Source organism: Erythrolamprus reginae, chromosome 10 (genome assembly GCF_031021105.1).
Source record: "Erythrolamprus reginae isolate rEryReg1 chromosome 10, rEryReg1.hap1, whole genome shotgun sequence".
Taxonomy (NCBI): Eukaryota; Metazoa; Chordata; class Lepidosauria; order Squamata; family Dipsadidae; genus Erythrolamprus; species Erythrolamprus reginae.
Window position 1 is genome coordinate 37,954,019 of NC_091959.1, and position 288,358 is coordinate 38,242,376.

Here is a 288,358-nt window from a genome sequence, read left to right on the forward strand (position 1 = left end):
GCAGAGAATTATCCTCTAGGCTATAGTATCCAATCCCTTCAGCTCTGCACCAGGGAAGGGTTACATATTTTTGTGTCGAATCACCCTGGTGTATTGAAGGAACATCACAGCTCCTTATTTGCCTCTCGGCCCATATATATACCCACTAAAACTCTCATTGTGTATTGGACAAAATAAATAAATAAATAAATAAAATTAGAATTAGAATAGAATAGAATAGAAAATAGAGTAGAGTAGAATAGAATAGAACAAGGCAGAATCAGAGTTGGAAGGGACCTTGGAGGTCTTCTAGTCCAACCCTCTGATTAGGCAGGAAACCCTGCACCACTTCAGACAAATGGTTGTCCAATATCTTCCTAAAAACTTCCAGTGTAGCAGCATTTACGTCAGCCTTTCAATTGTTCTAATTGTCAAGAAATTTCTCCTTATTTCCAGGTTGAATCACCCCTTGATCAGTTTCCATCCTTTATTCCTTGTCTGACCTTCAGGTGCTTTGGAAGATAGCTTGACCCCCCCTCTCTTTGTGGCAGCCCCCCAAATATTGGAAGACTCCCCGGGTCCTTCTTTCCATTAAACTAGCCACATCCAGTTCCTGCAACCGTCCATCGTATATTTTAGCCTCCAGTCCCCTCGTCATCCTGGTTGCTCTTCTCTGCCCTCTGACTAGAGTCTCAACATCCTTTTTTACATTGTGGTGACCAGCGTTGGGTTGCTTCCGGTCTGTTGTGGTTGGCTCTGGCCCAGCTCCTGCCCCAGGAAATGGGGAGGTGGATGCAGGGGAAAATTCAACATGTCACAGGGCTGTGTTATTGCTGACAGAATCAGATCAGAGTTTAGTTTCCTTGGACAAAGAAGAAGGTGGGAGTGACTCGGCAGAGGAAGGTTTGGCACTCATCCAAGGCAGTCAATCTTCCTTATCTTCTATAGCTTCAGATGATGACATTTTGGACCCACGCAAGCACAGAATTATGCGTAGAAGAGACCAAGTAAGAACATATTACAGGAAATAAGGGAGTCCATCTGTGTTTGGGTGGGACTCCAGTAATTAGGGCTGCTCCTATAAATAGCAGCATGTGGGTTTGGCGGTTGTGGAAGAATATCTGATCGGAGTTCGTCAGGAATCTTGTGTGTGCTGGACTTTGTTGCTTTTTCACATCTTTGAAACCAAAGCAGAGCAACGTGTGTGTGTGTGTGTGTGTCTCCCTTCGTTGGAAGAAGAAGGGATGTGAAGTTTCTCCACAGCTGCTTGCTAAGTACTTAATGACTGCTTAAAGGAAATTGTACAGACTACCCAGTTGTTTTTGGAAGAGTGCTCTTTGCAATACAAAAAGAGTGCTTAGTTTATTTTGACTTTTGTGATAAAGAACATTGTTTTGAATTTTCAAACGTGTGTGTGTGTCTGAAATTTGTACCCTTGAATTTTCGGGAGGCTCCTATCAGAGAGCCTGACAGAACACGGTCCATCCTGGTTCTGCAAACTGCTAGCGACTCCTCCCACCCACCATGCAAACCAAGTAGCTCACTAATGTAGAACCCATTACCAGTGATAACTATCATGGTGTTTGCTAGATGCTAAGTGACCACTGTCGTTCTGGCATCCAGGAAAAAGCCAGCTTTGTAGCCAACGGATGCGTCCAAGCTGCATCCGTCTCGACCCAGGGGCTAATTCCACTTTTTTTATGTTTTTCTGTTATCCTTGGCAAATCACTGCTGCTATTGCCAAATGCTTTCCGACACCCATTTAACCCGCGGTGCTGGCGACAACGGCAGGAAAACCAGCTAATTAGATAGGATTGGTTTCATTGTCTGGAGGCAGCTTAGCCTACATTTCCAACTTCTGACGTCTACCAATCTACCCCGTCTGCGTGTGTGTTCCACATCTCGTCTCCGTTTTTATTTTAATTTTAACTTATTTTTTTCAAAGCCGTCAAGCTGCTAACTCTTTTGAGAAAGGGACGGTGGGATCTCCTGCTAGGAATTGGGTTCCGATGACCCCACTGACTGTGGATTCTTGGGGGTCAGGGGTAGGTTTTTTATTTTTATTTATTTATTTATTTTGTCCAATACACAATACACATTGAAGAGAAGAGACATGTAGTAATATATACCGTGTTCCCTCGATTTCCGCGGGGGATGCGTTCCAAGACCGCCCGCGAAAGTCGAATTTCCGCGAAGTAGAGATGCGGAAGTAAATATACCATTTTTGGCTATGGACAGTATCACAAACCATCCCTTAACACTTTAAACCCCTAAATTACCATTTCCCATTCCCTTAACAACCATTTACTCATCATTATTACTGGTACTAACCATTGAATAAGACACTTAGTGAGCCTGATATTTATAAACATAATTATTTATTAACAATAATTATTTTTTTTGTTATTTATTTCCAAAAATTATTAGTTTAGCGATGACATATGACATCATTGGGTGGGAAAAACTGTGGTATAGGGAAAAAACCGCGAAGTATTTTTTAATTAATATTTTTGAAAAACCGTGGTATAGGCTATTCGCGAAGTTCGAACCCGCGAAAATCGAGGGAACACTGTATAAAGAAAAGGATAGAAGAAAAGATATAAAAATAGAGGAGAAGATATATGAAAGGAAGAAAAGATAAAGGAGATAAAGGAGAGACAATTGGACAGGGGACGGAAGGCACACTGGTGCACTTATGCACGCCCCTTACTAGAAACATAGAAGACTGATGGCAGAAAAGGACCTCATGATCTATCTAGTCTGCGCTTATACTATTTTCTGTATTTTATTTTACAATGGATACATATGTTTATCCCAGGCATGTTTAAATTCAGCGACTGTGGATTTATCAACCCCGTCTGCTGGAAGTTTGTTCCAAGGATCTACTACTCTTTCAGTAAAATAATATTTTCTCATGTTGCTTTTGATCTTTCCCCCAACTAACTTCAGATTGTGCCCCCTTGTTCTTGTGTTCACTTTCCTATTAAAAACACTTCCCTCCTGGACCTTAATTAACCCTTTAACATATTTAAATGTTTCGATCATGTCCCCCCTTTTCCTTCTGTCCTCCAGACTATACAGATTGAGTTCATGAAGTCTTTCCTGATACGTTTTATGTTTAAGACCTTCCACCATTCTTGTAGCCCGTCTTTGGACCCGTTCAATTTTGTCAATATCTTTTTGTAGGTGAGGTCTCCAGAACTGAACACAGTATTCCAAATGTGGTCTCACCAGCACTCTGTATAGCGGGATCATAATCTCCCTCTTCCTGCTTGTTATACCTCTAGCTATGCAGCCAAGCATCCTACTTGCTTTCCCTACCGCCTGACTGCACTGTTCACCCATTTTGAGACTGTCAGAAATCACTACCCCTAAATCCTTCTCTTCTGAAGTTTTTGCTAACACAGAACTGCCAATACAATGCTCAGATTGAGGATTCCTTTTCCCCAAGTGCATTATTTTACATTTGGAAACATTAAACTGCAGTTTCCATTGCTTTGACCATTTATCTAGTAAAGCTAAATCATTTACCATATTACAGATGCCTCCAGGAATATCAACCCTATTACTGACCTCTTAGGAACCTGGAGAGATCAATCGTGGCTAGTCTAAGGGGCAAATGTTGGGGGGTTAGGGGTTGTTACTACTGAGTCAGTTAATGAGTTCCACGCTTCGACAACTCGATTGCTGAAGTCATATTTTTTACAGTCAAGTTTGGAGCGGTTAATATTAAGCTTGAATCTGTTGCGTGCTCTTGTGTTGTTGTGGTTGAAGCTGAAGTAGTCATTGACAGGTAGAACGTTGCAGCATATGATCTTGTGGGCAATACTTAGATCATGTTTTAGGCGTTGTAGTTCTAAGCTTTCTAGACCCAGGATTGTAAGCCTGGTCTCATAGGGTATTCTAACCAGTGAAGGGCTACCAAAATAGATTTTCACCATTTTATGATGGAAACATTGGTTAAATGAGTTTGTCCTCATTGTATGACCGAGACATTTGTTAAGTGAGTTTGTCACCCCATTTTATGACTGAGACAATTGTTAAGTAAGTTTGTCCTCATTGTACAACCGAGACATTTCTTAAGTGGGTTTGTCACCCCATTTTATGACTGAGACAACGATGATGATTGTTCAAGCCACTCCCCCCTGGTCACATGCCCATCAGGCCACACCCACAAAATAAGCCACACCCACAGTGTGGCAGTAAAAATTTGGGCTGCCTAAATACTGGGTATAGGTTCCCCTGCTTGAGCCACGGGCTGGACTAACAGACCTCCCAGGTCCCTTTTGGTTCTATTCTATTCAAATTCAGAAATCCCATTGAGCAGGGCCTGATTTCTGTTTTGAAATGTAGATATTTTATTTTTTTTTGCAAGAAGGGAATGCGAGCGGAGAGAAAATTACACGAATAAAGCAGTCAGGTTCTAAAAAGACACATATCTTTAGGATCTGGCTTTACATTAATGGGCACTGATAGCCTTTGGACCACCTGAGGTTTTTTTTGTAGAACTGCCAAGTGCTTGTCACGTCCAGAGTAGATTTGAACTTCTTCCACAAAGGCATCAAAAGAGAAATGCCTGAAAATAACTCCTCTAAAATGCCTTTAGTCCTGTCTTCAATTTCCCATGTCCTACGTTGACCCACTCAGCGTCCATTTCAACTCCATTCAAGCTGTCAGCCCTTTGGTACTTTTGTCACCATTTAAATCGCGGGCCCTCAGTTTTTTTACTACGCTGCCAGGGCGGAAAGGGTTAAAGGCAGAACAATACATTCCTCTCCCCTACCTCTTTTTATTTCTCTTATAAGGGGGCTTTTGAAGCTGGGATTAAAAAAAGAAAGAAAGGAAAAGAGACAGGGGGGGGTGTTTGCCAAAGGACACACTAATTTTCCTCTCCGCGGGGTGGATCGAATTGTTCACCTTGCTCCATTGAAATTTCGGTGTGTGTTTTTTTAAAGTCAAATTTGAAAGGGAGCTTTTCATGCCCACATTTCCATAAATTCCCAGTCTTGCACAGAGCTGGGCTGAACACCAAAAAGGACCCCGGTAGGTGAGCTTTGTGGCTGCAAACTTTTGATTTAGCCAGACGCGCAGTTTTTTTTCTGTTTGGGGGGTTTTTTTCCCCAAGAAAACCTTACGTGCTTCTCAGCCGTGGTAGGTTTGGTTGTCAGCACAAGCCGTCCACTCAACTGTCACCTTCCATCAGATTCGCTCCGTCGGGCGAAGGCATGCTGGCAGTGGATTTATTTTCTGCAGGGAAGGAAGTTTTAGGAAGTTACATTTCTCTGGGAAATGCTGGTTTGCAGCGAGAGGGAAGGCCTGCCCTGACATTGTCTAACACAGTGCTTCTCAAATAATAATAATACGTAATGAGGAGAAGGAGGAGGAGGAGGAGGAGGAGGAGGAGGAGGAGGAGGAGGAGAGGAGAGGAGAGGAGAGGAGAGGATTTTTATTGGCCAAGTGTGATTGGACACACAAGGAATTTGTCTTTGGTGCATATGCTCTCAGCGTACATAAAAGAAAAAGATACATTTGTCAAGAATCATGTGATATAACACTTAATGATTGTCATAGGAGTCAAATAAGCAATGAAGAAACAATCAATATTAATAAAAATCTTAGGATACAATAATAATAATAATAATAATAATAATAAAAATAAATAATAATAATAACTGACCGAATTTTGAAGCATAACACACCAGACATCCTGATTGTGGAGAAAAAGAAAGTATGGATCATCGACATCGCAATCCCAGGAGACAGCAGAATTGAAGAGAAGCAGCTAGAGAAATTAGTGATACGAAGATCTAAAAATCGAGCTGCAACGACTCTGGCATAAGCCAGTGAAAGTGGTCCCAGTGGTACTTGGCACGCTGGGCGCAGTACCAAAGGATCTCAGCGGACATTTGAAAACCATCGGAATTGACAAAATCTCCATCTATCAATTGCAAAAGGCCGCTTTACTGGGATCGGCAAACATAATTCGCCGCTACATCACACAGTCCTAGGTGCTTGGGAAGCGCCCGACTGGTGATGAAATACGAAATCCAGCATAGTGATCTCGTTTGCTGTGTTGTATTGACATAATAATAATAATAATAATAATAATAATAATAATAATAATAATAATAACAACAACAACAACAATAACAATAATAATAATAAATAACATACCCCTGGCATCACTTTTGACTAGAAGGAGCAGCAAGCAAGAGATTTCAAGCTATGGGGAATTCCTTCCACATCTAGACCAATAAGAACTTCTGATTTGTTTTTCCAAACCCAGAATCACTTTAGCTGTAATACAAATTGGGTTGTCTTGAGCACACGTTAGTGTCACATTTCCAGGCTTATGAAGATGGTGATTAGATCTGTGCCACGATTCAGTTGAGGGATTTGACTGTAAGGCAACCTGTTTGAGTCACCTAATCATGTTAGGTGTCCAAATGCCGGATGAAATTGGATATATCCAAACCGATTTTATTCAGATTGATTGGAACTCCTTCTACGACTATCCATGTGCCTCTGTGCTGTTCGGGTTTCAATTCAATTGCTATTTTTAAAAAGAGTTAGGGATGTGTAGGTACGTGCATGGATACAGAATAGAATAAAATACAGAATAACAGAGTTGGAAGGGACCTTAGAGGTCTTCTAATCCAACCCACTAGCTAAGCAAAAGACCTTCTGCAGAAAACACAATACAGGGTTCCCTCGATTTTTGCAGGGGATGCGTTCTGAGACCGCTCGCGAAAGTCGAATTTCCGCGAAGTAGAGATGCGGAAGTAAATACACCATTTTTGGCTATGGACAGTATCACAAGCCATCCCTTAACACTTTAAACCCCTAAATTACCATTTCCCATTCCCTTAACAACCATTTACTCACCATTATTACTGGTACTCAGCATTGAACAAGACACTTAGTGATCTTGATATTTATAAACATAATTATTTATTAACAATAATTATTTTTTTGTTATTTATTTGCAAAAAATATTAGTTTGGTGATGATGTATGACATCATCGGGCGGGAAAAACCGTGGTATAGAAAAAAAACCCCGTGAAGTATTTTTTAATTAATATTTTTTGAAAAACCGTGGTATAGGCTATTTGCGAAGTTCGAACCCGCGAAAATCGAGGGAACACTGTACAGTATTGCCAACCTGCCTTCCATTGAGGACCTGTATACTGCATGAGTCAAAAAGAGGGCAGGGAAAATATTTATTGACCCCTCGCATCCTGGACACAAACTGTTTCAACTCCTACCCTCAAAACGTCGCTACAGAGCACTGCACACCAAGACAACTAGACACAAGAACAGTTTTTTCCCCAAAACGCCATCACTCTGCTAAACAAATAATTCCCTCAACACTGTCAGACTTTTTACTAAATCTGCACTTCTATTCTACTAGTTTTTCTCATCATTCCTATCATCCTATCATCCCACTTAGGACTGTATGACTGTCACTTGTTGCTTGTATCCTAAGATTATTAATATTGATTGTTTCTTCATTGCTTATTTGACCCCTATGACAATCATTAAGTGTTGTGCCACATGATTCTTGACAAATGCATATTTTTCTTTTATGTACGTTGAGAGCATCTGCACCAAGACAAATTCCTTGTGTGTCCAATCACACTTGGCCAATAAAAATTCTATTCTATTCTATTCTATTCCATTCCATTCCATTCCATTCCATTCCATTCTTGCAAACCCCACAATTTCTGGAGCCAAGCCAATTCCACTGATTATTTCTTTTTACTCCAAGATATTTCTCCTTAATTCTATATTGGATCTCTCTTTGATAAGCTTCAATCCATTGCTTTTGGTCTAGTGCTCAAGCACTTTGCAGAACAGAGTAGCAGAATAACCTTGGAGGTCTTCTAGTCCAAGGTCCCGAATTTTTCCAGCTTGGCCTAGCATGGTGGGTGGGTGGGGTACATGTGATCAGAAGGCGTACATGTGTATGCACAGCTCCATTTTGCACCAGTAGTGATTACTGTGCTGCACATGTGTTATGCCGGGCTATTGGCAATTAGTCCCCATTGAGTTCAGAAAAAGTTTCAAACACACAGCCAGGGACCGCCTTCTACTGCACGAATCCCAGCGACCAGTTAGGTCCCACAGAGTGGGCCTTCTCCGGGTCCCGTCAACTAAACAATGCCGCTTGGCGGGGACCCAGGGGAAGAGCCTTCTCTGTGGCAGCCCTGACCCTCTGGAACCAACTCCCCCCAGAGATTAGAATTGCTCCCATCCTCCTTGCCTTTCATAAGCTTCTTAAAACTCACCTCTGCTGCCAGGCATGGGGGAATTGAGATATTCTTTCCCCCTAGGCCTTTACAATTTTATGCATGGCATGTCTGTCTGTATGTTTGGTTTTTTATATTAATGGGTTTTTAATTGTTTTTAGTATTGGATTATTATTATATGCTGTTTTATTATTGCTGTTAGATGCCCCGAGTCTCCGGAGAAGGGCGGCATACAAATCCAATAGATAGATAGATAGATAGATAGATAGATAGATAGATAGATAGATAGATAGATAGATAGATAGATAGATAGATAGATGATAGCACACGCCCACGGTTTATCGGCACCCGAGGGGAAAAAGGTTCGCCATCACTGACCTACAAGATCCCCTCCAACTCAGTTAATCTGTTAAATCTGTTAAATTCCAAAATGACTGCTCATGCTGCATGGGACCGATTCAAGATTTCTACAAGGGCTGAGTTCCAAGCAGAGACATTCGACTCCCCAAAAAGCTAGATTTTCTGGCTATTTGCATTTTAATCAGAAAGAAAAAAAACACCCCAGCCAGTCCATTAATGGAATGAGTTGCTGTAATTAAGTCACTAGAAGCTGGGGTAGCAGGCCGCGACTCCAGCCCAAAATACACAACCCGTGTAAGTTGCAAAGTGGTGACATGTTTGCACTTGTGCTGGGTGTGGGATAAACTGTGAACTGTGGCTGTTCAAGAGATTTCTTTTCTTTTTTCCACCCCTACCCATCTGTGTCAATCGCTGGTGTTTATTTTCTCCCATCTGGTAACGCTTGGAGTGGAAAGAGGGTTGGAGAATTAGAACTGGGAACAGATTCTCTGTGTGATTTGGATGACATGATCTTTTCCTGGTCTGTAGACTCGTTGGGCAAAACCGACAGTCCATCGGCGGCTCTTCTGATGTTGACTCCACAAAGCCAGATGGATTAAGGGCACCCTGGAGAAAACCTTTTTGGGTTTCCAAGTGACCTAGTGAATGAATGCTAGAGCCTGGGGTTCTTCCGAAAGCAACCCCAGATTCTTGACACACACACACACCCTGGTGCAGATGTTCGTTCCTCTAGCAAGTTCGAATCCCATCTGTGCTGGAAGTAAATTCAGCCAGCCTCATCCCAAAGGAGAGATTGTCCCAGTATAAGAACAGATTGCTTCATTTCTCCCTCCAGCTGCAATTTTTGAAAAAAGAGAAGGCTATCCAATACAACTGGGGTTGGAAGAAGAGAAGAAGCTTAGGAACATAGAAACATAGTAACATAGAAGACTGACGGCAGAAAAAGACCTCATGGTCCATCTTGTCTGCCCTTATACTATTTCCTGTATTTTATCTTAGGGTGGATCTGTGTTTATCCCAGGCATGTTTAAATTCAGTTACTGTGGATTTACCAACCACGTCTGCTGGAAGTTTGTTCCAAGGATCTACTACTCTTTCAGTGAAATAATATTTTCTCACGTTGCTTTTGATCTTTCCCCCAACTAACTTCAGATTGTGTCCCCTTGTTCTTGTGTTCACTTTCCTATTAAAAACACTTCCCTCCTGAAACTTATTTAACCCTTTAACATATTTAAATGTTTCGATCATGTCCCCCCTTTTCCTTCTGTCCTCCAGACTAGACAGATTGAGTTCATTAAGTCTTTCCTGATACATTTTATGCTTAAGACCTTCCACCATTCTTGTAGCCCGTCTTTGGACCTGTTCAATTTTGTCAATATCTTTTTGTAGGTGAGGTCTCCAGAACTGAACACAGTATTCCAAATGTGGTCTCACCAGCGCTCTATATAAGGGGATCACAATCTCCCTCTCCGGAGACCTCTTGGCTTCCAAAACTGCCACTTTTAACTGATTTAACAGGTTAACAGAGTTGGAAGGGACTTTATAGGTCATCTAGTCCACTCCCCACCACCCATTTCTGACAGATGGCAGTCCAGTCTGTACTTTCAGACTTGCAAGATTCAGTCTGTCAATAAAGCTTTACAATAAAATTGAAATAGCTCGTCTGATTATAATTCCTATCAGGTTTACCCAGGAGGCTGACAATTCTGCAGTGAGATGCCTTGGGTTGAATATATCCATCTAATATCTGTCTCTCTCATACAGTAACTCAGTATGTTAGCATTTCAGTATTACACACAGAAAGTAGTTTTATAATTCAGAGAATTGCTTTTAAGTATTTTGATTTTTTTTTTTTTTAGCATTAGATTCGTTGTGTTTAGAAGTCTGAACCATTTTATTAACTTCTACCGGTATTAAGCTTCCGGGAATGAGTTTATGCATTTTAATTTGAATCTTGTAACCTCCTACAGTAATGGTGCAAAAATGTAAGTTAGTGACTGCAATAAACTATAACTAATCCAGTTTCTTGCTCCAAGGAAGAAGTCGTAGCTCAGTAGATCAACGCTTCCTTGTTTGAAAAGTTCACAAATTTGATCTTCAGGTATCTCCAGGTAGACTTGGGAAAACAATTCATTCTAAAATTCTGGAGTATTGTTGACCTCAGAAGAAAGGAGTGTGGTCTAAATGGGTTTGTGGGTCCAATTATGACGCAGGGTCCCGTCAACTAAACAATGTTGGAACCAACTCCCCCCAGAGATTAGAACTGCCCCTACTCTCCCTGCCTTCTGTAAACTCCTTAAAACCCACCTTTGCCGTCAGGCACGGGGGAACTGAAACACCTCCCATGTACAATTTATGCATGATATGTTTGTGTGTGTGCTTGTTAGTAAATGGGGTTCTTTTTAAACTTTTTAAAATATTTTAAATTTAATTTATTTATTTATTATTTATTTATTATTTGGATTTGTTACGATTTGTTATATTTTGCTGTGAGCTGCCCCGAGTCCGCGGAGAGGGGCGGCATACAAATCTAAATAATAAATAAATAAATAAATAAACAAACAAACAAACAAATAAATAAATAAATAAATAAATTTAGTTTTCTTAATTTCATCCTGAAAACATAGCAGACCCGAGTAGGTTTGGTGACTGTGGATCCTTCTCAAGGGATCTTTTCTTGTGCCATATTCGTCATTGGACATTAGTGATCATGTTAGCCATCACATTGGCAATCATATTGGTGATCATGTTGGCAATCACGTTGATGATCACATTGGCGATCTGAAGGGGTAGGCACCCCAAACTGGTTGTCATTTTCCAACAAAATTCCAAATTCACTGTTGTTTCCTTATGTTCTGCTGGGCTTTCTGATAGGAGCCTCCTGAAAATTCAAGGCTACAAATTTCAGACACACACAAGTTTGAAAATTCAAAACAATGTTCTTTATCACAAAATTCAAAAGAAACAAAGCACTCTTTTTGTATTGCAAAGAGCACTCGTCCCAAAACAACTGGGTAGTCTGTACAATTTCCCTTAAGCAGTCATTATGTACTTAGCTAGCAGCTGTGAAGAAACTTCACACCCCTTCTTCTTCCAACAGAAGTGAGACACACACACACACACACGTTGCTCTGCTTTGGTTTCAAAGGCATGAAAAAGCAACAAAGTCCAGCAACACAAGATTCCTGACCAACTTCGATCAGATATTCTTCCACAACGGCCAAACCCACATGCTGCTATTTATAGCAGCAGCCCTAATTACTGGAGCCCCACCCAAACACAGGTGGCCTCCCTTATTTCCTGTAATATGTTCTTACTTGGTCTCTTCTACGCATAATTCTGCGCTTGCGTGGGTCCAAAATGTCATCATCTGAATCAACGGAAGATAAGGAAGATTGACTGCCTGGGCTGTGTGCCAAGCCCTCCTCTGCCGAGTCACTCCCACCTTCTTCTTCGTCCGAGGAAACTAAACTCTGAACTGATTCTGTCGACAATAACACAGGCCTGTGACATGTTGAATTTTCCCCTGCATCCACCTCCCCATTCCCTGGGGCAGGAGCTGGGCCAGAGCCAACCACAACACCTTATATCTAGAATTAGAACTTGGGATACAAGGATGTCTCCAAAGGCTGTTGGTCAACTGATTCCAAGTTTCTTATCATCGTTCTTGGGAGTCTGGGGAGAAACCAATTTTGCATTTGTCTTTTTTCCGCATAAAGGAGGGAAGGCTATCCACAAATGTTTTCATCCAGATGAATTGCTGCTGGAACCTGCCAGAATTACTTAATGTTGACAATGGTGGCGGTTTGCAAGGAAGAATTGCTAGAGGGAAAATGTAGCAGAACAAGCACTGGTTCTCTCGGCCGAAGAAAGCAATTAATCTATGTGACTGGGAAATTGCCGTGTTTCTAAGGACATAGCTAATTAAGTAACTGGGGTGGGGTGAGGATAAGCATCCAGATTTAAAAGCAGTTCTTGAACCTATCAAAAATGTCCGGAGAAGGTCTACTGATAAAGATCTGAAAATGTAGCGTGGTGGAATCTCCAGTTAGACAGAAGGAAGGTCTTAAGAGAAGGTTTTAAGAAAAGTCCTGCTTTTGTGGCATGAGGCTAGAGCTCATTTTCCAATAATTGGAAAATGATAGAAAGAATAATAAGAGAAATAGTAACACAGAAGATAGAAAAAAACCCGGAATTTTATCTACTGGGTATAACTAATCAGAAATATATGAAATAAATTTTACATTTAGTTATTCATATTTTGACAGCGGCCAGGATAGTATATGCCCAAAATTGGAAAGGGGAAAATATCCCTAAAGAAGAGGAGGTTATTAAGAAAATATTAGACTGCGCTGAAATGGATATGATGACAAGACGGTTAAAAGACTAAGAAGAAACAGAATTTTATGAGATTTGGAATAAAGTGCATATATGGATAAATAATAAGAAGTAAAGGTAAAAAGAATAGGAGAATTGTAGAAGTATGGATATGATTTAAACTTTGTGTTGGACATAGTTTATATATGAAGATTCATTATATAAGGTTAAACAAGTTTCTTCTTTTCATTTAAAGTAATAAGTAGAGTTATAGTATTAACAATGTATTCTTTTTTCTGTATCGAAATTTAACTTCTAGAATAAGCGGGGAAGTTGCAACCCCATTTTTATGTTAAATGTATGTTTGTCAGTTTTGTCTATTTTACGAAAATTAATAAAATTTATAAAAAAAAAAGAAAAGAAAGCAGCAGCTGACAACTCCCCCCAAATTGGTGCAATTTCAATTAAATAAGAGACCGCCAGCTTACAAGCCAGGCCAGACCAGGAAACCCAAGTTATAAAGACTAATGCTGCTGTCATTATAGGATTACAGTAATCGAATCTTGCAAGTATGAATCTGTTCCTACCTCTCCCACTTTCATCATCAAGAGAATAAAGGAAGGTCAAGCCTGAGACACTTTTTGAAATTACATTTTTTTTGCCGCGGACTCCAATTTCATTGATCTGGCCGTTGCCTTGATGGCTTCTCTTCCTTTCCCCCAATCCCCCAATCCGTGCACAATGCAGCTGCGAGAGCAATCATGGGCTTCCCCAAATATGCCCATGTTACACCAACACTCCGCAGTCTGCATTGGTTGCTGATCAGTTTCCGGTCACAATTCAAAGTGTTGGTTATGACCTATAAAGCCCTTCATGGCACCGGACAGAATACCTTCAGAACCGCCTTCTGCTGCACGAATCCCAGCGACCGGTTAGGTCCCACAGAGTGGGTCTTCTCTGAGTCCCGTCAACTAAACAATGCCACTTGGCGGGACCGAGGGGAAGAGCCTTCTCTGTGGCGGCCCCGGCCCTCTGGAACCAACTCCCCCCAGAGATTAGAATTGCCCCCATCCTCCTTGCCTTTCGTAAGCTCCTTAAAACCCACCTCTGCCGCCAGGCATGGGGGAATCGAGATGCTCTTTCCCCCTGGGCCTTTACAATTTCATGTGTGGTATGTCTGTATGTATGTTTGGTTTTTTATATTAATGGGTTTTTTAATCATTTTTAGTATTTATTGGATTATTATTGTACATTGTTTTATTACTGTTGTTAGCCGCCCCGAGTCTCCGGAGAGGGGCGGCATACAAATCAAATCAAATCAAATCAATAAATAAAAAATTCTCACAGCCCGCTGCAGAACCTGGTCTTTCGACTTGACCATCTCCAACTTTGAGAAAAAGACCGTAGATTGCTTCTAGTTTGAATGAAATCTCTTGGGTTCCATTGAACACACGCAACGGAATCCAAACTCCAAGGCCGGAGGCTTCCTTAAAAGAGTGGTGGGTTGCTGCGGGTCCAAGCTGGGTCTTTTTAGAATCAGTAGTGGAAATTTAGCATCGCTTGCTGAATCGGTGGCGATGAGGGGCAGTCCACGCTCTCAAAACCGGTCCTCCAGTCACTGCACAGAAGGCTTCTGTGGTAATGGTAGGAGGCTCTGCATGATCTTAAGTTTCCGAACACTCTTCAAAGATAGCCCCATGTAGAGAGCGTTGCAGTAGTCGAACCTCGAGGTGAGGAGGGCAGGAGTGACTGTGAGCAATGACTCCCGGTCCAAATAGGGCCACAACTGGTGCACCAGGCGAACCTGGGCAAATGCCCCCCTCGCCACAGCCGAAAGATGGTTCTCTAATGTCAGCTGTGGATCGAGGAGGACGCCCAAGTTGTGGACCCTCTCTGAGTAGTCAGTAATTCCCCCCCTCCCCAGAGTAATGGACAGACAGATGGGGTTGTCCTTGGGAGGCAGAACCCACAGTCACTCCGTCTTGTCAGGGTTGAGTTTGAGCCTGTTGACACCCATCCAGACCCCAACAGCCTCCAGGCACCGGCCCATCACTTCCACTGCTTCACTGACTGGACATGGGGTGGAGATGTACAGCTGGGTATCATCAGCATACTGATGATACCTCACCCCATGCCCTTGGATGATCTCATCCAAAACTCCCAAAAAACCCAAGTAACCCCCCAACCATCCATCCAATCCTGATGTCCGCAGATGTCAGGTGGGTGTGTCGGCCCTTTGGTCTTCCACATCTGGGCTGCCAAAGCCATTGACCTTGAGCAAGCTGTAAACAAGTCCATGATGGCTAGCTGTACCAGGCAGATAATGATGGGAAAATTCCTCCCTAGCAATATTTGCAACTTCAAACACGGCACTAACCAGTACACTTCCCCCCTCCTAATAAACTGACCTCCCACTCCCTCTGTTACTATGACAGTGGAGGCAAGGAGTTGATGATGAAAAGTGGAGGCTGAAAACTGCTGTCATGTCACCTCCTGATCCTTTTTTTTCCATCCAACTAGACCTACCCAATTCCTTCTGCATTGTGAGGGGTCATTAATGCTCTCTGAGCTTGGTGGTCTCCATGGTGATTTCAGGGGTGGAACTGCTGGGGGTTCGCAGGGGTTCAGGAAAACCTCTAGCTAAGATCCTGTGCAGGTTGGAGAACCCACAAATCCTGCCTGGTTATGGCCAGCTCATCCCACCCCTTGCAGGAATTTCCACATGGCCTGTTTTCGATGCAGGTAAATGCAAGATATAGGCGAAGGCTCAGGGAGGGCAAAAACCAGGTCGAGAAGGCCAGGAACGGGCCTGTTTCCAGCCTCAAGAAGGCCTCTGAAGCCTGTGGAGGGTGAAAAATGGGCCTACAAGAGGTTTGGGACGGCCAAAAATGGGCACATTTGCAGCCTCCAGAGGGCCTCTGGAGCCTGGAGAAGCCATTTTTACTCTCCTGGAGGCTCAAGGAAAGATTCTGGAACCCGAGGAGGGCAAAATGCCCCCTCTATGGTGCAGGAGGCTAACTAGGCCTTGCCCAATCTAGCCACATCCACCCTGCACCTGAGCAGAGAACCCCTTGCTAAAATTTTTGGAGTCCACCTAGGGGTGGGCTGCAGGCAAGATGGGGTGGAACACAGTTCCACCGACAGAAATGAAGATGTGTGTGCAGCTCCAGCTGATCGGCGGCTGTCACTTCCTGGATTACTGGTCTCGGCTAAGCTCTCCTTTTCCCCCCTGCTGCTGCTCCTGCTGCATCTGTGCTCCTTGCTTTTTCCCTCTTTCCTGGCCTCGGACGAGCTTTCCTCTCTCCTGCCCGGCTCCCCTTCAGCCTCACGTGGCTACCTCCCACCTGAGGTGCAAGCAGAAGGGGTGGGTGGAAGCGGCGCTGGCAGCATTTATGCTTTTGGCAGCACCCGTTCGCCTAGCTACCCAGCCTGAGGTGGGGGGGTGACCCAGGAAGGAGAGCACAGGAAACACGAAGCAAATTGTCACTCTAGCGGGCGACACTGGAAAGGTTGTAAGTCGAGGACTTAACAGTTCACTTGATTGCCCAAGCCACTCCCACCGGTTCACATGGCCAGCTAGCTACTCCACCCCAGTCACATGACCATTAGGCCACACCCACAAATAAGCCACGCCCACAGTGTGGCAGTAAAATTTTTGGCTGCCCATTACTGAGTCCATCCCTGGGAAGATCATCCCTAACAGTGATGATGTTACCTAGTTTAATTAATTAATTAATTAATTAAATAATAATAATAATAATAATAATAATAATAATAATTTATTAGATTTGTATGCCGCCCTTCTCCATGGACTTGGAGCAGGACATCAGAAAAAGCCTGGTTTCAAGGTTCCAAGTAGCATCCAAGGTACATCAGAATCCAAGTCAAAGTACTTCTCTAAAGTTCCAATTTATTTCCAGAGCCATCCTGGCACCTACACTGGGGAACCTGAATCAGATTGTGCCAGCATGACCAGTCCTCCTTCTGCTTCCACCCAGGTGGTTGGGCATAGGATGTCCTTGAACCCCTCAAAAGAATGCTTTGTGGCTGCATTACCCCTCCCAAATTTCCATCAACATCAGGCCTTTTGTAGATAGTGTGTCTGTTGTGGTTAGCTCTGGCCCAGCTCCTGCCCCAAGCAATGTGGAGGTGGATGTGGGGGAGACATCCATATGCCGCAGGCCTGTTTTGCTCCCAGTAGAATCTGTCTCCTCTGACCAAGGAAGCGTGAGTGACAGGGAAAAGGGGAGTTTGGCAGACAGCCCGGGAGGAGATCAATCATCTGTATCATCCCTGGATTCTGAACAAGAATTAATGACACATCCACGCATGCGTAGAGTGATGCATAGGAGACAACAACTGAAGGATTATTACAAGAGAAAATGAGGCCACCTGTGATTGGGTGGGGCTGCTGTAATTTGTGCTACAGATAAAAGTGCAGCCTGGTGTTTTAGCCTCATGGCAGTTTATCTGATTCATTGTTTTGTCAAGATGGTGGTTTTTGTGCTGTTCAAGATTGTGTGGGGACTCTCTGGACTTTAGAATTGGACTCAATTTCCCAGTTATTGGGTGAGCAATTGGATTGCATTTCACCTGTGCCTTGTGTGTACCAGAAAATCCCTTTGACATTTAAAAAGGGAGCTGTTTCTGTTTTTCTGTTTATAAAGACTTTGGGGTTTTCCTTTTACCGTGTGGTGTGTGTCTTCCTGGACTAATTACCCTGTAAATTACGGGCGGTTGAAACACGCCGGCAGAACAGTGTCAAGCCATTAATAAGAGCCGGGGTGGCGCAGCAGGTAGAGTGCTGTACTGCAGGCCACTGAAGCTGACTGTAGATCTGCAGGTCAGCGGTTCAAATCTCATCACCGTCTCAAGGTTGACTCAGCCTTCCATCCTTCCACGGTGGGTCAAATGAGGACCCGGATTGTTGAGGGCAATAGGCTGACTCTGTTCAAAAGGGCTTTTGCTAACACGTTGTAAGCCGCCCTGAGTCTAAGGAGAAGGGAGGCATTTAAAAAAATGAAATAAATAAATAAATTCACTACCAACTTCTGCACTGGCAGGCAACCACCAAAGCTCCAAGATCACCAAGGACCCCTCACATCTGACTCCTGAGCTGCAAGCATCCTCCTTTATGGAGAGAGAGAGTTGTTTGTGCCAATGATGGAACTTCAAATTAATTGAGATAAAACGACTGTCTCGGAGGCCTTGCGAACGAAGTTCCAAGGCTTCAGTTTCTTTTCAGAATTTCTACTTTTCCCTTCTTGAGAATTCTTGAGGCATCCGGAGGGGAAACCATTGGCCTGTGAATAGACAGAAGAAGAAAAAAAAATCAAAGGATTCACACATTGTCAGCAGGGGGTGCAAAGCGAGAGTCCCTTCCATATGCATCTCTCTAATTAACGGGCACGGTTCCCAGCTCCGTGGGGAAATCCTTGCCACAACGCATCCCAAGATTGGAAACCTTGCCAAAGTCACAAAAATGAACGTGGAGGAGGGGGGGGGGAGGCATCTTTGCGTCGATCAAACTAGAGGGTGGGAACGGAGCCAGCATCCTCCACAGGAAATTTGGACCGGAAAATAAAATTGATGGAGAAATCATCTGTTGGGGAGCATCTCCTCCTGCTCACTGCTTTGAAGGAAATAAATATTGGGGTGATGTTCTTGCCGGTAGGAAGTGGGGTTTTTTTTCCTGCATAAAAATCCAAAGAGGAGTCTCAGCTTTGACTAAATTTTCATTGCACCTAGCATGCCAGTTACAGCCCTATTTGGATAGGGATTCTCTTCTTACAGTCTTATTTATTTGTTTGTTTGTTTGTTTGTTTTTTTATTTTATTTTAGATTTTATTTATTTTATTTTATTTATTTTATTTTATTTTATTTATTTTATATTTTATTTTATTTTATTTTATTTATTTTATTTTATTAGTTTATTTTATTTTATTTTATTATTTTATTTTATTTTATTTTATTATTTTATTTTATTTTATTTTATTTTATTAGTTTATTTTATTTTATTTTATTTTATTATTTTATTTTATTTTGTTTTATTTTATTATTTTATTTTATCTTATCTTATCTTATCTTATCTTATTTTATTTTATTTTATTTTATTTATTTTATTTTATTTTATTTGCATGCCGCCCCCTCTCCGTAGACTCGGGGCGGCCAACAGCAATAATGAAACAACATATAACAAATCTAATAATTAACAAAATTAAAAGACCCTTATTTAAAAACCAAACATACACACAAACATACCATGCATAAATTGTATAGGCCTAGGGGAAAGGGAATATCTCAATTCAAGGTCTTAAGCATAAAACGTATCAGGAAAGACTTAATGAACTCAATCTGTATAGTCTGGAGGACAGAAGGGAAAGGGGGGACATGATCGAAACATTTAAATATGTTAAAGTGTTAAATAATGTCCAGGAGGGAAGTGTTTTTAATAGGAAAGTGAACATAAGAACAAGGGGACACAATCTGAAGTTAGTTGGGGGAAAGATCAAAAGCAACATGAGAAAATATTATTTTACTGAAAGAGTAGTAGATCCTTGGAACAAACTTCCAGCAGACGTGGTAGATAAATCCACAGTAACTGAATTTAAACATGCCTGGGATAAACATAGATCCATCCTAAGATAAAATACAGAAAATAGTATAAGGGCAGACTAGATGGACCAGGAGGTCTTTTTCTGCCGTCAGTCTTCTATGTTTCTTTTCTTTTCTTTTTTTAATTATTTTTTTATTATTAAAATAGAAACATGTACATCGTATAATACAACATATGGTACATTACAAAACATAAAACACACAATACGGAAAAAAAGAAAAACAAAGCAAACAAACAAAAACCAAACAGGTAAAAGTATCGGCGAATAAACAGGGGAGTTGTATTGAAAACGAAAATTAGATCCAATTATATTTGCTTAATACCATGTTTCGAATAGTTTATCAAAAATGTTAAATGCCAGAATTGAAATAAACATATTGCAGAGAAGTTAACAAATAATAATAAAATTTCATATTTAAATATATATAAAGTCTCATTATATTCTATAAGATAAAATACAGAAAATAGTATAAGGGCAGACTAGATGGACCATGAAGTCTTTTTCTGCCGTCAGTCTTCTATGTTTCTATGTTTCTATGTTTCTAATTCCCCCATGCCAGACGACAGAGGTGGGTTTTAAGGAGCTTACGAAAGGCGAGGAGGGTGGGGGCAATTCTGATCTCTGGGGGGAGTTGGTTCCAGAGGGTCGGGGCCACCACAGAGAAGGCTCTTCCCCTGGGTCACGCCAAGCAACATTGTTTAGTCGACAGGACCCGGAGAAGGCCCACTCTGTGGGACCTAACTGGTCGCTGGGATTTGTGCGGCAGAAGGCAGTCCCGGAGAGGCGGTCTTATAGTGCAACCCCCAGACCTGATTTTATTCTGGACAATTTCTTCTTTAAAATCCTCCAGGGATCCACAAGTTCTGGATTCCATTGGTTGATTGTTCTACCTGTCAGGAGATTCCTCCTTTAGCTCTAGGTTGGGTCTCTCTTCGTATTCCACCTTGAAAACCGTATTGCTGTAAGTCTAGATGGAGGCAAGTTGTTCCATTTTGTTGTCACCATCAGGAGGTCTCTACTTAGTTCTAAATTGCTTCTCTCTTTGATTAGTTTCCATATGTTGCTTCTTGTCCTGCCTTCTGTTGTGGTGCTTTGGAGAATCGCTTGACCAACTCTTCTGTGTAGCAGCCCCTCCTATATTGGAAGAAGGCTACAATAAATACATACATGAAAAATGCTCCGTTAGACACAAAAGCCATACATGGCATCGGACCGGAATACCTACGGGACCGCCTTCTGCCGCACGAATCCCAATGGCCGATTAGGTCCCACAGAGTTGGCCTTCTCCAGGTCCCATCAATGTCATCTAGCGGGACCCAGGGGAAGAGCCTTCTCTGTGGCGGCCCTGGCCCTCTGGAATCAACTTCACCCCCCCAGAGATTCGAACTGGCCCCACCCTCCTTGCCTTCCATAAGACTCTGAAGACTTACCTATGTCACCAGGCATTGGGTAATGGATGCATTCCCTGTTGACTAATAAGATTTATGTGTGGCATGATTGAGTAGTATTGACAGTTTTTAAATCATAGTGGGTTTTACCTTTAGTTTTTAATGATTGGATTTGTACTAAATTGTTTATTTCTGTTGTGAGCCACCCCTAGTCTTTGGAGAGGGGTGTCATACAAATCTAATAAATTATTATTATTATTATTATTATTATTATTATTATTAATAATAATTATTATTATTATTATTATTAATGGGGCTTGTTGACCTGAAAAGCGGATCGTGCACCTGTGAGAAAAATATGACGACGATGATGATTATGATATGTTGTGGTTAGCTCTGGCCCAGCTCCTGCCCCAAGGAATGTGGAGGTGGATGTGGGGAAAACATCCACATGCCACAGGCCTGTTTTGCTCCCAATAGCATCTCCCGAGGAAGGCTCCTCTGATGAAGGAAGCGTGAGTGGCAGGGAAGAGGGGAGTTTGGCAGACAGCCCAGGAGGAGATCAATCATCCTTATCATCCCTGGATTCTGAACAAGAACATATGACGGACCCACACATGGGTAAAGTGATGCATAGGAGAGAGCAACTGAAGGATTATTACAGGAGATAAGTGAGGCCACCTGTGGTTGGGTGGGGCTGCTGTAATTAGTGCTACAGATAAAAAGAGCAGCGTGCTGGTTTAGCCTCATGGAAGTTTATCTGATTCATAGTTTTGTCAAGATCGTGGTTTGCTTTTTCCCTGTTCAAGACTGTGTGTGGAATTTCTGGACTTTGGAATTAGACTCAATTTCCCAGTTACTGGGTGCGAAATTGGATTGCATTTAACCTGTGCCTTGTGTGTACCAGAAAATCCCTTTGACATTTAAAAAGGGAGTTGTTTCTGTTTTTCTGTTGATAAAGATCTTTTGTTTTCCTTCTATCGTGTGGTGTGTGTCTATTTGGACTAATTACCCTGTAAATACGGGTGGTTGGGACACGCTGGCAGAACAGTGATGATAATGGCAGTGGTTAAATGGATGATCTTAACTTGAGGACTATCTGTAGCCTCCTCCCAGACACTCTTCATAGGGAAGGAAAATGCATTGATGCAGCAACATCACAAAGGTTCTGCAATGATTAGCAACACCAGCATATTGTAGTTGAGAAAAAGCCAATTATTCTCTGCCAGGCTTCGGCCACTGAGAGGGCAACATCGCTTGGCCTGCCAGAGGCGATTTGTCAGGCGACATCAGGACTGAATTAGGCACCTCATTTCTGTCACCAACGCATTCGCGGAGCAGGGTGGGGGGAATTGCTGCAGTCAGGAAACCTCCGGCTTGGCTTTCAGGAGATTCTTCTAGCACGGCGAAGGATGAGATGCGTCCTGGAGGAAAGGAGCGGTGAAAATTGGCTGAGAAGAGCAGTCGGGGATGGGGTTGTTAGGTTGGGTAAGTGGGTGGATGGATGGATGGATGGATGGACGGAAGGAAGGAAGGATGGACGGATGGGTAGGTGTGTGGATGGATGGATGGATGGACGGAAGGAAGGAAGGATGGACAGACGGATGGATGGACAGACGGACGGACGGATGGACAGATGGACGGATGGACGGATGGAAGGAAGGATGGACAGATGGATGGACAGACGGACGGATGGATGGACGGACAGACGGATGGACGGACAGACGGATGGATGGGTGTGTGGATTGATGGATGGAAGGAAGGATGGATGGATGGATGGATGGACGGATGGACGGACAGATGGAAAGATGGGTGTGTGGATGGATGGATGGAAGGACAGACAGACGGACAGACAGATGGATGGATGGACGGACGGACGGATGGATGGGTGTGTGGATGGATGGATAGAAGGATGGATGGATGGTTGGATGGATGGATGGTTGGGATGGGTGGGATGGTCTAGGAAGGAAGGGTGGACAGTTTCTATAAGTTAAATGGGGGATTGGTGGAAAGACTAAACACACAGCAAGGAGAGAGAACCCTATCATAGGGTAATGTCAACTCTCCCCTTTGAGTGATAGTTGCTAATGTAATGTAATGTGCCAAATGGTCTGCTTTCTTTAGGGGGGGCTCATAAATCCTTCTTTCCTCCCTCCATCCTTCTCTTCCATGAGAGAGAAGAAGGGAGGGAGGAAGCAAACAAGGAAGGAAGAGATAGACAGACAAGGAAAGGAGGGAGGGAACCTGTGTGTCTCAGAGAGAGAGAGGAAGAGGAAGGAAAGGGAGAGAGGAAGGGATAAAGAGGAAACACTGTCTATCCCTTTCCTTGCTTGCTTCCTTGCTTGCTTCCTCCATCCTCTCACATCCTCTCTTTTTCCATCACACATACACACAGTTTCACTCTCTGCCTCTTTCTTTTTTCTTTCTTTCTTTCTTTCTTTCTTTTCTTTCTTTTCTTTCTTTCTTTCTATCTTTCTATCTTTCTTTATCTCTCTCTCTCCTTCTTTCTTTCTTTCTACACTGTCCTTTCTTTCTTTCCTCTTTCTTTCTTTTTCCTCCCCTCCTCTCCTTCCTTTCTCCCAGCCTCCCTCTCACATTCTTCGTTCCTCCCTCCCTCCTCTCTCTCTCCTCCTCCTTCCCTCCCTCTCTCACAGCTTCCCTCCCTTCCTCTCCTTCCTTTCTCCCTCCCTCGCTCTGACATTCTTCCTTCCCCCGCTCCTCCCTCCTCCCCCCCTCCCTTCCTAACGGCAAACCACATAGTTCAACGTCAGCCTACAAGAACATTTGTGGGAACTGGCATTTGCACGAATCCCATCTGTTTCCAGGCGGAGCTGATGAATGGTTTTAACTTTTCCTTGGAAGCTTCCCATGCTTGTTACGGAGGTGGGAATCCTACCATTTTTCTAAACTCACTAAATAAATAAGATGTTTCTGCTTTTAGAAGGAAAACACCACCTCACCATGTTTCTCCCTTGCCTCGTCAGCAGCGGGATGATTGAATCAGTGGTACACATCTGAATGCCAAAGACATGGGTGGGAAGGAGGGAAGGAAGGAGGGAGGGAAGGAGGGAAGGAAGGAGGGAGGGAAGGAAGGAAGGAAAGGATGAAAAGGAGGGAAGGAAGGGAGGATGAAGGAGGGAAGGAGGGAGGAAAAGTAGAAGGGAGAAGGAAGGAAGGAAGGGAGAAAGAAGGAAGGAAAGAAGGAAGGGAAGGAAGGATGAAAAGGAGGGAAGGAAGGAAGGTTACGAGCCAGAGAATGATCTGGTATCGTACCCCAGTTTCCCTCCTGAGAACAGCTAAGATATGAAGCGACCAGACAGTCATGTTTTAACCTGACATTGCTGCCTGACATCAATCATCGCAGAGAGAGAAGTTAATGGGGGTATTGAACAAATAGACAGCTTAGATCGATTATAGCCCTACCAGTTCAATAACTACATCCTGGCCATTGGTGGAGAAAACTCCTGTTGTCACAGCAATTACCATCTTCTTTAGAGACAAGGAGGATAAGCAGAAGATTAAAATACAGTGCCAGTCAAGATTAAAGTGATATTTAGATTGATGGATGGATGGGAGGGAGGGGGAGAGAGAGAAAGAGAGAAAGAGAGAGGGAGGGAGAAAGAGAGAAAGAAAGAAAGATGGTAGGGAGGGAGGGGAGAGGAAGGAAGATGGGAGGGAGGGAGGAGGGAAGATGGGAGGGAGGGAGGGGGAAGGAAGGAATGAAAGCAGATGGGAGGGAGGAGAAGAAAGATGGGAGAGGGGAAGGGAGGGAGGAAGATTAAAATGCTCTAATTGTCAGGACGTTTCTCCTTACTGTAGTTCTGAGTTGGTTCTTTCCTTGATTAATTTTCATTATTGCTTCTTTCCTTACTTTCTGTGACAACCCCTCAAGGACCAGAAGATACAGTATCTATCGTATCATCCCTATTCTGTTCTGTTCCATTCAGTTTCCTTCCATTCCTCTGTTCTGTTCTGTTCTGTTCTACTCCACTCCACTCCACTCTATCTCTATTCCATTCCACTATTCTGTTCTGTTCCATTATTCCATTCCAATCCATTCCTTCTCTTTCTGATACTAGACATACCCAGTTCCCCGGGTCATTTGGCCTCTAGACTCCTTCAGAAAGCCAGCCTTTGCTGGATAGAAACCATGTGCGTTCTCTAAAGCAGGGGTGTCAAACTCGATTTCATTGACAGCCGTATCAGAGTTGTGGTTTGATCTTAAGAGGCCAGGGTGTGTGTCGCCCCCCCTGTCGAGGGCAGCTGTATCATTCATATCAGGGGCATTTGCCACCTTTGTCGCCAGGCATGGGGGAGTTAGGATATTCCTTCCCCAAGGCCATTACAAGTTATGCATGGTATGTTTGTGTGTATGTTTGGTTTTTATAATAAGGGTTTTTAGTTGTTTTATTAAATTGGATTGTTACATGTTGTTTTTTATCATTGTTGTTAGCTGCCCCGAGTCTGCGGAGAGGGGCGGCATACAAATCCAATAAATAATAATTTGAGATGGGCTGCCAGAGAAGGCTCCCAAGCTCTGTTTTCGGCTGCCACGGCCTCCTGCAACACTCTGCCAGCGAAAACGAAACTCCAGAGGGTTGCCCACAGACTCCAGAGTTCCATTTTTGCTGGAAGAGGCACCATGTGGGCCAGTCCTTCACTGTTTCTAGGGCAGTGATGGCGAACCTATGGCACGGGTGCCATAGGTGGCACGTGGAGCCATATCTGCTGGCACACAAGCCATTGCCATAGCACAACTCCAAGGTGCATGTGTGTGCCGGCCAGCTGATTTTTGGCTCACACAGAGGCTCTGGGAGGGCGTTTTTGGCTTCCAGGGAGCCTCTGAGGTATGGGGAGGGCATTTTTACCCTCTCTCGGCTCCAGGGAGGCCTTTGGAACTTGGGGTGGGTGAAACACGAGCCTACAGGGCCCAACAGAAGTTGGGAAACAGGCTATTTCCAGATTCTAGAGGGCCTCCTGGAGGGCAGGGGAAGTTGATTTTGCCCTCCGCAGGCATTGAATTATGGGTGCGGGCACTCGTATGCTCTTTCGGCACCCAAGGTAAGAACATAAGAAGAGCCCTGCTGAATCAGGCCAAAGCCCATCGAGTCCAGCATTCTATGTCACACAGTGGCCCACCAATTGTCCATGGGATCTTGAGCAGAAAGAGAAGGCAAGACCCTCCCTTTCCCTTGACCCCCAGCAAATGGTACTCAAGGGAATCCTGCCTTCCTCAACCAACATAGAGGTGGCACTTGGACAGCCTTATTCTTATTTATTCTTATTTATTAGATTTGTATGCCACCCCTCTCCGAAGACTCGGAGCGGCTCACAACAACAAAACAGTACAAATCCAAAGATTAAAAACAATTTAAAACCCTTAATATATTAAACAGTCATACATCTCAAACAAACCATACATAAAATGGAAATGGCTCAGGGGGATCAATTCCCCTATGCCTGATGGCAGAGGTGGGTTTTAAGGAGTTTGCGAAAGGCAAGGAGGGTGGGGGCAGTCCTGATCTCTGGGGGGAGTTGATTCCAGAGTCGGTCGGGGGGTAGAATCTAATGACACCAAGCTTGGCGGCATAAATAGGTCTTTAAGCTTTTATGTAAGACGAGGAGGGTGGGGACAATGCAAATCTCCGGGGGGAGTTGATTCCAGAGGGTCGGGGCTGCCACAGATAAGGCTCTTCCCCTGGGTCCTGCCAGATGACATTGAAAGGACCCGGAGAAGGCCAACTCTGTGGGACCTAACCGGTCGCTGGGATTCGTGCGGCAGAAGGCGGTCTCTCAGATATTCTGGTCCGATGCCATGAAGGGTATAGCCTGTTCTAAGCCCCCCACAGACTGGATCCACACCCCCCCCCCTTGGGCCTTGAATTTGACACCCCTGCTCCAAAGGGAACATAGATGCTACCTTTAGGATGAGAAAGCAAGGCATGCTTGTTTTAGAAGCAGCTGTCTTTACCTCCTAAGGAAAGAGTCAATCCCATAGTAATCGACCGTCCGCTGTTTATGGAGCTGAAAATAGCTGCACTGCAGGCCCTTCTGCAAGCTGGAATATCTCTCAGACAGATGTTTTGAAGGGCAGCACATTTGCATGATGTGAACGCTGAGGCAAGCAAATGGCCCCATCTCCCCTTCGGTGGATGCTTGTAGCTCACATGGGCAGCCGGCAGCCTCTGAAGCAGCCCAGTCGAAGATCTGTTAGTTAGAGAGAGACGGAGGTTTCCAGCTGAATAAACTGGAGTGTGAGAGAAGCTTTTTCTACCTGGGGCAGAGGAGCATCGTACCTTGGACAGTTCCAGAGAAGCCCTGCTAGCTGGAATTCTTGGCTCCGTGTAGGGAGAGGTCTCCGGGAGCTAATAAAAGCAACCGGTGGCTTATTAAAGCTTACATTGTAATTAGTTCTCTGCCGTGGATGGTCGGATACAATTGTTCTAAGGGTTCCTCACTTGGTTTTGAAATAGCTGATTTTTTGGGGGGAACAGATGCTCTTCCAAGGAAGGGAAAGAAGGAAGGAAGGAAAAGGAAGGAGGGAGGGAAGGAAGATCAGGGAAGGAAGGAAGGACAGACAGAGATGGAAAGAAGGAAGGAAGAAAAGAAAAAGAAAGAAAGGAAAGAAGGAAGGAAGGAAGGAAAGAAAAGGAAGGAAGGAGGGAAGGAAAGAAGTCAGGGAAGGAAAAACAGAGAGGGAAGGAAAGAAGGAAAAGGAGGGAAGGAAGGAAGGATAAGGATGGAAGAAAGGACAGGGAAGGAAGGAAGGGCAGGGAAAAAAGAAGGAAGTACAGGATAGGGGGTGAAGGAAGGAAGGAAGGAAGGAAGGAAGGAAGAAAATGGGAGGGAAGAGAAGTTAGAAAAGAAGATGGAAGGGAAGGAAGAAGAGACAGTGAAGTTTGGATGGGAGAGAGTTAAGAAGGCTCCTGTCTAAAGGTTCTCAGAATACATCTTTAATGATGCGTATACTCTAGTTGCTTTAGTTTGGCAAGATTCTGTCTGTAGGTGAAAAGCAATAAAGGAAACTGCTTAGACCTAACTCTGCACGTGTGCTTGCTTTTTCGAGTCTGACCATCAGGCTCAACGAATCAGGCCCATTCATAGAGATTGCAACATAAATAGGGCTGGGCAGTATAAATAAACAAATGAAATGATTTATTGAACCCTATGCACAAGACCCTAGTCACCTGATGGTCAGCACTATACTGATGAGTCAATGAATTCAAGGAAGGAGAATTTGGATAGGACGGTAGGAAAAGCAAGTAGAATGCTTGGCTGCATAGCTAGAAGTATAACAAGCAGGAAGAGGGAGATTGTGATCCCGCTGTATAGAGCGCTGGTGAGACCACATTTGGAATATTGTGTTTAGTTCTGGAGACCTCACCTACAAACAGAAATTGGCTTCTCTTCAGATCGTATAAATCTTTCGCCTTTTAAAAGGGGGGACAGGATCAAAACATTTAAATATGTTAAAGGGTTAAATAAGGTTCAGGAGGGAAGCGTTTTTAATAGGAAAATGAACACAAGAACAAGGGGACACAATCTGAAGTTAGGTGGTGGAAAGATCAAAAGCAACATGAGAAAATATTATTTGACTGAAAGAGTAGTAGATGCTTGGAACAAACTTCCAGCCGACGTGGTTGGTAAATCCATAGTAACTGAATTTAAACCTGCTTGGGATAAACATCTATCCATCCTAAGATAAAATACAGGAAATAATATAAGGGCAGACTAGATGGACCATGAGGTCTTTTTCTGCCGTCAATCTTCTATATTTCTATGTTTCTATGTTTCTATGTTTCTATGTTTCTATGTTTGGAACTCTTGTGGGAACGCAAGGACTCTAAACTGAATGACATTCTGCTCCACCCACTCCATTCCACTCTACAGTGACGTCAATCTTGCCAAACTCTAGCAACTATTGGCATCGTTAAATATATATTCTGAGTTCACATCCCTTGTCCCCTGCCCACAAACTTGTCATGTTGCCCACTCAGATTGTGCCAGCGTGGCAAGCCCTTCCTCCGCTTCCGCCCAGGTGGGTGGGCATGGGATGGCCTTGAACCCCTCGAAAGAAGGCTTTGTGGCTACATCTGCTCCCTCCTGAAAATCACCCGTCCCAAGTTCCCATAAACATCATGTCTTCTAGAGATTGGGTGACAAGCTGTTGATTTATCCCCAACTTCTGCACCAGCTTGACAATCAAATTCTTCCATTCCATGCCATGAGATTCCCTAACCAGGGAAGATATCTCAAATTTATTTATTTATTTATTTATTTATTTATTTATTTATTTATTTATTTATTTATTTATTTATTTAGTTAGTTAGTTAGTTAGTTAGTTAGTTAGTTAGTTAGTTAGTTAGTTAGTTAGTCCAATACACAATAATACACAATGAAGGCTATAGAGGATATAGTAGAGAAGAAATACGAGATATAGGAGAGACTATAGGACAGGGGATGGAAGGCACTCTAGTGCGCTTATACATGCCCCTTACTGACCTCTTAGGAATCTGGAGAGGTCAACCGTGGATAGTCAAAGGGTAAAATGTTGGGGGTTAGGGGATGATACTACAGAGTCCGGTAATGAGTTCCATGTTTCGACAACCTGATGACTAAAGTCATATTTTTTACAGTCAAGTTTGGAGCAGTTAATATTAAGCTTGAATCTGTTGTGTGCTCTTGTGTTGTTGTGGTTGAAGCTGAAGTAGTTGTTGACAGGCAGGATGTTGCAGCATATGATCTTGTGGGCAATACCTAGATCATGTTTAAGGCGTCGTAGTTCTAACTTTTCAAGACCCAGGATTGTAAGTCTAGTTTCGTAGGGTATTCTGTTTCGAGTGGAGGAATGAAGGGCTCTTCTGGTGAAGTGTCTTTGAACATTTTCAAGGGTGTTAATGTCTGAGATGCGATATTCGAGGATGGGTCTGGTGAAAGTTTTGTAAGCTCTGGTAAGTAGTGTGAGATTTCCAGAGCAGAAGCTACATAGGATTAGATTAACCACTCTTGAGGCCTTCTTAGTGATGTTGTGGCAGTGGACTTTGGCACTTAGATCTTTAGTTATTAGTATCCCAGGCATAGTTCCCTCTAAGCTGAGCAGTGAGCAATCGCTCACTTTAAAATCATCATCAACTCAAAGTTTTCCAAACCTGCCCAGAAGCCGAGAGGGAAAGAGTGAGAGGGAAGGAGAGAGAGAGGAAGAGAGGAAGAGAGAGAAACAGATAGAAAAAAGAGAGGAAGGAAAAGAGAAAGAAAAAGAATGGGAGTAAGGAAGAGAGAAAGAAAATCAAAATCTAGTTTGAAACTAGCTCAACTATTTAAGTGGCATTTTGATATTGATAGAGTTGCCCTATTATGAGCTCACTGTTATAGACATACAGTACAGTATCTTATTTTGAAATTCTCTGAGGCAAAACAGGGTGGGTTTTTTGTTTGTTTGTTTGTTTGTTTGTTTGTTTGTTTGTTTTTTTGTTTATTATTTCTGTGCCGCCCAGTCCCAAAGGGACTGCCGCTCAGACACTATACTTTTCCACCACCCCCCAAAAAAAATTAGAGGCAACACTGATCCTGAGGTCCTTGACCGAGTGGGGGATTATGTGTAATAATTTGTATTTGAAGTTCTGATTCTTTTTGCCGATGTGTAGGCCAGAGCATTTGCTGGTTGAGATTTGGAGTTAGGGTTGAGTGGGGATGGCAGCCTGACTCCAGTTCTAGTCCAACGTTCTGCCTGTCACCTGTCACTCTCATCACTTTTCTCCCATCTAGAAGCTGAATAGGTAGCCATGGCGATGACCGAAATGCTTCCCTGCAAAACTTCCATTTGATGTGCAAATGTTGCTTCTGCATTCTAGTCATTAGTTAAACCTATTATGGATGATTAGCAACTACTGTGCAACCGTAAATAGCCTGAAAGAGGATCTTAAGACAATTTAAGCCTGGTGTGAAGAGGCCCTTTTGATTCTTGGGGTCTGCAACTCGATCCACTTTGATCCACTTTTCTGTCGTCTCAATTTTCCCTCCTTTCTAAGTGCAACGTTTTCTCATCTGCTTAAAAGAAGCCCCTTTTGTCCGCTCGGTGTGGAGGAGCCATGGTTAATATTAAGATCTTTCCTTACCCTCCATTGAATCCCCAAATTGATGAGCTGCCAGGTCCGACAAAGGGGGAAATCAAAGATGGAGGCGTGCGGCTGTGCCGTAATCTGAGATGTTTTCTTAGTTGGTTGAGAAAATTAAATGTCAGCTCTGGAATGCATGAAGGTCATTGGCTTTTATTACCTAAAGTAATGTACACAGATCTGTCTTGACACATCCATTTGTCAGGCAGGAACAGGCCATTTAGTGGCAGCTGGGTGCGAATATGTAAATGAATGAGACCAGAGGATAGGGTAGGGCAGGGCAGAGTAGGCTAGGCTAGGCTAGGCTAGGGTAAGGTAGGGTAGAGTAGTTTAGGGTAGGGTAGGCTAAGGTAAGGTAGGGTAGAGTAGTTTGGGGTAGGGCAGGGTAGGCTAGGATAGGATAGGGTAAGGTAGGGTAGAGTAGTTTAGGGTAGGGTAGGCTAAGGTAAGGTAGGGTAGAGTAGTTTAGGGTAGGGCAGGGTAGGATAGGCTAGGGTAAAGTAGGGTAGAGTAGTTTAGGGTAGGGTAGGATAGGGTAGGGTAAGGTAGGGTAGAGTAGTTTAGGGTAGGGTAGGATAGGGTAGGGTAAGGTAGGGTAGGATAGGGTAGGGCAGGGTAGGATAGGATAGGGTAAGGTAGGGTAGGGTAGAGTAGTTTAGGGTAGGGTAGGCTAAGGTAAGGTAGGGTAGAGTAGTTTAGGGTAGGGCAGAGTAGGCTAGGCTAGGCTAGGTTAAGGTAGGGTAGAGTAGTTTAGGATAGGGTAGGATAGGATAGGGTAAGATAGGGTAGGGTACAGTAGTTTAAGGTAGGGTAGGGCAGGGCAGGGTAGGCTAGGATAGGCTAGGGTAAGATATGGTAGGGTAGAGTAATTTAGGGTAGGGTAGGCTAAGGTAAGGTACGGTAGAGTAGTTTAGGGTAGGGTAGGCTAAGGTAAGGTAGGGTACAGTAGTTTAGGGTAGGGCAGGGTAGGGTAGGGTAGGGTAAGGTAGGGTAGAGTAGTTTAGCGTAGGGTTGGGTAATGTAGGGTAGAGTAGTTTAGGGTAGGGCAGGGTGGGGTAGAATAAGTCAAGTCAGGATAGGATAAGATAGGATAGGATGGGATCGGATAGGATAGAATAAATCAGAATAGGATAGGATGAGATGAGAAGAAGAGAGAAGAAAAGAAAACAGAGTTGGAAGTGATTGAAGATCATCTAGTCCAATCCCCCGCCCAAGCAGGAGACCCTACATCTGACTCTACCTAGGATCAAACTTACAACCTCCTAATTGTGAGGCAAGAGGTCCACCTCTAGGCCACAGGACAGGACAGACAGAACAGAATATTAAGTTTGAATCTGTTGTGTGCTCTTGTGCTGTTGTGGGTGAAGCTGAAGTAGTCATTGACAGGCAGGACGTTGCAGCATATGATCTTGTGGGCAATACCTAGATCATGTTTAAGGCATCGTAGTTCTAAGCTTTCTAGATCCAGGATTGTAATTCTAGTAGGTTATTCTGTTTCGAGTTGGAGTGTTGGAGTAGAAGAGCTCCAAAGTCCCTTCTGTTGTTCTGTTCTGTTTTGTTCTGCTTGAGCTGGAGGTTGGACTGGAAAACCATCAAGATCCCTTCCAGCCCTATTGTTCTGTGTTCTAGATGAAGCCAAAAACAGAACAACTTTGGGCTTTTCTGAATCCTCTCCTTTCTCTCTCCCTCTTTTTGTTTCCAATAGGATTGGCTGACCAAGTTTGGCTATCTGCCCCCACCGGATCCCATCACCGGACAGCTGCAAACCCAAGAAGAGCTCACCAAGGCCATCATGGTGATGCAACAGTTTGGGGGACTGGAAGCCACCGGTATTCTAGGTCAGTGAAGAACTAGGAATTGGGTTTGAAGATTGACGGCAGAAAAAGACCTCACGGTCCATCTAGTCTGCCCGTATACCATTTCCTGTATTTTATCTTAGGATGGATATTTGTTTATCCCAGGCAGGTTTCAATTAAGTGACTGTGGATTTGCCAACCACGTCTGCTGCAAGTTTGTTCCAAGCATCTACTACTCTTTCCGTCAAATAATATTTTCTCACGTGGCTTCTGATCTTTCTCCCAAATAACCTCAGATTGTGCCCTCTTGTTCTAGTGTTTACTTTCCTATTAAAAACACTTCCCTCCTGAATCTTATTTGTTGTGGTTAGCTCTGGCCAACTCCTGCCCCAAGGACTGTGGATGTGGGGGAGACATCGACATGCTGGAGGCCTGTTTTGCCCCCGGTGGAATCTGCTGATGAAGGCTCCTCTGACCAAGAAGACATGAGTGACAGGGAGGAGGAGAGTGTGGCAGACAGCTCAGAAGGAGATCAATTATCTAGCTCCTCCTTGGATTCAGAACAAGAGTTAATGATACAGCCACGCATGCGGAGAGCAATGCATAGGCAACAACAACTGAGAGATTATTATCAAAGAAAATGAGGCCACCTCTGGTTGGGTGGGGCTGTGGTAATTAGTGAGGCTGCTATAAATAGTAGCCTGTGGGTTTGGCCATTGTGAAGGCTTATCTAATTGTTGTGTTTCGTGACTGCTTTACTGACTTTGACTTTTTGTGTGCTGATTTTTCCCTCCTTTGAAACTAAACCAGAGCAAAGTGTGTTTCACTTTGTGAAAGAAGAAGGACTGTGAATTGCCTCACAGCTGCAAGCTAAGTATCACAGAACTGATAAGGGACTTGTACAAATTACCAGTTTGTTTGGAGACGAGGGCTTAGTTTAAGTGAATTTTCATTATAAAGAACATGGTTTTGAATTTTCAAACGTGTGTGTGTCTGAAATTTGTACCTGTGAATTTTTGGGAGGAGTCTACCAAAGAGCCCGACAGAACACTTATTTAACCCTTTAACATATTTAAATGTTTCGGTCATGTTCCCCTTTTCCCTTCTGTCCTCCAGGCTATACAGATTGAGTTCATGAAGTCTTTCCTGATATGTTTAATGCTTAAGACCTTCCACCATTCTTGTAGTCCGTCTTTGGACCCGTTCAATTTGATCCATCTCTTTTTGTAGGTGAGGTCTCCAGAGCTGAACACAGTATTCCAAACGTGGTCTCACCAGCGCTCTATATAGCGGGATCACAATCTCCCTCTTCCCGCTTGTTGGGAGACGTAGTTCCATTTCTATTCCAGGTGAAGGTAAAGGTGACCGCTTTGAGGCAGACATCACCAATAACTTCAGGGAAGAACATTCTGTGCTGGAGAATTGAAGGATGGGCCATAATTCATGGATGCCTTTTGGGCTTTCCCAGACCAATCTCGGAAATTGAAGGCTCAAAGCCAGAGATTCAAGGGCACTGTTCTGATAAAGATATATGGATGGCAGAAACGCCCTTTTGTCATGAAGGAAGCCAGTAGCTGCCAACTCTAGGATCGAAGTCTTAAATCCTGTACTCTCTAGATTCAAACCCTCTGGAAATTTTGTTAAGGAGTGTGCAGAGTTACAGTATCTCTGGGCAGTCAAAGATACATGTCCACAAAGATACCTACTTCTCATTGTTCTGCCGGGCTCTCTGGTAGGAGCCTACCGAAAATTCAAGGGTACAAATTTCAGACAGACACACACACGTTTGAAAATTCAAAACCATGTTCTTTATAATGAAAATTCAAAATAAACGAAGCACTCTTTTTGTATTGCAAAGAGCACTTGTCCCAAAACAACCGGGTAGCCTGTACAATTTTCCTTAAGCAGTCATTAAGTACTTAGCTAGCAGCTATGGAGAAACTTCACACACCTTCTTCTTCCAACGAAGTGAGACACACACACACACACACACACACACGTTGCTCTGCTTTGGTTTCAAAGGCGTGAAAAATCAACAAAGTCCAGAAAACAGCAACACACGATTCCTGAAGAACTGTGATCAGATACTCTTCCACAACGGCCAAACCCACACGCTGCTATTTATAGCAGCAGCCCTAATTACTGGAGCCCCACCCAAACACAGGTGGCCTCTCTTATCTCCTGTAATATGTCCTTGCTTGGTCTCTTCCACACATAATTCTGTGCTTGCGTGGGTCCAAGATGTCTTCATTTGAATCAATGGAAGATCCCGTCAACTAAACAATGCCATCTGGCGGGACCCAGAGGAAGAGCCTTCTCTGCGGCGGCCCCGGCCCTCTGGAATCAACCCCCCCCCCGGAGATTTGAATTGCCCCTACTCTTCCCGCCTTCCGCAAGATGTTGAAGACCTATCTATGTCACCAGGCATGGGGGGAATAACTATCTCTTCCCACCACCACCACTTTTTTTCCCCCTGACTGTAATACATGAGAATGGTGTGATTGTGAAGTAATGATTGTTTTGAATATCTATGGCTTTTAAATTTCGTTTTTAACTTATATTGGATTTGTATTCTGTGCATTGTATTGTTGTTGTTTTGAGCTGCCCCGAGTCTTCGGACAGGGGCGGCATACAAATCTAATTAATAATAATAATAATAATAATAATAATAATAATAATAATAATAATAATAATAATAATAATTTTTTTTTTAAAGAATGGGGTTTTTTACATTACTTTTAATATTAGATTTGTTCATATTTTTACTGTTGTTAGCTGCCCCGAGTCTGTGGAGAGGGGCGGCATACAAATCTAATAAATAAATAAATAAATAATAAATAAATAATAATAATAATAATTTATTAGATTTGTATGCCGCCCCTCTCCGAAGATATAATATAAATATAATATAATATAAATATATAGCCGGCAAGTCACTCCTTCCCAGTCACATGACCATTAAGCCACACCCACAAAATAAGCCACACCCACAGTGTGGCAGTAAAATTTTTGGCTGCCCATTACTGGGGGGGGAGGGAAGTGATGTGGGCACAGACACGCATGCTAGCACATCCACGTTTCGGCATCACCCTTATATGAGATCGCCTCCCCCCACTTGCCACAGCATGAATGTCAAGAATCCGTGTTGCCTGTGAAACTGCCCCGTTTTCCCATCACTCGCGTCACCTCTTGCCCTCAGATGCCCTCCTGCTCATTAGAGAGCCCCATCCTCTTGCGAGCAAGGAAGATGGGACCTCTGGTTGTCTTCTCGGGGCCTCCAACAGCCTCTTTTCTGGCTCTTTGCCCCGGCCTCCAGCAGCCCTTTGCCAGAGCTCTTTTCGCCTCACTTCTTAATTAAGGAGATGTCATTAATATTTCTTTTTTCTCCTTTCCTTTCCCATCTTATTAGATGCTCCAAAGTTGCCTGGGAGCCAAATGAAGAATGGTTGATGAGCTTTTATTCTGATCCTTCTGGTTTTTTTTTTTTTTGCCTCTTCTCCAATGTGTCCACTCCAAGGGTTGAGATAGAAAAGGCACGCCGCTTAACATTCAAAACCAAGCATGCGATTTCTGCCTTTGGAAAGGCTAAACGTTTGCCCAGGTTCGCCTAGTGCACCAGTTGTGGCCCTATTTGGACAGGACATCATTGCTCACAGTCGCTCATGCCCTCATCACCTCGAGGTTCGATTACTGCAACGCTCTCTACATGGGGCTACCTCTGAAAAGTGTTCGGAAACTTCAGATCGTGCAGAACGCAGCCGTGAGAGCCATCGTGGGGCTTCCAAGATTCGCCCACATTTCTTCAACACTCCGCAGCTTGCATTGGTTGCCGATCAGTTTCCGGTCACAATTCAAAGTGTTGGTCATGACCTTTAAAGCCCTACATGGCAATGGACCAGAGTACCTCTGGAACCGCCTGCTACTGCACGAATCCCAGCGGCCGATAAGGTCCCACAGAGTTGGCCTTCTCTGAGTCCCGTCGACTAAACAATGTCGTCTGGCGGGCCCCAGGGGAAGAGCCTTCTCTGTGGCGGCCCCGGCCCTCTGGAACCAACTCCCCCCGGTGATTAGAACTGCTCCCACCCTCCTTGTCTTCCGTAAACTACTTAAGACCCACCTATACCGCCAGGCATGGGGGATTTGAGGCATCTTTCCCCCAGGCTTATTATAATTTATGTTTGGTATGTATGTGCTGTTTGGTTTTAATTATGATAGGGTTTTTAGTTTTTTAATATTAGATTTGTGCCATTATAATATTGTTTTTATTGTTGTTGTGAGCCGCCCCGAGTCTCCGGAGAGGGGCGGCATACAAATCTAATATATTATTATTATTATTATTATTATTATTATTATTATTATTATTAATTATTATTATTATTATTATTATTATTATTATTATTATTATTATTATTATTATTATTCTGTAGATGAAGCCACCTTCAAACTGATGAAGACACCCCGTTGCTCTTTGCCGGATCTCGCAGAATCAAAGGCGAGGAAGAAGCGGTATACCCAAGGAGCTACCAAGTGGAACAAAAGGAATTTATCCTGGAGGTAGGAAATTAAAACATTCATGCTGTCACCGCCCTTTTGGTGAGGGACGAAGGAGCCACTTCTCGCCAAGGATAGTATAATTACCCGACTGGTGCCATTTAATGTGTATGTTTGCTTGTTTGTTTGTTTGTTTGTTTATTTTATCTATCTATCTATCTATCTATCTATCTATCTATCTATCTATCTATCTATCTATCTATCTATTTATTAAATTTGTATGCCGCCCCTCTCCGTAGACTCGGGGCGGCTCACAGCAGTGATAGAAACAATGTACAATACAAATCTAATAATACAAAGTTAAAAACCCATAATTTAAAAAACATGCACACAACATACCATACATAAATTATATAGGCCTGGGGAAGATATTTCAATTCCCACATGCCTGACGGAGAAGTTCACGAAAGGCAAGAAGGTTGGGGGCAATTCTGATCTCTGGGGGGAGTTTGTTCCAGAGGGCCGGGGCCGCCACAAAGAAGGCTTTTCCCCTGGGTCCCGCCAAATGACATGTTGGATTCAAACACTCTCAGATTTGGTCTCCGTTACAATTTAAAGTGGTGAGGGCTCTTGGTTCCTTCAAACCTCCAGTAAGCTTTGGTTGACTTGTGGTCCAAATTGAAGAGTTCTAGCTTGTTGGGTGGTTTGGTGAGTTCTGTTTGTGGGGTTACAAAGCATCATTTGGAGAGGATTGGTCAGCATTATGGTTTCTGGGGATGTGCCAGACAAATGTTGGGTATGTCTAGTTTAATGAAAAGAAGGACTAGGAGTGACATGGTAGAGTAGAGTAGAGTGGAGTGGAGTGGAGTGGAGTCGAGTCGAGTCGAGTGGAACGGAACGGAACAGAATAGAATATAATTTTTATTGGCCAAGTGTGATTGGAGACCCAAGGAATTTGTCTTTGGAACATATGTTCAAGGGACCACTGTATAATAATAATGATAACCGTGTTCTAATATTTGAGGGGTTGCCCCAAAGAAGATGGAGTCAAGCTATTCTCCAAAGCAATGGGTGGAAACTAAATAAGGAGAGAAGCCACTTAGAGCTAAGGAGAAATGTCCTGACAGTTAGAACAATGGATCCGTGGAACAGCTTGCCTTCAGAAGTTGTGGGTGCTTCAACACTGGAAGGATTTCAAGAAGATATTGGACAACCATCTGTCTGAAATGGTATAGCAGGGGTCTGCAACCCCCAATCTGTGGACCAGCAATGGGGCACAGCAAGAAACCAGTCCATGCAAACAAGTGAAGCCCCAATGGTGGGATGCAGGTAGGAGACCAAAACTACGTCTCCTTCAGTCTCCAGAAAATGTTCTCTCCACAGATCCAGTCCCCAGGTACCCAAAAAGTTGGGGGCCAATGTGATATAGGGTTTCTTGCTTGAATAAGAGTTTGGACTAGAAGATCTTCAACACGTCTTCCTATTAGTCCTCTGTTATTCTTCTGTTATACTGTTCATGCAGCTTCGTGATTTGGATCTAGGAGACGGAGAGGCAGGATCTGGGGTGGAATCAAGAGAGCTATTCAGCCTGGAATCCTTACATTCCCACAAGCGGTCTAAGTCCAACCCTTCCTGAATCCCATTCAGTGTCAATATAATAATTTATTATTTATTTATTTATTTATTGGATTTGTATGCTGCCCCTCTCCACAGACTTAGTAGTAGTAGTAGTAGTAGTAGTAGTAATAATAATAATAATAATAATAATAATAATAATAATAATAATAATAAGAATAATAATAATAAGAATAAGAAGAAGAAGAAGAAGAAGAAGAAGAAGAAGAAGAAGAAGAAGAAGAAGAAGAAGAAGAAGAAGAAGAATTGGACAGCTGGCGGAACAAAGCATTGCATGGCCAGTTCTTGGAGAAGATTGAAGGCAAAGTGGATAAAGAAAAGACCTGGTCATGGCTTACAAGTGGAACACTCAAAAAGGAGACAGAAGGACTAATACTGGCGGCACAAGAACAGGCCATTAGAACAAATGGTGTCAAAGCCAGAATTGAAAAATCAACAGATAATCCAAAGTGCAGACTCTGTAAAGAAACAGACGAAACAATCGATCACATACTCAGCTGCTGCAAAAAGATCGCACAGACTGATTACAAGCATAGACATGATCCTGTGGCACAGATGATCCACTGGAACTTGTGCTGGAACTACCATTTACCAGTGACGAAGAACTGGTGGGATCATAAGCCCGAAAAAGTGGTCAAAAATGAGCAAGCAAAACTACTGTGGGACTTCTGACTTCAGACTGACCGAATTCTGAAGCATAACACACCAGACATCCTGATTGTGGAGAAAAAGAAAGTATGAATCATCGACATCGCAATCCCAGGAGACAGCAGAATTGAGGAGAAGCAGCTAGAGAAATTAGATCTAAAAATCGAGCTGTAACGACTCTGGCATAAGCCAGTGAAAGTGGTCCCAGTGGTACTTGGCACGCTGGGCGCAGTGCCAAAGGATCTCGGCGGACACTTGAAAACCATCGGAATTGACAAAATCTCCATCTGTCAATTGCAAAAAGCCGCTTTACTGGGATCGGCACACATAATTTGCCGCTACATCACGCAGTCTTAGGTGCTTGGGAAGCGCCCGACTGGTGATGAAATACGAAATCCAGCATAGTGATCTTGTTTGCTGTGTTGTGTTGACATAATCATTAATAATAATAATAATAATAATAATAATAATAACAACAACAACAACAACAATAATAATAATAATAATAATAATAATAATAATAATAATGACAATAATAGGAGGAGGAGGAGGAGGAGAACTTTGCAAGAAGAACAAGTTTTTCAGTTGGCTTCTCTTGACCTTAGCAGCTCATCCAAATTCAGCGATGTGGGCAGAGCTCCCTCTACTGCCGCATTCAAGAGTTGGTGGAGAGTTTGTGATGCTATGTCAGGGTTGCATTCAGAGGTTTACTGGTCAGAAGCAGCCAAGATATCAGGAACTGAACATGTTGAAAAAAGAAGACAATACAGAAGGAACTTTTGAGAAGAATTGTACTTCTTCTTTGTAGCAAAACTATATTCTCTATATTCTTTTTACAGAACGCCAATACTACCTTACTATACAGCACACCACCACTAGCTACAGACTGCAAACCAACAATCACAACGAATCACCCAGAACTAACTACTACGAACCACACCTTTGCAAAGGGTGCATTGCAGTTTATACAATTCTTAACCAATCAGATTGTAGCCCATTCAGCGTAACTCAGCAGTTTTTCCACTTTACAATAATTACAGCCTTTCTACTGTAGTTGGAATATTACCACAGGACAATACTAATCCTGACATGATAATGACCCAGATGGTGCAGGAAAAGGAAACCATGGAGGAAGCCCTCTTGGGAAGGTCCTCAGGCTGCAGCTCCATCATTGGATGTCTTAGAGAAACAAGACAGCCGTTCATCCAAGATGCAAGATGGTCTCCTGCCTTAGGCAAAGAGTTGGACTAGAAGGTTGGACTAAAAGGTCTCTATTCTATGCCGCTGTGTTCCTGAGCAACATCCTAGCTTCCAAAAGATCTTGCAGAAGGTCTTCTCCAACCAACTGCTCCCCACTAAGACAGTAGCTATAGCCACCCATCGATATCTGGACCAGAACAAAGCACTGAAGGCTTCTTGGTCCATAGCAGAAAGGATATCAACAAGACCCCAGGAGCCAAAGTGAAGATCTCACAGCTATTAGAGGAGAATTGAGAAGCTCTGAATTCCAGAGTCTTTGATTCTGGAGTTCTTCTCAAGAGTCTACAGTGAAGCTCAACAAGATTGTTGTGATCCCGTTGTGTTGATCCCTTTAAATTTCAGCAGCTAAGCCACTAGGCACTGTAGGAGTTGCTGTTGTGGTTGGTTAAGCGAACATGGAGTAAGAAGAAAGTGGGAGGTGTGAAGGAGGGCCTTGTTTCTTCCTCATTCCCCCCTCCCCTGCCTCTTCCTCCTCCTCTTCCTCCCCTTTGTCTTCCTTGAGTCCTCCTCCTCCTAAGAACATGAAAAGAGCCATGCTGAATCGGGCCAAAGCCCATCGAGTCCAGCATTCTGTGTCACACAGTGGCCCACCAATTGTCCATGGGGATCATGGGCAGAAAGAGAAGGCAAGACCCTCCCTTTCTCTTGACCCCCAACAAATGGGACCCAAGGGAACCTCAACCAACATAGAGGTGGCACTTGGACATCTGTTTCCTCCTCCTTCTCCCTCCTCCTGCACACCTTCTTTCTCCTCCTTCTCCCCTTCCCTTCCATTCTCTTCTTCTTCCTCTTGATCTTCCTCTTCCTCCTCCTCCTCTTCCCCCTCCTCTTCCTTGTCCTCCTGGTCCTCCTTGTCCTCCTTGTCCCTCTTACTCCTTCTCCCTCCTCCTTCCCATCCTCCTCTTTCCTTCCTCCCCTTTTCTCCTCCTTCTCCTCCTCCCTTTCTCTTCTTTTCTTATTCCTCCTCCTCCTCCTCTTCTTCTTTTACAATTTCAGGTGTCAGGAGAGCTACAGAGTCCTGGCTCTTGCTGCTCTTGAGGCTTCAACCCTCTTTATTTGATGGCATCATCTTCTGAGTCTTCCTCACGTACTTTAACCTAACATTCTTTGTTTCCTGACTTGCCATTTTCCCCCAGAGTGATGGATGGAAAGAAAGAAGAAACTCCTTGTCTACCTCCTGTTCTGTCGAGCTCTCTGGCAGAATCCTCCCGAAAAGGCACAGATACAATTTCAGACACACACACGTTTGAAAATTCAAAACAATGTTCTTTATACCGAAAATTCAAGTAAACGAAGCACTCTTTTTGTATAGCAAAGAGCACTCGTCTCCAAACAAACTGGTAATTTGTACAAGTCCCTGATCAGTTCTGTGATACTTAGCTTGCAGCTGTGCAGCAATTCACAGTCCTGATTCTTTCACAAAGTGAAACACACTTTGCTCTGGTTTAGTTTCAAAGCAGGGAAAAATCAGCACACAAAGGTCAAAGTCAGCAAAGCAGGCATGAAACACAAGGATCAGATAATCCTCCACAATGGCCAAACCCACAGGCTGCTATTTATAGCAGCCTCACTAATTACCCCAGCCCCACCCAACCACAGGTAGCCTCATTTTCTTTTATAATAACCTCTCAGTTGTTGCTGCCTATGAATCGCTCTCCGCATGCGTGGCTGTATCATTAACTCTTGTTCTGAATCCAAGGAGGAGCTAGAGAATTGATCTCCTTCTGAGCTGTCTGCCACACTCTCCTCCTCTCTGTCACTCATGTCTTCTTGGTCAGAGGAGCCTTCATCAGCAGATTGCACTGGGAGCAAAACAGGCCTGCAGCATGTGGATGTCTCCCCCACATCCACAGTCCTTGGGGCAGGAGCTTGGCCAGAGCTAACCACAACACCTCCCGTGAATCTTTTTTGGGTCCCCAAGCAGCAATGGTGGAACTGCGAACCGGTACCAGCAAATCGTTGCTCCACCAGCTGGACAGGTGTAAATCCGTTGAGACCTGGTCGGGAGATGAAGGAAAGAAACTTTACCCTCCTTTGCCTTCAATTCAAAGTGTTGGTTATGACCTATAAAGCCCTTCATGGCACCGGACCAGATTATCTCAGGGACCGCCTTCTGCCGCACGAATCCCAGCAACCAGTTAGGTCCCACAGAGTGAGTCTTCTCCGGGTCCCATCAACTAAACAATGTCGCTTGGCGGGACCCAGGGGAAGAGCCTTCTCTGTGGTGGCCCCGGCCCTCTGGAACCAACTCCCCCCAGAGATCAGAATTGCCCCCACCCTCCTCACCTTTCGTAAGCTCCTTAAAACCCACCTCTGCCGTCAGGCATGGGGGAATTGAGATCCTCTTTCCCCCTAGGCCTTTACAATTCTATGCATGGTATGTACCGTATGTATGGTTTTTATATTAATGCGTTTTTAATCGTTTTTAGTATTAGATTACTATTGTACACTGTTTTATTATTGCTGTTAGCCGCTCCGAGTCTCCAGAGAGGGGCGGCATACAAATCCAATAAATAAATAAATTCCTTCTGAGTTATTTCCTCTCCTGCTTTTGATACCCATCTGAACGCCACCCAGACATAAAAGAGGTTAAAAATGCAATCCATTAATAGAGCAGCGCCTGGAGCTAGGGCTTACTTTATGGCTGTGGATGTCTGGCCGTGTTCAGTGGAGGACAAAGAGACCTTTGCAGGTGCCAAAACCAGAAGGAAAAATGCTTTACCTGTATGGAGAGATAATGAGCCGTTTATGGCCTTCTGGGCGTGCAGCGAGGGTTCATTCATTGACACTTTGAACTAACGAATTTCTCCACTTGGCTCTCTGCAAATAAAGGCCTTGCCAGCTCGGAAATGAGTTTCTAGTCCCTTGTGATGGGCAGATTAAAAGCCACAGGCTTCCAAAAAAATTGGTTGCTTTCCACCCCGGTTTTATCAGGAAGCTACACCGGCAACGCTGGGCAGCGGCACGCAAGGCAGATGATCCACCTTTTGAGAGATTTGACCACTGCAATGCTCTCTACATGGGGCTACCTTTGAAGAGTGTTTGTGAACTTCAAATCGTGCAAAATGCAGCCGCGCGAGCTGTCGTGGGCCTTCCCAGACATGCTCATATTTCTCCAACATTCCGCGTACTGCATTGGTTGCCGATTGGTTTCCGGACGTAATGACCTATAAAGCCCTACATGGCATTGGGCCAGATTACTTGTGGGACCGCCTTCTACCATATGAATCTCAGGTCCCACAGAGTTGGCCTTCTCTAGGTCCTGTCAACCAGACAATGTTGCTTGGCGGGGCCTAGGGGAAGAGCCTTCACTGTGGGGGGCCCCGCCCTCTGGAATCAGCTCCCCACCCTCCTCACCTCCTCACCTTCCGCAAGAGTCCTAAAACTCATTTATACCGCCAGATTTGGGGAGATTAGATCTTAGGGCCCCCTGGCCATTGAATATTATGTATGGCTGAAGTCCAAATGTGTACGATTGATTTTTAAAATATTAGGGATTTTAGATCAGTTATTGAGTTAATTAATTGGATTTGCCATTGTAATTTATTGTTTTTATTATATGTTCTAAACCACCTTGAGTCTTTGTAGAGGGGCAGCATAGAAATGCAATCAATCAATCAATCAATCAATCAATAAATAAATAAGTGTCTCGAAGTCCTAGTGGGCTCTGTCTTTATTGCAGTCCTATAGCATGCTGCCTTTTAGCCTGCATCCTTGAAGGAGAAAGAAAAAGGAAGGAAGGGAGGAAGGAAGGAAGGAAGGAAGGAAGGAAGGAAGGAGAAGGGGAGGGAAAGAGGGAGGGAGGGAGGAAGGAAGGAAACATAGAAACACAGAAGATTGACGGCAGAAAAAGACCTCATGGTCCATCTAGCCCGCCCTTATACTATTTCCTGTATTTTATCTTAGGATGAATATATGTTTATCCCAGGCATGTTTCAATTCAGTTACTGTGGATTGACCAACCACGTCTGCTGGAAGTTTGTTCCAAGCATCTACTACTCTTTCAGTCAAATAATACTTTCTCATGTTACTTCTAATCTTTCCCCCAACTAACCGAAGAAATGAAGGATGAAGAGAGGGAAGGAGAGGACAAGAAAAGAAGAGAGGAGGAGGAGGAGGAGGAGGAGGGGAAGGGAAGGAAGGAGATGAAAAGAGGGAGGGAGGGAGGAAAGAAGGACAGGAGAGGGAGGAGGGAGGAAGGGAGGGAGGGAGGATGAAGGAGTGAAGGAAGAGAGGACGAAGGAGGGGAGGGTGGGAAGGAAAAATGGAGGGAAGGGAGGGAAGGAGGGAAGAAAAGTAGGAGGAAGAAGGGAAGAAGGAAGGAAGGAAGGATGAAGGAGGGAAGGAAGAGAGGACGAAGGAGGGGAGGGTGGGAAGGAAGAATGGAGGGAAGAATGGAGGGAAGGGAGGGAGGAAAAGTAGGAGGAAGAAGGGAGGAAGGAAGGTTCATTTACAGGATTTTTTTAAAAAAAAAGCATACTCCATGAAGCTAAGCTCATAATGCTGTATTATCTGCGAAGAGAGGGTGATTGGTTTTTCTAGTGGTTTATGGCAACTGTTGAGAGTCGAGCTTTGCTCACAAAAACAAATCACTTTTTCATTAAATCATTTTGCAAGTGTGCTCTTGGAGGCAGGGAATAAAACACCCGCTCTGGACAGATTGTTTAAAAAAAACAACGACAAAGCTCTCTGCTTCTATGGACTGTTCTTGAGTCCGTCCAGCAGATCTGGGTTTTATTTTGTCTTGTTTTGTTTGCTGTAGGAGATGCTCTCTGCAAAAATGCGGCACATGATGCATAGGCTGCTTTATCAAGGGCGACAGATGCCTCGCTTTAAACAAACAACTTAAAATTTGCTTTATTGATCAGCTCAGCTTTCTTTAACTAGGCATTGTGCTTCATTTTTAAATAATTGTCTGGTTTTATAGCCCTTTTTTTCCCTGCAAGTCATAAAGAATTTAATAGAGCTGATGGGAGTAATGGACATGTTGGCAAAAGACGACTGGTCAACATGATGAACTTGTGGGTGTGGGAGCAAGGGAATGAACTTTAAACTGGGTGGAGAAACCTTTGTGGTTTTACATTTGGGTCTCTCACAGATGTGCTAACATCTGTGAGATGTTGTTAATAAACTGGAACTTTGAGGAAATCTGTGCCTTGGACTCTGATTTAATTTCAGATGCTATTTATTGATCAAAATTTTGGGGGGCGTTTGCCCAGGTTCGCCTGGTGCACCAGTTGCGGCCCTATTTGGACCGGGGGTCACTGCTCACAGTCACTCATGCCCTCATCACCTCGAGGCTCGACTACTGTAACACTCTCTACATGGGGCTACCTTTGAAAAGTGTTCGGAAACTTCAGATCGTGCAGAATGCAGCTGCGAGAGCAATCATGGGCTTCCCTAAATATGCCCATGTCACACCAACACTGCGCAGTCTGCATTGGTTGCCGATCAGTTTCCGGTCACAATTCAAAGTATTGGTTATGACCTATAAAGCCCTTCATGGCACTGGACCAGATTATCTCCGGGACCGCCTTCTGCCACACAAATCCCAGCGACCAGTTAGGTCCCACAGAATGGGCCTTCTCCGGGTCCCATCAACTAAACAATGTCGTTTGGCGGGGCCCAGGGGAAGAGCCTTCTCTGTGGCGGCCCTGGCCCTTTGGAACCAACTCCCCCTAGAGATTAGAATTGCCCCCACCCTCCTCGCCTTTCATAAACTTCTTAAAACCCACCTCTGCCGTCAGGCATGGGGGAACTGAGATATTCTTTCCCCCTAGGCCTTTACAATTTATGCATGGTATGTCTGTATGTATGTTTGGTTTTTATAATAAGGTTTTTTTTAGTTATTTTAGTATTGGATTGGATTGTTACATGCTGTTTTTATCATTGTTGTTAGCCGCCCCAAGTCCACGGAGAGGGGCGGCATACAAATCCAATCAATCAATCAATCAATCAATCAATCAATAAGTTGCCAAGGTTGGGAAACACTGCCATAGACCTTCGAAAAAAAGGATGCATTGTTGACCCTAGTTCTCTTCTTTCAGGGTTCGAAACTTCCCCAAAGAATCCCAGCTGGGCCATGACACAGTTCGGGCCCTCATGTACTATGCCTTGAAGGTGTGGAGTGACATCACGCCCCTCAATTTCCACGAAGTGGCGGGCAACAACGCGGACATCCAGATTGACTTCTCCAAAACCGAACACAATGATGACTACCCCTTTGACGGCCCCGGGGGCACGGTAGCCCATGCTTTCTTCCCAGGAGAACATCACACTGCTGGAGACACTCACTTTGATGATGATGAATATTGGACCTTCCGGTCATCAGGTATGTATGGGGGCAAGAGATAAATCTTTGGTCTAAGATAGAAACATAGAAACATAGAAGATTGACGGCAGAGAAAGACATCTTGGTCCATCTAGTCTGCCCTTATACTATTTCCTGTATTTTATCTTAGGCTGGATCTATATTTATCCCAGGCATGTTTAAATTCAGTTACTGTGGATTTACCAACCACGTCTGCTGGAAGTTTGTTCCAAGCATCTATTACTCTTTCAGTCAAATAATATTTTCTCACATTGCTTCTGATCGTTCCCCCAACTAACTTCAGATTGTGCCCCCTTGTGTTCACTTTCCTATTAAAAACACTTCCCTCCTGAACCTTATCGAACCTTTTAACATATTTAAATGTTTCGATCATGTCCCCCCTTTCCCTTCTGTCCTCCAGACTATACAGATTGAGTTCATGAAGTCTTTCCTGATACGTTTTATGCTTAAGACCTTCCACCATTCTTGTAGCCCGTCTTTGGACCCGTTCAATTTTATCAATATCTTTTTGTAGGTGAGGTCTCCAGAACTGAACACAGTATTCCAAATGTGGTAGTACACAGCACTCCAAATTGGGAACCATGTGTTGCATGATTAAGGGAACTTAGGCATGTTTGGTGTGATGAAGTCTACAGTTGACATGATAACAGCCTTGCAGTACTTGAGGGGCTGTCACAGAGAAGAAGGGGTTGACTTGTTCTCCAAAGTCATCTGAAGGCAGGACAGGGAGTAATGGATGGAAAGTTAGGAGTTATCCAAACCAAAAGTAAGAAGAAATTTCTTGACAGTGAGAACAATTAATCAGTGTGTTCTGTCGAGCTCTATAACAGAATCCTCCCGAAAATTCAGATGCAAATTTCAGGCACACACACGTTTGAAAATTCAAAACAATGTTCTTTATACCGAAAATGCAAATAAACTAAGCCCTCTTTTTGTATAGCAAAGAGCACTCATCTCCAAACAAACTGGTAATTTGTACAAGTCCCTTATCAGTTCTGTGTTACTTAGCTTGCAGCTGCGACACAATTCACAGTCCTTCTTTTACAAAGTGAAACACACTTTGCTCTGGTTTAGTTTCAAAGCGGGGGGAAATCAGCACATAAAAAGTCAAAGTCAGTAAAGCAGTCACGAAACACAAGGATCAGATAATCCTCCACAATGGCCAAACCCACAGGCTGCTCTTTATAGCAGCCTCACTAATTACCACAGCCCCACCCAACCACAGGTGGCCTCATTTTCTTTGATAATAATCTCTCAGTGGTTGTTGCCTATGCATCGCTCTCCGCATGCGTGGCTGTATCATTAACTCTTGTTCTGAATCCAAGGAGGAGCTACATAATTGATCTCCTTCTGAACTGTCTGCCACACTCTCCTCCTCCCTGTCACTCATGTCTTCTTGGTCAGAGGAGCCTTCATCATCAGATTCCACCGGGAGCAAAACAGGCCTGCGGCATGTGGATGTCTCCCCCACATCCACAGTCCTTGGGGCAGGAGCAGGGCCAGAGCTAAACACAACACAGTGGAATGGCTTTGTCTTCAGAAATTGTGGAGGCTTTCTCACTGGAGGCTTTTAAGAAAAGATTATTATTTGTCATTTGTCAAGAATAGTTTAGCATCTTCTACTTGGGCAGGGTGATTGGACTAGAAGGCCTTAAAGGTCCCTTTTAACCCTGCCATTCTATGTTCTTCTATGGTCTAATTTGTAAAGGATAGTTTCGCATGCCTTCACTATCACCAGTGTGGAAATTAAACAGTAAGGACTTATGGACTCATCCAAAGCAAGAGGGGCTTAAAGTATCCAACCATGGAGACACAACAGCATAGAAAAAGGTGTTTATGCATTGGTCTACATAGCTCTTTCCTCTTAATTTCAGATACCGACGGGATGGATCTGTTCGCTGTGGCAGTTCACGAATTTGGCCACGCCATCGGCTTAACCCACATCTCTGCCACGGAATCAATCATGAGGCCGTACTACCAAGGACCAGTTGGAGACCCCTTGAAATATGATTTGCCGTATGAAGACAAAGTCCGGATTTGGCAGTTGTACGGTGAATGTCAGAAACCTCCCAGCTAATAGCAATAGCATGCTTCATAGTGATTTTACAGCCCTCTCTAAGCGGTTTACAGAGTCAGCCTTTTGCCCCCAACAATCTGAGTTCTCATTTTACCCACCTTGGAAGGATGGAAGGCTGAGTCAACCTTGAGCCGGTGAGGTTTGAACTGCTGAACTGCAGCTAACAGTCAGTTGAAGTAGCCTGCAAAACTGTATTCTAACCACCATGCAGGCAGGCAGGCAGGCAGGCAGGCAGGCAGGCAGGCAGGCAGGCAGGAAGGAGCAACAGTAATAGCACTTAAGACTTATATACCACTTTACAGCTCTCTCTAAGTGGTTTACAGAGAGTAAGCATATTGCCCCCAACAATACTAACCAGGCATACAAAACATTTGTCAGACCAATTCTTGAATACAGCTCACCTGTATGGAATCCACACTGCATAACAGACATTAATGCAATTGAAGGAGTCCAGAAATACTTCACAAGAAGAGTCCTCTATTCCTCCTCACACAACAAATTACCTTACTCCTCCAGACTTCAATTACTATATTTAGAAAATTTACAGCTACGCCTCATAAAATCATACATCACAATGTACTCCCTGTTAGCAACTACTTCACCTTTAACAACAACAACACAAGAGCACGCAATAGATTCAAACTAAATGTAAATTGCTACAAACTAGACTGCAGAAAATACAATTTCAGCACTAGAGTGGTCAATGCCTAGAATTCACTACCGGACTCTGTTGTTTCTTCCCCCAACCCCAAAATCTTCAACCTTACGTTATCTACAATAGACCTCTCCCCTTTTCTAAGAGGTCACTAAGGGGTGTGCATAAGGGCACCTTTGTGCTTACCGTTCCTGTCCTAATGTCTTTATCTTTTCTATCTCTACTTTATACTTACATTATGTTAAACATACCGCAATACAATACTATATTTATTTATTTTATTTATTAATCAGATTTGTATGCCGCCCCTCTCCGCAGACTCGGGGTGGCTAACAACAATAAAAAGACAATGTAAACAAATCTAATATTAAAAATAATCTAAAAAAACCCAATTTAAAGAACCAATCATACATACAAACATACCATGTATAAATTCTATAAGCCTAGGGGGAAGGGAAAATTTCAATTCCCCCATGCCTGACGACAGAGGTGGGTTTTGAGGAGCTTACGAAAGGCAAGGAGGGTGGGGGCAACTCTGATATCCGGGGGGAGTTGGTTCCAGAGGGTCGGGGCTGCCACAGAGAAGGCTCTTCCCCTGGGTCCTACCAGACAACATTGTTTAGTCAACGGGACCTGGAGAAGGCCAACCTAGGTAGGTAGGTAGGTAGATAGATAGATAGATAGATAGATAGATAGATAGATAGATAGATAGATAGATAGATAGATAGATAGATAGAAAAATAAATAAATAAATTTGGGTCATTTTACCGACCTCAGATGGATGGAAGGCTGAGTCAACCTTGAGCCTGGTGAGATTCGATCTGCCAAACTGCTGGCAACCAGTGACCAGCAGAAGTAGCCTGCAGTATTGCACTCTAACCTTTGTGCCACCACGGCTCATCAATATAGCTCTGCACTGGCGACAGGAAGCCAATAAATACCCAGCTCCATTCAAGTTACGGAGACTCCATTATGGGGATGTTAAATGATGATCTTAGAAGATGCTATCTCTGGAAATGTTGGCTTGGGTGATCTGTTTGATGTAGACTTTGCTTTAATCCATCCTTGTTTGTCCTCTGCAGGAGTCAGAGAGTCTGTGTCTCCCACGGCTAAGCCTGAAATATCGAACACCGATGACCATCCCATCCTGCCAGATTTCCCTGAGAATCGCTCCACTATCCCGTAAGCGGAATTGTACATTCCCATTTCTTTGGGAAGGAATAATAGAATGGAATAGAATATAATTTTATTGGCCAAGTGTGATTGGATACACAAGGAATTTGTCTTTGGTGCAGATGCTCTCAGCGTACATAAAAGAAAAAGATTCATTTTTCAAGAATCACGTGGTGCAACACTTAATGATTGTCATAGGGGTCAAAGAAGCAATGAAGAAACAATCAATATTAATAAAAAATAATCTTAGGATACAAGCAACAAGTGACAGTCGTACAGTCCTAAGTGGGAGGAAAAGGATGATAGGAATGATGAGAAAAACTAGTAGAAATAGAAGTGCAGATTTAATAAAAAGTCTGACAGTGTTGAAGGAATTATTTGTTTAGTAGAGTGATGGCGTTTGGGGAAAAACTGCTCTTGTGTCTAGTTGTCTTGGTGTGCAGGGCTCTGTAGTGACGTTTTTCTCCCAGGCTTTTTTATATTTATGTTTGGATATGTATGTCTTGTTTGCTTTTTAAATATGATAGGGGTTTTAATGTGCTTTTTAATATTAGATTTGTTTTCGCTAGAATATTGTTTTTATTGTTGTTGTGAGCCGCCCGAGTCTTCGGAGAGGGACAGCATACAAATCTAATAAAAAAAAATTAAAAATTAAAATTAATTAATTAAGCTGAAAGGTCCGGAAGCTGAAAGGACCATCGGGTGAAATTTGGGTTGCCCATTGTTTAAGCAGGGACGTGTCTCTCACCCTCAGTGGTAAGAAAGACTATGTACCTGGTAATATTTGGATTGCGATTCTGACTTATTATGTGTAAGACTTTAGATTGTTTATCTGAATATAATAACATGTCAGAATAACAATCTAAATATTATCAAAGTAAACTTTGATGTAAAGTTAGGGTATCTGTGTGTAGCTGAGTAGTTATTCACAACTAATCTCAATCTAAACATTACTGTGTGTGCACAACCTTGGTAAACAAGGATTACTTTGCTCATATATTAACAAACATGATAAAAGATAATAGCTTTTACAGCTATTTCCTTTCCAAATATATTTACAATTCATGATATTACTATTTTAATTTAAACAAGCGCTATTATTTATCCAGTTCTGTATTCGATGGATTGAGTCTCCTACTATATACTCAACATGGTACTTCCATTTTAATTATATGTATACATATTATATGTATACAGTGATCCCTCAAGTATCGCGAGGGTTCCGTTCCAAGACCCCTCGCGATACTCGATTTTTCGCAATATAGTGGTGCGGAAGTAAAAACACCATCTGCGCATGCGCGCCCTTTTTTCCATGGCCGTGCATGCGCAGATGGTGTTTTTACTTCCGCACCTGGCCCAGGGAAGGTTCCTTCCGCCGCCCAGCAGCTGATCTGCTCGGCAGCGCCGCAGCAGCGAGGAGCCAAAGATCCGGGTTTCCCTGCCGCCCACGCAAAGGGGAAACCCCGATCTTCGGCTCCTCGCTGCTGCCGCGCCCGCCGCTTGTCCGCCCGCCGCTTGTCTGCCGCTTGTCCGCCGCTTGTCCGTCCGCCGCTTGTCCGCCCGCCACTTGTCCGCCGCTTGTCCGTCCGCCGCTTGTCCGTCCGCCGCTTGTCCGTCCGCCGCTTGTCCGTCCGCCGCTTGTCCGTCCGCCGCTTGTCCGTCCGCCGCTTGTCCGTCCGCCGCTTGTCTGTCCGCCGCTTGTCCGTCCGCCGCTTGTCCGTCCGCCGCTTGTCCGTCCGCCGCTTGTCCGTCCGCCGCTTGTCCGCCGCCTGCCTGCCCGCCTGCCCGCCGCTCAGTGCACGAGAGAGGGAAAGTGAGAAAAAGAGGGAGAGCAAGAGGGGGAGAGATAGAGAAAGAGAGAGAAGGAAAGAAAGAAAGAGATGAGAAAGGAAGGAAGAGAGTGAGAGAGAGGAAGAAAGAGAGAGAGAGAAGAGTGGAGTATTTTTTAATTAATATTTTCTGAAAAATCGCGATATAGCGTTTCGCGAAGATCGAGATGGTATTATTTGTTGAAAAATCGCGATATAGCATTTCGCGAAGATCGAGATCGCGAAAATCGAGGGATCACTGTATATCTAATTGTTTACATAGGACGTGAGAGTAAGAACATTTATAGTTTCTTTATAATTTACCTTTTATAACGAAATTTGAAGTTTTTGTTGTGATTTAATCACTTATACCATTTATTCCAAGCATCATAGAATTCTGTCTCTTCCTTTGCGTGTATCTCCATTGTTAATTTACACATCTTGAAGCATTCCAAGATTTTTTTAATGACCATTGAGGATGTGGGGGGAGTATACTTTTTCCAGTTCTGGGTGTAAACAATCCTAGCAACGGTGGTTATATGAAGTATTAAGTAATGGTCCTTTTTTTTTTTTTTTTTTAAAGCGCTTTTATGTAAAGATTCCCGACAAAAACACTTCCAGCTTCAAACCAATCGCCTGTTGTCTAATTTCTTCCAACCAATTTCTTATTTTATTCCCAAATATTTGATTTTAGGGCACGTCCACCAAAGGTGGTGCTAGGTCCCTTGTTCTTTCTTGCACTTCTACTTTATTTTCCTTATTTTTAAATCTCACCTTTTGTCGTCAGGTTTAGAAGAGATGTCCCCAATAGATGCAGCACGCACTTTGACGCTGTGGCTCAAATCCGTGGAGAAGTTTTCTTTTTCAGAGGTGAGCTGTTGTCAGAAATACAGGTAATGTGCTCGACTTTACAAACGTTCGAAGTTACAGTGGCAATGACCAAAGTGACTCATGACCATTTTTAAAAAAAATATATACTTTATTAGTTTATACAAAAAGAAAGAAAACAGGGGAAAAGGGGGGTGGGAATACAAAAAAGAGAAGTGGGAGGGGGAGGGGGTAAACAGTATTATTATACAACAGCCTATATATATTATTGTATACACATTCCAAGTATTTGTCCATATGTAAATATTTTGTATTCAATATTCTTATTTGGATAATCTTATAGCTGTAATATTTAATAGTTCAAAAATAACGTGGAAAGAAAAGGTGTAGAAAAGGAAAGAGGGAAGAAAGAAAAGAAGAAGGAAGAGAGAAGAGAGAGAGAAAGAGAGGAGGAGGAGTACCTGCAAGCTAGCAGGCATTTGGATTGTGATGACTTAGTTTGATTATGTTTGTTGTTTTTGTTAGTGAGACGTAATTGTAGGTTGTAATATTAGTAAGTTTCTAGTAATTATCAAGTGGATTGAACTCAGACAAAGGTTGTATTGATTTTGGTCCGAATTTCTATTATGGATATCTTTATTTTGATTCACGTGATCAAAATTCATATGATAGACAACTGATATGTGCTGTATTGATGATGGTTGCAGTGTCCGGAGTCTTCTGAGAATAATAATTAATAATAATAATTTATTAGATTTGTTTGCTGCCCCTCTCTGAAGATTCGGGGCGGCTCACAACATAACAGCAATACAATATAAATACAAATCTAATGTTACAATTTTTTTTAAACTAATTTAAAAATACATTAAAAACATATCTGCTACACAATCATACACACTCAGAAGCATAGTGGGTTGTTATTATTATTATTATTATTATTATTATTATTTATTGGATTTGTATGCCGCCCCTCTCCGCAGACTCGGGGTGGCTAACAACAGCAGTAAAACAGTACAACAAAATCCAATACTAAAAAAACAGTTAAAAACCCATGATATAAAAACCAATCATACATACAAACATACCATACATAAAATTGTGAAGGCCTAGGGGGAAAGTGTATCTTAGTTCCCCCATACCTGGCGGCAGAGGTGGGTTTTAAGCAGCTTACGAAAGGCAAGGAGGGTGGGGGCAATTCTAATCTCTGGGGGGAGTTGGTTCCAGAAGGTCGGGGCCGCCACAGAGAAGGCTCTTCCTCTGGGTCCCGCCAAGCATTTAAGGTGCTTGGAGGTTGCCTTGCAGACATTTCATTACCAAACTAGGTTGCATTATCAGTGCTATAAGGGAATGGTGTTTATGGAATGGAGAGGAGGAGGAGGAGGACTGTAGAAACAACAACAACAACAATAATAATAATAATAATAATAATAATAATAATAATAATTTATTAGACTTGTATGCCGCCCCTCTCCGAAGACTCGGGGCAGCTCACAACAGCAATAAAACAGTACAATACAAATCCAATAGTTAAAACTATGACTAAAACCCCGCTATCTTAAAAAACAATCAACACTATACAATCACAACCACACATAACTCTTAATGGTCAGAGAAGGGGATACATTAATTGTCCCATGCCTGGTGACATAGATAGGTCTTCAGAGGAGGAAAAAGAGTTTTGCCTTTTTAAGGCCATCAAGTGTTGTGGTTGGCTCTGGCCCAGCTCCTGCCCCGGGGAATGGGGAGGTGGATGCAGGGGAAACTTCAACATGTCACAGGCCTGTGTTATTGCCGACAGAGTCAGTTCAGAGTTTAGTTTCCTCGGACGAAGAAGAAGGTGGGAGTGACTCGGCAGAGGAGGGCTTGGCACACAGCCCAGGCAGTCAATCTCCCTTATCTTGTATTGATTCAGATGGTGACGTTTTGGACTCAGGCAAGTGCAGAATTATGCGTAGAAGAGACCAAATAAGAACATATTACAGGAAATAAGGGAGGCCACCTGTGTTTGGGTGGGGCTCCAGTAATTAGGGCTGCTGCCGTTGTGGAAGAATATCTGATTGGAGTTCGTCAGGAATCTTGTGTTGCTGGACTTTGTTGCTTTTTCACGCCTTTGAAACCAAAGCAGAGCAATGTGTATGTGTGTGTGCGTGTGTCTCACTTCCTTGGAAGAAGGGGTGTGAAGTTTCTTCACAGCTGCTAGCTAAGTACTTAATAACTGCTTAAGGTTAATTGTACAGACTACCCAGTTGTTTTGGGAAGAGTGCTCTTTGCAATACAAAAAGAGTGCTTTGTTTCTTTTGAATTTTGTGATAAAGAACATTGTTTTGAATTTTCAAACGTGTGTGTGTGTCTGAAATTTGTACCCTTGAATTTTCGGGAGGCTCCTACCAGAGAGCCCGGCAGAACATCAAGTAGGAATTTTTCACCCCATTTAAAGCTGCCACGAAACCTCTAAGTGTTGGTATGCGAAGCCCGTGCCGTCTCTCATCCCTCCATCACTCATCCTACCGTTCTCCTCCCGGCAAATTAGCTTCTGGAGCGCTTTGAACTTTGCGCTTCTAAAATACCGTTTAAGAGAAGAAGCCACTTCAATCAATGGCATCCCCCCCCAAAGATAATGGAAACAAAATGGTGGGCCTTGCCCCCCACAGCGTAGTCAAAAGCCTCATTTCCAATGCAAACAAGGTGGTGATTTAATCGCATAAATTCCTCATAAAGAGGCGAAGGGACCGCCTTGGATCGCTGGTTTCCTTCCGTCTTCCCATCTTCCTCTGATTCCCCTCTTAGCCGTTTACAAAAGGATTTATTAAATCACACTTCCTCAGGATGGAGCGTTATTCCTGCATCAATCAATGTCCAATGAAGGAAAGAAGGAACAAAGTGATATGAGTTTTTAAAATGGTTCTTTTTTAAAAAACAACAACACTGAGCTATTCTGAAGATGTTTCATGGGTTAGAAGTTCTCCACTGTTCTCCTCTGTTTTTTAAGCCCTGGGCTTAATGTCCTTCAAGAGTGTAAATACAACATCACCAGCTGCTAAAGCTGTAAAAGGCCAATTATCTCCTGAATATGTATTTATAGGGGGCAGCTACCTTTACTTCTGTTCTGTCGAGCTCTCTGGTAGAATCCTCCCAAAAATGCAAAGATACAATTTCAGACACACACACGTTTGAAAATTCAAAACAATGTTCTTTATACCGAAAATGCAAATAAACAGAGCACTCTTTTTGTATAGCAAAGAGCACTTGTCTCCAAACAAACTGGTAATTTGTACAAGTCCCTTATCAGTTCTGTGATACTTAGCTTGCAGCTGTGAGGCAATTCACAGTCCTTCTTCTTTCACAAAGTGAAACACACTTTGCTCTGGTTTAGTTTCAAAGCGGGGAAAAATCAGCACACAAAGATCAAAGTCAGCAAAGCAGTCATGAAACACAACATTCAGATAATCCTCCACAATGGTCAAACCCACAGGCTGCTCTTTATAGCAGCCTCACTAATTACCCCAGCCCCACCCAACCACAGTGGCCTCATTTTCTGTGATAATAATCTCTCAGTTGTTGCTGCCTATGCATCGCTCTCCGCATGCGTGGCTGTATCATTAACTCTTGTTCTGAATCCAAGGAGGAGCTAGATAATTGATCTCCTTCTGAGCTGTCTGCCACACTCTCCTCCTCCCTGTCACTCATGTCTTCTTGGTCAGAGGAGCCCTCATCAGCATATTCCACTGGGGGCAAAACAGGCCTGCAGCATGTGGATGTCTCCCCCACATCCACAGTCCTTGGGGCAGGAGCTGGGCCAGAGCTAACCACAACAACTTCCAAAATGTATTTTTTTGTGATGGGGAGATTTGAATTTGCAGGCTCTGCATTTGAGAGAACCATAAATCCTTTAAAGAACCATACATATGTCCTCCAACTGAGCTACACAAATCTCTACAGCACAGGGAACAGATTTAAAACCTTCCTTCAGGGGTGAAACACTCCCGGTTCTCTCATGCCTGTTAGTCATCTCAACTTTGGCAACTTTAAGATAGGTGGACTTCAACTCCCAGAATTCCCCAGGATCTGGCTTATCTAGGTTAAGACTCTATGGTTGCTAGAGCTCCGTAGGTTACTTTAGCCAAAGCCTTAATGTTTCTCAACTTTGGAAACTTTAAGATACCTTTCTTAAAGTTTTCTTAAAGTTAAAGTTAAGAAAGAAAAGTTGCTTTTCTTTCTTAAAGTTACCTTTCTTCTATTCCTTTATCTCTTCTTCTATTCTTTCATTGATATGTTCTATTACTATATCTTCTTTTCTATTATTTCTTTGATATATTTTACTATGAGTGTCTCCTCTATAACCTTCATCATGTATTTTACTATGTGTATATAGATATATACTCACTAAAACCCTCATTGTGTATTGGACAAAATAAATAATAAATAAATAAAAAAAAAAGGTGGACTTCAATTCCCAGAATTCCCCAACCTTCTACAGCCATTGTAATTGGTTGGTGAATTCTGGGGAGTTGAAGTCCAATTTGATAATAGAAGAAATTGTATTTTCCCTCCTAATATGAGGATATAAATGATATTTCTTCTTGTTGTTGTTATTTGTTTTTGTTCGGTATTTTTGTTATTGTTGTTGTTTTTTGTGTGTTTTGTTTCTTTTTGGTTATTGTTTGTATTTTTGTATTTTACAAATGTATGCATGTTTATTTTCAGTTATTATGTTGTTTTTTAAGGAATTCAAATAAAAACTATTTTTTTAAAAAAAAAATGTAATTGGTTGGGCAATTCTGGGGAGTTGAAGTCCAATCCATCTTAAAAGTTTCCCAGCTTGGACAAGTCTGGTGTAATCACTTTTGGAGAGGAGAGAAAGTCTAATGGTGTGCTAATCCTCACCTTTGGTTGCCTTGTGAGTAAGTTGTTGTTACTAACTGGACTTTCTCCATCCAGGCAAGTATTTTTGGAGACTGACTCGCAACAAGCATCTGGTGTCCCTTCAGCCAGCTCAGATCCATCGTTTCTGGAAGGGATTGCCTCTCAACCTGGACAGTGTGGATGCGGTCTACGAGAGGACCCATGACCATAAGATAGTCTTCTTCAAAGGTAGAAGGAAACATCTCCCATGCTTTTCATCCGTGACTCTCCTTTCCCCAAAGGTTTGGTTTCCCCACTGTGATGAAAAGTGTCTTTCATTCCTTACTGGTAGTGTTGAAGGTTGTTTTCACTTTCTTAATGCCACGTGAACTGATGCCACCCTTATGATTGATTTATGGCCATTCTGGTCTAGGATGGCCCTGTGGGAAGCTACCTGAGATAGTGCAGTGGTTAGAGTACACTACTGCAGGATTCTTCAGCTGACTGCTAGCTGCAGTTCGGCAGTTCAAATCTCACCGGCTAAGGGTTGACTTAGCCTTTCATCCATCCTTCCTTCCTTCCTTCCTCCCTCCGTCCCGTCCCTTTCCTTTTATAACTCTGCTCGCTGCAAGCTGTTCGATCCTGGCACGCTCAAGATTGACTCAGCCTTCCATTCATTCATTCATTCATTCAGATTTGTATGCCGCCCCTCTCCGTAGACTCAGGGCAGCTAACAACAATAATGAAACAACATGTAACAAATCTAATATTTAAAATAATTTTGAAAACCCTTTTTTTTTAAAAAAAACCCAAACATACACACAAGCATACCATGCATAAATTGTATAGGCCTAGGGGGAAGGGAATATCTCAGTTCACCCATGCCTGACGACAAAGGTGGGTTTTAAGGAGCTTATGAAAGGCAAGGAGGGTGGGGGCATCTCTGATATCTGGGGGGAGTTGGTTTCAGAGGGTCGGGGCCGCCACAGAGAAGGCTCTTCCCCTGGGTCCCGCCAAACGACATTGTTTAGTCGACGGGTCCCGGAGAAGGCCAACTCTGTGGGACCTAACCGGTCGCTGGGATTCGTGCGAGGTGGGTAAAATGAGGACCCAGATTGTTGGGGGCAAGAGGTTGACTCTGTAAACAGCTTAGACAGGGCTGTAAAAGCACCGCGAAGCAGAATAGAAGTCTAAGTGCTATTGCTATTGCTACCATACCCCCTAGAAAAATGAAATGTTTTGAGAAATATATTTAAAAGACAGGATAAAATATTTCCCCTAAAAGAAAAAGAAAAATCTTAAAGGAGACAGAAACTCAGAGCCTCAGCTCCCTGCCCCCCACATTTTTTTCTGGAGTTCTGATTACTCTCTGAAGTCTTTATCAGTTTGTTGGGGTGCAGAACCAAACCAGACACTAATAATAATAATAATAATAATAATAATAATAATAATAATAATAACAACAACAACAACAACAACAACTATTATTATTATTATTATTATTATTATTATTATTATTATTATTATTCAGCGTTGATGGAGGTCAACAATAGGAAGCTTCTCAAGGTGAAGCAAACTAAGGACCAGTACAGAAAAACTGTAACTCAATGTCGTATGGACAGTTGGCGGAACAAAGCATTGCATGGCCAGTTCTTGGAGAAGATTGAAGGCAAAGTGGATAAAGAAAAGACCTGGTCATGGCTTACAAGTGGAACACTCAAAAAGGAGACAGAAGGACTAATACTGGCGGCACAAGAACAGGCCATTAGAACAAATGCTGTCAAAGCCAGAATTGAAAAATGAACAGACGATCCAAAGTGCAGACTCTGTAAAGAAACAGATGAAACAATCGATCACATACTCAGCTGCTGCAAAAAGATTGCACAGACTGACTACAAGCATAGACATGATGCTGTGGCACAGATGATCCACTGGAACTTGTGCCGGAACTACCATTTACCAGTGGCAAAGAACTGGTGGGATCATAAGCCCGAAAAAGTGGTCGAAAATGAGCAAGCAAAACTACTGTGGGACTTCCGACTTCAGACTGACCAAATTCTGAAGCATAACACACCAGACATCCTGATTGTGGAGAAAAAGAAAGTATGGATCATCGACATCGCAATCCCAGGAGACAGCAGAATTGAGGAGAACCAGCTAGAGAAATTAGTGAAATACAAAGATCTAAAAATCGAGCTGCAACGACTCTGGCATAAGCCGGTGAAAGTGGTCCCAGTGGTACTTGGCACGCTGGGCGCAGTGACAAAGGATCTCGGCGGACATTTGAAAACCATCGGAATTGACAAAATCTCCATCTGTCAATTGCAAAAGGCCACTTTACTGGGATCGGCAAACATAATTTGCCGCTACATCACGCAGTCCTAGGTGCTTGGGAAGCGCCCGACTGGTGATGAAATACGAAATCCAGCATAGTGATCTTGCTTGCTGTGTTGTTTTGACGTAATAATAATAGTAATAATAGTAATAGTAATAATAAGAATAAGAATAAGAATAAGAATAAGAATAATAATTTATTAGATTTGTATGCCGCCCCTCTCTGCAGACTCGGGGCGGCTCACAACAGTAATAAAACAATGTACAATGTGACAAATCTACTGTTTAAAAGAGGTGCAAATGACAGACTCAATGATTCCTTTGATTCCTGAGTTGGCACATTGAGGAACATTCATTGTTGTGCTTACTTAATTTCCTCTTTCTGTTTCCCAGGGGACCGATATTGGGTGTTCAAAGACAATAATGTTGAAGAAGGCTACCCTCGGCCCATCTCGGACTTTGGGTTGCCCCTAGGAGGCATCGATGCAGCCTTCTCCTGGGCTCAGAACGACAGGACCTATTTCTTCAAAGACCATCTCTACTGGTGCTACGATGACCGCCAGCAGAGAATGGATGCAGGTTATCCTTTAGAAAGCAAGCTGTGGAAAGGCATCCCCAGCCAGCTGGACGATGCCACGCACTGGTCAGATGGTAAGTTTGGACGTTCAGAGAGCTTCTTTTGAGATAAAGTTTGCTGGAAGGTGTTCTTCCGGACTCTCTGGTAGGAGCCTCCCAAAAATTCAAAGGTACAAATTTCAGACACACACACACGTTTGAAAATTCAAAACAATGTTCTTTATCCCAAAATTCGAAATAAACTAAGCACTCATTTTGTATTGCAAAGAGCACTCGTCCCAAAACAACCTGGTAGTTTGTACAAGTCCCTTATCAGTTCGTAAGTACTTAGCTTGCAGCTGTGAAGAAAGTCACAGCCCTTCTTCTTCCACGAAGTGAAACACACTTTGCTCTGCTTTGGTTTCAAAGTGGTGAAAAGTCAATAAAGGCTGGAGTCAGCAAGACATTCATGAAACACAATGATCAGAAAATTCTCCACAACGGCCAAACCCACACGCTGTTATTTATAGCAGCAGCACTAATTACAGCAGCCCCACCCAACCACAGGTGGCCTCATTTTCTCTTGTAATAATCCTTTAGTTGTTGCTTCCTATGCATCACTCTATGCATGCGTGGATGTGTCATTAATTCTTGTTCAGAATCCAGAGATGATACAGATGATTGATCTCCTCCTGGGCTGTCTGCCAAACTCTCCTCCTCCCTGTCACTCAGGCCTCCTTGGTCAGAGGAGACTTCATCGGCAGATTCCACTGGGAGCAAAACAGGCCTGCAGCATGTGGATGTCTCCCCCACCTCTACCTCCACATTCCTTGGGGCAGGAGCTGGGCCAGAGCTAACCACAACAGTTAGGACAGAACACCAATATACATACAGATTTGGACAAGAGTTGTAAGGGACTTTGGAGGTCATCTAGTCCAACCCCCACCACCACCCAAGCAGGAGACCCTGCACCATTTCTGACAAATGACAGTTCATTCTCTTCTTGAAAGCCTTCAACGGATGGAGCTCCCACAACTTCCGAAGGCATCTGGTTGATTGTTTGTGGATGCTGTCAAAGTCCCTGATGAAGACGATGTCTTCAATGGGGCTAAGAGCAACCCAGCCGTGTGGGGTCACTCATGAACGCGAATCCTAGAAAGGAGACGTTCTCTCTCTGGGTGAAGTGACACGGTATAGAGCCATGTACCTCTTTTTATTTGGGAACATAAGGAAATGGGGATAATTACACGTACATGTCAAGTGATACATCCAATAACATAACTTCAAACATATCTTTGAGTTCTTCCTATTCCCACAAATATCACAAAACAATTTCCTAGAAACTCTTCCTCAAAGCAGATGTTTCTCACACCTAATTTCTTTGAAGCCTTCTGCCTTATCTCAACTAATCTTCCTTAATCACCCCCTCGTCCTGTGTATGCTTCAGGCAATGTAAATCTCCCCCTTTGACCCTATAACGTCCTGTCCGGAGTGATGTAAACTTTGTTTATTAGTGAGATGTTTATTGAGCCCTTTTGTTTCCCTGTTGTAATTGCCAGGAATGCAGACTAGGCAAGTTTAGTGCCCTCCTGTCCTGGATTATAATAAGCAGAGCATTTTTATGCTAGAGGTCCAGATATATATAATTATAATACAATCCTAACATATTTATGCTATACAGTGATCCCTCGATTAGCACGGTCTCGATTAGTGCGAAACGCTACAACACGGTTTTTCAAAAAATATTAATTAAAAAATAAGTCCGCGGGTTTTTTTCTACACCACGGTTTTTCCCGCCCGATGACGTCATACGTCATCACCAAACTGACTGGCCATTGCTGATTGGCCAAAATCTCGACCAATCGTTGCAAACACAAAAAAAAGCTTTGCAACTGTTGGAACTTGTTCAGACTTGTTGGAAGATGGCTCCTAAACGTTGCACACGGAGTGGAGGCGGCGACGCTAAAAAGAGCAGGAGGATACTCACAATTAAGGAGAAAATTGACATTTTGGACATGCTGAAAGAGGGACGCTCTTATGCAGATGTTGGTCGGCAGTATGGGATCAACGAATCGAGTGTGCGAACCATTCGGAAAGACGAGAAAAAGATAAGGCAAAGTTCTCTGATGGCGGCGAGGAGCCCGGAAAAATCACCATTGCCAGCCTCCGAACTTGCGTCGCTCCACCATCTGCGCATGTGCGGCCATGGAAAACAGGGCGCGCATGCGCAGATGGTGTTTTTACTTCCGCACCACTATAATGCGGAAAATCGATTAGCGCGGGAGGTCTTGGAACGTAACCCCCGCGCTAATCGAGGGATCACTGTACTGCAACAATTGTTCTCACTGTTTGTTGTGATTCAGTCTGAGGCTCCTCAGGGAACGGCTGGAACTCTGCCGGCTCCATGCTCAGAGGGGGAGGACGAGGAACAGGAGGAGGAGGAGGACCAGGCAGATGGGGAAGAGGAATGTCAGGACAAGGAGGAGGGGGAACAGCCTGAGATCCCCGGGGGGGAGCTCTTCCCAGCGAGTAGCCTGGAGTCATTAGATGAGAACGCACAAGCCATCATAGATATGAGGCAGAGAAGGGCAGCACAAAGAAGGGGACAATTAGCCAGGTATTTCCATCCCTAATAGGCAACAGCTGGGTTTGGGTGTGGTTCTCCTCAGAAAGGTTGAAAAGGCAGGCCCGCCCTTCCTGTATTGTGGAGAGTTATCTTTTGGGAGTCCTGTGACCTTGCTTCGATCCTTGGCGTCTCTGATTCTGGCTTGTGGCCTCGAAGGCTGAAAACTTGGGGGAGGCACGGGTTTTATTATCTACAGTGGTGTGTGTGCCAGCAAGAAGCTTGTTGTATTGTCTGGCCGTCGTGACTCTTCTGTGAAGCTTCACAGCATTCCAGTTTGTAAGAACAGTTTTTGTTATCTGTGTTTGTTTTCAAAGATATAAAATGACTTTGCTTTTTACCAGCGTGTCTGGCTACTCTTTTTAGTTGGTGTTGGCGTCTGGGGGAACCCAGACAGAACACTGTTGGAAAATTCAGTTTCATCAGAACAGAAACATAAACTTTTCTTTCTGTCTCTCTCTCTTCTTCCAGGGGCTACCTACTTTTTCAAAGACAAGGAGTATTGGAAAGTAACGGATAGCAACCTGGAGGCCGAATCAGGTTATCCCCGCTCGATTGCAAAAGACTGGCTGGTGTGCAGCGACATGCAAGCCGATGCACCAGAACCAGCCGAGCGCTCCAGGACCGGGGGCCGCTCCAAGCAGGGATACCATGATGAAAGCCGGTCGGAAAGCGAGGTGTGTTCCTGTACCTCGTCTTCCTCCGACCTGCCACCCTGCACCTCCGTCAGACTCTGCTGCGGCCTGGTCTGGGTCACTCTTTGGACAGCGGTGTTGGTGCATGGGCCTCTATGACCGACGGGGGTCTTCACTGGACTGCAGCAATTCAGGGGTGCTATCGGATGCCGGGATCTCTGCGACGCAGCGGTGTTCGGGAAGCAACATCTAACATTCCTAGCAATGTGATGTGGAATTAGTTTCAAATTCTCCATGAGAAGCAAAAGAGCATTTTTAATTATCATGATTATTATTATCGTTGTTGTTCTTCCGATTTCCTTCGGTTGGGTTGACGGCTCCCTTTTTAATTTAATTTCGTTTTTTGTTTTTAAGTTAACTTGCTTTTCACGCCAGACTTTGTGGGTTTCTCACATCCTCACATTCCCACCCACCCTCTCCCCCAGCATACAAACCTATGAATAAAGTTTTTGACCTGCCACATAGTCATCATATTCCCATGGGGTGATTTATTTTCTCTTGATCGGGGTATTTAAAATGCAACCTCCTCCCCCACTGCCCATGTCCTTGGAAAAACAAAGGAGGGGGGAAATCAGCCTTTAATTTCAGTATTATTATTATTATTATTATTATTATTATTATTATTATTATTTAGATTTGTATGCCGCCCCTCTCCGAAGACTCAGGGCGGCTCACAACAGTAATAAGAAACAGTGTAACAATGGGACAAATCTAATAATAAAAAATATATAAAACCTCCAACAATTAAAAACCATACAACACATACATACCAAACATGAAATATAAAAAGCCTGGGGGAGATGTCTTAATTCCCCCATGCCTGGCGATACAGGTGGGTCTTGAGTAACTTGCGAAAGACAAGGAGGGTGGGGGCCGTTCTAATCTCCGGGGGGGAATTGGTTCCAGAGGGCCGGGGCCGCCACAGAGAAGGCTCTTCCCCTGGGGCCTACCAAATGACATTGTTTGGTCGACGGGACCCGGAGAAGGCCAACTCTGTGGGACCTTATCGATCGCTGGGATTCGTGCGGTAGAAGGTGGTTCTGGAGGTATTCTGGTCCAATGCCATGTAGGGCTTTAAAGGTCATTACCAACACTTTGAATTGTGACCGGAAACTGATCGGCAGCCAGTTCTGTTTATTTATTTATTATTAATACGATTTGTAGGCAGCTCAACTCCTTACGGACTCTGGGAAGCTAACGGCAATGTAAAAAACAATAAAACAATTTTAAGAACTCTTAATTAAAACATTCATCCATTCAGCCGGGACAAGATGAAACTCTTCCCTGGCTCCAGGCTTGCCGGAAAAGCCATGTTTTTACGGCCTTTCGGAAGGCCAGGAGAGTGAACATTGTGTGGATCTCAAGGGAGAGTTGGTGCCATAAAGCTGGGCCCGCCACAGAGAAGGCCCTGGCCGAAGGAACTGTGAGAAGACCGACTCTGTGGGCCCTAACCAGCCACTTGGAGATGTGTTATAGTTGGTCTTCAAAAGGTCCGTTGTTAAGCAAGGCCCTTGCTAAATGAGTTTTGACCCGTTTTACAATATGTTTCTGCCATCCTTGTTAAGTCGACCGTGCAATCACTAGGGGAATCTGCAAAGGTGGCTTGACTTGTTGGAAGCCAGTTGCAAAGGTCACAAAAGAGAATCACGTGAGCCTAGGACACTGCAACTGTCATAAGTACATGCCAGTTGCCCAGCACCTGAATGTTGATCCAGAGAAGAAAAGAGAAGAGAAGAGAAATTCATTAGAATGGAAGAGAGAATAGAGGAGAGGAAGAGGAGAGGAAAGAAGGAAAGAATAGGAAAAAGGAAAAGAAAAGAAAAGAAAAGAGAAAAGACGAGGGAGGGAGGAGAATAGAGGAGAGGAAGAGGAGAGGAAAGAAGGAAAGAATAGGAAAAAGGAAAAGAAAAGAAAAGAGAAAAGACGGGAGAAGAGAGGAGAGGAGAGGAGGGAAAGAAGAGAAGAGAATAACAGTTCATTAGAATAGAAGAGAGAAGAGAGGAGAGGAAAGAAGGAAAGGAAAGGAAAAAAGAGAAAAGACAGGGAGGAGAAGAAAGAAGAGAAGAGAAGAACAGTTCATTAGAATAGAAAAGAGAATAGAGGAGAGGAAGAGGAGATTAAAGAAGGAAAGGAAAAAGGAAAGGAAAAGAAAAGAAAAGAGAAAAGATGGGAGGAGAAGAGAGGAGGGAAGGAAGAGAAGAGAAGAACAGTTCATTAGAATAGAAGAAAGAACAGAGGAGAGGAAAGAAGGAAAGAATAGGAAAAAGGAAAAGAAAAGAAAAGAGAAAAGACGGGAGAAGAGAGGAGAGGAGAGGAGGGAAAGAAGAGAAGAGAATAACAGTTCATTAGAATAGAAGAGAGAAGAGAGGAGAGGAAAGAAGGAAAGGAAAGGAAAAAAGAGAAAAGACAGGGAGGAGAAGAAAGAAGAGAAGAGAAGAACAGTTCATTAGAATAGAAAAGAGAATAGAGGAGAGGAAGAGGAGATTAAAGAAGGAAAGGAAAAAGGAAAGGAAAAGAAAAGAAAAGAGAAAAGACGGGAGGAGAAGAGAGGAGGGAAGGAAGAGAAGAGAAGAACAGTTCATTAGAATAGAAGAAAGAACAGAGGAGAGGAAAGAAGGAAAGGAAAGGAAAAAGTAAAGGAAAAGAAAAGAGAAAAGACGGGAGGAGAAAAGAGGAGAGGAGAGGAGGAAGAGAAGAGAAGAAAAGAGAAAAGGAAAGAGAAGAAAAGAGAAGAGAAGAACAGTTCATTAGAATAGAAAAGAGAATAGAGGAGAGGAAGAGGAGATTAAAGAAGGAAAGGAAAAAGGAAAGGAAAAGAAAAGAGAAAAGACGGGAGGAGAAGAGAGGAGGGAAGGAAGAGAAGAGAAGAACAGTTCATTAGAATAGAAGAAAGAACAGAGGAGAGGAAAGAAGGAAAGGAAAGGAAAAAGTAAAGGAAAAGAAAAGAGAAAAGACGGGAGGAGAAGAGAGGAGAGGAGAGGAGGAAGAGAAGAGAAGAAAAGAGAAGAGAAGGAAAGAGAAGAAAAGAGAAGAGAAGAGAATAACAGTTCATTAGAATAGAAAAGAGAATAGAGGAGAGGAAGAGGAGATTAAAGAAGGAAAAAGTAAAGGAAGAGAAAAGAGAAAAGACGGGAGCAGAAGAGAGGAGAGGAGGAAGAGAAGAGAAGAAAAAAGAAGAGAAGAGAAGAAAAGAGAAGAAAAGAGAAGAGAAGAACAGTTCATTAGAATAGAAAAGAGAATAGAGAGGAAGAGGAGATTAAAGAAGGAAAGGAAAAAGGAAAGGAAAAGAAAAGAGAAAAGACAGGAGGAGAAGAGAGGAGGGAAGGAAGAGAAGAACAGTTCATTAGAATAGAAGAGAGAATAGGGGAGAGGAAAGAAGGAAAGGAAAGGAAAAAGGAAAGGAAAAAAGAGACAGGGGAGAAGAGAGAAGAGAAGAACAGTTCATTAGAATAGAAGAGAGGAGAGAGGAGAGGAAGAGGAGATTAAAGAAGGAAAGGAAAGAGGAAAGGAAAGGAAAAGAGAAAAGACGGGAGGAGAAGAGAGGAGAGGAGGGAAGGAAGGAAGAAAAAAGAAGAGAATAACAGTTCTTTAGAATAGAAGAGAGAATAGAAGAGAGAAGAGAGGAGAGGAAAGAAGGAAAGGAAAGGAAAAAGGAAAGGAAAAAAGAGAAAAGACAGGGGAGAAGAGAGAAGAGAAAGAATGTAGTAGAGTTGAATAGAGTAGAATACAACAGAACGGAACAGAATAATAACTTTATTGTCACTTTGAATGCACACTAATTGATATACATTAAAGTGAAATTTCGTTGCCTATAGCTCTCCAAGTGTCTCCACCTCCAACATACACTAGATCAGTGTTTCCCAACCTTGGCAACTTGAAGATATTTGGACTTCAACTCCCAGAATTCCCCAGCCAGCAAATGCTGGCTGGGGAATTCTGGGAGTTGAAGTCCAGATATCTCCAAGTTGCTAAGGTTGGGAAACACTGGCCTAGATAATATAACAGAATAAATAATAAATAAATACAGAATCAAGCGTATAGCCACATATCATGTAATCATGGGGATATGCTGCAACAGTTGTGTGAAAAACAATCCTAAGTCACTTTTTTTCAGCACCGTTGTAACTTCGACCACTAAATAAATGGTTGTAAGTTGAGGACTACATATACAGGAAGTCCTCAGCTTACAACAGTTGGCTTAGTGACCATTGAAAGTTACAACGGCACTGAACAAAGCGACTTAGGACTGTTTTTCACACTTAACGACTGCTGTCACATTCCCAGGAGCATGTGATCAAAATTTAGATGCTTGACAGCTGATGAGCAACTATGACAGTAATGCCCTTTTGTGAACTTCTGACAAGCAAAGTCGTGTTTAGTTGGGGGAAAGATTAGAAGTAACGTGAGAAACCATTATTTGACGGAAAGAGTAGTAGATGCTTGGAACAAACTTCCAGCAGACGTGGTCGGTAAATCCACAGTTACTGAATTTAAACATGCCTGGGATAAACATATATCCATCCTAAGATAAAATACAGGAAATAGTAGAAGGGCAGACGAGATGGACCAGGAGGTCTTTTTCTGCCGTCAATCTTCTACGTTTCTATGTTTCTATATTTTGGGGGAAGCCAGATTCACTTAACAACCGGGTTCCTAATTGAAAAACTGCATGGATTCCCTTAACAACTGCAGCAAGAAATGTGGTGAAATGGGGCAAATCCCACTTAACAAGCGTCTTGCTTAGCGAAATCATAAATGTTGGGCTGCATAGCCGAAATTATGATTTTAAAAGAGAAAAAATATCACGTATGGCCAGATGAGGGCAGCAGAGATTATGAAATTTGGCAGAAGTTTAGAAACCAAAGTGATTTTGCAACAAGGACTCACTCCAGCATATTTACTGCAATGTTGGAGTTGCATCAATAGTGGGTTCCTACTCGAATGGATGAGGATGCTGCACCGGGAGTAAAAGTTGAGCAGCTTTGCGTCTTCGGCTTTTGTGGGGGGGGGACTTTGCATCAAAAGTCTTAAAACGCCCTTTAAGAACATCTTCTGTCATCGGAAAATTAAATTCCCAACTTAAACCAGCTCCAGCAGTGGATAAAAACCTGAACTGCCTGAACAGGATTGTACAAAAAGTCGCTTTTCATGTTATTGAATCCAGGGATGTCATAGCAATAGCACTTAGACTTATATACCGCTTCATAGTGCTTTTACAGCCCTCTCTAAGCGGTTTACAGAGTCAGCCTTTTGCCCCTGTTCTGCCGGTGTGTACCAACCGCCCGTAATTACATGTTAATTAGTCCAAGCAGACACACACACACGATTGAATGCAAAAGAAATGTTCTTTATCAACAGAAGAGAAGAAAAAACTCCCTTTTAAATTTCAAAGGGATTTCTTGTACAAACAATGCACAGTTTAAATGCAAACCAGTTTCTAACGCCAGAAACTGGGAAATTGAGTCCACTAATGTTCTCCAAACAGTGATAAACACTCACAATGAAGTATAATCCAGAGTCCAGGAATTCCACACGCAGTCTTGAAACAACAATCCACGGTCTTGACAAAACTACGATCAGAGAATCCTCCACAGTGGCCAAACTAGCACGTTGCTCTTTTATCAGCAGCTCAAATTGCTGGAGCCCCACCCAAACACTGTCCTATTGTCTCTCCTATACCTCATATATCGTATCTACTCTTCTTCTGTTCTATTCTTCTTATACTACTCTCATAATATCCTTCTATTCTCTAATTGATATATTCCATTCCTAAATTTTCACTTCTATTCTTTCTCTAATATATTTTACTCGAGTATAACCTCTATAACCTTCATTATGTATTATTGTGCATTGGACTAACCCAGCGTTTCCCAACCGGTGTGCCGCGGCACACTGGTGTGCCGCGAGACACCGTCAGCTGTGCCGCGGCGAGAGGCGGCGGAGGAGAGTGGGCGGATCGGGTGGGCAATGGGGCAGGGCGGAGAAGCCAGGGGCGCGTTTGGCCGGAGGCACCTACTGCCGCACCTCCCTGCCCCTGCCTCCCCACGGTGCCTCCGGCCAAACGCGCCCCTGGCTTCTCCGCCCTGCCCCATTGCCCGCCCGATCCGCCCACTCTCCTCCGCCGCCGCCTCCTGCCTTGGGGCGAGCAATCCGGGAGTCCGGGACTGTGTGGCTTTGCGCCATGAAGAGAAAACGGCCGACTTTTCCCTGCTGCCATTTTCTCTTCATGGCTCAAAGCCACACAGTCCCGGACTCCCGGATCGCTCGCTTCTCTGGTCAGCAAAGCCATCTGCCCAGGAAAGCGCCGCGCTGGCCGGAGAAGCGAGCGATCCGGGAGTCCGGGACTGTGTGGCTTTCGGCCGGGCTAACGGGAGGCGGCGCGAGGCCGGGCGCTGGGGACGTCTGGGAGGGCGAGGAGGCTGATGGCTGCTGCACACTCCACTCTCTCTCCGGCTCTCTCTCGCTCTTTCTTTTTCTCTCTGTTGCTGGCGTGGTGAACGAGAGAGAAAGAGGGAGAGAGAAAAAGGAGGGGAGAGAGAATGGGAGAAAGAAAGCAAGAGAAAGAGAGGGAAAGAATGCAAGAGAGAGAGAGAAAGAAAGGGGGGAAGGAGGGAGAGGGAAAGACATAGAGGGAGGGAAGGAGGGAGAGAGAAAGAGAGCAAAAAAGAGAGGAAGAAAGAAAGAAAGAGGGGTGGAGAGAAAGAAAGGAAGGAAGAGAGAGAAAGAGGGAGGGAGAAATAGAGTGAAATGGAGGAAGAGATATTTTTTTTGTCCAAACTTTTCTTTAGCCCCCCCGCCCCCCCTTCAGTGTTCCCCAGAATTTTGAAAACATGAATAATGTGCCGCGGCTCAAAAAAGGTTGGGAAACACTGGACTAACCAACTAACTAAGTAACTAAGTAACTAAGTAACTAAATAAATAAATAAATAGACAAATAAACAAATAAATATAAATTAACAAATAAATAAATATAAATAAATAAACAAATAAACAAACAAACAAATAAATAAATAAATAAATGTTGGATGATCTGAAGTTTCCGAACATTCTTCAAAGGTAGCCCCATGTAGAGAGCATTGCAGTAGTCGAACCTCTAGTAGTGTTGGCACCTTGCTTTGGATTCTTGACTGCAGATAGTTAGATTCTCCCTAATTTGACCCTTCCTTAGCTTGGATTTCTAGCGAGGTAGAATCTTTCCCCTTCCTACAGTACTTCCTTTCTTTTACCTGCGTCTTTGATACATGATTTATTCCGCCTGCTGATAAAGATCTTGGCAGTCAACCATAGGACAATAAAAAAAGAAACAAACTGGAAATTAATGGCTGGCACGGAGACCATTCAAACACCTAGTTTGTTGATATGGACCATTGCCAGCTCAACAGCTTCGCTGATAGCCAACCGAGTCTGTTTGGGCAATAAAATGAGCAGTAAAATGTGTTACAATGGCATTTCTCAGGAAATCCAGGGCAGGAAATGCAAATAATAATAATAATTAATAATAATTTATTAGATTTGTATGCCGCCCCTCTCCAAGCACTCGGAGTGGCTCACAACAAGCAAAACATCATATACAAATCCAATATTAAAAGAGTTTTAAAAACCCTTATTAAAATACAACCCAAGCAAACCATACATAAACGGAAACAGCTAAGGGTATATTAATTTCCCCATGCCTGGCGACATAGGTGGGTTTTCAAGAGTTTACATGGCATCGGACCAGAATACCTTCGGAACCACCTTCTGCCGCACGAATCCCAGCGACCGATTAGGTCCCACAGGGTTGGCCTTCTCCAGGTCCCGTCGACTAAACAATGTCGTCTGGCGGGCCCCAGCGGAAGAGCCTTCTCTGTGGCGGCCCCAGCCCTCTGGAATCAACTCCCCCCCGGAGATCAGAACTGCCCCCACCCTCCTTGCCTTTCATAAGTTACTGAAGACCCACCTATGTCGTCAGGCATGGGGAAATTGAGCCCATGGGATTATATTATTTATGTACGGTATGTGTTGTATGGTTTTTTTAAATGTATTAGATTTGTTTACATTGTTGTTATTGTTGTGAGTCGCTCCGAGTCTCCGGAAAGGGGCGGCATACAAATCTAATAAATTAAATTAAATTAAAATTTGTAACTCAAGTGTGGAATCCTTGGTGCTCTTTAAACTGGGTGGATTTTCTACCAGCTCTGATGTTGTTACCTGGTGGGGTAATGAAATGTCTGGAAGAAAACAACCCAGAGCACCAAGAACCCCCCAGCAATTCAATTCAATTCAATTTATTAGATTTGTATGCCGCCCCTCTCCGAAGACTCGGGGCGGCTCACAACAATGATAAAAACAATATTATAATGGCACAAATCTAATATTAAAAATAACTAAAAACCCTATCATAATTAAAAAACCAAACAACACATACATACCAAACATAAATAATAATGAGCCTGGGTGAAGATGTCTCAAATCCCCCATGCCTGGAGGTATAGGTGGGTCTTAAGTACTTTATGAAAGGAAAGGAGGGTGGGGGCAATTCTAATCTCCGGGGGGGGGGAGTTGATTCCAGAGGGCCGGGGCCGCCACAGAGAAGGCTCTTCCCCTGGGGCCCGCCATACGACATTGTTTAGTCGACGGGACCCGGAGAAGGCCAGCAGTGAAGTGAGTCCTCCCTAAGAATATGATCTCATCCTGACTCTATGAAAAAAATGCTCCCTTCCCTGTGTGACGCCGCTTCTACTTCACACGGATGCCCTCTCTGCTCACGCTGCAGTAACGTGATCTTACCAAGACACTTTTACTAATCAAGTTGTGCGGCTTTTGCACATCCCAAGACAGGGCAAGGAAAAGGGGATTGACGTCACACCCCTCGGATGGGGAAGAGATCTCGGGTTGCCACCGACGTCATTGGGAGTGACCGAGGAGAATTGGCATCTGCCTGGGATCTCCTCACACACCTCTGGACCCCTCCAGATGACAGAGAGAGAGAGAGAGAGAGAGAGAGAAAGAAAGAACAGACAAAGTTTGAAATACAAATCCTTTAAATTGTCCGCTGCTGGCGGGGCAGCTCCCACGGCTCTGTTGACACGACCTTGTTTCAAAGGATACGAAACAGGTTGAGCGACTATGGAATAATTGCAAGACGGGCGCAAAATGGGGAGATAATTCTAAGAGATATTTGAAGTGGAGGAGCCTATCTCTCTTCATTGTTTAGGATGGGCAGTTTTCAGCTTTAGAGCTCATTTATTTATTTTATTTATTTGTCAAGTACATATTTATTTATTTATTTATTTGTTGGACTCATATGCCACCCCTCTCCGTGGACTCGGGGCGGCTTACAACATAGAAACATAGAAGATTGACGGCAGAAAAAGACCTCATGGTCCATCTAGAATAGAATAGAATAGAACAGAATAGAATTTTTATTGGCCAAGTGTGATTGGACACACAAGGAATTTGTCTTGGTGCATATGCTCTCAGCGTACATAAAATAAAATATACATTTGTCAAGAATCATGTGGTACAACACTTAATGACTGTCATAGGGGTCAAATAAGCAATGAAGAAACAATATTAATAAAAATCTTAGGATATAAGCAACAAGTTACAGTCTGCCCTTATACTATTTCCTGTATTTTATTTTAGGATGGATATATGTTTATCCCGGGCATGTTTAAATTCAGTTACTGTGGATTTACCAACCACGTCTGCTGGACGTTTCTTCCAAGCATCTACTACTCTTTCAGTAAAATAATATTTTCTCATGTTGCTTTTGATCTTTCCCCCAACTAACCTCAGATTGTGCCCCCTTGTACTTGTGTTCACTTTCCTATTAAAATCACTTCCCACCTGAACCTTATTTAACCCTTTGACATATTTAAATGTTTCTATCATGTCCCCCCTTTCCCTTCTGTCGTCCAGATTGAGTTCATGGAGTCTTTCCTGATAAGTGTTATGCTTAAGACCTTCCATCATTTTTGTAGCTCGTCTTTGGACCTGTTCAATTTTGTCAATATCTTTTTGTAGGTGAGGTCTCCAGAACTGAACACAGTATTCCAAATGGGGTCTCACCAGCGCTCTATATAAGGGGATCACAATCTCCCTCTTCCTGCTTGTTATACCTCTAGCTATGCAGCCAAGCATTCTACTTGCCTGAGCGCACTGTTCACCCATTTTGCGACTGTCAGAAATCACTACCCCTAAATCTTTCTCTTCTGAAGTTTTTGCTAACACAGAACTGCCAATGCAATACTCAGATTGAGGATTCCTTTTCCCCAAGTGCATTAATTTACATTTGGAAACATTAAACTGCAGTTTCCATTGCTTTGACCATTTATCTAGTAAAGCTAAATCATTTGCCATATTACAGACGCCTCCAGGAATATCAACCCTATTGCACACTTTAGAGTCAATTAGCAAATAGGCAAACTTTCCCTACCAAACCTTCCCCTATGTCACTCACAGTGACAACATTTTGATAAAAAGATACAATAAGTACAATGATCCCTGACCAGGATTAGAAATTGGAACCATGGGGAGGAGTAGCATCCTGGGTATGGATGAGAGGCGGCCTGCTATTGGTTCACCGCTAGTGGTCGGGATGAATCCTAGAAGGTGATTGGTCAGTGAGCGTTCCCTGTGCCTTCACTCTTCCTGTCACTGATAGCTGGAGGGATTCTGAGGGGAATGTTTATGTTTGGATGGAGGCAGCTGGCGGCGGGCTGGATAAATGGCTTCCGCGGGCTGTATCCGGCACGTAGTTTAGGACCCATGTTTAATTTCCCCACAGCACGTCTGCAACTGCATGTAAGTCCCGTGGCCCATCAGCAGCTCATGAAGTTCCATTCCGCTTGGTGATGCGCAAATGACTTGGTGATGTGTGAGTAGCCTGTGTAGTTAGCACCCGAGTCGGACAGTGGCGAGGATAGTGAGGACTCGGTGTCGGAGGTCAGAGGTTCAGCCAGGGCCTTCGGAACCTCCAGCACCTCATAGCAGTGATTTATTGATTTAATTGGATTTGTATGCCGTCCCTCTCCGAGGACTCGGGGAGACAATAATAAAATCAATCCAATTAGTACATAAAAACAATCCTTAAAAAATCTACTTTAAAAACTTCATTCAACAATTGTACTGAAAACATGCGTTGGTCAGAGGGAAGATCTAAAAACCCCAGGCCTGGTGACAAAAATGGGTTTTTAGGCTCTTTCGGAAGGCAAGGAGAGTAGGGGCAGTGCGAATCTCCAGGGGGAGCTGATTCCAGAGGGCCGGGGCCCCCATAGAGAAGGCTCTTCCCCTAGGTCCCGCCAGCTGATATTGTTTGGTCAAAGGGACCCTAAGGAGACCCACTCTGTGGGATCTCACCGGTCGCTGGGATTTGTGCGGCAGAAGCCAGTCTCGGAGGAAGAATAGGCTTCTCCTCTTGATGCAAGAGCCCACAGAGCTTCCAAGAACTAGGAATGGTTACTCCAGAGGAGATCTTCTTGGGAGTCATAATAATAATTTATTAGATTTGTATGCCGCCCCTCTCCGAAGACTCAGGGCGGCTCACAACATAACAGTGATACAATGCATTACAAATCCAATAGTAGAAAAATTAAATCAATTTAAAAAACATTAATGACATAGTAAAATCTCTAACTATACAATCATACACATCCAATCTAATCCATCATACATTAAGGCCGAAAAGGGGCAGGGGGTGGTAATTAACCCCATGCCTGGCAACAAAGGTGGGTCTTTTTACGGAAGACGAGGAGGGTGGGGGCTGTTCAAATCTCTGGAGGGAGTTGATTCCAGAGGGCCGGGGCCACCACAGAGAAGGCTCTTTCCCTGGGTCCCGCCAGCTGACATTGTTTAGTTGACGGGACCCGGAGAAGGCCAACTCTGTGGGACCTAATTGGCCGCCTGGGATTCGTCCAGCAGAAGGCGGTCCCAGAGATATTCCAGAGGGCCGGGGCCCCCACAGAGAAGGCTCTTCCCCAAGGTCCCGCCAGCTGACATTGTTTGGTTGACAGGACCCTGAGGAGACCCACTCTGTAAGCCTTGGGGCTAATTGGCTACTCCCTTAGTCTACTTAAAAACAGTAGAGGCAGTTGAAAGGCTGCAGGAAACAACAATTTTGATTTGTGTGTCTGTGGTGAATTGTCTTGTGAATTCCCTGTTTTGGGTTTCTTATCTTGGAAGACTCCTGGGCATTTTGCCAAGCCTTTGGAAACTATATCAGATAGCAAGAACTAATTGCACTGCTTTGAGTTAAGACTATTTGAACTTATACCAGCTGCTAATGAAGACTAATTAGCAGCTGACTTTTTGCAAGAAAGAAGAATTGCTTTTGGATTTTTGTGTGTGTGTCTCCACTGCTAAGCCAGTTATTAGCAACGGTGCATTGATTAAATTAAGGTAGTTCAACTGGTGTGTTTGTTATGTTCGTAACTGGGGGGCAGAATGGTAGGTCCAACTAGGCCTACCATAGTTGTGGTGCAGAATTTTGGAACGACCATTAGGTGGCAGCCATAAACACGCCTTTTCTGCCTCTCTACTGCCCTCTAGATGTCACCTGAGTTTTATTTTACTTACGTACGTATGTATGTATGTATGTATGTATGTATGCATTTATTTATTTATTTATTTATTTATTTATTTATTTATTTATTTATTTATTTTGTCCAATACACAATGAGGGTTTTAGTGGGTATATATCTATATACACATCGTAAAATACATGATGAAGGTTATAGAGGAGATACTCATAGTAAAATATATCTAAGAAAGAATAGAAAAGAAGATATAGTAATAGAACATATCAATGAAAGAATAGAAGAAGAGATATAGGAATAGAAGAAAGGTATAAGAGATATAGGAGAGCAATAGGACAGGGGACGGAAGGCACTCTGCACTTGTACACGCCCCTTACTGACCTCTTAGGAATCTGGATAGGTCAACCGTAGATAATCTAAGGGTAAAGTGTTGGGGGTTTGGGGATGACACTACTGAGTCAGGTAATAAGTTCCACGCTTCGACAACTCGGTTACTGAAGTCATATTTTTTACAGTCAAGTTTGGAGCGGTTAATATTAAGTTTAAATCTGTTGTGTGCTCTTGTGTTGTTGTGGTTGAAGCTGAAGTAGTCGCCGACAGGCAGGACATTGCAGCATATGATCTTGTGGGCAATACTTGGATCTTGTTTAAGGCATCTTAGTTCTAAACTTTCTAGGCCCAGGATTGAAAGTCTAGTCTCGTAGGGTATTCTATTTCGAGTGGAGGAGTGAAGGGCTCTTCTGGTGTAGTATCTTGGGACATTTTCAAGGGTGTTAATGTCTGAGATGCGATATGGGTTCCAAACAGATGAGCTGTATTCGAGGATGGGTCTGGCAAAAGTTTTGTAAGCTCTGGTAAGTAGTGTGAGATTGCCAGAGCAGAAGCAGAAGTTCTTGCAACCCAGATTTGGTTCTCCTACCTATGACCATGCCTCATCTCATCCAGGAGGCCACACAAATTTCTGAGCCTCTGAGCCTAGATGTCATCCCATCAATCAGCAACAATCTCTTGCTAGTGATGTAACAGAGAACTCAACACAACCAGGCAAGACTCCACATCTTAGTTTTGCCTATGAGCAACCGAAGTATGAATGCCCAAACACGCCGATGGACTCCCAGTAATACTTGTGGTCACCAGATAGGGGAAGGCCCATTTCCCAGGCTGGAGCCAATTCATTAATTTAATGACATAATTAATTCCCAGGATTCTTTATGAATCAGTTGAGGACTTTTTCCTACCTCATCGCTGGAGATGAAGATCTAAATGTTCTGACTTGCTTTTTGAAGCTCAGCAGCTCTTGTGACTGATCAGCAGGCTTCACACTAGCAGCAGCATCCTTATTATTAATAATAATAATATTTTTTTTTTTGGCCCTTGTTTACTTTTGTTGAAAGATCAAACTGGTAGATGACTCACTCCGGTGCTGGAATCAAACTGGCTCACTAGAGAAAGACAAGGAAGTCAAGATCTAGAAACCCGGCTACTTTACCAACTATTTCCAGAAATGCAACTTGTAAAGGTGGGCTATGGAGTGCAAATTAAAAACACCCAGCTAGCTGGGAGTGCAATAGTCAAAGAGCGAATAGGGAATGCTTGAAAAATCAAGGGTTTTTCCCCACCAACTGTGACAACTTAGAAGTTGTTTGGACTTCAACTCCCAGAATTCATGTTGGCTGAGGAATTCTGGGAGTTGAAGTCCAGACATCTTCAAGCTGGGAAGGTTGACAAACACTTTGATTTAAATGTCTTCTGCCAAAGAACCAGGATGGGTTTTTCAATAAAGCTGGAAGAAATCTGTCCCTTTGCTGGTTTTCTTTTTTCTTCGGTGTATTTTCTCTTCTCTCCTCTTTCTTCCCTTCCCTTCCCTCTCTCCTCTCTTTACACCTCCTCTCTTCCCTACTATTTACTCTTATCTCCCCTTTTCTTCTCCTCCCTTCTATTTCCTCTTCTCTTTCCTTCTCCTTTCCCCTCCTCCTTTCTATTTCCTCTTCCCTTCCCTACTCTCTTCCCTTCTATTTTCTCTTCTCTCCTCCTCCTCTCCTCCCTTCTATTTTTCTCCTCCTCATCACCTCTCTTCTATCTTCCCTTCCCTCCCATGTCCATCTCCATTTCCATGCGTTGCTATGTGGTTGATGCTCATAATCACACATAGAGCACCAGGCTTGCAGCTCTAAGCACTTCCTGTTTATCTCCTGTTCAACCACTAACTCTGCATCCCAACTGAGACAAGGTCACCCTTAGAAGATAAGAAGCTGCCACTTCAATATGCCAATCTAGGTTATTATTATTATTTGGGGAGTGGGTGCTGCCCCCTAGCAAGGAAAAGAGCTTGGAATGTCAAAACAACCAAGGAAGGGCACCAGATAGGGAAGCCGGGCACAGAAGATAGGGCTTCTACCTTTAATTCACCTCCATGTGTTCTATGTAGAGCATCAGAAGAGAAGGATTTAAGGGTAGTGATTTCTGACAGTCCCAAAATGGGTGGGCAGTGTGGTCGGGCGGTAGGAAAAGCAAGTAGGATACTTGGCTGCATAGCTAGAGGTATAACAAGCAGGAAGAGGGAGATTGTGATCCCGCTATATAGAGCGCTGGTGAGACCACATTTGGAATACTGTGTTCAGTTCTGGAGACCTCACCTACAAAAAGATATTGACAAAATTGAACGGGTCCAAAGACGGGCTACAAGAATGGTGGACGATCTTAAGCATAAAACGTATCAGGAAAGACTTAATGAACTCAATCTGTATAGTCTGGAGGACAGAAGGAAAAGGGGGGACATGATCGAAACATTTAAATATATTAAAGGGTTAAATAAGGTCCAGGAGGGAAGTGTTTTTAATAGGAAAGTGAACACAAGAACAAGGGGACACAATCTGAAGTTAGTTGGGGGAAAGATCAGAAGCAACGTGAGAAAATATTATTTTACTGAAAGAGTAGTAAATCCTTGGAACAAACTTCCAGCAGACGTGATTGGTAAATCCACAGTGAATTTAAACATGCCTGGGATAAACATATATCAATTGTAAGATAAAATACAGGAAATAGTATAAGGGCAGACTAGATGGACCATGAGGTCTTTTTCTGCCGTCAGTCTTCTATGTTTCTATGTTTCTAAATAAACAGCTTTGGGAAAGAGCTGGGTGCAAACATTTCTCCCGGATCCACCCGCAAGAATACGGTGTTCTTTTTCGGCAAAGAAAAATCACAGTACAGTAAAAATTCTAACAACATCAAATTGCTTTACAATAAATCAGTTTCAGGAAGTTATTGTATATAAGCCAAATGCTACCACCTTCTCCTTTGACATCTGGATAAAAATAGCTGCCCAGTTTTTTAATGCTGAACAAAAATACTATTAGCTAAAACCCCATTTATGCTGTTCCAAATTTTAGTATCTCACATTGAATAGGCTGAAATGTTTCAAATCTCTCCTCATCGCTTCCATATCAATTTTCATGTATAGTCTTAGCAGATAATTAACGCCTATTAATAAAATACCCCTAAAAGAAAAAACATTTGAAAAAATCTTGCAGTAGCATAGTCCAAGGGAAAAAAAATAAGCCAAATAATATCACCAAATATTGCCAAATTAATCCAATTACAAACCTAATTACTCACTCCTTTATATATAAAATTAAAAATAAAAAGGATAAAAACAAAATAAAATAAAATCTATAAAAAAATTAAGAAAACAGAGAAACGTAAAACAGAGAATTAAGAATTACACTAAGTAGATAAGGTAAATTATTATTATTATTATTATTATTATTATTATTATTATTTATTGGATTTGTATGCCGCCCCTCTCCACAGACTCAGGGCGGCTAACAACAGTAATAAAACAGTATATAACAATAATCCAATACTAAAAACAGTTAAAAACCCATTATATAAAAACCAATCATACATACAGACATACCATGCATAAAATTTTAAAGGCCTAGGGGGAAAGAGTATCTCAATTCCCCCGTGCCTGGCAGCAGAGGTGGGTTTTAAGGAGCTTACGAAAGGCAAGGAGGGTGGGGGCAATTCTAATCTCTGGGGGGAGTTGGTTCCAGAGGGCCGGGGCCGCCACAGAGAAGGCTCTTCCCCGGGTCCCGCCAAGCGACATTGTTTGGTTGACGGGACCCGGAGAAGACCCACTCTGTGGGACCTAACTGGTCGCTGGGATTCGTGCAGCAGAAAGCGGTCCCTGAGGTAATCTGGTCCGGTGCCATGAAGGGCTTTACAGGTCATAACCAATACTTTGAATTGTGACCGGAAACTGATCGGCAACGAATGCAGACTGCAGAGTGTTGGTGTAACATGGGCATATTTGGGAAAGCCCATGACCGCTCTCGCAGCTGCATTCTGCACGATCTGAAGTTTCCGAACACTTTTCAAAGGTAGCCCCATGTAGAGAGCGTTACAGTAGTCAAGCCTCGAGGTGATGTGGGCATGAGTGACTGTGAGCAGTGACTCCCGGTCCAAATAGGGCCGCAACTGATGCACCAGGCGAACCTGGGCAAACGCCCCCCTCGCCACAGCTGAAAGGTGTTTCTCTAATGTGAGCTGTGGATCGAGGAGGACGCCCAAGTTGCGAACCCTCTCTGAGGGGGTGAATGATTCTCCCCCCCAGGGTAATGGATGGACAGATGGAATTGTCCTTGGGAGGCAAGACCCACAGCCACAGAATGAAAAGAAAAAGCCAAAACTTTTCTCCCGGATCCACCAGCAAGGAGACGGTGTTCTTTTTTCAAAGTGGGAAAGTTTCGCTTCTGAACGAAATGAAACTTCTTGATGTGGCTTTCTGAAAGGTGTGCAAAACAGCCCATGGATGGAGCAGAAGGCAGCTTCTTGTGGTGAGCCCAGCGGGCAACTTCTGAGCTTCACTCTCACAGTTAATTTCCTGTTAAATATTTTTCGGGGAAGGTCCCCATCCAGGCGAAGTCGAACACCTTGCCAAGCTTTGCATGTTTGGCTGCTGCTTCTTTCATAAGCTGACAACGGCTCTCGGGATGGATGTTAATGTTGGCCTGTTTGAGCCGGTAACAATGGAAGGGTAGAGGAAGAATTGCACAGCTGGGACAGAAACGGACAGACTTGAAGATTCTGAGATCATCATTCTGACATCAATAAATCAGGGCATGGCAAAAACGCCTCAACATATCATCTCCTTCCTCAAAGAATTAGATAGAAGATAAATAGGTAGGTAGGTAGGTAGATAGATGGATGGATAGATAGATAGATAGATAGATAGATAGATAGATAGATAGATAGATAGATAATGATGGAATGAAGGAGGGAAGCAAGGAAGAAAGGGAGGGAGGGAAGGGAAGGGTAGGGTAGGGAAGGAAGGAAGGAAGGAAGGATACTGGATGAGCGGATGGATGGATGGATGGTAAATAAGATACATGATATATGTGATGATAGATAGAGATGGATGGATGGATGGATGACAGCCAGCCAGCCAGCCAGCCAGCCACACAGGATACCGGATAGGTGGATGGATGGTGGAAATGGATAGATATGATACATGATCTATCTGATTAGATAGATAGATAGATAGATAGATAGATAGATAGATAGATAGATAGATAGATAGATAGAAGAAGGAAGGGAGGAAGTAAGTATGAACAATGGATAGATAGATAGATGGATGGATGGATAGATAAGGTACATGATATATGTGATGATAAATATAGATGGATGGATGGATGCCAGCCAGCCAGCCAGGATACTGGATAGGTGATAGAGGTGGAGAGATAGAAACATAGAAACATAGAAATTTGACAGCAGAAAAAGACCTCATGGTCCATCTAGTCTGCCCTTATACTATTTTCTGTATTTTATCTTAGGATGGATATATGTTTATCCCAGGCATGTTTAAATTCAGTTACTGTGGATTTATCTACCACGTCTGCTGGAAGTTTGTTCCAAGGATCTACTAACTCTTTCAGTAAAATAATATTTTCTCATGTTGCTCTTGATCTTTCCCCCAGCTAACTTCAGATTGTGTCCCCTTGTTCTTGTGTTCACTTTCCTATTAAAAACACTTCCCTCCTGGACCTTATTTAACCCTTTAATATATTTAAATGTTTCGATCATGTCCCCCCTTTTCCTTCTGTCCTCCAGACTATACAGATTGAGTTCATGAAGTCTTTCCTGATACGTTTTATGCTTAAGATCGTCCACCATTCTTGTAGCCCGTCTTTGGACCCGTTCAATTTTGTCAATATCTTTTTGTAGGTGAGGTCTCCAGAACTGAACACAGTATTCCAAATGTGGTCTCACCAGCATTCTATATAGCGGGATCATAATCTCCCTCTTCCTGCTTGTTATACCTCTAGCTATGCAGCCAAGCATCCTACTTGCTTTCCCTACCGCCTGACTGCACTGTTCACCCATTTTGAGATTGTCAGAAATCACTACCCTTAAATTCTTCTCTTCTGAAGTATTTGCTAACACAGAACTGCCAATACAATACTCAGATTGAGGATTCCTTTTCCCCAATATGATATACTGTATGTGAATAGATAGATAGATAGATAGATAGATAGATAGATAGATAGATAGATAGATAGATGATAGATAGATAGATAGATAGATAGACAGACAGACAGACAGACAGACAGACAGACAGACAGGTGAAAGACATGGATGGTAGATAAGATAGATAAAATAGATAAGTTGATGAAAGATAGAAGACTTGCAAGGACTTGGAAAAACATTCCAGAAGAATGGAATGGCAAACCATGTTTGGGTTATTATCATGAGAAGTCCATGGACATATGTATTGCTGTGGTGGCATACCAGGTTAGAATGTGGGCTAATTCTTCCGACTGTCAGCAGTTCGATCCTGACGAGCTCAAGGTAGACTCAGCCTTCCAACCTTCTAAGGTGGGTAAAATGAGGACCCGGATTCTTGGGGGCAAGAGGCTGACTCTGTAACCCACTTAGAGAGGGCTCTAAAGCACTGTGAAGCAGCATATAAATCTAAGTTCTATAGGTATATCGAAGAAACTACTGAGAGATTACCATGGCTACACATTCAGGTGACTATATTTATTCTGGAAAGATGAACAAGTTCAACAACATGTTTTGGGGTCCCAGAGGAATTGATGAGTTCCCCGTGCCGTAGAATCAGAAAGTGATTTCACCCAGACACCATGGTTATAAACCATGTAGGTGTGAAGACTCAGCAAGTGGTGGAAGAATCAGTAAACCATGGTCAGGTTTAGCAAGAACTTGAGCCTTACTGACTGGAAAAATCTGGGAGCGGTCATCAAAGAACATTTGGTGAGCTCCAAGTATGGCCAGAGTGACCACAGGAATTAGCCTAACAAAGGGAAGGATTACTCAACAACCCTGGTTCAACTTTTTGACGTCTACCCTTCCCAGAATGACTCCATTGGAATTCTCCCAAACTCATGCGCATCCCCCAGTAGGTCCTTGCAGTCAGGGTATTGTCCATGACATCACTAAATCCATTATATAATCAAGCAACTACTTAGCATAATGAGCCCAATCTTGATAATTAAGCAGTGATACATCCACTACTTTCAAAGCAGAAAGGACGACAAGAGTTACCACTTCTTTTATCCAAAATCAGGATTATTTAGGTCAATGTTCTCATGAAGCAAAGAAGGTAGTGGGGTAGTGATTTCTGACAGTCTCAAAATGGGTGAGCAGTGTGGTCGGGAAGTAGGAAAAGCAAGTAGGATGCTTGGCTGCATAGCTAGAAGTATAACAAGCAGGAAGAGGGAGATTGTGATCCCCTTATATAGAGCGCTGGTGAGACCACATTTGGAATACTGTGTTCAGTTCTGGAGACCTCACCTACAAAAAGATATTGACAAAATTGAACGGGTCCAAAGACGGGCTACAAGAATGGTGGAAGGTCTTAAGCATAAAACGTATCAGGAAAGACTTAAGAACTCAATCTGTAGAGTCTGGAGGACAGAAGGAAAAGGGGGGACATGATCGAAACATTTAAATATGTTAAAGGGTTAAATAAGGTTCAGGAGGGAAGTGTTTTTAATAGGAAAGTGAACACAAGAACAAGGGGACACAATCTGAAGTTAGTTGGGGGAAAGATCAAAAGCAACGTGAGAAAATATTATTTCACTGAAAGAGTAGTAGATCCTTGGAACAAACTTCCAGCAGACGTGGTTGGTAAATCCACAGTAACTGAATTTAAACATGCCTGGGATAAACATATATCCGTTGTAAGATAAAATACAGAATATAGTATAAGGGCAGGCTAGATGGGCCATGAGGTCTTTTTCTGCCGTCAGTCTTCTATGTTTCTATGTTTCTAAGGTGGATGGTTAGAGGAAATTGCACAGATAGGTTAAATATTGATCAAGAGAGTTCAATGCAAAGTAAACAGAACCACTATATCAAAATTCTTCTTCTTCTTCTTCCTCCTCCTCCTCTATCCATCATCAGACATTGGCGATGCTTTTTTTTAATCAACAGCAGCACAAAAAAGCACTGTTGAGTTCTGTCCAAGCTGGTCCCTTAGAAGTCATTTTTAAAAAATTCTTCTTCTTCTTCTTCTTCTTCTTCTTCTTCTTCTTCTTCTTCTTCTTCTTCTTCTTCTTCTTCTTCTCCTCCTTCTCCTTCTCCTCCTCCTCCCTCTTCTTCCTTTATTCTTCTTCCTCTCCTCCTCCTCCCTCCTCCTTCCTTTTCTTCTTCTTCCTACTCCTCCTCCTCCCCCTCTCCCTTCCTTTTCCTCCTTCTCAAATGAGTTATCTTCGACCAATACTTTTGTGTGGATAGTCACCCAAGAAAATAAGAAGTCTTCCCCTTTGTTAGGGTTGATTTCAATAAGATCTAAGGATAACCAAAATCAGACCTAGTGAACCCAGGACTGGGTGACTCACAGCCTTCTTGGCAGGTGACCATGAATTGGTAAAATTTTTCAATGAACTCTTCTTCCTGGCACATATCTCGCATCTGACTATCCATTGCAGATGGCGTAGCATAGATTCCACCTGTATTGGGCAAGCAGTAAATCCAGGGACTATCTGTTCTGTCTGGGTGCCCCCAGACTTCAACACCAACTGGAAAAAACAGCCAGACACGCTGGTAAAAGCAAAAGTACTTTATAGCTTGAAAAATAAACACAGAGAAAAACCTGTTCTTCCCCACAGGCAGGTTATGAGACTTTACAGCAGAGTCCTGATGTCCAGACAATACAGCAGCCTTCTTGCTGGCACACCCACCACTGTAGAGAATAAGACCCCCCACCTTTTCCCCCCAAGGTTTCAGTATTCAAAGTCACAAACCAGAATTCCAAGACTCCAAAGATCACAGCCAGGTCCCAGGACTCCCAAAGATAATACTCCACAAGCCAGGAAGGATGGGTCTGCCTTTTAGCCTTTCCAGAGAGCACCACACCCAAACCCAGCTGTTGCCTCTTTAGTGCTGAAAGTACCTAGCTAATTGGTCCCTTCTTTGTGTTGCTCTTCTCTGTCGCAGATCGATTATTGCTTGTGCATTTTCCTCTAAGGAATCCAGGCTGCTTGCTGGGGAGAGCTCCCTCTCGGGGGCCTCTGGCTGTTCCCCCTCTTCCTCAGCCTGAGATTCCTCCTCCTCGCCTGCCTGCACCTCCTGTTCCTCATCCTCCCCCTCTGAGCAGGAAACCGACAGAAGATCAGCCGTTCCCTGAGGGGCCTCGGACGGAATCACAACACTATCCAAGTTTGTTGTTGTTAGTTGCGAAGTTGTGTCCGACACATCGCAACTCCATGACTTCTTTTGCCCTCAATCCTTCCCAGCATCAGGCTCTTCTCCAGCGAGTCCTTCCTTCTCCTTAGATGGCCAAAGTCTTTGAGTTTCATCTTCAGGATCTGCCCTTCTAAAGAGCAGTCGGGGTTGATCTCCTCTAGGACTGACCGGTTGGATCGCCTTGCAGTCCAGGGGACGGGCAGGAATCTGGGCCACAACTCCCATCTAACCTGTAGGCTAAGGCTCATGGTCATTGGAGATGGAAAGATGCCGATTGAAAGAATTGACCATACTGAAGGCTGATTCTCTGATTCAAGATACCAGAGATGCAACCTTCTCTTGGATGCTTTTGAGGAATGTATGGATCCATAGGGGACAAAAAAAGATTCAGGCTGGAATAATGGTTTTAACACACTCAAGTAGGCATCTATCTTGGTAATCAGTTGTTTGAAGAAGAACTGGAAGGGGCGTAAATAAGTGCACTGGTGTGCCTTTCGCCCCCTGTCCAATTGTCTTTCCTTTCTTTCACCTATCATATATATTCTCTTCCTTTCATATATCCTCTCCTCTAAGTTCACTTTCACCCTCTTTTATATTATCACATGTCTATTTTTCTTCCTATGTATTTGTGTATTGGACAAATGAATAAATAAAATAAATAAATAAATAAAGCTGACCACAAGGTGAAGAAGACTGGGTCCATCAATTATTTTCAAATCATGGAAATCCTCCCTCCCTATTTTCCTTTCTTCCTCCCATTTTCCTCCCTTTCTTTCCTCCCTCCCATTTTCCTCCCATTTTTCCTTCCTTCCTTCGTTTCCCCCTCCTTCTCATTTTCCTCCCCTCCTTCCTTCCCTCCCATTTTCCTCCTTCTTCCTTCCCTCCCTCCCATTTTCCTTTCTTCTTCCCTTCTTTCCTTCCTTTCTTCCCTCCCATTTTCCTTTCTTTTCTCTCTCCTTCCCTTTCTTCCCTCCCTTCTTCCCATTTCCTCCCTTTATCCTTCTTTTTTCCCTCTTCCCTTCCTTTCATTTCCCCCCTTCCCCTCCTTCCTTCCTCCCATTTTCCTTTCTTTCCTCTCCCCCATTTTCCTCTTTTTTTCCCTTTCTTCCCTCCCTCCAGTTTTCCTTCCCTTCTTTCTCCCTCCCTCCGCCCATTTTCCTCCCTCCCTCCCCAAACTGCAGGAAGAACCACAGGTGAAACACCTGGTGCGTCTCAGCCTACAGAAGGAGGGAAAGTGTGGGAAGCATTTAAGAAAGGGAGAAATATTTTCAGATTTGCACAGTTCTCTCAATGGGACCTCATAATAAAGACGCAGTGAGTTCTCCTCCTTGTTTGAACCGCCTAGAAGGGCTGAAACATATTTTATTGCTTCTTTTGAAATCTGCAGTGATCAATGGAAAAGCTGGAATCAAACCCTGAGCCTCCTGCAAAGGGGCTGTAACGCTCTCTACATGGGGCTACCTTTGAAAAGTGTTCGGAAACTTCAGATCGTGCAGAATGCAGCTGCGAGAGCAATCATGGGCTTCCCCACGTATGCCCATGTCACACCAACACTCCGCAGTCTGCATTGGTTGCCGATCAGTTTCCGGTCACAATTCAAAGTGTTGGTTATGACCTATAAAGCCCTTCATGGCACCGGACCAGATTATCTCCGGGACCGCCTTCTGCTGCACGAATCCCAGCGACCAGTTAGGTCCATAGTTCCCTCTAAGCTGAGCAGTGAGCAATCGCTCACTTAAAAATCATCATCAACTCAGAGTTTTCCAAACCTGCCCAGAAGCCGAGAGGGAAAGAGTGAGAGGGAAGGAGAGAGAGAGGAAGAGAGGAAGAGAGAGAAACAGATAGAAAAAAAGAGAGGAAGGAAAAGAGAAAGAAAAAGAATGGGAGTAAGGAAGAGAGAAAGAAAATCAAAATCTAGTTTGAAACTAACTCAACTATTTAAGTGGCATTTTGATATTGATAGAGTTGCCCTATGATGAGCTCACTGTTATAGACACACAGTACAGTATTTTATTTTGAAATTCTCTGAGGCAAAACAGGGTGGGGTTTTTATTTGTTTGTTTGTTTGTTTATTTATTTATTTATTATTTCTGTGCCGCCCAGTCCCAAAGGGACTGCCGCTCAGACACTATACTTTTCCGCCCACCCCCCAAAAAAATTAGAGGGAACACTGGTTAGGTCCCACAGAGTGGGCCTTCTCCGGGTCCCGTCAACTAAACAATGTCGTCTGGTGGGACCCAGGAGAAGAGCCTTCTCTGTGGCGGCCCCAACCCTCTGGAACCAACTCCCCCCAGAGATCAGAATTGCCCCCACCCTCCTCGCCTTTCGTAAGCTCCTTAAAACCCACCTCTGTCGTCAGGCATGGGGGAACTGAGATATTCCTTCCCCCTAGGCCTATACAATTTATGCATGGTATGTTTGTGTGTATGTTTGTTTTTTTAATAAGGGTGTTTAGTTATTTTAACTATTAGATTTGTCAAACGCTGTTTTTGTTATTGTTGTTAGCCGCCCCGAGTCTACAGAGAGGGGCGGCATACAAATCTAATAAATAAATAAAATTAAATAAATAAATAACCACCCCCCCCCATGAAAGCACGCAGCATGCTTTCTCTTCAACAGCTGTTTCCCCAACTGATATTTACATCTGGGTTTTTTCCCTTAAAAAAAACAGTGGCTTAGCTTTGTGTTTGTTTGTTTGTTTGTTTCTTTGCCTGCCTGGGATGGAAGGCCACAAGGAAAGAGTAGGCAACACGGGCCCTTTCAAGCTGGTAGGAGGGAGGGACTCTACCTCCAGGCAAAATATAAACAAATCCAGGTTTCATTTCAGAATAAGACCAGTAGCAGTTATTAGAACACAATCTGCCTGGCAGGTGTTTGGGTTAATAATTAGAGCAGATTAAGGCAGCAATGGGAACTGCACAGCAATGGCAGTGTATTAATAAAAGAGCAGGATGCCTAATAATAGGGATTATAGCCATAAAAATAAGACTAATGAGGGTTTTCTTTAAAAAACAAAACAAAACATTTCAACAATAAGAATTGGGGGATCTGCAGTAGATGTACAGAATTGGGATGAAGCTAAACATTTTGGTGTTTTTAAACAGCGAGGGCTCTTAGAAAGATACTGGGGATATTTTATTAAGTGAAGATTCTCCCCCTTCTCCAATATTATGGAGAATAATCAGGGGTGGGCTGCTGCCTGGAGTGCGGGCGACGCAGTGGGGTAGCGAAAATGGAGCTCCAGCGCAGAGCACCCAATTTGCACAGAAAGATGTTGAAAGAAAATGCAGGGTGCCTTTGCATAAGCCACAGTGTGGTAGTAAAAATTTTGGTAGCCCTTCACTGCGAATACAGTAATCCAATATTCTTCTTCTCTGTTATTATGAATAAACCTCTTCCTTCCCCATTTCTACTGCGATTATGAAAAATCATCTCTGTCTTTTCCTTCTCTTTTTTCTCCTCCTCCTCTTCCTTCTCCTTTTCTCACTTCTTCTTCTACCTTTTCTAATCCTTTTCCTCCTCCTCCTTCTTCCCTTTCTATTCTTCCTCTTCCTTCTCTCCGCCTCTCCTCTTCCTTCTCCTCTTTCTTTACTTTCTCCTGCTTCTCCTTTCTTCTCTCTCTTCCTTCTCCTTCTCCTCCTTTTTCTTGCCCCAGCTAGAGACATTTTTCAATCTATCTTGCATAAGCGCAGAGACAAATCCCTTGTATGTCCAATCACACTTGGCCAATAAAAATTCTTATTCTATTTTATTCTATTCTATTCCACTCCAGTCTATATTCTTATTCTATTCTATTCTATATTCCTATTCTATTCCTCTATTTATTCTATTCTATATTCTTATTCTATTCTATATTCTTATTCTATTCTATATTCCTGTTCTATTCTATTTATTCTATTTTATATTCCTGTTCTATTCTATTCATGTTCTAATCATGTTCTATTCTATTTATTCTATTCTATTCTATATTCCTATTCTATTCATGTTCTATTCTATTCATTCTATTCTATATTCCTATTCTATTCATGTTCTATTCTATTCATTCTATTCTATATTTCTATTCTATATTCCTATTCTATTCATGTTCTATTCATTCTATTCTATATTCCTATTCAATTCATGTTCTATTCTATTCTATATTCCTATTCTATTCATGTTCTATTCTATTCTATATTCCTATTCTATTCATGTTCTATTCATTCTATTTTATATTCCCATTCTATTCTAAATTCCTGTTCTGCTCTATTATATTATATTATGTTTTATGTTATGTTTTATGTTATTTTTATGTCATGTATTATGTTATGTTCTATTCTGTTCTATTCAAAGCTGGAGCGACCCGAATCGGTCCAAATAGAAGGGGGAAAAAATACCTAAACCCCTTCACATCCTCAAGCGGACACGTGGCGGAGGCCAACTTCAAGTGGCAGCTGGTTCCATCAGCCCCTGTCTCGGACCCTCCCCCTTCCCTTTCCCCCCCTCTCCCGTCCCCTCCCGCGTGCCCTGTCCCCTTAAGAGGCATAATAACAATACAAAAAGATACAGCAATAAAAAAGAAGTCGAATATAAACTCTAATAAACTAACATAAAACTAAATTACCTTATGTTTTATGCTATGCATTGTTGTGGTTAGCTCTGGACCAACTCCTGCCCCAAGAAATGTGCAGGTGGATGTGGGGGAAACATCCACATGCCGCAGGCCTGTTTTGCTCCCGATGGAATCTGCCGACGAAGCCTCCTCTGACCAAGGAAGCATGAGTGACAGGGGAGAGGGGAGTTTGGCAGACAGCCCAGGAGGAGATCAATCATCTGTATCATCCCTGGATTCTGAACAAGAATTAACGACACATCCACACATGCCTAGAGTGATGCATAGGAGACAACAACTGAAGGATTATTACAAGAGAAAATGAGGCCACCTGTGGTTGGGTGGGATGTTGTAATTAGTGCTACAGATAAGAGTGCAGCCTGGTGTTTTAGCCTCATGGCAGTTTATCTGATTCATTGTTTTGTCAAGATCGTGGTTTTTGTTCTGTTCAAGATTGTGTGTGGACTTTCTGGACTTTAGAATTGGACTCAATTGGGTGAGCAATTGGACTGCATTTCACTTGTGTGTGCCTTGTGTGTACCAGAAAATCCCTTTGACATTTAAAAAGGGATCTGTTTCTGTTTTTAAAGACTTTTGGGTTTTCCTTTTACCGTGTGGTGTGTGTCTTCCTGGACTAATTACCCTGTAATTAGGGGGGGGGGGGGTTTGAAACACGCCGGCAGAACATGCATTAGGTTATGTTTTATGTTCTGTTCCGTTCGATCCAAAGCTGGAGGGACCCGAAACCCCTTCGCATCCTCAAGCGGACGCGCGCCGGAGGGCAACTTCAAGTGGCGGCCGGTTCCATTGGCTCCCCGTCTCGGATCCTCCCCCTTCCCTTTCCTCCTCTCCCCTCCTGCGCGCCCTGTCCCCTTAAGAGGCGTCTTCCCCCCCCCCCTTCCTCCAGTTCCCAGCCTCTTCTCCTCCTCCTCCTCCTCCTTCTCGGCGGACGAGCGGGCGCCTGACTCACCCGCGGCGGCTGCGCCTTTAAAAGGCCGCCCTCGCCGCCTCCCCGGCTGCTTTGGAAGAGGCTGGACCGGGCTGGCGGCGCCTGCGCTCCCTTTGCGACCGAAGCAGCGACTCCGCCAACCCGAGCGAGCGAAGCAGCAGCAGCAGCGCGACCCCTTTTTTTGCCTTTTGGGGGGGCGGGCGCCCCCTCCCTTCCCTCCTGCCGCAGCCGACGCATCTCCGGGGGGGCGCAGCATCTGGGCCAGCGGTGGCGCGACCGGCGGGGGCTCACCAGCCGGGGCCCCGGGGGTCGCAGAGCCTCGCCCGGCATCGCCCCGAAAGGCGACGGCGCTCAAGGTGGCCTTGAGGTTCTTTTTTTTAGGGAGGGGGGCGGTTGGGCGGAGCGGGGGGGAGGTTTTCCCAACAACCCTCCCCCCCGTTTTTCCTTTTGTTGGGGGTGGGGAGGACTTTAATAAAGTCTCTGCCCCCCCTCCTTTGGAGGATACTGGAGATGGCTTGGGTTTTATGGAGGGGGGGGGGACATTTCCTCACCTCACTTTTACGGGGGAGGCACTTTAATAAAGTCTCTGCTCCCCCCCTTTTCCTTGGGGGATCCTGGAGATGGCTTGGCTTTTAAGGAGGGGGGACATTTTCCCACCTCTTTTTCTTTACGGGGAGGACTATTCTCTGACCCCCTTCTTTGGGGGATCCTGGAGATGGCTTGGCTTTTAAGGGTGGGACATTTCCCCACCCCACTTTTATGGGGGGGCACTTTAATAAAGTCTCTGCCCCCCCTTTTCTTTCGGGGTTCCTGGGGATGGCTTGGCTTTTAAGGAGGGGGACATTTACCCACCCCACTTTTACAGGGGGGACACTTTAATAGACTGCCCCCCCCTTTTCCTTGGGGGATCCTGAAGGTGGCTTGGCTCTCAAGGAGGCTTGGGAAGGGGGGAGAATTCCCCACCCCCTTTCCTTTTGGGGGGGAGTACTTTAATAAAGTCTCTGCCTCCCCTTTCTTTGGGGGATCCTGAAGGTGACTTGGCTTTTAAGGAGGCATGGGGCAGGAGGGGGGGGAGTTTTCCCAACCCCCCTTTTCCTTTGGGGGAAGGATTTTATTAAATTGGGTCTTTTTCCTTTCTCTCCCCCCCACACACTTCTTGGGATCTTGAAGGTGGCCTTGGCGACGGATCGGAGCGGCTCCTGGGGGCGATGAGCACCTCACGTCCGCCTGGGGGCGTTTAAGGTGGGGAGCGAGCTTGACGCGTTGGCTTGGAGGCGGGGGAGTTTGGCTTGGTTTAGGGGTTCCCCCCAGAATTTATTTAGGGGTGGGGTGGGAGGTTGCCAGGATAAACCCCTTCTATTTCCAACCAATTCCATATGGGAATTGAACTGCCCTCCCCCCACATACACGCATACCTGGGTCTTATAGAGAACACCTTTACTTTTTCAAGTTTCTAGTTCCTGGTGACATTGATCCAGAGAAGGGGAGGGAGAGGAGCCGCTTTGAAAGAAAACCGGCTCCTGTTTCTTTTTTTGTTTTTCCTCTTCTGGGAAAGAAAAAAAATTGGCCATCTCAACCCTTGGATTTCCTTCCCCTCCCCTCCCCCAAAAACCCCCTACCTTTCTATTTTCCCATTTTTTTGACTTTTTTATTTTGTGCCTTCAGAAACGACATGGAAGCAGTTGGAAAATTTGAATTCAGCAGGAAAGATCTGATCGGGCATGGCGCTTTTGCCGTGGTCTTCAGAGGCCGGCACAAAGAGGTAAAGAGGATTTTATTTTATTTGCTATTTATTATGTTTAAAAGTTCTGGCCTCCTTTTTTTAAAAAAAAAGAAAGGATTTTTAGTGATTTTTCTGCTGAGACAAGCCGGGCGCATTTCTCAATTCCCCCTCTTGAAATGATAACCTCCGATAGGACAGTGAGAAAAAGTAGTAATCAAATCATTGATTCAACTAAGTTGGTCCAAACAAGCTGGCAAGTTTTTATTTATTTATTGTAATTTGCCAAACAGGAATAATGTAAAAATGCAATGACAAGGACCGTAGGCATGTTAGTGCCCTTGTGCACACCTTATACATTTAAAACTTCTAAATCCATGTTGGGAGTTTAGAAAAACCTCTTTCCCCTTCAGTTCCTTGTAAGAAACTCTGACTTTTCGAGTAACCCCAAAATTTAAAATGAATCCATAAGTAGGCCTGGCAGATCAGGTCCATGGTGTGCCTCTCTAAAACCCCCAAATCTCTGATAAAAAGCAGCCACGGTTTTCACAAGAAACTTTGCAAAAGCGGCAGAGATTGAATCATTGGGCTGATGCAATTAGGAGAAAGAATTGGAGAATTTGCTTAGGCATAAAGTAAACCAGGCCTTATCTTACTGTCTCCTATCAAAGCAGACACAAAGCAAGGGAAAAAAACTCTCTTGTTGTCCTGGAGGATCTATAAATAAATATATTTCGGGTTTCTCTTGGTCGCTATGGGAGACGAGAGAATCTCCAGGCAGAACACCTGGAGTGCTTTTAGGCTGGGAGCATGGTAATGCCTGCATTTTACATGTTAATAAGTGGGAGTGGGGACTTCTCCAAAGTATTTTCATTATCTTTGGGGGAAGAAAGGAGATAAAGGTTTTGTTTTGCTTTTTTTGTTTGTTTTGAATAGGAAGGATCTTGGCAAAGAGTTTGCAAAATTAGAATGACTTTTTTGTAGTGGAGTTGAGACATTCTTGCTAAAAACAAGGATATCCAGACTGTGTATTGTATCCTCTCCTGCATAGGTTATAATAAAGTAAACGTGCAATTCTCTATTTGGGGACTTGAAGGATAAAGAGAGGAAAATGAAGGAGGTTCACATCCTTTGCTTTGTGGTGGATGTTTGTTGCTAGAAATAAGGCCTTATTTAATTTGGAGGATTTTGTGCTGGGGGATGTGTTAAGAAGCGGGGGAAATTAAATCAGAGAGGGCAAGACTGAACTTGCCTCTGCTAAAACCCAAATAACCAACATTTTCAGACCAACTTTTATACTGTCAATTATTGTTTGCCCGCCTATCTCGAAGCTGCAAATGACTCAAAACTACTGACAGTGTTGTTTATCTGTGTTTGACCCAGTCTGCAGTACAAAGTGGTTTTATCAGCCACAGTGTGTTTTGGGGCATGGTTGCTTGTGAGTAAATCAACAAACCCTCATGAACTGAGTTTTGTGGGTTTGTTGGAAGTGTGTGATGGAAAACTCAGGAGCTCCTATTCATCCTTGATATTCCAACTTTCAGAAACCCGAAGTCGAGGTGGCCATCAAATGCATTAATAAGAAAAACTTGGCAAAATCCCAGACGCTCTTAGGAAAGGAGATCAAGATCTTGAAGGTAAATGGAAGGGGAAAGGGGAAGTGACTTTTGGAGAGTGAACCTTGTCACCTGAATTATTGAGCCGTGTTTATGTTTGCTTGATAAGTAATGGGTTGCTCTCCCCCCCTTTTTTTTCTTTCTAGGAACTGAAACATGATAACATCGTGGCTCTCTATGACTTCCAGGTATTTTGTCCTGAATTCAGATCCAAAGATTGATGGGGAGAGGGAGGAGGGAAGGGGTGATGGGCCAAGAGAGGGTGGTGTTTAATTGGCTTTTTATAGCGGATGACAAGAAGGATGGAGATTTGATGAAAATTCCAGCCTAGATTGATCCATGGGACAGGAGGTATTTAGCTGAAATGGTGGACTTTCGGCAGTGGGTTGCTCACGGTTCGGCCCAATTCTTCGAACTGGTAGCGCTGGCATGTGCAGAAGCGTTGCACAAATGAATCGGCAGTAAAGGGTTTAGAACCCACTACTGAGTATTTTAAATATAGATTAGAATATAGAATATTCTTTATTGGCCAAGAGTGTTTGGGCACACAAGGAATTGATCTCTGGTGCATAAGCAGAGATACAACATCTCTGGTGTTGTATATACAAACAACAAAACAATAGAATAGAATAGAATAGAATAGAATAGAATAGAATAGAAATAGGATAGAAAAGAAATTTTTATTGGCCAAGTGTGATTGGACACACAAGGAATTTGTCTTGGTGCATATGCTCTCAGCGTACATAAAAGAAAAAGATACATTTGTCAAGAATCATGTGGTACAACACTTAATGATTGTCATAGGGGTCAAATAAGCCATGAAGAAACAATCAATATTAATAAAAAATCTTAGGATACAAGCAACAAGTTACAGTCATATAGTCCTAAGTGGGAGGGAAAGGATGATAGGAATGATGAGAAAAACTAGTAGAAATAGAAGTGGAGATTTAGTGATTTAGTAATCATAAAATAGCCATAGAAGAAGGTAGTGGAAAAATTGAGAAGGATAATAGTAATACAGACCTACTACCTAGGTAAAATATCTTTAGATATAAGACAATGCTGTGGGAATTAGGTGTTCATCAGAGTGATAAGAGGGGAAAAATGATCTGGGCCAGGTTGTTTTGGCCTGCAATGGCAAAAAAAGGCAACCCTTCAAAGTTTTTATGGAGATATATGTATGTATGTATGTATGTAATCCTTAAAGAGCTGCAGGTTGTTTTAAAAGAATGAAATGTCTGTTTTAAGAATGCATTGGTATAATTTGGGATTGTGAGCCATCGGTATTTGCGTGGCCCTTGTCTAAAGTTTCATTGCCGGCATTGTTTCTGTTGTTGGTTTAACTTGTTTATTTTTTCCTTTGGGAAGTTTGGGTCCTTGGTTCAGTTACATTGTGATTTTTTTAACAACAAAAAAACACACCCCCAAAACAAAATTATACGGTACTGTAGATGAAACAGGAACAGGAAGGGCATTTCCTGTTTTGTATTTGTGTTTTGATTCCTTTTTTTTTGGAGTGGGAGTTATTTCAAATAGTAAATTATGGATCTTGTTGCCTTTAAAAGTCTTTGGAGAGGGGTGGCATACAAATCTAATAAATTATTATTATTATTATTATTATTATTATTATTATTATTATTATTATTATTATTATTATCTGGCTTTCTCCGGCCTTGAGCTGTTTTATCTCTCTCTGTGTGGAAATAACTTTGGTGTGTGGATGTTTATTTCTCTCGGTGCCTGGGCACATCTCCACCCTCTTCAGGAAACAAAAAGGTTTGGTTAGTTTCCCAACGAAATTGACCAACGTTGTTTGCCTCTGCAAGGATTTGCAATGCTGTGCAATTGTGTGCCTCTGTGTATGTGTGTCTACACAAGACACACTGCTTGGTGGTAAAATTACCCAAATCCGATTTGGGACACAGATCCCTGGGCCGACTTCCATCCCCCAGGCCTTTGTTTTGAGATTAAGCCGCCTTTAATTGCGTTGTTGCTTTCCCACAGGCGGGGTGGTTGCTGCGAGGAACTGGCTGGCTCGTTGCAATTGTGCGCCGGAGATTTGTTTGCCTGTCTGGCCCGTCATGTGGTCTCCAGGCCGCCTTGTTTGTTGACATTCTTTTCGCCGGCTCTGATTGGCCGAGAGCGGCTGCTGCGTCACGGTTGCAATTTGATGCCCGCTGGAAACTTTTGTGGCGTGAGCCGCTTGCCGGCGCTCCGCGGCGAGCAAGGCATGCTGGGAAAGGTAGTCTTTTGGTTGCGAAGGGGGCCTTTTGTTGCTGGGTTTTTGTTTTGTGTGGTTTTTGGGTTTTTTTGCAATGTTGCAATTTAACAACGCTTTCTTCGCCCCTTCGCGCCCCCCCTCCATAATTTCTTCTGGCTTCAAACTGTAACCTTTATTGTGTTTTGGACAAAATAAATAAATAAAAATAAAGAAGAGGGGGGAAAAGGGTTTTGAGCTTCCTGTTAAGCCTGATGGGATAAATCACATCCTCCCCCCATAGATTAGTTGATCAGTCTTCCAAAAATTGAGGGGCTGCCACAAAAAAGAGAGGGGGAAAAAAAGAGGGGGTCAACTCGTGGAGCTTTAGCCTCACAATCGGGGAGGTTGTAAGTTCTATCCTAAGTAGAGGCAGGTGTAGGGTTTCCTACTTGGGGCAGGGGGTTGGACTAGATGACCTGCAAGGTCCCTTCCAACTCTGTTAATATGTGAAGTGAGAACAGATGGAAGCTTATTAACAAACATCCAAAATAGAAATAGACATTTCCAGATAGTGAGGACAATGAATTTTCTTTCTAAAGTTGTGGGTGCATATACAAGATGGATATACAGTATGTTTTATCCCAGGCATGTTTAAATTCAGTTACTGTGGATTTAACAACCACGTCTGCTGGTAAGTTTGTTCCAAGCATCTACTACTATTTCAGTAAAATAATATTTTCTCACGTTGCTTCTGATCTTTCCCCCAACTAACGTCAGATTGTGCCCCCTTGTTCTTGTGTTCACTTTCCTATTAAATAGGTACGTAGGTAGGTAGATAGATAGATAGGTAGATAGAGATAGATAGATAGATAGATAAAAAGATAGAGAGATGGAGAGATAGACAGACAGACAGTCTATCTCTCTATTATCTCTATCTTTTTATCTATCTATCTACCTACCTACCTATTTAATAGGAAAGTGAACACAAGAACAAGGGGGGACAATCTGACGTTAGTTGGGGGAAAGATCAGAAGCAACGTGAGAAAATATTATTTTACTGAAAGAATAGTAGATGCTTGGAACAAACTTACAGCAGGCGTGGTTGGTAAATCCACAGTAACTGAATTTAAACATGCCTGGGATAAACATACTGTATATCCATCCTAAGATAAAATACAGGAAATGGTATAAGGGCAGACTGGATCGATCATGAGGTCTTTTTCTGCTGTCAATCTTCTATGTTTCTATCTATCCATCCATCCATCTATCAAATTTCTAGGCCAGCCTTCTTCAGGGGACTCAGGGCGGCTTACAAAGTAAAATCAATACAAAATATAAACCCCAACCAAATCTTAAAAACCCAACATTTAAACCCACTCATCCCAGTCTCAATCATATTATCGGCTTAAGCAGAATTTCGGCCCTTAATGGCCCCAGGCCTGCCAGCAAAGGTGTGTTTGCACCTCCAGCATCACTGGAGGCTTTTAAGAAGAGATTGCAAAGCCATTTGTCTGGAATGGTAGAAGGTCTTTTGCTTAAGCGGAGGATTGGGCGTCATACAGTTCTAATAAATTATTATTAATTATTATTATTAGAAGACCTTCAAGGTCCCTTCCAGCTGTAGGCTATACAGTATTCTTTAGTTTCCCTACTCCTATACCTCCAACTTGGAAACAGAGCAAATATAATCAACCCTCTTTTCTGAGAACCCTGGAATTAAATAATGCAGTTTTAAAAAAATATTGGGGCTTAAATGTCGTGTACTGTGTAAGGTTGCCAGTCCGTGTGTTTGATTCAGTGGGGCTGCAGCGTGCATGGGAAAACACAGCTGTCGTTCTCTTTGCATTTGGAAAACAAGACAGCTTGGAATTTGGACAGTGGGTTGTGTTTTCTGTTATTTGATAGGTGTTTATTTAAAGAGGTGGTTCTCCCAGGCATTAACTCAAAAGGGCCCTGAACAGTTTTTGGAGATTGCTTTGCCTTCAGGTTCAAACTTTTAAAAGATGTGACACAAAGGGAAAGAAAGAGGAGGAGAGAGAATGAAAATCCTCGCAGCTGGAGAACAATTGGAGGGTTTAACCAGGGCTGCATTTGTTTAGTTCCCAACCTGTGAACCCCTCATTAAAATTGGGCTGCGTGAGTGGCTGGTGTACCTGCCACTCACACAAAACCATTCCCTTTCCCTCCTATCCAACCTCCCCCATCTTGCACCATGCCTCCATGGTTGGAGAGCGTTGCTTCCAGGGCATGGGACCATGGCAACCATGGTTGTCCAACTTTTTTAAAAAAAATAATATTTAAACTTTTATTATTTTAAAAAAAGTCATATCGTTGTTCTTACAGATCTAATACCGTTTCTGTTATCACATCATCATTACAATTCCTTTCATTGCGTCATAAGCAAACCAAATACAAATCATTATATTAATATAAAACAGAATGTTAATATTTCCAAGTCTTTTGCATATACACCTATACTCTATATTGTCAATTTTGATTTTTTTTATTGCGGATCCATCTATACCATTTTCCCCATATCTCTTTAGTTTCTTTATTTCTTACTCCTTTAATTTCATTTGTCACGATGGGATGGGGTAGTGATTTCTGACAGTCTCAAAATGGGTGAGCAGTGTGGTCGGGCATTAGGAAAAGCAAGTAGGATGCTTGGCGGCATAGCTAGAGGTATCACAAGCAGGGAGAGGGAGATTGTGATCCCCTTATATAGAGCACTGGTGAGACCACATTTGGAATACTGTGTTCAGTTCTGGAGACCTCACCTACAAAAAGATATTGACAAAATTGAACGGGTCCAAAGACGGGCTACAAGAATGGTGGAAGGTCTTAAGTATAAAACGTATCAGGAAAGACTGAATGAACTCAATCTTTATAGTCTGGAGGACAGAAGGAAAAGGGGGGACATGATCGAAACATTTAAATATGTTAAAGGGTTAAATAAGGTTCAGGAGGGAAGTGTTTTTAATAGGAAAGTGAACACAAGAACAAGGGGACACAATCTGAAGTTAGTTGGGGGAAAGATCAAAGGCAACATGAGAAAATATTATTTGACTGAAAGAGTAGTAGATGCTTGGAACAAACTTCCAGCAGACGTGGTTGGTAAATCCACAGTAACTGAATTTAAACATGCCTGGGATAAACATATATCCATTGTAAGATAAAATACAGGAAATAGTATAAGGGCAGACTAGATGGACCATGAGGTCTTTTTCTGCCGTCAGTCTTCTATGTTTCTATGTTTCTATATATTTTTTTTCTTCCATATTGTGCTATTGAAATTCTGACCGCAGTAACTATGTGCGTCATTAGATAGAGATTTTTGTCTGGGGGAGCACCGTTTCCACCTGCCCAGAAGCATACTTTCTGGAGAGTATTCAATTTCCTCTTCCAATATTTCTCTAAGCCACCTATGTGTGGTTTTCCATATAATTTGAATTTTAGAGCACGACCACCACATATGAAAAAAGGTTCCTGGGTTGTCCAACCTTTTGTCTTACCTGGGCCACATTGTCTTGGGCCATCTGTAAAATATATCATTCATGTGTAGAAATAATGTATGTATATTAACAGATTAACAGTGTTGGATGGGATCTTGTAGGTCATCTAGTCCAACCCAATTATAAGTGGGAGGAGAAGGGTGACCGGAACGATGAGAAGACTGATAGTAATAATAATGCAGCCTTAGTAAATAGTTTGATAGTGGTGGGGGAATTATTTGTTTAGCAGAGTGATGGCATTTGGGGGGAAAACTGTTCTTGTGTCTAGTTATTCTGGTGTGCAGAACTTGAGTGTAGGAGTTGAAACAATTTATGTCCAGGATGTGAGGTGTCTAAATATTTTCACAGCCTTCTTTTTGATTTGTGCAATATGCTAGTCCTCAACGGAAGGCAGTTTGGTAGCAATTGTTTTTTCTGCAGTTCTGCAGATAAGGATGTTGTGGGGACCGAACCAGTATCTATGTTCACACATCAGGTCTTGCTAATTCAGCTTGGTGTGGTTTCCGAATTCAGCTATTGTGACTTGTAGACAGTGGTTTATGGGTAACGGGAATGTATAGACAAAACATGGCTTAAACAGGGGATCAATTAGAGCAGTGTTTCCCAACCTTGGCAACTTGAAGATATCTGGACTTCAACTCCCAGAATTCCCCAGCCAGCAAATGCTGGCTGGGGAATTCTGGGAGTTGAAGTCCAGATATCTTCAAGTTGCCAAGGTTGGGAAACACTGCATTAGAGGAAAATGTGACCTCAGGTGGGCCAATCCACCAGAAGAGAGAGTTGGCTTGATGAGCCTAGAGTATAAATGCAACCAAATGGAGTTTGTGTGCATTCAATCGCAATAACAGGAATTACAACTCATTTGAGATATAGATTCAGCGTTAGGCATTTTTTAAAAAAATATTATCTTTTTTGGGGCTGTCCATGAGCTTATTCACTCCTGTTTCTTGAATAGAAAAAAAGAGAAAGAAAAAACCCAGCCAGTCCAATTGTCTGGTTTTCACCCAGAAGGTACAGCAGAGAGTTTTGCTAACTTTTTAAGATAAAGTCCACCTTTTGCATCATTCTCCTCGCTGCAATTTCACTTCAAGCAACTTTCAATCTCTCTATCTAAAAGACAAATGCCACTCGCGCATCATCATAAAATCTCCAGAACTGTAAAGCCTACAAACTTGAAACTTGGCATGTATGTTCCTCCTGCTTCTAGGTGCTTGCTAAGAAAGGATTTTTTTAGAAATGACCATTAGATAATTAATTATTTCTTATATTATTATTAATACACTCTGGTCTAAGGAGGTAGACGTTCTACTCCCTCTCCCCACCTGAAAAGAACTCTGTTGAGTTTTGTCCAAACTGACCCCTTAGATTTTGAAGCCATTTTTTAATATCTTCTTTCTTTCTTTCTTTCTTTCTTTCTTTCCTTCTTTCTTTCTTTCTTTCTTTCTTCTCTTTCTTCCTTCCTTCCTTCCTCCCTCCCTCCTTCTTTCCTTCCTTCCTTCCTTCTTTCTATCTTTCTTTTTTCTCTTTCTTTCTTTTTTCTCTTCCTTCCTTCCTTCTTTCTTTCCTTCTTTTTTCTCTTCCTTCCTTCCTCCCTCCCTCCCTCTTTCCTTCTTTCTTTCTTTATTTTTTCTCTTCCTTCCTTCCTTCCTTCTTTCTATCTTTTTTTTCTTTCTTTCTTTTTTCTCTTCCTTCCTTCTTTCTTTCTTTCTTTCTTAGTTTTTTCTCTTTTTCTCTTTCTTTCTTTCTTTTTTCTCTTCCTTCCTTCCTTTTTTCCTTTCTTTCTTTCTTTCTTTCTTTCTTTTTTCTTTCTCCTCATCCTTGTCCTCGTCCTCCATCCTTTATCGGATGTTGGCAATCACGCTGGGGATCGGAAAAGCGCTGTTGAGTTTTGTCCAAACTGGTCCCTTAGATTTTGTAGCCATTTTTTAAATTTTGAGTCTCCTCCTCCTTCTCTTTCTTTTTCCTCCTCCTCCTCTATCCATCATCAGATGTTGGCGATCAAGTTGGCGATCCTATTTTTATCAACATCTGCATGAAAAAGAGCTATTCCAAAAGCCCTTAGATTTTGAAGCTTTGATGTTGTTCTTCTGCCTGGACCTTATTCTGCCTTCAATTCTCTTTAGAGGATTAAGTGAAGTATGGCGTGTTTTTCCGGGTGTCGCATCACATGTCCAAAATATTCTAGCTTTTGCTTTTTTATGGGTTTTTTTGAATATAAGGAGGAAATTTCCTGACAGTGAATCAATTTACCTCTTGAAGTTGTGGGTGCTCCATCACTGGAGATTTTCAAGAAAATATTGGAGAACCATTTGTTACAGGATGGTTTGAAGACTCCTGATTGGGCAGACTACATGACCTCCACGGTCCCTTCCGGCCCTATGACTCTATGACCCTCTGCATGCATTTCCTCAAAACTGGCCTTGCTTCGAATAATCTCCGGATATTTTTGGAAACACTTTCATGAAAAAAGCTAGCTTTACAATTATTAATTTAAAAAAAAAAGGATGATAGTTTTAGCACGGGAAGAAATGTCCTCTTTCATCTTCTTAAGAAGCCACAGACTTAACAAGAACTGATTTTGGAATTGAAGAAAGGAAGCTATATATTTTAAAAGTCAGTATTGAGTGAGCGTGTGGTTACAAAATCTAGGTAGTGTTGAAACCAGGATGGTGTGAGCAAACCTCCTGCTTGTCACCTCATGATGTTTTTTTCAGTGGCCAAGGATTGAATGGGTGCCAAATCTGATTAGAAGGTGACATTTCAAAAGGAGTTGGGCAGAATCAGGCCCCTAAAACTGAGGTTGCATGTAGCTGTAAAGCCATAGCAGGCTGCGTCTGGCTGAGTTTATGCTTCTGTCTGTCCTGTGAAGGCGTTTAATAGTTTCTCTTTTTCCTTCCTTCCTTCCTTCCTTCCTTCCTTCCTTCCTTCCTTCCTTCCTTCCTCCCACCCTCCCTCCCTCCCCTTCCCTTCCTTTCTTTTCCTTCCTTCCTGCCTTCCTCCCATCTTCTTTCCTTTTCCCTTCATTCATTTGGTCCTTCTTCATTCATTCATTTTTCTGTCCTTTCCTCCATTCTTCTCATTTATCTGTCCCATTTCCTTCCCTCCCTCCCTCCCTTCCATTTCATTCATTCATTTTTCTATGTCCTTCTTTCCTCCATTTTTCTGTCTGATTTCCTTTCTTTCTTTCCTCCCTCCCATCTCCTTCCTTTGTTCTTTCCTTTGTTCATTTCTTCCTTCATTTTTTCCTTCTTCATTCATTTTTCTTATGTCTTTCTTTCCTCCATTTTTCTGTCCGATTTCCTTTCTTTCCTCCCTCCCATCTCCTTCCTTTGTTCTTTCCTTTGTTCATTTCTTCCTTCATTTGTTCCTTCTTCATTCATTTTTCTTATGTCCTTCTTTCCTCCATTTTTCTGTCCAATTTCCTTTCTTTCCTCCCTCCCATCTCCTTCCTTTGTTCTTTCCTTTGTTCATTTCTTCCTTCATTTGTTCCTTCTTCATTCATTTTTCTTATGTCCTTCTTTCCTCCATTTTTCTGTCCAATTTCCTTCCTTTGTTCATTTCTTCCTTCCTTCATTTTTCTATGTCCTTCTTTCCTCCATTTTTCTCATTTTTCTGTCCGATTTCCTTCCCTCCCTCCCTCCCTCCCTCCTCCTTCCTTTGTTCTTTCCTTTGTTCATTTCTTCCTTCATTTGTTCCGTCTTCATTCATTTCTCTGTCCTTCTTTCCTCCATTCTTCTCATTTCTCTGTCCCTCCCTCCCTCCGTCCTTCCTTCTCATTCATTCATTTCTCTATGTCGTTCTTTCCTTCATTTTTCTCATTTTTCTGTCCCATTTCCTTCCTCCCTTCCTTCCCTCCCTCCCTCCCTCCCTCCTTCCTTCCTTCCTTCCTTCCTTCCTTACTACCTTTCTTCTCCTATGAAACTCTAAGCGCACCTCTGAAGGCTGTCTCTAAAAGGGTGACCCATTTAAAACTTTACTTATGTATTATTGAAAGGTATTAATGGGTCTTTATTTCTCAAAGTCCCAAAGAGGTTGTCTCTGCTGTATGGAGTATTTTTAGAACTTAGTCTTGAAGCTTGCTCTAAAAGGTTTTTTTGCTACAGCTATGAATTTTTGAGGGTTGAAGGAAGGAAGCCTAAAGGCAGCTATGTTAGCTTGGAGCAATCAATATAGTTTTTATCCCTCCTTTATTAGCACAAGGCAGAAAACATACGTGATACCCTTTCCTCCTTCTACTGCATTTTTGCCCTTAGAAGTCACTGTATCCTTGTCCCAAGTCACCCAACTGACTTTAATGCCCAAAGTCTTCCCGTTGGCTTTCATCTCTAAAGCCTATATTTTCATACAACAGTATGTGAAATTAATTGTCAATCAGTGTTGCTTGCTAAGTGGAGAGTTTGATTTCATAAAAGTTTGATTTACTTGGAATAATAATAATAATAATAATAATAATAATAATAATAATAATAATTATTATTATTATTATTATTATTATTATTATTATTATTATTATTATTAGATTTGTATGCCACCCATCTCCAAAGACTCGGGGCGGGTTCACAACAATAATAAAAACAATGTTACAGTGGAACAAATCTAATATTAAAAGAGAAAAAACATATAAAACCCCATCATTTAAAACCAAACAACACATACATACCAAACATAAAATATAAAAGCCTGGGGGAGGTGTCTCAGTTCCCCCATGCCTGGCGATATAAGTGGGTCTTGAGTAATTTGCGAAAGACAAGGAGGGTGGGGGCAGTTCTAATCTCCGGGGGGAGTTGATTCCAGAGGGCCGGGGCCGCCACAGAGAAGGCTCTTCCCCTGGGGCCCGCCAAACGACATTGTTTAGTCGACGGGACCCGGAGAAGGCCAACTCTGTGGGACCTTATCGGTCGCTGGGATTCGTGCGGTCGCAGGTGGTTCCGGAGGTACTCTGGTCCAATGCCATGTAGGGCTTTAAAGGTCATAACCAACACTTTGAATTGTGACTGGAAACTGATCGGCAGCCAGTGCAAGCCACGGAATGTTGTAGAAACGTGGGCGAATCTGGGAAGCCCCGCGATGGCTCTCGCGGCCGCATTCTGCACGATCTGAAGTTTCCGAACACTTTTCAAAGGTAGCCCCATGTAGAGAGCGTTGCAGTAATCGAATCTCGAGGTGATGAGGGCATGAGCGACTGTGAGCAATGACTCCCTGTCCAAATAGGGCCGCAACTGTTATACTGTGTTGTTTAAGTGTTCCCTTTATTTTTTTGAGCAGTGTATATAGATTTTATATTCTCTTTAATATTCTATATTATTCTATATTATATAGAATATATATAGAATATATATACTGTATATAGAATAGAATAGAATAGAATTTTTATTGGCCAAGTCCGATTGGACACACAAGGAATTTGTCTTGGTGCATATGCTCTCAGCGTACATAAAATAAAATATACATTTGTCAAGAATCATGTGGTACAACACTTAATGATTGTCATAGGGGTCAAATACGCAATGAAGAAGCAATATTAATAAAAATCTTAGGATATAAGCAACAAGTTACAGTCATACAGTCAACATGGGAGGAAATGGGTGAAAGGAATGATGAGAAAAACTAGTAGAATAGAAGTGCAGATTTAGCAGAAAGTCTGACAGTGTTGAGGGAATTATTTGTTTAGTAGAGTGATGGCGTTCAGAAAAAAACTGTTCTTGTGTCTAGTTGTCTTGGTGTGCAGTGCTCTGTAGCGACGTTTTGAGGGTAGGAGTTGAAACAATTTGTGTCCAGAATGTGAGGGGTCAGTAAATATTTTTCCCACCCTCTTTTTGACTCGTGCTGTATACAGGTCCTCAATGGAAGGCAGGTTGGCAGCAATTGTTTTTTCTGCAGTTCTGATTCTCCTCTGAAGTCTGTGTCGACCCTGTTGGGTTGCAGCACCAAACCAGACGGTTATAGAGGTGCAGATGACAGACTCAATGATTCCTCTGTAGAACTGTATCAGCAGCTCCTTGGGCAGTTTGAGCTTCCTGAGCTGGCGCAGAAAGAACATTCTTTGTTGTGCTTTTTTGATGATGTTTTTGATGTTAGGTGACCATTTTAGGTCTTGAGATGTGATAGAACCTAGAAATTTGATACTGTTGATACTGTGTTGTCTAGTATTGTGAGAGGTGGAAAGGTGGAAGGGTTTCTCTTAAAGTCTACCACCATTTCTACGGTTTTGAGTGTGTTCAGTTCTATATATTCTATATTCTATTAATATTCTATATTCTATTAATATTCTATTCCCATTCCTGTTCTATTTCTATTCTATTTCGGTATTCTATTAATTTTGATATTCTATTAATATTCTATATTCTATTAATATTCTATTCCCATTCCTGTTCTTTTTCTATTCTGTTATTCCTATTCCCATTCCATTCCTAGAAAGATCACAAAATCTCCAGCTATTAGGAGCTTCAAATCAAAATCGGTCCATGAGGGTGGCACAAGGTCATCATTTAGCCAGGCAGGTAGGCAGGTGGGTGGGGCTGTTTTGTTATTCTAAAAAAAAAAAAAGGTAGCAATGTTTTGCTGACTCACCCATCATTCCTCTGCTATGTCTTTTCCTACACTCGGCACCTGAGTGTGCACCGGAGTGACACGAGCCACAAAATTGACAGGGGCCATTATTCATAGGGCCTGAAGGGTGACTACACTGCTATTTCTCAAGAATAATTGAACCCCTGGCATGGAGTTTCTTGAAGAGCAAGGTGACCTCATTCACGTTTCTATTTTTAAAATCCTCGACTTACAACAGTTCACATAGCGACTGCTGGAAGTTACAACAGAGACACTTAGTGAACTATGTCTGTTTTTCATAAGGTTTAAGGCAATGTTTCTCAACCTTGGCAGTTTGAAGATGTGTGGACTTCAACTCCCAGAATTCCCCAGCCAACAACGCTGGCTGGAGAATTGTGGGAGTTGAAGTCCACACATCTTCAAACTGCCAAGGTTGAGAAACAGTGGATTAAGGTGTTTGGGGGTTTTTTTTAATATTTTTTATTAAATTGCAAAGACAAACAAAACATACATTACATGTAACATTTAGTGGAGCAACAATCGCTTCTCCCAAAGTAGAAGTCATCTTTATATTTGTAATAAGTAAAAAAGAATAATAAAAGAAACTTTATCATTGTTTATAAAATACTTAGAGATATCAATTGTAAGGTAATAAGTAAAAACACATCTAAAACATTTAAAAATATATAGAAATTTTAAGATTATACCTTAAAAATGAACTATGAAGGGAAAAAAAGAGGAATGGTAGAAGAAGAAAGAAGGAGTTTACGTTTGTAAGGTTTAATTGGATTTGTAGGCCGCCCCTCTCCGAGGACTCGGGGCGGCTCACAACATATACAAAGAAACAATAGTAAATGAATCCAATTAATATACATAAAAACAATCGTTAAAAATTCTAATTTTGAAAAACTTCCATTTACATTCATTTAACAATCATACGAAAAAAATCATTGGTTGGTTACGGGGAAGATCAAGCAACCACAGGCCTGGCGACAAAGATGGGTTTTTAAACTCTTTTGGACGGCAAGGCAGGTGGGCGCAGTGTGAAATTCTTAGGGGAGCTGATTCCAAAGGGCTGGGGCCCCCACAGAGAAGGCTCTTCCCCTAGGTCCCATCAGCTGGCATTGTTTGGTCGACGGGACCCTAAGGAGACCAGCTAACCGGTCGCTGGGATTTGTGCGGCAGAAGGCGGTCTTGGAGATAGTCTGGTCCTATGCCATGTAGGGCTTTATAGGTCATAACCAACACTTTGAATTGTGTCCGGAAACAGATCGGCAGCCAATGCAGTCTGCGGAGTGATGACAAGATATGGGCATGTCTTGGGAGGCCTAAAACCGCTCACGCGGCTGCATTGTATTGGCAGTTCTGTGTTAGCAAAAACTTCAGAAGAGAAGGATTTAGGAGTAGTGATTTCTGACAGTCTCAAAATGGGTGAACAGTGCAGTCAGGCGGTAGGGAAAGCAAGTAGGATGCTTGGCTGCATAGCTAGAGGTATAACAAGCAGGAAGAGGGAGATTGTGATCCCGCTATATAGAGCGCTGGTGAGACCACATTTGGAGTACTGTGTTCAGTTCTGGAGACCTCACCTACAAAAAGATATTGACAAAATTGAACGGGTCCAAAGACGGGCTACAAGAATGGTGGAAGGTCGTAAGCATAAATCGTATCAGGAAAGACTTAATGAACTCAATCTATATAGTCTGGAGGACAGAAGGAAAAGGGGGGACATGATCGAAACATTTAAATATGTTAAAGGGTTAAATAAGGTCCAGGAGGGAAGTGTTTTTAATAGGAAAGTGAACACAAGAACAAGGGGACACAATCTGAAGTTAGTTGGGGGAAAGATCAAAAGCAACGTGAGAAAATATTATTTTACTGAAAGAGTAGTAGATGCTTGGAACAAACTTCCAGCAGATGTGGTTGGTAAATCCACATCTGCTGGAACTGAATTTAAACATGCCTGGGATAAACATAGTAACTGAATTTAAACATGCCTGGGATAAACATAGATCCATCCTAAGATAAAATACAGGAAATAGTATAAGGGCAGACTAGATGGACTATGAGGTTTTTTTCTGCCGTCAGTCTTCTATGTTTCTATTTTGGACGATCTGAAGTTTCCGAACACTCTTCAAAGGTAGCCCTATGCAGAGAGCATTGCAGTAGTCGAATAAACGACGGTTGCGGTATCCTCGTAGTCACGTGATTAAAATTCGGCCGCTTGGCCACCAATTCTCATACTTATACAAGCCAAGTAGATGGATCTCACTTAAAAACCATGTTGCTAACTGAACAACTGAAGCCTCGTGTAATTTAACTAAAACGTTTCTCAATTTTGTGAGCTTTGTGACTTTGACTTCCCTTCCTGGGAAGATTGCCAGTTGTTTTTGGCTCATGTCACTCCGGTGCGCAGTAACTGTCTGAAAAGATGGAGCAAAAGAACAACATTGGGGTGTTTTTTTTTTTCCTGTTTTGAACCCAGTTCCTTTGTTCTTGCCACCACATTCCGGTCCAAATCAGCCGACAGCCAGTGCAGATCTGATAGGCTGGTGAAGAGATTTCTATCATTCCATTATGTAGGATGTTGAGTTCTACTCGGCTCAATGTACGTCGCACCTTGGGCCCTTAATTAGGCGGTTGACTAATCCATGACACACAAGTTTTGTGAAGTTTTCTTGGCACGTCCCGTCTGCTCTTCTCAGCGGCCAAGGTCACCCAAACACTGTTCTAAAAATACCATTCTTTTTTTTTTCTTGCCTCTCTTAAGAAACTTATTTTAGACTGTCTTCTTCCTGACTGTATTAAAAAAAAAAGACTTTGGTGGAGGTGGGAGTATATTTTTAGCGAAGTTCAATTTTGATTTCTTTATTTTTTTTTGTTTTGGGGTTTTTGAATAGAACTACCGTATTTATGCTGAAAGAGGAAAAGAAGGAGAAGGAAGGGGAAGGGCGGCGAGGAAGGGAAGATGAGGAAGGAAGGAGAGAGAGGGAAGGTGGAAGGAACGGTGGAATGGCGGAGGAAAAGCAGGAAGGGAGGAGGGAGGGAAGGGAGGAAGAGAAGGAGGGAGGAAGGAAAGAAGAGGGTGGGAGGGGGAAGGGAGTAAAATGAGAGAATGAAGGAAAGAAGGAGGGAGAAAAGAGGGAGGGAAGGGAGGAAGAGAAGGAGGAAAGAAGGAAAGAAGTGGGTGGGAGGGGGGAAGGAAGTAAAATGAAGGAATAAGGAAGGAAGGAAAGAAGGAGGGAGAAGAGAGGGAGGGAAGGGAGGAAGAGAAGGAGGGAAGAAGGAAAGAATAGGGTGGGAGAGGGAAGGGAGTAAAATGAAGGAATAAGGAAGGAAAGAAGGAGGGAGAAGAGAGGAAGGGAAGGAGGAAAGAAGGAAAGAAGAGGGTGGGAGGGGGGAAGGGAGTAAAATGAGGGAATGAAGGAAAGAAGGAGGGAGAAGAGAGGAAGGGAGGAAGAGAAGGAGGAAAGGAAGATGAAGGAAGGAGGGAGGGAGAAGAAGGGAGGGTGGAAGGAACAATGGAACAACGCAGGCAAATGAGGAAAAGCAGGAAGGGAGGAAGGAGGGAAGGAAAGAAAAGCAAGGGAGGGAGGAAGAGAAGGAGGGAAGCAGGGAAGCAGGGAGGGAAAGGAAGGGAGAGAGGGAAAGAAGGAAAGCTGAAGGGAGGAGAAAAAAGGGAAGGAAGAAAGGAGAGGAAGGAGGGAAAATAAGGGAAGAGAGGAAGGAAGGGAGGAAGGAGAAGAGAGGGTGGAAGGAACGATGGAATGAAGCGGAGGCAAGGGAGGAAAAGCAGGAAGGGAGGAGGGAGGGAGGAAAGGAAAGCAAGGAAGGGAGGAAGAGAAGGAGGAAAGAAGAAAAGGAGGGAGGGAAAGGAGAGCTGAAGGGAGGAGAAAAAAAGGAAGGAAGGGAGGAGAAGAGGGAGGGAAAAGGGAAGGAAAAGAAGGAGGGAGGGTTCGAGGGAAGAGAAGGGTAGGAAGGAAACGGATGAGGAAAGAAGGGAATAAATGTTATGACTTCCTTTCGTATCATTTAAATACAGAAGATTGCTTTTGAAGTGAAAGATTGTGTCTGGCCTCAAGGCATCTGGGGAACTAATCAATGTTTGAAGATCGGGGCGCCTGGTTGCGCAAGATTAGCGCAGATCCTTGCCTCTACTTGCCTGTTCCTTGTTGTGAATTGATTTATTCCATTTATTCCCCTTCGCTGACAGGCGAAACCTGGCCTTAAGAAATGGCAGAATTGCTTCTGGTTTGCTTGCATAGATATATATTTCAAATTAAAGAAAGCTTCCTGTTTGCTGATTGCCAGCTTCCGATCAGGCAGCTAGGAATTTGGACGGATGCAATGATAAACAATCTAGAGCTTGTAAGTCCTTCGGTAGGAAAACAAGTTGGGTGATGGTTGCCGGCCATCACAGCCCAAGTAGTAGAAGTACACCCGCTTGGTCAGCAAAAATACTACCGGTTGTTTGCTGTGCCAATTAATGTCTGCTGGCTTTGCACCTTGCATTAATCTCAGGTGTGGCTGAGTTGGAGTGAGTTGTCTTGTGTAAACTTAAAATTTGGAGAGAGGTGTTTTCAGAGGAAGTTAGAAGGCAGTTTTTATGAAGAGTGGTGCCTTGCTTGGACCTAGACTCTTGGGAGATGAGTTTCAGATGAATGTCAGAAGGTGGATTGCTTGTAGTTTGGTGTCATCTATGGACCTAGAATCTAGGGAGAAGAATTCCAGATGAATGTCAGAAAGTGTTTTGCTTATAATTTGGTGTCATCTATGGACCTAGAACATAGGGAGAAAAGTTTGAGATGAATGTCAGAAGGCGGTTTGCTTGTAGTTTGGTGTCATCTATGGACCTAGAACCTAGGGAGAAGAGTTTCAGATGAATGTCAGAAGGTTGTTTGCTTGTAGTTTGGTGTCATCTATGGACCTAGAACCTAGGGAGAAGAGTTTCAGATGAATGTCAGAAGGTGGTTTGCTTGTAATTTGGTGTCATCTATGGACCTAGAACCTAGGGAGAAGAGTTCCAGATGAATGTCAGAAGGTGATTTCGTTGTAGCTTGGCATCTTGTATAGACCTAGAATCTGTAAAGTAGATAATTATTAGAAGATGGTTTGTTTGGAGCTTGGGGTCATGTGGACCTAAATCTTGGGGAATGACATTTCATACTAGGGAACGGGAAAAGGAGAGAGATGGCAAATGTTTAAGTCTTTGTTACTCTCACGTGAAGGTCTTCAGAACAATTAAATACATAAATAAATAAATAAATAAATAATAATAATAAATAATTTATTAGATTTGTATGCCGCCCCTCTCCGGAGACTCGGAGCGGCTCACAACAATAAACAAATCCAATATTTAAAAAGAAACAAAACATTTAAAAAACCCATCATTAGGAACCATTCAATGCAATCATACCATTCATAAAACTATATGTGCTCAGGGGTATCTCAGTTACCCCATGCCTGGCGACAAAGGTGGGTCTTAAGTAACTTGGGAAAGGCAAGGGGGGTGGGGGCGTTCTGATCTCCAGGGTGAGTTGATTCCAGAGGGTTGGGGCCGCCACATAGAAGGCTCTTCCCCTGGGCCCGCCAGATGGCATTGTTTAGTTGACGGGACCCGGAGAAGGCCAACTCTGTGGGGCCTTATCGGTCGCTGGGAATCGTGCGGCAAAAGACGGTTCCAAAGATATTCTGGTCCAATGCCATGTAGAGTTTTATAGGTCATTACCAACACTTTGAATTGTGACCGGAAATTAATCGGCAGCCAATGCAGGGCACGGAGTGTTGACGAAACGTGGGCAAATCTAGGAAGTCCCACAATAGCTCTCGCGGCCGCATTCTGCACCATCTGAAGTTTCCAAACACTCTTCAAAGGGAGCCCCATGTAGAGAGCGTTGCAGTAGTCAAACCTCGAGGTGATGAGGGCATGAGTGACCGTGAGCAAACTAAAATTAAAAAACTATTATAAAGTCCAAATTGAATAAACCTTAAAAGTCGAAATTAACCTAAAGGCAGCTCCGGTGGAAGTCTGGCACCCGTCAGGGGAGAGACCTCGTGGAGCTGTCCCAATTTTGGCTGGGCAGATTTGATAGCTACACTCAACTAGGCACACAAAAGCTTTTACACTGCTACACATTTGTGGCTTTGTGCACTCCAGGCCCTCCTCTTATGCTTGGGTTGCATTGAGCAATGCCGGGACGGTTTGTGAACCGAGGCCTCGCATGCAAAGGCAACATGTTGAGGACAACAAAGTGGAAAGACCAGGGAGGCGACCTGTTTACTGGATTGCGTGGCATTGTGAATGCTGGATTTTTGCTGCAAATTCATAGCCCAACCATGAATAACCAGGAAGGAAGTTTTAAATGAACGCTTGTTGCTCGGACGTGTGATTATTCTGGATTTTAAAAGATGGGATGTCCTTCTCCTGCTCATCTGGAGCAGCAATTGCTCCAGGCAATTATAGAGGTAGTCTTCATTTAGTGATTGTTAAAATTTACGACGGCATGTTTTGACTTACGAGCATTTTTTATACTTAACAACTCTTACATGTCCATGATTGTGCGACTGAAATTCAGACCTCTGGCAACTGACATTTATTTATATTTATTTATTTATTGGATTTGTATGCCGCCCCTCTCTGCAGACTCGGGGCGGCTAACAACAGTAACAAAACAGTATAATCCAATACTAAAAACAGTTAAAACCCATTATATAAAAACCAATCATACATACAGACATACCATGCATAAAATTTTAAAGGCCTAGAGGGAAAGTGTATCTCAGTTCCCCCATGCCTGGCGGCAGAGGTGGGTTTTAAGCAGCTTACGAAAGGCAAGGAGGGTGGAGGCAATTCTAATCTCTGGGGAGAGTTGGTTCCAGAGGGACGGGGCCGCCACAGAGAAGGCTCTTCCCCTGGGTCCCGCCAAGCGACATTGTTTGGTTGATGGGACCCGGAGAAGACCCACTCTGTGGGACCTAACTGGTCGCTGGGATTCGTGCAGCAGAAGACATGTATTTTTGACGGTTGCAGTGTCCCGAGGCCGTGTGATTCCCTTCTGCAACCTTCTGATAAACCAGGTTTATGGGGAAACCAGGTTCACTTAACAACAGCAAGCGATTCTGTTCACATGTCAACCACTGGAAAGGTTGTAAAATGGGGTAAAAAACCTCGTTTAACAACTTGTCTTGCTCAACAACGGAAATGTTTGGGCTCAATTGTTGTTATAAAACGAGGATTACTGGAGTAAGGGAGTCCTTGACCTATGACCACAGTTGGGATCCATTATTAAGCAAGTCAATGGTTAAACAAGAGGGGCCCAATTTTACGACTCATTTTCTTTTCTTGGCCACAGTTGTTAAGCGAATCATGTAAGAGGAGTCGTGCGGTCGTTAAGGGAATCGGGCTTCCCTCATTGATTTTGCTTGTCGGAACCTGGCTGGGAAAGTCAATGGTGATGACATGCTGGCACATATTGGTTGCCGAGTGCCTAAATTCTTTGATCGCGGGACTGTAGAGACGCTGCCCTGATGTAAGGATCGTAACTCACTTCCCGCCCCCAGTGCGGTTCTAACTTCAGACCGTCACTAAACCAATGTGATTGTAATGCAAAGATTCCCTGCAGATAAATCTGGTGGGTGTCTTGTTTCTTTTTATTTTTGAGTGCTGCCACAAACATTTAAGACCCTGTTGGCCCCCTCCCGGTGGGTATGCGAGCCGTCGCCTGTTCTGTTGGGCTCTCTGGTAGAATCCTCCCAAAAAATCACAGGTACAAATTTCAGACACACACACATTTGAAACTTCAAAACAATGTTCTTTATAATGAAAATTCACTTAAACCAAGCCCTCTTTTAGTATAGCAAAGAGCACTCGTCTCCAAACAAACTGGTAATTGGTACAAGTCCCTTATCAGTTCTGTGATACTTAGCTTGCAGCTGTGAGGCAATTCACAGTCCTTCTTTCACAAAGTGAAACACACTTTGCTCTGGTTTAGTTTCAAAGCGGGGAAAAATCAGCACACAAAAAGTCAAAGTCAGTAAAGCAGTCACGAAACACAACAATCAGATAATCCTCCACAATGGCCAAACCCACAGGCTGCTATTTATAGCAGCCTCACTAAGTACTCCAGCCCCAACCAACCACAGGTGGCCTCATTTTCTTTGATAATAATCTCTCAGTTGTTGTTGCCTATGCATCGCTCTCCGCATGCGTGGCTGTATCATTAACTCTTGTTCCGAATCCAAGGAGGAGCTAGATAATTGATCTCCTTCTGAGCTGTCTGCCACACTCTCCTCTTCCCTGTCACTCATGTCTTCTTGGTCAGAGGAGCCTTCATCAGCAGATTCCACCGGGGGCAAAACAGGCCTGCAGCATGTGGATGTCTCCCCCACATCCACAGTCCTTGGGGCAGGAGCAGGGCCAGAGCTAACCACAACATCGCCCAACTCAGCTTTTTTAATTATTATTTATTAGACTTGTATGCCGCCCCTCTCTGGAGACCCGGGGTGGCTCACAACAATACAATACAAGTTTTGTATGCATTGTTGACTGGAGAGGACCATAGGAGGTCCTAGCTATCTCTTCTGACCTAGGATTCCACAAACCACGAAGCTGGCTCTATGTCCCAACCAAAAAACCCTTTTTTATTACATTACCGTGAATTCTTCTTATTCACATCTAGCAAAGTCTTTCAAGGGTGAATTTATAGTCACAGACCTTATTTGGCTTGGAGAGCTGCCAGCCTTCCCCAGACTCCAGGATTGAGCCATGTTTCTCCCCAACCTCCTCACTGTCCGAATCTGCCGCCCACCCCACTGGCCCACTGGTGGACCAAATATCATCCATCTTTCCTGCAAACACAGTCCTAAAGAAATAAATCCTGAAGCTTTACTCATATTTGTCTCTCTGCAACGCTCTCTACATGGAGCTACTTTTGAAAAGTGTTCGGAAACTTCAGATCGTGCAGAATGCGGCCGCGAGAGCAATCATGGGCTTTCCCAGATATGCCCATGTCTCGTCAAACACTCCACGGCTTGCATTGGCTGCCAATCAGTTTCCGGTCACAATTCAAAGTGTTGGTTATGACCTATAAAGCCCTACATGGCATCGGACCAGAATACCTTTGGCACTGTCTTCTGCCGCATGAATCCCAGCGACCGATTAGGTCCCACAGAGTTGGCCTTCTCCGGGTCCCGTCGACAAAACAATGCTGTGTGGTGGGCCCCAGGGGAAGAGCCTTCTCTCTGGCGGCCCCGGCCCTCTGGAATCAACTCCCCCCAGGGATTAGAATTGCCCCCACCCTCCTTGCCTTTTGAAAGCTCCTGAAGACTCACCTATGTCGCCAGGCATGGGGAAACTGATAGAAACATAGAAGTCTGACGGCAGAAAAAGACCTCATGGACCATCTAGTCTGCCCTTATACTATTTTCTGTATTTTATCTTAGGATGAATATATGTTTATCCCAGGCATGTTTAAATTCAGTTACTGTGGATTTATCTAGCACGTCTGCTGGAAGTTTGTTTCAAGGATCTACTACTCTTTCAGTAAAATAATATTTTCTCATGTTGCTTTTGATCTTTCCCCCAACTAACTTCAGATTGTGTCCCCTTGTTCTTGTGTTCACTTTCCTATTAAAAACACTTCCCTCCTGGACCTTATTTAACCCAGAACTGAACACAGTATTCCAAATGTGGTCTCACCAGCACTCTATATGATACACCCCTAGCTATTATGGTTTTATATATGGTTTGTTAGGTTGTGTGATTGTTTCTCTTTTTATAATAAGGATTTTAAATTGTTTTGTAACATTAGATTTGTACATAGTGTATTGTTGTTGTGAGTCCTCAAAGAGGGGCGGCATACAAATCTAATAAATTATTATTATTATTATTATCCTCCCCACCGTCCAAAAAACCAACCTCCCAAAAAATAGCAGATTTTTCCCTTCGTTCTGGGCCAGCTGGGAGAAAGCATCTCTATATTTCCTTTCCCTGCAAAGCTGGAGAAGAATATTTGAAAAGTCGCTTGGTTTTTCTCCCACAGTCAGCTATGCAGGCGTGACAAGTCTGGGCATGTCTGACTTCAAATGTTTATTTATTTTACATGATATTTTTCCTTTCTACTTTGAAGCATTCAAATTCCGAACGGCAACACGAAGTAATAATGGTATCATTGTTTTTTTTTTAGGAGATGGCAAACTCCGTTTATTTGGTGATGGAGGTGAGCGATTCTAAGATAGATTTTAATTTTGCCCATCTTATTTTTTTTTTTAAATAATTCATGCATGATTTTGTTTGCTTATGAAAATTTGATGCTGTTTTCATCCCGAAAGGCAGAGTGCTAGTTGTCATTTTATTTATTGACCTGAATGTCAAATAATTTGGCTTAGTTGATGAATTCTTACTTCTGTTTATTCTCCCTTCTTTATAGTATTGCAACGGTGGAGATTTGGCTGACTATTTGCACAGTATGTATTGTAAGAATACTGTCTGATCCCCCCCCCCCCTTTAATATTAACATCAATATTAGGAAATGGAAAATAATATCAGGCACAAAATCCCGTGTCATATGAGTTTCATTCATGCAGTTTCAAAGCTGTGTTCCAGATGGCAAGTTTGTCCTAGACTTCTAATTTCTTGTTGTTTTTCTTGTTGCTTTTTCCTTTTTAATTACAGGCATAATTAATGCCAACCGCACCTATTTTTATCCAGACTAAACAATCGAAGCATAGGTGGTCTGCAAGGCTAGTGAAACTTTTTAAAATTATTTTTATTGAATTTTTATTAACGAATGTCCAATACAAAACAGAAATCGAAGACAAAGTATACACATTTGAAAAGAAAGAACAAAATACAAAAAGTAAAAAGTAAACAAAAAAAATTAGAATGACGAAGAGACAATAAATTCACAATTGGAGAGATGCTTTGCTCTCTCCTTCTTTCCTTATTATATTTTGTAAATTTACAATATAATATTTAGTTTCCATAGGCTGGTGAAATTTTTATTAGTTTATAGAAATCGTTTGGGGCCTTTAATTGTTACATTTTCTACGGTCTTTTCCTCTTTATATATGTACCGTAGTTTTTGGAGTATAAGATGTACCCTTTCCCCCCTAAAAGAGGCTGAAAATTTGGGTGTGTTCAGAATGTAGCTTTTTTGAAGCTTTTTTTAGCCCTAGCAAGGTGCTAGCGATCTTCCCTGCTCTTACCTGTTTGCAGGCTTTTTTATTGCTACTCCTTTTTTAAAGCCTTAACAGGTTGCTAATGATCTTCCCTGCTTGCAGGATTTTTCCATTGCTACTCCTTCCAAAAAAGGTTTGTTTCAACCCTAATGAGGTTCTAACATTCTTCCAAGCTTACAGGATATTTTCATTGCTACTCCGAATAAGTTTTTTTCCAGCCCTAAGTCTTTGCAGGCTTGTTTTCATTGCTGTTCCCTCCAAAAATAAGTTATATATTGTTTATCATCTATCTAAACACTTTTCACATCAGATAATTAAGAAAACTCTTAAATGAACAAGAAGGAAAAAGAAGTACAATGATACTTCGTCTTACAAACGCCTCGTCATACAAACTTTTCGAGATGCAAACCCGGGGTTTAAGATTTTTTTGCCTCTTCTTACAAACTATTTTCACCTTACAAACCCACCGCCGCCGCTGGGATGCCCCGCCTCCGGACTTCCATTGCCAGCGAAGCACCCGTTTTTGCGCTGCTGGGATTACCCTGAGGCTCCCCTCCATGGGAAACCCCATCTCCGGACTTCTGTGTTTTTGTGATGCTGCAGGGGAATCCCAGCAGGCGAATCCCAGCAGCACAAAAATGGGCGCTTCGCTGGCAACGGAAGTCCAGAGGTGGGGTTTCCCAGCGAGGGGAGCCTCAGTGAAATCGCAGCATCGCAAAAACACAGAGGTCCGGAGGTGGGGTTTCCCATGGAGGGGAACCTCAGGGGATTCCCAGCAGCGCAAAAATGGGCGCTTCGGCTGGCAAAAGGGGTAAATTTTGGGCTTGCACGCATTAATCACTTTTCCATTGATTCCTATGGGAAACATTGTTTTGTCTTACAAACTTTTCACCTTAAGAACCTCGTCCCGGAACCAATTAAGTTTGTAAGACAAGGTATCACTGTATAATTATTTTACTTTGAACATTAGAGTAAGAAATATCTTAAATGAACAAGTGAAGAAAAAGGAGCATAACTATTTGAATGGATGTTCCCCATGCTGGAAGATTTAAGACAGAATGACTGGAGTTCATCCGCAATTCTTGATATTTAGAAAATATGTTTTCATTCAAATTCTGGTATAAGCCAACCATCTGATTAGAATTAAAAAAAAACCTCACTAGACTTTTTTAAATAGTTGGTCGTGTCTGTCCAGCAACACACAAAAAACCAAACTTTTCAAAGAGACTTTTGAAGTCTTCATGATCTCCAGACAGAAACCTGGCCCTATTGATAAATGTTTTAAGCAGCAGCGCTTTGTGATTTTCATCAACCTAATGCACTCAAGTCCTCCAAAACCGCCATCCTTTAAAAATAAAAGCTTTTAAAAACACGCAAACAAAAAGACGAAAAGCCATCGGGTTGATTAATCATCCTTGCCCAGTTCTTCCTGGCCTGGGTTCAGACACGTTCCGTGTTAATCCAGATTGTTTGTTCCTTGGGGCTTAATCTTTGCACCACGTCAACTTAATGTTGGATTCATTGTTGACAGCTTCTCACCGTTGAGATCCAATCAGAATAAGAGCTGGAAGGGACCTTGGAGGTTGTCTAGTCCAACCCCTGATCAAGCAGGAGGCCCTATACCACATCGGGCAAATAGTTGTCCAAACTCTTCTTAAAAACTTCCAGCGATGAAGAACTTACAACGTCTGGAGGCAAGCTGTTCCGCTGGTTAATTGTCCTCACTGCTTGGAAGTTTCTCCTTAATTCCAGGTTGCTTCTCTCCTCGATTAGTTTCCATCCATTGTTTCTTCTGTCATCTGGGGCTTTGGAGAATAATATGACTCCCCTCCTCTTTGTGGCAGCCTCTCAAATACTGGAATGCTGCTATCATGTCACCCCTAATTCTTCTTTTCTCTAGAGTGGCCAAACCCAAATCTATCTTTATCTATCTATCTATCTATCTATCTATCTATCTATCTATCTATCTATCTATCTATCTATCTATCTATCTATCTACCTACCTACCTACCTACCTACCTACCTACCATCTACCTACCTACCTACCATCTATCTATCTATCTACCTACCATCTATCTATCGATCTACCTACCTACCATCTATCTATCTACCTAACTAGCTACCATCTACCTACCTACCTACCATCTATCTACCTACCTACCTACTATCTATCTACCTACCTACCATCTATCTATCTATCTACCTACCATCTATCTATCTATCTACCTATTTACCTACCTACCATCTATCTATCTACCTAACTAGCTACCATCTATCTACCTACCTACCATCTATCTATCTACCTATCTACCTACCTACCATCTACCTACCTACTATCTATCTACCTACCTACATACCACCTTCCTTCCTTCCTTCCTTCCTTCCTTCTTTCTTTCCTTCTTTCTTTCTTTCTTTCTTTCTTTCTTTCTTTCTTGCCATTCTCCTGAGACTCAGGGTGGCTTACAACAAAGCTAATATAACATGTTAGAAATCTAAGTAAAATTACAATTTAAAAATCCCCATAGTTAAAACAGATTCATACCTCATATACGTACATTCATTCATTCATTCATTGGGCGGGGCAAGATATTAAAATTTTAATGGTCCCAAGCCTGCCGACAGAGGTGGGTCTCCAAAACTTTACGGAAGGCAGGGAGAGTAAGGGCAGTATGGATCTCTGAGGGCAGCTTGTTCCATAGGACCAGGGCCACCACAGAGAAGGCTCTTTCCCTAAGCCCCTCCAGACAACATTGTTGATGGGAATCATGCAACATTCTTTGTATTTTTTAGCCTTCAAGCCCTTAATCATCTTAGTTGCTCTTCTTTGCATTTTTCCCAAAGTCTCAACATCTTTTTTTGGAATGTAGTGACCAAAACTGGTTGCAGTGTTCCAGGTGTGGCCTTACTAAGGTTTTATAAAGCGGCACTAATGCTTCCCATGATTTTGATTCTATATTTATATAAGCAAGGATTGTATTAGCTTTTTTGGCTGCCGCCGCACACTGCTGGCTCCTGTTTAAGGGATCGTCCACTAGGACTCCAAGGTCCCTCACACAGGTGGTATTTTTGAGCCATGTTTCACCCAATCTGTACTTGTAGCTCTGGTTTTTCCTGCCCAGGTGTAAAACCTTTGGCAGTAAAATCTGTTTGGCAATAATCAATAATAATCAGCAAATTTTGCTGCTGTTTCCCCCTCTCTTCCTTTGGACAGGCATGAGAACTCTCAGCGAAGACACAATCCGTCTCTTTTTCCAGCAAATTGCAGGCGCCATGAGAGTTTTGCATAGCAAAGGCATCATTCACAGGGATCTGAAGCCCCAGAATATATTGCTTTCTTTCACGGGCGGCAAGAAGTCGAACCCGAATAACATCCGCATCAAGATCGGTGAGTGGGGAATGAAAGGGATGAAAGACACTATGTGAAAGAGAGAGAGAGAGAAAGGGAGAGAGAGAGAGATGGAGAGAGAAAGATGGAGAGAGATGGAAAGGGAGAGGATGGAGAAAGGATGGAGCGATGGAAAGAGAGAGAAAGAGATGGAGAGAAAGAGAGAGATGGAAAGAGAGATAAAAATAGAGATGGGAAAGGGAGAGAGATGGAAAGCGATGGAAGCAGAGAGCGATGGAAAGAGAGAGAGAAAGGGAGAGAGATGGAGAGAGGATGGAGAGATGGAAAGAGGTGGGAGCGATGGAAAGAGAGAGAAAGATGTAAAGAAAGAGAGAGAGGGAAAGAGAGATGAAAATAGAGATGGAAAGAGATGGAAAGGGAGAGAGATGGAAAGCAATGGAAGGAGAGAGCGATGGAAAGAGAATGAGAGAGGAATGGAAAGAGAGAGAGATGAAAAGAGAGATGGAAAGGGAGAGAGATGGAGAGAGATGGAAAGAGATAGAAGGAGAGAGCAATGGAAAAAGAGAGAAAGCGAGATGGAAAAACAGAGTTGGAAAGAGATGGAAAGATAGAAGGACTGAGTGATGGAAAGAAAGAGCGATGGAAAGAGAAGGAGAAAGATGGAAAGAGAGACAGTTGGAGAGAAAGAGATTGTTTACAATTTGATCTAAGACTCTAGTCCTGTTTGTGTTTTTCTGGGGTGATAATGGTAAATCCCATGGATTACAGCGGATTTTAATCTTTAGGAAATATCATTTGGGTTTGCTATCACCGATGGAAAAGTATGGGTGTGTTAATTTGGCTCCAGGCTGATCTCCCAGCTTTTCCTTATCACAATAATCCTTAAAAAACCTATTACAGTTGTTACTGTTTTTATCAATTTTTTTAAAAAAAAAGACAGCACAAAAGGAAGCAGGGCTGGGGAGGGGAGGATGAAAACAGCTTTTTAATACTTAATGGTTCTTGCCAAAACCAATTGTAACCCCTCCTCCATCTTTCCCCCCTTCCCCTATTTTGCTTCTTTGTGTAGCTGATTTCGGATTTGCACGCTACCTACAGAGTAATATGATGGCAGTGACGCTATGCGGGTCTCCGATGTACATGGTAAGGGACAGTTTGGTTTATTTACATTTTTTAACACACACACACACACACACCAAGTTGGTTTTAGAGTTGAAAAACTCAGAGAGTGCCACAAATTGTTGCTGTTTCTATTGCTCGAGAAAAAGCAGTGCTTGATGAGAGCAGCTGTCATTTATCCTGGGAAAGGAACTGGTTGTAGCCCCTGACTGGACTCCCTTGGTTTTGTTGTCATGTCCTTCCTCTCTAATATTGTGTCCAAGATTACGTACACAAAGCGACAAGTGGTCCTCCATCCCAAGTCTTGTTAGTCTGTATTTTGAGAACCTAGAAAGGGCGAGGATGGCGTTTGTTTGCCTAGGGCTGTGATGGTGAATCTATGGCATGTGTACCATAGGTGGTATTCAGAGCCATTTCAAAGGGCATAAGAACATAAGAACCTAAGAAGAGCCCGGCTGAATCAGGCCAAAGCCCATCAAGTCCAGCATTCTGTGTCACACAGTGGCCCACCAATTGTTTGTTTGTTTGTTTGTTTATTTTGTCCAATACACAATGAGGGTTTTAGTGGGTATATATCTATATACACATAGTAAAATACATGATGAAGGTTATAGAGGAGATACTCATAGTAAAATATATCTAAGAAATAATAGAAAAGAAGGTATAGTAATAGAACATATCAATGAAAGAATAGAAGAAGAGATATAGGAATAGAAGAAGGGCGTACATAAGTGCACTGATGTGCCTTTCGTCCCCTGTCCAATTGTCTTTCCTTTCCCTTTTATCATATATATTCTTTCCTTCCCACCTACTTCTCTTCCTCTTTACTTCCTATCTTTTATATATCACTTAATGTCTATTCTCTTTCATATGTATTGTATATTGGACAAAGAATAAATAAAATAATAAAATAAAATAAAAAGAAAGGTATAGGAGATATAGGAGAGCAATAGGACAGGGGACCGAAGGCACTCTAGTGCACTTGTACTCACCCCTTACTGACCTCTTAGGAATCTGGATAGGTCAACCGTAGATAATCTAAGGGTAAAGTGTTGGGGGTTTGGGGATGACACTATGGAGTCCGGTAATGAGTTCCACGCTTCGACAACTCGGTTACTGAAGTCATATTTTTTACAGTCAAGTTTGGAGCGGTTAATATTAAGTTTAAATCTGTTGTGTCCTCTTGTGTTGTTGTGGTTGAAGCTGAAGTAGTCATCGACAGGCAGGACGTCGTAGCACAGGATCTTGTGGGCAATACTTAGATCTTGTTTAAGGCATCTTAGTTCAAAATTTTCTAGGCCCACGATTGAAAGTCTAGTCTCATAGGGTACAGTGAACCCTCGATCATCGCGAGGGTTCCGTTCCAGGACCCCACGCGATGATCGATTTTTAGCGAAGTAGCGGTGCGGAAGTAAAAACACCATCTGCGCTTGCGCAGATGGTGTTTTTGCTTCCACTGCCGCCCGCCCTTCGCCCGCCCACCCCGTTGCTCGCGCCCGCCCACCCCATTGCTCACGCTGTTGCTGGGGCCGCTTCCCAGCTGGGGAGCCGAGCTAGGGAGTCCGGACCGCGCGCGCGTTGCTGGGGAAAGCGCGCACGCTTGGGGAATCCCTAGCTCCGCTCCCCAGCTGGGAAGCGGAGCTAGGGATTCCCCAAGCGCGCGCGCTTTCCCCAGCAACGCGCGCGCGGTCGGGACTCCCTAGCTCGGCTCCCCAGCTGGGGAGCGAGCTGCGATGTCCCCAAGCGCGCGGGCACCGCCCGCCCGCCCACGCTGTTGCTGGGGCCGCTTCCCAGCTGGGGAGCCGAGCTGGGGTGTCCCCGCGCGTGCCGCCCGCCCGCCCACGCCGTTGCTCGCGCCGCCGCTGGGGTCTTACGGGGGCAAGAGGGGGAAGACCCAGGGAAGCCTCTGCCCGGCGGGGAAACTCCACCATCTACGCATGCGTGGAAGGGCACGCATGCGCAGATGGTGGAGTTTACTTCCGGGTTGAAAACTCGCGAAATAGCCCTTTCGCGATCCTTGAGGACGCGAAACTCGAGGGTTCACTGTATTCTATTTCGAGTGGAGGAGTGAAGGGCTCTTCCAATTGTCCATGGGGATCTTGAGCAGAAAGAGAAGGCAAGACCCTCCCTTTCCCTTGATCCCCAACAAATGGGACCCAAGGGAATCCTGCCTGCTTCAACCAACATAGAGGCGGCACATGGACATCCGTTTCAATAACCACCGATACACTTGGCATCCATAAATCTGTCTAATCCTGCCTTGAAGCTCTCCAGGCTGACAGCTGTCACGCCCTCTTCTGGAAGGGAATTCCATAAACCAACGACCCTCTGGGTGAAGCAATATTTCCCTTTATTTGTCCTCGCTTTCTTACCTATGAGCTTTAGAGAGGGCCCCATCCTAGTATTGTGTGATAGAGAAAATAATTTTTCTCTACCCCCTTTTCTATCCCATGCATGATTTTATACCCTTAGATCAAGTCACCCCTTGAACGCCATCTTTCAAGGCTGAAGAGACCAAAGCGTTGCAACCTGGTTTCATAAGGGAGGTGCTCCATTTCCTTGATCGATAGGGCACGCGAGACCTTGCCCTATGTCAGCTCCAGATGATTTTTGACCTTGGGAAAGGCCATTTTGTCCTATGGATGCTTCAAGGATGCTTCTCTGAGTGCAAAAAACAGCATAGGGGGCAAACTGGAAGTCCTTTTTTTCCAAACTTCTGGTTTGCCTGTTTGGCTGTTTTTTCACATTCCAGGCTTCAGTGAGACATGTGCGAATGCGCAGGGGCAGTGCGGAGGGGTTGTGCATGCGTGGTAGAGAGGAAAGGGGTGTGGGCACGGGCACACACCAAAAAAGGTTCACCATCACTGACCTAGGAAGTTGCGTGATTCCTGGCAGAGGGACGATCCGATGGTCAGTAGCAGTAACTGTGAGAGGGATCCTGGAGTCCTGTGGCACCCGTGCCATAGGTTCACCATCCCTGGTAGAGGGTTTCCTGCCTAAGCAGAGGGGTTGACTGGAAGACCGCCAAGGTCTCTTTCAACTCTATGATTCTATTCTAATTTATTTAAAAATTGATATGACCGCACTCCAGCGACCCTCTCGTCGCCACTGCTAAATCAGTGCTCAGAGACTGCTTCAATCTAACAGGTTGGCGGTTCTTTTAATTCAAGCCGCGTTTAAACCAAACAGCGAATTTACTGATTATTTCTTTTTAGAGCATAACACAAAGGTTAAAGCAACAGACATACTCCAAAGCCCTCTTGATTCAATTAAGAAGATTTATGTGATGCGGACCTGGTTGGAAAAATCTTTCTCCAATGTGCAAAGAAAGAGTTTGTTATGGAAAAGGCAGTTGAGTTTGCGGAGAGGGGCGTCATATAAATCCAATAAATCTAATCTAATCTAATCTAATCGAGTGGATAGATCCATCCAGCATCTCTTGAGCTGGGTTTACATATATAAACCACGTTGGCTGAACCAGTTCAAGGCTCTTGGGGCTGTTTAGCATCTATCAAGATAAGAGATTTGGAAACTTGAAGGTTGGAAAGCAGTCCGTCAAGGATCTCAGCATGTTTAGTCTGTGGAGTAGATAATTACAGGGGAGGTACAACACCTGTTTTGAAATCTTAGAAGGGATGTTATAAAACAGACTGTTCTCTGTTGCTCCTGAGTGTAGGAACAGAACTGGTGGGTTCAAATGTTCAACTACAAATGCTAGCATTAGAAGGAACTTGATGGGTGATCTGAACCTGCGCAACAGGCTGCCACATGAAGTGGGTCGTTGGCCTTCAGGTCTCCCAATGGAGGCTGGATGGTCATCTGTGGAAGATAATCTAGTGCAGGAGACTTCAACCCCTGGGCCATGACCTACTACCGGGCTGTAGACTGTTTGGAATTGGACCATGTGGGCAGCGGGCGTGTTTGTGTATGCACACAAAGGTTTCCTCGCGTGTGAAACTCCTCTTGTGCGAGTGGTAGCCATCTTGCATTAACGCACAAAGCTTCCTTCAGCTGAGCGGTGGCCATCTTGCGTTCATGTATGAAACTTCACTCGTGTAAGTGGTGGCCATCTTACATTCACACACTAAAATTCCCTCTGGTGAACGGTGGCCATCTTGCATTCACGCATGAAACTTCCCTCAGGTACGCGGTGGCCATTTTGCACTCATGCATGAAACTTTGCTCACATGAGTGGTGGCCATCTTTCACTCACACTAAAGTTCCCTCAGGGGAGTGGTGACCATCTTGCATTAACGCATGAAACTTCCCTCAGGTGAGCGGTGGCCATTTTGCACTCACGCACGAACCTTTGCTCACATGAGTGGTGGCTATCTTGCACTCACACTAAAGTTCCCTCAGGTGAGTGGTGGCCATCTTGCATTAACGCATGAAACTTCCCTCAGGTGAGCGGTGGCCATTTTGCACTCACGCACGAACCTTTGCGCACATGAGTGGTGGCCATCTTGCACTCACACTAAAGTTCCCTCAGGTGAGTGGGGGCCATCTTGCATTCACGCGTGAAACTTCCCTCAGGTGAGCGGTGGCCATTTTGCACTCACACACGAAACTTTGCTCACATGAGTGGTGGCCATCTTGCACTCACACTAAAGTTCCCTCAGGTGAGTGGTGGCCATCTTGTGCTCACGCACAAAACTTCCCTTGTGCGAATAGGTCGTCATGCCCTCATGTATGAAGCTTCAATCGGAGCCACACGTACTATGGCATACCCCACCTACCACTTACAAGGAGCTATTCCAACTGCCCAGCCCACTGCTAGGCCACCAAGCCAGAAAATTTGAGGTCTGTTTATTTATTATTTATTAGTTTGGATGCCGCCCTTCTCCGAATACCCGGGGCGGCATACAAATGTGGATCCTGGACTGGGTAGAGGGTTGAGCTAGATGATCTCTAAGGTTGCTTCCAGCCTTCTGTTGAGTCATGTCCAAGACCTCTAATGTGAGGCTGAAGCCAGATGCATCGTATTAAATTCTGTGGAATTTGAGATGGAGGTTGTGAATTCATGTAGATTAGAGGTCTCAAACCCAGGCCACTTAAAGACTTGTGGACTTCAACCCCCAGAATTCCCCAGCCAGCTTTGCTGAGGTGAGGTGTTGAGCTTTTCTGGCTGAGGAATTCTGGGAGTTGAAGTCCACAAGTCTTAAAGTGGCCTGGGTTTGAGACCCATGATGTAGATAGTGTAGATACTGAGCTGTTAAGTTGGAGGTGGTGAATGATGGTGGATGACCTTCTGTTTGATAGACGCTCAGCTTTAAATACCACTTGCCCTGTCCGTTCTTGTGAGCTTTGGGTTGCCTTTGACTGCCATGGAATGACCCAAAAAGGACAAGTTGTACTCCTCCTCCTGTTCTTACTTGACCCTGGCCTGGCCTTCGTGGTTCCTACCGATGTTTTATGGTCTTGAAATGGAATGTACAGTTCGGGAAGTTGAACAGGTTCATGTGAACTGACCGGACACTAGCCAGATTGCCTGCAGGTCTGTTGCGACACATGGTTTGGGATCCTTGGAAGAAGCCTTTGGAGTGGAAAAAAAAGAGAATGCGACATTAGAAGCCTGGTTTTTTCCCCCCTGGGAGGAAGAGAGAAGAAAAAGTGAGAGAAGCTGATGAGATTTGACCAGAGATTTAAAATACCACAAAGATGTTAACATGGCAAGTGTTTTAGCCAGGTTCTTGTGGGTAATTCAGGAAACCCCTGTGCATAGGACAACGGGCACCAGGGGAAGAGCCTTCTCTGTGGCGGCCCCGTCCCTCTGGAATCAACTCCCCCCGGAGATTAGAACTGCTCCCACCCTCCTTGTCTTCCATAAACTACTTAAGACCCACCTATACCGCTAGGCATGGGGGATTTGAGACACCTTTCCCCCAGGCTTATTATAATTTATGTTTGGTATGTATGTGCTGTTTGATTTTTAATTATGATAGGGTTTTTAGTTTTTTTTAATATTAGATTTGTGCCAGTATAATATTGTTTTTATCGTTGTTGTGAGCCGCCCCGAGTCTTCGGAGAGGGGCGGCATACAAATCTAATAATAAATTATTATTATTATTATTATTATTATTATTATTATTATTATTAATAATGATGATGTGGTGGACCACGTGGCAATATGTCTTCAGATATATCCCTTTTGATATCTATTGAGCGAGGACAAATAAAGGGAAATGTTTCTTCACCCAGAGAATCGTTGGTTTATGGAATTCCCTTCCAGAAGAGGTCATGACAGCTGTCAGCCTTGATAGCTTCAAGGCAGGATTAGATAGATTCATGGATGCCAAGTGTATCGATAGCTATTGAAACAGATGTCCATGTGCCACCTCTATGGTGGTTGAGGCAGGCAGGATTCCCTTGAGTACCATTTATTGGGGGTCCAGGGAAAGAGAGGGTTTTGCCTTCCCTTTCTACTCAAGATCCCCATGGACAATTGGTGGGCCACTGTGGGACACAGGCTCCTCTGGCAGCCCACAAAAGCCCGAGATGGCCGGGATTAAAGGGGGAATGGCAGGAAACTGGCCTGGCTTTGGTGCCGCTCTCAAATTTCCTGGGAAATTTTTCTGAACTCGGGTTCTTAAGTAGAGGCTAAAAAATCTTGAACACCCGGTTCTTATCTAGAAAAGTTCTTTGAAAGAGGTGTTCTTAAGTAGAGGTACCACTGTACATACATACATACATACATACATACATACATACATACATACATACATACATACATATTTGGAGTGCCGCTGGTTATGAGTTTAGCAGAATGTTTTGTCAACTCACGTCGTGATTCTATCTTGCTGTTTCAACTTGTTTGGCAACTGGGAAGTGCCGCCCGCACGCTTCATTCTTTGTTTTGGTACGAAAGTGTGTTGGCATGTATTTTTTATTTTTGGGTTGGGGTTGGCTGGAGGCCAATGACTCATTGCCCAACTGAATGAAAACCATCCTGCCGAGTTGCATCGAAATAACAGTTGAATATCTCTTTTTTTCATTTCTCCAGCTTGAGCTGAGTCAAGGGATAAAGTAGAGGGCTTGCTTTTTTAATTTTGTTTTGGGTTTTTTGGGTCCACGTGGGATTAAATTCTGGGTTTTCTTTCCTCCTTCCAACAGATCCTGGCCAGATTATGGTGTGGCTTTCTCCTCCCTTTCATTAACTCCCCGGTTTAATTTGAAAAGAAAACTTAAATCTTTCTCAAATCCTCTGCTGGGAGGGCTGCTTGCAGGGTTTTGAGGGGGGGGGGGGTGATTTCAAAGCAGATGTGAGACCACACATGGGTTTTTCTCTGCTCCATTGTAGGCCCCGGAAGTCATTATGTCTCAACATTACGATGCCAAAGCTGATTTGTGGAGTATTGGGACGATAATCTACCAGTGCCTGACGGGAAAAGCACCGTTTCAGGTAAGAGTAAAAGTTCGTGGCTGTTCATTTCTCCTGCGACTTTGGGAATCTATTAACTACGTTGCTATTGCTTGTCCCAGAGGTGTTTTTTTTCCTTTTTCAAGAGGCAACTGGACTTTCATTCAATTTCAATTTTCAATTCAATTTATGAGATTTGTATGCCTCCCCTCTCCGAAGACTCGGGGCGGCTCACAACAATAAAAACAGTATAACAATGGAACAAATCTAATAATAAAATTACATTAAAACCCCCCAACAATTTAAAAACCATACAACACATACATACCATACATAAATAATATAAACCCAGGGTCTCAATTTCCCCATGCCTGACGACATAGGTGGGTCTTCAGTAACTTACGAAAGACAAGGAGGGTGGGGGTGGTTCTGATCTCCGGGGGGAGTTGATTCCAGAGGGCCAGGGCCGCCACAGAGAAGGCTCTTCCCCTGGGGCCTGCCAGACGACATTGTTTGGTCGACGGGACCCGGAGAAGGCCAACTCTGTGGGACCTTATCGGCTGCTGAGATTCGTGCGGTAGAAGGCGGTTTCGGAGGTATTCTGGTCCAATGCCATGAAGGGCTTTAAAGGTCATTACCAACACTTTGAATTGTGACCGGAAACCGATCGGCAGCCAGTGCAGGCCATGGAGTGTTGTAGAAATGTGGGCGAATCTAGGAAGCCCCACGATAGCTCTTGCAGCCGCATTCTGCACGATCTGAAGTTTCCGAACATTTTCATGGGTTTTTTTGGAGGATGTTTCACTTTTCACCCAAGAAACTTCCTCTGCGTTCTGGAAACTGGATGGTGGGGAATGGAAGGATTTATACTACATATACTAGTTCTGTGCCTGCTCAGGAAATAGTCAGGGACAGGAAACATTTTGTGGCTCCTGATGCTTTCTTTTCCATGGGAAATGGGTCCAAATGGTGTTTTGAGTGTTTGAGCCTGCCAACCTCTGAAGTAGACTTAGCCACTTCTTGCAACTGTTCTTTATATGTTACTCGCCCAACTTCAGTCAAACCCAATGGCATCTGCAGGGCTTTCTTAAGACAATGAGACAGAATTATTCCGATGTCATCCAGCTCAGGGCAAGCAGCAAGGAATATAAACTAATATAAACTTCACTGGAGATGTTTAAATTGGGTGTGTGCCTGTGGCTTTTGAGGATATTATAGTGGACTTCTGAACTGGGCAGAGGTCAGATTAAATGATCTTCACTATCCCTCCCAATTCTTCTCTTCTTCAGATGTATGAAAATCCTGGTTGATGGCTTAGCATAGGGTGTGAATTTACCTTCTTGTGGTTTAATGCTTTCAACTTAAGTCATGGTGGCTGACCGGCTTATTTGAGGGCAGTGTTTGAGATCGCCTTCCTTAGATGTGGATAAACATGTACCTTCTCTAGTTGATGCCTGTCATTTGTATAGTCCACATCTGTAGTGTGAACGCAGGAGTGGGCTTCAAAAATTCTAGCAAGGAGTTCTTGGTTTCTGGGTGGCCGTGGCTGTCGTGGGTGTCGCCTACTTGGCCTCCTGCACCAAGGAATGGAGGTGTTTTTGCCCTCCCCAAGCTCTGGAAGCTTCTCTCAAGCCTCCATGAGGGTGAAAATGACCTCCATAGGCTCTGAAGGTGACCTGAACCGCCAGTAGGCCCATTTTTCACTCTCCCCAAGCCTCCGTGCGCGCCCTGCATTTACCTGCATCCAAAATGGGCCACGTGGGGATTCCTGGGAGGGATGGGACTCAGAGGCAGCGAGGAGGATCACGCAGCTCCCATACACCTGGCGGAAGGCTGCATCCCATACACTGCCTCCCATGCACTGGCTGCTGCTGCTGCTACCTGCTTCCTCTTCCTTCCCATGCTGAAGGGCTCCCCTCTCCTCTCACTCGCTTGCTTTGTAGCCGGCGCCTTTCCTTCGCTGTAGTGACTCCTCGGCTGCCCAGAGCGAAGGGAGCATTTCTTTTCCTGGGCGCTGGCAGAGGTTTAATTCTTCCTCCAAGCACCCAGAGAAAGGAAAATGCTTCGTTTGCTCTGAACTGCCAAAGCCTCCTTAAGCACCACCAAAAGGCTCCTCCGGCAGTCCAGATGGTTGGACTTAAAGGGGAAATGGCAAGAAACTGGTTTGGGCCTTCATGCCGCTCTCAAATTTCCTGGGAAATTTTTCCGGGCTCGGGTTCTTAAGTAGAAAATGGTTCTTGAGAAGAGGCAAACAAATCTCGAACACCCGGTTCTTATCTAGAAAAGTTCTTAAGTAGAGGTGTTCTTAAGTAGAGGTACCAATGTATAAGTGTTTCTGTTGGCTACTTGTGTGAGTTTTGGGGGACAGTCCTGAGAGACGTTTCTGGTGTTCTCCTTTCCAAGCAACTAATCAAGGTCAACCACCCTTCATCAACTTAGGCCCGACTTATCTACAGGCCATGTGCTAATAACAACCTTATCTGTGGCTGCAGAGAAAGAAGTGAATGCTGATTAGATAAGATGATGAATTTTAGAAAGCTATCAAAATGCAGAGATGCCTGACTTCCCAGCCAGCTGGTCTTAAAAGAATAATAATAATGATAAAAGAGACCTCAAATACAGTCCTGGGAAAAAGGAAGAATTCAAAACAGTCTGATTTGCATAGGCTGTTGCCCCGAAGCCATTTCGTGTTATGCAAATATTTGGAAAAACGGGTAGTTCCACCCTCGCCCTATAAAAGCGAACAAAAGCTTCCATAAAGTTGTAGCGAAGGGGGAGACAAAGGGTATTGTTCCTCACAGAGGCGCATAGTTTTCAAACGGATTTTATTTTAATATTTTTTGGTTAATGGTACGGTGAGTTCTCCAGGGCACATATCCTGTAAACCAGTGGTCTCCAACCTTGGCAACGTTATGAGGTGTGGACTTCAGCTCCCAGAATTCCTCAGCCAACATGGCTGGCTGAGGAATTCTGGGAGTTGAAGTCCACACCTCATAAAGTTGCCACGGTTGGAGACCTCTGCTGTAAACGGTGGAAACAGCTAATAAATAGCACTCCATTTTAAACAGCAGCCAGAACGTCAAAAAGCAAAACCGAGCTTTTTACGTATCAAAATGCTACACTGGTTTATTAGAAAGGCAGGGTTGTTAAGCCATGATACTGTTTCCATCCTCAGATAGTGCTCTACATATGACCACAATGGAACCCAAAATTTCTATTGCTAAGCAAGACGGGTTATTTATTTATTTATCTTTTTTAAAAATATATATTTTATTGGTTTTTGCACATACATAACACAATACAAACAACAAACAACAGTGCTCTGTGCATGTCTTCCCATCACCCGACTAAACATACATTCCCCACCACCAATTGGGGGGGTTCAAATATTTACAAGTATATATTCTGTTATTTCCTCAGCTCTGATTTGCATTTATTTAAAATTCAAAGAGTGATTGGAGTTTATTTTTCACCTTTTCGTCGCAAATTTTACTTAACATATAATCTTTCACCTTGTCCCATCGCTCCATCAGTTTCTCCAGTTTGTTTTCATTAAAGTTGTTTAATCTTATTTCCATAATTTCAAAGTGAATGTGATCCACCATGTACCAGTGCCAATTCTATAATGTCCATTTTTTAGCTTCAGTGTTTATTTATCAATGCCTGAACAATGTCACATCTGAGTGTCATACGTTCTAATACAAATAAAGTAATATTAAACCATATTTGTTTCATTTAACAAGCTTATATAATAAGCTTGTTAAATGAAACAATATCTGTAATAACAATACATATATTTTTATTGAATTATTTAATCATTCAATATTTCAGTGTCATTTCTATGCCATTTATTTATTTACTTACTTACTGATTTGATTTGATTTGATTTGATTTGATATGCATGCCGCTCCTCTCCGTAGACTCGGGGCGGCTCACAACAATAATCCTATTCTAAGTGTCATACCTTTTAATACACATAGCAGATTGGAGGCTAAAACATATGAAAAACGGTTGCAGGAACTGGGCATGGCTAGTTTAATTAAAAGAAGGACCAGGGGAGACATGATAGCAGTGTTCCAATATCTCAGGGGTTGCCACAAAGAAGAGGGAGTCAAGCTATTCTCCAAAGCACCTGAGGATAGAACAAGAAGCAATGGGTGGAAACTAAACAAGGAGAGAAGCAATTCATAACTACAGTGTTCCCTCGATTTTCGCAGGTTCAAACTTCACGAAAAGTCTATGCCACGGTTTTTAAAAAATATTAATTAAAAAATACTTCGCGTTTTCCCCCCCTATACCATGGTTTTTCCCGCCCCGATGACGTCATGTGTCATCGCCAAACTTTTGTCCGCCTTTAATAAATATTTTTTTTTATAAACTTTAATAAATAACCCTGGTGAGTAATAATCTAAGTGGTTGCTAAGGGAATGGGAAATTGCAGTTTAGGGGTTTAAAGTATTAAGGGATGGCTTGTGATACTGTTCATAGCCAAAAATAGTGTATTTACTTCCGTATCTCTACTTCGCGGAAATTCGACTTTCGCGGGCGGTCTCAGAACGCATCCCCCACGAAAATTGAGGGAACACTGTAAGGAGAAAATTCCTGACAGTTAGAACAATGAATCTGTGGAATAGCTTGCCTCCAGAAGTTGTGAATGCTCCAACACTGGAAGTTTTTAAGAAAAAATTGGATAATCATTTGTCTGAAATAGTATAGAGTTTTCTGCCCAAGCAGGGGGTTGGATTAGAAGACCTTCAAGGTCCCTTCCAACTGGTTGTTGTTGTTGTTACATAGAATATTATTAATCATATTTATTACTTAAGCTTATATAATTATCAAACCAGGAAAGAAAACCATGGTTTACAAAGCTGGGCACACTAAACCCCGATCGGGTGCCACGTCATCATACCTTAAACAGAGCTGGAGAAAAAGACAGAAGAGATTTAAGAATGCCGATTAATTATAAATAGAACTTAACATTTGATACTCAGCAGCTGTTGACATTATTCATACCTTCTGGTCTTTTCCACCATAAAATCTGCTTATCACAAATTCTGGATTTTGGGGATTCCTGGCTTCTTGTTTCAAGTCTAACCTGTTGGAGAGGCTCCCATCATGTTTAATCTTGTAAAAAAAAACAACACCATAACTGCAAACAGAATGCTGCCTTTTGTTTAAGATATGTGGAAGTCATGTGGTTTCCTACGTTTTGCTATATTCTTATCTGCTGCTGGTTCAGCAACTCCTTTTTGGCCAACTTGAGCATGTATTTTGGGTCTGGCAGGAAGGGAGGATGTCATAAATGTCCTAGCTGCCTTGCCCAGTGTTCTGGAAATGGAGTTCTTAGAAGTCTTGACCAGCTTAGCCAAAGATTGCTCAGAACAGTGCAGTCAGGCAGTAGGGAAAGCAAGTAGAATGCTTGGCTGCATAGCTAGATGTATAACAAGCAGGAAGAGGTGATATCATCCAAGGGCATGGGGTGAGGTATCATCAGTACGCTGATGATACCCAGCTTTACATCTCCACCCCATGTCCAGTCAACGAAGCAGTGGAAGTGATGTGCCGCTGTCTGGAGGCTGTTGGGGCCTGGATGGGTATCAACAGACTCAAACTCAACCCTGATAAGACGGAGTGGCTGTGGGTTTTGCCTCCCAAGGACAATTCCATCTGTCCTTCCATCACCCTGGGGGGGGGGGGGGATTATTGACCCCCTCGGAGAGGGTCCGCAACTTGGGCGTCCTCCTCGATCCACAGCTCACATTAGAGAAACATCTTTCAGCTGTGGCGAGGGGGACGTTTGCCCAGGTTTGCCTGGTGCACCAGTTGCGGCCCTATTTGGACCGGGGGTCACTGCTCACAGTCACTCATGCCCTCATCACCTCGAGGCTCGACTACTGTAATGCTCTCTACATGGGGCTACCTTTGAAAAGTGTTTGGAAACTTCAGATTATGCAGAATGCAGCTGCGAGAGCAATCATGGCTTTCCCAAAAATGCCCATGTAACACCAACAGTCCGCAGTCTGTATTGGTTGCCGAACAATTTCCGGTCACAATTCAAAGTGTTGGTCATCACCTATAAGGCCCTTCATGGCACCGGACCAGGGTATCTACGAGACCGCCTTCTGCCGCACGAATCCCAGCGACCGGTTAGGTCCCACAGAGTGGGCCTTCTCCGGGTCCCGTCAACAAAACAATGTCGTTTGGCGGGCCCCAAGGAAAGAGCCTTCTCTGTGGCGGCCCCAGCCTTCTGGAACCAACTCCTCCCGGAGATTAGAATTGCCCCCACCCTCGCCTTTCGTAAGCTCCTTAAAACCCACCTCTACCGTCAGGCATGGGGGAACTGAGGTATTCTTTCCCCCTAGGCCTTTACAATGTATGCATGGTATGTTTGTTTGTATGTATGTTTGGTTTTACAAGTAAGGGTTTTTTAACTGTTTCAGTATTAGATTTAAATGCTGTTTTGTACTACTGTTGTTAGCCGCCCCGAATTTACGGAGAGGGGCGGCATACAAATCCAATAAATAATAATAATAATAAATATTTGAGATCCCGCTGTATAGAGTGCTGGTGAGACCCCAGTTGGAATACTGTGTTCAGTTCTGGAGACCTCACCTACAAAAAGATATGGATCAAATTGAACAGGTCCAAAGACGGGCTGCAAAAATGGTGGAAGGTCTTAAGCATAAAACTTAACAGGAAAGACTTCATGAACTCAATTTGTATAGTTTGCAGGACAGAAGGAAAAGGGGGGGGGGCATGGTTGAAATATTTAAATATGTTAAAGGGTTAAATAAGGTCCAGGAGGGAAGTGTTTTTAATAGGAAAGTGAACACAAGAACAAAGGGGCACAATCTGAGGTTAGTTGGGGGAAAGATTAGAAGTAGCGTGAGAAAATATTATTTTACTGAAAGAGTAGTAGATGCTTGGAACAAACTTCCAGCAGACGTGGGTGGTAAATCCACAGTGACTGAATTCAAGCATGCCTGGGATAAACATATATCCACCTAAGATAAAATATCCATCCTAAGTTAAAGTACAGGAAATAGTTTAAAGGCAGACTAGATGGACCATGAGGTCTTTTTCTGCCATCAATCTTCTATGTTTCTATGTTTCTAAATCCTGGAAGCAAACAAGACAAGGGGGTTAGGGGAGTGAAAATAGGGTCTTCCTGAATTCATGTTTCAGAAGATGTAGCGGTAGACATCTTCATTCCGTCCGTGTCATTTTTTATTTTAGGATAGTTTGGTTTTTGGCCAATGTTGAGTAAACCAATGAAGGTTGAAGTGGGGAAATTATAACCCACGGTGTACTTGTCACCTGTGATGGGTGGGCATAATTGATCATTCATGATCATGTGATGGAAAGGACCTCTTTCTGCAAGGATCATGCAGAGTTAATGGGCACCATGGGCTGGAGAGTTTGGCCGAGAGACCATCACTTCAACTTCTTGATTCAGTGGTTAAAATGCAGTGTTGCGGGCTAATTCCGCTCACAGCCAGGAGTTCGATCCTGACTAGCTTAAGGTGGACTCAGCTTTCCATCCTTCCGAGTTTTGATCAAGTTTCGATCATTTCTTTCCTTCCCTTTTGCTCTCTTAAGTGCTCCATGTGCTTCGTAAGTGGGTTTTAATGCTCTCCAGGGCCACCTGCTTTTTTCTATTACTTTATTTGGGGAAGAGATTCCAGCTGAAGGAGAGCTGATCTGCTGGAGCCATTTCCTTCAAAAAAGGTGAGATAAGCTGGCCCTTGTGGAATTTGTCATCTGACCCACTTCCCTTCTAGGCCAATGGAGGAGGGGAGACCCTGAGCTTGGCCCACCCACCGCATTCAGTGTGCCTCCAATGGATCGCACCATCCTCCCCTTCTCCTCCTCCTCCTCCTCGTGTTGCAAGCATCTTATTTTTAAGTCAGATGCCAAACTGTGCCCGTCACTGATAAGGCCTGGTGTATGCATACATAAACCTAGAGCCAGTTATGAAGCTGATCAGAAGTTTATTATGGGCATCTCCTCTCAATCTTTCCTTGAAACCGAGCTCAGGAACATGTCAATTGGATTTATAGAAACATAGAAGATTGACGGCAGAAAAAGACCTCATGGTCCATCTAGTCTGCCCTTATACTATTTCCTGTATTTTATCTTAGGATGGATATATGTTTATCCCAGGCATGTTTAAATTCAGTCAGTGTGGATTGACCAACCACGTCTGCTGGGAGTTTGTTCCAAGCATCTACTACTCTTTCAGTCAAATAATATTTTCTCACGTTGCTTCTGATCTTTCCCCCACCTCGAGGTTCGACTACTGTAACGCTCTCTACATGGGACTACCTTTGAAGAGTGTTCGGAAACTTCAGATCGTGCAGAATGCAGCTGCGAGAGCAATCATGGGCTTCCCCACGTATGCCCATGTTACTCCAACACTCCGCAGTCTGCATTGGTTGCCAATCAGTTTCCGGTCACAATTCAAAGTGTTGGCCAACACCTATACAGCCCTTCATGGCACCGGATCAGGATATCTGCGAGACCGCTTTCTGCCGCACAAATCCCAGCGGACAGTTAGGTCCCACAGAGTTGGTCTTCTCCGGGTCCCGTCGACTAAACAATGTTGTCTGGCAGGATCCAGGGGAAGAGCCTTCTCTGTGGTGGCTCCGACCCTCTGGAATCAGCTCCCTCCAGAGATTAAAACTGCCCCCACCCTCCTTGCCTTTGGTAAACTCCTTAAAACCCACCTCTGTTATCAAGCATGGGGGAATTGAGACATCTTTCCCTGCCTATGTAGTTTTTGTGCATGATATGACTGTATGTATGTTTTTTATATTGGGGTTCCTTGCTTTTTAGACTTTTTAAATGTACTATTGTTATTTTAGATTCTGATTAATAGATTTGTCATTATGTATTGTTTTTATCACTGTTGTGAGCCGCCCCGAGCCTACGGAGAGGGGCGGCATACAAATCTAATTAATAATAATAATAATAATAATAATAATAATAATAATAATAATAATAATAATAATAATAATAACAACAACAACAACAACAACTAACCTCAGATTGTGCCCCCTTGTTCACTTTCCAATTAAAAACACTTCCCTCCTGAACCTTATTTAACCCTTTAACATATTTAAACATATTTAAACTCTTTAACATATATAAATGATTTATCTGTCGCCCAACTCCAATAGGACTCTGGGTGGCTTCCAATCATGAGAATTAATAATAATAATAATAATAATAATAATAATAATAATAATAATTATTATTATTATTACTATGTGCTTGGGAAGCGCCCGACTGGTGATGAAATCCAGCATAGTGATCTCGTTTGCTGTGTTGTACTGACATAATAATAATAATAATAATAATAATAATAATAATAATAATAATAATAAATTTTACTGTTCTAACCCTCTCCTTTCCTCCCCCCTGCAGGCCAGCAGCCCCCAAGACCTGCGTCTCTTCTACGAGAAAAACAAGTTGCTGGTGCCAAAGTAAGTCCTCCAGCCGGCTGGCCCTCCCTCTCCCTCCCTTCTTCCCACCGCCTGTTCCTTGTTGTGTTTTGAGTCGGCACCTGTCCCCTCATGTGCTTTGCCGGGATAGGTTTAGCAACCATTTGGCAACAGGCCTTTTTCTGCTCTCTAGCTAGGAATGACGGATCTCGGCAACCGGCACGCCAACTTGGTTACCCGGGCTGACCTCGCCGGGTGTAAATATTTTAAGCAGCGGGTGGGGAGGAAAAGCAGAGCAAAGAGGATCCCAAAGCTTTCCCAGATCTACTCGTTTGGGCCAAGCGAAACAAACTCCTTGGATTTTTTTTCCCCCTTCCTTCCTTCCCAACCCAAAATAAATGAAGAACAAACGTTGTTCCAAGTGCTCCCTGCCCTGTTTTACTGTTGCAGTTGGTGGTGAGCCGGTATAATGGTTTTTGGTGAGAAATTCTAGCGAAAAGGAAATTTTGCTTTTGCAAGCTTTTTCCTTTCAGGGCTCAGTTCATGGTTTCTTGCAACTATACTTTGTCAAGTAAGTCCTAGGGGGAAGGTTTGCGTGCGAGAACGGTATTTCTCAAACCGAGCAATGTTAAGAGGGGTCAACTCCCAGAGGTCCCTAGCCTCAGCATGTTTTAAGACAGGTGGACTTCAACTCCCAGAATTCCCTATCCCACTCCCTTTAAAACAGATGGACGTCAGTTCCCAGAATTCCCTAGCTAGCATGTTTTAAAACAGGTGGACTTCAACTCCCATAGTTCCCGATCCCACTCCCTTTAAAACAGATGGACTTCAGTTCCCAGAATTCCCTAGCTAGCATGTTTTGAGACAGGTGGACTTCAACCCCCAGAATTCCCTATCCTTCTCCCTTTAAGACAGATGGACTTCAACTCCCAGAATTCTCTAGCTAGCATGTTTTAAAACAGATGGACTTCAACTCCCAGAATTCTCTAGCTAGCATGTTTTAAAACAGGTGGACTTCAACCCCCAGAATTCCCTATCCTGCTCCCTTTAAGACAGATGGACTTCAGCTCCCAGAATTCCCCAACCAGCTTGCTTTGAGACAGCTGGACTTCAACCCCCAGAATTCCCCAGCCAGCTTGCTTTGAGACAGCTGGACTTCAACCCCCAGAATTCTCCAGCCAGCATGTTTTAAGACAGGTGGACTTTGACTCCCAGAATTCCCCAAGCAGTGTATTTTAAGAAGGGTAGACTTCCAATTCCCAGAGTTCCCTGGCCAGCATGCTTTAAGATGACTGGATTTCAATTCCAAGAATTCTCCAGCCAACGTTCTTTAAGATTTTAATTATTTTGTTATTAAATTTTTGCCACTCATCTCGCTGCAAGGCAATTCTGGGTTAAGATGGGTGGTTCTCCTTCAATTTCCCAGCCAGAGTCCCGGCGGGGGAATTCTAGAAATTACAGTCCATTCATGCATCTTAACAATGCTAAGGTTGAAAAACAGGAATGGGGTATGTCTAGTCTAATGAAAGACTAGGGGAGATGTGCCAGCAGTGTTCCAATATTTGAGGGGCTAGCATAAAGAAGAGGGGGGAGGGGTCAACCTGTTCTCCAAAGCACAAAAGGCAGGACAGGAAGTAACAGATGGAAACTAACCAAGTAGAGAACCAACCTAGAACAAAGGAGAAACTTCCTGGCAGTGAGGACAATTAATGAGTAGAACGATTTGCCTCCAGAAGTTGTGGGTGCTCCATCATTGGAGGCTTTTAGGAAGAGACTGGACTGGAATGGTATAGGGCAGGGTTAGGCAAAGTTGGCTCTTCCATGACATATGGACTTCAACTCCCAGAATTCCTGAGCCAACCATGCTAGCTCAGTAACTCTGGGAGTTGAAGTCCACATGTCATAGAAGAGCCAACTTTGCCTAACCCTGGTATAGGGCCATGATGGTGAACCTATGGCATACTCTTAAGGAGTATGCAGAGTGACCCCTGAGTTATCAAGGATAAACATACGCAAAGGAAATGTGGAATTCTCACAGATATCCTGCAGATAGTCAGTAGATATGAGTAATGGTTCATTCATGCAAACCAGATACATTAAGGTGTATACAATAGTATTTACTTTAGCAAATATCGTAGTCAGGTTAAACAGTCCAGTCATACACAGTCAAATCAGTTAATATCTCTCAATACATTAACAATACTACAAGACTTACTTGTACAGCTTACAAATACATAAACTATCACCGGGCGCACAGTTCTTACTACAGCAGTCACAGTGAATCGGCACAAATGAGTAGAAAAAACAGAAAAAGAGAAATAATCATGCTTTTGGCTCCCTCTTATGGCAATTCTCAACACTAACTCTTAAAGCCATAATGTTTCGATACATACAAGTATTCATCGTTAGCTTGTTTACATATTACCAAACTTTATTGTTATGTACATGGTACTAACACACACGTGCAACGAGTGGCATGCGGAGTCATATCAATGGCTATGCAAGTTTGGATCCAGCTGATTTTTAGGCCTTCTGGGCCCACTGGGAGTTGGGAAACAGCCTGTTTCCAGCCTCCGGTGTGTGTGTGGAAGGCCTCACCCCAAGTTCCAGAGCTTTTCTAGGAGCCTAGGGAGGAGGAAAACAGCCTCCCCCCTCCCCTGGAAGTCCTCCAGAGGCTGGAAACATTCCGTTTGCAAAGTTCCGGTCGACCTGGAAGTTCCTTTTTTTACATTTTTGCTCCCCCGGGCTTCAGAGCCTTTCTAGGAACCTGCGGAGGGTGAAAACGGCCTTCCCGGAGGCCAGTAATGGCCCATTTCCCAACTTTTTGCCCGCCCCAGGCTCATAGAAAGGCTCTGAAGCCTGGGGAAGCAAAAAAAGAAAAAGAAACTTCTGATTCAAAACCAGAACTTGACAAATGGGGCATTTTTGGCCTCCGGAAGGCCTCTCTCTGTATGGCGGTGGGAGGCCATTTTCGCCTTCCCCAGACTCCTAGAAAGACTCTGAAGCCTGGGGGAACAGAAAAAGAAACTTCTGATTCAAAACCAGAACTTGACAAACGGGGCATTTTTGGCCTCCAGAGGGTCTGTGTATAGTGGTGGGAGGCCATTTTCGCCTTCCCCAGGCTCCTAGAATCCTAGAAAGACTCTGAAGCCTGGGGGAACAGAAAACGAAACTTCCGATTCAAAACCAGAACTTGACAAACGGGGCATTTTTGGCCTCCAGAGGGCCTCTGTATGGCGGTGGGAGGCCATTTTCGCCTTTCCCAGGCTCCTAGAAAGACTCTGAAGCCTGGGGAGAGTGAAAAACAGGTGTCCCATTGCATGCCCGGAATGGGAGGGGTGCCATGCACTCAGGCGTGGGGGTCCCCTGCATGGAATTATGGGTGTGGGCACCTCCCCTCCCCCAGAGCCTCCCCTTTTTGGCACACGAACCACAAAAGGTTTGCCATGACTAGTAAAGGGTTGGACTACAACACCTCCAGGGGTCCCTTCCAGTTCTTTTATGATTCGATTTTCAAAACCCAGTGCTAGACACCCAGAGGGAATGACTTTGCCAGTCTTGTAATAGCATGCTGTTGGCTGCAGGCCAGGAAGGAAGTCGAGGTTGTGCCAAAAATTCAATTTGGATTTAATTTTATTTGAGGCTGGTGACGTTTTCCATTTTATTTTGAAAGTAAAATTAAAGGACATTAAGCCTGGTTAATTGGCTAGTCCTCTGCAATCCTTTGTCTTTCGATCAGATTAAAATCTCCAGGGGTGGGAAGCTTTTGAAGGAGCTGTCCAAAATTTTTGGGGAGGAACCTGTGACAGATTTTCGGAGGCCTTTAGGTCATTTACAAAAAAAAAAAGGGTGTGTGTGTGGACTTATTCACGCCCCCACCCCATAAATCAGATCAGAGGCTGGATAACTTTGCTTAATAATCCCCTTGAGCAAGATTATTATTATTTGTTTTGCTTGCAAATTCCACAATTTGAACCAACATGCTAATCTCAGGCAGGAGTCTGTATAGCACTGTTTGTTTAGCTATTTTTTTAAAAAAATCTTGTTATTAAATAAAATGAGTCTTTGGAGAGGGGCGGTATACAAATCTAATGAATGAATGAATGAATGAATACTTCGATGATGGTATGGGGCGTCCTCATTTAGCAACTGCCTCTTTTAGTGACCATTCAGATTCAAGAAAGGGATATAAAAGTAATGTTCATGACCTGAACGTGCCTTAAAAACTTTCCATAAACCAAAGTAAAGCTGTAGTTAGATCGTAAGCAGGGTTGCAGTTTCACTTAGCAACTGCTTCGCTTAACAACCTAAGTTGCTAATTCCTGTTCTGGTGGCTAAACGAGGGCTCCCTGTATATGTTTACACTATAAAAGTGCTGGGAAGAAAGAAAATTGTTGCAGAGGTGGCGCAGTGCTTAGAGTGAAGAATTGCAGGCTAACTCTGCCGACTGCCAGCAGTTCGATCCTGACCGGCTCAAGGGTGACTCAGCCTTCCATCCTTTTGAGGTCGGTAAAATGAGGATTTGGATTGTTGGGGGTAAAAGGCTGACTCTGTAAACTGCTTAGAGAAGATTGTAAAGTATTATGTAGTGATATATAATAATTTATTAGATTTGTATTAGATTTGTATGCCGCCCCTCTCCGAAGACTTGGAGCGGCTCTAAGTCTGTGCTTTTGCTCTTCCCTTCCCTCTACTCCTCCCCATTCCTTCCTTCCTTCCTTCTTTCCTTCCTTCTTTCCTTCCTTCCTTCCTTCTTTCTTTCCTTCCTTCTTTCCTTCCTTCCTTTCTTCCTTCTTTCCTTCCTTCTTTCCTTCCTTCCTTTCTCCCTTCTTTCCTTCCTTTCTTCCTTCCTTCTTTCCTTTCTTCCTTCCTTCCTTCCTTCCTTCTTTTCATTCTTCCTTCCTTTCTTCCTTCTTTCCTTCCTTCCTTCCCTCCCTCCTTCCTTCCTTCCTCCCCCTTCCCTCCCTCCCCTCCTTCCTTCTCCCAGTGGTTAGAATGCAGTATTGCAGGCTGATTCTGCCCACTGCCAGGAGTTCAATCCTGGCCAGCTTCCATCCCTACCAACCCTGTTGTTCTGCAGTCTGAAATATTTGTGGGTGTTTGCATCTGTATGTTTATATGTGTATTACTAGGCATCGGAAGTGTGACAATGAGGGCGCTTTTTCTTCCTCCTTTTTAATGTGCTTGTTTCTTTGTTTTAAAGCATCCCAAGGGAAACCTCTGCCCATTTGAGACAACTGCTTTTAGGGCTCTTGCAACGAAATTACAAAGACCGCATGGATTTTGGTAAGAAAATCTGGCTAGCCTCATTAATCTTATGTTCCTCTCTTTCTTTTCCTTTCAAAAAAACAAACTGAAATCCCAATCATCAATCCAACTTCTGATGGAGAATGAGTGTTGTTTATTATTATTATTATTTTTAAAAATCTGGGTTTGGGTTTATATAGTGTGTATTGGAGGTGGTGAAATTTAATATTGAAATATAACTTGCTAATCTTTTCCAAATTTAAAATTTCATTAAATTTTTATTTATTTATTTATTAGATGAATTTTTCCACCACCCTTTCCTAGATTCCAGTGCTTCTATGAAAAAATGTAAGTTTTTTTCATGTTTTTTCTCTTTGGGGTGGATACGTCGCTGTAGGGCACCTGGGCGCGCGCAGAGAGAATTCAGCTCTGAGAGCCTGAGTTTAATGTTTCCAAATGTAAAATAATGCACTTGGGGAAAAGGAATCCTCAATCTGAGTATTGTATTGGCAGTTCTGTGTTAGCAAAAACTTCAGAAGAGAAGGCTTTAGGGGTAGTGATTTCTGACAGTCTCAAAATGGGTGAACAGTGCGGTCAGGCATAGCTAGAGGTATAACAAGCAGGAAGAGGGAGATTGTGATCCCCTTATATAGAGTGCTGGTGAGACCACATTTGGAATACTGTGTTCAGTTCTGGAGACCTCAGCTACAAAAAGATATTGACAAAATTGAACGGGTCCAAAGACGGGTTACAAGAATGGTGGAAGGTTTTAAGCATAAAACGTATCAGGAAAAACTTAATGAACTCTATCTATATACTCTGGAGGACAGAAGGAAAAGGGGGGACATGATAGAAACATTTAAATATGTTAAAGGGTTAAATAAGGTCCAGGAGGGAAGTGTTTTTAATAGGAAAGTGAACACAAGAACAAGGGGACACAATCTGAAGTTAGTTGGGGGAAAGATCAAAAGCAACGTGATAAAATATTATTTTACTGAAAGAGTAGTAGATCCTTGGAACAAACTTCCAGCAGACGTGGTTGGTAAATCCACAGTAACTGAATTTAAACATGCCTGGGATAAACATATATCCATTGTAAGATAAAATACGGGAAATAGTATAAGGGCAGAGTAGATGGACCATGAGGTCTTTTTCTGCCGTCAGTCTTCTATGTTTCTATGATTAGGAATTATTAGGAATGGAATAGAATGGAATAGAACAACAGAAGAGACTAGAATGTAATTCTTTATTGGCCAAGTGTGTTTTGGCACCCAAGGAATTTGTTTTCAGTGCATAAGCTCTCAGTGTACATAAAAGATACAAGTGATAATCATGTTTCAGATTGTGATAATCGTAATCATGTTTAAGGTTTAAGAAAGCATTTAAGAATGTTTAAGATTGTGGTTGTCTGACTTTTTGGCTTGCCTAGGCTGCATTGAATGAAGAGGAATTGTCTTGAGTCGCATATGAAGCACATCATGAAGCTAATGTATAGAAATACAGGTGGTCCTTGAATTACAACAGATTCATTTAGTGACCGTTCAAAGTTAAATGGCATTGAAAAAAGTGACACGGGATCATTTTTCACACATTCGTTGCAGCCTCGCCGTCCCATGATCAGAATTGAGACACTTGTCAAGTGACTCATAGTTATGACGGTTGCAGGGTCACCTGATCCCTTTTTGTGACCTTTTGATGAACAAACACAACGGGGAAGCCAGGTTCACTTAACAACCATGTTACTACCTGAAATACGGTGACACATTTGTCAATGGTGGCAGAAAGGGTGGTAAAACAGGATGAAATCTACTTAACTAATGCCTCGTTTAATGGCAGAATTTTTAGGCATGATCGTGGTTGTAAATCAAGGACTGCCTGTAACAGGCTTCTTTTATTTACTTTATATTTTGTATGATCTTGTGGGGCCACATGAATAATAGAATAACAGAGTTGGAAGGGATCTTGGAGGTCTTCTAGTCCAACCCCCTATTCAGGCAGGAAATCCTATACCAGTGATGGCAAACCTATGGCATGGACTTCCAGTTTGCCCATTGTGCTGTTTTTCACACTCCATAAGCTTCAGGGAAGCTTCCTGAAACCCCATATGCGAAAAATGGCCCAATGGGCAAACCGGAAGTTTGGAAAAATAGACTTCCGGTTTGCCCATAGTATTTTATTATTATTATTTATTAGATTTGTATGCCGCCCCTCTCCATAGACTCAGGGCGGCTCACAACAATAACAAAGACAATGTAAGAACAAATCTAATAATTTAAAAAACGCTAAAAACCCCATTATTAAAAGCAAGCATACACACAAACATACCATGTATAAACTGTATAGGCCCGGGGGAGATGTCTCAGTTCCCCCATGCCTGACGGCAGAGATGGGTCTTAAGAACTTTACGAAAGGCAAGGAGGGTGGGGGCAGTTCTGATCTCCGGGGGGAGCTGGTTCCAGAAGGTCGGGGCCACCACAGAGAAGGCTCTTCTCCTGGGTCCCGCCAAACGGGACACTCCGGGGCTTCCGGAAGCTTCCCTGAAGCCTTCAGGAGGCAAAAAAGAGCACAACAAGCAAACCGGAAGTCCATTTTTCTGAACTTCCAGTTTCCTGTTGGGCCTTTTTTTTCACCGCCCCAGGCATGTGCAAGGGGGACAGTGTGGGGGGATGCGCATGTGTGTGGGTGGGGAGTGAAGGGGTGTAGGCAAGTGCCATGTGGGTTGAGGGTTGGACACATCATCTTATCATAAAAACAATTCTTCCTTTCCAAGACCCTAATTAACAAGTAAACAGAACTAAGTTCAAATTTTCTAATCCCAGGTCTACCTAGGCCTGATTTTCTAAAATTTTGGGAAAGAGCCTTTTCATTTCTGACCTCTGTGTTTTCTGAAAAATGTGTAGCTAGCTCCTGCTTTCCACACGGTTAAAACCTGATAATTTATCGTCTGTCCAAAATATAAAGATCTTTTCTCCTCGTAGCTTCATAAGCAGGCGGTAACAATTGCATGTGATGTCACCACGGTTTGCGTTGTCCTTGAAACCTGCTTTAGGAAAATTCTTTCATGTATAGTTGGAGTTTTCTACTTTTCCACTCCCTTTCTCTCACCCGGGGCTGACCTAATGGACGATAAGGTATGCTTCAACGGAACAGAGTGTTAGGCTTGGGTCTGACACAGACTTTTGCTTGCTGGAGAGAGAGAGAGACTCAAAATCACAAATGTGCAATAGTTTTGCAGAGATTAAAAGGCACTAACTTGTAGGAAAGAAAATATTTCTCCACCAAGGGAGAACTGGTAAATAAAATATTAACAAAGAAGCAGAGTTTTGCCCCTGGAGAAATATTGCAAATATTTGTCCATCTAAGGATGGACATGATTCCCTTTCTTCTACAGATGTAAGTTGGCCACCTTCAAAGAACATTGAGTGGCCAGCTTCACACATGACATGGTGTGATACTTTTTATCTCGGCTTAGCAGGTTGCATGACTTAGACTTGGAACTTAGGCTCACTTTATTCGTTCATTCATTCATTCATTCATTCATTCATTCATTCATTCATTCATTCATCCTTAGACTCAGGGTGGCTTACAACATGTTAGCAATAGCACTTTTTTAAACAGAGCCGGCATATTGCCCCCGACAATCCGGGTCCTCATTTTACCTACCTTGGAAGGATGGAAGGCTGAGTCAACCTTGAGCCGGTGATGAGATTTGAACCGCTGACCTACAGATCTATAGTCAGCTTCAGTGGCCTGCAGTACAGCACTCTACCTGCTGCGCCACCCCGGCTCACTTTAGTGTCACTTTGAATGTACACTAATCGGCATATATTAAAATGAAATTTCGCTACATGCAGCTCCAATATACACTACATAAACATGACAATGTAAATAAAGACAAAATGATGCCTATATCCACATGCATTTTATGGCACAGACCAACAACACAATCTAGTTCGGATGTATAAATATACATGGGGAGAAAAATGAATCTTGCGAGTTTACCAGATAGAGAGCTTAGGGAACAAAGCTATTCCAGAATCTGATAGTTTTGCTTCGAAACATCCCAGAGGAAGGGAACAACAGAAAGAAGACCAATCTCAGAAAATGAGATTTAGAATATAGAATAACAAGTATTGGAAGGGAACTTGGAGGTCTTCTAGTCCAACCCCCTGCTTAGGCAGGAAACCCAACACTACTTCAAGCAAATGGTTATCAGACACCTTAAAAACTTTTGGAAGTCATGGTTCAGAATTTTTTGACCTCAGTTCTTAGTGGCAGATTAAATCTTAACTTATGGTGATGTGACAACTCCATGCAGCCTCGAATGGTTTATTCTATTCCATCTTTTTGGGTTCAGGAGGGTGAAAAAAGCCATCCAACACCAGGGCATAGAAGTTATGTGGTTCAAAATTTTGAGACTGGCTGAGCTCCATTTGAGGAATAGATTAGTTTAGGAAAAGACTGGTTGATCTGTTCAGTTTCAGGATTCAATTCTTATGAAAGAAGTAATATTCTGGGTTATTTGCTTATTTAGATACAGAATTGGCATAACATTTATTTATTTATTTATGTATTTATTAGATTTCTATGCCGCCCCTCTCCGGAGACTCGGAGCGGCTCACAACAACAGAATAGTACAAATCCAATGATTGAAAACGATTTAAAACCCTTAATGTAAAAACAATCATACATCTCATACAAACCATACATAAAGCGGAACATGGTTTAATCCCCTTCTATTCCCACATTTATTTATCACGAGATTTAGATTCCCCAAGAAATCATAGTTTCTGGCAGGAAACCCTTGTTTGAAACCATGGTTCATTCATCTGGGGATAGAAATTAGTTTCTGTGGTGTCCTTATACCTGTACATCTACAAATCAATAGTATAAATAGTAAAATTAATTAATTGGGAAATTAAATGCTACAGCTTGGTTTACAAAGGAAAAGGTTCAAAATCAGGAATTGGTTGCCATAAGCGTGACTGCTTTTATTTTTGTATTTATTTGTGCAATCTTTCCGCCACCTCAATCTTCAAGGATGCCAGGTGGTTTAGAAAAAAAATAATTTGTTCTGTTTCCTGATGTTCCCTGGCTTGTTGGAACAGACTGTGGTTTAAACAAAGCCTGAATCAGGATGCAGTTGGCAACTAGCAGGAGCTATATAGGATGAAAGTTAAAACAATCCTGGAGGCGTGTGTCCTTTTTATTTTATTTTATTGGGAGTTTTTAAGATGCTTTTTTCAGTGGGTCTGAATAAGGGGGATTTTTAAAAGAGTGCTAGATACCTCTGGGAAAATTAAAGTTGCAAAGTAGGAGCTTAGAATGCTTTCTGTATCATCATTTCTTTCAATATTGAATCTTTCATCTTTAACTGCACTCAGGTGTTCCGTGTGCAGGCAGAAAAAAGTTCTCCTGGTTTAGGGTGGTCTCCAAGCCTTCTCGGTCCTTGCCTTCACTAGCAGGGACCCCCTTGGGTTGTGGGACAGAGAAAGGTGGCCATTCTCCAAAGCAGAAAGCACACTCCCGTTCCAAGGGTATTCAAAGGTTAGCAGATCCTCCTACCCTGGTGGTTCCTCCATCGCGGACAAAGGTGACGACCAGACCCGAGACATTTGTCGCCCGAGTAAGAGCTTCTCAATCCAAGCCTTCATTGACAACAGCCCAGAAGAAACCTCAAACAGGGCCACCATCTGCTCCCAACCTACAACGGACGAGCCACCCGGGATCTTCAAGGGAGCCAGAAAGGGTCTTCTTGACTTGGCCTTCATTCCCTTCTTCACCAGCCACCTCTGAAAAGTTACACAGTGTCACTCCACTAAAGGCACAAACCCACCCTCGCAAACACCAGAAATGGATTCCTGTAATCCAGCCGACATCGCCCGCCCAGATGTCCAGGGACACGGGTTCTCGAAAACGTCGGCACCAGCAACTGCTGGTGGTCCCATTGCTTCCCAAGTCACGTCCATCCCACCACTGGGTGTAGAGTCAACGTCATCCTGATACCAAGGGAGTGACGCTACAGTGCGAAAGACAGGAGGAAAGAAGTTATCTCCCTTCCATCTTTCAGGAGTTGACAGTTGACGTGGGGTTATCAGAAGACAGTCAACACACACACTGCTTAGCAAATTATTGTGACTGAGAAAAACCGCTTACCATGTGACTGCTGTTTGGAAGTCCTTGGGTTTGCGAAACACCAGGTGTCCAATTATGAACCTACCTCTTGGGAAGAGGATGAGAGAGTCAACATTGACTTAGGCACTCAGAGGACCATTTCAAAAAAGAAGGTGGGTTGGACTACCAGATCGCTGGAGGCAATTTTGAAGAGTGACAGTGATTGAATAAATGGGCCAGGTTCATTCATCTTCTCAGGAACCCTTCCTTGTGCAAAGCATCTTCCGCAGAGAACATCTGCCCATTCTCTTCGTGGCATTTGCAATGTCCACCATTGCTCAGAGAAGGACAAGGATGTTCTTAGTCAAAGATCGCCAGCTAAAAATTTGGAGAACAACCTGGTTGATGGGAGAACTCAGGATGGATCCTTCAAACCTCCAGCTACAGCAGAGAACTTTATCTGTGTTTGGTAGTCTCCCACCCAAACATCATTTCATACCTGTGTGACCTTGTAACCCTCTTTTAATGTACCTATCTTGGATTGCAGGGATGGAGACCTTGACCCTTCTCTAGGTGTTGTTGGACTACAGGTAGTCCTCAACTTACAACGGTTTAGTGACCATTCAAAATTATACAAGCATTGAGTAAATTGTCTCATGACCATTACGGTCCTCGAATTTAAGATTATCACAACCTCCCCAAGGTCACATGATCCAAATTCATGCACTTGGGAACGAGCATGTATTTACAAGGGGTTGCAGGGTCCCAGGACCATGTGATCACCATTCATGATCTTCTCAGCTGGATTCCTTCAAGCAGAGGCAAAGGGGGGAAGCCAGATGTGCTTAATGACCTTGCGGTTCACTTGACAACTGCAACGAATGCCTTACCCACTGTGGCAAAAAAAAAAAAGGCAGTAAAATCAGGCTCGATTCAATTAACAACTGGCTTGCTTAGCAATGGGAATCCTGGACCAAATCATGGCCGTAAGTTGAGGACTTGTCGATATGAAGGGAGAAAGGCATATTCAACTCCCATCATCAACCACGGAAGCTCACTCTTGAACCAATAATTCTGTCCTAGCCCAACCTACCTTAAAGGTAGTAGTTTGGAGAAAAATTACAAGGAGTTGCTTTAAACTCCTAAAAAGATTAATGGGATATAAATTAATTAATAGTCAGAGATTCATAGTCCAGCACATGAGAGCCAAAGATTTTCATCCCTGCAGTCTCAAAATATGAAAACTATTAGCAATAATCAAGATACTTTTGTGAGATTTTCCTTCTGCTTCTAAGATTATTCCTCCTCCTTCTCCTTGTTTCCTCTTCCTTTTCCTCCTCCTCCTCTTCTTTTCTTATTCTTCTTCCTCTTCCTCTTCTCTTTTTTCTTCTTCCTCTTCTTCCTTTTCCTCTTCCTCCTCCTCTTCTTCCTCTTCTCCTTTTTCTTCTTCCTCTTCTTCCTTTTCTTCTTCCTCCTCCTTCTTCTTCCTCTGTCTTTGTATTTTTTATTTGTTTTGCTAACTTTGAGCCTGTTTTATATGTGGTTTTTTGTTTTTTAAAAAGAGAGATATGTCTGTAGTTCATTTGTTTACATGGCCGACTTTATTTTTGTTACGTGTTTGTGTATTTATGCCTTTGTGTAAACTGATCCCTGTGTGTTTTGAATTATTAACGGGAAAAATAAAACCAAAGAGAAAAAAGCAACATTGGCCTTAAGATGTGTTTTGATTTCGGAGTTGTGTTTTCCTCTATTCCCAAAGAAAAAGGAGAAAGCTGACCAGATCTCCACCGAATTAATGGAGCACTTTCTAGCCAATTTAGGAAAGGGACATAGATAGATAGATAGATAGATAGATAGATAGATAGATAGATAGATAGATAGATAGATAGATAGATAGATAGATAGATAAAAAATGTGAAATAAGTCCCTGAACTGATCAACATTTTGTACCAGTACCCCTGAAATTACGATCACAATTGAGCCCGAAAGGGATGTCGCTAAATGAGAAATTTGTTAAGTGAGTTTTTCCCCAATTTACGACCTTGCTTGCGCCAGCTGTGGAATGAATCACTGCTGTTGTTAAACTGCAGTTGTGAAGTGGATTCTGCTTCCCTTGTTGCAAAAGGGGATCACTTGACTCCACCAGGACACTGCAAACCGTCATAAATATGAGTCGGCTGGCCCTGTGTATTTTGATCACGCGACCGGGGGAAATGCTGCAACAGTCATGTGTGAAAAATGGTCATGAATAGCTTTTTTCAATGCCGTTGTAACTTTCAACAGTCCCTAAGTGAAATTAAGGGCTACCTCTGTAGCATAATGGGGAACAAACAGATGAAGGGACCTTGTAGGTCATACAGTCCAACCCACCTGCTCAAGCAGGAGACCTTACACCAGTGATGGCAAACCTTTTTTTTCCTTTTTTTTTCTTTTTAATATTAGATTTGTTCTACTGTAACATTGTTTTTATTATTGTTGTGAGCTGCCCAGAGTCTTCGGAGAGGGGCGGCATACAAATCTAATAAATTCTTCTTCTTCTTCTTCTTCTTCTTCTTCTTCTTCTTCTTCTTCTTCTTCTTCTTCTCTCCTTCTCCTCCTTCTTCTCTCCTTCTCCTTCTCCTCCTTCTTCTTCTCCTTTTCTTCTTCTTCTTCTTCTTCTTCTTATTATTATTATTATTATTATTATTATTATTTTCCTCGGGTGCCAAAAGAGCGTGGGTGGGCGTTATGGTGCACGCCCGAGTGCCCTCACCCATAATTCAATGCCTGGGGAGGGCAAAAACAGTTTCCTCCACCCCCCAGAGACTCTCTGGGGGCTGGAAATGATCTGTTTCCCCAACTTCCCCAAAATTGATTGTTTCTTCATTGCTTATTTGACCCCTATGACAATCATTAAGTGTTGTACCACATGGATTCTTGACAAATGTACCTTTTTCTTTTATGTACATTGAGAGCATATGCACCGAGACAAATTCCTTGGGTGTCCAATCACACTTGGCCAATAAAAATTCTATTCTATTCTATTCTTCTGATGGGCCCATTAGGCTTGTGTTTCGCCCTCCTCAGGCTCCAAAGCCTTCCTAGCTTCCTAGCCCTCTCCCATCCTCCTGGAAGCTCTTTGGAAGCCAAAAATACCTTCCAGAGCCTCTTTGCAAGCCAAAAATCAGCTGGTCAGCACATACATGCATGTTGGAGCTGAGCTAGGGCAACAGCTCATGTGCAGGCAGATATGGCTCTGCGTGCCACCTGTGCCACTCGTGCCATAGGTTTGCCATCCCTTCCCTACACCATTTCTGACAGATGGCAGTCCAGTCTCTTCTTGAAAGCCTTCAATGATGAAGCTCCCACAACTTCCGAAGGCAACTTCTGTTCCATCGGTTGATTGTTCTCACTGTCAGAAAATTTCTCCTTGTTTCCAGGTTGAATCTAGATGACCTACAAGGTCCCTGTTAATCTGAATCGATCTAAGATGAGCAAAGGCCTAGAGACTAAAACATGAAGGACAGCTGCAGGAACTGGGCATGGCTAGTCTAGTGAAGAGAAGGACCACGGGAGACAGGATAGCTGTCTTCCAATATTTGAGGGGCTGTCAAGCTAGTTTCCAAGGCACCTGAAGGCCAGACAAGGAATAATGGATGGAAAATGAACAAGGAGAGATTCAACCTGGAAAGAAGGATACATTTTCTGACAATGGATGGAACAGAAGTTGCCTTCAAAAGTTGTGGGAACTTCATCACTGGAGGCTTTCAAGAAGAGAATGGACTGCCATTTGTCAGAAATGGTGGAGGGTCTCCCGCTTGGGTGGCGGGTTGGACTAGATGACCTACAAGGTCCCTTCCAACTCTGTTATTTTTATTAACTATCCATGTGAAGATAGACCTATGGTCCACTCAAAACACACATCTACCAGTCCATCTTATCTTTCCACATCTGATTCTTTCCAGATGTTTTTCTCAGAACACTAGGCTTTGGCAGTCTTCTCACATCTGGAGCAACGTTGCTGCTCTCTCTGATCTTTTTTAAAACAGGAAACGCTGGAGAACGAATATTACGCAAAGCGTGTCCTCTGATCCCTGGTTGAATTCCTCCTTAAATTCAACGTGAATTAGAGCCGTGCTGTGTTTTTTGGGCTGCTTCTAACCCAAACAGTGTCCCTCATCTTAGGGTGATTTTCCCACGCCTGGGAATGAAATGCCGGATTTAATCTCGGAATCCCATCTTAGTCTTTTTCTCAGGCCGGGTTGTCGGACATAAGAAGAATTTAAAAAAATATATGGCTGTGAATGTGACTGAATATCCATCTTAGAGGATTAAAAAAAAATTAGTGCATTTTCTTTCTTGAATGGAAGGTTTACTTGGGGATCTAAAATTCCGTGCGGGGGATTAATAAGTCAAAGAACTATATATCTGCTTAGCTGGGAAGTAAAGAAGGAGCTAATGACCAGTTGGAAGAAGAATGATGGGTTTAATTAATGGGCAGATCATGGCATTTGTTCCTCATATGATTCTTGGCTTCACATCAAAGGACAGCCAACTAACTCCGTTGGGTCAAGCCCCAGGCAGGGGATAACCAGTGGCCTCCCACTCTGATTTAAAATTCAAGAGCTATTCTATTTCAGTCCCTCTTTCATGTATGGGTTGCTAGTCAATCTGATTAAAAGATATACAGCGATCCCTCGATTATCGCGAGGGTTCCGTTCCAAGACCCCTCGCGATAATCGATTTTTCGCGATGTAGGGTTGCGGAAGTAAAAACACCATCTGCGCATGCGCACCCTTTTTCCATGCGCAGATGGTGGAGTTTGCGCGGGCGGCGGGGAAACCCCGATCTTCGTCTGCTCGCTGCTGCTGCGGCCGCCCAGCAGCTGATCTGCTCGGCGGCAGCAGCGAGGAGCCGAATCGGGCTTTCCCCTTTGCGTGGGCGGTGGGGAAACCCCGATCTTTGTCTGCTCGCTGCTGCCCCCACTCGCCCGCCCGCCGCCCGCCAGCAAGAGGGGGAGAGATAGAGAAAGAGAGAGAAGGAAAGAAAGAGATGAGAGAGGGAGGAAGAGAGTGTGAGAGAGGAAGAAGCAAGATAGAGAAAGAGAGAGAGAAAGAAAGATGAGAAAGGAAGGAAGAGAGTGACGTCATCGGGTGGGAAAAATCGCGATATAGCGTTTCGCGAAGATCGAGATCGCGAAAATCGAGGGATCACTGTACTGTAATTCGATTTAGAATTAAAACCAGAGATCTATCTTCTAGGGCTTGTTAGAGGGCAATACGTAAAATCAAAATACTACCTGATCATCCATATAATAACTGCAGCGAGATTAGCCTAGGCACAAATGGGGAAAGATAATAACCTCCCAACAGATAATATGATTATAAAGAAACTTGTGGATTGTGCTGAAATGTCCAGGCTCACTTTTGAACTACAAAATAAACAAGAGAAAGACTTTTACACAATTTGGGAAAATCTTTATGAATGGCTTGAAACCAGAAGAAATAACTAATAAACAAGTAAATAATATATGGATATAATTGATAACTATAAATAACACAATAAAATGTAAACAATTGATATATAGATTAGATAAAGCAACAAGGAATGCAAACAAAATGGAAATGATGTACAATGTAAACATTTTCCTTTCTTTTTCTATTTTCTTTTTATTCTATCTTCTTTTCCCTCTTTGTTTCTCTCGGTCCATCTTTACATGTTTGCAAAAGTCGTTTACTATTCTTTTTGAATTGTATAGTTTTTCTATTTGTGAATACTGTAAAAACTTATTTTTTTAAAAAAAGCATTTGCTAGTGCTTAAGGCAGCAGACTTAGAAACTGGGAGGCCGTGAGTTGTAGTCCCACTTTAGGCATGAAGACCAGCTGTGTGATCTTGGGCCAGTCCCATTTGTTCAACCCTAGAATGGAGGCAATGGCATGGAAGCCGGCCAATCACTAGGCAATAGTGAGTTCTAGTCCCATGTTAGCCATAAAAGCTGACTCGGTGGCTTTGGGCCAATCACCAGGAGATGGTGAATTCTAGTCCTGCTTTAGCCATGAAAACTGGGTGACTTTGGGCCAGTCACCAGGAGATGGTGAATTCTAGTCCTGCTTTAGCCATGAAAACTGTCTGGGTGACTTTGGGCCAATTACCAGGAGATGGTGAATTCTAGTCCTGCTTTAGCCATGAAAACTGTCTGGGTGACTTTGGGCCAATCACCAGGAGATAGTGAATTCTAGTCCTGCTTTAGCCATGAAAACTGTCTGGGTGACTTTGGGCCAATCACCAGGAGATGGTGAATTCTAGTCCTGCTTTAGCCATGAAAACTGTCTGGGTGACTTTGGGCCAATCACCAGGAGATAGTGAATTCTAGTCCTGCTTTAGCCATGAAAACTGTCTGGGTGACTTTGGGCCAGTCACCAGGAGATGGTGAATTCTAGTCCTGCTTTAGCCATGAAAACTGTCTGGGTGACTTTGGGCCAATCACCAGGAGATAGTGAATTCTAGTCCTGCGTTAGCCATGAAAACTGTCTGGGTGACTTTGGGCCAATTACCAGGAGATGGTGAATTCTAGTCCTGCTTTAGCCATGAAAACTGTATGGGTGACTTTGGGCCAATCACCAGGAGATAGTGAATTCTAGTCCTGCTTTAGCCATGAAAACTGTCTGGGTGACTTTGGGCCAATCACCAGGAGATGGTGAATTCTAGTCCTGCTTTAGCCATGAAAACTGTCTGGGTGACTTTGGGCCAGTCACCAGGAGATGGTGAATTCTAGTCCTGCTTTAGCCATGAAACTTGTCTGGGTGACTTTGGGCCAGTCACCAGGAGATGGTGAATTCTAGCCCTGCTTTAGCCATGAAAAGTGCCTGTGTGACTTTGGGCCAATCACCAGGAGACGATGAATTCTAGTCCCGCCTTAGGCATGAAAGATGGCTGTGTGTCCCTGGGCCAATCTCTCTCAGTCCAATTCAGCTCACGGAGTTGTGGTGGTGGGGAAAATGGGAGGAGGGAGAAATAAAACAGAATATTTATTGGCAAAGTGTGATTAGACACACAAGGAATTTGTCTTTGGCACGGAAGCTCTCAATGTACAAGCAAAGCAACAGAGTGATAATCATCATTATAATGAAACCAATATGGAGCATTACATATGTTCATAGACATGAGTTGTTTATAAAACAAGGTTTGGGTGAATGAAAAAAACACCACTACATACAGTAGCAAGGCCAACAGGGCAAGCTTCACAGGGAACAAACTGCATAGAGTAGAGTAGAGTAGAGTAGAGTAGAATAGAATAGAATAGAATAGAATAGAATAGAATAGAATAGAATAGAATTCTTTATTAGCCAAGTGTGATTGGACACCCAAGGAATTTGTCTTGGTGCATATGCTCTCAGTGTACATAAAAGAAAAAGAATTTGTCAATAATCATGTGGTACAACAATTAATGATTGTCATAGGGGTGGTATAATAATAATAATAATAATAATAATAATAATAATAATAATAATAATAATAATAATAATGTATTAGATTTATATGCCGCCCCTCTCCTAGCTGATTTAGTTTGGTTAAGAGAATGTCCGGTATGATGGTGTTGAATGCTGAACTGAAGTCTACAAAGAGGACCCTAGCGTAGGTCATTGGAGATTCAAGATGTTGAAGGATGTAGTGTAGAGCCATATCAACAGCACCATCTGTTGATGTAACCTAGTTGGGTCATGAAATGTCTGGAGGCAAACCGCCAAGCTCAGAGAACACCGAGGGCCCCACAATTCGGAGCTACAAATATTTTCTTCTATTAAGTCTTTACAAATGTGACCTTCACCCCATTCTCTTCCCTCCTCCTCTACCTCTTTTCTGCAGCTGCTTCTGTGCCAATGCCTTCTTATCCAAGCTTGGGCTCGGGAAGTTCTTCCAGCAGTTCCTCCACATCTCACTTGGCATCGCCTCCTGTGAGTATATTTGATAGTTCCCTACTCCACAAATGATTCCGCTAGGATAGGTAATGGCGAAACGTTTCGGCACTATGTGTTTAAACCGGAACTCACTCGCAGGCATGCGTATGGGCAACGGCCAGCTGGACTTTGCACGCGGAACAACAGAAACCCAAACACCAGCTGGCTGGCACATACATGCCTATTTTGGGGGGCTGTTTTCCAGTGCCCCGGCACCCATGAAAACCAGCTGGCTGGTGTGCATGTGGTGTATTGAAAACCCAAAGAGCAGCTGGCAACAGTGTGTGTGCCAAAGAGATGTGCCATACAGGATGCGTTCCAAAAGTAATGCAATTATTTTTTTTAAAGTAATTTATTGAACAGATTTGCACAATCACTTAAAATTTTTCAAAGTACTGTCCTTGGGCCTCTACACATTTTTTCCAGCGACTCTGCCATGACCGGTACGCGCCCTGGAAGGCATCTTCGGGGACCTCTCGCAAGGTCTTCGTCACAGCTGATTGGATCTCTTCTATGGACGAAAAATGGGTTCCTTTCAGGGCTGGGAACAAAAAGAAGTATGCTGGGGCGACGTCAAGACTAATGGGGGGGATGGGGCAGCGTTGGCACCTGGTGTTTGGCCAGGAACTCATGGAATCGTAGCGCGTTGTGGCAAGGCACGTTTTTCATCCATAGAAGAGATCCAATCAGCCGTGACGAAGACCTTGCGAGAGATCCCCGGAGACATCTTCCAGGGCGCGTACTGGTCATGACAGAGTCGCTGGAAAAAATGTGTAGAGGCCCAAGGACAGTGCTTTGAAGAATTTTAAGTGTTTGTGCAAATCTGTTCAATAAATTACTTTTTTAAAAAAAATAATTGCATTACTTTTGGAACGCACCCTGTAGGTTGGCCACCGCGGTTCTAGGACTTGAAGTATGCACCCCGCAGGATGCACCAGTGTCTCTCAAGGTTCCAGGCAGCATCCAAGCTAAATCAGAGTCCAAGTCAAAGTACTCGTCAAAGTTCCAATTTATTGCTGGAGCCATCCTCGCACCTACACTGGGAAACCTGAATTTGAGTTTCCCACTCAGTTGAAAGTTCATATCCCTTGTCCCCCAACCACAATCTTGTCATGTTGCCGACTCCGATTATGACAGGGTGGCAAGTCCTCCTTCCGCTTCCGCCCAGGTGGGTGGGCATAGGATGTCCTTGAACCACTCGAAAGAATGCTTTGTGACTGCCTCTGTTCCCTCATGAAAATCACCCCTCCCAAGTTCCCATAAGTAGTAGGTCATCAATAGATAGTGTGGCAAGCCGTTGATTTATCATCAGCTTCTACACCGGCTTGACAGGCGGCCTCCCCTCAAGAAAAAAGTGTATCCTACAGTGGAGAGAGAGATCACAAGGGGTTAATTTGTTTATCCAGCCCTTCCTCCCCCAGGGGGGGACCTTTGGGCTTATTTGGATATTAGTCATGGAATTGTTTAACTAATTTCTAATGTGCCCAGGGATGGGGAGTCGCGGTTTGTACTCAAAACCGGGCACTTTATGGCCGAATGTGACGGGAAATGTTTTTGACAATTAGCAAAGCATTGGCAGCAATGACTAACATTCCTTATCCAATGTTTGGTTTATTTTTTTGCAACTTTCGTCTCTTTTCCTTGAGAAGTCACTTGGCGAGATGCCCCATCTTCAGGAGAAGACCCCAGCCTCCCCCCAGCCAGGCTCCTCAGCTTTCCTGCAACGGTCAAAGGAATCAGTGGAAAGCAGCAGCAAAAATTCCTCCTGTGATACCGACGACTTCGTGATGGTGCCAGCACAGTTTACAAGTAAGAGGAGTTCAGTGCCCAAGCCAGTGAGAACTTGGATGAAGCACGCGCAAGGGTGGGCTTCGGAAATTTTAGGGAGGGCTTCCCTGCCTGGCTGCTGGGTGGGCGTGCCTAGAAAGCCTAGAACTAAGACGCCTTAAACAAGATCTAAGTATTGCCCACAAGATCATATGCTGCAACGTCCTGCCTGTCAGCGACTACTTCAGCTTCAACCACAACAACACAAGAGCACACAACAGATTTAAACTTAATATTAACCACTCCAAACTTGACTGTAAAAAATATGACTTCAGTAACCGAGTTGTCGAAGCATGGAACTCATTACCGGACTCCATAGTGTCATCCCCAAACCCCCAACACTTTACCCTTAGATTATCTACGGTTGACCTATCCAGATTCCTAAGAGGTCAGTAAGGGGCGAGTACAAGTGCACTAGAGTGCCTTCCGTCCCCTGTCCTATTGCTCTCCTATATCTCCTCTACCTTTCTTCTATTCCTATATCTCTTCTTCTATTCTTTCATTGATATGTTCTATTATTATATCTTCTTTTCTATTCTTTCTTAGATATATTTTACTATGAGTATCTCTTCTATAACCTTCATCATGTATTTTACTATGTGTATATAGATATATACTCACTAAAACCCTCATTGTGTATTGGACAAAATAAATAAATAAATCCTTTTTGATTTTAGGTGATATCGCTACAGAACCTACTGGAGGGAAACTGATCCAGGACAGCCTGATGGGAAGTGGGTAAGGAAAGGGGGGGGAAACCCTTTTAGGTTTTTTTTTAGTTTTTGGTGAATTTAATTTTTTATGAGGGATAATAAATATTTTTTTAAGGGAAGCTATAGCGGTTAATTTGGGAATAAAATTAAAATTAATTGGTGGCTGACCCTGTCAACAAAACGAGGTTTTGGATGAGGCAGCATTAGATCAGTAACCTATACCTAGAGTAGAGTTATATATACAGAAAAGATATGAACATAATGGTTGTAGGAGAAGTCACCGTTAGTTTAAAAATGTGTGGCATACATCATCAGTTTTCTTTTAATTGTAATGAGATAAACATTTGATGGCTCCTGGTTGGTGTGTCGGTTTTCAACACACCTCGGAGCGGTTTTTGCAACAGAATAAATAAATAACCAGATTGGCGTCCTTAAAATAAACAACTGGAGGAAGATTTCACCATTTAGTAAAGATATAAGTAGGACAAGCAGATGTTTCTGCTTTGAAATGCGAGCTTGGAGTTGATGCTTTTGTGACTTCTGTCTAGTCTTAAGTTTCATGGAGTGAAGATGGTCCTGTTTTAATATCTTCTCCATCAAATGTTGTCCAGATTCATTGAGACTTACAACTCTCGAAAGCCTCCAAGTGTTGATGGGAGTTGGTTGATAACCATCACCTCTCCGGTGTCATTGTGTTAGTGATTCGTGTTTCTTCTGTCCTTGGACTTCTGTAGGAGCTCTTTGGTGACTTCTGCTGACTTGGAAAGCCAAGGAAGGACTCCATCTCCTTCACCTCCCTACAGTAGTTCTCCTAGCCCATCCGGGTAAGAAAGAATCTGAGATAGTGTTCCTCACCCTCCCAATGAAGGCTATAAGGTTTCCTGCCTAAGCAGGGGGTTGGACTAGAAGACCTCCCGGGTCCCTTCCAACACTGTTATTCTATCCTTGTTCTAATAATAATAATAGTAATAATTTATTAGATTTGTATGCCGCCCCTCTCCGAAGACTCGGGGCAGCTCACAACAACGATAAAAACAATATTATAATGGCACAAATCTAATATTAAAAAACTAAAAACCCTATCATAATTAAAAACCAAACAGCACATACATACCAAACATAAATTACAATAAGCCTGGGGGAAAGATATCTCAAATCCCCCATGCCTGGCGGTATAGGTGGGTCTTAAGTAGTTTACGGAAGACAAGGAGGGTGGGAGCAGTTCTAATCTCAGGGGAGGAGTTGATTCCAGAGGGCCGGGGCCGCCACAGAGAAGGCTCTTCCCCTGGGGGCTGCCAGATGACATTGTTTAGTCGACGGGACCTGGAGAAGGCCAACTCTGTGGGACCTTATTGGCCGCTGGGATTCATGCTGTAGCAGGTGGTTCCGGAGGTACTCTGGTCCAATGCCAAGTAGGGCTATAAAGGTCATGACCAACACTTTGAATTGTGACCAGAAACTGATCGTCAGCCAATGCAGGCCACGGAGTGTTGTAGATACGTGGGCGAATCTGGGAAGCCCCACGATGGCTCTCGCGGCCGTGTTCTGCACGATCTGGAGTTTCCAAACACTTTTCAAAGGTAGCCCCATGTAGAGAGCGTTGCAGTAATCGAACCTCGAGGTGATGAGGGCATGAATGACTGTGAGCAATGACTCCCTGTCCAAATAGGGCCGCAACTGGTGCACCAGGCGAACCTGGGCAAACGCCCTCCTCGCCACAGCCGAAAGATGATGTTCCAATGTCAGCTGTGGATCGAGGAGGACGCCCAAGTTGCGCACCTTCTCTGAGGGGATCAATAGTCCCCCCCCCCCAGGGTAATGGACGGACAGATAGAATTGTCCTTGGGAGGCAAGACCCACAGCCACTCCGTCTTGTCTCCGTCTAATGGGTAAACTGGGCTTCTTCAACAAACTGTGATTAAAGCAAACCACAGCTTAAGGCAATGAGACATTCTGCAGAACTTTATCCTTCATCTTCCCCACACTTAGGATGTCCAATAGTCTTGCTTTTGCTCTAATCATCACTTGTCTACCTTTGGTCTCATCACAGGCGATGCAGCCAATTTCCATCTGGCACTAGAACCGGACAATCAATACCCATTCCAGTCCCTACACAGATTCAAAATTACCGCCGGATTGAGCAGAATCTTCAATCCCCCAATCAATATACTTTGCCACGGTAAGTACAGCGTTCCCTCGATTTTCGCGGGTTCGAACTTCGCGAATAGCCTATACCACGGTTTTTCAAAAAATATTAATTAAAAAATACTTCGCGGTTTTTCCCCTATACCATGGTTTTTTCCCACCCGATGATGTCATACGTCATTGCCAAACTAATAATTTTTGCAAATAAATAACAAAAATAATAATAATTGGTAATAAATAATTATGTTTATAAATATCAGAATCACTAAGTGTCTTATTCAATGGTGAGTACCAGTAATAATGGTGAGTAAATGGTTGTTAAGGGAATGGGAAATGGTAATTAAGGGGTTTAAAGTGTTAAGGGAAGGCTTGTGATACTGTCCATAGCCACAAATAGTGCATTTACTTCCGCATCTCTACTTCGCGGAAATTCGACTTTCGCGGGCGGTCTCGGAACGCATCCCCCGCGGAAAACGAGGGAACACTGTATTTGCCAACTATGTTGCAATGCGGTGTGCCACAAGGGTCTGTTCTGGGTCCTATTCTTTTTAATATGTTTGTGAGTGACATAGGGGAAGGTTTGGTAGGAAGGTTTGCCTATTTGCCGATGACTCTAAAGTGTGCAATAGGGTTGATATTCCTGGAGGGGTCTGTAATATGGTAAATGATTTAGCTTTACTAGATAAATGGTCAAAGCAATGGAAACTGCAGTTTAATGTTTCCAAATGTAAAATAATGCACTTGGGGAAAAGGAATCCTCAATTTGAGTATTGCATTGGCAGTTCTGTGTTAGCAAAAACTTCAGTGAGAAAATATTATTTTACTGAAAGAGTAGTAGATCCTTGGAACAAACTTCCAGCAGACGTGGTTGGTAAATCCACAGTAACTGAATTTAAACATGCCTGGGATAAACATATATCCATTGTAAGATAAAATACAGGAAATAGTATAAGGGCAGACTAGATGGACCATGAGGTCTTTTTCTGCCGTCAGTCTTCTATGTTTCTATGTTTCTATGTTTCTAATGCAATGTGGGGAGAAGGTGGGTTTCCAGGAGGGAGGGAGAGGTTGCATTCAGTAGACTAAGAGACAACTCAGACGATGGGACAAGGTAAGACGATACATGGCGAGTAGAATCTGAGACCAAAGCTATAAGAAACAAATTGGAATCACTTTATAATATGTAAAAAGATATTTTGCTCTTGGGTTAAAATGGTTTATACAAGAAACACCCACAATTGGTGGCGGGGTACGAATGATTGTCTGGTAGTGGGCACAATCACTGTGCACTTGTTATATGTTGTGTGTGTGTTTTATATTATAAAATCAATAAAAATATATAAAAAAAATAAGAGACAACTCAGTCTGGATGTTATTATGTGAGAGAAAGAGTGAAGACAGCTCTTCTCTAGTAGCTCTCAGAATATGTTGTAGAGCCAAATTGTTGAGTGTTCAACCTGGCAAGATTCTGTCCATTATTGTTCTGAAACAATAAAGAACTTAGCTTGGAAGGATCCTTACGTATCATTCTCTGAGTTTTCAGAGAGGGGCGGCATACAAATCTAATAAATTATTATTATTATTATTATTATTATTATTATTATTATTATTATTATTATTATTATTATTATTATTATGTCAGTACAACACAGCAAACAAGATCACTATGATGGATTTCGTATTTCATCACCAGTCGGGCGCTTCCCAAGCACCTAGGACTGCGTGATGTAGCGGCGAATTATGTTTGCCGATCCCAGTAAAGCGGCCTTTTGCAATTGACAGATGGAGATTTTGTCAATTCTGATGGTTTTCAAATGTTCACTGAGATACTTTGGTACTGCGCCCAGCGTGCCAAGTACTACTGGGACCACTTTCACGGGCTTATGCCAGAGTCGTTGCAGCTCAATTTTTAGATCTTCGTACTTCACTAATTTCTCTAGCTGCTTCTCCTCAATTCTGCTGTCCCCTGGGATTGCGATGTCGATGAGCCATACTTTCTTTTTCTCCACGATCACAATGTCTGGTGTGTTATGCTTCAGAATTCGGTCAGTCTGAAGTCGGAAGTCCCACAGTAGTTTTGCTTGCTCATTTTCGACCACTTTTTTGGGCTTATGATCCCACCAGTTCTTTGCCAGTGGTAAATGGTAGTTCCGGCACAAGTTCCAGTGGATAATCTGTGCCATTATTATTATTATTATTATTATTATTATTATTATTATTATTATTATTATTATTATTATTATAGGTTTAGGGCTTGATTGGCATGTAGGTAGGGAGGGAGAGAAATAGCATTCAGATTTATATACTGCTTTACAGCCTTCTCTAAGCAGTTTGCAAATTCATCGGCTTGCTCCCAACAAGCTGGGTTTTCATTTTATTGACTTCAGAAGGTAGAGTCAAGAGCAATAGCAATACCATTTAGACTTATATACCTCTGCACAGTGCTTTACAGCCCTATCTAGGCGGTTTATAGAGTCGGAACTTTTCCCCTCGACTATCATTTTACTGACTTTGGAAGAATGGAAGGCTGAGTCAACCTTGAGCCAGTGGGAATGGAACTGCTGAATTGCTAGCAGTTAGCAAAATTAATCTGCAGCACTGTATTCTAAGCACTATGCAAGCACCACTCATGGATGGATGGATGCATGGATAAGATAGACAGACAGACAGACAACAGACAGACAGACAGACAGACAAACAGAGGGGTAGAGGGTTGGAGGAATGGAAGGATGGATGGATAAGATAGATGGATGGATGGATGGATGGACGGACGGACGGACGGACGGACAGACAGAGGGGTAGAGGGTTGGAGGAATGGAAGGATGGATGGATAAGATAGATGGATGGATGGACGGACGGACGGACGGACGGACAGACAGAGGGGTAGAGGGTTGGAGGAATGGAAGGATGGATGGATAAGATAGACAGACAGACAGACAGACAAACAGAGGAGTAGAGGGTTGGAGGAATGGAAGGATGGATGGATGATGGGATAGGCAAGGATAGAAGGGTAGGCAGGCAGGCAGAATAAACACAGTGATAGCATATAATCTGTATTCCCAGGAGGACTAAGAAGCAACTCAGCCTGGATATTATGTGTAAGGGAAAGAACCTGAAGGAGGGGGGCGGGGGCGGGGAAGTCCCGATACGTCACATGATGCTGCTGTGATAATGTAAGTTTGGCACCCCTTTTTTAGAGCCAGATAGTTGAGTGTTCAACCTGGCAAGATTCTGTCTATAGATGGGAAACAATAAAAAAACCTTCCACTTGGAAGAATCACCATGTTTCATTCTAGCTTTTGGGCCTGCCAGATTTGCTCAACTACAGGATTGTCAGAAGACGCTTAAAATATGGAGCAAGTCCATTTTGGCACATTATTTTACAAGCTCTTGAACTCTTTGAAAGTTTAATTTGAGTGTCAGACTTTTGATTAGCTGTGAACCAGAGCCTAATTTCAACTTTGTGGGTTGTGTCAGGATGAGAACTTAAATATGGCTTCTTTTCACTTTGGGTTTTGCACTGAACATCCAATGCAATTAATGTTAATGCAATTAAACCCAGTGAATTGATGCAATTAAACCCAGTGAATTGATGCAATTAAACCAAAGAAATGTGATTCTTTTGCCAGATGTGGCTTTGATCATTTAGCATTTTATTACATGAAAAGCTGTGCTTGATCGTTCAACTTTGGAGGACATCTGGGGAACAAACCTCCAAATTTGAGGAGTGGGGGGCGATGCTCAGATTGGAAACCTCTGCAGTTTGCGAGCCAACAAAATTCCCAGCTTTGCATTCTGTGGGAGAATCCAGATTGCACAAGAAAAAACCCTCTTAGTTTTGCAGCTTGGATGCAGTTTTGCCTCATTTTAAACGGGTTAGGGAACTTTGCATTAGATAGATAGATAGATAGATAGATAGATAGATAGATAGATAGATAGATAGATAGATAGATAGATAGATATTATTTATTATTATTTAGTAGATTTGTATGCTGCCCCTCTCCGTAGACTCAGGGCAGCTCACAAGATAGATAGATAGGTAGGTAGGTAGGTAGGTAGATAGATAGATAGATAGATAGATAGATAGATAGATAGATAGATAGATTGATAGATATGATAGATATGATAGATAGATAGATAGATAGATATGATAGATAGATAGATTTGATAGATAGATAGATATTATTTATTATTATTTATTAGATTTGTATGCCGCCCCTCTCCGTAGACTCAGGGCGGCTCACAAGATAGATAGGTAGGTAGGTAGGTAGGTAGGTAGGTAGATAGATAGATATGATAGATAGATAGATAGATAGATAGATAGATAGATAGATAGATAGATAGATAGATAGATAGATATGGTAGATTAGATAGATAGATATTATTTATTATTATTATTTATTAGATTTATATGCCGTCCTTCTCCGTAGACTCAGGGCGGCTCACAAGATAGATAGATAGATAGATAGATAGATAGATAGATAGATAGATAGATAGATAGATAGATAGATAGATAGATCTGATAGACAGACAGACAGCTAGACAGCTGATAGATGGATAGATAGATAAATAAATAAATAGATAGAGATAGGAGATAGATTGATAAATGACAGATAGATAGATGATAGTTGATAAATATAGATAAATGATAGATAAATGATATACAGGGTTCCCTCTATTTTCGCGGGGGATGCGTTCCGAGAACGCCCACGAAAGTCGAATTTCCGCAAAGTAGCGATGCGGAAGTAAATACACTATTTTTGGCTATGAACAGTATTACAAGCCTTCCCTTAACACTTTAAACCCCTAAATTACAATTTCCCATTCCCTTAGCAACCATTTAGATTATTTCTCACCATGTTTATTTATTAGAGTTTATTAAAAAAAATATTTATTAAAGGCGGGCGAAAGTTTGGCGATGATATATGACATCTTCGGGCAGGAAAAAACATGGTACAGTAGTACCTCTAGATACGAGCTGCTCCACATGCGAGTATTCCAAGTTACGAGCCACAATGGGAGCGAAATTTCTGTTCCAGACCCGAGCTCAAATTCGGGATACGAGCCGAGCTTCCACTAGGTGGCGCAAGAATCCTTGCTTCTGGTTATCTCCGCAGGGAAAAACAAAGTCTAAAGCCATTTGTTCCAGATACGAGTTGATCGACATACGAGATCTGTTCTGGAACGAATTAAACTGGTATCTAGAGGTACTACTGTATAGGGAAAAAACCTGTGAAGTATTTTTTAATTAATACTTTTGAAAAACCGTGGTATAGACGTTTTGCGAAGTTCGAACCCGCAAAAATCGAGGGAACACTGTGTGTATGTGTATGTGTACAGTATATATATATATATATGATAGAAATATATTCATCATCATCTCTCTCTTTCTCTCTGTCTCTTATCCCTTGTCTCTGTATCTTTCTCTCTCTCTCATCTATATCTATTTGTACCTGTCTGTTTATCTCTGTCTCTTTCATCTTTCTATATCTATTTCTCTCTCTCTCTCTCTCTCTTTCTATATTCTCTCTCCCTCCCTGGAAAATCCAACATAGCAAAGTGTGTTCACATGTCTATTTATATTATTTGTTCTGACTCATCTGCTTAGTCAGACATCTCAGCCATTTATCTGACGTGTCATTACCTGTAATTACACAGAACACGTTAGAGCCATGCTTTTGGCATGCAGTTTCTGGACTAAGGGACCAGTCATGTTGCCGGGATGTGCCATGTGATGGAGTCCATCCATCTTGTGTAGGTGTCACCTTTTCATTAAGGCAAGGCGCCTGTGAACGCTACCAGCTTCTTTGGCTCGAAGGAAAAAAGATGGATGGAATGAAGCCCATCTGGGAAAGTTATTGGGCTTTGGTTAGCCAAGGATCTGTGTGCCTGGCAAAGGATGGAAACAGGTTGGACTTTGGCAAGCTTCTCTGGTTCAAAACTGGAGAATTTGGCTAGTTTGGTTTTATTTATTTATTTGATTGATTGATTGATTTCTTTTTAAAAAAATATCTTTATTAGTTATTTTAGATTAGATTAGATTTAGATTAGATTTATTGGATTTACAGTGATCCCCCGATCGTTGCGAGGGTTCCGTTCCAGGACCCCCCGCAACGAGCGGGTTTTCGCGAAGTAGCGCTGCAGAAGTAAAAACACCATCTGCGCATGCGCAGATGGTGTTTTTACTTCCGCAGCGCTAGCGAGGAGCCGAAGATTGGGGGCGGCGCGGCTGTTTTAAAACATCGCCGCCGGCATGGGGGGCTTCCTAGCAGCCCCCCAAACCCGGGTTGCGGGTCCGGGGGGTGCTGGCAAGCCCCCCATGCCGGCAGCGACGTTTTAAAACAGCCGCGCCGCCCCCAATCTTCGGCTCCTCGCTAGCGGGCAGGCAGGCGGCGGACAAGCCGTTCGCTGGCGCTCGCTCTCGCCGCTTTCCAGCTGAGTCCTGAAGCGAATTCGCTTCAGGACTCAGCTGGGAAGCGGCGAGAATGAACGGGGTGGGCGGGCGAAGGGCGGGCGGCAGCGAGGAGTTTGTGTGGGCGGTGGGGAAACTCCTTGCTGATGCCCGCCGCTCGCCCTCCCACCAGCAAGAGGGGGAAGACCCAGGGAAGCCGCCGAGCAGCTGATCTGCCCGGCGCCATCTACGCATGCGTGCCCATAGAAAAAAGGGCACGCATGCGCAGATGGTGTTTTGACTTCCGGGTTGAAAAATCGCAAATTAGCCTGTTCGCAATGGTCGGGGACGCAATAACCAGGGGATCACTGTATATGCCGCCCCTCTCCGCAGACTCAGGGCGGCTCACAACAGGAACAATACAAAACATATTAGAAATCTAATAATTAAAAACAATCTAATAATTAAAAACAGGATATCTGCGAGACCGCCTTCTGCCGCACGAATCCCAGCGACCTGTTAGGTCCCACAGAGTTGGCCTTCTCCGGGTCCCGTCGACTAAACAATGTCGTCTGGCGGGACCCAGGGGAAGAGCCTTCTCTGTGGTGGCTCCGACCCTCTGGAACCAGCTCCCCCCAGAGATCAGGATTGCCCCCACCCTCCTTGCCTTTCGTAAACTTCTTAAAACCCACCTCTGCTGTCAGGCATGGGGGAATTGAAACATCTCCCCCTTGCCCATGTAGTTTCTGTGTATGATTCGATTGTGTGTTGTTTTTTATATATTGGGGTTTCTTTTTTGGACTTTTTAATCTAAAACTGTAATCTAGATTTTTAAATATTAGATTTGTTACTATGTACTGTTCTTCACCATTGTTGTGAGCTGCCCCGAGTCTGCGTAGAAGGGCGGCATATAAATCCAATAAATTTAATCTAAATCTAATCTAATCTAAAATTATCTTTAAAAAAATACAGTACAGTGGTCCCTCGAGTTTCGCGATCTCGATCTTCGCTAAACTCTATATCGCGAGTTTTCAACCCGGAAGTAAACTCCACCATCTGCGCATGCGTGCCCTTCCACGCATGCGTAGATGGTGGAGTTTCCCCGCCGGGCAGAGGCTTCCCTGGGTCTTCCCCCTCTTGCCCCGGTAAGGCGCGAGCAACGGCGTGGGCGGGTGGGCGGCACACGCGCAGGGAAACCCCAGGGCCGCTTCTCAGCTGAGAAGCGGCCCCAGCAACAGCGCGGGGGGGGCGGGCGGCGCGCGCGCGCGCGCGGGGAAACCCCAGGGCTGCTTCTCAGCTGAGAAGCGGCCCCAGCAACAGCGTGGGGGGGCGGGCGGCGCGCGCGCGCGCGCGGGGAAACCCCAGGGCCGCTTCTCAGCTGAGAAGCGGCCCCAGCAACACCGCGGGGGGGGCGGGCGGCGCGCGCGCGCGCGGGGGAAACCCCAGGGCTGCTTCTCAGCTGAGAAGCGGCCCCAGCAACAGCGCGGGGGGGCGGGCGGCGCGCGCGCGCGCGGGGAAACCCCAGGGCCGCTTCTCAGCTGAGAAGCGGCCCCAGCAACAGCGCGGGGGGGGCGGGCGGCGCGCGCGCGCGCGCGGGGAAACCCCAGGGCCGCTTCTCAGCTGAGAAGCGGCCCCAGCAACAGCGCGGGGGGGGGGGGCGGGCGGCACGCGCGCGGACAAGCAGCAGCAGCGAGGCGGCGGGGAAACCCAATCTTCGGCTCCTCGCTGCTGCGGTGGAAATAAAAATACCATCTGCGCATGCGCAGATGGTGTTTTTACTTCCGCACCGCTACTTCGCGACAAATCGATCATCGCGAGGGGTCCTGGAACGGAACCCTCGCGATGATCGAGGGACCACTGTAATCCAATTTATCTAAAACCCCAATTATCTAATTTATCTAAAAGCCCCTACTGTAAAGCTTGGCAAAGCTTGAGAGAACGATCTGTCTACTGGTGACATCTACCCTCTTTAACTCTGATGGACCCAGGGGAAGAGCCTTCTCTGTGGTGGCTCCGACCCTCTGGAACCAGCTCCCCCCAGAGATCAGGATTGCCCCCACCCTCCTTGCCTTTCGTAAACTTCTTAAAACCCACCTCTGCTGTCAGGCATGGGGGAATTGAAACATCTCCCCCTTGCCCATGTAGTTTCTGTGTATGATTCGATTGTGTGTTGTTTTTTATATATTGGGGTTTCTTTTTTGGACTTTTTAATCTAAAACTGTAATCTAGATTTTTAAATATTAGATTTGTTACTATGTACTGTTCTTCACCATTGTTGTGAGCTGCCCCGAGTCTGCGTAGAAGGGCGGCATATAAATCCAATAAATTTAATCTAAATCTAATCTAATCTAAAATTATCTTTTAAAAAATACAGTACTGTAATCCAATTTATCTAAAACCCCAATTATCTAATTTATCTAAAAGCCCCTACTGTAAAGCTTGGCAAAGCTTGAGAGAACGATCTGTCTACTGGTGACATCTACCCTCTTTAACTCTGATGGAGACATGTTATTATTATTATTTTTTATTTTATTATATTTTTCAAAAACAACACAACACATTAACGTACATACATAGAAAAACAACAGAGCATATAACAACAAAAAAGGAGCTCTAATCGCTCTGCTCTTAGTAGAAATCCCTGAAGAAAACCCTTTGTTAATCAGATCATAGTAAAAGGAAAAAAAATATATAATTATATTTTTCTATTATTTACAAGTATTCCTATTATTTACAATTTTATAGTAGTACATCATCATCATAATAATAATAATAATAATAATAATAATAATAATAATAATAATAATAATAAAATTTATTAGATTTGTATGCTGCCCCTCTCCAAGGACTCGGAGCGGCTCACAACAGCAACAAAATACAATATTGATACAAATCCAATATTAAAATTAATTTAAAAACCCATTATTACTAAAAAACATTCAATTTTACACAAACACACCATTCTCAAATGCTAGAGTCTGAAAGACCCCCCATGCCTGGCGGCATACAGGGGGTGGACATAAAAATGGAAACACCTTGAAAATCCAGATTTGGAATCCAGATTTGTGAAGCTCCCTTCGAACAGTTTTTGTGGAAACTGGGTTCTGTACGTGTCTATTGAGCTCTGCAGTGATTTTAGGAGCTGTGGTCTTGCGATCCGCTCTAACCATTCGCTTTAGAATCCGACGGTCTCTCTCAGACAACTTCAACAGCATTCCAAATGTGGTCTCACCAGCGCTCTATACAGCGGGATCACAATCTCTCTCTTCCTGCTTGTTATACTTCTAGCTATGCAGCCAAACATTCTACTTGCTTACCATACCGTCTGACTGCACTGTTCATCCATTTTGAGACTGTCAGAAATCACTACTCCTAAATCCTTCTCTTCTGACATTTTTGCTAGCATACAATACTCCAGGGTTACTCTGCACACTCCTTAACATTGTACATAGTACTCACACACTTGAATGTCAACAACACAAGTTGGATTGGGTGATCCTCCGTTGATTTTTCTCTTCCTGCTATGCACAGCCTGGAATGAAGAAATTCTCCTTTCCATTAGGTCTAATCCTGTCAAAAGACCGGGCAGCGTGAGTCCACTTGGCTTCCTGAAAGCAAGCCCATCCCCTCCATTTTCTGCTGGTGAGCATGGGACGGTGCCATCCCCAAGAAGGTTCTCCTTTGGTGGTGCCAAGCCTTACACACCTTCTCCTCAAGGTAGGCTATCCGGTTCAAATTCTAGTTCCGTGTAGAGTAAATAGTTACGTAAGTTTCTTAGTTTGTTTTTCATCCGTTCCTGTAAGTATTTTGTCAAGTTCTGTCTTTTCCAAATTAATACGTTCCATTTTGGATGAGAAATTTTGGTTATAACATAGAACTAGACAAATGGCAGCAACTTTGGGAAAGAAATTATAAACTGACTATGGCAACAGCATCTAAATTCATTCATTCATTCATTCATTCATTCATATATTTATTTGTTTGTTTGTTTATTTGTTCATTCATTCATCTCACATGTTTTTTTGCTGAATTTGAAAATTAAGGGAGACTAGGATAGATCTATTTTGGCCTTGTTTTGGCCTCATCAGCTAGCCATACCCACTGGGACTTGAACCTGCAACCTTTGCCTTGTAAGGCAGAGAATTATCCTCTAGGCCAGTGATTTTCAATCTTTTTTGAGCCGCGGCACACTTTTTACATTTACAAAATCCTGGGGCACACCACCAACCAAAATGACACAAATCTAATAAATAAATAAATAAATAAATAAATAAATACATACATACATACATACATACATACATACATACATACATACATAAATAAATAACCCCCTCATATATATAATCCCATGTAACATCCCCTTGTAAATACAGTCAATCATCAATCATCCCTCCTGAAATTTATACCACTGTCTCATTTATGGGTACTTCTCCTGTCTTTCCCCCTTTTCTCTCTCATGTTTCTCATTTCTCTCTCTTCCTCCCTTTTTCCCTCATTCCTTCTCCCTTTCACTTCTCCTATTTTTCCATCCCTGTCTCTCCCCCCCCCCCCTTATGTGTGTGTATGTATACACACTCCAACCATTTCCAAAACCAGGTGAGGGCTGGGGTTTAATTCTCTTTTATTCTTTTCAAAAACAGGTGAGGGCTGGGGTTTTTTTCTTATTATTTGGGTGCTTTTTACCATATGCTTCAAGAATCACCTCTCTCTCTCTCTTGTTTCTCTCTCCTCTCATTCTCTGCCTCAATCATTTTCTCATTTCTCCTCCCCCTTTTGTTCTCATTTCTCTCTCCTTTCCTCTTCCTGTCTCTCTTGCTTTCTTTTTCTCTCTCTCTCTCTTGCTTTCTTTCAGTATCTCTTGCTATCTCTCTTTTTCTCTCTTGCTTTTCTTCTCTCGTGCTTTTTCTTGTTCTTTCTCTCTCTGTTGCTCTCTCTCATTCTCTTATTTTCTCTCTCTCTCTTTTCTTTCTCTCTCTCTTAGTCTCTCTCTCTCTTGTTCTCTCTTATTTTCTTTCTCTCTCTTTCATGCTTTCTCTCTCTTGTTCTTTCTCACTCTCTCTCTGTTGCTCTCTCTCGTTCTCTCTCTTCATTTCTTCTCTGTGGAGGCCAGCGAAGGTTTCCCTTAGTTTGAATGTTCCAAGCAAGCAGCCCCTTTACTGACAGCCGGGACGGGACTGTGAGAGGGGTGGGCGTTCCCACAGCGCTTGGAGCGGCTAGCGGCCGGATCGCCAGCGCCGCTGCAGCCACCGCTGTGGAAGAAGCTGCACCCCAAAAAATCCGGAGAGAAGGAAGGATCGGGCGGGCGGGGACAGCCACAAGTGGAAGCCTCAGCCCTGGAGCCCCCTCGCGCCCATGGCTTCTCATCGATGTCTCTGCCTGCCCGATCCGCTGGAGTGCTAATAGCAGCGGCGGGCAGGAGCCCCCCCCCCGCTATTCCCGCCGCCGCCACCGCTATTAGCACTCCCGCGGATCGGGCAGGCAGAGGCATCGACGAGAAGCCATGGGCGCGAGGGGGCTCCAGGGCTGAGGCTTCCACTTGCAGGAGCCCCCCCCCCCCGCTATTCACGCCGCCGCCGCTATTAGCACTCCCGATGCCACAAGTGAAAGCCTCAGCCACTGCTATTGCCACCGTGGGGAGGCAGGGGCAGCCGCGGCTCCCTTTACTCCTACTGCCGCACCTCCCTGCCCCTGCCTCCCCACGGTGCCTCCGGCCAAACGCACCCCTGGCTTCTCCGCCCTGCCCCATTGCCCGCCCACTCTCCTCCGCTGCCTCCGCCTGCCTTGGGGCGAGCAATCCGGGAGTCCAGGACTGTGGCTTTGCGCCATGAAGAGAAAACGGCAGCAGGGAAAAGTCGGCCGTTTTTTCTTCATGGCGCAAAGCCACACAGTCCCGGACTCCTGGATTGCTCGCCCCAAGGCAGGAGGCGGCGGCGGAGGAGAGTGGGCGGGCAATGGGGCAGGGCGGAGAAGCCAGGGGCGCGTTTGGCCGGAGGCACCGTGGGGAGGCAGGGGCAGGGAGGTGCGGCAGTAGGAGTAAAGGGAGCCGCGGCTGCCCCTGCCTCCCCACGGTGCCTCCGGCCAAACGCGCCCCTGGCTTCTCCCCCCTGCCCCATTGCCTGCCCGATCCGCCCACTCTCCTCCTCCGCCTCTCGCCGCGGCACACCTGACGGTGTGTCGCGGCACACCGGTTGGGAAATGCTGCTCTAGGCTACAGTATCCTATCCCTTCAGCTCTGCACCAGGGAAGGGTTACATATTTTGTGTCGAATCACCCTGGTGTATTGAAGGAACATCACAGCTCCTTATTTGCTTCTCGGCCCAACCCAGGGCCATTTCCAAGGCAGTTAATTTTATTGATAGCCGGCAATTCTATCTATATGTGTCACATGTTTTTTTGCTGAATTTGAAAATTAAGGGAGACTAGGATAGATCTATTTCGGCCTTATTTTGGCCTCATCAGCTAGCCATGCCCACTGGGACTTGAACCTGCAACCTTTGCCTTGTAAGGCAGAGAATTATCCTCTAGGCCAGTGTTTTTCAACCAGTGTGCCGTGGCACACTAGTGTACCGTGGGACATGGTCAGGTGTGCCGCGAAACACAGAGAGAGAAAGAAAGCAAGAGAGAGAGAGAAAGAGAGGGAGGGAAGGAGAGAGAGAGAAAGACATAGAGGGAGGTAGGGAGGGAGAAAGAGAGCAAAAAGAGAGGAAGGAAGGAAGAGAAAGAAAGAAGGATGGAGAGAGAGAAAGAAAGCGGAAGGAAGGGAGAGAAAGAGGGAGAGAGAAATAGAGCGAAAGGGAGGAAGAGAGAGAAATGTTTTGTCCAAACTTTTTTTAGCCCCCCCCCCGCCCCACTCAATGTGCCCCAGGGTTTCATAAATGTAAAAAATGTGCCGCGGCTCAAAAAAGGTTGAAAATCACTGCTCTAGGCTACAGTATCCAATCCCTTAAGCTCTGCACCAGGGAAGGGTTACATATTTTGTGTCAAATCACCCTGGTGTATATATGCCGCCCAATCCCATGGGACTCAGAGCGGCTTACAGCAAGAGTAAAAAAATAGGCTCACGAGCTCCATTTTCACTGGCAGAGGTTTTGCAGGAGGCCATGAAAGCTGAGCTCGGGAACTCCATTTTTGCTAATAGAGCATTCGGGCCACTATAGCCAACCCCGAAGTGATGTCCACCCCAGCTCCCCAGTTCGATTTTCAGCTTCCATGGCCTCCTGCAACCGTCTACCAGTGAAGCTTGGGAGCCCGTTTTTGCAGGCAGAAGCACTGCAGGCCGGTCCATCGCTATTTCTAGGGAGGCCCTGTGGACCAGATCTAAGACTTTCAATCCTGGGCCTAGAAAGCCTAGAACTAAGATGCCTTAAACAAGATCTAAGTATTGCCCACAAGATCATATGCTGCAACGTCCTGCCTGTCGGTGACTACTTCAGCTTCAACCACAACAACGCAAGAGCACACAACAGATTTAAACTTAATATTAACCGCTCCAAACTTGACAGTAAAAAATATGACTTAAGTAACCGAGTTGTCGAAGCGTGGAACTCATTACCGGACTCCGTAGTGTCATCCCCAAACCCCCAACACTTTACCCTTAGATTATCTACAGTTGACCTATCCAGATTCCTAAGAGGTCAGTAAGGGGCGAGTACAAGTGCACTAGAGTGCCTTCCGTCCCCTGTCCTATTGCTCTCCTATATCTCCTATACCTTTCTTCTATTCCTATATCTCTCCTTCTATTCTTTCATTGATATGTTCTATTCCTATATCTTCTTTTCTATTATTTCATAGATATATTTTACTATGAGTATCTCCTCTATAACCTTCATCATGTATTTTACTATGTGTGTGTATATATATATACCCACTAAAACTCTCATTGTGTATTGGACTGACTGACTGACTGACTGACTGACTGACTGACTGACTGACTGACTGAATGAATGAATGAATGAATGAATGAATGAATGAATGAATGAATGAATGAATGAATGAATAAATAAATAAATAAATAAATTACCCCAAATCCGGCCCCCGGGCCTTCAGTTTGACACCCCTGCCCTACGCAGTTCAAATTAACTTAGCCTTCCTTGTGGGTGGGAAGGGAGCTACCTGTGGCCAGGTGGGAAATAGCAGTAGCAATAGCATTTAGACTTATACAGTAGTCCCTCGCTATACCGCGCTTCACCTACTGCGGCTTCACTTCATCACGGGTTTCTGAGGAAGTCGATCGGCAGATTTAAACAGCCCGCCGAACTCGATCGGCAGGTTTTTTAAAAATATATATATATCTAAAATTATAAATACTGTATTTAAATACTGTATCTAAAATAAATACTGTGTGGGAAGGGTTTATAAACACTTAAAACAATGAAAACTTACCAAACAATTACAATATAAATATTTAAATAAGTACTATCAGTCGATAAATTCTTCATCGCGGATTTCACCTATGGCGGCCGGGTCTGGAACGTAACACCAGCGATAGGTGAGGGACTACTGTATACCGCTTTATAGTGCTTTTCCAGCCCTCTCTAAGCAGTTTACAGAATCAACAATCTGGGTCCTCATTTTACCGACCTCAGAAGGATGGCTAAGTTAATTTGAACTGTGTAGGGCAGGGGTGACAAACTCAAGGCCCTGGGGCCAGATCTAACCTCCACACCACCTCGGCACCCTGGAAAAACATGGGTGTCTCTGCTGAGGCCTTGTTCGTTCTTGGTATCCTTCTGAATTCCCGAGTAAACTTTGTAATGATCTAATTCAGGTGAGCGGTGTTTGGGGCAATGTTGGTCTAAACCTAGGGAAATAAAATAGCACATAGCAATAGTCCTTAGTGCTTTACAGCCCCCTCTGAGTGGGGCATAGAATCAGCATATTGTCGAGATAATATACATATATATTTATAAATTGTACATATATACATATCTATACTTATATCGAAATAACAATAATATCTCAGTTAAAAGGAATTGTCAACAAATAAATAAAGAATGATCTGTTTATGTATGTCTTTTAAATATGTATATAATTTAATAAAATCTATTTAAAAAAAAAAGAATCAGCATATTGTACCCAACAATCTGGGACCTCATTTTGCCCACCTTGGAAGGATGGACGGCTGAGTCAGCCTTGAGCCAGCCAGGATCGAACTACTGGCAGTGGGCATTTGGCAGAATTAGCCTGCAGTATTGCATCCTAACCCCTGTGCCACCACAGCTCTTGTCACCCTCTTGAGTGTGTGATTTCTCATCATGCTGGTTCTCCTTTTCCTGAAGTTGGAACAATTCCAGAGCAGTCAGACCAGATGATCATCCCGTGTCCTCTCGGAACAGAGTTGAGAACTCGGGTGCCCATCTCAGGTACGTTTGATGTCGAACCATCCTTTGAAACTTCTCAGTCACTCAATTTTCCCGGCACACTATCAGTTCTCTCTCTCTCTCTCTCTCTCTCTCTCTCTCTCTCTCTCTCTCTCTCTATCCATCCATCATCTGTCTTTCTCTCTGTAACTATCTGTCCATCTGTGTATCCATCCATCCATCCATCCATCCATCCATCTATCATCTATCTTTCTACCCATCCATCCTTCCAACCATCCATCTCTCTCTCTCTCTCTCTCTCTGTATCTATCCATCCCTCATCTGTCTATCTTTCTGTATCTGTATGTCTGTCTGTCCATCAATCAATCCATTCATCTATCATCTATCTATCTTTCTATCCATCCATCCATCCATCCTCTCTCTCTCTCTCTCATTTAACTATCTATCATCTTTCTATCATCTCTATAGCTATAATTTTCTCTGTATCTTATCTATCTATCTATCTATCTATCTATCTATCTATCTATCTACCTATCTACCTATCTACCTATCCATCCATCCATCCATCCATCCATCCATCATCTCTCTCTCTCAGATGATCTATCAATCATCTTTCTATCATCTCTATAGCTATAATTTTCTCTGTGTCTGTCTGTCTGTCTGTCTGTCTGTCTGTCTATCTATTTATCTATCTACCTACCTACCTACCTACCCACCCACCCATCCATCCAATCAATCTATCATTGTCTGTCTATCCATCCGTCTGTCCATCTGTCTGTCTGTCTATTATCCCCTCTGGCCAGATGGATTGCCTTGATATTTTCTGCTTCTTTTCTGCTCTTCACTCCTATCTTCTGTTTTATTCATCTTCCCTTCAGAGGCTTCAGGATCGGATCCTTCTCGGCGAGGACTGGGCTATCGTCTCCACAGCGCTCCCAATCTCTCCGATTTCCAATCCTGCCGGCAAAAAGTCACCAAGCAGTACTCAGATCCACTGGTCCCCCACTTCAGCCCCATCCCAGCTGCTCAGGCCACACGGCTATCCAGCCTTCAGTCTGGTCGGCCCCTCAGGTCTTCTCCAAAGCTCTCCGAATTCATGCAGAGAACTCCCTTGCCCACCATTTTGGGTTCTCCAACAAAGGTAGTCTACCCTTCCTCAGGATCCCTTTGGGTTTGATTGCAAAGTTCTAAATTTGGAGGTTGCGTCAATCTAAATTTCCCCCCACCGCAACTGTATGAGAGAGAGGGACTGGCTGGAAGTCACCCAGTCAACCTTCCTGTCTAAGGTGGAACTAGAATTCCCAGTCTCCTGGTGATTGCCCCAAAGTCACCCAGTCAACTTCCTTATCTTAAAGAAGGACTAGAACTCACGGTCTATTGATGATTGGCCTAGGAAGTTTAGCCAACCATCATGCCTAAAGTGGAACTAGAATTCCCAGTCTCCTGGTGATTGCCCCAAAGTCACCTAGTCAACTTCCTTGTCTTAAAGAAGAACTAGAACTCATGGTCTTTTGATGATTGACCCAAGGAGTTCAGCCAGCCCTCATGCCTAAAGTGGAACTAGAATTCCCAGTCTCCTGGTGATTGCCCCAAAGTCACCCAGTCAACTTTCTTGTTGTAAGGAAGGACTAGAACTCACAGTCTCCTGGTTTCTCGTCCAGCACCTTAATCACTCCACCAAACCGGGGGGGGGGGGGGGGGTTTGGGGGGGAAACCAAGAGGGTCACCTCAATTGAGCAATTATTTTGCTGCTTAGCAAATCCTCCTCTCCTTTTGTGGGTCTCCCAAAACAAGTCCCAAAAATGTTTAGTGTGATCAAAAGCCTAAAAAAAGATGTGTTTTCCATTTCTATCCATTTTGTCATGTCTCTCCTTCCTTTTAATGTTTTGTGTTTTGTTTTTTGTTTTTGTTCTAAAATATAGTCAAGGTCCCCCTTTGAGTTCAGTAAAACCCCCAGCTCCCAAAACCTGTTCGCTCTCTTGGCCCATCAAGCCGTTGTCATCACCCCAACGAGGAACAAGACGCTTCCGGATCTGAAAGAAACGGGACACTTGCCTTACCAACAAGGAGGTCTCAGTTTGAGGCCGATGGAAGACGCCAAAGGCAGGTGGGAACCTTCACAACCGAAAATATAAGTCAAAGTTTTATGCAGATAGACTAACCTAGCCACATGTGGGGTCCTTAGAAATTTCTGGGCGCGGTGTTTTCTTGTAGACGTTTCTTTACCGAACTAGGTAACATCATCAATGCTAGAGGGGCATGGAGTTGATATGTTTGGCCCTTCAGGGTGGAGTGAGGTAGAGAAGATACTCATTTTTGATGAGTTTCTCCAATGTGCGGCTTCTGTGTCCACGCAACAGCCAGAAACACTAACCCCAAAACTGAGGATGTTCTCCAAATTCATAATTTTTTTAAAAAATAAGTTTTTATTCACAAATTCATAAATATCAGAGCTGCATTTGCGAAAATTATCCAGTTTGTGCCCAAGCAGCAAACCAGTCCAGCCAGCCAGCCCACCAACCCAACCAGCCAGCCACAGACCAGTAGAGGACTTGAAGTCTTCAATGAAACACAGCAGCAGTAGGAAGTTGTGGAAAAATGTTGTTGTTGTTGTTGTTGTTGTTGTTGTTGTTGTTATTATTATTATTATTATTATTATTATTTAGATTTGTATGCCGCCCCTCTCCGAAGACTCAGGGCGGCTCACAACAGTAATAAAAACAATATACTAGTGGAAATAATCTAATATTAAAAGCATAAAACCCTATCATTATTTTAAAAACCAAACAGCACATTCATACCAAACATAAAACAAAGTATAAAAAAGCCTGGGGGAAAGGTATCTCAACTCCCCCATGCCTGGCGGTATAAGTGAGTCTTTACTTATTTACTTCTTTATATTATCACTACTAATACTACCTATACTATACATACAATAAACTAGTATCTTACTAGTACCTTGCTACAACTATGTTAGTTCAATAACTCACAGGAACCAATTTATACCATATTACAGCTTCTTTAGAGCACATTTATCACGAACAGCAATAGAACACAGCAAACAGCCAGAGAGAAAGAGCAGGGAGCTCTTGCCTAGTTAAATACTTTTCACATAATTGCTAGGTTGCTGCATGCTCAACTGCCTCTGAATTCTTAACTGAAGCCTACTTTCTGCATTAGGATATTACCCAGGGATTTTTAATTCCTGATAATAAAGATCTAACCCTAACTGAGTTTGTCCCCCCAGTAGGATTTCCCCACGTACAGTTGTACCTCTAGATACGAGCTGCTCCACATGCGAGTATTTCAAGATACGAGCCACGAGGGGAGAGAAATTTCTGTTCCAGACCCGAGCTCAAATTCGGGATACGAGCCGAGCGTCCACTAGGTGGCGCAAGAATCCTTGCTTTTGGTTATCTCAGAGGGGAAAAACAAAGTCTAAAGCTATTTGTTCCAGATACGAGTTGCTCGACATACAAGCTCCCTTCTGGAACGAATTATACTTGTATCTAGGGTTACTACTGTATTTTACTAGGAAAAATAGACGGGGCCTTCTCTAAAATGTAATTTTCTCCTCCTTCAGGTCCCTCAGCACTGGACGCCTTACCGATCTGCTACTTAAAGCTGCTTTTGGGGAAGGTGGCAATAATGATAGCCTCAACAACGAGAAGCCCATGGAGATAACAGGTACTGGAAAATGATAAATTTAGGGGTGTTTTCATCTTTTTTTTTTTTAAAGTACAGTGGTACCTCTACTTTAGAACGCCTCTAGTTAAGAACTTTTCTAGATAAGAACTGGGTGTTCAAGATTATTTTTGCCTCTTCTTAAGAATCATTTTCTACTTAAGAACCTGAGCCTGGAAAAATTTCCCAGGAAATTTGAGAGTGGGACGAAGGCCCGGCCAGTTTCCTGCCATTCCCCCTGGGTTTCTCTCTCTGGCGCAGTGTATGGGAGGCAGCCTCGCGCCGGTTGTATGGGAGGCGCGTGCTCCTCCTCGCTGCCTCAAATTCCTTCTTTTTAAAAAAAAAGCCTTAAAGTTTTGGATTTTTTTGATTCCCCTCACCTTACCTTCTTCCTTTAGCAGCGACTGTCTTCCTCCTCCTCCTCCCACCCAAATTCCGAGCTTTTATTTCTTTCCTAATGGGTTTGCACGCATTATTTGTTTTTACATTGATCCCTATGGGAAAAATTGCTTCTACTTACCAACTTTTCTAGTTAAGAACCTGGTCACGGGACGAATAAAGTTCTTAAGTATAGGTGCCACTGTATTTCTTTTCTCTCCTGCACCCATGAAACTTGAGTTGAGATGTTCATGAGTCCCTTTGGGATTGGGCGGCATATAAAGTCAAATAAATTAAATTACATTAAATTTCTCCCTAGCTCCTTCTGTGGGTTGTGGAGGAACTCTTCACTCGGGGGCCAGAGAAGGCTGTTCAGGAAGCCCTTCACCGGTGGTCTTCACCATTGGGTCGCCTCCTGCTGGGACAACTCCACCGCAAACCACCCGAACCAGAATGTATTCAGGTACCCAAACCAGGAAGGCGATTGGAACCATTGTAGTTGGTCTCTTTATGTTGTATGATGAAGAAATTGTTAGAGAATAATAGCTCAGGATTGAACTGTTGTTAAACTTCCAGATAACATTCAAACTAAATCAGAATATGAGTCAAATTATTCCTCAAAGTTCTAGTTTATTTCCGGAGGCTTCGGAGAGTGGCAGCATATCTAATAAATTATTATCATTACTATTACTACTACTATTACTACTACTACTACTACTACTACTACTACTACTACTACTACTACTACTATTTGTTCTGTCGGGCTCTCTGGTAGACTTCTCCCAAAAATTCACAGGTACAAATTTCAGACACACAAACACGTTTGAAAATTCAAAACAATGTTCTTTATAATGAAGATTCACTTGAACTAAGCCCTCTTTTGGTATAGCAAAGACCACTTGTCTCCAAACAAACTGGTAATTTGTACAAGTCCCTTATCAGTTCTGTGATACTTAGCTTGCAGCTGTGAGGCAATTCACAGTCCTTCTTCTTTCACAAAGTGAAACACACTTTTCTCTGGTTTAGTTTCAAAGCGGGGGAAAATCAGCACACAAAAGGTCAAAGTCAGTAAAGCAGTCACGAAACACAAGGATCAGATAATCCTCCACAATGGCCAAACCCACAGGCTACTATTTATAGCAGCCTCACTAATTACCACAGCCCCACCCAACCACAAGTGGCCTTATTTTCTTTGATAATAATCTCTCAGTTGTTGTTGCCTATGCATCGCTCTCCGCATGCGTGGCTGTATCATTAACTCTTGTTCTGAATCCAAGGAGGAGCTAGATAATTGATCTCCTTCTGAGCTGTCTGCCCCACTCTCCTCCTCCCTGTCACTCATGTCTTCTTGGTCAGAGGAGCCTTCATCAGCAGATTCCACCGGGGGCAAAACAGGCCTGCAGCATGTGGATGTCTCCCCCACATCCTCAGTCCTTGGGGCAGGAGCTGGGCCAGAGCTAACCACAACACTATTATTATTATTATTATTATTATTATTATTATTATTATTATTATTATTATTATTATTATTATTATCCTGGCACCTACACAGGGAAACCGGATCTGAGTTTCCCACTCAGTTGAAAGTTCACATCCTTGTCCCCACCCATAAATTTGTCACACTGCCCATTCAGGTCATGCCAGTGTGACCAGCCCTTTCTTCGCTTCCAGCCCCGGTGGGTGTTCATAAGGTGTCCTTGAACCACTCAAAAAAATTCTTTGTGGCTGCATTTGTTCCCTTCTGAAATCCCCCCTCCAAGGTTCCCACAAACATCAGGTCTTCTGTAGATAGTGTGGCAAGCTGTCGATTTATCACCAACTTCTGCAGTGGCTTGATTGTATTCTCTGAGCTTGGTAGTTTCCTGCAGATGTTTCATTGCCCAACTGGGTCACACCATCAGTGTTAGGAAGGAGTGGGGTCTGAAGAAGAGGAGGAGGACTATAGGGTCCTTAGTGCTTACTGAACTTGCTGGTTTTTCTTGCAAACATTTCATGACCCAACTGAGTAACATCATCAATGTTGTGGTTGGCTTCAGGCCAGCACCTGTGGCTGTTGATTTTGATAAAGAGTAGTGGGAGCCGTCTGTTTACAGAAGACCAGTCTGGCTGCAGTACGAGTCAGACAGTGAACCCGAAGCAGAGACAGGAAGAGATAGGGAGCAGGAAGGGACAGCAGAGACAGAGAGGGGAAGGGATTCAGCCAGCTCTCCAGCTAGAGGTTCCTCAGAATCAGAAGGGGAAGAATTAATGAGTAACCCTATTCTAAATGCTCGGGTATGGAGAATGTTGGGAAGGCAAGAGCACCTGCTCAAGCATAGAAACAAATTATAGGACACAGCTGATAAGACTTAATGACGCTGCTGCAACCTTGATAAAAAGGGAGGGTTGGAGTGATCTGTGTGGGAGTTTATCATTTGAGCTTTGGAGAGAGAGACATTGATGCATCGTGGTTTCGTTTTGGTTTTTGGATTCCTGTGAACTTTCTGACACTCAAGCCTGAAAGTACTGTGTGGACTTGAGTGAGTAACTCTGACCTTCTGGACTAATAACTCAGCATTGCTTTTGCATTCACGGAGGCGTACAGCCCTCTGTATATATTGTTTTATTGTTACAAGTTTGTGTGTTTGATTTATTATTATTTTTTGTTGTTGTTTCAGGAGGATCTTCAAGTTCCCTTAGTTCCGGAGGATCTCTCAGTGGGCGCCACTTCATTTTGGGAGTCGGTGGGGAAATCCTTGAAGCTCCATCAGGTTTCAGATATACCTTCACCGATCCAATTGCTGCCAATCTGGAAGGAGCCGTTACCTTTGAGGCACCTGAGCTACCTGAGGAGACCCTCATGGAAGTGAGTTTCATGCCCCACTCCACCCCAAGTTGAAAACAGTACAAAAGAAAAAAAAGAGTTAACTTTTAGGCTCCAATTCTGGGGTCTCCAACCTTGGCAACTTATTTATTTTATGTATTATTTATTTGTAAAATTTATATAAAATTTATATAGATAGAGGTATAACAAGCAGGAAGAGGGAGATTGTGATCCTGCTACATAAAGTGCTGGTGAGACCACATTTGGAGTACTGTGTTCAGTTCTGGAGACCTCATCTACAAAAAAGATATTGACAAAATTGAACGGGTCAAAAGACGGGCTACAAGAATGGTGGAAGGTCTTAAGCATAAAACTTATCAGGAAAGACTTAATGAACTCAATCTGTACAGTCTGGAGGACAGAAGGAAAAGGGGGGACATGATCAAACATTTAAATATGTTACAGGGTTAAATAAGGTCCAGGAGGGAAGTGTTTTTAATAGGAAAGTGAACACAAGAACAAGGGGACACAATCTGAGGTTAGTTGGGGGAAAGATCGGAAGTAACGTGAGAAAATATTATTTTACTGAAAGAGTAGTAGATCCTTGGAACAAACTTCCAGCAGACGTCGTAGATAAATCCACAGTAACTGAATTTAAACATGCCTGGGATAAACATATATCCACCCTAAGATAAAATACAGAAAATAGTATAAGGGCAGACTAGATGGACCATGAGGTCTTTTTCTGCCGTCAGACTTCTATGTTTTTATGTTTCTATGTTATATGCCACCCAACCCCACTTGGATTAGGCACCCTAATGACTTGTGGATTTCAACTCCCAGAATTATGGGAATTGAAGTCCACAAGTCATGAAGTTGCCAAGCTTGGAGACCCCTGCTCTAATTCACCATCAACTGTAGACAGTGTCCTGGAGCAAATCCCAATCTCAGAAATCACTTATTTTATGATAAAATAACACACTATTTGAAATCAAGCATGCATGAATGAAACACAAGGTTAAAACAGCACAGAAGCAGTTATTTACCTCTTTAGAACTAGCTGTAACCTATGTCCAGGAAAAGCACCTTTTATTCTTTTCGTTTAAATTTTATTTATTGTTTTTTATACATTTTAAACAGAAAACATCTATTTACAGATCATCACCCGTTTTTAGTATACAATTGCATTTTGTCTTTTGAGCACCTTTTATTCTTATCTGCATTCCTGAGATAAAGCCCAATTCATTTACTTAAACATATGAGTTTGTTACGGTTTGGGGGTTTTAATTATTGTTGTTGTTCGATTTCTTTTTTTATCGTTGTACAGTGTTCCCTCGATTTTCGCGGGGGATGCATTCCAAGACGGCCCTCGAAAGTCGAATTTCTGCGAAGTAGAGATGTACAGTAAATACACCATTTTTGGCTAGGGACAGCATCACAAGTCATCCCTTAACATTTTAAACCCCTAAATTACAATTTCCCATTCCCTTAAAAACCATTTACTCACCATTACTACTAGTACTCACCATTGAATAAGACACTTAGTGATCCTGATATTTATAAACATAATTATTTATTAAAAATAATTTTTTTGTTATTTATTTGCAAAAATTATTAGTTTGGCAATGACGTATGACATCATCCATGGTATAGAAAAAAACCCACGAAGTATTTTTTAATTAATATTTTTTGAAAAAACCGAGGTATAGGATATTCGGGAAGTTCGAACCCGCAAAAATCGAGGGAACACTGTACCGTTGTATTGGTTTTTTTAATAAATTTGTATTTACATATATAAACAAATACACAAAGACAATACAAACATACAAAATTAAAAACTCACTTGTATTGTATTGTTTTTTATTGTTGTAAGTGGGATTGGGCAGCATAGAATTTGAATAAATATTTAATTAAATTAAATGCTCACCAAACTGATAAAACTTTTTAAGTGGCTTTGAAAGCCCATGATTAGACCTTTGGTGTCTTAGACCCTACTAATGCGCCCATCTCTGCGTTTTCAGCAAGAGCACACCGACATCTTGCACAGCTTGAGGTTTACGCTGGCTTTCGTCCACCACGTGATGGAGCTTGCCGCCATCAAAGGCAGCGCCAGCGAGATGTCCAGCTCGGTGGCCTCCGAGTACCAGCTCCAAGAAAGTGTCGTGGCTGACCAAATCAGTTTGCTCAGCAAGGAATGGAGGTAAATAGCAACAACCAGGGTGATATCCAGCCAGTGGCGGGTTCCTCTTATTTTTCCTAGCCGGTGCGCATCATGATGTTTCTTGTGTGCATGTTCACTATGCATCCCCTTGTGTGATTTTACTTCCACACATGCTCAGAGAGACGATTTTACTTCTGCGCATGCTCAGAGGGACGATTTTACTTCTGCGCATGCTCAGAGGGACAATTTTACTTCCGCGCATTCTCAGAGGGACGATTTTACTTCCGTGCATGCTCAGAGGCACGATTTTACTTCTGCGCATGCTCAGAGGGACGATTTTACTTCTGCGCATGCTCAGAGGGACGATTTTACTTCTGCGCATGCTCAGAGGGACGATTTTACTTCTGCGCATGCTCAGAGAGACGATTTTACTTCTACGCATGCTCAGAGAGATTATTTTACTTCTGCGCATGCTCAGAGGGATGATTTTACTTCTGCGCATACTCAGAGAGACGATTTTACTTCTGCGCATGCTCAGAGAGGGACGATTTTACTTCTGCGCATGCTCAGAGAGGGACGATTTTACTTCTGCGCAAGCTCAGAGAGATGATTTCACTTCTGCGCATGCTCAGAGGGATGATTTTACTTCCGCGCATGCTCAAAGCCCTACATGGCTTAGGACCAGATTACTTATGGGACTGTCTTCTGCCTCACATGTCCCAGTGACCAATTAGATCCCAGAGTGTTGGCCTTCTCTGGGTCCCATCAGCCAAACAATGTTGACTATAGGGACCACGTAGAAGAGTCTTATCTGTGGTGGCTCCAGTCATCTGGAATCAGCTCCCCCCAGAGATTTGGGCCCCCCCCCCATGCCTTCCAAAAGGCTTTAAAAATCATGACTTTGCTGGCAGGCTTGGAGCCGTTGAGCAACAACATTCTATTCCAAATGATTGATGGGTGAATGTTTTATTAAAATAGTGGTACCTCTACCTAAGAACACCTCTACTTATCAACTTTTCTAGATAAGTACTGGGTGCTCAAGATTTTTTTTGCCTCTTCTTAAGAACCATTTTCTATTTAAGAACTTGAGCCCAGAAAAATTTCCCAGGAAATTTGAGAGCGGCACGAAGGCCCGGCCAGTTTCCTGCCATTCCCCCTTTAATCCCGGCCACCACGGGCTTTTCTGGGCTGCCAGAGGAGCCTTTCGGTGGCACTTAAGGAGGCTTTGGCAGTCCAGAGCGAATGAAGCATTTTCCTTTCTTTGGGCGATTGGAGAGGGAATAAACCTCTGCCAGAGCCCAGAGCAAAGAAACACTCCCTTCGCTCTGGGCAGCGACTGTCTTCCTCCTCTTCTTCCTCCTCCTCCTCCCACCCAAATTCCGAGCTTTTATTTCTTTCCTAATGGGTTTGCACACATTATTTGCTTTTACATTGATTCCTATGGGAAAAATTGCTTCTACGTAAGAACGTTTCTACTTAAGAATCTGGTCACAGAACAAATTAAATTCTTAAGTAGAGGTACCACTGTATTGGGGTTTTAAATTTTGTATTTCTGTTTTATTCTTGTAAGCCGCCCTGAGTCCATCAGGAAATGGGTGGTCTATACATTGAAGTAAATAAATAAATTAATAAATAATAAATAGCCAAAAAATTGCAAAGAAATTACCCCAAAAAAATTGGCATGCACGGAGTGGCAAAGACAGCACCGGAGCCGTTGCGCCAAAATTGCATCATCGGCAGGCCAATACCGGAGCGCTTCCACCGCACTGGTAGGAACCCAACTCTGGATCCAACCTGCGGCATCAACCCAATGGTGGGGAAATGAAAGAACTGTACGGTTTCCTTCTGCACCTCTACTCACCTTTGAGCTCTTGTTTTGTTGTGTTGAAGCTTCGCAGAACAGCTGGTCTTGTACCTGAAAGTGGCCGAATTGCTGTCCGCCGGGCTTCAGATGGCCATTGAGCAGATCAGGGCAGGCAAACTGTGTCTCTCCTCCACGGTCAAACAGAGTAAGTATTGGTGTACCCAACTGCACAGGGAACGCCTAATATTTTGTTTCCCCAGCAAGCGCAGCCTTTCGCAGACCATTTTAAATAGCAGTAGACAAGACAAGTCAGTCTTTGCTTCCTATGGAAGAATTGGGTGCTTCCTCCAACACTCAGAATGACTGTCACAGTTAAGGCACAAGGCTAGAAACTGGGAGGCCAGGAGATGTAGCCCATAGTCACGAAGCCGGTGAGATGGTTTTGGGCCAGTCACTTTCTTTCAGCCCTAAGAAGTAGGCAGTGGCAAACCTGTTCAGAAAAACCTTGCCAAGAAAATAGTAAGGGCTTGTTCAGGCAGGAGGGAGGGGAGGGAAGGGAAGAAAAGGGGAGGGAGGAAGGAAGGAAGGAAGGACAAGGAAAGAGGGAAGGAACGAACAAACGAAGGAAAGAAGGAAGGGCAAGGATGGAAGGAAGGAAGGAAGGACAAGGAAAGAGGGAACGAACGAACGAAGGAAAGAAGGAAGGGCAAAGAAGGAAGGAAGGACAAGGAAAGAGGGAAGGAACGAACAAACGAAGGAAAGAAGGAAGGGCAAGGAAGGAAGGAAGGACAAGGAAAGAGGGAACGAACGAACGAAGGAAAGAAGGAAGGGCAAAGAAGGAAGGAAGGACAAGGAAAGAGGGAAGGAACGAACGAAGGAAAGAAGGAAGGGCAAAGAAGGAAGGAAGGACAAGGAAAGAGGGAAGGAACGAACAAACGAAGGAAAGAAGGAAGGGCAAGGAAGGAAGGAAGGACAAGGAAAGAGGGAACGAACAAACGAAGGAAAGAAGGAAGGGCAAAGAAGGAAGGAAGGACAAGGAAAGAGGGAAGGAACGAACAAACGAAGGAAAGAAGGAAGGGCAAGGAAGGAAGGAAGGACAAGGAAAGAGGGAACGAACGAACGAAGGAAAGAAGGAAGGGCAAAGAAGGAAGGACAAGGAAAGAGGGAAGCAAGAAGGAAGGAAGGACAAGGAAAGAGGAACGGAAGGAAAGTGATGAAAAGGACGGAATGACAAGGAAGGAAGGAAAGGAGGGAGAGAGGGAGGGAGGAAGAAGGGCAATAACACTAACAGTCCTTAAACATTTACAATCCTTTCCCTAGCAGTTTCTAGGGTCAGCCTCTGGCCCCCAACAATCAGAGTCCTCATTTTAGTGACCTCGGATGGATGGAAGGCTGTGTCAACATTGAACCAGTCACGATTGAACTGCTGGCGGTGGGCAGTCTGGAATACTGTATCTTCTAACCACTCCACAGCATGGATGGATGGATGGACGCAAGGAAGGGAGGGAGGGAGAGAAAGAAGGGAGGGAGGGAAAGGCTGAAGAAAGGAAGGGAAGACGAGGGAGGGAAGGAGGGAAGTAAGTAAGGAAAGATGTAGGGAGGGAAGAAGGAAGGAAGGAAGGAAGGAAGGACGGCCCTTGACAGATTGATAATCAGTACATCCACCTCAATAAATGGAGCCATCTTCTGTAAACATGTCTCCAGATCCCTGGGATGTCCAGACTTGGTGACATAACCTGGTCTTGTTGTTCTTTAAGAACATCCAAAGGAATAGTGCTAATCTAACTTTCCATCTTCTTCCCTTTGGCCTATACTTGTTCTTCCTCATCTTTTTCAAGTTGGAGATTGTTCTATTTTGGTTTGATGGGTTTTTTTTGTTTTTTATCCTGAAAGGCAAATGTGGTTCTCTTGTTTGTCCAAGTTCCTGCTAATCTCAGAGAAAGAAAAATAGCACCTAAGTTACCTGATAGGAATTTCTCGGGGCTTAGCTATGTGCTAAGCTAAGGGCTTAAAGATAATTGATGTGGGTGTGACTTCATAATTACAGAGCTAGACCCATGATCTTAAATTAATATGCCATCACTCAACCAGTTGACTCATTCCTTGGCTGGGGGTGGGGGTGTTGTTCCAGGGTAAAGGGGGAATGATAGGAAGGAGAGGACACCTGTCATTTAGCATCACTTTTTAGAAATCCATTGCAAAGCATGCAGAATCGACAGGAAAATCAGCCGAGGTGATGGGAAGCCGCTTTAAAAAGAAAAAGTTTGCAAAGAGCAAAAAAAAATATTGAAAAGAGACAAGTGAAGCAGAAGTGAAATAAAACATAGAGTGAAGAGGCAGAAACAAAAATATTGAAAAGTTGCTCTTAAAACAGGTGAATTTTTCAGATGTTTGGAACCTTCGGAATGGCAAGTTTTACTATGTTGGCTGCGTGTTTTTCAGTCCGTAGGGAAAGTTTCCGGTCACAATTCAAAGTGTTGGTTATGACCTATAAAGCCCTTCATGGCACCGGGCCAGATTATCTCAGGGACCGCCTTCTGCCGCACGAATCCCAGCGACCAGTTAGGTCCCACAGAGTGGGCCTTCTCCGGGTCCCGTCAACTAAACAATGTCGGTTGGCGGGGCCCAGGGGAAGAGCCTTCTCTGTGGCGGCCCCGACCCTCTGGAACCAACTCCCCCCCAGAGATTAGAATAGCCCCCACCCTCTTTGCCTTTCGTAAGCTCCTCAAAATCCATCTGTGCCGTCAGGCATGGGGGAATTAAGATAATCTTTCCCCCTAGGCTTCTACAATTTATGCATGGTATGTTTGTATGTATGATTGGTTTTATAACAAGGTTTTTAAGCTGTTGTAGTATTGGATTTTTACATTCTGTTTTTTGCCACTGTTGTTAGCCGCCCCGAGTCCATGGAGAGGGGCGGCATACAAATCCAATAAAATAAAAATAAATAAATAAAATAAATAAATAAAGAAGATTTAGAAAGACATTTAAGGATATTTTTTTAAAAGAAAAGGAGAGAATAAACAGCAAAAGAGTCCATTGATTAAATGGACTAATCCAGGGATAGGCAAAGTTGGCTCTTCTATGACTTGTAGACTTCAACTCCCAGAATTCCTGAGCTAGCACGATTGGCCCGGTAATTCTGGGAGTTGAAGTCCACAAGTCATAGAAGAGCCAACTCTGCCTGCCTACCCCGGACTAATCGATCTGAAATAAGATTTTGGAACTTTAACCATTTTGGCACAGTGAGTTTATTCTTCCTTTGTTTATGTCCTTCTTGTAGTTGTGAGAAAGCTCAACGATCTGTATAAAAGCAGTGTCTCCTCGTGCCATCACCTAAACTTAAGGCTACAGAGGTGGTTCATGGACAAGCAGAAACTCATGGACCGCATCAACAGCATCACCGCGGAAAAGCTCATCTTCAGCCACGCGGTGCAGATGGTAGGTGTTGCAATGTAAGGTGATGTGGGTGGCAGCAGTGGGGGCCCAGATATATGTCTCTGAGTGTGAATTAGGAGAATAGCAGTTGCACTTAGACTTATATACAATGCTTTGCAGCCCTCTCTAAGCAGATTACAGAGTCAGCCTCTTGCCACCAACAATCTGGGTCCTCGTTTTACCCGCCCTTGGATGGAAGGCTGAGCCAGTCATTATAAACTGCTGACAGTGGGCAGAGTTAGCTTGCAGTGCTCCATTCAGGGAGGGAGGGAGGGAGGGAGGGAGGGAGGGAGGAAGGAAGGAGAAATGGAGGGAAGGAAGGAAGGAGAAATGGAGGGAGGGAAGGAAGGAAGGAGAAATGGAGGGAGGGAAGGAGGGAAGGAAGGAAGGAAGGAGAAATGGAGGGAGGGAGGGAAGGATGGAAGGAAGGAAGGATGGAAGGAAGGAAGGAAGGAAGGAAGAAGGAAGGGCAATAGCACTAGCAATAGCACTTACGGTAGATTTAAATAGGTTTGCAGAGTCAGCATATTGCCCACAACAATCAGGATCCTCATCTTACCGACTTTGGAAAAATAGAAGGCTAAGTCAATCTTGAGCCAGTCGGGATCAAACTGCTGGCAGTGGGCAGAGTTAGCTTGCAATGCTCCATTCTAATAGGAAGGAAAGGAAGGGAGGGAGGGAGAGGGAGAGAGAGAGAGAGAGAAAGAAAGACAGACAGACAGACAGAAAGAAAGAAAGAAAGAAAGACAGACAGAAAGAAGGACGGACGGACGGAAAGAAAGAAAGAAAGAAAGAAAGAAAGAAAGAAAGAAAGAAAGAAAGAAAGGCACTAGCACTAGCAATAGCACTTAGACTTAAATACCATTTCATAGTGCTTTTACAGCTCCCTCTAAGAGGTTTGCAGAGTCAGCCTCTTGCCCCCAACAATCAGGATCCCCATCTTACCGACCTCGGACAGATGGACGGTTAAGTTAAACTTGAGTCAGGATCAAACTGCCGGCAGTGGGAGAGAGCGAGGGAGGGCAATAGCACTAGAAATAGCCCTTAGACTTATATACCGCTGTACAGCCTTCTCTAAGCGATTTACAGAGTTAGCCTCTTGACCCCAACAATCTGAGTCCTTGTTTTACCCACCTCGGAAGGATGGAAGGCTGAGTCAACCTTGAGCCAGTCAGGATTAAACTCCTGGCAGTGGGCAGAGTTAGCCTACAATGCTCCATTCTAACAGGAAGGAAGGGAGGAAGGGGAGGGAGCGAGGGAGGGAGAGGGAGGGAAGGAAGGAAGGGCTATAACATTAGCAATAGCCCTTATATACTGCTTTACAGTCCTCTCTAAGAGTCAGCCTCTCTCCCCCAACAATCTGTGTCCTCATTTTACTGACCTCGGAAGGAAGAAAGGATGAATCAACCTTGAGCCGGTGACGAACTGCTGGCAGGCGACCACGGTCCTTAGAATCTCAAGGTGTTTTTCCTTCCCAGGTTCAAGCTGCAGCTTTGGATGAGATGTTTCATCACCGAGAAGACTGTGTCCAAAGATACGAGAAAGCATTGCTCTTGATGGAAGGTCTCTCGAACTTTATCACTGAGCAAGGCGATGTGGAGAACATCAATAAATGTAAGGAGGGCCTAGAAAGATGCTCGCGAGACCGCTGTTTTGTTTTGAATTTTGTTGCTTTCTCCAACTTTCTTACCTACCTACTTACTTACTTATTTATTAATTAATTTATTTGATTTTTAGGCTGCCCTTCTCCTTCGACTCAGGGCGGCTTACAACATGTTACCCTGTTTCCCCGAAAATAAGACAGCGTCTTATGTTAATTTTTGCACCCAAATATGTGCTATGTCTTATTTTCAGGGGATGTCTTATTTTTCCCCCCAGTGAATTGTATCCTGCTGCAGCAAAAACGCATCCAAACACGCAGCCACATGTTGGATTATTATTATTATTATTATTATTATTATTATTATTATTATTATTATTATTATTATTTTAAATTAGATTTGTATGCCGTCCCTCTCCGAAGACTCGGAGCGGCTCACAACAGCAATAACAAGGCTGATGTGTGTTGGATGTGTTTTAAATCTGATCGATGCATCATTTTGGGATGCAATTTATGGACAGCAGTGTTATACTGTATATGTTCTGTTTGGGAATGCTGCTAAATGAAACGTCTCCGACGTCTTACTTTCGGGGGATGCCTTATATTAGGCCATTCTACGAAACCTCTCCCATGTCTTACTTATGGGGGTGACTTATTTTCGGGGAAACAGGGTAGCAATAGCACTTTTTAACAGAGCCAGCCTATTGCCCCCACAATCCGGGTCCTCATTTGACCCACCTCGGAAGGATGGAAGGCTGAGTCAACCTTGAGCCGGTGATGATGATGCCCTACAGATCTACAGTCAGCTTCAGTGGCCTGCAGTACTGCATTCTACCTGCTGCGCCACCCCGGCTCTTATTACTCTAGTTACTCTTTGCTTTCTTCACAATCCTATTGCTTTGAGGTCTACTGTCTACGGACATTCTCAGCAGGTGAGGGTTCCACTTACCGACTGCTACCAGTACGCCCTCCGGGATCATCGCAGGCATGTGTGCGCACGGCGTTGTAAGATTTCACTTTCGTGCATGGGTCACATGATCAAAATTCATGATTATTGCCTTTGACCTACAGTTATATTTGGCCAAATGTGTAAAATTGAGGTTTAAAGCTATGGGGGGGTTGGGGGGGGCAGATTTGGGTTATTTTTCTAGTCCTCATGAGTTTTAGGGATGGTCAATTAATCGTATTCCTCATATCCTTCTGTCTTCTTAGATAAAATGTGCATTGAGCGACGGCTTTCCAGTCTGCGACCAGGAATCTGTGCATGACGATAAAGCTTTATCTCTTTTTTCCACGCAGGTAATTGTTGTTTTTTTTAATTATTATTATTAATATTTATTAGATTTAGGTTTAGGTTTATTGGATTTATATGCCGCCCCTCTCCGCAAACTCGGGGCGGCTCACAACAATAATAAAAAACAGTACAGTACACAATACCAAATCCAATGCCCACCCATCCAGTTCCAATTTAAATTAATAATCTCATAAAAAACAGTATATATAAAAAACAGGCGCACAGTCAATCAATCAACAAAACAACATGGGCAAGGGGGAGGTGTTTTAGTTCCCCCATGCCTGACGGCAAAGGTGGGTCTTAAGGAGTTTACGAAAGGCAGGGAGGGTGGGGGCAATCCTAATCTCAGGGGGGAGCTGGTTCCAGAGGGTCGGGGCCCCCACAGAGAAGGCTCTTCCCCTGGGTCCCGCCAGACGACATTGTTTAGTCGACGGGACCCGGAGAAGGTCAACTCTGTGGGACCTAACCGGTCGCTGGGATTCGTGCGGCAGAAGGCGGTCCCGAAGATATTCTGGTCCGGTGCCATGAAGGGCTTTATAGGTCATAACCAACACTTTGAATTGTGACCGGAAACTGATCGGCAGCCAATGCAGACTGCGGAGTGTTGGAGTGATATGGGCATACTTGGAGAAGCCCATAATTGCTCTTGCAGCTGCATTCTGCACGATCTGAAGTTTCCGAACACTTTTCAAAGGTAGCCCCATGTAGAGAGCATTACAGTAGTCGAGCCTCGAGGTGATGAGGGCATGAGTGACTGTGAGCAATGACTCCCGGTCCAAATAGGGCCGCAACTGGCGCACCAGGCGAACCTGGGCAAACGCCTCCCTCGCCACAGCTGAAAGGTGTTTTTCTAATGTGAGCTGTGGATCGAGGAGGACGCCCAAGTTGCGGACCCTCTCTGAGGGGGTCAATAATTCCCCCCCCAGGGTAATGGACGGACAGATAGAATTGTCCTTGGGAGGCAAAACCCACAGCCACTCCGTCTTGTCTGGGTTGAGTTTGAGTTTGTTGACACCCATCCAGGCCCCAACAGCCTCCAGGCACCGGCACATCACTTCCACTGCTTCGTTGACTGGACATGGGGTGGAGATGTACAACTGGGTATCATCGGCATATTGATGATACCTCACCCCATGCCCTTGATTTGAGGTAGATTTGTATGCCGCCCCTCTCCGCAGACTCGGGGCGGCTCACAGCAGTGATAAAAACAATACATGGTAACAAATCTAATAATTAAAATCTAAAATAACAATTTAATGTTAAAAAGTCTAAAAAGAAAAAAACCCAATATATAAAATACATACACACAGTCATATCATGCACAAAACTACATAGGCATGGGGGGGAGGTCTCAGTTGGGTTTTAAGGAGTTTACGAAAGGCAACAAGGGTGGGGGCAGTCCTAATCTCTGGGGGGAGTTGGTTCCAGAGGGTCGGAGCCGCCACAGAGAAGGCTCTTCCCCTGGGTTCCGCCAGACGACATTGTTTAGCCGACGGGACCCGGAGAACACCAACTCTGTTGGGTTTTGGTTCCTAAAATCCTTAGAAGTTAAACCCCTCTCCCTTCCTTCCTTCCTTCCTTCCTTCCTTCCTTCCTTCCTTCCTTCCTTCCTTCCTTCCTTCCTTCCTTACTTACTTACTTACTTATTTATAAATTTAAACATTTCATCTTCCATTAAACAGTGTGTCATCTGGGTGCAGTGTATCTCTGTGCAATTAGAATTTACAGTATTCATTACATTGGTATTATTTTTCTAATCTTACAATAATATTTATTTGTTTATTTATTTATTTATTTGACTTCTGTGCTGCCCTTCTCGAGGAGACTCAGGGCACCTCGAGAATAATAATAAGCATAATAACCCTATACAGTGATCCCCCGGGTATTGCGATCCCGATCATTGCGAAACGGCTATATGGCGATTTTTCAACCTGGAAGTACAAACACCATCTGCGCATGCGTGCCCTTTTTTTCTATGGCCACGCATGTGTAGATGGCGCCGGGCAGATCAGCTGCTGGGCGGCTTCCCTGGGTCTTCCCCCTCTTGCTGGCGGGAGGGTGGGTGATTGCAGCTTAAGCCCAAGCTTTGTGGGTGATTGCAGCTTAAGCCCAAGGAAATCCTGCATCCAGACATAATTAAAATGGAAAGCCACCATAAATCTTCTGCTTGTTTAAAGGCCCCCCCCAGCACCCGCTCGCCCGCCCTTCGCCCGGCCACCCGCCGTTCGCTCGCTGCTCGCCCGGCCACCCGGGTTCGCTCGCGCCGCGACTCAGTTGGGAAGCCGCGCGGCTGTTTTAAAACGTCGCCGCCGGCATGGGGGGCTTGCCAGCACCCCCTGGACCCCCAACCCGGGTTTGGGGGGCTGCTAGGAAGCCCCCCATGCCGGCGGCGACGTTTTAAAACAGCCGCGCGGCTTCCCAACTGAGTCGCGGCGCGAGCGAACGGCGTGGGCAGGCGCACGCGCGGGCGCGCGGGCAGGCAGGCGTCGGACAAGCGGCGGGCGCGGCAGCAGCGAGGAGTGGGCGGCCGGTAAGACCCCCAGCGCCGCTTCCCAGCTGGGAAGCGGCGCGAGCGAACGGCGTGGGCGGGCGAAGGGCGCGCGGGCAGGCAGGCGGCGGACAAGCGGCGGGCGCGGCAGCAGCAAGGAGTTGGGGGAAACCCCAATCTTTGGCTCCTCGCTGCTGGGAAGTAAAAACACCATCTGCGCATGCGCAGATGGTGTTTTTACTTCCGCAGCGCTACTTCGCGCAAAACCGATCATTGCGAGGGGTCCTGGAACGGAACCCTCGCAATGATCGGGGGATCACTGTATCATCTAATATTCAGTTTGTTCTTTCTCCTGTATAGCCAGCGTTGATCGATTCATTTCTGCACCATTCTAATATTCTCCTCCATAGGGATCACTTCACTCTTCCAGTTTTGTTCAAATACAATTCTATGTGATTAAATATGCAGTCCCTTTACTATAGGTTTTGGGCAAAATCCCCATGAAAAAATATTTCTGATTTTAACTCAGTGTGCTGCTTTTTCATCTTTTCCAACCTGCTTTGTACTTTTGCCCAATTATTATTATTATTATTTTGGCTCCTTCACATGTCCACCACATATGACAATATGGACCCAGGAGTTTGGTGGCATTTCCAACATTTAGCAGATTTATCTTTAAGCATCTTTGCCAACCTCACCGGTGCAAAATGCCATCTGTAAAACATTGTACAGTATACCGATTTCCTTGATATGCAGTGGACATTGTTAACTTATAATTCCTGTCCCATAACTGCTGCCATTTATCTAATTATGTTGTAACTCTGCCTCAGTGGTGGGTTCTGAATTAGTTTGCTGCCGGTTTGCCTGCCTGCGCAATGCTTCTGCGCATGCACCAAAGTGTCCTAGATGGGTCAGCGGAACCTCCTGCCACTGCCGCTACTTGTTCTAAGAACTGGTCCGAACCGGGAGCAACCCACTGCTGCTCTGTGCTCTTTTGAAGAATTCTCAGAGCGGAATAATAATTACATTAATCCCTTGCTGCTTTAGGGTTCATCTTTCACAGATTCGCTATTTCACGGGTTTTCAAAGGGGGCTTAAGTCCATTAAATCCATTAAAATTTTAAAATCCATTAAAAATTCATAAAATTCTTCTACAGTACTACACACACACACACACACACACACACACACACACACACACAGATGTGAAAGAGACAGCAACTATGCAGGTAGATCTCCACTTAGGATCACAACTGAGCCTCAAATCTATGTTGCTAAGTGAGACATTTGTTAAGTTTTACTCTCATTTTAGGACCTTTTTTCACCGCAGTTGTTAAGTGAATCATTGCAGTTGTAATGCCAGTAACATGATTTAGCAATTAGACTTGTACAGTAATCCCTCGCTACTTCACGGTTCATCTTTCGCGGGTTTTCAAAGGGGGCTTAAATGCATTAAAATTTTTCAATCCATTAAAAATTCATAAAATTCTTCTCCAGTACTACTGTACTCTATTAAAGAAACTGGTAGGGTATCACATGTAGTTCCAGCTGAGAAACATTATAAAATGACTGTTTAATGCAAAGGGTGGGTTACTTGTTAAATACATTAAAAATTCATAAAATTCTTCTCCAGTACTACTGTACTCTCTTAAAGAAACTGGTAGGGTATCACATGTAGTTCTAGCTGAGAAACATTATAAAATGACTGTTTAATGCAAAGGGTGGGTTACTTGTTAAATACTTGTTAAATACATTAAAAAAAATCTTTCCTCAACTTCACGGAAATTAGTTTTTCACAGGTGGGCTTGGAACGCATCCCCCGCGAGAAACGAGGGATCACTGTATTGGTTTCCCCAGTTGGCAGGGAGATCTTTCCTGGATATCCATTCTGTTCCTTTCTCTTTTTTCAGGAGTAGCATCTCTTTCCTGCTAACCCGGATGCAAACCGGAGGAGAGGTAGATATAAGAAGGACCCTTTTCCAACTGGTGAAAGAGGGCCGGAAGAAACCAAGGACCAAACTTGCTTCGCGGCTGCTGGTTTTCGTTGTTGTTGTTGTTTGTGGAGAAGAAAAGACGGGGTGATGGCAATACCAGCTTGGCCCTCTTCATTTGGAGATACTTTTTGTCTACTGCGGGCAGTGGACACCTGGAGGGCTTCTTGTGGATTGGTGAAGCTCAGCCAAGGAAGAAGGTCTCCGGTGGTGGACAGACCTGTTCCTCTACAGATTTTCGTCTGGTTGCACGCATTTGAGGGCCCTATCCACCATCTCTGCCCTACTTGGTGTGTCCTTGAACTTCTCCCAGGCTTCTCAAAAATCTCTCTTTGCATGGGAAGAAGAGCTGGAGGCTCAGCCCTTCGCTTCAGCCGACTTCACCCATTGAGATGCTGGAAATTAGACCTGATGCTTTGCACATTGTGGTGGATGTGAGGGGACATTCCTTCTCCAACGATGAGGAGGTGGGACAAATCCATCGAAGACTGCAGACCTCTTTCAAGCAGTTGGAGCCACGCAATACAATCTTCAAGCTCTCGTGTTCCGTCTCAAGAAGCCAAAAAAAAAAAACACCCATCGAGGGGAAAGAGATGCTTCGTACACCCGGGCAAGGGGACATAATTAAATGCATGGAAATGACCCTCTTGTCCAGTTTAGGTACCCGTGTTGTGAGAAGGCATCCCTTCCGGTGAATCCTTGCTGGTTCCCCCTCCACCTCATCGATAGCTTCTCTTCCCTAAGAGACAGGAAAAGAGAGGAAAGAAAACACATATGCAATACAGACACACACACACACGCAAGCTTTGTGAAGCAAAGGAGCACTTTATGGAGAGGGTCAACTCGATGGACATTCTGAAACAGCTCCTGATGTGTCTACTGTATGGAACTTCTTGACGTGTCCCGCTCTGTGCTGATTTCATCGTAGAGGGTCCCTTTGTGTTTGTTCATTTCCCCTTTTTTTCAGAAATTGCACTACAAGTATGTGTGGGTGTCTACACACACGCATAGACACACACACACACGCTCATACACGTTGCTAAGATCCAATATGTATTTATGTGTATATAATGTATAGCGTAATCTTACGTGTTTTAACTGTACTGTATGTTGTTAGAATAAGGGGGGAAACAGACAGACTTTTCCTGTTCTCTCTGTAATCCAGGTTGCTAAGTTGAACATTTTCTAACATCAATGATGGTTTCTTTCTTTCTTTCTTTCTTTCTTTCTTTCTTTCTTTCTTTCTTTCTTTCTTTCGTCCTTCCGTCCTTCCGTCCTTCCTTCCTCTTCCTCCTTCTTCTTCTCTCTCCTTCTCCCCCTCCTTCTCCTCCTGCTCTTCCTCCTCCTCTTCCTCCGATATACTGTTCAAACCAAGGTGGTTTTCAGAAGCTAAAGGACAGGATTACGATTGCTTGACTATTTGCAACTTCCTGAGTTTTCCCCGTTTTCATTTTGTTTTAGTTATCTGTTTTCCCATTTTAGCATTTAACTTAAAATTTCCCATTCCTCCTGATTTTAAAGCAATGAAGTAGCCTCCCCCCCCCCAACAAAGAGACATTAGGACATGGTGTGTATGTGTGTGTACATTTCTGCATTTTGGAGTGTGCGTGTGTGTTTGAGGGGGGCAGCGGTGGGCCTTGTGACGGCACCACAGCTGAGAGCCAGCGCTTGAGACACACAACCGTGAGCTTTGTCTGCATTGCGTGTTGTGCTTTGTTTTGTGGTTGCGTGCATTTGGTTCGTGTTTTTGTTGTTTTTGTTTTCTTAACGGAGGCATCCAACGTTCGGTTAATTTCTGTCCGTGCGAAGTGAGGAAGCATGCTTATAAAATACAACCTAGATTTCAATATTGGCTTTTTTCCTTTTCTAAAATAAGAGGGTGTTGAATTTCTTGGCATGCAACCCATTCACAATCCATCTCTTTTATTTTCTTGCAAGGAAGGAACAATCTTATTGACTTAGGAGCCAGTTCGTTACCGTTTAAAAGAATAAATCTACATCAAATGCATTAAAATATATTTTAAAAAAAGAAAGAAAAAATATCCCCCTCATTTACATGCATATGGGATAAGGGTTTTTTAGAAACATAGAAACATAGAAGACTGACGGCAGAAAAAGACCTCATGGTCCATCTAGTCTGCCCTTCTACTATTTCCTGTATTTCATCTTACAATGGATCTATGTTTATCCCAGGCATGTTTAAATTCAGTGACTGGATTTACCAACCACGTCTGCTGGAAGTTTGTTCCAAGGATCTACTACTCTTTCAGTGAAATAATATTTTCTCACGTTGCTTTTGATCTTTCCCCCAGCTAACTTCAGATTGTGTCCCCTTGTTCTTGTGTTCACTTTCCCACTAAAAACACTTCCCTCCTGAACCTTATTTAACCCTTTAACATATTTAAATGTTTCGATCATGTCCCCCCTTTTCCTTCTGTCCTCCAGACTATACACCGACATTTTCACATAACTTTTGTTTACGGCGTTTCTGGCCATTTGATCGCGTTTAAATTAGGTAAAAAAGAGATTTGTTTTCAAAAGAAAAGGGGGCTTTGAGGATTAAAAACCATCCCTGTTGAATTTTGCCTAAACTTAACAGGAAACCAGCAAATATTGTTTTAGCCTTCTATGAAATACGGGCTGGGAATGGAGGTGCACATCTTTACATAGTAATGAAGGATATCTTTGTCTCCAGGTAACCCAACACTGTTAAATGTATCTGGGTTTATCAAGCATTAAGTTATTATCAAGCGTTAGCTAGATGTTAGGAATACAGTTCAGACATTCTCAAATACGAGCCATAAATTGTAATAAGATGAAAATTCAGCTTTGGAAAAATTTTCTTGTACCATGCTTCCCCTAAAATAAGTAATCCCCTGATAAATAAGCCCAATTGGGCTTTTGTGGGCAGGGCAATAAGGCCGAGCGCTTATATCAAGGTTAAAAAAAAAAAAGACAGGGTCTTATTTTCAGGGAAACACGGTAGTTTTGTTGGGCTCCAGAAATTCCTCTAGGGGTATAAAACAGGCAAGAGAGTACAGTGTTCCCTCGATTTTCGCGGGGAATGCGATCCAAGATTGCCCGCGAAGGTCGAATTTCCGCGAAGTACAGATGCGGAAGTAAATACACCATTTTTGGCTATGGACAGTATCACAAGCCTTCCCTTAACACTTTAAACCCCCCTAAATTACCATTTCCCATCCCCTTAACAACCATTTACTCACCATTATTACTGGTAATCACCGTTGAATAAGACACTTAGTGATTCTGATATTTATAAACATATTTATTTATTAACAATAATTATTTTTTTTTGTTATTTATTTGCAAAAATTATTAGTTTGGTGATGATGTATGACGTCATCAGGCGGGAAAAACCATGGTATAGGAAAAAAACCACAAAGTATTTTTTAATGAATATTTTTTGAAAAACCGTGGTATAGGCTATTCGCGAAGTTTGAACCCGCAAAAACCGATGGAACACTATAGTTCGAAATTAGGAAAATACTGACATGAAATGCTCCAAAAATTGAGTTAAGGGAGGAATAATAGTCTCACCCCTTGAGATGGATGGGGGCGAGAGCAAAAAATGTCCCGTACTTGCACATTACTGATGCCAGAGTCTGATTCACATTGTATTTGTAAAACTTGGTTGTGACTATACTATTGCTGTAAGCATCTGTTACAACATGGTTTATATCTGCTCTCTCAAAGTTGCTGACTGATTTCATTAACTTTCAGCTTTTGAACGTGTCCCACTTTAGCTTGCTCTCTCTCTGTGTCTCTCTGTCTCTCTCTCTCTCTCTAATTTTCTTGCCTACCAATCAGCAATCTAAGCAATCAACTGTGAAGACAATGTACCTGTTACAGCCTCTCACACATCCCTGCCCCCCAGGAGGGGATGCGTGATTCCATCTCTTCTTGATGGTCTCCAGTGTTGGAGCATTCACAACCTCCACAGGCAGGTCATTCCACTGGTTGATCGCTCTCACCCCCAGAAAGTTCTTCCTTATTTCTAGGTTGAATCTCTCCTTGGTCAGCTTCCAACCATTGTTCCTGGTCTGGCCCTATAGTGCTTTGGAGAATAGCTTGACCCCCTGCTCTCCATGGCAGCCCCTCAAGTATTTGAAGACTGCTATCACGTCCACCCTGGACCTCCTCTTCACTGGACTATCCATGCCCACTTCCTGTAACCTTTCCTCGTATGTTTTGGTTTCCAGTAACATTCTAGTTGCTCTCTTCTGTACTTTTTTCCAGAGTTTCAATGTCTTTTTTGTAATGTGGAGCCCAAAATTTGTTTGGATCATTTCACTGGTGTCGTGTACCAACAATACATCCTTTTGCTGAAAAAAAAAATTATCATAAATGATGGCACAATGTAAACGGAATACCAAATACGTACATTCTCTCTCCCAAGTATCCATTTCAGGGTTGAAATTCTACCGATTCGGCCCAGTTTGGGTGTACTGGTAGCAGCACTGAAGGAAGGGATCTTGGAGGTCTTCTAGACCAACCCCCTGCTTAGGCAGAAAACCCTACTCTACTTCGGACAAACGGTTATGCAACATCTTAAAAACTTCCAGTTTTGGAGCATTCACAACTGTCTGGACGCAAGTTGTTCTAACTGTCAGGAAATTTCTCCTTTGTTCTAAGTTGCTTCTTTCTATGTTTAATTTCCACCCATTGCTTCTTGTCCTGCCCTCAAGTGCTTTGGAGAATAGCTCGTCTCCTTCTTTGTGGTGGCCTCTGAGATATTGGAACTCTGCTATCATGTCTCCCCTGGTCCTTGTTTTCACTTGAAGTATGGGAGGCGTTGCAGTAGCTTCCTGATGCGTGTCCTGGTTGGTTGGTATAATTTCATTTCTATTTCCTCTATTTTGTATCCTGCCCAGGTGTTATCTTGTCTTATCTTATTAGCCAACATCTCTATTGCTATTACAAATAACATTGGAGATAAAGGACATCCCTGCTTGGTGCCATTTAGTATTTTAATTTTCTGCGTTCTTTGTCCATTTTCCCTTAAATACACTTTATAAATCTCTTTTATAGTTTCACAAAATATATTCCCCCTATTTAATTCCTTACATAGTTTATATAAATAGCTATGGTTAACTTTATCCAAAGCTTTATAAACATCTACCGTAATTTCAAAATTCCTAATTTCCTTTTAGTAACGGTAGCATGGTGCATCACATTTATTACATTTCTAATTGGTTCACTTATTTTCCTTCCCTTCACAAATCCGTATTGATCCTCTTCAATTATTTTTGGTAAGTTGTTCTAACTGTCAGGAAATTTCTCCTTTGTTCTAAGTTGCTTCTTTCTATGTTTAATTTCCACCCATTGCTTCTTGTCCTGCCCTCAAGTGCTTTGGAGAATAGCTTGTCTCCCTCTTCTTTGTGGTGGCCTCTGAGATATTGGAACTCTGCTATCATGTCTCCCCTGGTCCTTCTTTTCATTTGTAGTGTGGGAGGCGTTGCAGTAGCTTCCTGATGTGTGTCCTGGTTTGTTGGTTTGTGCTGATCTGTGTGGTAGCCTTCTCCTACTTTTTTTTTTTTAATTATTACTTCAACATGCTAGATTGGATGGATGAAAATAAGGATGCTACATCAAAAAAAGAGCTGTGATCTTATCAGGAGCCCCCTTTAAGCCTTGTAATTTTGTCAGAAATTGTGTGGGTGACACGATTAATTGTCTTTAGTCCTAACTTCAACCCTAATTCTTTCCTGATTTCTATCTGCTCTCTCAGACCTGTATTTAAACACATAATCTCTGATTTTTTTCCATATTGACCGACAATCCTGATTCCTGTTTAAACTTTTGTAGAATATTTCTTACACCTTTAATCATCTCCATCGGGGACTGGGTCAATATAATTACATCGTCTGCAAATAGGTTTAATTTCATTTCTATTTCCCATATTTTGTATCCTGCCCAAGTGTTATCTTGTCTTATCTTATTAGCTAACATCTCTATTGCTATTACAAATAACATTGGAGGTAAAGGACATCCCTGCTTGGTGCCATTTAGTAATTTAATTTTCTGCGTTCTTTGTCCATTCACCCTTATATACGCTTCATTCCCTTTATAAATCTCTTTTACAGTTTCACAAAATATATTCCCCATATTTAATTCCTTACATAGTTTATATAAATAGCTATGGTTAACTTTATCAAAAGCTTTATAAACATCTACCGTAATTTCAAAATTCCTAATTTCCTTTTAGTAACGGTAGCATGGTACATCACATTTATTACATTTCTAATTGGCTCACTTATTTTCCTTCCCTTCACAAATCCGTATTGATCCTTTTCAATTATTTTTGATAAGTTGTTCTAACTGTCAGGAAATTTCTCCTTTGTTCTAAGTTGCTTCTTTCTATGTTTAATTTCCACCCATTGCTTTGGAGAATAGCTTGTCTCCCTCTTCTTTGTGGTGACCTCTGAGATAGTGGAACTCTGCTATCATGTCTCCCCTGGTCCTCCTTTTCATTTGTAGTGTGGGAGGTATTGCAGTAGCTTCCTGATGTGTGTCCTGGTTGGTTGGTTTGTGCTGATCTGTGTGGTAGCCTTCTCCTAATTTTTTTTAAAACAAATTATTACTTCAACATGCTAGATTGGATGGATAAAAATAAGACTTTTTGGGGAGTCCGTAAAATCTCGCTGGGACAGAACCTGTGATTCTCCTTTTCCAGCATTCCTTTTTCTATTATGCACTGGTTTTGTTTGTGTGTGTGTGGCTAAGATAAGAATTCAAGTGTGTGACCATTATTTTTATCCAGGGATGGGTTTTATATATTCTTCCCACCGATTCACCATGTGCATATAGTGTTCCCTTGACTTTCGTGGGGGATGCATTCCAAGACCGCCCATGAAAGTCAAATTTCCGCGAAGTAGAAATGCGGAAATAATTACACTATTTTTGGCTATGAACATTATCGCAGGACATCCCCTAACACTGTCAACCCCTAAATTACAATTTCCCATTCCCTTAATAACCTTTAGATTATTACTCACCGCTATTACTGGTACTCACCATTGAAGAAGATACTTAATGATCCTGATATTTATTAACATAATTATTTACGTTATGTTATGTTATGATTTCAGCCAATCAGCAATGGGGGACGAAAGTTTGGTGATGAAAACCGTGGTGTAGAAAAAACCCCGCAAAGTATTTTTAATTACTTTTTTTGAAAACCCGTGGTATAGACTTTTCGCAAATATCGGACCCGTGAAAGTCAAGGGAACACTGTACTTGCTTCGGGCATGTGCCTTCCAAAGCATGTGCCCAGCCCTTTGCGGATGCGATTTGCTCATTTGCGCCCGGCAGGCGGGGGTTCCAGTTACCGGCCATAACTGGTACGCCCTTTGGGATCGTTGTGGGCGCATGTGCGCCCGTCGGCGCGAGATTTGGCTTCTTTGAATGCACAGAAAGTAAAATCTTGTGCGAGGACACTCTCGCGTGGGATTTCAGCGATTTTTGGCAATTGCTTCCGCGCATGTGGAGAAGCAAAAAAAAATTGCTGAAAATCATCAAAATCTTGCGCGCGAGGGCCTCTTTGCGGGCGCAGAAGCCCAATTTCACGCATGCACTTGTCGGAGGGTGCAGAAATGAATGTGAATCTCAATTTCTGCCGCCAGAATCCAGAACCCCGATCCCAGCTGTACCGGTTGCAACCTATTACTGGCGCCCGGCCTTGAGAACATGTCTAAACAGGATGGCATTACATCCAACCAGTCTCCGCTACCAGTTCTCCCAGAACCAGCTGAGTACCAACTTCTGTTCTCCTCTCTGCTGGTTTTGCTGGCCCGTATGCTGAGGAACCCTTTTAGCAGGTCGAATGCCTTCATTTCATCATTTGGTTTATTGCCACCGTTGAGCGGCGTTTTATCTCCCGGTAAAATAATAATAATGTCCCGATCTTTTTTCAGGTCTTTCAAGATGCATTGCTCCATTGGGCTGTGTATGTTGTTAGGTGTGTGTGTTTGTGTGACCAGCATTGTCGATTCCTTCTGTTTGAGGGTATATTTTCCCGTCTCTTCCATCTCTACTTCATTGAATATGGGATTGTTTTTCCCCCCTGCCCCAATCATCAAATCCATAAATCGCTTTTTTCTTCCTTTAGCAAAAGTCCAGTCAAGGTGTCTTAAAAAACACAGGTCAACGTTTTTTCCCTTGATCAAATTGAGTCATGTTTTTGCGATACTTCAGCTATTTTCTTCAGCTATATGCTATCGTGCATTAATGAGTGCCCAAACCCACAATTCAATGCCTGGGGAGGATGAAAACAGCTTCCCTCACCGCCCGGAGGCCCTCTGGACGCTGAAAACGGCCTGTTTCCCAACTTCTGGTGAGTCCAGTAGGCTCGTGTTTTGCCCTCCCCAGGTTTCAAAGGCTCCCCTGGAGCTGGGGGAAGGTAAAAATGTCCTCCCCTATCCTCCTGGAGGCTCTCTGGAAGCCAAAAATTGCCCTCCCAGAGCCTTTGTGTGAGCCAAAAATCAGCTATCCGGCACTCAAATGCATGTTGGAGCTGAGCTAGGAAAATGGCTCGCGTGCCAGCAGATATGGCTCTACCTATGCCATAGGTTCGCCATCACTGATCTCGACTTTGGAGACACCATGCACGAGAAACGTTTGAAATTGTGTTTCCAACTGTCAAGTTGCCTGTTTTTGCTCTGGAGGTGGTAAACTTCCTATTTCTCTCCCCACTTTGCTAAACCACTTGGTCTATTCAATGCTAATTTTTCTGCTATCCTTAGTGACTTGAATGCATTTAGCTGTCTACATCATTCAGGAGAGAAAAGAGAGAGAAAGAAAGAAGGAAAGAAAGAAAGAAAGAAAGAAAGAATCACTGAGCTTTGTCTCTCAATATACACACGGTATTTTCTCAATACTTGAAATTTAACCACTGTGCTTGAATGAAAGAACACAAGTAGAGAAACGAGGCATTTTTAAAAAACGCCATATTGGTGACTTTGTTGTTATTTTGTCCTTCTAGGTTTTCAAACTAACTGCATGTAGCATGAGACATTGTTGATTTTTTTTTTGGGGGGGGGTTCGTTTTGTTTGGTGAGAAAAGTAGTTATTTATTGATTTGTACGCATCAGGAATTGGGGAAAGTCGAAAAGGTTGGGAAAAATTAGGATGGATCTTTCATTTTGCTTCCTTTCCCTCTAGGGGTTTGTTACCATTTTTCAGCATTTTGTACGTAGCGTCTGTATTTAGGTCCCGACCGACCTTCAGTTTGATCGCCGATCACTCCGTTCATGTTCGTGAGAAAGTACGTTTGATTGACACTTGGCCTTTCATTTTATTTTATTACTTTGTGTTGGAAAAAAGTGTTACGTGACTTTGCGCGTGGGTGCATTCTTGCTTTCCGTTGTATGATGCCGACTTCAGGAAAATAAAAAAATTGATTTTTCATTCTTGGGGTGTTGTGTTCTTTCTTTCTCTCCCCCACGCTCACTCTCCAGGATGGACCTCTGATGGACTAACCAGATTCTGCTGATTATCTATGGAGATTCTTGTCAATCCTGGGCCTAGAAAACCTAGAACTACGGCGCCTAAAACACGATTTGAGTATAGCCCACAAGATCATATGCTGCAACGTCCTACCGGTCAATGACTACTTCAGCTTCAACCGCAACAACACAAGAGCACGCAACAGATACAAACTTAATACGAACCACTCCAAACTTGACTGTAAAAAATATGATTTCAACAATCGAGTTATCGAAGCGTGGAACTCATTACCGGACTCAATAGTGTCAACCCCTAACCCCCAACATTTCTCCCTTAGACTGTCCACGATTGACCTCTCCAGGTTCCTAAGAGGCCAGTAAGGGGCGTGCATAAGTGCACTGGTGTGCCTTTCGTCCCATCCAATTGTCTTTCCTTTCTCTCACTTATCATATATATTTTTGTTTCTTTCATATATGCTCTCCTCTAAGTTCACTTTACCCTTATATATATTACTACATGTCTATTTTTCTTCCTATGAATTTGTGTATTGGATGAATGAATGAATGAATAAATAAATAAATAAATAAATAAATAAAAACGGTTATCCCAAAGGTGCCTTTTTTTGCAAAAGGTAACTGGACTTTTTTTTCCCTGGAAGATGTTTCACTCATTATCCAAGAGGCTTCTTCAGTTCCAACTTCAGTCAGAACAGAAGAAGCTGCTTGGATGAAAAGTGAAATGTCTTCCAGGAAAAACAAAGTCCCGTTGCCTTTTGGAAAAGCACCTATGAGACATTCTGCTAAGGGTGGCCCGCCAGGCTGAAGACTCCATGGAAGGTGAGTTTGATTCTTGCTGACGCCATGCAGCAGCGGTCCCCAAACTACGGCCCGTGGGCCGCATGCGGCCCTCTGAGGCCATTTATCCGGCACGCGGGTGAGTGACACAACACAGTGTTCCATCTAATTTTCTATGAATAAAATGCGGTATTTTGTTAGTAACTAATATCAATCATAAAAAAAGTTGCAAAAGTTTTTTTTTCTAATTTTGTCATCCAGTTACATTCATTTTCTTTTAATTAAATTCCCTCCTTAATGTTCCTTCAATTATATTTCTAACTTATTAACCATTATGCCAAAGTGCTTCCTTCTTTCTTTATACATTTTTCTACAAGCCAAGAAAACCTACAATCAGATGTTAACAAAAGAAAATTAAAAACAAAACATAAACATATATGAATTTCCGACTTCTTCCCCCTTTCTAAATAGTACATTCCCATTTTGTTTTTTACTTTAAAATAAGGTATGTGCAGTGTGCATAGGGATTTGTTCATAGGTTTATTTATAGTCCGACCATTCAACAGTCTGAGGGACAGTGAACTGGCCCCCTGTGTAAAAAGTTTGGGGATCCCTGCCATGGAGAAACAACATGTGCAGAGATGGATAAATTAACGCTAGAAATAAAAAATAACAAAGAGTCCGAATTTTATAAACATTGGGATATGTTTTATTGTTGGCTAGAAAAAAGGTTAAAGTGATTAATGTACATGCAATTAACAACTACAAAGAGCTATTTCCCGGTGACAAATTGTAAAATGGAAAAATAGAGATTTAAGATTGCTTATATACCGTAAATTATGATTTTTGTTTCCTTTTCAAATGTATGGAACAAATACTTTAAAAAGGGATATGTAATAGAATATGTATATAGTTAGAACCGTTATATAGATTTGCTACACATTCGTCCAATTTTCTTTTTAAACGTTTTTGTTTTGTTTTTGTGTGTATAGGTATTTAAATAAAATTTATTTTAATTTTAAAAAAAGAGAAACCCTCAACGAATAGAAGAATAAAATGGAATGGAATAGGAATAGCAAGAGCTGGAAGGGATCTTGGAGGTCTTGGAGTCTGTTGTGGTTAGCTCTGGCCCAGCTCCTGCCCCAAGGACTGTGGATGTGGGGGAGACATCCACATGCTGCAGGCCTGTTTTGCCCCAATGGAATCTGCTGATGAAGGCTCCTCTGACCAAGAAGACATGAGTGACAGGGAGGAGGAGAGTGTGGCAGACAGCTCAGAAGGAGATCAATTATCTAGCTCCTCCTTGGATTCAGAACAAGAGTTAATGATACAGCCACGCATGCGGAGAGCGATGCATAGGCAACAACAACTGAGAGATTATTATCAAAGAAAATGAGGCCACCTGTGGTTGGGTGGGGCTGTGGTAATTAGTGAGGCTGCTATTTATAGGGTTTGGCCATTGTGGAGGATTATTTGATAGTTGTGTTTAGTGCCTGCTTTACTGACTTTGACCTTTTGTGTGCTGATTTTTCCCCGCTTTGAAACTAAACCAGAGCAAAGTGTGTTTCACTTTGTGAAAGAAGAAGGACTGTGAATTGCCTCACAGCTGCAAGATAAGTATCACAGAACTGATAAGGGACTTGTACAAATTACCAGTTTGTTTGGAGACCAGTGCTCTTTGCTATACAAAAAGAGGGCTTAGTTTAAGTGAATTTTCATTATAAAGAACATTGTTTTGAATTTTCAAACGTGTGTGTGTCTGAAATTTGTACCTGTGAATTTTTGGGAGGATTCTACCAGAGAGCCCAACAGAACAGAGTCCAACCCCCTACTTAGGCAGGAAACCGTACACTGTTTCGGACAAATGGTTACCCTTTCATTTTTCCAGTGCTGAGCATATATCAACTTAGCTGCCATTGTTATATGGATATACAAATATGTATATCCATATAACAACCGGGGTGGTGGTGGTGGTGGTGGGGTACATTCTAAAAGAATGACACGCCAGCAAAAATGCACCCACCTGACATTTATGGACATTGGGGATTGGATGAACTGCCAAGGGGGGTGTTGGGGTTACTTTGTAATGGGCAGCTCTCGCGCCTTTTTCTTCAGACTTATGCTTTTCTTTTCTTGCATTCACCTCTGATTTAGTAAAAAGTGAAGTTCAAAATGGACCCTGAGTTTTTTACTTTCCTAAATTCTGAGCGAAGCAGACCTGACAGGTAGTGGTGGCAGCGTGAGGCTCCTTCCATCGCCCAGATGTCGCCATTTTCTTCCTCTGCGCGGAGGGTGAAAAAGTGAGTCCGAGGGTGGTGTACACTTCTGAACTGGTAGGGAAGTAGATTTCACCGCTGGTCATAAAGCTTGTGTTCCAAAAGTAATGCAATTATTTTTTTTAAAAAGTAATTTATTGAACAGATTTGCACAAACACTTAAAATTCTTCAAAGTACTGTCCTTGGGCCTCTACACATTTTTCCCAGAGATTCTGCCATGACCGGTACGTGCCCTGGAAGGCGTCTTCGGGGACCTCTCACAAGGTCTTCGTCCCGGCTGAGTGGATCTCTTCTATGGACGAAAAACGCATCTGGCCACAACACGCTACGAGTCCGAGAGTTCCTTGCCAAACACCAGGTGCCAGCGCTGCCCCCTCCCCCAATAGTCCTGACATCACGCCAGCAGACTTCTTTTTGTTCCCAGTCCTGAAAGGAACCCGTTTTTCGTCCATAGAAGAGATCCAATCAGCCGTGACAAAAACCTTGCAAGAGGTCCCCGAAGACACCTTCCAGAGCACGTACCGGTCATGGCAGAGTCGCTGGAAAAAATGTGTAGAGGCCCAAGGACAGTACTTTGAAGAATTTCAAGTGTTTGTGCAAAACTGTTCAATAAATTACTTTAAAAAAAAAATTGCATTACTTTTGGAATGCACCCTGTAAGTCTGAAAGTTTAAGTTACTTTTTTTAGAGTTGCTGTTATTTCAGTCACTAAAAAAGGGGGTTGTTAAGTTGAGGTCTACTTCCAGTACTCTAAAAGGAGCAAAGGACACAGGAATTTAATGTAATTTAATTTATTAAATTGATAAGCTGTCCAACTTCTTGTGGACTCTGGGCGGCGTAGAACAAATAAAAACAATATAAAAATAATTTAAAGCCCCTAAGATTAAAACATTTGTTAGTTCCGGGCTGGAATTAGATGATGTAACTCAACAGCCCCAGGCCAACCAGCAGAGCCAGGTTTTCATGGCTTTGCGGAAGGTCAGAAGGGTGGGAGCAGTGCGAATCTCCAGAGGTAGCCAGTTGCAGAGAGCCGGAGCCACCACAGAGAGGGCCCTCCCATGCGGCCCCACAGGCGATATTGTTTGGCCCATGGGCCCTGGAGAAGGCCAACCCTATCGGCCCTAATCAGTCACTGGGAAATATAAGGCAGAAGACGGCCCCATAAGTAGCTTGGCCCTAAGCCATGTAGGGCTTTATAGGTGATAACCAGCATTTTGAATTGCGTCGGAGACTGATAGGTAGCCAGAGTGTTAGTGTGATGTGGGTGTACCCAGACACACCCACAACAGCTTGTGCAGCTTCATTCTGGACTAATTGTAGTCTCCAAACGTTTTTGAAGGGTAGCCCCATGTAGAGTGTGTTGCAGTAGTCGGTCTGCAAGGTAATGTGACTGAGAAGGGACTCCTGGTTCAAATAGGGCTGCAACTGGTGCACTAGTGCAATGTTTCCCAACCTTGGCAACTTGAAGATATTTGGACTCCAACTCCCAGAATTCCCCAGCCAGCATTCACTGGCTGGGGAATTCTGGGAGTTGAAGTCCAAATATCTTCAAGTTGCCAAGGTTGGGAAACACTGCACTAGGCGAACCTGTGCAAAAGTCCCTAGACACAGCCTGAATGTAGTACGTATCTACACGGGACACCAATTCTCAATGTTTTAGTTTCCCCCAAGCTCTGAACCCTTAACCATAAAAAGACCTGGTTTTCTCCCAACATAGTCAAACCCCAGAAAAAATATTTGTTTGACTTCTATGCCATAGGACTCAGGGTGGCTTACAACAATATAACACAATACAATATAGTAGGAAGGAGTCAATATTAAAATTAAACACACAAAAATTATAAAACAAAAAAACTCATATAATACAAACTTAAATTCAATCCAATCAACCTACCACACATACCTATCCAATCAATTGAATACAAAATAAACCGAGCTCGCTTCCAACTCGGAAGAACAATTCAGGATCAGTTGGAAGGAGCCTTGTAAGATCATCTAGTCCAGGGGTAGGCAAACCTGGCTCTTCTAGGACTTATGGACTTCAACTCCCAGAATTCCTAAGCCAATCATACTAGCTCAGGAATTCTGGGAGTTGAAGTCCACATGTCTTATATAAGAACCAAGTTTGCCTACCCCTGACCTAGTCCATTCCCCCCCCCCTCGCTACCCTTGTCCCAAGCAGGAGACCCTACTACATCATTTCTGATAGGTGGCAATCTTGCTCTCAGAACATTTCTCCTTATTTCTAGGTTTTGAATCTCCAGGTTGACACTGCAACCCGGCCACCCACTCCTTGAAGCCAGCCTGGTGGGCTAATAAATAATTTTAATAAATAAATAAAAAAAATAAAATAAAATAAATATTAATACATAAATAAAATACGCGCTTAAAATTTAAATTTTACGGCTAATAAATAAAAAACGCGCAACGCCTCGTCCGTTCCACCCGGTCCCTCTTCGCTTGCCGTACGCCATCCCATAATTCCTCCTCTTCTTTCTCCTCCCCCCCTCCGCTTTTTGCTCCGGCTCCCATGTGGTCCCAGGTTGGGAAGCCGGGATTGGATTGCACGTCGGAACGCTAGCAAAAAATAAAATGCTTCCTGGGTTCGCTCCTCTCCGGCTCTGGCTGGAATGAGGTGGCTGCTTGGGGGCAAAAGAGGTTTTTTCGCTTCTTTGGGGGTCCCCCTTGGGGCATGGAGAAGCGGTCCCGGGGGGCGGCGGAGCGGGCGCCCACATGCTGGGTTTCTCGGGCAGAGCGCGGGGCTTTTGCTAGGGGGCTGGAGGTCTAGCCCGGTGGTGGACGGAGCCTGGAGGAGGAACACCGGGCATTGGAGCTGCAGCGCCGGTCTGGAGGTGGGTAGGCAAGGAAGGCGGAGAGGGTCGTTCTCACGACGATCAGAAGCCTGCAAGCCCTTGTGACCGGTCGTTGCAAAGGTCCTGCCTGCTTTGAGCTCCGCATTTTATTTCCTTCCTCCTTTTTACTAAATCTGCACTTCCATTTCTACTAGTTTGTTCTCACCATTCCTATCATCCTTTTCCTCCCTCTTAGGACTGTATGACTTTTGCTTGTATCCTAAGATTTTTTATTAATATCGATTGTTTCTTCATTGCTTATTTAACCCCTATGACAATCATTAAGTGTTATGCCACATGATTCTTGACAAATGTCTCTTTCTTTTATGTATGCTGAGAACATAAGCACCAAGACAAATTCTTTGTGTGTCCAATCACACTTGGCCAATAAAGAATTCTATTCTATTCTATTCTATTCCTTTCCTTCTCCCTTACTTTCTCCCACCTCTGCTCTCTCCTTCCTTCCTCTACCTACCTTCTTACCCTCCCTGTCTCTTATTTACCTGTTTGTGAGTCACTCTGAGTCCACGGAGAGGGACGGCATACAAATTTATTATTATTATTATTATTATTATTATTATTATTATTATTATTATTATTATTATCAATATTATATTAATATTAATATTAATATTTATGTCAATACAACACAGCAAACGAGATCACTATGCTGGATTTCATAGTTCATCACCAGTCGGGCGCTTCCCAAGCACCTAGGACTGCGTGATGTAGCGGCGAATTATGTTTGCCGATCCCAGTAAAGCGCCCTTATTATATATATAATATTATATATTAATAGTTATTATCATTATATTTGAAGGAATTAAATCTGTTTTCCAATGTTGTGTGTATAGCTGATTCTTGGCAGTGTTTGTTAAGTGTTTGTTAAGACAACTAGACACAAGAACAGTTTTTTCCCGAACACCATCACTCTACTAAACAAATAATTCCCTCAACACTGTCAAACTTTCTACTAAATCTGCACTTCTATTCTACTAGTTTTTCTCATCATTCCTTTCACCCATTTCCTCCCATGTTGACTGTATGACTGTAACTTGTTGCTTATATCCTAAGATTTTTATTAATATTGCTTCTTCATTGCTTATTTGATCCCTATGACAATCATTAAGTGTTGTACCACATGATTCTTGACAAATGTATATTTTATTTTATGTACGCTGAGAGCATCTGCACCAAGACAAATTCCTTGTGTGTCCAATCACACTTGGCCAATAAAAATTCTATTCTATTCTATTCTATTCTATTCCAGGGTCTTGCAATGGCTGAGCAATTGGGGAGTCTGGAAAACAGCCCGGCTAAGAGGCCGAGGGAGGGGGATGGCAGGGAGCCCGGGAAGCAGGAAGAGAACGGACATGATGCCAAAAGGCTTAAGGACCACGAGGAAGAGGTCAAGGACGAGGCGAAGAAGTTCCCGAAGAAGAAAGTGGTGCTGTTGCTGGTATATTGTGGGAAAGGCTACCATGGAATGCAGGTGAGTCCCTGGTCATGAGGGCAGGTGGGAATGACTTAGAACAGTGATGGTGAACCTATGGCATGCCTGCCACAGGTGGCATGCGCAGACATATCTGAGGCAGTAGTGAGTTGCTACCAGGAAGGTAAAGGATGCTGCTTTGTTGCGTGTGCAGCTTCAGTTATCTTATACACACAAAACGGCATCCCAGTGTGTTTTGACTTCGTTCTGCCGGGCTCTCTGGTAGGAGCCTCCTGAAAATTCAAGGGTACAAATTTCAGACACACACGTTTGAAAATTCAAAACAATGTTCTTTATCCCAAAATTCAAAATAAACTAAGCAATCTTTTTGTATTGCAAAGAGCAAAACAACCGGGTAGTCTGTACAATTTCCCTTAAGCAGTCATTAAGTACTTAGGTAGCAGCTGTGAAGAAACTTCACACCCTTTCTTCTTCCAACAAAGTGAGACACACACACACACACACACGTTGCTCTGCTTTGTTTTCAAAGGCGTGAAAAATCAACAAAGTCCAAAAACCAGCAACACAGGATTCCCGACGAACTGCGATCAGATACTCTTCCACAACGGCCAAACCCACACGCTGCTATTTATAGCAACAGCCCTAATTACTGGAGCCCCACCCAAACACAGGTGGCCTCTCTTATCTCCTGTAATATGTCCTTACTTGGTCTCTTCTACGCATAATTCTGCGCTTGCGTGGGTCCAAGAAGTCTTCATCCGAATCAATGGAAGATAATGGAGATTGACTGCCTGGGCTGTGTGCCAAGCCCTCCTCTGCCGAGTCACTCCCACCTTCTTCGTCCGAGGAAACTAAACTCTGAACTGACTCTGTCGGCAATAACACAGGCCTGTGACATGTTGAAGTTTCCCCTGCATCCACCTCCCCATTCCCTGGGGCAGGAGCTGGGCCAGAGCCAACCACAACAGACTTCTGCACATGAGCAGGAAGAAAAATCTTGTGAGGGAATGCACCTGAGATTCAGTGATTTGTTTGTTTCTGCGCGTGCGTGGGAGCAAAAAAAAATTGCTGGAATCTCACACATGCGCGTGACTCCATGAGATTTTGCTTCTCTTTTTTGGAGGGGGGGGGGAAGTTTATTAAATATATAAACATTAAAAAAAGACATAATCATTTCGCTTCTATTACATGTTAGTGCTATATTGTACAGTGTCTTGGGTTAAACATAGAGAGAGACAATAATAACAAACAAAATCTAATAAATTATTATTATTATTATTATTATTATTATTATTAATAATAATTATAATAATAACAGAGCTCCGGATCAGTTGGTCTGGATGGCCGTGCGGGCCGTCATGGGTCTTCCCAGATATGCCCATGTTTCGTCGACACTCAGTGGCCTACATTGGCTGTCGATTGGCATCCGGACACAATTCAAAGTGTTGGTGATGACCTATAAAGCCCTACATGGCATCGAACCAGATTACTTACGGGACTGCCTTTTGCTGCATAAATCCCAGTGGCCCATAAGGTCCCAGAGTTGGCCTTTTCCAGGTCCTGTCGACTAGACAATGTCGTCTGGCAGGGCCTAGGGGAAGAGCCTTCTCTGTGGTGGCTCCAGCCCTCTGGAATCATCTCCCTCCGGAAATTTGTACGGCCCCCACCCTCTTCGCCTTCTGCAAGACACTTAAGACCCATCTATGTTTCCAGGCTTGGGGCAGCTAGATCATGCCCCCTACTTCTCTGACCGTTAAATGTTATGTGTGGAGGTGATTGAGTAGACTGACTGTTTTGTATATAACGGGATTTTAATTTACTGTTTTTAACTATTAGATTTGTATACATATTGTTTGTATTGCACGTTGTGAGCCGCTCCGGGTCCTCGGAGAGGGACGGAATACAAGTCTAATAAATAATAATAATTATTATCTTGTTTGGATAAAGGTAAGCTGGTTCAGCTGGTGTTAGACTCTCTTGGATGGTCTTCAGCTTTTTTTTTTAATATAGTTTATTTATTAATACAAAAGGGGGGGAAGGGAAGTATAAACAGAGAGAAAAAGGGTAAGGGGAGAGGATACAAAATCAAGGAGTTTGGGGAAATGGTAGTATTATACATAGTAATACATAAAATTCTTTGTATCAATATTATATTTCTCAAACTATGTAAATAAAATGTATCCTTATTATTACCATTTATATCATATATTATATTTGTAAATCTTACATTTAATTTCCAATTAAATTCCAATTTCTAATATGTATATATATATACAGTAATACCTCGTCTTACGAACCTAATTGGTTCCAGGGGGAGGTTCGTAAGACGAAAAGTTCGTAAGACGAAACATTGTTTCCCATAGGAAACAATGTAAAATCCATTAATCCGTGCAGGGGGGGGGGAAAACCCGCAAAAAAATGCCGCCGCCCGGCTGTCACCTTTTAAAACAGCCGGGGGGCTTCCCAGCAGCCTCCCGAAGCCGAACGCCAAACCCGAACTTCCGGGTTCGGCGTTCGGGAGGCAGCTGGGAAGCCCCCCGGCTGTTTTAAAAGGTGACAGCCTAGCTGCGGGGTTTCCCAGTGGCCTCCCGAATGCCGAACCCGGAAGTTCAGCAAAAGTTCGGGAGGCCGCTGGGAAGTCGCGCCGCCCGGCTGTCACCTTTTAAAACAGCTGGGGGGCTTCTCGGAGGCCTCTCGAACGCCGAACCCGGAAGTTTGGGTTTGGCGTTTGGCTTCGGAAGGCTGCTGGGAAGCCCCCCGGCTGTTTTAAAAGGTGACAGCCGGGCGACGCGGCTTCCCAGTGGCCTCCCGAACCCGAACTTTTGCCGAACTTCCGGGTTTGGCATTCGGGAGGCCACTGGGAAGCCCCGCAGCCCGGCTGTCACCTTTTAAAACAGCCGGGGGGCTTCCCAGCAGCCTCCTGAACGCCGAACCTGGAAGTTCGGGTTTGGCGTTCGTAAGACGAAAAAAGTTCGTAAGAAGAGCAAAAATTTTCTGAAAGATAAATAAAGATGATTTGTGAAAGGGGAAAGTAAAAGCCAAGGAGTTAGAAAGATTTGAAATTTATTTAAGTAAGTGATATAATTAAATCTTCAGCTTTTAAAAGCAGCAGAGAATTTTATTTCGCGGTCTCAGAAGTGCTAGAATACATTCAATTCTCTCTCTCTGTCTGTTTTTCCCCTTTCAGCGCAACGTGACAAATTCCCAGTACAGGACAATTGAAGATGACTTAGTAGCAGCCCTTATAAAATCCGGATGTATTCCAGAAAACCACGGAGAAGACATGAAGAAAATGTCATTCCAGAGATGTGCTAGGACCGATAAGGTAATAGTGATAGTTCTTGACTTAATGATCATTGTGGATGCTCTCAGAGTCCCTGATGAAGACGATGTCTTCAAAGGGGCTAAGAGCAACCCAGCCGTGTGGGGTCACTCGCGAACGCGAATCCTAGAAAGAAGACTTGGACACATTTTCTCTCTGGGTGAAGTGACACAGTATAGAGTTGTGTACTTCTTTTTATTTGGGAGCATAAGGAAATGGGGATAATTACACGTACATGTCAAGTGATACACAAACGTCCAATAACATAACTTCAAACATGACATATTTTTGAGTCCTTCCTTTCCCACAAACCAATTTCCTAGAAACTTTTCCTGTGAGCAAATGTTTCTCACACCTAATTTCTTTGAAGCCTTCTGCCTTATCACAACCAATCTCCTTAATCACCCTCTCGTCCTGTGTTTGCTTCGGGCAATGTAAATCTCCCCCTTTGATCGTATAACGTCCTGTCTGGAGTGATGTAAACTTTGTTTATCAGTGAGATGTTTATTGAGCTCTTTTGTTCACCAGAAATACAAACTAGGCAAGTTAGTACCGTCCTATCCTGGCTTATAATGGAATCAGGATAAGCAGAGCATTTTTATGCTAGAGGTCCAGATATATATACAGCGATCCCTCGATTTTCGCGATCTCGTTCTTCGCGAAACGCTATATCGCGATTTTTCCCACCCGATGACGTCACTCTCTTCCTTCCTTTCTCATCTTTCTTTCTCTCTCTCTTTCTCTATCTTGCTTCTTCCTCTCTCACACTCTCTTCCTCCCTCTCTCATCTCTTTCTTTCCTTCTCTCTCTTTCTCTATCTCTCCCCCTCTTGCTGGCGGGCGGTGGGCGGGCGGGCGGGCAAGCGGGGGCATCAGTGAGGAAGACCCAGGGAAGGTTCCTTCGGCCGCCCAGCAGCTGATCTGCTCGGTAGCGCAGCAGCAGCGAGGAGCCGAATCGGGGTTTCCCCTTTGTGTGGGCGGCGGGGAAACCCCGATCTTCGTCTGCTCGCTGCTGCTGCGCTGCCGAGCAGATCAGCTGCTGGGCGGCCGAAGGAACCTTCCCTGGGTCTTCCCCGCCGCCCACGCAAACTCCACCATCTGCGCATGCGCGGCCATGAAAAAAAGGGCGCGCATGCGCAGATGGTGTTTTTACTTCCGCAACCCTACATCGCGAAAAATCGATTATCGCAAGGGGTCTTGGAACGGAACCCTCGCGATAATCGAGGGATCACTGTAATATGATATAATCCTATTCTAACATTTTTATGCTATACTGCAACAGATCATTAGTTTAATGACGGGGAATTAAAGTTTGTGCTGAGTAGGTAATACAAGGTGGTGTCAATACAGGGATGCTAACAGGTGGTTTTTGAATGAACTGCTTTCCCCCCAGGACTTAATTATAACATTGAATTTTTTCAAGTCTGCGAATTGTAAATTGAGTGGTAAACGTTTTTAGAAATGTGACTCTGACATTTTTTTTAAGTTTATTGAATATATACACATTAAAACAAGACAGTAAGTAATCTTTCATGTTGGTGCTATATAATACAGTGTCTTGGGTTAAACATATAAATACAGAAAGAAAAAAGACAACAACAAATACAGTGATACCTCATCTTACGAACTTAATTGGTTCTGGGATGAGGTTTGTAAGGTGAAAAGTTTGTAAGACAAAACAATGTTTCCCATAGGAATCAATAGAAAAGCGATTAATGCATGCAAGCCCAAAACTCACCCCCTTTGCCAGCCGAAGCGCCCGTTTTTGAACTGTTGGGATTCCCCTGAGGCTCCCGTCCATGGAAAACCCCACCTCCGGACTTCCGTGTTTTTGTGATGCTGCAGGGGAATCCCAGCAGCGCAAAAACAGGTGCTTTGCTGGCAGAGGTGGGGTTTCCCAGTGAGGGGAGCCTCAGAGAAATTGCAGCATCGCAAAAACACAGAAGTCCTCAAAACCCCACCTCCGGACTTCCCTGCAGCATCACAAAAAGATGGAAGTCCGGAGGTGGTGTTTCCCATGGAGGGGAGCCTCAGGGGAAACCCAGCAGTGCAAAAACATGGGCTTCATTGGCAACAGAAGTCCGGAGGTGGGGCATCCCAGTGGCGGCAGCTGGAGTTTGTAAGGTGAAAATAGTTTGGAAGAAGATGCAAAAAAATCTTAAACCCCGGGTTTATATCTCGAAAAGTTTGTATGACGAGGGGTTTGTAAGACGAGGTATCACAGTACAAGCAAAACAAAATGCAACAAATGACAAATACAACCCCCACCCCCAGCTGTTTTAATCGACAGCTTTCTTATATTATAGCATTTTTACAGCATATAGTACCAGCGGCTAATCTTCGTTCTATGTAAAACCTTTTTTAAAAAAATTCTTACTTTTTCCTTTGTATCTTGTTACATCAAAAAGTCAGTGGCATTTTTATAACATAATCAGTTTCTGTCCAGTTCTGTTTAGAGCAGTGGTTCTCAGCCTGGGGGTCGTGACTACTTTGGGGGTCGAACGACCATTTCGCAGGGGTCGCCTAGGACCCTGGGAAAAGACAAATATCCCATGGTGTTAGGAACTAAAGCTCCTATTCTGGAACATATTTTTACAGTGTGGGTGTCCCTCTGACCTTCCTGCCAATCATCTTAAAGCTCTGTTGGGAGAATTGGTGCTAGACTTATGGTTGGGGGTCACCACAACATGAGGTTATGGCATTAGAAAGGTTGAGACTTTTATTTTATTTCCTTTTCTTTTGTGGAAAAAATTCAGGGTGTGTCTGCGGCCGGACAGATCGTTTCCTTGAAGGTCTGGATGATTGAAGATATTTTACAGAAGATAAACAAGCATCTTCCTTCTCACATAAGAATTTTAGGTAAGGCAACAGTGCTTTAGAATGATATAATAATTAGATTTATATGCCTCCCCTCCTCGAGGACTCGGAGCGGCTCACAACAAGGAAAACAATACAATGAATACAAATCCAACATTTAAAAACAGTTTAAAAACCCTTATAAAAAATAATCATACAAACCAAACAAACCATGCATAAACCTCAATAGCTAAGGGGTGTGCTAATTTCCCCATGCCTGGTGACATAGGTGGATTTTCAAATGTTTGTGAAAGGCGAGGAGGGTGGGGGCAGTCCTGATCTCCAGGGGGAGTTGATTCCAGAGGGCCGGGGCCGCCACAGAGAAGGCTCTTCCCCTGGGTTCCGCCAGATGGCATTGTTTAGTCGATGGGACCTGGAGAAAGCCAACTCTGTGGGATATAATCGGTTGCTGGGATTCGTGTGGCAGAAGGCGGTCCCGGAGGTATTCTGGAACGATGCCATGTAGGGCTTTATGGGTCATAACTTTGAATTGAGACCGGAAACTGATCGGCAGCCAGTGCAGGCCGTGGAGTGTTGGAGAGACCTGGACATATCTGGGAAAGCCCATGATTGCTCTCGCGGCTGCATTCTGCACGATCAGAAGTTTCCGAACACTTTTCAAAGGTAGCCCCATGTAGAGAGTGTTGCAGTAGTCGAACCTCGAGGTTTTCTTGTTTCTGGGATCCTGCCCAGCTGTGAATGAAATTATAGATTGACGCAAATCTATAGGACAGTTTTGTCTGGTTTTTTTAAACAAACAGGGCTGAAAAGAGTGACCGGGAAATTCAATTCCAAGAACAGATGTGATGCCCGGACCTATTCATACATTCTGCCAACGTTCGCCTTTGCTCACAAGGATGACACATCTCAGGATGAAAAGTACCGCTTGAGTGCCGAGACTTTGGTGGCCGTCAACGATCTTCTGGCTTGCTATAAAGGCACCCACAACTTCCATAACTTCACCTCCCAGAAGGGCCCCAAAGATCCCAGCGCCAAACGTTACATCATTGAGATGTTTTGCGAAGAGCCCTTCGTGAGGGACGGCTTGGAATTTGCGGTGGTGAAGGTGAAAGGACAGAGTTTTATGATGCACCAGATCCGGAAAATGATCGGCTTGGTCATCGCGATCATCAAGGGCCACGCCGCCAAATCTATCATGGAACAGAGCTGGGGAGAGGAGAAGGTGGACATTCCCAAAGCTCCCGGCCTGGGTCTTATTTTGGAACGGGTTCACTTTGAGAGCTACAACCAACGGTTTGGGGACGACGGTCTCCATGAAGCCCTGGAATGGGTGGAAGAAGAGGAGAAGATCGCTGCTTTCAAAGAGCAGCACATCTATCCCACCATTATCAATACGGAGAAGGAGGAAAAGTCCATGATGACCTGGCTGGAGACGCTCTTCAACCATCAGTTTGATTCCACCATCTCAAGGTTGCAGGAAGACACCAAAGATACCAAGGTAAGGGCGAAGGATCTTGAACATCTCCTTCTTGTATAGGAAAGTGAACACAAGAACAAGGGGACACAATCTGAAGTTAGTTGGGGGAAAGATCAAAAGCAACATGAGAAAATATTATTTTACTGAAAGAGTAGTAGATCCTTGGAACAAACTTCCGGCAGACGTGGTAGATAAATCCACAGTAACTGAATTTAAACATGCCTGGGATAAACATATATCCATCCTAAGATAAAATACAGAAAATAGTATAAGGGCAGACTAGATGGACAATGAGGTCTTTTTCTGCCGTCAGACTTCTATGTTTCTATGTTTCTCAGCACAAGAACCAGGGGGACTAGGTGGTGATAGGGCTGGATTAGAAGTGGTGAGGCTCCTATTGAGGTCCCCTCTCAATTAAATTACTGGGGTGATTTGAGCTCTTTCTCAGCCCACAGATTTATCATTGTAAGGATAACATGATGGGAGACCTCAATGATGGGCTGTCAAAAAATTTTACTGCCACATTTAGGCATGGAGTATTTTAATTGTTTTATTATTAATATTTTTTATTTACAAGACTATATACAAAAGACATAACAACATATAAACATCAATAGACAATATACAATAACAACGGAAAATACATTAAAAAGGTTGGGCGGGTGAACGACAGATATATGATAAGAAGTTGTGCTGTGAGTATTCTCAATATCCCGATATAGTATAGTTAAATAATTACATTGTACATAAATAAGAGATAAAGTTGAGTATGAAATGGCAGAAAGATTATAAATATATAGGTTTGGTTTTCGTATATATCTTATTTCAATCTTTTACTAAAATAAAATAAACAAAACACCAGACTGTTATTTTTGTACACATACAATTACAATTGTTAATCAATCAGATTTTTTCTCTTTTTCCCCTTTTCTACCCAGCAATAGAAAGAGTCCCAGCAGTTATAAAAGACAGAATCTTTGTTATTTCTAAGTTCCATAGTTAGTTTGGTCATTTCTGCGCAGCTTCCAACATTTTCTAATATTAGTCCATCATGTGGCATGTCATCATTTTTCCACCATTGTGCGAATGCTAGTCTGGCCGCTGTAGTAATATGTATAACTAGATAAATTTGATTTTTTTTTTTCAAATTTTGTCTTGTAATACCCAAGAGGAAACATTCTGGAGTTTTATCTATTGAAGAATTAAAATATTTTGCTTCTTTCAGTCTGATCCTGAAGGCAGCGATGGATGCGAAGACAATTCTGACTGAAGATTTCAGGCACACTTTGATACCCTGGATTCAAGTCCCTTTGAAAATCAAGCTTTTTTTTCAATTATATTCCTTAGTCTTGAACAGAGATGATGAAGGACAGAAATGATTTGCCATCCTCTCTGCAGCAATGGAATGAAAGACGTGTTAGCTATAACAAATACTGCTTCAATTATGCTGGATAAAAGAAAATGATTTTTTAAAAATGTGTTGGAGAAAAGTAATTATCGGACTCTTACAGATAAATGCAAACCCTTAAGAATGCTAAGTGTTCTTTTGGAAAGCTTTCTATGATTATCAGTCATGTAATAAGGATTTTGGAAACCCTTTCTTCCTTTTCTAAAAACAATATATTTTTATTTTATTTTTAATTTCAACTTTCTCATAGACCAAATAATGTTGAAACAAACTCTGGGTTGGAACAACTGAGTTTCATCTCCATTTTTTAGAAAACTCTATTTCAGGGGTGGGGTATTTTTTTGTAAATGCTCCTTCTGAAAATAATAATAAAGGCTTATGACACAAGGTACAGAGATTTTTTTAAAAATGATTTTTTATCCAGGCTGTATGTAATGCTGCCATAACTTGGTTGATCTGGGGGAAGGTCAGAGAATATTCTTGGCATTGGAAGCCATCAAGAAAAAGAAATCAGAATGTATTTGTTTCGCTTACTAGGTGACTAATCAGTACAGGTAGTTGTTGACTTAACCATTCATTTAGTGACCCTTCAAAGTTAACAACACTGAAAAAATTAACTGAATATTTGCAAGTCAAGGATGAGTATATGGATGACAACGAATTCCCTAATTTAAAAATAAATAGAATAAAAGAACAGCTTAGCTGTAAATAAATGGCTATTTATTATCATTTATTTGTGAATTGGAGATTGGATTCAGTTATATGACTATATTTTTATGAGCAAAATATGGGAGAGCCAGATAGTTGGAAAACTGCTGGAAAATTTTTATAACAATAATCCTGTTTAGAAAAATACTTTTTATCTCTTGAGGATAAGATGCAGAACAAAGCCTACTATTTCTATGATAAAATCCATCTTTTTTTAAGATAAATAAATATATATATATATATATATATATATATATATATATATATATATATATATATATATATATATATATATATATATATATATATATCAAGCTTTATTGTTATTCTCCTTGTGTCTGATTGAAAAATCAGAATTTCACACTCCTGCTGCTCTTATTTTTAAATATAAGTCAATAATGAATATATGGTTTAGGTAGGGTCTCCTGTTTAGGCGAGGGGGGGGGTTGGAGTAGACCACTAGATGACCTACAAAGTCTGTTCCAATCTCTTAATCTGAAGAGGTAAATGTGTATACTTTGCTCTCCCACTCTCCAAATCATTTAGTCCCTTGCTGGCTTCCGTAGCGGGAATCATGCCTTGCTAATTTTCCTCTTCCGTTTACGAAGATCCCCTCACCTTCTGCGCCTGCGCTGCCAGAGCTCTAAATAGGAATCGGCCAATAGAATCCCCCCACCCCCATGAGGAGCTCGCGATGGTATAGTCTGTACAGGAGAATTCTTAAGTGTTGCCGTCGGTTGCAGAATGCAGTAAACGTGCTTTTGAGCAAACTTGGAGAAGTGCTGTTTGCGTGGGGAGTAAAAATAGAACTAGTAGGGAGATGAATTTTTTTTTTAAAGGATTAAATGCATTTTTTTAAAGTAACGGAAGGGTGTTTTCTTGGTTGGTGAGTACTTAAAAGCAAATATATAAATTAGATTTTCAGCCAGTGCAATGGGCATAGTGAATGGGTTTGTAAGGTGTGAGTTTTATGTATTTTATGATGGCTTTTTTTAATATGCTTGTTTTTGTTTCTTACTTTTACTTTTCAAAAGTTTTGTGGCCTTTGGATTAGCTTCTGTAGATTTAATTGCTTGCAAGCAAGCATCTGGAGGAGAGGCGCGGTTACATAAATATAAATTAATAAGCAAATAAAATTTAATTCCAGCATGGATTTAACATAGGTCTCTGGGTTTTGTTCATTTTGATATCCAAGGTTGTGAAATTGGATTAATTAATAAATGATAGTTTAATTCCATCATGAGCACATTTGTTGAGTGAGAGAGATTTATGAATGGTGTAATAATCATATTATAAATTGCAACTCCTGCTTTTCCTCAGCCTTACTCCAGAGGCTCCACAACCCATGGAGTGCCTTGGCATTGCCTGAGGATACAGTGAAAATGTGATGAACTGGATATCCAGAGGTTATTTCGTCCCCTTTGAGGCTTCCAGTTGGAACAAACATTTTGTTACATGTTGATTGATTGGGGAGCAGTAAATTATCTCAGACCTGGCTTGCTAAATGCATTTTTTATTTATTTATTAATCAAATTTGTATGCCGCCCCTCTTTGCAGACTGGGGCAGCTAACAACAGTAATAAAACAATATCAACAAATCTAATATTTTAATTAATTTAAAAAGAAACCCCAATTTAAGAGACCAATCATACATACAGACATACCAGGCATAAAATTTTTATAAGCCTAGGGGGAAGGGAATATCTCAATTTCCCCATGCCTGAAGACAGAGGTGGGTTTTAAGGAGCTTAGGAAAGGCAAGGAGGGTGGGGCAACTCTGATATCTGGGGGGAGTTGGTTCCAGAGGGCCGGGGCCGCCACAGAGAAGGCATAATTAGGAATTTCTGTTTCACTTCTTTTTCCTTTTTCAGGTACTTTATTTCAAAGTGTGATACTCATGATGGACAGCATTGACTGCCAGGCACACCTTCTACGTAATGAGCACAATTGATCTCCAGAACAGATCCCAGCAGTATAAAAAATGTATTGATCTTGAGTCCTTCACAAGAAGATATGTAATGAGCACAATTGATCTCCAGAACAGATCCCAGCAGTATAAATAATGTATTGATCTTGAGTCCTTCACAAGAAGATACATACCAAGGTTTTCTCCTGAATGAATGAATGAATTAATCTTTTGGATTAACTGGCTTGTAACCTCTAAACTAGTGTTTCTCAATCTTGGGGTCGGGACCCCTTTTGGGGTCGAGCAACCAGTTCACAGGGGTCACCTAAGACCAGGAGAAAAGACAAATTCCCCACGGTGTTAGGAACTAAAGCTGGTGCCTTGGAATTTATTTTTACAATCCAAACAATCAGGTGTTTACAGTGGGGGTGTCCCTCTGGTATTCCTGCCAATCAGCTTAAAGCTCTGTTGGGAAAATTGGTGCTAAACTTATGGTTGGGAGTCACCACAACATGAGGAACTGTATTAAGGGGTCGCGGCATTAGAAAGGTCGAGAACCACTGCTGTAAACATTGGAAGGAACCGCCCTATGTTAAAAGCATTGAATGGTTGGAATATGCCATTAAGAAGTTTAGCTGTTTGAGAGAACCTACATAAAAAGCAATGTGGTTTTCCTAAGTCCCATTTTTTAAAAATAAAGTTAACAGCAGGGACATGCAAAATCCAAAAGCAAGCTGTATCACGGTTTAGGATGGGTCTCCAAACTTGGCAAATTTAAGGTTGGCAGCAGAATTCTACAAGTCTTATTTATTTATTATTTATTAATCAGATTTGTATGCCGCCCCTCTCCGCAGACTCGAGGCAGCTAACAGCAATAATAATACAATGTAAACAAATCTAATATTTAAGTTAATTTAAAAAACCCCAATTTAAGAAACCAATCATACATACTGACATACCATGCATAAATTTTATAAGCCTAGGGGGAAGAGAAAGTCTCAATTCCCCCATGCCTGACGACAGAGGTGGGTTTTAAGGAGCTTACGAAAGGCAAGGAGGGTGGCAAGTCCTGGTTTCAGATGAGAGAGGATCTCAGCCTCTTGAGCTAGGGTTAGGTAGGATCAGATTGTAGGTGAAATCACTCTATCCTATCTAAAAGTTTATTTTGGTTCTTGCATAAGAATCCTGATGTTATCCCTGCTAAAATTCTACCTTGTTCAGGACAGAATTTTAGAGGACTGGAAAAATGATTTTAGGGTATATCTAACTTAAGCTCTCATCTCTCCATATCTATAATCTTGTAACTGCAATAAAATAAACTGGATTCTAACATTGTGTCTGAACTTCCTTGAAACTTTTTTTAAAGTTGCCAATGGCACATGCAAGTGAGATAATGATAACCATCTTGGCGTAATTGTTTTAAGAGCCTCTGGGATGAAATGATTAGTGGGTGACATCACATTTGCCCAGGGATGCAAGGGGGGGGGCGCCTTTCATGTCACTGCAAGGGGCTGAAGCTCTGCACACCAGAACCAACTAGACACAAGAACAGTTTTTCCCCTCCTGCCATCACTCTGCTAAACAAATAATTCCCTCAACTGTCAAACTATTAATCTCATTGTTTCCATCACTCATCTCCCACTTTTGACTGTATAACTGTAACTGTGGCTTGTATCTTCACAATTTATATTGACTGGCTCCTACTATGATTGGATTGCTTATTTGTACCCAGACTATCATTGTGTTGTACCTTATGGTTCTTGAACTATTTTTTTATGTACACTGAGAGCATATGCACCAAGGCAAATTTCTTGGGTGTCCATTCACACTTGGCCAATAAAGAATTCTATTCTATCCTATCCTATTCTATTCCCAGACTATCATTAAGTGTTGTACCTTATGATTCTTGATAAACTATTTTTTTATGTTCACTGAGAGCTTATGTACCAAGACAAATTCCTTGTGTATCCAATCACACTTTGCCAATAAAGAAATCTATTCTCTGACTAGTATTAAGTGTTGTACCCAGTGATGGGCTCCTACGGGCATGATCAGATACGCAGAACTGATAGAAAAATTTTGATTCCCCCCCCCCTTCTGGGTTCTGGGTATGCTTTTCCTATCACAGTAAATGAGGTTGAATGTGTATAACTTTAGCGACTCATTAGGTCCCACAGAGTTGGCCTCCAGTTCCCGTCAGCAAGACAGTGTCGGGGCCTAGGGGAAGAGCCTTCTCTACGGGGGCCCGGCTCTCTGGAATCAGCTCCCCTGGAGATTCGTACTGCCCCCACCCTCCTCGCCTTCCGCAAGAGTCTTAAGACTCACCTATGTCGCCAGACTTGGGGCAATTAAGTCTCCCTATGAAATGAGATAGTATATGTTGTATGATTGAACTGGTATTATTATTTTTAAATATTGGATTTTTAGATTGTACGGTAGTTTTAAATTTAATTAGATTTGCCATTGTACTGTACTGTTATGCTGTTAGCCGCCCCAAGTCCTCGGAGAAGGGCGACAAATCGAATGAATGAATGAATGAAAGAAAATTTTTTTTTAAGAAGAGTTGTGTGTGTGTACTGTATATACATATACTTTATATAATGTAATGTAATATTTTTGCGTGCCTATGTGTAATATGTATGTACACATGGCATATATACATAGAATTAAATAATATATTTTGGATGTTCAGTAATAGGGAAATTGTCTCCCTTTGAGGCGAGGAGAGACCAGGCATCCTAACCCAAACCCTTGACGTGAGTGACGTCAAGTTGGCCATTTGTAGGCCAGTCATATGACCTTTAAACCACCCCTGGTCACATGATCAAGCCACTCCTACCTGGTCACATGGCCAACAAGCCACACCCTCAAAAAGCCACACCCATAGATAGTAAAAATTCTTGCAGCCCTTCACTGGTTGTACCTCATGATTCTTGACAAATGTATCTCTTCTTTTATGTGCATTGAAATCATGCAGTAAAAACAAATTACTTGTGTTTCCAATCACACTTGGCTAATAAAATTATTCTATTCTATTCTACCTGTGTTCAGTTTTGGAGACTTCACCTACAAAAATATATTGATAAAATTGAACGGTATAAAAATGGTGGAAGGTCTTAAGCATAAAACTTATCAGGAAAGACTTTATGAACTCAATCTGTATAGTCTGGAGGACAGAAGGGAAAGGGGGGACATGATAGAAATATTTAAATAGGTTAAAGGGTTAAATAAGGTTCAGGAGGGCAGTGTTTTTAATAGGAAAGTGAACACAAGAACAAGGGGCCACAATCTGAGATTAGTTGGGGGAAAGATCAGAAGCAATGTGAGAGAATATTTGACTGAAAGAGTAGTAGATGCTCGGAACAAACTTCTAGCAAACCGGATAGGTAAATCCACAGTAACTGAATTTAAAATGCCTGGGATAAACATATATCCATCCGAAGATAAAACATAGGAAATAGTACAAGGGCAGACTAGGTGGACCATGAGGTCTTTTTCTACCGTCAATCTATGTTTCTATTACAGTATATTCTATTCAGAATATCCCATTTCCCATTTGTATGAGTCTCCCAGTGTAGCTTTGCAAAGTGGGATGGGCAGCATAAAAAATAACATTGCAAGATAGAATCTGCTCGGTCCCCGGAGCTAGAGATTTATTCTTCCTAAATATTAAATTTAGTCTTAATATTGTCCACTATAGACAGGGCAGGCAACTTTCCACGTGAAATAAACCATTGTTTATTTTCCATTGAATGCTTTTTGCAATGGAACTGAATTCAAATACATTCAAGAATGCATGGCTAGAGGCATCAATAGAATACATATCTCCTTATGAGAGTACTAAAACCCAAATTGTTTAGAAAAGCCAACCCAAAAATGCAAGTTCTAATTAGCAAGGATTGCGCATGCGAAGTACGGGCTTCTTCGCCTACTGCTTCCCGTTTCGTCTCTTAAGGCAGACGGGCTCTCTTCCCGCATGCGCACTAATTTCTTCCCAGCCGCTATACGATTGCGAAGGAGCGGGGAAAAGAAGTCATTTTCCTTGGGGCTTTTTTGTTTTTTTATTTTTGTCCCTTGCCGGCGCTGGTCTACCCGGCGCATGCGCCCATTTTTGTTTTCTTCCTCAGACTCCTCCCCTTCCTCAAGGCTCCTCCCCCACGCCTCAATCCGTTTCCTGTCAGGAGCGGATGGCCGAGGCTGGGCCTCGGCTCGGAGCGGGCCTGTCTTCGCTGAGCATCGGCGGACATTCTTCTCGCGCACTCCGGCTTCCTCAGAGCCGACGCGGGAGGCGTTAAAAAAGAAAAAAAGGTAACCTGCGGGGCCGCCGGTGGGGAGGGCAGGCGGCTTAGGCCGCACGCAAAGGAACGTTACGGTCCTCGCTCTTCCCCCCCCTTCCTTCTCCGCATCCATCCCAGGCGTCGCGCGCGCCCGCTGAGAGAAATAACGGGAAGCGGCAAAGGCCAAAAAGGTGGCGTTGCGGGAAAGGTGAATGCGCCCCCCCCCCCCCCCCCCCCCCCCCCACTAACTATGGAAGGCACGTTTGCTGGCCTCGGAGACCTGATACTTTTCTGGGCTGTGTTTGCTCTGCATCCCTTTTTGAGGGTGAACGGCCACGATTGACAGCCCTTTCTGGTCCCAACAGGCTGCTGAGGTCCTTAAAAGGTAGGTAGGATGCCCTGGATGATGGATCCAGTCAGTGGATCCCCATCATAGCTGAGCATCTGTCTCAGAAAAGTAGAAGGGGGTTGTGGTGGGGACTTGAAACAATCTATAGTGAAATAAAATAGGATAAAAGGTAGCAGGTAAGTTGAAGTTTTTAAAGTGAGATCAAATAATATAAAACGGAAGAGCAACTTTTATTTTAAGTCGATGGACCATATCAAAGAAGATCATCAGCTTATAGGAAAATATAAAATAGGACTCTGTGAAGGAAGATAAAACAGCCTTCAGTGAGATAAAATAGGATAAAACGTAGCAGGTAAAGATAAAATGAAGGTAAAAGGAGGAAGGATGGAAGGAGGAGATGAGAAAGAGAAGAAGACTTTAATACATCAATGGACCATATCAGAGAAGAGCATCAGGCACAGTAAAATAAAATGAAATAAGATAGAGTGAAGGAAGGTAGAGCAGCTACAGTGAGATAAAACAGGATAAAATGTAGTAGATAAAATAAAGTGAGGGTAAAAGGCCTAAGATCAAATAGTATAAGGTGAAGAAGGAGAAGAAAGGAAGAGGAAGAAAACTATTGAGTCAATGGACCATATCAAAGATGAATGTCAGGAACAGTAAAATAGAATTACCGGTAAATGAAATAAGATACAGTAATGTGAGATAGAATAGCTGCAGTGAAATAAAACAGGATAATGAGATAAAATGAAGATAAAATATAAGTTGATGTAGTATAAGGTGAAAGAAGAGAACTTTATTAAGTCAATTAACTATCCAACTAATACCACATGATTCTTGACAAATGTATCTTTTTCTTTTATGTACGCTGAGAGCATATGCACCAAGACAAATTCCTTGTGTGTCCAATCACACTTGGCCAATAAAATTCTATTCTATTCTACTCTACTGTACTGTACTCTATTCTATTCTACAAAATTGCGAGTTTTTGGAGAGGGGCGGAATGTAAATCCAATAAATAATAATAATAATAATAATAATAATAATAATAATAATAATAATAAATAGTTATCTCGTGTCTGATCAAGGTGTTCTGTCTGATTTGAGTTGGCCTTTGAAACAAAGAGCACAGTCTTATTGATGAGGTGTAGTTTGTTCTCTGCCAGAAGTAAGATTGTTTCCTCTGATGCCCCAATATTTTTTATTTTTTTTTAAAAGTAAGGGTTTAAATGGGCCACCCTTTCTGGAGAGTGCAATTTGCAACCAACAATTATCTTCAATGGGCTGGAAGATTGCTTTAATGAAATGTTTTATATTTATTGATTTGATTTGGAAGAGATGTTTTCAGTTAGGAAGATGGCTACTACTAAATTAGATTGGTTTTCTTGGACAATTGCTTATCAGTCCATAGTTCTTCCAAGATTTTGTCTATATTTTTTGTTATCTGCCACAACTGTTTTCTCAATGATTATACCTGTCAGGTATAATCATTCTTAAAATCCAAAAGCTATTCATAAAGGCATTTTCCTTTCTTTTCCCTTCTTAATCTCTCTTTGTGAAGAATAGAATAGAATATGAGGAGGAAGAGGAGGAGAAAGAAACAGAATAGAATGGAAAATGGAATGGAATAGAGTAGAATAGAATAGAATTCAGAATAGAATAGAATAGGAAGAGAAAACAATAGAATAGAAAGGAAAATGAAATGGAATGGAAGGAATAGAGTAGAATAGAATTCTGAGTAGAATAGAATAAGAATAGAATAGAATAATAACTTTATTGTCACTTTGAATGTACTTTCATACATGTACACTCATATCATGTATCGGCATACATTAAAATAAAATTTCATTGTGTTCATTGGATAACCATTATGCATATACAGACACATACGACACAGAGAAACGTCTAGTTCGAATGTATACATATATATGGGGGGGTGGAGGAGAATATTGCGAGTTTAGCAGATGGATGGCATAGGGAACAAAGTGGTTCCAGAATCTGGAAGTCCTGCCATAAATACTTTGAAACCTCCCCCCAGAGAGGAGCAACAGAAACAGTCCTTAAAGTGAGTGTGTGGGGTCGCTCACAAATTCGAAGCACATATTTCTTATAAACAGTATCCTGAATAATGGGAAGTGAGATTATAAACTTCCATGTGGAATTGTAGGAAGCGATGGTCAATTGCTCTAACAAGGAATTTGGTTTAAGTTTCCCCTAATGAACCTTTGTCTCCCCCCTTCTTTTAGAATTTGAGACCGCTGTCAGCGCGATAATGCACCATGGGACTGGTTCACAAAATGCACAGCGCCAGCTCCAGAGGTCTCGATCTTTCACCGGCAGCGAGAGCGACGATCAACAAGCCAACCTGCCACAGTCCCCAGCTCCTTCTTTCGCTCCTTCGGCCAGCCCTTCCGCCCCTCAGTCTCCCGGCTACCAAATCCAGCAATTTATCATGAGCCGAAGCCCAGTAGCGGGACAGAATGTCAACATCACCTTGCAGAATGTGGGACCCGTTTCTACAACCAACCAGCAGATCACCTTGACCCCGTTGCCGATCCCAAGCCCGACTTCCCCCAGTTTTCAGTTCAGCCCTCAACAAAGACGGTTCGAGCATGGCTCGCCCTCCTACATCCAGGTCACTTCCCCGTTGCCCCCTCAGGTTCAGTCGCAGAGCCCCACCCAGCCCAGCCCGGTGTCCGTTCAGACCATTTCAAGTGTCCGAGCGGGCACCCCAGGCCCCGGCTTGGGCATGTGCAGCCAGAGCCCGACGCGAGGCTTTGTGGACGCCAGCGTGTTGGTGAGGCAGATCAGCTTGAGTCCTTCGAACGGCGGACACTTCGTGTATCAGGAAGGATCTGGCCTGACCCAGATCGGCCAAAGTCCCACGGCTCAGGTTCAGCTTTCGTCCTCCGGCACCTCGTCGACTGTCCGAGAACGCAGGCTGTCGCAGCCCCATTCTCAAACTGGAGGGACCATCCACCATCTCGGACCTCAGAGCCCTGTGGCTAGCGGAGGGAATATCCAAGGTTTATCTAACCCTGGTCACATTACCACCAGCAACCTGCCACCGCAGATCAGCAACATTATCCAAGGGATGCAGCAGCAGCAGCAACAACAACAACAGCAAGGGCAGCCCTCAAACAGACCTCTGGGTTTTGACAGGACTTCCGCCGGATTAATCGCTGGGGTTGGAGGCCCTGCTTTTGGCATCACGTCCCCACCGCCTCCCACAAGCCCTTCCCGGGCCAGCATCCCTCAAGGACTAACCAGCCACCCGCTGGCCCCATCGCTCTGCGCCGTGGTGAAAAAAGCTAAAAAGGTCGAGGAAATCCCGCCAGCCACTCCGGAAGCTGCTCAGATGAGGAAGCAGTGTCTGGAGCACCACTTCAAGCACATGGAGACTCTGAAAGACGCTTTCAAAGAGTACCTGGTCGAGTTGTTTTTCTTGCAACACCTGCAAGGCAACATGATGGACTTCTTGGCCTTTAAGAAGAAGCATTGCCTGCCACTGCAAGCCTACCTTCGGCAGAACGACCTGGATCTGGAGGAGGAGGAAGAGGAAGAGCAATCCGAGGTTATCAACGACGAGGTAGGAACCCTCTTCGTTAAAACCGTTAGTTCATGTTTCATAGGCAGTTGTTTTGCCTGCCTGAACGAAGTTGAATTGGAATTTGGTCAGGGAGAAACATTTTAGAAGGCCTACCCTATTTCCCCCCAAAATAAGACACCCCCTGAAAATAAGCCCAGTCGGGCTTTTGAGTGCATGGCAATAAGGCCAAGCGCTTATTTCAGGGTTCAAAAAAATTATAAGACAGGGTCTTATTTTGGGGGAAGCACAGTAGATTGTGTGGCTGGTCCAGCAGTGAATGCATCAAGTCTACAGCATTCATTCTGAATTACTGCGTTAGCCAGGGGTCTTCAAACTTGGGAACTTTAAGACTTGTGAACTTCAACTCCCAGAATTCTCCAGCCAGAATAGCTGGCTGGAGAATTCTGGGAGTTGAAGTCCACAGGTCTTAAAGTTCCCAAGATTGAAGACCTCTGGCGTTAGCACTCATGTTGGCACAAATAAAGGATGCAAGGTGTTCATTTTGGATTGGGGTAAATGTATAGAAGTGTCTTTTCGTTCATCTTTAAAGGGTCATTGTAAAATGGGGAAGTGGAAGCTCCAAGGAAATGGAAAAGTTTCCATATGAGCGGTGCTCTTTTCTTCAGAGAAAAGAGGTGTCAGAATTGAGCTTGAAATCGTTTTAAGTCTTGGGTTCTGCTTCAAATTGTCACCTCACTTTGCGATCTGGGATTTTTTTCTAGCCATCACTCAACAAGTATTATCAGAAAAGACTGTTTCAATAAGGAATCTGTTGTTGTGGGTTGTTTATTTATACTTGTATTCTCAAGTGTGGAGCAAAAGGTGCAGGAATTTTGTCCAGTTCTGTGCCTTTTTTTTTACTCTTTTACTGACAAGTGTGTGCGTATATATATATTATATTATATATATGTATATACATACATACATACATACATACATACATACATACATACATACATACACACATACATATATATACAGTGTTCCCTCGATTTTCACGGGTTCGAACTTTGCGAAACGTCTATACCACGGTTTTTCAAAAATATTAATTAAAAAATACTTCGCGGGTTTTTTCCCTATACCACGTTTTTTCCCGCCCGATGACGTCATATGTCATTGCCAAACTTTTGTCTGCCTTTAAAAAATATTTTTTAAAATAAACTTTAATAAATAAACATGGTGAGTAATAATCTAAATGGTTGCTAAGGGAATGGGAAATTGTAATTTAGGGGTTTAAAGTGTTAAGGGAAATCTTGGGATACTGTTCATAGCCAAAAATAGTGCATTTACTTCCGCATCTCTACTTTGCGGAAATTCGACTTTCGCGGGCGGTCTCGGAACGCATCCCCCGCGAAAATCGAGGGAACACTGTATATATATAATATCAATGACAGAACCTCGATGTAATTTTTGGATCCTGATTCATGCTCTTTAAAAGTTGCAAATTCGATTTCCCCCAATACAGTATTTTCTTAGATCGTCTTGCTGAAACTATCCAATCTCCAGCTTTTTTTTCCTGAAAATAAAGAAGTTCTAATGTAATTCTTTCCATATCTTTTTTGAATTTAGTTAGACTTGTTAGGTAATTGTATACAGAATTGCAATAAAAGTAGTTACAGTTGAGAATTGCAGCCTAAAGGTAAACATGTTGGCAACTTAGTATAAACTGGTGTTTGTTTATCTTATTTATTTGTAAAACTACATAAACTTTTCCAATCCTTTATTCCGAACCACGAATACTCTATACAATTCCATGGCTTTATTGAGAGAGAAAATAAAATCTTTGATTGGAATTTTAAAAAATTGATGTTCTACTATTCTAGTTTGAATGTTATCCGTCTAACAGAAAGTTGGGTTTTTTTCAGAAATTGACTCAATTGCTGTTTAACTTTATTAAAAATATAGAATATATGAATTTGGACTTGCAGGTACCATTTCCTCAGAGAGGTTTAAATTATGTCCAATTTGGTTTTAATAAAAAATTAGTGAATATAATTATATCATTAGTAAATTAATAGAATATTTGCCTTCATCACAGAGATAATGACTATGTTCCTAAAAAACTAGGGATATTGAATGGAGAGCAGGCTTTTAAATTAGATGGATTCTTCATTAGGCATAATAAATATTCAGAAGGTATTAAATGTTGCATCTCCATCACACAGGAAATTAATTATTTTGAATTAATCCTCATAAAGCCATGAGAAGCTATCACATTGATGTTAATGCACCTTTGATTTGAAACTTTTAGTATTTAGGCAAAGGCTATTATTGAGAAAATCCTGTTAAAATTTGTTCACTCGAGAAAGGTGAGGCGCAGCCCAAAAAAGAAAAAAAAAATCCCATAGCTTTTCTGGACAAAATTAATGAGGCTATTTTCTGCATTGTGACAATTTAAAAGCAGGACTATTAATTGTCTGTCTCCTCCAAGGCATCTTTTTTAAATAGTCTATTAAATTAATGCAATTGTTGGATTTCTGCGACACAGGTGTTTGCTTCCTGTTTTCAATCTGCAAGTAATCTTTTTTGATGTAGCTGTTGTTTAGTCGGACTGGGCAAATGTTTTTGGTCTCTTGGCTCCTCACTGAGCTATCCAGCTAAAAGTTTCTTACACATTTATGCTCATTTTGGAAAATCTGTTTGTAGGGTCAGTAAAGGGGGAAGTCAAAAATGGTCTAACTGGATTTAGGAAAGATGGAAGAAAATATTTTTAGCTCAGGATTGAACTGTGAGGTCCTTGGTGCTCTCTGAGCTTGCTTGTTTGTTTGCAGAAGTTTCATTACCCAACTAGGGAACATCATCAGCGCTAGAAGGGAGAGGAGTTTGTATTATTTTTATATACTTGTCGTTTGCCCTTTCAGAGTTGGTGGGAATGTCCTTGGTGGCTTTTGATTAAGCTGTTGTTTACCAACAATCAAGCTGTATGTCAGTCCTGGAAACCTTCTTTATTTATTTAATTTATTTATTGGATTTGTATGCCGCCCCTCTCCGCAGACTCGGGGCGGTTAACAACAGCAATAAAACAGTATATAACAAAATCCAATACTAAAAACAGTTAAAAACCCATTATATAAAAACCAATCATACATACAGACATACCATGCATAAAATTGTAAAGGCCTAGGGGGAAGTGTATCTCAGTTCCCCCATGCCTGGCGGCAGAGGTGGGTTTTAAGCAGCTTTCGAAAGGCAAGGAGGGTTGGGGCAATTCTAATCTCTGGGGGGAGTTGGTTCCAGAGGGCCGGGGCCGCCACAGAGAAGGCTCTTCCTCTGGGTCCCGCCAAGCGACATTGTTTTGTTGACGGGACCTGGAGAAGACCCACTCTGTGGGACCTAACTGGTCGCTGGGATTCGTGCAGCAGAAGGCGGTCCCTGAGGTAATCTGGTCCGGTGCCATGAAGGGCTTTATAGGTCATGACCAACACTTTGAATTGGGCCTTGAATCTTCAGGCCTGCCACATTTAGTACTGTGAGAAACTGGAGGGGGGATTGTATGAGCTGGGAAGATGTGTAGTCATAATAACGTTCCTTTCTCTAAGAGTCAAGGTCACTCTCCCTGCACCCCAGAGGGGTGTTCCTGGGAGGTATCTCCAGTTGGGATGAAGCATTGATTGGACAATTTGATGGACATGTGGGTGCTGGGGCAGGGACTTGGATTTTCTTTCGGGTGGGGAATACCTGGAACCTTTCAGATTTGGGTTTTCCCAGATGTGCCAATAAGACATCTCTAATAAAATGGAACTTTGAGAAAACTTAAGCTTCAGAGTTTTCTTTCGTTGGGAGGTGTTACTTGGAATTCTGACATGTAAACAGTAACCCAGTCAAGGAACTATCAACGTAAACCAGTGTTTCCGAATCCCGGCAACTTGGAGATATCTGGACTTCAACTCCCAGAATTCCCCAGCCAGCATTGGCTGGCTGGGGAATTCTGGGAGTTGAAGTCCAAATGTCTTCAAGTTGCCAAGGTTGGGAAACACTGACTAGACAAAAAATCAAATTGTAAACCACAACCTTATCAAGGAACCACTAAGGCCATTCTCACCAACACTGACAGAGCAAGCCACTAGTATACAGGTAATCCTCAACCTATAACACTTCATTTAGTGACCGTTCAAAGTTACAACGGCCCTGAAAAAAGTGACTTGTGACTATTGATCATGCGCTCAAAATTCAGACGCTTGGCGACCGGTTCATTCATACTTATGACCGTTGCTATGTCCCAAGGGCATGTGATTTTCCCCTTTGCAACCTTATGACAAGCAAAGTCCATGGGGAAGTCAGGTTCACTTAACAGCCAGGCTACGAACTTGCCAACTGCAGTGATCCCCTTAATAACTGTGGCATGGAAGGTCGTAAAATGGGGCAAAGCTCAGTTTAACAAGTTTATTTATTTATTTATTTATTCATTCATTCATTCAATTTTTTCTTCGGAGAGGGGCGGCATACAAATCTAATAAATTATTATTAAATTATTATTATTATTATGCCGCCCTTCTCCCTAGACTCAGGGCGGCTTACATCATGTTAGCAATAGCATTCTTTAACAGAGCCAGCCTATTGCCCCCACAATCCAGGCCCTCATTTTACCCACCTCCGAACGAAGGAAGGCTGAGTCAACCCTGAGCCGGTGATGAGATTTGAACCGCTGACCTACAGATTTACCATCAGCTTCAGTGGCCTGCAGTACAGCACTCTACCTGCTGTGCCACCCTGGCTCTATCAAATGTCCCCCTTAACAACAGAAATGTTGGGCTCCCTTAAGCATTGATGATTCTTGACGAACTTATCTTTTATGTACGCTGAGAGCATATGCAGCAAGACAAATTCCTTGTGTGTCCAATCACACTTAGCTAATAAAGTTCTATTGTATTGTATTCTCGTGGTCGAAAGTAGGAGACTAGCTATATTAAAAAGAGAGTGAACCCCTCTCCCTTGTAACACTGATGATGTTATCCAGTCAGGTCATGAAACGCTTGCAAGTTAGCCAACCAAGCTCAGAAAGTGCCAAGGACCCCACAAGGTTTAGGAAAAGCTTTCACAAAACCACGAAGCCCCCAACCTGTCTGATCAGCAAATGATAGTGTGCGACACGTCGACACTTAGGGTATTCCAATGTTTCTTTCTTCACTTTGTATATTGTAATGTCCTTCTCTTCTTCACCATCTTCTGCTAAGCTAAAGCCACGCACCTCATCGCTCGCCTAGGTTGTGGGAATGGTGATGGGTTGGCAGGGTGAGGATACGGGAGGTATATACTCATCGCTTAATAAATGTCTGGGGGCTTTTCTGAGTGTCAACTGTCTGTCTAGCTAATGTTGTTGTTTGTTCAAAAGCAAAAGATCTCAAGACTTTAACCCATGCTAATGTCTACATGCAATTTCGATTTAGACTTTTTGCATGGCCAAAAGGAGAGAAAAAAAATCCCTGCTACCAGGTTGTCCCTCGCTCTGTTTTTGATAACCAAAAAACCCCCTCCCACAACAAAACTTTGCCTTCCTTCACAAAACCAAAAATAAAACTCTTTTAAACAAAAATAATCAAGAGTTAAATGAAGTCAATGCCTTTTGTCCTCAATCCCGTTGCTATAATGCAAAGCGGGATGCTTTGATCATATTTTTCTTTTTGGGATACAAAGGAGAGAGAGAGAGAGAGAGAGAATGAAAGAAAAAAAATGATTTCCCTTTTGTTTCCCTTCCTCCTCCCAAAATATCTTCTCTCAGGTAAAGGTTGTGACAGGAAAGGATGGGCAGACTGGTACTCCTGTTGCTATAGCAACCCAGCTTCCTCCAAATGTTTCTGCTGCTTTTTCAACTCAGCAGCAACCATTCCAGGTACTTCTTCAATGGATTTTTTAAAACTCTTGAGTTTCATCCCAGATGATGATGATGGATAATAATAAATAACAATGATCATTATTATTATTTTTACTCAATCACTTTTGGTAACGGAAAGTGGTCCTTCCTTCCTCCCAATAGCCCTTCCCTTCTCATTTTAGGAAAAAAAAAAGAGCAGTAAAAACAATTGCATGGGATACCAAGAAAGATGTTATTTCTTTATTTTATTTACCTTGTCTCAAAGTTGCTGGCTGATTTCATTAACTTTCAGCTTTTTAACGTGTTCCACTTTGGTTTGCTTGTCCTTTGGTTCCTTTGTATGTATGTTCTACCTGGTAACTGTTGGTCTCTCTTTCTCTCTCTCTCTCTCTTTCTCTCTCTCTCTCACTTCCCGGAATTTTTCTACAAATTCTTTTTTTGGGGTTCGGCGGTGGTCCCCAAATGCTAACCTACAACAATGACGAGTTTGCAAACTGTGCCTTCCTTCTTTCTGGTTCAGGTTGTGTTAGCACGTTTTATAGCAAAGGTCTTCAAACTTGGCAACTTTAAGACTGGTGGTCTTCAACTCCCAGAATTGCTGGCTGGAGAATTCTGGGAGTCAAAGTCCACAAGTCTTAAAGTTGCCAAGTTTGGGGACCCCTGATTTAATAGAGTTCAGTGGCATGATAATTTATTGAGAAATGTGGTATGCATTACAGAATTAATTGTTAAGTGCTATGAATCAAGCATGGGATTTGTGGCATGTGAATCAGTAATACCTTGATTTGGTACTAATGACAAACCATGGTTGAAGTATTCTAAAAAAAGGAGACTTTGCAAATCTAGGACTTAGCCATTTATTAAAGGGTTAAATAAGATCCAGGAGGGAAGTGTTTTTAATAGGAAAGTGAACACAAGAACAAGGGGACACAATCTGAAGTTAGTTGGGGGAAAGATCAAAAACAACATGAGAAAATATTATTTTACTGAAAGAGTAGTAGATCCTTGGAACAAACTTCCAGCAGACGTGGTAGATAAATCCATAGTAACTGAATTTAAACATGCCTGGGATAAACATATATCCATCCTAAGATAAAATACAGAAAATAGTATAAGGGCAGACTAGATGGACCATGAGGTCTTTTTCTGCCGTCAGACTTCTATGTTTCTATGTTTCTCCCTGCAACAGGCGATGGATAGCTTTGCCAGTTAGATTTTAGGCAATGAAGCTTTCAAACCTCATTTGCTCTGAGGCCAGAGAGATACAGCTAGTCCTCAAGTTACGACTGTTCGTTTAGTGACCGTTTGAAGTTATAATGGCACGGAGGAAAAAAATGTGACTTAGGATCGTTTTTCACACTTAATGACTGTCGGCAGCATTCCCCAAGGTCATGCGATCAAAATTCAGGCACTTGTCAACCAGTTCCTATTTATGACCGCTGGAGTGTCCTGAGGTCACGTGATTCCCCCTTCTGACTAGCTAAGTCAATGGGGAAGTCTGATTCATTTAATTAGGTGCCTAACTTAAGAAATGCAACGATTTGCTTAACAACGGTGGCAAGGAAGGAGGTAAAATGGGGCAAAATTCACTTAGCAACAGAAATTTTGGGCTGAATTGCAGCCATAAGTCGAAGATTGCTTGTATTTGGGTTTTTGAGACCAAAAGTTGAGTGTGCTCCCAAAAGGGCTACAGTGAGGCATTTGCATGTCCGGAAGCATGGTCAGGAACAAAATGTCCATTTTCTGTTAGAGGAGCCCTGAAAACCCCTCCCAACGTTGGCCTATCCTCCCTATAGGATCTCTAGGATCCAAAAAATAAGATAACTAGATGCTTAGATCTTACATTTTATTTGCAAAAAAATTAAATGTCTCACCAGGCACCTAGACATTTTAAAAAGTGTTACCCTGACTTGGCATCAGGTTTTTATTTTAACCTGCTTGATTTAATAGTTTTTACTTATTTTCATGTTTTTGTATTTTACTTACCTTCTGTATGTTATTTTCATTTCTGATTGGGAGCCACCCGGAGTTTGTTATAAGAGGGACGGCTCTATAAATGTTTTAAATCAATAAGTAATAACCAGCAGATCAGTAAATAGGACCAGTATAAATGTCAGGTGATACTGCCTTTCTTTGTTCTGTTTACCAGTAGACCATTGCTTCTACAACTCAGAAACAACAGAGCTCTGAGTAGTGCAGAAGACTTTAGGCAGGGAAAAGGACAATGAGATATGCTTTCCTATTTGTTTGTGGTTTTTTTTATTTATTTATGAAAATTTATATTGGTGTTCAACATACAGGGAGTGTTCCAAAAGTAATGCAATTTTTTAAAAAGTAATTTATTGAACAGACTTGCACAAACACCTGGTGTTTGGCCAGGAACTCGCGGACTCATAGCGCGTTGTGGCAAGGCACATTGTCGTGATGGAGTTGCCAGGTAGCAGAGATGTCTTTTCTCATCCTGATGACCCTTTTTCAGAGTTTTTCCAGCACAACCACGTAGTAGGCAGCGTTAACTGTCTATCCCTGAGGAACAAACTCCTTATGGACCACTCCTTTACTGTCAAAAAAGACAATGAACATTGTTTTCACTTTTGATTTGCTCATTCTTGCCTTTTGGGATGTGGGGGACTGGTCGGTGTACCACTCAGCTTTGGCGTTTTGTTTCTGGGTCATATTCAAAAACCCAGGTTTCATCACCAGTGATGACATTGTCCAAATAATCAGGTTCTATTTCTATACGTTGCAAAAGTTCACTTGAAATTTACGATTCCATTTTTTTCATGACACGGTTGGCGCATAAAGGTTTACAATAACTGATGTCCTGCCACTTCCACAGCTTGAAGAGCACTGAGACCAGTTACGCGGCAAAGCTTAGCGTCCCCCCCCACTCCAAGTGCTTCGGTCCCACTCCGACCAATAGGAGCGGCGTGGGAAATTCAATTGCATTACTTTTGGAACGCACCCTGTATCTGAAATAGGCTTAGTAAGAACTCTGGGGATCAATAATCTAATCCTTTGGTTTATTTGTTTGTTTGTTTGTTTACTTACTTACATACCATGTTTCCCTGAAAATAAGACCCTGTCTTATACTTTTTTGAACCTTGAAATAAGAGCTTGGCCTTATTGCCAAAAGCCTGACTAGGCTTATTATCAGGGGTTGTATTATTTTTGGGAAAAAGGATACATACATAACATCATTTGTGTGTGTGTGTGTGCATGCATACACACATATAAATATATACAGTGATACCTTGTCTTACAAACTTAGTTGGTTCCGGGACGAGGTTCTTAAGATGAAAAGTTTGTAAGACGAAACAATGTTTCCCATAGGAATCAATGGAAAAGCGATTAATGCGTGCAAGCCCAAAATTCACCCCTTTTGCCAGCCAAAGCACCCATTTTTGCGCTGTGGGGATTTCCCTGAGGGTCCCCTCCATGGGAAACCCCACCTCCGGACTTCCGTTGCCAGCGAAGCGCCCGTTTTTGCACTGCTGGGATTCCCCTGCAGCATCACAAAAACATGGAAGTCCGGAGGTGGTGTTTCCCATGGAGGGGGGCCTCAGGGGATCCCAGCAGCACAAAAATGGGTGGTTCGCTGGCAACAGAAGTCCAGAGGTGGGGCATCCCAGCGGCGGTGGTGGGTTTGTAAAGTGAAAATAGTTTGTAAGAAGAGGCAAAAAAATCTTAAACCCCGGGTTTGTATCTCGAAAAGTTTGTATGACGAGGCGTTTGTAAGATGAGGTATCACTGTATAGTAGAGAATATATAGTATATAAACAAATATACCGTTTAGAGGTGAATGGAGAACAGAACCGTATCTCCCAATGAGCTTGACAGGGCTTAGATACTGAATGAATTGAAAGAAGTACTTCTCTTCCAGCTACGTTGTTGATTTTATTTTAGTTATCAAATTGGTACACCCAAGGTGCCTCAGGGTGGTGCACAACACTAGGTTTTAAAAAAAACCAAATACAGATGTAAAAGACTATATTGGTAAACATTCTATTTACTACAAATATGTCTTTAAAGGATAATAAATCAAAGTAATTTGTAGAGTAAGAGATTTCTTGGTGATAACTGGATGGTTAAACAGATGCTCCACGCTTAATGGCAAAACACCTCTTCCTTATTTACCAGATTGGGGAAAACTGCTGCCTTAGCATCTTCCAAAGTATTAAGTAGAATCTTTTTACTGCTTGTTTAAGGGAGGGGGAGAATGAGGATGAGCATTTAATCTCATTCCATGGACACCTCCTACTGCTCTAGTGCTGTATATCATCCCACAAGCCAATGGTTCTCAACCTGGGGGCCGGGACCCCTTTGGGGGTCGAACGACCGTTTCACAGGGGTCGCCTAAGACCAGGGAAAAAGACAAATTTCTCATGGTGTTAGGAACTAAAGCTTCTATTCTGTCACCTTGGAACACATTTTTACAATTCGACCAATCAGATGTTTACAGTGGGGGTTGTCCCTCTGACCTTGTTGCCAATCAGCTTCAAGCTCTGTTGGGAGAATAGGCGCTAGACTTATGGTTGGGGGTCACCACAGCTTGAGGAACTGTATTAAGGGGTCGCGGCATTAGAAAGATTGAGAAACACTGCCACAACCCTTATGAAAATGCCAATGTCCATTGCCAAACCAGTGACAAGATATGGGTTTCCTAGCTGTAGATATAGGAGACCGAATGTCAGTGTCTTAGCATAGAAACATTAATAAGACAGGAACTTGCATCGGGAACTGGAGGTTTCTTATTTTCACTGACACTGTAATGGCAAATTGCTTAATGTTTCTTACATAAACATAAGTGGGGAATTGACAGGTAACATCCCTCACACGATTATAGATGAGAGAAACAGGAGGCAAAACAACCGATTATAGATGAGAGAAACAGGAGGCAAAACAACCCGTAATGAATTTTGGAGAAAGCCACTCATGTATTCCTGCAAGAATTGAGCTCCTGATTGATCTGTTTGTAGTGCAAAATACAGGATCAGTTGATTAGACCCGTGATGGCGAACCTATGGCACAGATGGCACGCAGAGCCCTCTCTGCGGGCACGCAAGCTGTTGCCAACTCATCTCCATCATGTATGTGTGCATGTCACTCACCAGGCAGCTGATTTTGGGGTATCTGCCATGCATACACGGAGAGTGGGGCACATCCCCAACCTCTAGAGCAGTGTTTCCCAACCTTGGCCACTTGAAGATATTTGGACTTCAACTCCCAGAATTCCCCAGCCAGCAAATGCTGGCTGGGGAATTCTGGGAGTTGAAGTCCAGATATCTTCAAGTGGCCAAGGTTGGGAAACACTGCTCTAGAGGTTTTTTCCGAACCCCTGGGAGGGCAAAAACAGCATCCACCGGGCTCCGGAGGCCCTTTGAAGGGGACCGAAGGAGAACAGGGAGTCACGCACGAGGGGCAGGGGAGGGTCATTTGCGCATGCACTGGGGGAGACCTGCGGTTCACATATGCATGTACAGGGAGTGGGGCATACAAGGGGTGTTGTGTGCGCATTGCATTATGGGTGCCGGCATGCACTATAGTGAGCACGCACCCCTTTGGGAAACGACAAGAAAAAGAGTTAGACCGTAATGGTAGAAATACGAAGGTGAGATGAGAGATTTGTGAGAGAGGGAGCTTTTTTCATATTGTATTGCAGTGGTACCTCTACTTAAGAACTTTTCTAGATAAAAACCGGGTGTTCAAGATTTTTTTGCCTCTTCTTAAGAACCATTTTCTAATTAAGAACCCGAGCCCGGAAAAATTTCCCAGGAAATTTGAGAGCGGCATGAAAGCCCAGCCAGCTTCCTGCCATTCCCCCTTTAGTCTTGGCCATCTCGGACTTTTCTGGGCTGCCAGAGGAGCCTTTCGGTGACGCTTAAGGAGGCTTTGGCAGTCCAGAATGAACAAAGCATTTTCCTTTCTCTAGGTGCTTGGAGAGGGAATAAACCTTTGCCAGGGCCCAGGGAAAAGAAATGCTCCCTTCGCTCTGGGCAGCCCAAAGCGAACAGAGTGTTTTCCTTTCTCTGGGTGCTGCCTCAGAGTCCCTCTTCTTTTTTTTAAGCCTTAAAGTTTTGGATTTTTTTGATTCCCCTCACCTCACCTTCTTCCTTCAGCAGCAACTCTCCTCCTCTTCTTCCTCCTCCTCCTCCCACCCAAGTTCCGAGCTTTTATTTCTTTCCTAATGGGTTTGCACACATTATTTGCTTTTATATTGATTCATATGGGAAAAATTGCTTCTACTTAGGAACGTTTCTACTTAAGAACCTGGTCACGGAACGAATTAAGTTCTTAAGCAGAGGTACCACTGTATTAGGAAAAAGAGACCCTACCAGCTGGCACACCGGTCTCCTTTGGGCAGCTTTTATTTTTGCAGTTGAAAGGATCGTTACCAAATGGCTACAAAGGCAAATCTTTTGGAAATGAACAATAACCCTCAAATTCTTTTAGTTTAGGTCAGCGGTCTCCAACCTTTTGGACACCAGAGACGGCTTTTGTGGAGATACGTTTTTCCACGGCCCGGAGGAGGTCTGGTTTCATGTGTTGCTGACATCCCACGGATGGGGCTTCACTTCTTTGCGCGGCCTGGCTTCTGGTATCCTGCGGCCGAGTCCATGGACCTGGGGTTGGGGACCGCTGCCTGTGAACTCTTTAAGAACAAGGGTGACCTGCCCTTTTCAAAAAAGGTCTAAACAAAAACCCACCTGCCTTCCACTCTCAAACTGTTGACTTTTCCTATTTTGTTTTACTGATAGCAGGCGCATGCAGGGACTCCAGTAACGGGAACTGTCAATGCCATAGAAATCGAAGCGTTTAAGAGACAGCAAGCCCTTACGTCAGCAGGTATGGCCTCCTCCTCCTCCTCCTCCTCCTCCTCCTCCTCCTCCTCCTCCTCCTCCTCCTCCTCCTCCTCCTGCTCCAGCTCCTCTTCCTGCAGAAGGTTTACAGATCCCTTTAGGCTCTCAACCTAAAGACGGTTCCGATTTGCCCTTCTTTAAAACCACTCTCCTCTGCATCATCACAGCCCCAAACCATTTGTCCAGTCTCTTGGGATGGAAAGTCCCATGATGTCAGGTTCTCCGCTAGCAGCCATTTTTGAGAAACAACATTCTTCAACCGTACGGCCCTTTTCGTAGCATTTGGGGTTGTTGTTTTTTTTAATAAAGAAACTCCCCATCACCACCAACATCAAAATATTTCTAAACTGTCTTTTAGTGGCAAAAATCCTCTCCTGGTAGGCATGTAGATATCAGTAGCAATAGCCCTTAGACTTATATACCACTGCACAGTGCTTTACAGCCCTCTGTGAGCGGTTTACAGAATATTGCCCCCAACAATCTGGGTCCACATTTTACCCACCTTGGAAGAAGAATGGAAGGTTGAGTCAACCTTGAGCTCTAGTCAGGATTGAACTCCTGGCAGTGGGCAGAGTTCGCCTGCGATACTGCATTCCAATCACTGTGCACCAGGGAAGTTTTAATGGATGATCCTAAGAGGAAAACAGCAATAGCACTTAGATTTTTATACTGCTCCACAGTGCTTTCCAGCCCTCTCTAAGCGGTTTATACACTCAGCCTGCCACCCCCAAACTATCTGGGTCCTCATTTTACCCACCTCGAAAAGATGGAAGGCCGAGCCAACCTTGAGCCTGGGGAGATTCGAACTGCCAAACAGCAGTCAGCAGAAGTAGCCCTGCAGTACTTCCCTCTTACCACTGCACCACCATGGCTCATAACGTCAACGTTTAAAGCTCCGCGGAAGCACCGTTGCGAACCGTATAACCTGACGCCTCCCCTCCTCCTCCTCCCCCTTGTGCACTTATAAATGGAATTTGAATATCACCAGATTCGTCTAAGAGACCCCGGATTGAAGTGGGCCGTCATGGGATGGTTTTTCAGCATCCGGGCGTGGCTTCAGGAGTCCCTCTTCAACAGCTCATGCCAACTGCACAAGGTACTGTGTTGCCACATGCCAGCCGCAGATTAATTTAGCAAAAGGGCAGGGGAAAGGGAAGCAGAAACCTGCTAAATAAATAAAATAAAAAATAAAAAAAGGTTATTGAGCTCTCCGGTTCTGCCCTCCCCCGAATCCCCCACCCCCTTGCAAATTAATGTTTGGCGTGAAGTGGCTTGTTCATGTGAAAAAGAGCCGTGAAAGTCGAGCTATGCATGCGGGCATGGAAGGAACAAAAAACAACCACCACCACCCATCACTCATGCACGTTGAGACCAAAATAATTAGTTCTGGAACCTCGGTAGTTGTTATTATTCCCCCCCCCCTTCCCTTTTTTTTTTTCCTTTTCAATGGACCTCGGTGCCTCCATTTCTTCTTTGTGTTCGGTTTTCGTTTCGCACCTGCCTGTCAACCCTTCTTAAGCTGCAGGGCGTTCCGTGTAGCCCTTCACTTCGTCACGAGGTTTGCTTTCCGCGGGTCGAGTCACTACGCCAACTTTTTCTAATGCGGCGACATACTCAAGTTTTGTCGATGGTACTCCCTGGCTGGGATACCCCAGTGACTTTGAATTGGCCGGTTCGTGAAGAACAGCAGTTTATTTAACTGCCCGATTTTATGTATATTTACAGTTTATTTTCTTGAGTTGGCCAAGAAAGTAAATAGATGAACCTATCTCATCTTCACTCTCCCCTAGCATGTCATCCTTATAGGTTTTTGAGCCTTTGGCTTCCTTATCCCAAAGGTGCTTTTTTTTTTCCCCAAGGGGCAACTGGACTTTCTGGTTTTTCTTGGAATATATTTTGCTTCTTATCCAAGAAGCTTCATAAGAACATAAGAAGAGCCCTGCTGAATCAGGCCAAAGCCCATCGAGTCCGCCCCGAGTCTACGGAGAGGGGCGGCATACAAATCTAATAAATAATAATAATAATTCTGTGTCACACAGTGGCCCACCAATTGTCCTTGGGGATCTTGAGCAGAAAGAGAAGGCAATACCCTCCTTTTCCCCTTGATGCCCAACAAATCCTGCCTGCCTCAACCAACATAGAGGCAGCACATGGACATCCGTTTCAATAACCACCGATACACTTGGCATCCATGAATCTGTCTAATCCTGCCTTCTTCAGCTCTGACGGGATGGTGGGGAATGGAAGGATTTAAACTCCTTGCAGACAGCTGGTAATTTGCATCCTTTTAGAGAGGTGTTAAGACCACCTGGAGGTTTATCTCTTATCAGGAGAGCTATGACATCATTATCTGTCTCCAGTCTACAACATAGTCCTTTCAATACAGTAGTTCCAAGAAGGCTCCACCTCTATTGGCACAACTAAGATAATTTGAGGACATTTGGCGGGACCCAGGGGAAGAGCCTTCTCTTTGGCGGCCCCGACCCTTTGAAACCAACTCCCCCCAGATATCAGAGTTGCCCCCACCCTCCTTGCCTTTCGTAAGCTCCTTAAAACCCACCTCTGTCGTCAGGCATGGGGGAATTGAGACTTTTCCTCCCCCTAGGCTTATAAAATTTATGCATGGTATGTTAGTATATATGATTGGTTTCTAAATTGGGGTTTTAAATTAACTTAAATATTAGATTTGTTTACATTGTATTATTATTGCTGTGAGCCGCCCCGAATCTGTGGAGAGGGGTGGCATACAAATCTGATTATTATTATTATTATTAATAATAATAATAATAATAATAATAATAGATAAATCTCCAGGTAAACTTAACAACCCTCTAAAAGAATGCAAATGACCAGCTGTCTGCAAAAAGAATAAATCCTTCCATTCCCCACTATCTAGTCAGACCTGAAGAAGCTTCTTGGATGAGAAGCGAAATGTTTTCAAAGAAAAAAAACAAACCAGGAAGTCCAGTTACCTCTTGAAAAAGCACCTTTGGCGCAAACAGGACCTGGGTGGCTGAGAATCTCCAACATACTTTGGCTCCCTTAATTCTCGTGTTCTCTTGCTTTGCAGGTGGAATGCCTCCCACCCCTCAAACCGTGAAGCTGATGGGCCAGAAGCAGAGCCAGCAACAGTATGACCCTTCCAAAGGCCCCCCAGTGCAGAATGCAGCCAGCCTTCATACCCCACCGCCTCAGCTGCCCGGTAGACTGCAGCCCACCAACGTGCCCATCAGCGCTCTCCCGCCAACGATGCAGCTGGCGCCCCAAGCGGCTCAGATGAACGACCCTCCGGTGCAGCCAGCGGCAATTCACGTGAAGGCTCAGTCCCAGAATGGGATGGTCACCGCTGCAGCGGCTGCTGTGTCCCACGGCCAGGTTCAAGCCCCATCTCAGCCACAAGGGCAACCGGCAACGCACGGATTGGGGCAGATGATACCCTCCCAGGTTGTGGCCTCTCAAACTCCAACCCCACAGCAGGTAGGACGATGCGGTTACTCGGCTTAATTAAATCATGAGCCTCAAGCCAAGTTTCAAAAGAAATCCAGTTGTTTATTAGTAGCAACACAAGGCACCTACCCAAGTGAAGCCAGCTCTGCTCCACCTAATTTACGGCCCAATTATGACCCTGTTTTCCCCCTCCTCCCAGGGTGTGTCATAAATAACATTCACCAATGGGGCACTTTTGTGGGCTGTAGAGATTACACCCCTCTAGCTGTTGCCGATAATTTGGGATACAGCCTTGGTAAAGCAGGGGTGAAATACTACTGGTTCAGCCCGGTTCAGTCTTAACAGTAGTGGAGGCCACCAGTGGTTCAGCGAACCGGTAGCGGCAGCAGTGGGAGGCCCCACCCACCCGCCCGGACATCACCATTTTCTTGTTTTTTTGAAAAAGCGCATTGTAAAGCGCCTGTGAAACGCAAAGCACACACTTCCGAACTGATAGGGAAGGTAAATAGATTTTATCGCTCTGATAAAGATCTGCATGGAATGTGCTTCTGGTTGTGGCTGCCATGCTGCTCTGTTAGTTTCTCCCCGTCCTACCTATGGAAACTTGAGAGCAGGCCAGGGAAGCTTTGCGAGTTGACATTAGTTAGGGTTGAAAGTCTGTTTTGAAAGGTAAAGCCAGGGATGTCAAACTCAGTTTCACTGAGGGCTGCATCAAGGTTGTGTTTGGCCCTGGTGGGGTGGCTGGGCGTGTGTGGCCATGATAGGCATAGGCAGTTTGATGTCACTCATTTTGGGGGCATTTGTGGTGGCCTGGACAGGGCTGGGAGGGATCCATTGTCTCCAGTGGAAGAAAGTGAGGCTAGGGAGAAGGCCAAACCCTTGTCCTCCAGAGGAGGCTCGCCATCCCTCTCAAGCCACGCAGAGGACCCCCGGAGGGTGGCGCAGGTCATTCTGAGCCCTAGGAAGAGGAGCACAAATACCCAGCCTGGCCCTGGGGACCCCACAGCCCAGCCCAGCCCGGCTTCCACGAGCTCTTTGGTTTTCAACTTTACTTTGGTATTCAATTTTTTTTTTCTTGAAAGATAGAAGTCTGAGTCCGGAAGGAGTTAGGTGGCCTATAAGTCAAACAAACAAACAAATAATAATGAATGCAATGCAATGCAATGCAATGCAATGCAATGCAATGCAATGCAATGCAATGCAATGATATAGAATGGAAGGAAGGAAGGAAGGAAGGAAGGAAGGAAGGAAGGAAGGAAGGAATGACAATGTAGCTAACGTTTTTGATTCTCGGTCAATTATCCTTTTTAAAAGAGGTTTGTAAATACGAGTTTGGAATATGTCACTCCATATTTACATTTACAAGGCCTCTTTAAAAATGGATAGCGTACAGTTGTGCCAGGTGTGCATGCGTGCAATGCCTCTTAAAAATGTCAAAGGTGTACAGTTGTGTGATCAGGCACATTCTTCTGTTCATAACTAGAGATCTCACTATGTACAAAAACTAATTTGGGCTTAAACTACCCACTGTTCAGATCCAAGACCAGAGCTCCCTTTCAACAAGGGTGATTTTGTGTATTTTATCTTCTTTTTGACCATTATTCTATAACAAAAGATGGTTTATTCCTTGAAGTTGTTTTTCTGATCCTGTATTCTAAAGGGTGAACTTGTGTATTGATTTTCTTTTTGACTGCTACCCTAAAATGGAAGGTGGTTTATCCCTTGAAGCTATTCATTTTTCTAATCTTGTATCCTAATTCATGTGTCTTCTTTTTAGATCACAACTCTGTCTCGTTCCTCATCCGACTCTAACCAAAACGCCCAGCGTATTTCAATAAGTGTGGCTCCTCCTACCTCAAGCAACCCTCCAACTTCTGCTTCCAACACTGCCCCACAAACTACGCACTCGACCCAAGCCAACCGATCCTCGCCAGGGACAACTAAGTCAACCTCTCCCGTGACCTCCAAACCCCTAGGGTTAGCCATGGCAGCAACCCCCAAAACTCAGAACACAACACAAAATGCCACAGCAGCCCAGGATAGCACGCACGAGAAGTTGGCTGAACAAGTGAAGTTGGTGAGAGTTTTTCTGTCTCTTCTGATGCCAGAGCTACATGTTTTCCGCAACTGATAGATCCCTTGTTTACCAACCATCCACCCATTTTAATCCTTAGGCTGAAAGGTGATATCTGTTTTCCGGGCTTAGGATTTAACTAACATACTGTATTTTTCGGAGTATAAGATGCAATTTAGTTTTGGGGAAGGAAAACATAGGAAAAAAAATCTGCCCCTGTCTCCCAGCAATTTGCCTTTCAACAAACAGCACAGATGATATACATTTTCTGAATTTCTGTGTATGTGTCCCCGACCTATAGAAATAGCAAAGAATTGGATAAATGTGCAGTATGGCAGTATATTAATGCCAGAAAGTTTTCTTAAATGTAGTCACACTAACTCCTCCCAATTATTTAAATAGATCTACTTCAAACATAACTAAGTCAGGGTTTAACTCAGCTGCCTTATCTTAATATTAAATAGAACACTTCTACATTTCATGTTATATTTGTACAGATCCTGTTAAAATTGATGAGGCTTTCTGGAAATCTACATTATTTATAGTTATTGACTCACCTACTTGAATCCAGCTTCAGCAGCTGAAAAGAAAAATAACATTCTGCCTCTGCCTTTCCCTGGCAGCAATTTGCCTCCTTGCAGCTTTAGTTTCACTTTCAATTTAGGAGGTGGGCCTACCTGCAGCTTCAATCAGCTGCTAGTCAGAAGGCTGATAATCAGCTGCTTGTGCTAATCAGGTTCTGCGCTTTTTGCTTCAAGGAGGTAAATTGCTGGGAGGCAATGGGTGGGGATGGCTTGGTGGGGCTACATTCGCTGTAAAGTATATACCCAGTTTTTCAGCCTCTTTTTGGTGTGTGTGTGTAAACAGGTATGTCTTATACTCCAAAAAATACGGCAGTTGGAAGGGACCTTGGAGGTCTTCTAGTCCAACCCCTTGCAGGAAACCCAATAGCATTTCAGGCAAATGCTTAATGGGACTTATTCATAAGTAAATGGGTATTAGATTGCATGGCTGCTGATCGGTTTCCGGTCACAATTCAAAGTGTTGGTAATGACCTTTAAAGCCCTACATGGCATTGGGCCAGAATACATCCGGAACCGCCTTCTACCGCACGAATCCCAGCGGCCGATAAGGTCCCACAGAGTTGGCCTTCTCCGGGTCCCGTCGACCAAACAATGTCGTTTGGCATGCCCCAGGGGTAGAGCCTTCTCTGTGGCAGCCCCGGCCCTCTGGAATCAACTCCCCCCAAAGATTAGAACGGCTCCCACCCTCCTTGTCTTTCGCAAATTACTCAAGACCCACCTTTGTCGCCAGGCATGGGGGAGTTAAGATATTCCTTCCCACTAGACCATTAAAAGTTATGTATGGTATATTTGTGTGTATGTTTGGTTTTTATAATAAGGGTTTTTAGTTGTTTTATTAAATTGGATTGTTACATGTTGTTTTTTAATCATTGTTGTTAGCCGCCCCGAGTCTGTGGAGAGGGGCGGCATACAAATCCAATAAATAATAATAATAATAATAATAATAATAATAATAATAATAATTCTTTGTTTTTATCAAACAAAATGTACACTGTAGCATTTACGCAATACAGTGTTCCCTTGACTTTCGCGAAGGATACGTTCCAAGACCGCACGCGAAAGTCAAATTTCCGCAAAGTGGAGATGCGGTATTTAATTTCATATAAGTACTAGCAGGATGAAGGCTGATAGGTATGTGAGAAGGATTCCTTGTTTGGTACTGTGACCTAGCGCGTATTCAACCACTTGATGTCTTAAACGGCTATTTCGGCAAATTAGCATCCGGATGTCACCAAAGGATGTATCACTCCGCTCAAGTAATGGCGGATGAAAGTTTGGCGATGACATATTCAGGGTTTTTTTTTCAAAATACTGTACAGATATGTGATATTTTACATATTTTAGTGTTAGAATTAATATTTGTAATGTTTTTTTAAATAAATTTTGTGATTTTTAATGCAACATTTGTGATTTTATTATGCAATATTCACAAAATATATACATCGGGCGGCTGCGGGAAAACCCGTGGTGTTCAAAAAAACCACAGAGTATTTTTTCCATTAATATTTTTTGAAAACCCATGGTATAGCCCTTCCGCGAAATTCGGACCCACGAAAGTCAAGGGACCACTGTACTGCTATGCAGATATGTTTGGAAGCAAAATCCATTCAATTCAATATAACAGTGGAAAAGTGGGGCTCAATTTGTGGTCGTAAGTCAAGGATGAGCTGTGACGATTTCTTCGACTGAAGACCTCTCCCACCCCACCCTGCTTATTCTTCTTTCTTGTTTGCTTCCACCAGGAAAACCAAGTTCACCAGCGCATCGCGGAGCTGAGAAAGGAAGGCTTGTGGTCTCTGAGACGACTGCCCAAACTTCAGGAGGCCTCCAGGCCCAAATCTCAGTGGGATTATCTCCTGGAGGAGATGCAGTGGATGGCAACAGATTTTGCCCAAGAAAGACGATGGAAGATGGCCACTGCCAAGAAGGTCTGGGCTGTTGTCATTTGTGATTCCTCACTTGTTTGGACTATAATAGCCATAGGTTTCTGCAGGGTGGATTTAGTATTTACTTTATTTTTCGGAGTGTTAGAGGCAACGGAGTTACCTTATACAGTGATGCCTCATCTTACAAACGCCTCGTCATACAAACTTTTCAAGATACAAACCCGGGGTTTAAGATTTTTTTGCCTCCTCATCCAAACTATTTTCACCTTACAAACCCAAGCCGCCGCCACTGGGATGCCCTGCCTCCGGACTTCTGTTGCCAGCGAAGCACCCGTTTTTGCACTGCTGGGATTCCCCTGAGGCTCCCCTCCATGGGAAACACCACCTCCGAACTTCCGTGTTTTTGCAATGCTGCAGGGGAATCCCAGCAGCGCAAAAACGGGCGCTTCGCTGGCAACGGAAGTCCGGAGGTGGGGTTTCCCAGCGAGGGGAACCTCAGCAAAATCACAGCATCACAAAAACACGGAGGTCCAGAGGTGGGGTTTCCCATGGAGGGGAGCCTCAGGGGAATCCCAGCAGCACAAAAATGGGCGCTTCGGCTGGCAAAAGGGGTGAGTTTTGGGCTTGCATGCATTAATCGATTTTTCATTGATTCCTATCTGAAACATTGTTTCATCTTACAAACGTTTCACCTTACAAACCTCGTCCCAGAACCAATTAAGTTCGTAAAATGAGGTATCACTTTAGTTTTAATCTTGTCAGCATGAGCGCATCATTTTATCCCCTGGTTAGGACTGGGAAAAAAAAACTTTTTGGGAAGGAATAGCAATGAAAACAAGCCTTCAAAGACTTAGGGCTAGAAAAAAGCTTCGGAGTAGCAATGAAAACAAGCCTGCAAGCAGGGAAGATCATTAGCACCTTGTTAGGGCTGGAAAAAAGCTTTGAAAAAGCTACATTCTGATAAACCCAACTTTTTAACCTTTAGGTGTGTCATATACTTTGAAAAGTACAGTAAATCCAGCAGATTTAAATCCTGATTTAAATTACTAGTTAAAAGGCTTGGTTTAAATCAACTTGAATGCTACGTAACAAAGCCCCATTACATTATCAATAAAGTAAATTATTAAACTTACCTTAAACAAAAAATTATCTTTAGGTATATTTTTACACCAAAAGCATTTTATTAAAATAGATTTGATTAAAATAATTTTAAAAATCCGATTCAAATTTTAAAAGTCCGATTTAAATAAAAAAAGCATTTAAAAAAAAAATCATAGATTTTTATCCCCCCTGGTTTTCTGGTTGAAACATAATGGGTGTGGTGGCTAACAAGCCATAGACTGTTGAATAATGGCACATCAAAAGTAGAAGAGATTGATTAGAGATGGATTGGGTTGGTGCACAAGATAACATAACCCAGGAGATACCTATTCGTAGGTAAGTCAGGATACAGATAGAAGAACTTTTCATGATCACCAGCCATGCTTTATGGGCTGTTTCTGCTGAGGTTATCCAGAATGCTGATTTTGGCAGCTCCTGAGCAAACCCACCTGTGCATTTTATTCCATGCACGGATCAAATTCATACAGGGCAGCCTTTCAGTTTATTCCCAGTCTTTTTGTTCAGACGAGTTCTCAAGAGAAGTAGTGCAAAGCAATGGTTGATATCCAGTTTAATACCTTAAAACAAAATTCAGATAATAATTGAAAAGCTTCCCAAGAAGATACGGACTAGCATAGAGAGGCATCTTTACACAGTCAGAAAAATCTGCTCAGGGAATTCTGGGAGTTGAAGTCTGCACGTCTTAAAGTTGCCAAGTTGGGGAAAAAACAACCCAATTTAGATGTCTCGCTACTGCGATTCCTAGAATTCCTTAGCTAGGAAGAAGCATGGGAGCTGAGGTATTCTGTGAATTAAAAGTTAAGGCAAATGATATGTGCTGGTTTGAAGAAAGTTGCTGTAGTTAGTTCTGGATTAGATAAACCCTTGTTATAAGGGAGCTTTTGAAAAGTTCATGATTATGCAAAAAAAAAAATAGTCGCATGAAAAAAATGTAGACCAAGTTTTATATATATAGATCGTATGGTTTCACCGAATGCAACATGAATGCATGACAAAATTTCACAAAATAACAGCATGTAAAGTTCCCGTCAAACATTTTATAGCTGTAAAAGCCAATGCTGTGATAAATTGGTGGAAGACTCCACTGTCTAGCAATCCTTCTTTTACATGTTACGTTAGATGGTCAGGACAGTGGCGCGCTACCACGAAGAGAAACAACTCAATGCAGAGAGGGCGAAGAAAGAAGAAAAAGTTAAGCTAAGGCGCATTGCTGCTACAATTGCCAGAGAAATAGAATATTTCTGGTCCAATATTGAACAGGTAATTTTTCTCTTTCTTTGCCAGTCATTTTTGAAACCCTTGAGCTGGTGGCGGAAGGGGCAGGAATTTGCTCCCTGGGACGGTTTTCTGGTGACCCTAGATCAGTGATGGCGAACCTTTTTTTCCTTAGGGGCTGAATAAGCTTGTGTGAACACTACCACGTATGCATGAGTGCTCACACCCATAATTCAATGCCTGGAGAGGGTGAAAACAGCTTCCTCTGCCCCCCAGAGGCCCTCTGGATGCTGAAAATGGCCTGTTTCCCAACTTCTAGTGGGCCCGGTAGGCTCATGTTTTGCCCTTCCCAGGCTCCAAATGCTTCCCTGGAGCCGGGGAAGGGCAAAAACGCCCTCCCCCATCCCCTTGGAGGCTTTCTGGAAGCCAAAATCGTACTCCCAGAGCCTCTGTGAAAGCCAAATATCAGCTGGCTGGCACACACATGCACGTTGGAGCTGAGCTAGGGCAATGGCTTGTGTGCCAGCAGATATGTCTCCACGTGCCACCTGTGGCACCTGTGCCATAGGTTCGCCATCACTGCCCTAGATGAATCCTGGCACCTAGAAATTCACATTTCAGGTCCATGTCAGTCCAGAGAAACTGCACGTAGCTTTGACATTAAAATTCCCAGCGCCTCTGAGGTGTGTGCAGATTCGATGGTTTACTGAGAATTTTAACCATTTTGCACAAAGCTGTTGAGGTTCCTTTGTCTGGCAGGAGGAAAGATCACTTTATCCCTACTCAAGGACGTTTTATTTTCCCTTGTTAGTAATTAACAGGGGTGAACTATACACATAAGCCAATTCATCGGTCATAATTACCAAGCGAGGTTATAAATCTATTTCTGTCTTTCAGGTGGTGGAAATAAAACTGCAGATTGAATTTCAAGAGAAAAGGAGGAAAGCACTGAATTTAAAAAGGCGTGCCAAGAAAGGTAGTTCCCCTGTCGTTTGCTTCAACACGAGGTTGCACTATTGCAGTCTAGGAAGTTACGGGGTGGGTGTGTCCTTGCTGCTCTCCAAGCTTGGGGGGGGGGGGGGTTTCTTGCAGACATTTTCATGACCAAACTAGGTGACATCATCGCTGTGGTGTCATTTTGTGTAATGCAAAGCAAGAAGCACGTTCTTGGTCAGTGTTAACAGTGGCTTTTAAAAGAACTCTTAAAATTATGGTCAGATCCTGCTGGGCTCCAATGGTCCCAACATCCTTTCATCCTAGCTTCTTATTATTTTAACTTAGGGGTACATTTTGTTTGTTTCTAGTCCAGGGGGCTGGACTAGAAGACCTCCAAGTGTCCCAGCTCTATTCTATTCTTTTTTTTAAAAAAAATAAACTTTATTGATTTTTTCATAAAAAACACACAGACATACAAACATTTAAACATATAGTAGGGGTTACAACAGCCCCTCTCTTCTTAGAAGTTAATTTTTAATACAGAAAAAGAATATATTCTTAATTCATTAAGTCAACATATTAATCTAGATGAAAAGAAGAATTTTGTTTATCTATTCTAATAAACATAAAACTAAGTTAATAAAAAGAAAAAAATTCTAAAGTCATTTTAGTATATTCATACATTTCTCATATCATTTAATTTTTTTTTTTTAAATCTATCCACTTGTAGACTTTGTTCCAAATAATATAAAATTCAGATTCTTCTTGGTCATTCAGCCTTCAGTTCTATTCTAAACATTATCTTTTTACTAGGTTCATTTTCTTGCTCCCGGCCGAATTGACATGCTTGGCTAACATATTTAGTTGGATGACCTTATGTGCAGCTAAACCTGAAAATAAAATTTTACACAGTACAATATTTAAATAAAATGGTCGGTTGAGATCTGTGTACATGGGACTGATTAAGTACATTGCACCGCAATATAACTTTATCATATTTTATCTATATCTTAAATTATTTTATTTTATTCAATTCCATTTTGGACTGTATTTTATTCCAACTTTATTTTAAAACATATTTTATTCCAATTTCATTTTAAATTGTATTTTTTAAATAAAATTTTAGTAATAATATGTTTGTGGAATTTGATATGACCTATAAAGACTCATATCATGACAGTTGGATGGTTTAAAAGGTGCCTAAAAAAGAGTAACCATTTTGCAGGTAAAGACTCAAGACACTTAGAAGATATCCTATTGGAAAAAGGAAACAAATTGGTAAGGGATCCCCCCCCCCCATCTCCCTGTTGATAACTCTGGACATATTGCATGTTTGATGATGATTGAAATTACAATTTTTCAAGAAGTATATTTAGAGGGTGGTAGATTTGCTGCCAGTAAACAACTTTCTCATATATAAGGGTTATAGTGGTAAGATGGAGAGCTGTAATGAGAAAGTGATGTATAATAGAAAGCCATTGTTGGTCAGTTTCCTTTGATAACCTTCGAAGAAGAAAACAGGTTAACATCAAGCTGTATGTCAGCCTCTTTCAATAATGTCTGCTGTGGTGGGCAGCTGTTTTTCCATGGGGGGGGGCAGCTGTTTTTCCATGGGGAGTTATTGACCCCCTCAGAGAGGGTCCGCAACTTGGGCGTCCTCCTCGATCCACAGCTCACATTAGAGAACCATCTTTCAGCTGGGGCGAGGGGGCCGTTTGCTCAGGTTCACCTGGTGCACCAGTTGCGGCCCTATTTGGATCGGGAGTCACTGCTCACAGTCACTCATGCCCTCATCACCTCGAGGTTCGACTACATGGGGCTACCTTTGAAAAGTGTTTGGAAACTTCAGATCGTGCAGAATGCAGCTGTGAAAGTAGTCATGGGCTTTCCCAAATATGCCCATGTTACACCAAGACTCTGCAGTCTGCATTGGTTGCAAATCAATTTCCGGTCACAATTCAAAGTGTTGGTTATGACCTATAAAGCCCTTCATGGCACCGGACTAGATTATCTCAGGGACCGCCTTCTGCTGCACGAATCCCAGCGACCAGTTAGGTCCCACAGAGTTGGCCTTCTCTGGGTCCCGTCAACTAAACAATGTGGTTTGGCGGGACCCAGGGGAAGAGCTTTCTCTGTGATGGCCTCGCCCCTTTCGAACCAACTCCCCCCAGAGATTAGAATTGCCCCCACCCTCCTTGCCTTTCGTAAGTTTCTTAAAACCCACCTCTGCCATCAGGCATGTGGGAAGTGAGATATTCTTTCCCCCTAGGCCTTACAATTCACACATGGTATGTTTGTATGTATGTTTGGTTTTATACTAAGGATCTTTTTAGTTGTTTAGTATTGGATTGTTACATGCTGTTTTTTGTCACTGTTGTTAGCCGCCCCGATTCTGTGGAGAGGGGCGGCATACAAATCCAATAAATAAATAAATAAAAATAAATATTCCTTATCTTCCTCTTTACAATTTTGGGGGATGTTGCTCCTGTTGAATTCCTCCTTTGAAGTAATTGACAATAAATCATGCATGAAAGGGCTAGGGGAAAGGACCCTTCTGAAACAGGTGCACAATATTTATACGTCTATCTTCATTTTGTAGGGTTCGTGGTCCTGTAGAAGAAAGAGAAAAGCAAGCACATCTCTAACAGATGATGAAGGTTGGTCATGATCTACTCTTTTCATCTACAGAGCCTCGGTAGTGCAGTGGTTAGAGTGCAGTATTGCAGGCTGCTGCTGCTGCTGATCACTGGGTGCCAGAAGTTTTGCAGATCAAATCTCAGTAGGCTCCAGGTTGACTCAGCCTTCCATCCTTCCGAGGTAGATAAACCGAGGACCCAGATTGTTGGGGGCAATGTGCTGACTCTCTGTAAACCGCTTAGAGAGGGCTGGAAAGCACTGTGAGCACTATATTTAAAATATAAGTCTAGATGCTATTGCTATTGCTACTTCATCTACTAGTGCTGCCCCTACAGTGTGGCAGAAGATGGGAAACCTGAAATGAAATATATCTATGGAGGTTCTCAGTCATCCAGGTCACGGTTGTCCCTCTTGCCCCCAACAATCTGGGTCCTCATTTTACCCACCTCTGAAGTATGGAAGGCTGAGTCAGCCTTGAGCCTAGTGAGATTCAAAGTGCCAAATTGCAGTCAGCCGGCAGTCAGCAATCAATATCAACTTTATTTGATTAGTCAATCGACCATATCAAAGCGAGGAAAAGGACCACATCGGTCGTCATAAAACTGACTGGTTAAAATACAATAAAATTGGCTAAAATAGAGTGAATTTGAATAAATAAGCTAAAATGCAGTATAATATGCTAAAATTGAGTAGAAAAACATGAGAACATAACCCATGCAAAGGATTATATTAAACAAATCTAAGATACTGATATAAAATATTCTTAAGTGAGTTCATCTCCTTTGCATGCCACCCCAATATGTTCTATAAAACGTATTCTCATCTGAACAGCCCTGACTATAAACTTAGCGGTTCTAGAAACTACATATATATTTGTACCCTGAAGAAAATATGATAATTGTTTATTACAGTCCCAGTGTATGATTTTGTCAAGTAGGGGCTGTAAATACTGAGGTCTTACTGAGGAGTATAGTTTACAATTGAGTAGCACATGTGCAATGTCTTCTATTTCTGGTGCACCGCAAATGCATGTCAGCAGGAGTAGCCTGCAGTACGGCATTCCACTGCACCAAATGATAAGAAATTCCTAAAATTTAAATCTGCATCCATCAGCAAGACTTTAAGGGAAAACTCTGCAATGCCCAATCACCCACCCAAAATGGCATCATGAAATTGAGCGGTCTATTAAATTGATTGGCTTCGAAAACAAAGGTAAAGGTGAATGTCCATTGGCAAGGCGGTCTCCGCAGACAGGTAGACTCTTCCGGCTATTCCTTCCTCTCTTTGGCTTGAACCGTGCGCCTGATGTTTTCTTTTCAGTGGAAGACGAAGAGGAGACAATAGAAGAGCAGGAAAAGAAGGAAGGGAATGTCAACCATCAGCTGGAGCTGTCCACGCTGGCAAAGGAAGGTGAGTGCCACGGGAGCTGCAGGGTTTTTCTATAGGTGCCGTGTTTCTCAAACTCTTCTCCTCCCCCCACACCAGTCCGTCAGAATTCTCAGATTGAAAATCACTGCCATAGGGCAGTACAAAATATAGGTAATTCTCAGTTAACAGCCCCTTGTTCTGTGTCCATTCACAGTTACCGCTATGAGGGTTATGGGGAAAGTAAAGTTACAAGGCATGTATTCTCGCGGGGAACGTTCGCGGGGAAATTTATTTATTTATTTAATTGGATTTGTATGCCACCCCTCTCCGAGGACTCACAACACATATTAAGAGACAATAGTAAAATCAATCCAATTAATACATAAAAACAATCCTTAAAAATCTATTTTATTATATATGCAGTAGTTGAAAAAAGAAAATATGAACTGATCTTCAGGTTAAAAACACATGGTTCCCAATTAGCAATCTCAGTAGGTAGCTAGAAAAATAAACTAAGAAAGTTACCACAAAACATTGAGTAGGAATGAGAATATCGAACACAGTCCAAAAGCGTTGCTCGTTCTTGAAACTGCTTGTCCACTGCAAGTGATAAAGCTTGAAGAGATTGAATATGCAGTGCATGGGCTAGAAAAGGAAGCTTTCTTAGGATACGGCCACTAAGTCCTTCACTTTTCCTTGAAATATCTTTTAAGAGGAGGCTTAATTTTGACACACCGTTTTCTAAGTAACCAATCACCTCTAACTCATGGAGTGTTAACAGCTGCTGACGGGGATATATTATTTGGCACTTCATTAGTTCTCCTATGCAAAAATGATAAATTTTGAATATAGCTGCAGAAGAAGGTGGCCCAATATATTGTTTAATATCAGCTCTATCTACAAAAGCAATATCAATTTTCTCTGTGATATTTGAAGTCGTCAGTATAGCCACATTAGGATACCTTTTGATCTGATTCACTATCATGCAGCAGGAAGCCAGCGGAAGCGAACAAGCAGTGCCAGTGGCCAGTAGATCATTGACTGGCATGGTGAAGGTTAGAGATGAGCGTCCTCGTTCCATTTCCCTCCAAGTGTAAAGTGTGCGCTGTAATACGCTACCTGGATGCTAAGGGCATGAACACTGGTGCGATTCATCGCAAAATCGTTTCAGTTTATGGAGAGGATATGATGTCAAGACAGCATGTGACAAAATGGGTACAGGAATTCAAATCCAAGGATGGGAATTCACGATGAAGAGAGAAGTGGACGGCTGTCGGTTGTGACTGACAGTGGTGCAGAAAATTGAAGAAAATCATCTCTCTGTTCGCTGATCAACAATTTTTCAAGATTTTTCTCGCCGACTGCTGAAATGGTGTAGGGCCCTGATGGCAAACCTATGGCATGCACGTCAGAGGTGGAATGCATTGTTTTTGTTTGTTTGTTTGTTTATTTGTTTATTTGTTTGTTTATTCAATTTTTATGCCGCCCTTCTCCATAGACTCAGGGTGGCTTACAACATGTTAGCAATAGCACTTTTTTAACAGAGCAAGGCTATTGCCCCCACAATCTGGGTCCTCATTTTACCCACCTCGGAAGAATGGAAGGCTGAGTCAACCTTGAGCTGGTGATGAGATTTGAACCGCTGACCTTTAGATCTACAAGTCAGCTTCAGTGGCCTGCATACAGCACTTTACCTGCTGCGCCACCCCGGCTCATTTGTTTTGAGCCGCCCCGAGTTCTCGGAGAGGGGCAGCATACAAATATATTATTATTATTATTATTATTATTATTATTATTATTATTATTATTATTATTATTATTATTATTATTCCAACTGCTCTCTTCCATCACTGGTGCCGTCACCTGTTTTGGCGAGGGCAAGGTTGGACTAGATGACCTACTTACAAGGTCCCGTCCAACTCGGTTAATCTCTTAATTCTGTTTTTCCCACCTCATTCATAGCTGAGCTGCCTTTGGAGGATCTGCTGAAGATGTATGAAAGAGCCTTCGCAGAGAACTTCCACTGGCCCCAGCCGAAGCCGGAAGAGGAGACAAGCGACGAAGGTACATCCTGGCAGAGTTTCCTTTCCAAATGCTTTCTTAGAATAGCAATAGCATTTAGATTTATATACCACTTTACAATGCTTTGTAGCCCTCTCTAAGTGGTTTACAAAGAGTCAGCATATTGCCCCCAACCATCTGGGTCCTCATTTTACCGACCTTGGAAGGAGGGAAGGCTGAGTCCACCTTGAGCCCACTGAGATTTGATCTGCCAAACTGTTGGCTGATAGTGATCAGTAGAAGTAGCTTGCAGTACTGCATACTCTAACCACTGCACCACTGAGGCTCTAGAAGGGACCGCCCTGGACAGAGGGAGGCAGATTTTTATTTTATTTATTTATTTATTTATTTTATTTATTTTATTTATTTTATTTATTTTATTTATTTTATTTATTTTATTTATTTTATTTATTTTATTTATTTTATTTATTTTATTTATTTTATTTATTTTATTTATTTATTTTATTTATTTTATTTATTTTATTTATTTTATTTATTTTATTTATTTTATTTATTTATTTATTTATTCATTCATTCATTCATTCATTCATTCATTCATTCATTGATTGTTAGAGTTGAAAGGGACCATGCAGGTCATCAAGTCCAACCCCCTGCCCGAGCAGGAATCCTAAAGCACCCCAGCCAAATGGCAGTCCAATCTCCTCTTGAAAGTGTCCAGAGTTGGGGAGTTCACAACATCCGCAGGCAGGTTGTTCCACTGGTTGATCGCTCTGACCGTCAGGAAGTTCTTCCTTACTTCTAGGTTGAATCTCTCCTTGGTCAGCTTCCAGCCATTGTTCCTTGTCCGGACCTCTGGTGCTCTGGAGAATAGAGTGGCTCCCTCCTCTCTGTGGCAACCCCTCATATACTGTACCTGTATACAGTGATCCCCCGATTATCGCGAGGGTTCCGTTCCAAGACCCCTCGCAATAATCGATAATTCGGGATGTAGTGGTGCGGAAGTAAAAACACCATCTGCGCATGCGCGCCCCTTTTTCCATGGCCGCACATGCGCAGATGGTGGAGTTTGCGTGTGGGCGGCGGGGAAGACCGGGGAAGGTTCCTTCGGCCGCCCAACAGCTGATCTGCTCTGCAGCGCGGCAGCAGCGAGGAGCCGAAGATGGGGTTTCCCCGTTGCCCAGGCAACAGGGAAACCCCATCTTCGGCTCCTCGCTGCTGCCGCGCTGCGGAGCAGATCAGCTGTTGGGCAGCCGAAGGAACCTTCCCCGGTCTTCCCGCCGCCCAGGCAAAGGGGAAACCCCAAGATCGCTTGCCGCTTGCCCGTCACCCGCTCGCCCGGCCGCTCGCTTGCCGCTTGCCCGTTCGCCCGCTCGCTTGCCGCTTGCCGCTTGCCCATTCGCCGGCCCGCCTGCTCGCTTGCTGCTTGCCCGTTCGCCGGCCCGCCTGCTCGCTTGCCGCTTGCCCTTTCGCTTGCCGCTTGCCCGTTCGCCCGCCCGCCTGCTCGCTTGCCGCTTGCCCGTTCGCCCGCCCGCCTGCTCGCTTGCCGCTTGCCCGTTCGCCCCGCCCGCCTGCTCGCTTGCCGCTTGCCCATTCGCCTGCTCGCTTGCCGCTTGCCCGTTCGCCCGCCCGCCTGCTCGCTTGCCTGTTCGCCCGCCCGCCTACTCGCTTGCCGCTTGCCGCTTGCCCGTTCACCCGCTCGCTTGCTGCTTGCAGCTTGCCCGTCACCCGCTCGCCCGGCTGCTCGCTTGCCGCTCGAGAGCAAGAGGGGGAGAGATAGAGAAAGAGAGAGAAGGAAAGAAAGAGATGAGAGAGGGAGGAAGAGAGTGTGAGAGAGGAAGAAGCAAGATAGAGAAAGAGAGAGAGAAAGAAAGATGAGAAAGGAAGGGAGTGACGTCATCGGGTGGAAAAATCGCGATATAGCAATTCGCAATGATCGGGATCGCGAAACTTGGGGGATCACTGTACAGCTATCATGTCCCCTCTGCCCCCCCTTTTCTCTAGGCTATCCATACCCAGTTCCCGCAATCTCTCTTTGTAGATTTGTTCAGCTTTCCGTCACTCAGCTCCATTAATGTAATATTTGACGTGTAGATGGAGTTTTGAGGTATTCAGGAGGGATTATCTTGCCTCCCTGTGGTCAGAACTGCTCCCATCTTTTGACTTTCCAAAAGACCTTTGAAGACATGTCTAGGCCAACTAGCCTGACAAGGGGAGTGTGGCAAGCTGGAAGTGGCTGATGGGATAGAGAACACCTCACTTCCACTCTGTTCCCTCCCTCTCCATCTTGCTTAGATTTATTTAAATTGACTTTTTAAATATTTATTGGTTTAATGTTTTATTCAGTGTCTGGCTTTTGGCGAGATAGTTGGCATACCAGTTGGATGGATGGATGGAGGGATGAAAATATCTAGCACAGTGCTCATTAAAACAATATAAAAACAGACAGGTGGTTTTTAAAAAAAATATTTATTCTTTATTTAGAAATGGAAGATCATGCAGCCGAAAGGGAACTCCTTCAAAAAGAGGTCATCTCGATCGAATCTCTCCTCAGCATCGAACAGTACAAGGGGGCCGAGAGAATGATGGCCAGCAAGAACCGCGGGCGGGACATAGCCGAAGTGGCAGCCACAGCAGAAGCCCTGTTGCCGAAAGGCAGTGCCCGGATCACCACTGCGGTAAATCCATCTGTTGCTTTGGTTGGATTAGTCTTGATGTCAAGGGTTCCAAATAGCATCCAAAATCTGGGGCACATATTTCCTCAAAGTCCCAATGTATTAACAGAGCCATATTGGCACATCTGAGAAACACGAATCTAAAGACACAAGGGTTTCTCCACCCAGTTTAAAGTCCATACCCTTGCTCCCACACCCACAAGTTCATCACGTTGACCAGTCATCTTTTGCCAGTGTGTCCGCTACTCCCATCAGCTTCTGGGTAGGTACCGAACAAAGGATGACCTTGAGAATCGAAAAGGAATTTGTTATGGCTACATCTCTACATCCCTCGTGCAACAGCCCCTCCCAAGTTCTCATAGCAAGAATATACAGTGGTACCTCCACTTAAGAACTTAATTTGTTCTGTGACCAGGTCCTTAAGTAGAAACGTTCTTAAGTAGAAGCAATTTTTCCCATAGAAATCAATGTAAAAGCAAATAATGCACGCAAGCCCATTAGGAAAGAAATAAAACCTCAGAACTTGGGTGGGAGGAGGAAGAAGAGGAGGGGGACAGTCGCTGCCGAAGGAAGAAGGTGAGGTGAGGAGAATAAAAAAAAAATCCAAAACTTTAAGGCTTAAGGCTGCCCAGAGCGAAGGGAGCATTTCTTTTCTCTGGACACTGGCAGAGGTTTATTCCCTCTTCAAGTGCCCAGAGAAAGGAAAATGCTTTGTTCGCTCTGGCACTCCAAATGGCCAGGATTAAAGGGGGAATGGCAGGAAACTGGCCGGGCCTTCGTCCCGCTCTCAAACTTCCTGGAACGTTTTTCTGGGCTCGGGTGCTTAAGTAGAAAAATGGTTCTTAAGTAGAGGCAAAAAAATCTTGAACACCCGGTTCTTATCTAGAAAGGTTCTTAAGTAGAGGCGTTCTTAAGTAGAGGTACCACTGTATTCTAAAGCATAAAGTGTGGCAGACCAAAGTCTGCAAGTCAGCAATGGCTTCGGCCTGATGCTTGATTCCACTGGTGGTAGGCAGGCAGTCCTCGACTTACTACCTTTAAAAAATAAATAAATAATAATTTTCTATCAATTACATTCCTTCGTGCTTAATGGACATCGTGTTGTCTGGGTATTTAATGTGCTTAACAATACTCAGCATATGTACTCGAGAGGAACGGGTAGGTACTCAGCTGACACCATGAATCACCCAGGTGGATGGAGTCCTTGACCTTAGGGCCATAGATTTAGTGATCATTCAAAAAGTGGTGCAGTGGCCTAGAAGTGCTGCTCTCGCCTCACAGTCAGGAGGCTGTGAGTTCGATCCTAGGTAGAGGCAGATATTTCTGCCTCTGGGCACAATGAGAATATATGGGCTAAACAAAGCTCCTCATTGGCGACAGGAAGGGTATCCTTTCTGTTTGATTTTCAATGTAAGTCCATTCATTTCTGCCCAGTTTCATACATTCTTTATTATCTCTTCATCTTGGGGATATTTCTTCGTTCTCCCAATATTGTGCGAAAGATAATCCTTGCTGCTGTTAAAACGTGTAATACTAAATACATACTTCTGTCAAATTTTTCTGATACCATCCCCTAATTTTTTTAAAAAACTGTTCAGGTTTTAAAGTGTGTATGTTTCCCTACTAACATTTCTAGCCATTGGTGTATTTTTGCCCTTTTAAAAAAGAAATATTTTTGGTTTTGCACAAGTGCACCACATATGATGAAATGTGCCCATTTTCTGTTTACATTTCCAACATTTGCCAGACATGTTTTTTAAATATTCTATCTAAACTTCAGGTCTTTAATGGCCACCTATAAAACATTTTCTATACATTTTCTTTATAAGAAGTTGCAATCTTTTGCTTAGTGGTCAAAGTTACGACAGCACCAGAGAAAAAAAGAATAACGTACGACCGTTTTTCCCCGTTTACCACCATTGCAACATCCACATGGTCACATGAGTGTTCGGAAACTTCAGATCGTGCAGAATGCAGCTGTGACAGCAATCATGGGCTTCCCCAGGTATGCCCATGTTACACCAACACTCCGCAGTCTGCATTGGTTGCCGATCAGTTTATGGTCACAATTCAAAGTGTTGGTTATGACCTATAAAGCCCTTCATGGTATCGGACCAGAATATCTCCGGGACCGCCTTCTGCCGCACAAATCCCAGCGACCAGTGAGGTCCCACAGAGTTGGTCTCCTTAGGGTCCCGTCGACGAGGCAATGTCAGCTGGTGGGACCCAGGAGAAGAGCCTTCTCTGTGGCGGCCCCGACCCTCTGGAATCAACTCCCCCCGGAGATTAGGATTGTCCCCACCCTCCTTGCCTTTTGCAAACTCCTTAAAACCCACCTTTGTCGTCAGGCATGGGGAAATTGATTCCCCTGGACCGTTTCGTTTTATGTATGGTTTGTATGAGATGTATGATTGGTTTTTATATTAAGGGTTTTGAACTGCTTTAACTATTGGATTTGTACTGTTTTATTGTTGTGAGCCGCTCCGAGTCTCCGGAGAGGGGCGGCATACAAATCTAATAAATAATAATAATAATAATAATAATAATAATTATTATTATTATTATTATTATTATTATCATTATCATTATCATTATTTGGATTTTCATTCTTTATAACCATGAGGATGCTGTTGCGGCAACTGTCCTTGGTGTGAAAAAGGCCCCTTTTATCAGTGATGATGTAACTGTGATGGTCCCCAAATGATGTTGTTGTAAGTTGACCAGTGTCACGAAGAGAACAACACAATGTCAGGAAGAGGAAAAACGTGTTTGCCCAACTTTTTGCAGGTCAAATATAACACTCCTCCCCTCTTGTACGGCTCCCTCCGAGAGTACCAGAAGATTGGCCTCGATTGGTTGGCTAAGTTGTACAAGAAGAAGCTGAACGGCATCTTGGCTGATGAAGCCGGACTTGGGAAGACGGTGCAGATCATCGCCTTCTTCTCACACCTGGCCTGCAACGAAGGTACACACCTTTATGTCAGGTGGGGGGGGGAGACAGGTAGCGGAATTGAATGGAATCAGAAGAAGAATGAGAGAAGTAGAATAGAATATTGGAATGAAGAATAGAATATAGCATATAGAATATGGAATATATATATATAGAATATACAATATAGAATAATTTGCACTAGACAAGACTAGACAGAAGGGACCTTGGAAGTCTTCTAGTCCAGCCCCCTGCAGGGGAACCTATACTATTTTAGATAATTGATTGTCTAGACCAGTGATGACAAACCTATGGCTTGGGTGCCATAGGTGACACACGGAGCCATATCTGCTGGTACACAAGCCGTTGCCCTAGCTCAGCTCCAACATGCATGTGTGTGCCAGCCAGCTGATTTTTGGCTTGCACAGAGGCTCTGGGAGGGTGTTTTTGGCTTCCAGATAGCCTCTGGGGGAATGGAGAAGCCTTTGGAGCCTGGGGAGGGTGAGACACGAGCCTACTGGGCCCACCAGAAGTTGGGAAACAGGCTGTTTCCGGTTCTCTGGAGGGCAAGGGAAGCTGTATTCACCCTCCCCAGGTATTGAATTATGGGTGTGGGCACTCACACCTGCCTGATAGCGTGCATCCATGCTTAAAAACCCAGCTTTTAAGAAGCCCATGGTTTTTAGAAGCAAGCTGTTCCACTGGTTAATTGTCCTCACTGTCAGGAAGTTTCTCCTTAATTTCAGGTTGCTTCTCTCCTTGATTATTTTCCATCCTTTATTTCTTGTCCTGTCTTCTGGTGCTTTGGAGAATAAGTTGACCCCCTTTTCTTTGGGGCAGCCCTCAAATACTGGAATACTGCTGTCACTCCCCCCCCTTTTTTCTCTAGACAAGCCAAACCCAAATCCGGCAACCACTTTTCATATGTTTTAGTCTCCAGCCCTTTCATAGAGTAGAGTAGAATAGAATAGAATAGAATAGAATTTTATTGGCCAAGTGTGATTGGACACACAAGGAATTTGTCTTGGTGCAGATGCTCTCAGCGTACATAAAAGAAAAAGATAGATTTGTCAAGAATCATGTGGTACAACACTTAATGATTGTCATAGGGGTCAAATAAGCAATGAAGAAACAATCAATATTAATAAAAATCTTCATCATCTTAGTTGCACTTTTTTCCAAAGTCTTAACATAGTTTTTGCAGTATGCTGACCAAAATTGGTTGCAATGCTCCAGGTGTGGTCTTACTAAGGTTTTATAAAGTGGTCCTGGTCCTTCATGTGATCTTGATTCTATGTCTCTGTTTTTACAACTCAGGGATGAATTCTTAGCCTCTCTTTTTGGTCTTTGTTTCCAGGGGATTGGGGTCCTCACCTTGTCGTTGTCCGAAGTTGTAACATTCTGAAGTGGGAGCTGGAGCTCAAACGTTGGTGCCCTGGCCTAAAAATCCTGCTCTACATTGGCACCCAGCGAGAAGTAAGAATGAAAAGACAAGTAGGTGGTTTTATTAGTTCAAATCCATTGGGGGCGGAGTTACCACAAATTTAACCCACCCACCCGTTCTCCATTTCTTTCATCCATTTGTCCCAAAAGAGGGCTTTTTCTAAAAGCAAACTAGACTTCAGCCACAGAGCTGAAGGAGATTCTTGGACGAGAAGGTAAACGTCTTCAAGAAAACAAAAGTCCAGTTGCCTCCTGAAATTAAGCACCTTTGGGACATCAGTGACCTGTTTGATGGAGGATCTCCATAAACGTTTAGCTACGCCCTTGGGAATGAACACCCTTCGAACGGTGCAGGAGTATGAACGGATTTCCAGAGGGAAAAACTGCTGGAACCAGGAGCACCACTCAGTGACCCTGAGGACTCAGATAAACCTCCAAGTGGTTTATTATTTACGGGAGCATCTTCTGCCTCATGTGTCCCAGCGACCGGTTAGGTCGCACAGAGTCAGCCTTCTTCAAGTCCCGCTGGTCAAACAGTGCCGACTAGCAAATCTGCAGGGAAGAGCCTTCTCTGTCGTGGCCCCAGTCCTCTGGAACCAACTCCCCCTGGAGAGCCGTACCGCCCCCACTCTTCTCGCCTTTCGAAAGGTGTTAAAAACACATCTGTGATGGCAAACCTGGGGCTGTGGGCGATAGTTTTGCAGGATAAAATTTTCTAAAAGCAAAATTTCCCAGCCTGTGTGGGGAGGAGCGGGGGGGGGGGGGTCGGGGGTTTTCTTAAGCAATGTTTTGCCAAAAGAGTTTTGATTGACTGGGTTTGTGCAGTCATGGCTTGGGTTTTCCTAAGCCACAGTTGGGTTTTCTTATGTTATGGTTTGTGAAGAGCATGGAAGTTATTGTTCTTCAGAAAGAAATGTTTAGGTAGATGTCAAAAGTTTTCCTAGAATGTTGTCATTCACATGAAAGAAAATAGGGGAGTGGGATACAGGAATACATTCCTGCAACAGTTTTTTAAATCTCCCAGGATCTAAATGTTTGTTTGTTTTGCTTTCCCCCCCCTCCTTCCATCCCTCCTTCCTTCCATTGTCTCTTCCTTCCATCCCTTGCTCCTTCCCTTCCTTCCTTCCTTCCTCCCTCCCTCCCTCCCTCCCTCCCTCCCTCCCTCCCTCCCTCCCTCCCTCCCTCCCTTCCTTCCCTCCTTCCCATTGTCTTTTCCTTCTCTCTCATTGTTCCTTCTTTCTTTCTTTCCTTCCTGCCTTCCCTCCCTCATTGTCCCTCCCTCTCTCTCATTCTTCCTTCCTCCCTTCCTCCCTCCCCCTCCCTCCCCCCCCTCCCTCCCTCCCTCTCATTGTCCCTTCCGCCCTCCCTTCTGTAGGAGTGGATGGAACCCAACAGTTTTAACGTCTGCATCACCTCCTACAAGCAGCTCTTCAAAGGCCACCAAGCATTCATGAAGATACGGTGGAAATACCTCATTGTGGATGAGATGCAACAGATTAAGAACATGACGGAAAAGCACTGGGAAGCCCTCTTCCACCTTCGCAGGTCTGGGCCCCATCAACATCTTCCTCTTCTTCCCAGTGTGGAATACTGGTTCTTGTAATGTAGGGCAGGCCTCGTCTGGTCCAGGAATCCAAACTCAGTTCTGTTTGGGTTACGTTCTGCTGCTGTTTCTCAAAAGCAGCTAAGGAATATATACAGGCAGTCCTTGACTTACAACCGTTCATTTAATGGCCGTTCAGAGTTACACCAGCACCGCAAAAAGTGACTTATGGCCTTTGCCCACACTTAACGACGGTGGTAGCATCCCTCAAGGTCAAGAGATCTAAATTCAGACTCTTGGAAACTTGCTCATATTTATGACAGTTGCAATGATCATGTGTGATCCCCTTTGGCGACCTTCTGACAAACAGCTTCAATTAACAACTGTGTTAGTGCATTGATTCCCTTTACAACCATGGCCAGAACGGTCGTAAAATGGGGCAAAGGTCACTCGTCAGATATCTTCTCTAAATATGCCCATGTCACACCAACACTCCGCAGTCTGCATTGGTTGCCGATCAGTTTCCGGTCACAATTCAAAGTGTTGGTTATGACCTATAAAGCCCTTCATGGCATCGGGCCATTATATCTCTGGGACTGCCTTCTGCCGCACGAATCCCAGCAACCAGTTAGATCCCACAGAGTTGGTCTTCTCCAGGTCTCGTTGACTAAACAATGTCGTCTGGCGGGACCCAGGGGAAGAGCCTTCTCTGTGGTGGCTCTGACCCTCTGGAACCAACTCCCCCCAGAGATTAGGATTGCCCCCACCCTCCTTGCCTTTCAGAAACTCCTTAAAACCCACCTCTGCCGTCAGGCATGGGGGAATTGAGACATCTCCCCCATGCCCATGTAGTTTCTGTGTATGATTCGACTGTGTGCTTGTTTTTCATATATTGGGGTTCTTTTGGATTTTTTAACTTAAAACTGTAATTTAGATTGCTAAATATTAGATTTGTTATTATGTATTGTTTACCATTGTTGTGAGCCGCCCCGAGTCTACAGAAAGGGGCGGCATATAAATCCAATAAATCTAATCTAATCTCGCTTAGTAGCAGAAATGTTGGCCCCAATTGTGGTCGTAAGCTGAGGACTATCTGTAAGTCTATGTAAATAGAACCTATGAGGAATAGAGTGGGTAGGTGACGTTGGGGGAGGAGAGGAAGAGAGGCTCCCTAGGCCAGTGGTCCCCAATCTCTGAGCCACGGCCCACTTCTGAGCTGTGGTCTATTCATAACCGTGTCACAGGCTGGCGGAGATGCACAACTTAATCCCTACAAATCGCAGCCTGGTAGACACAGCCCCACTGAGCTGTTTAATTTTCTTAAATTCTGATTGAAGCAGCTGACATTAAGCAAAGACTGCAGTGAACAGTCATCCCGGAGATTTATTTTCTACTGAGGGGAACCTAATTGTTCAGGCAATTAAAAGTATCAGTGGGAAAGCCAGAAATATTTTTTGTTAGGTATGTTACCAGAAAAAAAAATTACAATAAGGGGAATTTGTAGTTAACGTTGCACTATTTGAGGGCAGCAAGAATTGTATTTGCACAGTATTGGCAAAATGAGGACACACTGAGAAAAGATGATGTCATTAAAAAATTATATTACGCAGAAATGGATAGACTGACATTAAAGGTAAAAGAGATACAGAATACTTTCAAATATGGTATTCGTTTGATAAATGGTTGGATAATAAAGGTAGAAATTAGGAGCTGGAAAAGCATTCTTTTGTAAGCAATTGACCCAGACAATGCACCCGTTCACAAAGCAGGTATGAATGTTAAATGAAAATTTACGAATGAACTATAACAACAAAAGTATCAGTGGGAGGTTTGGACCTTCCGACTTGCAAGAATCTGTTCCTGCAACCTTATGCTAAAGTAGAAGAAGGTCATTTGGTTGTGTTTCTTGACACTGTGCCCCCCCTGCCCCCCGCCTCTCTTTGTAGTCAGTACCGCTTACTCCTGATCGATACCCCTCTGCACAACACCTTGATGGAACTGTGGACCATGGTGCATTTCCTGATTCCAGGAATTTCCAAAGCTTACCTGGATTTCCCAGTGAAAGCGGCCAACGAGGAGAATCAAGACTACTGCCATAAGCTCGTCATCAGGCTGCACAGGGTGAGTCCTTCAAGGTGGACGCTGGAATTGGGCCGAGGGGAAAGGATTGCAGAAAGATCACATTATAGAAACATAGAAAAGTGGCAGCAGAAAAAGAAGTTCATCAAGGCTGCCCCTTGAGTTTATTGGCTTTTTGTTCTTTTTTCTTTCTTTCTTTCTTTCTTTCTTTCTTTCTTTCTTTCTTTCTTTCTTTCTTTCTTTCTTTCTTTCTTTCTTTCTTCTTTCTTTCTCTCTCTCTCTCTCTCTTTCTTTCTTTCTCTCTCTCTCGTCCATTTGCCTCTTAAAAAAGCACCATTGGAACAAAGGTGGATGACTGAGTATCTTCATAGACTCTTTCTTTCTTCTTTCTCTCTCTCTCTCTCTCTTTCTTTCTTTCTTTCTCTCTCTCTCTCTCATCCATTTGCCTCTTGAAAAAGCACCATTGGAACAAAGGTGGATGACTGAGTATCTTCATAGACTCTTTCTTTCTTTCTTTCTTTCTTTCTTTCTTTCTTTCTTTCTTTCTTTTCTTCCCTCCTTCGTCCTCCCTCCCTCCTCCTCCTCCTCCCTCCCTCCCTCCCTCCCACCCTCCTTCCTTCCCCTTTTATTTTCTCTCTTTTATTTAATATTTGTATTAATTTTTATTTTATTTTTTTGGCCAGATGATGGATGTCTATTTAACTCAAGCTTATTTAAGCTTCAATTCCAATGTGACTCCCTCCCTCTGCTGAAAGTTGGTTCCACGTTTCCGCTACTCTTTCTGCGAAGTGATATTTCCTGTCATTCCTTTTGAACGTCTGAATATTCATCGATTCCTCCTCCCTCCCTCCCTTCCAATTCTTTTTTCCGCAGATGATCCAGCCATTCATCCTGCGCAGATCGAAAAGGGACGTGGAGAAACAGCTGACGAAGAAGTACGAGCATGTACTCAAGTGCCGGCTTTCCAACAGACAGAAAATGATGTATGAAGACGTCATTCTCCAGCCCGAGTAGGTGTTTCTGAGTTGAATGTTAAAGCAGGGTTCTCCAAACTTGGCAACTTTAAGACTTGTGGACTTCAACTCCCAGAATTCACTTTGCTGGCTGAGGAACTCTGGGATTTGAAGTCCACAAGTCTTAAAATTGCCAAGGTTGGAGAATCCTGCGTTAAACCATTAATGATTCAAATAATCTTCAAATAATTCACACACTTCCCCCTTCAAAAGGCAAATGCAGGAATTGTTACAACCCACACCATACAGGTGATCCTTGACTTAAAACCATTTGTTTAGTGACCATTGGTCCTCAAATCTTTTAAACAGGAGGCCAATTCACAGTTACCTAGACCGGGGATAGGCAAAGTTGGCTCTTCTATGACTTATGGACTTCAACTCCCAGGATTCCTGAGCCAATTATGCTAGCTCAGGAATTCTGGGAATTGAAGTTCACATGTCATAGAAGAGCCAACTTTCCCTACCCCTGACCTAGATTGTTGGGGGTGCAGACTGGTTGGGTGGGCGTGGCCTGGTGCACCAGTTGCGGCCCTATTTGGACAGGGAGTCATTGCTCACAGTCACTCATGCCCTCATCACCTCGAGGTTCGATTACTGCAACGCTCTCTACATGGGGCTACCTTTGAAAAGTGTTCGGAAACTTCAGATCATGCAGAACGCAGCCGCGAGAGCCATCGTGGGGCTTCCCAGATTCGCCCATGTATCTACAACACTCCGTGGCCTGCATTGGCTGCCGATCAGTTTCCGGTCACAATTCAAAGTGTTGGTCATGACCTTTAAAGCCCTACATGGCATTGGACCAGAATACCTCCGGAACCGCCTGCTACCGCACGAATCCCAGCGGCCGATAAGGTCTCACAGAGTTGGACTTCTCCGGGTCCCGTCGACTAAACAATGTCGTCTGGCGGGCCCCAGGGGAAGAGCCTTCTCTGTGGCGGTCCCGGCCCTCTGGAATCAACTCCCCCCGGAGATTAGAACTGCTCCCACCCTCCTTGTCTTCCGTAAACTACTTAAGATCCACCTATACCGCCAGGCATGGGGGATTTGAGACACCTTTCCCCCAGGCTCATTATAATTTATGTTTGGTATGTACGTGCTCTTTGGTTTTTAATTATGATAGGGTTTTTAGTTATTTTTAATATTAGATTTGTGCCATTATAATATTGTTTTTATCATTGTTGTGAGCCGCCCCGAGTTTTCAGAGAGGGGCGGCATACAAATCTAATAAATAATTATTATTATTATTATTATTATTATTATTATTATTATTATTTATTTATTTGTAACAAATTGTGTGTGTGTGTGTGCGTGTTAGAACTTCAAATAGTCATTAAGTGACTCATAAGTCAGGGTCTCCAAGTAGAGTTAACGTGACGTCTTCACCAATGAGGCCCCAATCTCATGGGCGTCACGCACCATTCATTCTTCTAGCTTTGAAGCCTCTGCTTTCTTCTCCCTCGGCCAGGACCCAAGACGCTGTGAAAAGCGGCCACTTCGTCAGCGTTCTTCACGTCTTGATGCAGCTGCAGAAGATCTGTAACCACCCGGACCTGATCAACCCTCGGCTGTGCGGCTCCTCTTATGTTTCGGAGGTGTTGCGGTTCTCGACCGCCTCTCTGGCCTTAAAAGCCTTAGAGAGCAACCTGTGGAAGGTGAGATGAAGGGTGGACCTCCAAGGGGCCCTGTTGGGTGAGGGAGAGGGAGAATATTTCCAACTTCTCATTTCTGATTTTGCTTTTGGGCCCCAAGATGTGACCAAGGACTTCATAATATTGTGTGTGTGGGGGGGGGGAGAGAGAGAGGGAGAGAGAGAGAGAGAGAGAGAGAGAGAGAGAGAGAGATGAAATGGACTAAGGATAGAAAAGGGAGAATCTGCCTCAAGATGTGACCAAGAACTCCACAATGTGTGTGTGTATGATGAGTGTGTGTGTGTTTGTGTGTGAGAGAGAGAAGGAGGGAGGGAGGGAGGAAGGAAGGAAGGAAGGAAGGGAAAAGATGGGAAGGAAGGGAGATGAAATGGCCTAACGATAGAGGGAGAATTTTTTTGACTTCTCATTTCTAATTTTACTTTTTTGCCCTAAGATGTGATCAAGAACCCCACAATATATTTGTGGGAGAGGGAGATGAAGGGAGATATATGAAATGGACTAGCCTTAGAAGAGAATCTTTGTAGCTCAAGGTGGAACTGTTGGGGCCTTGTCGCTTTCTGAGTTCAGTGGTTTCCTTGCAAACATTTCATGACCCAACTAGGTAGCGTCATCAGTGCTGAAAGGGGATGGGCTTTACAAAGTGGAAGAAGAAGAAGACGGGAGGAGGAAGAAGAGAAAAGACTTGATCTTCATGCTTGAGCTTGGTTGTTTACTTGCAGACCTTTCATTACCAAATTAAGTAACACCATCAGTCTACCAAGTAAAGGGACTATCGTATTTTTCGGAGTATAAGACACATCTTAGTTTTTGGGGAGGATAATAAGGGGGGGGGAATTCTGCCTACCAGATATTCATTAGTTCGCTGGTTTTGAGCGCATGTGCACGGTTTTTATCCCCTGATGGGAGGGTAAAAAAATCAGCTAAAGCACAACTTTAGGAGAGAGAGAAGCAATGAAAATCAGCTCCTAAAGCACAACTTTGGGAGAGAGAGAAGCAATGAGAAAAACAGGCAAAGCGCAGAAGGGCTTCACTGGCTAGAGCCTCATTGGGGCTGGAAAAAAGCTCCGAAAAAGCTGATAGTCTCTTTACTTGGTAGGTGCGCCCAGATTTTCAGCCTCTTTTGGGGTAGGTGGGTGACGTGCGTCTTATACTCTGAAAAATAACAGTAACTAAAATTATAACAGGTACCCAAGATAGAATGTCAGAATCCCAAAGAGTGACTCTGCCATTCAGTTGAGAGAAGGGGGGATCTTGGGTTTGATTTATTAGCATTACCTGCAACAACAGATGTCTTACAAGGTATATCCTGGCGCCAAGCATCTTGAGATCTCTTCACCTTAGGGAAATGGTTTATGGGCGGAGGGGTATAAATTATGTTGTAAGCCGCCCCAAGTTCTCAGAGAGGGGCGGTATATAAATGCAATTAATAAAATAAATAAATAAATTGGGATATTTCATGGCATCCGACCAGGATATCTGCAAGACCGCCTTCTGCCGCATGAATCCCAGCAACCAGTTAGGTCCCACAGAGTTGGCCTTCTCCGGGTCCCATCGACTAAACAGTGTCATCTGGCGGGACCCAGGGGAAGAGCCTTCTCTGTGGCGGCCCCGACCCTCTGGAACCAGCTCCCCCCAGAGATTAGAATTGCCCCCACCCTCCTTGCCTTTCGTAAGCTGCTTAAAACCCACCTCTGCCGCCAGGCATGGGGGAATTGAAACATCTCCCCCTTGCCCATGTAGTTTTTGTGTATGATTCGATTGTGTGTTGTTTTTTATATATTGGGGTTTCTTTTTGGGACTTTTAAATCTAAAACTGTAATCTAGATTTTTAAATATTAGATTTGTTACTATGTACTGTTTTTCAACATTGTTGTGAGCTGCCCCGAGTCTGTGGAGAGGGGCGGCATACAAATCCAATAAATCTAATCTAATCTAATCTATATTTCACTTGAATGGAAGATGCTCATTATGTTCTTCTGGTCCCCAGGGCTGTGGATTAAAGGGAACTTTTCACACTTGCGTATTGCCAAGCTCTGCATCCTGGCTAATGGGGAGGGGTCTCCGATCCTTTCAATCTACTTGTTTTGCCTAAGAGCATTCAGAGGTTGCTTTGAGTGGAATGCTTTCACATCTGCTTAATAAAAGATCCTTCAGAACTACCTGGCTCAGGGGGTTTCGCTTTCTGAAGTTAGGCAACCCTTGCTGACTTTCTTCCCTCTTGGCCATCCTTTTAGGTTGCAGACCTGAGTCTCTTTGACCTGATTGGGCTTGAGAAGAAAATGACGCGGTATGAATCCCAGGTGGTGCCAAAGCAAAAAATAACCCGGAAGCTTATTGAAGAGATTTACACCTCTCCCCTCCCGCCTGCCAGGGCACCTCCCGTCAAGCTGAAGCCCAACAGGTAAACTGCACCCAGCCTCCCATAACATCGCTGCCCCTTGTTCAGCCAACGGTAATGTTGATTGGACTATTGTCCCAGTTCAGTTTTGCATGGCATGTTGATGCTCACAATCCCAAGCCTGGGTCTCAATTTCAGAATGGCGTGTTTGATGGAAGGAAGCTACGAAGGGAGGGATGGTGAGAGGGAGGGAGAGAAGGAAGAGACAATGGACGGAAAGAAAGAAGGGAGGGACGGACAATGAGAGGGAGGGAGTAAGGAAGAGACAATGGAGGGAGGGAGGGAGGGAGGGAGGGAGGGAGGGAGGAAGGAAGGAAGGAAGGAAGGAAGGAAGGAAGGAAGGAAGGAAGGAAGGAAGGAGCTTAAAGCATCTCCAAGGGTTAGGGCAATGGTCCCCAACTTTTGGTCTGTGAAGTGGCACTGAAGTGCCAAAAAAAAGGTGGTGCAAATAAGTAAAGCCCCATCTGTGGGATACAGGCAGTATACAAAATTACGCCTCCTACAGTTTGTGGAAAAAAACCTCACTCCATGGAACCAGACCCTGATGCCCAAAAGATCAGGGGCTACTGGGTTTGGGCACCATGCCCATCCTTGTAATATTCAACCCTGCCCCCCTCCCCATGCAAAGGTTTTTAACGGATTAACAGAATTGGAAAGCACCTTGATTGTTCTCACTGTCAGAAAATGTCTCCTTATTTCCAGGTTGAATCTTTCCTTGTTCAGTTTCAATTCATTATTCCTTGCCTGGCCTTCAGGTGCCTTGACCCCCCCTTGAACCCCTCCTCTCTCTGGCAGCCCCTCCAATATTGGAAGATTGCTATCATGTCTCCCCTGGTCCATCTCTTCTCTAAACTAGCCCAGTTCCTGCAACCATTCTTTGTATGTTTTAGTCTCCAGTCCCCTCATCATCCTGGCTGCTCTTCTCTGCACTCTTTCTGGAGTCTCAACATCTTTTTTATAGTTTGGGGACTAAAACTGGATGCAGGACTATAGGGGTGGTCTTATTAAGGTTTTATAGAATGGTATTAAAACCTCTCTTGAGCTAGATTAGAACCTCCCTTGACGTCCTGTATTAATGCAATTTAAGATTGTACAGTGGTCCCTCTACTTAAGAACTTAATTCGTTCCGTGACCAGGTTCTTAAGTAGAAAAGTTTGTAAGTAGAAGCAATTTTCCCCATAGGAATCAATGTAAAAGCAAATAATGCGTGCAAACCCGTTAGGAAAGAAATTTAAAGCTCGGAATTTGAGTGGGAGGAGCAGGAGGAAGAAGAGGAGGAGGAGGACAGTCGCTGCCCAGAACGAAGGGGGCGTTTATTTTCTCTGGGCGCTGGCAAAGGTTTATTCCTTCTCCAAGCTCCCAGAGAAAGGAAAAGGCTTCATTCGCTCTGGACTGCCAAAACCTCCTTAAGCACCACCGAAAGGCTCCTCTGGCAGCCTAGATGGCTGGGATTAAAGGGGGAATTGCAGGAAACTGGCCGGGCCTTCGTGCTGCTCTTAAATTTCCTGGGAAATTTTTCCGGGCTCGGGTTCTTAAGTAGAAAATGATTCTTAAGTAGAGGCAAAAAAATCTTGAACACCCGGTTCTTATCTAGAAAAGTTCTTAAGTAGAGGCGTTCTTAAGTAGAGGTATCACTGTATTGTCTTTTTTGGCTGCTGCTGTACACTGCTGGCTCATATTTAGCTGGGTGTCCACTAAGACTCCAAGATCCCTCTCACAGTTACTGCTATTAAATCTGGTTTCACCCAGTCTATATGTGTACTTTTGGTTTTTCTTGCCTAAGTGCAAGACTGTACTTTTCTCTATGTTGAATTTTGTTAGATAGGGCCCAGGATTCAAGTCTATCAATCCATCTGGATCTTGAGCCATTACAAAGGATGCTGGAGCAATGTTCCCTCTAATTTTTTTCCGGTGTGGGCGGAAAAGTATAGTGTCTGAGCGACAGTCCCTTTGGGACTGGGCGGCATAGAATAAACAAACAAACAAACAAACAAGAAAAAAAATCCCTTCTTTTTTTATTAAAAGAAATTAATAATAAAACAAAACCAAAATCTATTTTATTACTATCTTCTCCTCTTTTTCCATCCCTGTCTCCTCCCCCCTTGTGTGTGTGTGTGTGTGTGAACTCTTGAACCATTTCCAATGACAGGTGAGCTATTGGAAATGGTTCAAGAGTTCACACACACACACACACAAACACACAAACGGCTGGGTTTTTTTTCTCTATTATTATTTGGGTGCTTTTTACCATATGCTTTAAATCAAGAGTCATTTCTCTCTCTTTCTCTCTCCCCCTCTTGCTCTCTCTCTCTCGTTTTCTCTTTCTCTCTATTGCTTTCTTTCTTTCTCTCTCACTCTTTCTTTCTATCTCTCGACTCTCCGAAATAACTTTTTTGCTTGTGACTCCCAAGAGTGTTTTGTGGGAAATTGTCACAGCGCCCAACTGCCGTTGGTGTTCTTTCACCCCCAGATTGTTTCAACCTGTTCAGTACGGGCAGAAACCTGAAGGCAAGATGGTCACCTTTCCTAGCGCTCAAGTGCAGCGGGCCACCAGTGCAGCTACGGCTGCTCAACAGGCCCAAGTACGAGGAAGATCTCCCATGGCCACGGTATCTGCCAATCAAGGTGAGAAAAGTCATCCTTGGGTTTCCTTCCTTGTCAACAAGGGTGGGTTGGTTCCCCTTCATGCTCATCCTCCCCTCCTCCCCTCCCTTCCTCCCCGTGACCAATCAGTCCTTGGAATTAAACCAGACTTCCTCAACCTGGTGCCTTCCTGATCTGTTGAGGTTCACCACCACCACCAGTAAGCACCCCAGCTTGGAATTTCTGCACATCTGGATAAAATCAATGTTGAAGAAGCTGAAACACAGTCATCCTACCAGGACTGGGTTAGATCCGCCTAATCATTTCTTCTTGAACCAGCATTTCCAGCTGTGGACCTCAGGATGGTTTGGGTTTCCAGACGTTGAGTCGTCCACTTGGGATTTCGGTGAAGGGATTTCCCAGGTCTTTTAACTGACCTTCTTATCCAGCTTGAGCCTCATTCAGTGGTTCTTTGTATTCCTGAATGCGTCCCGAGTGGCATTTGGGAGTTCAGCCATGAGGTTCTTCTGTGAAATTGTGAACCAATTCCATGGTTCCCCCAATGCAGGAGGTGCCCTCCTAGGTTTTGGTGGGTATCTTCCTCCATTTCAAGGCAGGGTTTCTTTTGTTCAATTCCTTTTGGGTGAGATGTTTCCAGACATTTTATTTCATTTGCTAAATTCATACACCGCTCATCTCGCCATCAAGTGACAGTAGGCAGGTTTAATTTTGATGGGTTTTCTCTCTGAAGAGCTGATTGTAAGCTCTCTCGCCTCTTCATTTCCCCCACTCCCCTTTTTTGATTTGAAAATTCAGAAAGGGCATAAAAAAAATGAACGACAGAAAATTGTCATGCTCTTTCTGGAGATGGTCCAGGCAAGCGACTTGGGGCCTTAAATGCTTAGATTCTGCATCACAAACTTGATTTTAAAGACGTCAATCCCAGCCTGTTCACAAACATTGATGGGAGAATCTCATTTTGGTTTGCTCTAGGAGAGACTTGGTTGGGCTTTGTTTGAAAATCCAGAATGGCGGGTATTGAAGCATTCAAGCAAGCCACCTCTTTCCTGTGTTTTCATCATCATCATCATCTTTTTTTTTTTTTATGTTTTCAGCTTGAGCTGAAAGTGAACATTTCCACCAGTATGTTTAGACTGTGTCTTTGTGTGTCTTTGTTTGATCTCAAATTCAGTGATGGGTCAGAATGACGAAGCTGCTGCTTCAGGGCAGCCCTATTTGTTTGTTTGTTTGTATCCCACCGCTATTATTTTTTACAAAGAACTCAAGGCAGCAAATGTATTCAACACATTATTTTTCCCATGGGGTGGGTTGAGAGAGAGAAAGAGAGACAGACAGACAGACACCGAGAGAGAGTCAGAAAGAGAGAGAGAGAGAGACAGACAGACAGACCGACCAAGACAAAGAAACAGAGAGACAGACAGAGACGGACGGACAGATAGAGTAAGAGAGAG

At 43.3% G+C, this 288,358-nt stretch overlaps 4 protein-coding genes, 1 long non-coding RNA gene and 1 other non-coding gene across 31 annotated transcripts in view; all 6 read left to right on the top strand.

Moving 5' to 3' along the window:
- MMP17 (matrix metallopeptidase 17) overlaps positions 1 to 65,240 on the top strand; it is an 87,747-nt gene extending 22,507 nt beyond the window's left edge. The window contains exons 2-10 of the mRNA XM_070762043.1: positions 32,731 to 32,863; positions 37,249 to 37,375; positions 46,903 to 47,186; positions 49,061 to 49,237; positions 51,001 to 51,100; positions 53,687 to 53,769; positions 58,666 to 58,818; positions 61,297 to 61,554; positions 64,553 to 65,240. Of these exons, the coding sequence (XP_070618144.1) occupies positions 32,731 to 32,863; positions 37,249 to 37,375; positions 46,903 to 47,186; positions 49,061 to 49,237; positions 51,001 to 51,100; positions 53,687 to 53,769; positions 58,666 to 58,818; positions 61,297 to 61,554; positions 64,553 to 64,875 (1,638 nt within the window). The 3' untranslated portion in view covers positions 64,876 to 65,240. The remainder of the gene's footprint in view (positions 1 to 32,730; positions 32,864 to 37,248; positions 37,376 to 46,902; positions 47,187 to 49,060; positions 49,238 to 51,000; positions 51,101 to 53,686; positions 53,770 to 58,665; positions 58,819 to 61,296; positions 61,555 to 64,552) is intronic.
- Positions 65,241 to 92,620: 27,380 nt separating this feature from the next.
- ULK1 (unc-51 like autophagy activating kinase 1) lies at positions 92,621 to 203,961 on the top strand. 2 transcript variants are annotated; one of them, XM_070762662.1, is made up of 31 exons: positions 92,621 to 92,901; positions 93,716 to 93,787; positions 94,211 to 94,307; positions 95,810 to 95,902; positions 96,028 to 96,069; positions 118,324 to 118,356; positions 118,567 to 118,603; positions 122,529 to 122,702; positions 123,733 to 123,806; positions 131,080 to 131,181; positions 140,566 to 140,624; positions 145,786 to 145,868; positions 146,127 to 146,177; positions 159,790 to 159,878; positions 161,531 to 161,690; positions 162,386 to 162,446; positions 163,156 to 163,245; positions 164,472 to 164,600; positions 174,520 to 174,674; positions 180,239 to 180,322; positions 181,159 to 181,421; positions 182,203 to 182,387; positions 183,864 to 183,967; positions 184,662 to 184,805; positions 187,000 to 187,187; positions 189,167 to 189,345; positions 191,197 to 191,315; positions 194,394 to 194,551; positions 196,027 to 196,162; positions 197,361 to 197,447; positions 201,841 to 203,961. In XM_070762662.1, exons 3-30 carry the CDS (start codon positions 94,218 to 94,220, stop codon positions 197,414 to 197,416), a joined length of 3,138 nt encoding a protein of 1,045 aa, XP_070618763.1. In that variant the 5' UTR covers positions 92,621 to 92,901; positions 93,716 to 93,787; positions 94,211 to 94,217; the 3' UTR covers positions 197,417 to 197,447; positions 201,841 to 203,961. The 2 variants fall into 2 exon arrangements, with proteins under 2 accessions (XP_070618763.1, XP_070618764.1); XM_070762663.1 differs by lacking the exon at positions 93,716 to 93,787 and having other exon boundaries at positions 92,667 to 92,901.
- A 12,958-nt stretch (positions 203,962 to 216,919) lies between these two features.
- On the top strand, positions 216,920 to 228,176 carry PUS1 (pseudouridine synthase 1). Of its 2 annotated transcripts, none has more exons than XM_070762575.1 (6): positions 216,920 to 217,309; positions 218,580 to 218,801; positions 221,950 to 222,087; positions 224,840 to 224,942; positions 225,701 to 226,398; positions 227,603 to 228,176. In XM_070762575.1, exons 1-6 carry the CDS (start codon positions 217,088 to 217,090, stop codon positions 227,645 to 227,647), a joined length of 1,428 nt encoding a protein of 475 aa, XP_070618676.1. In that variant the 5' UTR covers positions 216,920 to 217,087; the 3' UTR covers positions 227,648 to 228,176. The 2 variants fall into 2 exon arrangements, with proteins under 2 accessions (XP_070618676.1, XP_070618677.1); XM_070762576.1 differs by having other exon boundaries at positions 216,967 to 217,390.
- A 1,027-nt stretch (positions 228,177 to 229,203) lies between these two features.
- Positions 229,204 to 231,726, top strand: LOC139172818 (uncharacterized). The gene is made up of 2 exons (XR_011559939.1): positions 229,204 to 229,379; positions 230,365 to 231,726. It is a non-coding gene; the product is annotated as an uncharacterized lncRNA (long non-coding RNA).
- Positions 229,805 to 229,941, top strand: LOC139173647 (small nucleolar RNA SNORA49). Its single transcript, XR_011560079.1, has one exon. It is a non-coding gene; the product is annotated as a small nucleolar RNA SNORA49 (small nucleolar RNA).
- A 2,830-nt stretch (positions 231,727 to 234,556) lies between the features above and the next one.
- Positions 234,557 to 288,358, top strand: part of EP400 (E1A binding protein p400) — a 110,592-nt gene continuing 56,790 nt past the window's right edge. For 17 of the 24 annotated variants that reach the window (XM_070762594.1, XM_070762597.1, XM_070762586.1 and 14 more), the window contains exons 1-23: positions 234,579 to 234,707; positions 237,272 to 238,614; positions 244,334 to 244,444; positions 251,185 to 251,272; positions 252,275 to 252,382; positions 254,357 to 254,763; positions 256,511 to 256,810; positions 259,134 to 259,319; positions 261,519 to 261,659; positions 262,512 to 262,590; positions 263,776 to 263,828; positions 265,150 to 265,207; positions 266,508 to 266,597; positions 268,518 to 268,619; positions 271,059 to 271,252; positions 274,037 to 274,214; positions 275,536 to 275,672; positions 276,997 to 277,166; positions 279,111 to 279,285; positions 280,117 to 280,253; positions 281,722 to 281,908; positions 284,140 to 284,306; positions 286,774 to 286,928. In XM_070762594.1, the coding sequence (XP_070618695.1) occupies positions 237,298 to 238,614; positions 244,334 to 244,444; positions 251,185 to 251,272; positions 252,275 to 252,382; positions 254,357 to 254,763; positions 256,511 to 256,810; positions 259,134 to 259,319; positions 261,519 to 261,659; positions 262,512 to 262,590; positions 263,776 to 263,828; positions 265,150 to 265,207; positions 266,508 to 266,597; positions 268,518 to 268,619; positions 271,059 to 271,252; positions 274,037 to 274,214; positions 275,536 to 275,672; positions 276,997 to 277,166; positions 279,111 to 279,285; positions 280,117 to 280,253; positions 281,722 to 281,908; positions 284,140 to 284,306; positions 286,774 to 286,928 (4,540 nt within the window). In that variant the 5' untranslated portion in view covers positions 234,579 to 234,707; positions 237,272 to 237,297. Of the gene's footprint in view, positions 234,708 to 237,271; positions 238,615 to 244,333; positions 244,445 to 251,184; positions 251,273 to 252,274; positions 252,383 to 254,356; positions 254,764 to 256,510; positions 256,811 to 259,133; positions 259,320 to 261,518; positions 261,660 to 262,511; positions 262,591 to 263,775; positions 263,829 to 265,149; positions 265,208 to 266,507; positions 266,598 to 268,517; positions 268,620 to 271,058; positions 271,253 to 274,036; positions 274,215 to 275,535; positions 275,673 to 276,996; positions 277,167 to 279,110; positions 279,286 to 280,116; positions 280,254 to 281,721; positions 281,909 to 284,139; positions 284,307 to 286,773; positions 286,929 to 288,358 lie in introns of all 24 variants that reach the window. The other 7 variants (XM_070762604.1, XM_070762611.1, XM_070762603.1 and 4 more) reach the window with 5 other exon arrangements.

Excerpts from the sequence above, each read along its gene's own strand:
- PUS1 (XM_070762575.1), top strand. The coding sequence starts at position 217,088 with ATGAGGTGGCTGCTTGGGGGCAAAAGAGGTTTTTTCGCTTCTTTGGGG. Across the intron at positions 218,802-221,949 it reads AAGGCTACCATGGAATGCAG|CGCAACGTGACAAATTCCCA; the intron begins GTGAGTCCCTGG and ends TTCCCCTTTCAG. Across the intron at positions 226,399-227,602 it reads AAGACACCAAAGATACCAAG|TCTGATCCTGAAGGCAGCGA; the intron begins GTAAGGGCGAAG and ends TGCTTCTTTCAG.
- ULK1 (XM_070762662.1), top strand. The coding sequence starts at position 94,218 with ATGGAAGCAGTTGGAAAATTTGAATTCAGCAGGAAAGATCTGATCGGG. Across the intron at positions 96,070-118,323 it reads TGGCTCTCTATGACTTCCAG|GAGATGGCAAACTCCGTTTA; the intron begins GTATTTTGTCCT and ends TTTTTTTTTTAG. Across the intron at positions 194,552-196,026 it reads TCAGCCACGCGGTGCAGATG|GTTCAAGCTGCAGCTTTGGA; the intron begins GTAGGTGTTGCA and ends TTTCCTTCCCAG.